Source organism: Barbatula barbatula (genome assembly GCF_947034865.1).
Source record: "Barbatula barbatula genome assembly, chromosome: 24".
Taxonomy (NCBI): domain Eukaryota; kingdom Metazoa; phylum Chordata; class Actinopteri; order Cypriniformes; family Nemacheilidae; genus Barbatula; species Barbatula barbatula.
This window is the reverse complement of record NC_136787.1, coordinates 18,978,598-19,201,023: the sequence shown is the minus strand read 5'-3', so window position 1 is coordinate 19,201,023 and position 222,426 is coordinate 18,978,598. Positions and strand designations below refer to the sequence as shown.

At 38.5% G+C, this 222,426-nt stretch overlaps 25 protein-coding genes and 1 long non-coding RNA gene across 44 annotated transcripts; 13 read left to right on the top strand and 13 right to left on the bottom strand.

Moving 5' to 3' along the window:
* Positions 1-818: 818 nt before the first annotated feature.
* sez6l (seizure related 6 homolog (mouse)-like) lies at positions 819-12,633 on the top strand (the record flags this gene model as incomplete). Its single annotated transcript, XM_079448314.1, has 16 exons — positions 819-1,165; positions 1,954-2,077; positions 3,850-4,045; positions 5,534-5,719; positions 5,886-6,057; positions 6,129-6,298; positions 6,383-6,577; positions 7,942-8,080; positions 8,194-8,390; positions 9,722-9,916; positions 10,023-10,214; positions 10,331-10,525; positions 10,967-11,002; positions 11,110-11,224; positions 11,582-11,687; positions 11,965-12,633. 16 exons carry the CDS (start codon positions 819-821, stop codon positions 11,992-11,994), a joined length of 2,595 nt encoding a protein of 864 aa, XP_079304440.1. The 3' UTR covers positions 11,995-12,633.
* A 1,123-nt stretch (positions 12,634-13,756) lies between these two features.
* Positions 13,757-17,947, top strand: tpst2 (tyrosylprotein sulfotransferase 2). 2 transcript variants are annotated; one of them, XM_079448668.1, is made up of 6 exons: positions 13,757-14,411; positions 14,767-15,294; positions 16,195-16,512; positions 16,596-16,794; positions 16,884-16,934; positions 17,368-17,947. In XM_079448668.1, exons 2-6 carry the CDS (start codon positions 14,798-14,800, stop codon positions 17,398-17,400), a joined length of 1,098 nt encoding a protein of 365 aa, XP_079304794.1. In that variant the 5' UTR covers positions 13,757-14,411; positions 14,767-14,797; the 3' UTR covers positions 17,401-17,947. The 2 variants fall into 2 exon arrangements, with proteins under 2 accessions (XP_079304794.1, XP_079304795.1); XM_079448669.1 differs by lacking the exon at positions 13,757-14,411 and having other exon boundaries at positions 14,679-15,294; positions 17,368-17,853.
* ubc (ubiquitin C) lies at positions 17,890-20,881 on the top strand. Its single transcript, XM_079448667.1, has 2 exons — positions 17,890-18,251; positions 18,938-20,881. Exon 2 carries the CDS (start codon positions 18,945-18,947, stop codon positions 20,772-20,774), a length of 1,830 nt encoding a protein of 609 aa, XP_079304793.1. The 5' UTR covers positions 17,890-18,251; positions 18,938-18,944; the 3' UTR covers positions 20,775-20,881.
* A 1,951-nt stretch (positions 20,882-22,832) lies between these two features.
* On the top strand, positions 22,833-32,038 carry scarb1 (scavenger receptor class B, member 1). 6 transcript variants are annotated; one of them, XM_079448398.1, is made up of 14 exons: positions 22,887-23,339; positions 23,968-24,128; positions 24,784-24,925; positions 25,000-25,203; positions 25,284-25,379; positions 25,545-25,660; positions 26,378-26,544; positions 26,647-26,765; positions 28,192-28,265; positions 28,416-28,467; positions 29,402-29,548; positions 29,719-29,757; positions 30,378-30,453; positions 31,238-32,038. In XM_079448398.1, exons 1-14 carry the CDS (start codon positions 23,220-23,222, stop codon positions 31,246-31,248), a joined length of 1,524 nt encoding a protein of 507 aa, XP_079304524.1. In that variant the 5' UTR covers positions 22,887-23,219; the 3' UTR covers positions 31,249-32,038. The 6 variants fall into 6 exon arrangements, 5 of the variants coding, with proteins under 5 accessions (XP_079304525.1, XP_079304524.1, XP_079304523.1 ...); XR_013786202.1 differs by having other exon boundaries at positions 29,402-29,757; XM_079448397.1 differs by lacking the exon at positions 30,378-30,453.
* Positions 32,039-37,513: 5,475 nt separating this feature from the next.
* On the bottom strand, positions 37,514-43,512 carry tacr1b (tachykinin receptor 1b). The gene is made up of 5 exons (XM_079449354.1): positions 42,904-43,512; positions 40,978-41,172; positions 39,312-39,462; positions 38,101-38,297; positions 37,514-38,012 (listed from the first exon to the last, which is right to left on the bottom strand). The coding sequence occupies exons 1-5, from the start codon at positions 43,296-43,298 to the stop codon at positions 37,724-37,726; spliced, it is 1,227 nt and encodes a 408-aa protein (XP_079305480.1). The 5' UTR covers positions 43,299-43,512; the 3' UTR covers positions 37,514-37,723.
* A 7,817-nt stretch (positions 43,513-51,329) lies between these two features.
* LOC306889654 (trace amine-associated receptor 13c-like) lies at positions 51,330-52,342 on the bottom strand (the record flags this gene model as incomplete). Its single annotated transcript, XM_079448822.1, has 1 exon — positions 51,330-52,342. Exon 1 carries the CDS (start codon positions 52,320-52,322, stop codon positions 51,330-51,332), a length of 993 nt encoding a protein of 330 aa, XP_079304948.1. The 5' UTR covers positions 52,323-52,342.
* Positions 52,343-55,829: 3,487 nt separating this feature from the next.
* LOC306889418 (trace amine-associated receptor 13c-like) lies at positions 55,830-56,872 on the bottom strand (the record flags this gene model as incomplete). Its single annotated transcript, XM_079448313.1, has 1 exon — positions 55,830-56,872. The coding sequence occupies exon 1, from the start codon at positions 56,850-56,852 to the stop codon at positions 55,830-55,832; it is 1,023 nt and encodes a 340-aa protein (XP_079304439.1). The 5' UTR covers positions 56,853-56,872.
* A 9,411-nt stretch (positions 56,873-66,283) lies between these two features.
* Positions 66,284-67,314, bottom strand: LOC306889653 (trace amine-associated receptor 13c-like; the record flags this gene model as incomplete). Its single annotated transcript, XM_079448821.1, has 1 exon — positions 66,284-67,314. The coding sequence occupies exon 1, from the start codon at positions 67,292-67,294 to the stop codon at positions 66,284-66,286; it is 1,011 nt and encodes a 336-aa protein (XP_079304947.1). The 5' UTR covers positions 67,295-67,314.
* A 1,808-nt stretch (positions 67,315-69,122) lies between these two features.
* LOC306889417 (trace amine-associated receptor 8a-like) lies at positions 69,123-70,106 on the top strand (the record flags this gene model as incomplete). The annotated part of the gene is made up of 1 exon (XM_079448312.1): positions 69,123-70,106. One exon carries the CDS (start codon positions 69,123-69,125, stop codon positions 70,104-70,106), a length of 984 nt encoding a protein of 327 aa, XP_079304438.1.
* Positions 70,107-71,562: 1,456 nt separating this feature from the next.
* Positions 71,563-72,558, top strand: LOC306889416 (trace amine-associated receptor 6-like; the record flags this gene model as incomplete). The annotated part of the gene is made up of 3 exons (XM_079448311.1): positions 71,563-72,000; positions 72,292-72,404; positions 72,465-72,558. 3 exons carry the CDS (start codon positions 71,563-71,565, stop codon positions 72,556-72,558), a joined length of 645 nt encoding a protein of 214 aa, XP_079304437.1.
* Positions 72,559-75,331: 2,773 nt separating this feature from the next.
* Positions 75,332-76,306, bottom strand: LOC306889415 (trace amine-associated receptor 13c; the record flags this gene model as incomplete). Its single annotated transcript, XM_079448310.1, has 1 exon — positions 75,332-76,306. One exon carries the CDS (start codon positions 76,304-76,306, stop codon positions 75,332-75,334), a length of 975 nt encoding a protein of 324 aa, XP_079304436.1.
* Positions 76,307-80,278: 3,972 nt separating this feature from the next.
* On the top strand, positions 80,279-81,283 carry LOC306889648 (trace amine-associated receptor 13c-like; the record flags this gene model as incomplete). Its single annotated transcript, XM_079448815.1, has 1 exon — positions 80,279-81,283. One exon carries the CDS (start codon positions 80,279-80,281, stop codon positions 81,281-81,283), a length of 1,005 nt encoding a protein of 334 aa, XP_079304941.1.
* A 2,667-nt stretch (positions 81,284-83,950) lies between these two features.
* On the bottom strand, positions 83,951-85,435 carry LOC306889414 (trace amine-associated receptor 13c-like; the record flags this gene model as incomplete). The annotated part of the gene is made up of 1 exon (XM_079448309.1): positions 83,951-85,435. One exon carries the CDS (start codon positions 85,433-85,435, stop codon positions 84,440-84,442), a length of 996 nt encoding a protein of 331 aa, XP_079304435.1. The 3' UTR covers positions 83,951-84,439.
* Positions 85,436-89,624: 4,189 nt separating this feature from the next.
* Positions 89,625-91,931, top strand: LOC306889645 (uncharacterized protein). Of its 2 annotated transcripts, XM_079448812.1 has the most exons (6): positions 89,625-89,718; positions 89,930-90,485; positions 90,580-90,641; positions 90,730-90,786; positions 91,015-91,128; positions 91,196-91,931. In XM_079448812.1, exons 1-6 carry the CDS (start codon positions 89,709-89,711, stop codon positions 91,840-91,842), a joined length of 1,446 nt encoding a protein of 481 aa, XP_079304938.1. In that variant the 5' UTR covers positions 89,625-89,708; the 3' UTR covers positions 91,843-91,931. The 2 variants fall into 2 exon arrangements, with proteins under 2 accessions (XP_079304938.1, XP_079304937.1); XM_079448811.1 differs by lacking the exon at positions 89,625-89,718 and having other exon boundaries at positions 89,732-90,485.
* A 2,172-nt stretch (positions 91,932-94,103) lies between these two features.
* On the bottom strand, positions 94,104-96,452 carry LOC306889650 (GTPase IMAP family member 7-like). The gene is made up of 3 exons (XM_079448817.1): positions 96,281-96,452; positions 96,155-96,181; positions 94,104-95,380 (listed from the first exon to the last, which is right to left on the bottom strand). Exons 1-3 carry the CDS (start codon positions 96,336-96,338, stop codon positions 94,638-94,640), a joined length of 828 nt encoding a protein of 275 aa, XP_079304943.1. The 5' UTR covers positions 96,339-96,452; the 3' UTR covers positions 94,104-94,637.
* Positions 96,453-98,856: 2,404 nt separating this feature from the next.
* Positions 98,857-100,952, bottom strand: LOC306889651 (GTPase IMAP family member 7). 3 transcript variants are annotated; one of them, XM_079448818.1, is made up of 2 exons: positions 100,807-100,952; positions 98,857-100,175 (listed from the first exon to the last, which is right to left on the bottom strand). In XM_079448818.1, the coding sequence occupies exons 1-2, from the start codon at positions 100,862-100,864 to the stop codon at positions 99,412-99,414; spliced, it is 822 nt and encodes a 273-aa protein (XP_079304944.1). In that variant the 5' UTR covers positions 100,865-100,952; the 3' UTR covers positions 98,857-99,411. The 3 variants fall into 3 exon arrangements, 2 of the variants coding, with proteins under 2 accessions (XP_079304944.1, XP_079304945.1); XM_079448819.1 differs by having other exon boundaries at positions 98,863-100,175; positions 100,687-100,882; XR_013786216.1 differs by lacking the exon at positions 98,857-100,175 and adding an exon at positions 100,572-100,698 and having other exon boundaries at positions 100,807-100,898.
* A 954-nt stretch (positions 100,953-101,906) lies between these two features.
* On the top strand, positions 101,907-108,349 carry LOC306889642 (GTPase IMAP family member 8). Of its 4 annotated transcripts, none has more exons than XM_079448803.1 (9): positions 101,907-102,197; positions 102,461-102,553; positions 103,167-103,710; positions 103,807-103,856; positions 104,422-104,974; positions 105,113-105,174; positions 105,966-106,503; positions 106,614-106,711; positions 106,807-108,349. In XM_079448803.1, the coding sequence occupies exons 2-9, from the start codon at positions 102,544-102,546 to the stop codon at positions 107,463-107,465; spliced, it is 2,514 nt and encodes an 837-aa protein (XP_079304929.1). In that variant the 5' UTR covers positions 101,907-102,197; positions 102,461-102,543; the 3' UTR covers positions 107,466-108,349. The 4 variants fall into 4 exon arrangements, with proteins under 4 accessions (XP_079304929.1, XP_079304931.1, XP_079304930.1 ...); XM_079448805.1 differs by having other exon boundaries at positions 101,950-102,197; positions 106,810-108,343; XM_079448804.1 differs by having other exon boundaries at positions 101,972-102,197; positions 102,399-102,553.
* Positions 108,350-110,698: 2,349 nt separating this feature from the next.
* pcna (proliferating cell nuclear antigen) lies at positions 110,699-112,916 on the bottom strand. The gene is made up of 6 exons (XM_079448820.1): positions 112,468-112,916; positions 111,933-112,030; positions 111,770-111,837; positions 111,490-111,684; positions 111,287-111,410; positions 110,699-111,209 (listed from the first exon to the last, which is right to left on the bottom strand). Exons 1-6 carry the CDS (start codon positions 112,686-112,688, stop codon positions 111,133-111,135), a joined length of 783 nt encoding a protein of 260 aa, XP_079304946.1. The 5' UTR covers positions 112,689-112,916; the 3' UTR covers positions 110,699-111,132.
* A 1,406-nt stretch (positions 112,917-114,322) lies between these two features.
* LOC306889655 lies at positions 114,323-118,537 on the bottom strand. Its single transcript, XR_013786217.1, has 3 exons — positions 118,298-118,537; positions 116,311-116,852; positions 114,323-116,105 (listed from the first exon to the last, which is right to left on the bottom strand). It is a non-coding gene; the product is annotated as an uncharacterized lncRNA (long non-coding RNA).
* trim69 (tripartite motif containing 69) lies at positions 116,088-121,218 on the top strand. Of its 2 annotated transcripts, none has more exons than XM_079448809.1 (6): positions 116,088-116,722; positions 116,802-116,897; positions 117,807-118,040; positions 118,359-118,381; positions 118,474-118,592; positions 119,942-121,218. In XM_079448809.1, exons 1-6 carry the CDS (start codon positions 116,219-116,221, stop codon positions 120,484-120,486), a joined length of 1,521 nt encoding a protein of 506 aa, XP_079304935.1. In that variant the 5' UTR covers positions 116,088-116,218; the 3' UTR covers positions 120,487-121,218. The 2 variants fall into 2 exon arrangements, with proteins under 2 accessions (XP_079304935.1, XP_079304936.1); XM_079448810.1 differs by having other exon boundaries at positions 118,477-118,592; positions 119,942-121,070.
* A 332-nt stretch (positions 121,219-121,550) lies between these two features.
* bmp1b (bone morphogenetic protein 1b) lies at positions 121,551-142,649 on the bottom strand. Of its 2 annotated transcripts, none has more exons than XM_079448802.1 (20): positions 141,975-142,649; positions 136,592-136,702; positions 136,308-136,451; positions 135,450-135,567; positions 133,818-133,996; positions 133,611-133,716; positions 130,840-130,964; positions 130,159-130,274; positions 129,320-129,422; positions 128,777-128,893; positions 128,529-128,674; positions 127,653-127,848; positions 127,438-127,563; positions 125,808-125,968; positions 125,290-125,470; positions 123,819-123,944; positions 123,173-123,300; positions 122,791-123,004; positions 122,442-122,692; positions 121,551-122,148 (listed from the first exon to the last, which is right to left on the bottom strand). In XM_079448802.1, the coding sequence occupies exons 1-20, from the start codon at positions 142,108-142,110 to the stop codon at positions 122,014-122,016; spliced, it is 2,919 nt and encodes a 972-aa protein (XP_079304928.1). In that variant the 5' UTR covers positions 142,111-142,649; the 3' UTR covers positions 121,551-122,013. The 2 variants fall into 2 exon arrangements, with proteins under 2 accessions (XP_079304928.1, XP_079304927.1); XM_079448801.1 differs by having other exon boundaries at positions 121,555-122,148; positions 125,808-125,971; positions 141,975-142,221.
* A 4,861-nt stretch (positions 142,650-147,510) lies between these two features.
* Positions 147,511-150,825, bottom strand: npffr1l1 (neuropeptide FF receptor 1 like 1; the record flags this gene model as incomplete). The annotated part of the gene is made up of 4 exons (XM_079448813.1): positions 150,708-150,825; positions 149,823-150,115; positions 149,248-149,347; positions 147,511-148,321 (listed from the first exon to the last, which is right to left on the bottom strand). The coding sequence occupies exons 2-4, from the start codon at positions 150,106-150,108 to the stop codon at positions 147,511-147,513; spliced, it is 1,197 nt and encodes a 398-aa protein (XP_079304939.1). The 5' UTR covers positions 150,109-150,115; positions 150,708-150,825.
* Positions 150,826-151,932: 1,107 nt separating this feature from the next.
* antxr1b (ANTXR cell adhesion molecule 1b) lies at positions 151,933-175,019 on the top strand. Of its 2 annotated transcripts, none has more exons than XM_079448808.1 (18): positions 151,933-152,519; positions 156,517-156,588; positions 156,885-156,956; positions 158,029-158,110; positions 158,193-158,226; positions 158,565-158,644; positions 159,185-159,253; positions 159,379-159,459; positions 160,631-160,691; positions 161,176-161,274; positions 162,927-162,996; positions 164,321-164,399; positions 165,879-165,974; positions 166,212-166,253; positions 167,858-167,953; positions 168,034-168,201; positions 170,314-170,394; positions 173,348-175,005. In XM_079448808.1, exons 1-18 carry the CDS (start codon positions 152,371-152,373, stop codon positions 173,759-173,761), a joined length of 1,845 nt encoding a protein of 614 aa, XP_079304934.1. In that variant the 5' UTR covers positions 151,933-152,370; the 3' UTR covers positions 173,762-175,005. The 2 variants fall into 2 exon arrangements, with proteins under 2 accessions (XP_079304934.1, XP_079304933.1); XM_079448807.1 differs by having other exon boundaries at positions 152,096-152,519; positions 164,321-164,534; positions 173,348-175,019.
* A 487-nt stretch (positions 175,020-175,506) lies between these two features.
* On the bottom strand, positions 175,507-194,744 carry aak1b (AP2 associated kinase 1b). 2 transcript variants are annotated; one of them, XM_079448799.1, is made up of 21 exons: positions 193,797-194,744; positions 191,266-191,384; positions 190,661-190,769; positions 189,211-189,353; positions 188,795-188,916; positions 188,596-188,677; positions 188,119-188,251; positions 187,287-187,390; positions 187,042-187,127; positions 186,790-186,956; positions 186,502-186,584; positions 185,920-186,222; positions 185,386-185,561; positions 185,034-185,257; positions 184,851-184,928; positions 184,241-184,300; positions 183,840-183,944; positions 183,469-183,570; positions 183,006-183,116; positions 182,794-182,898; positions 175,507-176,804 (listed from the first exon to the last, which is right to left on the bottom strand). In XM_079448799.1, exons 1-21 carry the CDS (start codon positions 193,960-193,962, stop codon positions 176,191-176,193), a joined length of 3,192 nt encoding a protein of 1,063 aa, XP_079304925.1. In that variant the 5' UTR covers positions 193,963-194,744; the 3' UTR covers positions 175,507-176,190. The 2 variants fall into 2 exon arrangements, with proteins under 2 accessions (XP_079304925.1, XP_079304926.1); XM_079448800.1 differs by lacking the exon at positions 175,507-176,804 and adding an exon at positions 178,850-182,152 and having other exon boundaries at positions 193,797-194,734.
* Positions 194,745-196,526: 1,782 nt separating this feature from the next.
* Positions 196,527-206,301, top strand: anxa4 (annexin A4). The gene is made up of 13 exons (XM_079448816.1): positions 196,527-196,695; positions 198,063-198,107; positions 198,712-198,799; positions 201,250-201,344; positions 202,114-202,227; positions 203,142-203,232; positions 203,653-203,732; positions 203,881-203,937; positions 205,047-205,140; positions 205,385-205,480; positions 205,555-205,613; positions 205,687-205,809; positions 206,019-206,301. The coding sequence occupies exons 2-13, from the start codon at positions 198,099-198,101 to the stop codon at positions 206,076-206,078; spliced, it is 966 nt and encodes a 321-aa protein (XP_079304942.1). The 5' UTR covers positions 196,527-196,695; positions 198,063-198,098; the 3' UTR covers positions 206,079-206,301.
* A 4,058-nt stretch (positions 206,302-210,359) lies between these two features.
* Positions 210,360-215,109, top strand: adrb3b (adrenoceptor beta 3b). Of its 3 annotated transcripts, none has more exons than XR_013786214.1 (3): positions 210,360-210,531; positions 211,211-212,678; positions 214,445-215,109. XR_013786214.1 is itself a non-coding variant. In XM_079448814.1 (2 exons), exon 2 carries the CDS (start codon positions 211,480-211,482, stop codon positions 212,569-212,571), a length of 1,092 nt encoding a protein of 363 aa, XP_079304940.1. In that variant the 5' UTR covers positions 210,360-210,531; positions 211,211-211,479; the 3' UTR covers positions 212,572-215,109. The 3 variants fall into 3 exon arrangements, 1 of the variants encoding a protein (XP_079304940.1); XR_013786215.1 differs by having other exon boundaries at positions 210,367-210,605; XM_079448814.1 differs by having other exon boundaries at positions 211,211-215,109.
* The last annotated feature ends 7,317 nt before the right edge of the window (positions 215,110-222,426 follow it).

Below are 222,426 nucleotides of genomic sequence, written 5' to 3'. Positions count from 1 at the left end.
GTGTATATACAGTATAATCCACACTCTCAAAGTGTGGATTATATATATACACTGTGAGTGTTAATTTGTCCTTTTTTAACACTGGTGATTTAAAGTCTGCATAACATATTACCTGTGTTTCTCTATCTATTTTATACATTTAATGTATTGCTTGTAGATAACATGTTTTCCGCTGTTTGCAACAACAATAACAACAAATAAAAAGCGCTTTATCAATAAAAGTGAAGTTGAGTTAATAACAGCTCTACTCATTACTTTACTTCCTCTGAGATTCTTTAGGGCTCGGTAAACTAAAAGTTAATTCCACATTATATTATTATATTATGTCTTTGCTTTTTTAAAGATGAATGTTCACATCTATTGCACATTCATATTCATGAATATGTGCATATACATTGATTCGGTTACATTTGATCTTTTCTTTGTTTTAGTATTCAAATGTTTGTCTGTTGTAATTATATTTGTTGTTTTCTTGAGTTTGTAGTTCATTTGTGACATTTTTATATTGATTGGTTGGATTCACATCATGCATTGTGCAGAAACTGTATTCGTTTTTCTAACTGTGCAAAAAATGCAATTGCTCCATGGCAACCCCATAGCAACCCTGCACCATGGACACCCTTGCAAGCTTCACTCACATTTTCTTCACTTGGGTTGAGATGTTTTATCTCAAATCAAATTAAACGTCTGACCACAATTTCAGACATTCTCTTACCAAGGTGAAAGAGAAGATGTAAATCTTTTCACAGAAGTTTTCTCCATTTGATCTCACTGTTGTTTTCATAACTGTTCTTCCGTCCGCAGATGAAACCGGTCTGATGCCGCCTCCAGCAAGCATTTTTCCAGCGATGCAGGTTCCAGCCCCAAAAGAAAGACCCAGAGGAGTGTCATCCATCTTAGAGTCAGTCCTGTCTCATAAAGATCATCTGCTGGCTCAGACGGGTGTCACTCTTCCCTCTGATCTTACGCCTGTGTTCGGAGCCGCAGAGCTGAGGAAGGTTTTCCCTTCACACAGTCACACTGTTCATCCATTCGTACCTCCAGCCGATGACCTCCCCACTGAACCCCCAGAGGTCATCGCAACACCCGTCTGGGACATCATTTCCCCGACCGTCCGTCCTGACGCTGATGCTGAACCGTCCCTCACCACTGCTGTCCGGCCACTGTGAATTCAGAGACGACGTCTGGCGATCTCAGTCCAGGTAATGTGCACTTTAAAAGTGTTTTTCCTTAGTGGAACACAAAAGAAGATATCTTGAGACATGTCCTCATACAATGGAAGTCAATGGAGTAATGCATGCTTGATTATCAAACAATTCATTTTCTGATGAAGTAAGAAACACGTGCAGGTTTGACATGACAGGGATGAATAAATAATGAAAGAATTCTACATTGCAAAAAATGACTTTGCTTTGTTTTCCACTACAAATGTCTGAAAATTCATGAATCGTGATGCATTCTCTTGATGAGCAAAATGACCTACAAAGGGGTAAGAAAAATCATCTTGAATTGAGTGACTAAGAAAAGGGTAAACCTTAATTCAAGATGATTTTTCTTACCCTACATTTGCTTGTTTTAAGCAAATATTCACCGAAATTGCATGAATCTCATGAACTGTATCGGCACTCCCATTGGTAGTCGCCCTATTACATCACAGCTCATTTGCATTTCCTCCCCAGATGCATTATAGTAATTGCTTATCTATTTTACACCGTTGGCTTTTCATCAGAGATGAAGTGTTTGTGTGATGCAGACTTTGATTTGATTCACTTCAGCTTCTCGCTGTCGTTTAGAAAGGCTCGCTGCTTTTTCCAATCTCATTTCTCCAATGTTTTTCCACACCCAGCATGTGTCTTCCTTTCATGTCGCTCTTCTGAAATCATCTTATTTTTGAGACGAGCAATCCTTAGACAAGACTGTCTGATATTTTCCTCCAGCGGTAACTCACTGCAGGCTGAATTACAGCGAGCCGGAGGGCTACATTGATTCTTCAGATGACCCGCCGCTTCCCGAGGCGGCGTTCCTGCAGTGCACGTACACGGTGACCGTATACACGGGGTACGGCGTTGAGCTGCAGGTACACGCTCTGTTACCATCTCTTTTACGTGACCGACTGACTGCATTAGATGTTCGGACTGATCTGGCACCTGTTAATGCATGACTTTCTTAAACTGATATGTTAACAGACTGTGAAATCCAACAAATAATCAGATGCAGCACAGCGACCGCGGCGTGCGGCCCGCAGGGAGTTTTCTGGAAATGCAATCTCCTGCCTAACAAGCTTTTATTCTGTAATGCAATCTCATTCCCTGCGCGCGTCCTCGCACGCTCTCAGATACAGGTGACTGCGTCTTAGTGCATCAGAGCGCTGCAGTGTGCCGTCTAGTGGCTGATGCTGTCGTTTCACGCATCTGAAGTGAAAACATAAAGTGTTTTCTGAGAGAAAACTGGACCTGTGCGGTGTAATCTCGAATCCACGTTCAGTGTTTCTCGCTGTGGATGAAATATAATCTCACATAACTGCTGTAATAGAGACAGAGAGAAACTGTGTGTGTTAAATATCCCCTCTGAACCAATTAAAACACAAGATGATATTTGATCGAGTGTGTATACACACAGTGTCCTTGTGACATATGAATCAGATCATCTGTACTTTCTGTCACATGATTCAAAGAAAACATTTCAAATACATTTATATGATCCTTACACCAAAAATTATGAATTATAGATTTTTGAATACAAGTACCCTGAAGGACGTCAATGTTGTACTCCGCGCATCCAGAATAAAAGTTTAAGTTTATAATAATATCTGTCTGTGTTAAACATAAAGCTTTCTGCTGATATATGGGTTATTGGGATATGACTATAAAGGCGAAGATACAACAGTTTAAAACTCTGGAATCTGAGAGGGCAAAAATAGAAATATTGAGAAAATTGCCCTTGAAGTTGTAAATCAGAGGCTCTGTAGCAGGACATCCACTCACAAAAATATAGTTTTTCTATATTTAACGAAGGAAATGTACTAAATATCTTCATGGAACAAGATCTAATATCCTAATGACTTTTGGCATAAAAGAAAAATCGATCATTTTTGACCCATACAATGTACATTTGGCTTTTACCTAAAATGTTCCCGTGCTACTCAAGACTGGTTTTGTGATCCAGGTCACATATTTGTGGTATATATCTAAATGTTTTGACAATAATGAATTTAAGAAATAATATACAAATAAATAAACATTTATTCTTTTTTTTCTTAAATGCATAAAGTATACAGTGCACAGACATATATTATAATGAACACAGACTTTTATTCCGGATGCGATTAATCATTGATGTTAATGTTAATATTAAACGATACTATACTAAATGCATTGATGTTATTAAGAATGTTAAGCTATCCTATACTACCATTGTAAGTGTTGCTATACGATACGATACTGTTATGAATGTTAATGTATACTTTATTATTTGATACTCCTCTGTGGTATATGTTTGGGATAATCCACTGCTGCGCGTCGGGTGGTTCTTTGCCTTCTCGCTGTGCATTAAATCCCTTTAACACACGGCTAGCTGTGGATTATCCCGCTTGTACCATGATCATATGCCAAATTAAAGCTGTTATTGATGTTTACACTGTAAATTTAGATCAAACTGGTGAAAATGACATATGATGTAATAATCTGACTGGAGCTACCCGTGCGTTAAAGGGTTTTAATGCACACCTTCCAGCCAATCAGAATCGAGTATTCAAACTGACCATGGTATAATACTATTATAAGTGTTATTATGGATGTTATAGTATGCTATATTGTATTATAATATACGTAACTGTATTGTGTATTGTAGGTCAAAAGTGTCAACCTGTCAGAGGGAGAGCAGCTGTCAATCAGAGGGATTGATGAAGGCGGAGCCCTGCTCGTACTTGCCAATCACACACTTCTAGTGGAAGGTCAGGTGATCCGCAGTCCAACCAATATCATCTCTGTGTTCTACCGCTCTTCTCCAGAGGGAACGGTCGGCATGTTCCAGCTGCATTACCAAAGTGAGCCGGTCCTTTTCTTCTTTAATCTACTTCTTTAATGCATACGGTACGTGCTGTCGCAGGTTATTTTGACCCAGTTAAGACTTCATCAGAGATGATTCAAGTTTACTGGTAACAGCATGGAAGAGTTAAAGAGTGCTCCTATTGTGCTTTTATAAAGATCATTTCACATAAGTCTACATCATCGGATGAAAGTCTAATGTTTGCTGTAATGATTCCTAGAAGCGTTTGTGTTCATGTTTAAATCCAGAAGTTGTTCACAAATGTTCTGCGTTCGTTGCACATGTTCAGACTTTGCCTGTTAACTTTTAATTGACTCATTTCCCATTTGGTTAATTCCCTCTGTACTTGATGGATTCCGTCGTGTCCATTAACTGACTAATGTTCTTCACCCGAGGGCTCATTTCCGAAGTTTTCTTCTGATGTCTTGTGCATGGTTTGTGTTCATCAGAGGAATTCACATATATTTGACCTATTTATGATGAATAGTTCAAAAACAACAACAACAAAAAACAAACAAATTAAACTAACCAAAAAAAACCTACACATTAACCTCAGTTTAGCTGTAGTACTTCAATCAATCTGCCAAAAATGGGTTACTACACTTTTAGTTAGCCTACTACACTTCCGGCACGGTACATTTCTGCTAATAACATGTTAAATCAAGTTTTTTTAACTGTAAGGATTCATCAGCTGATGTCTGAAATGTTCTCTTATTTAGTCAGTTTGAATAAAAGCATCTCCTTAATGAATGTAAATGTAAGATTGTGGAAACAGATGTTTTAGGTTTTTGCGTTAGAATTCTATAGATGAACATTAAGAGTTTTTATGTTTTTAAGCTTCAGGAACACTGGGAGCTTCTCAATTCTTATCTGTGCAAACTCTTTTCCTTTCCTCGCTTTCTTTAGCGTCACTTCAAAGCGTCGTCAATGAATAATGACTGTACACATTGAAAATATAAAAAATGAAGTTAAAAACATACTTTAGGCAGATGTATCCCCACTACAATAAAATCAGTTAAAAACATGCTCATAAGTGCTCAGAAATGTATATAAGGTATGTCAAATAATGTAATACATAAAAGTTATACATAAATATTAACTATATTAATCAATTATTCATATGAATATTAACTATACTATCTGAATGAGGTCTAGATTTACAATAATTGAATGGTTAATTATCACATTTAAAAGTAAAAAATGTAAATGTATTTTTTTTAAAGTATGCATGTTTGAATATGATCTAAAGATGTGACGATGTGCAGGGGGAGGAGAATAATACACGGGTCAGATTTAGTGGATAGAACACCTGTGTATCCTCGCTCATGACTCCTCAGAAAGCCTCCTCTCTCCTCGCCTCCTCCCGGTGAAATTAAAGAATTGAGATGTTCTTAAAGATGGCCGAGCTCGATCGGTTTCCGGGTCATAGGATGGAGGAGCGAGGAAACGAGGAGGCATATTGAGAAGCACACTGTGTCTTTTGCAGTTTTTCGTTTGAGTTGTGCTCTACCCAGACGGCCTCATTTTGGAGAAGTGTCAGTAAAAGATCTCCATCCCGGAGGCACGGCGCATTTCACGTGTCACATGGGATATCACCTGCAGGGGGACGCCACACTCACCTGTCTCAACGCCTCACTTCCTGTGTGGAGTCAACATGAGCCCAGCTGTAGAGGTAACAGAACGTTAAATATATATGTGATTTTTTCCTCAGACCAGAATATTACAGAAAGTTAATGATCTTGGGTGCCACAGGTTTTCATGTTCAATGTTAAATGGCACTGGATGGATTTTGTCTGTCAGTGTTTTGTTCGTGACGGGGGTTTGTATGTTTTTTGTAGCTCTATGTGGAGGTGTCGTTAAAAACGCCACAGTGGGGCGAGTTCTGTCCCCGTCACCTCATCCGGGCTCCAACAGCACTCTGGATCGCAGCTGCTCGTGGTCCCTGGAGGCTCCTTACGGCCAGCGGCTTCACCTCCATCTGGAGAGAATGGTGTTAGGTCCGACAGACAGGTAAACGCGTGTGATCAGAAATACTTTTTCACACGTCAATAAAACACTGACATCATCATCTCATCATGAAGGCTGGTGTTATGGAGCGGTCTAGACGCCGGTTCAGTGGTCCTGTTCGATTCCGGCCGCGGCGGTCCCATTCCGTTTGAGGGAGTGATCAGCGAGGGACCGGCCGTGCGGGTTCAGTTCATAACGGACCGACCCAACAACCACAACACTGGATTTAACATCCGTTACGAGGGTACGGATCAAACTGATGATAATGTCCCAATCAAACCTGCTGATGGTTCTCACGTTACAGTCTTGCTCTGTTCTTTACGTTTAGCCTTCGAGAAAGGCCACTGTTACGAGCCATACATCCAGAACGGGAATTTTAGCAGCACGGATCCGACGTACGCCGTCGGGACGGTCGTGCAGTTCACGTGTGACCCCGGACACTCGCTGGAGCAGGGACCACCGGTCATCGAATGCATCAACACACGAGACCCCTACTGGAACGACACCGAGCCGCTCTGTAAAGGTTACCGTCATCCCAAAATATCTAAACATAATCCAACACTTTACAAGACTTTCAATTATGAATGTCAAGGGAGGGCAGATTTACAGCTAATGAACTGTTCTTCTCAGATTATGCTGTGTTAATGTAATGATAATGTCCATCTGAATTCTCCTTTGATGTGCTTTTTCTTAAATTCCAGGCTGTGAGAAAAATCATACAAAGAGTGTTGACCGGTTGGCCTGAATTAGATCTTGTTGTATTCCTCAAGTGTCTGTGCTTAATTCAAATGTTTTTAATTCAATACATTATAAAGCATTCACCACTACATTCCATAAACACATGTTGCTTTATAACCTTTAATACTTGAGTACATTTTAAAAGCACTACTTTCTTACTTTTGGCCAAGTATTTTTGTACTTTTCAATTGAATTAAATTCACCTTTGTATGTAAAACGTTTTTCACAGTTTACACTGTTGCAAAGCAGCTTTACACACATAAAACATAAATAGAAAACAATAAAATGATATAAAAAATACATTACATTTGGAAAAAAAATGTATAGGCTGGAGCTGGTGTCAATTTAAAAGTCCTTGCAGTTTTACTATAGAAGTCCTCTTTATGTGATATGTGCTTCGTGATGTATTAAGGTAAAAGTAAAAAAATCTATGTAAAAATACGTATACTGTATAAAGTACAGAAACTTGAAAATGTGCTCGAGTAGAGAGAAATGATGGAAGTACTGTCCATCTCTGAGTTCAATATCTTTCATCCAAAATGACATTTTGTCCTCATTCACATCATTTCAAACCTGTAAGAGTTTCTTTCTTCTTCAGAAAGATATTTTGAAGAATGTTTATAATCAAACAACACTGAACACTCCAAATATCTTCTTTTGTGTTCCACTGAAAAAAAGAGTCACGTACAGATTTACAAACACATGAGAGAAAATAAACGACGGAAGTAACATTTTTGAGCGAACTGTCCTTTTTACAGCAAAAGTTCACAGAAGTTACACAATATAATAAAATGTGTTTGTGAAGGTGAAAAGTGCAGTCGCTTGAACAAGCTACATGCTCGAGTTTATTTCATTTATGTTGGTAGTAAAAGCATTGCCGAAAGAGTAAAATTTGCTTCCAAATCTTGCAAGTGATTGTATTTAAATCACAGCGACGCTACTGAAGAGATAAAATCTGAACGGCACAGCGGTTGACACGTCTGTCTTTATCGACATGTACGGAGGAGATTAATGTACATTAGCCTGAAAGATGCAAAGCAGCTAATGAAGTGAACTGCAATAATAACAGGATTCATATTTAGACGTTTCACACGATTCCATTAATTTTTTGAGAGCGAAATCGATGTGAAATGAGTCTCATCTCCGCAGCTCTCTGTGGCGGTGACCTGTCGGGTTCCAGCGGTGTCGTCCTGTCCCCCAACTGGCCCGAGTGGTACGGCGAGGGCGAGGACTGCAGCTGGAGGATTCATGTCGGTGAAGATAAACGCGTCCTGCTCGATGTGCAGCTGTAAGTTATTCTGTCAAACGGCTGCAGATATCAAGTGAAACTCACAGAACTGTCGGATGATGTGACCTGAATGACTCGCTTCATTTTCTCCCACACAACATCTCTCTCATTAGCTTGAACCTGAGCGACAGCGATATGTTAACCATTTTGGATGGTGATGAGGTCACAACGCGTATTCTCGGACAGTTTGTAGGAGGCACCAGCCCGTTTAAAATGTCGTCCTCGACCCCTGACCTCACCGTCACGTTCCACTCGGATCCAGCCGGGCTGGTGTTTGGGAAGGGCGAGGGCTTCATCATCAACTACATGGGTAAGATAATCTACAGTAAGAACACGGTTTAAAAGATGACAAATCTGTGGTGGTTGTCATAGATTTGTGTACATATATGCCTTATTAGGGGCTGTTCGCTATAGATAAGTCATCTTGGAGCAGACAACTGAAATGACTGTTCCAAGATGGCGGACGCGTTCTGAAGAGATAAAATCTGAACGGCACAGCGGTTGACACGTCTGTCTTTATCGACATGTACGGAGGAGATTAATGTACATTAGCCTGAAAGATGCAAAGCAGCTAATGAAGTGAAGTGCAATAATAACAGGATTCATATTTAGACGTTTGACACGATTCCATTTATTGAGTTGTGGCAAATTAAAAATGAACATCTGCCCTTTTATTTCGTCTCTAATGCTGCACAATTCTTTGTCAAATAAAAATCGTTGATTGTCAATTAACAAAACTAAATAGCAGTTTAAAAACAAATTCCAAATTAAATAAAAAATTAACAACACAAAAGCCTCTTTAACATAAACAAACTAAGACTTTATTTAAGCTTTTCCTAACTTTTACTTTTTAAAGAAATCAGCATGTTTACCAAGTTTTCAGAAATAACAGTGGCCACTGCTGTTCAAAACATGTACTGCGATTCTTTTAACGTCTCAACCGGCTCGAATCGTCCCATTTGTTTATTAATGGATTTTCAGCCGGCTCACGGTGAATCGTGACATCCCTAGTCTGAAGCACACAAATGTGGCACCTTTGTAAACACATCTATGGTGGTTGGTCCCAGTGTTTCTATAGTGAGGGAATATTCTACACGAGAGCATCTATATTCATCAATGGCCCAAAGGATCAGGAGGTGTGTCTCTACGAGTCTGTAGACACATATTACCTCCGATGTTTTCTTTCACAGACACACTTTATATTCAAACTTTCAGTCTGTTTTCAGCATTATGGACCCTCAGGAGGACTCTTTCTTTGTAAATGACTTCAGTGGATCCATTATGTTCTCAAGTGCTGGGAGTGCATTTCAATCAATCCTTTCTTTCACAGACGGGGAGTATTTTCAGCTCTTGAAATCTCCCGTCATTCGCTTCTCCTCCTCCTTTCTGTGCCGGCTGCCCTCATTCACTCACATTTAGTTTCTCTCCCCACAAACACGCAGAATTTTCAGTAATGGAAGCACACAGACACTCTTTTCGGTGAATATAATGGTAGAAGATGCAGTTCTCTGCTTTAAGGTCACAGACAATGAATAAAATCACACTGGCACTCGTGTGCAAACCGATCTCGAATCCAATGTGTGTGGAAAAACTTGGCAAGTGAGCAGGTGGTAATAGAGATTGTTTTTATTTTTTCTCAAGAGGTGTCACGCAATGACTCGTGTTCGGACCTGCCCGAGATCCAGAACGGCTGGAAGACCACGTCTCACACGGCTCCGGTTCGAGGAGCCCACATCACGTACCAGTGTGACCCCGGTTATGACCTGGTGGGCAGTGAGACGCTGACCTGTCAGGTGGACCTCAGCTGGAACACTCAACCTCCTTTCTGTGAGAAGAGTGAGTCGAGCGCCGCTGGTGACATCACTAATGACAGTTCCAGGGAAAGTTTATTTTCACTGAATTCTGGTCTGTCTTGTCTTCTTGTCTCCCGCGTCCTCACTAGTTATGTACTGCACAGACCCGGGGCACGTCCAACACTCCACACGCACGCTGTCTGATCCTAAACTGCTGGTTGGCACCACCATCCAATATAGCTGCATTCCCGGATACATCCTGCAGGGCGGCGCCACACTCACCTGCTACGGCCGTGAGCCTGGAACACCCGTGTGGACGTCACGATTGCCTCATTGTGTTTGTGAGTGTTGTGAATGTCTGACCAAAGGAAATCAGATGGCATCTCATTACACTCGTCCCTTGTGAAAAAGTGAAAGTTTGTTTAGGAGGTCTGCTTCATATATCTCTGTGCATTAGCGGAAGAATCTGTGTCCTGTGAGAATCCAGGACTCCCAGACAACGGTTACCAGATTCTGTCAAAGAGACTTTATCTGCCGGGAGAGTCTCTGACCTTCATGTGTTATCAAGGCTATGAGCTGATCGGTGAGATGGTCATCAAGTGCATTCTGGGAAACCCTTCTTTCTGGAGTGGACCGTTGCCGCTGTGTAGAGGTACGTGTACATTTAAAGAAAATAAGCATGTACATACTCTTCTGCTCTTTAAAGTGTAATGTGTATTATTTAATCGTAAACATATTTACATAATCTAAATACATTTTACAACTCATAATACATTTTTGAGATGTTTTAAAACAAAGAAAAAAAGATGTTTGCCAACAGAGTATGAAAAATTATCTCATTTAAAATGATAAACGTGTCTTTTATCATAATTTCTCAAGTAAATATAACTCGTCTCATATAGGTTTATTCTTTAATTGCTGTATTTTTTACGATCGCTGTGAAGCACCAGTTTTCTCTATTGTTTCCTTGCTCATATCTTATTCTGTGTTTATTCAACATATGTTCTCTATTTAGGTCTTTATTGTACGGCTGCAATTTGTAAAAAGGTTTATAAAAATAAATTTGTCTGACTTTGATATTCTGCATTTTCAGCCACTCATGAATGCTCAAGCAATCATGCATTAGAGGGTGAGTTTCATTTTTAACTCTTATACATCTCTTTTTAATAAGTGTTGTTATATTGTAAATATCTGAGGATAAGTTTATCATATGATGTTCCTGTACGCTGTGTCCAGTGGCCGAGGCCGCGTCAGACTCATCTTTTGATGGAGGGAGTATGGCACTGGTCATCTTTATACTGGTGCTGCTGGTGTCTGTTTTAGTGGGAGGGGCTTACATCTACGTCACGAGGTGAGTCATTTAGACATGGAAAAGTGCAGGTCTGACATTTAGCTGTTGTGTTCATGTAAGACTGGCCTGGTCAGATCACAAAAGTACCATCTATAAGCGTTTAAGCGCCATCTATTGGTCATCCCATGGTGTCACATTTACCCCCATATCCTATGGATCACTTAAACTTAAATAAATCATAACATATTTTGACATGACCTCTTTATGGATGCTTTGCCTATAAGAGTTCTGTGTAAACAAGTCATTTATTTTATAGTTATGTTTTTAAAGTCTAGACAGAAGAGTTTAGACTGTGTGATCAGGCCATGAACCAGATCAGAGGATATAATGCCATGTGTTTGACTTTTCTCTTTACAGGTGTCGTTATCATTCCAACCTGAGACTGCCTCTCATGTACCCTCATCCCTACAGCCAGATCACCGTGGAAACGGAGTTTGACAACCCACTCTATGAGACAGGGGGGGTGAGTACAGTTTGAAATCATATAAGATCAGAAGCTTTTACAGACAGACTGACACAAGATTTTCCCCAAGCGGATGATAAAGGTGTGAAGAAACCTACATTAAAGAACGTCCCAGAACATCCTGCGACGTTCACAGCGAACACCAACAACGCCATTAAATGTTGCATGCCGTGATCGCATCATTTTGTTTTGTAGAAATGACTTGTGCTCGCATTGCAAGATGCCCCTGTATTGCCATCTTGTGTAATGTTTTGTGTGTGTCGGCCGTGTTTTACAGGACACAAGAGAATACGAGGTGTCCATATGAAGAGGCCCATGAAAGCATTCTGTGTTTCTCCAGTGGTTTGAGGAAGTGATGTAAATAGCTCCTGACAATTTCAACTTTCCCCCCCTCCCCAACCTCCAGAGGAACGAACATCGGCCAAGAGAGAGAGAGGGTTGTGTCAGGAGGGGCTGTGAAACGGGAAGTTTCAGTTGTGAATCTGGTTGGCCTGCAGAAGGTACTGTGGTTAATTCGGCGCGTATGCACTCGCAACGGGAGGTTTTCATTGTAACATTCAAAACATGTGATGTGTACGTTAGCCCTTGTGTGTGATACAAGAGGAACAACATGATGACGTGAAGGAAACAAGAAGGAAGGTCTCACCTGGAGCGTGGATGGTGGCGGCGCTGTCTATGTGTTTCTGTGGCCCGTCCTTGCCTGCTGTCATTTTTAAGTCTTTGTACTTCGAGCCGTTTGTAGTGCAGGTTTTAAAGTAGTATTTTTTCCTGCAAGTGATGTCGTATGACAGCGGAGAGAAAAAGATGTATTTATTTTCAAGTATATGTGAAATGATCTCTGCTGATCAGTGAATACTTACTTTTGGAGATGAAGAACAAAATGTAACGGTTTCTGTAAAGAAATGTTCAAAAACTTAAGAAATACATTAAAATCTTTTACAACACGAATGTGTCTTGATTGAATAAAAGGTATTTTCATTTGAAAGATGTGTGAGATTAAATATATTCAAAAATTACACCCATAAGGCCATGAACACACTTGACATCTTTTTTGACAAGAAAAAGTTGACAAAAGCGCTTTTTAGTCAAAACAAAACGCTCGCTAATCTATCCACCTGCACATTCTCCATCTTCTCTAGTGGTCCTTTTTGGTATGGAAACGACTCATGACTTCAGACAGCGTCTGTGCACAAAAGCGTCTCACCCACAGAAACAAACTTTGTTATGGATTGGAAATGGAGAAATCTTATCTTATGAAGACTTTCTTTATCCTTTCAACTTTCCTGTTACCTTTAAAGAATTTCAGAAGGTTGTGAAAGACGTTCCAAATGGATTAATACAGCTAATGAAAAGTCACCTTACTTTTGCGAATAATAATTGACTTTTTCCTGAATTGTCCATAGATAGTATCAATATTTTTTCCTCTTCAGTTAATAATAAAAAAGTTTGATTATTTCTTCAATCCAAACGTAAAATCATTTGGAATGCTCAGATCCAAGATATTGATTGGTGGTTCCCATATACATTCTGTATAAATAAAAAAGTTAAAGAAGTGCATTTTAAAATTCTACACAAAATGTACCCTTGCAATTTATCTTTTTCTAAATTTATGGACATTGGTGATACGTTGTCTTTTGTAATATGCAGGAGGAAAACTTGGCTCATTTATTTTATAACTGTCCTGTATCCCTTAAATTCTGGTCTGATGTTAAGCTCCTTTTTATTTGCCCATAAAAATATTGTTAAATATATTATATGTTCATATACCAATGAATGTAAAATGTTTGATGATGTGGTGAATTTCTATATTTTACATGGGAAATATTACATTCATAAACAAAAGTTTGTAAAATCTGCACTTAACTGCAATTTATTTTTGTTAGAATTGGAGAAAATTTTAAAAATCTCTATTGCTTTTTTGATTACAATCCAAAAAATGTAAAGTTGTTCAAATGTATGCAGACATTTCTTTCAACTTAATATCTAAAACTAATTCTGCAATAAAAAGTTATTGAAAGTTCAACTTAGAAACGACACACTGCTTTGTCATTGGTTGGCTGTGAAAAGGAACTTGTCGTGGGCGTGTTTTTCAGAAAACTTTAACTTTTTTCAAGTTGTAAAAACGCCCAAAGCTGCAGAAAAGACGCCGGAGCTGGACGTGTTTACTCCACAGGATTATAATGTCAAACAGAAGTCAAGTGTGAACACGACCTTAAAGTGATTTTCATCTCACCGAACTTTTGTCTGAAAGAAGTTAACCGTTCACCCAAAAAGAATCACGTGGCTTTGTGTTTATACAACGGAAGTCCGCCGGGTTCAGTGTCTGATTATCAACATTCTTCTAAATATCTTCTTTTGTGTGAAACTCGTTCAGGTTTGACACGACATGAGGATAAATGCTTTAAAATAAAATAAGAATGATCATTTTTGCGTGGACTTTCACAAACACTTTTGTCAACAGCCGCCGTGAATCAAGCGTCCGCCCACTTCTCCGTCTCACTGCACCTTTTCTCCACCCGTTTCCTTTCATTGTTCAGTCTTTGATTCTGTCACATTACCATCAGAAATGTTTTCTTTAAAACCTTGATGCTGAGGAGTCGTGCACGTGTGTGTTGAAACCACATGTTTTCGCAGTTCTTAACTTTCATGAGCAGTCACTTCCTGTTTGTGCCCATTTGACTTTTAACACTGAACTTCATCCTGTACACTGCGGCTTTCGTGAAGGTACACAAATTGTTCATTGTTTCCTTAATGATTTCTTTAGAAACATTTATTTGCGTGTTTTATTTCTCTCATTGCTTGTCAAAGTTTTGGGTGACCCAACCCCGTTCTTCTTGTCAAACTTAAAACAACTGTGTGTTGTACAACACGATTAATATTCTTTATATCATTCTGTGAGATTTGTTTTTTAATCAAGTCCGTGTTTCTTATAACGTTCTAGTTTTCACAGCAACCAAGAGAGGAAGTTTAGTCACTTCTGAATTTGATTTCCTTTTACTGCCTTGCAAAAGTAAAACATGCCAACAAACATATTTTTCTTTTAAAAACAAGAACATAAATACACTCTGTGTCTTCACAGGCTTTATTTTGTCAGCCATGTCTTTCGAGTGATGCGACTGTCAGTCAGACGAGGAGCTGTACTCCTGTTCACCCTGTTTGGAGTATGCACACTAACCAGGAGCCTGTTTCGTGTACTGACGTGTCAAGAATCAGCTCACGGAACACACGTGGTGTCAGTAGTGGTTCGAAACTGGAATCAGACTCAGTACCGTTACAACCAGCACACCCCGGTCGTGTTTGTGGGTGGGTTTCCTCGCTCGGGGACCACCCTGATGCGTGTCATGCTAGATGCCCACCCTGACATCCGCTGCGGGGAGGAGACGCGAGTGATTCCCAGAATTCTCGCGCTGAGACAGACCTGGAGTCGTCAGAGTATAGAGGGTCACATGCTCGAGGATGAAGGCATCCGTCAGGAGACGCTGGACGCGGCCACCACAGCTTTCATACTGCAGGTCATCGCAGGTCACGGTGATCATGCACCACTGCTGTGCAATAAAGACCCGTTTACACTCAAGAGTGCCGTTTATCTCTCAAACCTTTTCACCAAGTAAGAGAGATTACGGTTTAATGCAGAAATAATGCAAAAATAAAGGTTTTAGATAAACACGTCACTTTTAAATAAGCCGTTTGGACTGGATAGTAAAATAAAACACTTCAAGAGTTTATGAGTTGACTTGTTTTGCTATTAGTTGACTTTGGAAGCCGGAAAAAGGCTGCGACCTAATCAAAAGTCTTAAAGGGACAGAATACCCGAAAAACACATCATCTGTCCTCATTTACTCACCCTCGGGTGCTCTTTGTTCTGTTGAACACAAAGAACGATATTTGGAAGAATGTGAGCAATTGTCAGTTCTGTGACGTCATCCTCTACCATAGTAGAAAAAAACATTGTATGTTTTTTGTTCTGTTAAACACAAAGTACGATATTTTGAAGAATTTAGGACATTTTGGGGCACATTTGACACCCATTTAATTTGTTCTACTATGGTAGTCAATGATGTTCCAGAACTGAAACTTGCTAACATTCTTCCAAATATCTATCTTTATACATGCAAGAAATGACATGACGGAGAGTCAATTATGACAGAATGTTTATTTGGGGGTGAACTATCCCTTTAAAGGGATAAAAATATTAAATGACTTGTAGTTTTGTAAATGGGTTTGATTATCAAAATATCTTTTGTGTTCTGTAGAAGAAAGTCATTCATGATATCAAGATGAGTGAATAGTAAAAGAATTGTCATTATTCATTAACACACTCTGCACTGTTACTGAATATTGACAGTATACAGTAAAGAAAAAGTGTTAGGTATGTTTCACACATCTTTGCATGTAGATAAAGTCCAATGTATTTTTTAATGTATTTTGCTCAATTTAATTATCTAACACGCGGTGGTGATTCCTCATGTCTTGCTCCTTCTCCACATTATTTCTGTCGTCCTTTCAGCTCCAAATTTCTGCTGATGCTGAGAGACGGCCGAGCGTCAGTGCACTCTATGATCTCCCGGCGAGTCACCATCGGTGGATTTGACCTGGCCAACTACAGAGGCTGTATGTCCAAATGGAACAGTGCGGTGAATGTGATGTTGTCTCAGTGTTTGGCTGTGGGCAGGAGGAGGTGTATGACGGTACGGTACGAGGATCTGGTGCTACAGCCACGTGCTACCATGAACAGCATACTGGGATTCCTGAACACACCGTGGCACGAAGGGGTTCTTCACCACGAGGACGCCATTGGCAAACCAGGAGGAGTGTCACTGTCTAAGTGAGGCTACATTACACACATGTACATGAAATGTGTTGATATACTGTCCATGTGCATCCTCACCGTTCTGCTTTGTTTTGAAGAACCGAGCGTTCCACGGATCAGGTGATTAAACCGGTTAACCTGGAGGCCCTCACGCGATGGGTGGGACACATCCCAGCAGACGTCCAGGAGGACATGGAGAACATCGCTCCGATGCTCCGCAGGCTGGGATACAACCCTAATGCCAACCCTCCAGACTACGGTCAACCGGAACCTGAAGTGGTCAACAATACACAAAGGGTATTTACGCATATTTGAACAACATGTCACGCAAGTTTTGTGTTTAAATGTTAGTCAATTATGGCATTTTCTTTACGTGTCTTTCACAGGTTTTGAAAGGAAACTTTAAAACTCCTGCAAGCTTGAAAAGATGGGACCAAGTGAGTGCTTTTGATAAGTATATGTTTGACACTTATCAAATCTAAGCCCACAGAACATGCCTACGCGAAAAGTATACTTTAGTATTTATTATAATAACCAGTAGTAAATTGTAGGACATTAAACGATGCTAAAGTATTCTGTTGTATGAATTACAGTAAATAGATTTTGAACTGTAAATACTGCAAAGAACTTTCATATTTACTATAGTAAGGTTCAAGAACTCTAATAGTAGGCCTATATTACACTTTTTCATGTGGGTAACGTAAATTATTCTGCTATAAATGCATATACAGCTGAGAAGCGGTCAAGTCGCAGACTTTACGCAAGCGTCACTTGAAAAATATACATAGTTAGTTTTATTTGACTGTATCTTTTAACCATTTTGAGAACAAATGAATGTAATACTTAAACTTCTTCTATTTTGTTTGATAGACACCCCAGAAGAGACAGAAACTCAATGGTTGATCATTTTGGCGTTTAATAACTTCGCCCCAAGTGTCAATACAGATCCGGACATCTCTGAAAATGAAATCTGTAAAGGACTGGGTCACAATTTACACAAACATCACCATAACCCAACAGAACACTTAAGATTCTTAATGCAGTGAACTGCAGTCAAAAGTGACTGTTACCACACCCTTAATAACATATCATAACCTTTTCTCAGGTATATTTCTGCTGTATTGTTAAGATGATATAGTTTTATTGTTGTGTAGAGAATGATCACTGCAGTTGTGTTGTTTTGAGGAAATGAGAAATGAAAGCTGTGACGACGCGCTTGTTGCTATGTGCGCTCGGGCATTTTCCTGACCTACTTAAACCGAATCATTTTAATTTCCAAGTGCAAACGCGGCTCTTTATAAGCGTCTCATTGACTCAAAGTGGATTTTATTTTAATAAAGAAATGATGAAAACAGCGCGGTGTGTTATTTTGTTTAAACCATATTTTGAGTCAGTGAAGGTTTGAAATAAGAGCATGAATCAACACTGCGTGCCGACACCGCATGATATCATTCCGCCACTGACTCAACCCTCACGAAAACGGGAATATTTTTCATTATCAAAGAAAACTTGTATAAACGGAGTGGTTTGCGTTTAATATAACACATTTTTTGTTAAAGTAAAGTGTACATAAACGGATATTTTTGAATGAGACCGCAGCAGCTGTGTGAATAGTACCCAGGGCGTAGCGGCGGAAGGATACATCACGTTCTATATAAATACTCGGGTCTTTTGTTTTGAGCTTCAGATTCTTTGCCTCGACTTGAGAATTGAAACGTTTGGCCTGTGCTTTTTCCAGAAAGGAACATTTGTTTGTAAGTATGAAGTAAAATCTGTATAAATGATACTAACATGAAGGAATTTGCGAAAGTGGAAGACCTTATATGTCAGGTGTTGTAAAATGTAGATTTTTTAAGCGTTAGCATATTAGCTTTGTCGGCTAACTGGCCTGCTGAGTAATTAATTATTTAATGTGTATGTTTTTCACGTTAAATTGTACGTTTACGGATAAAGCTTCGTTAGAATAAATGTCGGTAGTGATTTTCCTTGGTTTTGTATTTTAGTGGAAGGTTACAAAGTAAAACTAATAATCTGCGTAACGTTAACAAATTAAAAAGGCTGTCAACCTTCAAAATACGTTTAGTAATTCGATTCCGAACCCCCGTTCGAGAAATAAAACATTTTCACTGCATTAACCTCTTTTTAATCGCTATTATCCATGTTGTCTTTTTCTGTGGCGTATTGTCGCCATTTTGTTTTGTATCGCCCATTTTTGTTGCACCGTGACGCACAGTTGAGTCAGCAGTAATGTGTGTGTGTGTGTGTGTGTTAAAGACTATGTATAACAATTTCTTTGTTATGAGGAATTTTCATGCAAAGTCTTTTTGACAAAGAAATTCGGACTACATCGAATACAAGAACATAATAGCTTCATTGTATCTTCCCCACATTTGGATTGTTGTTTATTAAAATTAACATTTCACTTAACTGTGTGTTTTAGCGTAAAGATGCAGATCTTTGTAAAGACCCTCACTGGCAAGACCATCACCCTTGAGGTTGAGCCCAGTGACACCATTGAGAATGTCAAGGCTAAGATCCAGGATAAGGAGGGCATCCCACCTGACCAGCAGCGTCTGATCTTTGCTGGCAAGCAGCTGGAGGATGGACGCACCCTGTCTGACTACAACATCCAGAAAGAATCCACCCTCCATCTTGTCCTGCGTCTGAGAGGTGGTATGCAGATCTTCGTCAAGACCCTGACTGGCAAGACCATCACTTTGGAGGTGGAGCCCAGTGACACTATTGAGAATGTCAAGGCCAAGATCCAGGATAAGGAGGGCATCCCACCTGACCAGCAGCGTCTGATCTTTGCTGGCAAGCAGCTGGAGGATGGACGCACCCTGTCTGACTACAACATCCAGAAAGAATCCACCCTCCATCTTGTCCTGCGTCTGAGAGGTGGTATGCAGATCTTCGTCAAGACCCTGACTGGCAAGACCATCACTTTGGAGGTCGAGCCCAGTGACACTATTGAGAATGTCAAGGCCAAGATCCAGGATAAGGAGGGCATCCCACCTGACCAGCAGCGTCTGATCTTTGCTGGCAAGCAGCTGGAGGATGGACGCACCCTGTCCGACTATAACATCCAGAAAGAATCCACCCTCCATCTTGTCCTGCGTCTGAGAGGTGGTATGCAGATCTTCGTCAAGACCCTGACTGGCAAGACCATCACCCTTGAGGTTGAGCCCAGTGACACTATTGAGAATGTCAAGGCCAAGATCCAGGATAAGGAGGGCATCCCACCTGACCAGCAGCGTCTGATCTTTGCTGGCAAGCAGCTAGAGGATGGACGCACCCTGTCTGACTACAACATCCAGAAAGAATCCACCCTCCATCTTGTCCTGCGTCTGAGAGGTGGTATGCAGATCTTCGTCAAGACCCTGACTGGCAAGACCATCACTTTGGAGGTGGAGCCCAGTGACACTATTGAGAATGTCAAGGCCAAGATCCAGGATAAGGAGGGCATCCCACCTGACCAGCAGCGTCTGATCTTTGCTGGCAAGCAGCTGGAGGATGGACGCACCCTGTCTGACTACAACATCCAGAAAGAATCCACCCTCCATCTTGTCCTGCGTCTGAGAGGTGGTATGCAGATCTTCGTCAAGACCCTGACTGGCAAGACCATCACCCTTGAGGTTGAGCCCAGTGACACTATTGAGAATGTCAAGGCCAAGATCCAGGATAAGGAGGGCATCCCACCTGACCAGCAGCGTCTGATCTTTGCTGGCAAGCAGCTAGAGGATGGACGCACCCTGTCTGACTACAACATCCAGAAAGAATCCACCCTCCATCTTGTCCTGCGTCTGAGAGGTGGTATGCAGATCTTCGTCAAGACCCTGACTGGCAAGACCATCACTTTGGAGGTGGAGCCCAGTGACACTATTGAGAATGTCAAGGCCAAGATCCAGGATAAGGAGGGCATCCCACCTGACCAGCAGCGTCTGATCTTTGCTGGCAAGCAGCTGGAGGATGGACGCACCCTGTCCGACTATAACATCCAGAAAGAATCCACCCTCCATCTTGTCCTGCGTCTGAGAGGTGGTATGCAGATCTTCGTCAAGACCCTGACTGGCAAGACCATCACCCTTGAGGTTGAGCCCAGTGACACTATTGAGAATGTCAAGGCCAAGATCCAGGACAAAGAAGGCATCCCACCTGACCAGCAGCGTCTGATCTTTGCTGGCAAGCAGCTGGAGGATGGACGCACCCTGTCCGACTACAACATCCAGAAAGAATCCACCCTCCATCTTGTCCTGCGTCTTCGTGGTGGTAATTAATCTGATGTTAAAGTCTGAAATCGGTCAAGACCAAACCATTCACCCCTCTCCCCTCCCCTTCCCTTCTCTTGTTCCTATTAATCATTCAATAAAGTTCTAGCATTCCATTTTTGTTGTCTGACTCATCTTTTAAAACAATTAATTTGTGTAATATATGAAATTGTTTTAGGAATTTTATATTTTTCTCCACAACTAATTAATTTTATATGGCAGAGGAATTTAAACTGCGTTATTTCTAGGCTTCAAAAACATCTAAATGTTCTCATGTGCTGGTATTTGTAATCTTAGGTTAAATTAAAATACATTTTGCATGGGAAGATATTAGCAAAAACATTGAAACTGACATTAATATTAATGTCATTGCTTAGACATTTGAAATTTATTTTAATATTTTTGTTTTTGTAATCTTTCATGTGAGTGACTGTCTTCAGCCACTAGATGTATCCAGGGATTATGGTTCAAGTTAAATGCTTTACACTGCTTTAAATTAAACAGATTCTTGACTCATGATCCCATTATACTTTATATTCTGACCTGCTTGCACAATGATATGCATTTAAAAATGTAACTGCAGCTTTAGTTGCCCATTACCTTTCTCAGTAGGGATTTCATATAATTAGTCATCATTGTCTTGTTTGCAGTGCAATAAAGTTGTGCAACTAAACAGTTCTCATGACATGAAAATAAGACCGGTACAAAGTATGTTAGACTATCAAAGGCTAATATTGTTGTGCTGATACAGTGTGTCAATGGTAGATCAAATGAATTCATCCAATCAGTATTAGTTTTAGTGTCCGATAACACTGATCTGTTAACCTTGGAGTACATTTTCACTCAAATTGTATAATGCTGCATTTACTGTAAAGACCGTAAGTATTGATTAACTTAAAGTATACATAAATCAACCTTTGTCTTCACAATTTAGATAACAGAATGCCCACCACAACCCCATGCATTCCTCTCTATTAGCAGTCACATATAACAACCCATTCACACTTAATGAAAATGCCTACAGAAGCTTGGTATTGACATTGACAGCTGCAGAAAACTGTATATCAAGTAAATTAACTTAAACAATAAAGATGTTAATTGTGATTGTAAAGTGAGATATGACTACCCCGAGTGGAATTCAGGATTATTTGGAGTGAAACTGATATTAACGCAGTTGTGTTCATTAAGATGTACTTGTGTGGGTTTATATGACATTTCCGATTTGGCTTAAAGTTTAAATTGTTTTATTGTTTTCAAGTTCTAAGGATTGTGTTTATGCCTTGTAGGTTAGACACACAACAAAGTCACTCTTTCATTTGTTAACTGAATTGAACTTAAATTTAGACGGCTCATAAATGTGTGCTTGATGGTGTTTGTCATGCTCTTTGTGATACCAAATTATGAGATGATATTCTTGTTTTCTTTGCTAAGGTCACATTCTGAATTGGTCTCAGATTTGAACTGGCAATCACATGAACTGCCAATTTAAAATGGTTGATTTAGCCTAAATGTTATGTTACTCTGCATTGCCAACTTTGCTTTCGCCCATGACATCACATGTGACTTTAACGGCCTGATGACTGGAGGCTGTATTATCCCAGTGTGGAATGTCTCGTTTATGGCAATGATACAAATCTGTAAAAAGATTGAAATAACGCTTTTGTAATTGTTTATATCGCTTCAGGTGGGTTTAAACAGTCTGCTGGTAAAGAGGTGGTTCAAAACCTCAGGGCATGTTTGAACAGAACCGAGAGCCCTCACATGTGGAATTATAAAAACAGTATACAAAATTAAGTCGGATATATTTGGCGTCTTAACAAAGAGTGTCTTATTTTAATGTCTGATGTGTTTAACGCAACTTTTTTCCAATGTTACAAAGAAAACGAGTTTTCACATTCTCTTATGACAAAATAATAACTTTCTGATAATTAATAAATAAACACGATAATATTTTACTACAAATATAAATAGTAAAGCATTGAACTGGCTGTGAAATGTACACGTCATATTGCTTTCTATCCAGATACGCCGCAGCTCACGCGTTCACTTCTATGTGTTTATGGATGCCCTGTCCAATATGGCGGCGCCGTAGACACTTCGTAGCCACTGGTCAAAGCCCTCAATGCGGGATTAAAAGCTATTTTTAGAGCTATCCATGGGAGGACACATATGACTACATCAACCACAAGTCTCTGCTTTATAGGTGGATCAATGAGCACCATAAACATGGCAATCGAACAGCAAAACCCTCATAAAAGCACTGCAGCACGGACTTTAACATGACTACCAGCTGTACAGTCATTAAATCCGGAGAGCATTCATAATTTGACGAAGTGCATTTTATGGCTTTATTTATGCAAATGAAAGTTTCTCCCGTTAAGTAGCTTGAGTTTAGTGTTATTTATTTATTTATTGTGTAAAGCTTGTGCTTTTTTTCGTGAGTTTGAAAGAAGGATGCCTGTGTCTAAAGCTACAGTAGCGGTCGTGCTTTTGGTTCTTGGAGGTTCGGCGGTGCTGTTCGGAACCGTCTTGGTGTTTGTCGGACCCGTTATAATAGATGACCAGATAGTAAAGGTGAGTTCTATCTGACAATGTCATATCTTCGGGGAATTGAACTGTGTCTGTGTTCGTAGAGAATGAACCCGATCTGGTTTTCTATATGAGCGATTGTTTGTTAATACTCACATACCAGAAATTGCTACAAAGTGACATTGTTTGTTTAATGTGTTTGGTCGAACCATGTTCTGCATTGACACGGATTGTCATCTTTGAAGAAACAAGCCTTTGTTTGATTTGTGTTACTGACATCTCTTTCTTTTCACTTTTCCGTGTATGTAGGCGATTCTATTTATTTAATCATTCCTTTACGCACTAATGTATATACTGTTATATACGTTGCTATAGTAACACATTTTAAATTATTTAATATATTAAATACATTTCTCTATTCCATACTGTATATTCACTGAAAAAAACTTTATTCTCCCTTGTTTTTTACAAGTTTTTGTTTGTTTTGTTGTGTAAATGGTAGTTACAATTTGAATCATCTTCAGCTTCTTTTTGCAGTTCACTTAAATAGTTTGACCATTTTAGTATTGTTTTTTTTAAAATAATATTAAGTAGGCCGACTAATATGTGATCATAACATCTTATTCATTTACATACATGTTGTTTAGATTTCCCGTGTTTCACGTCTTTGCAGAATGTAGAGATCAATCCGAAGAACGAGCTCTCCTACACTATGTGGAAGGACATCCCGGTTCCGTTCTTCATGTCTGTGTATTTCTTTCATGTGCTTAACCCTGATGAGATCCTGAAGGGAGAGAAGCCCATGTTGCAACAGAGAGGGCCGTACGTCTACCGGTGAGGAACGTGGCTCTGTTTTCTTTAAAGCAATACTATGTTTTATAAACAACTTGACCTGGACTGGACGTTTAAAGGGTCTGTTCATGTTCAGACTTGTAGGCATTATATGTGAGTGCTTGACCTCGTGTGCTAATAATGTGTCCACTGTGATCAAAAAGAAAGATGTTTACCGTCCTCTCTCTTTCCTGATGGTCACATGTGACCTTTATGTGGTCTTATGAACATAATTGTAGTAAAACGGAGTAAAATATTTTTCCAAAGTCGTTTTGTTTTGCAGAACAAACCTTTCATAGTGCACTCAGTTTATTTGTTTTTTTTCTTCTTCATGATTTAATTCCTAAATCAATTCAATGATCTGATTCCAATTTAGTTTTTATTTGAGAATCCTTTTGTGATTAAATGTGCACTGGTTTGATCATCTCGCAGTCTGGTTATTTTGAGAAAATGCTCTCTAAAGCGATCATGTGCTTGTCTCTCTTATATTCGTGCCATTTCTGCTGACCCACTACCTCAAATTTCTTCCTCAAAAAGCAGAATTTCGCTGTGTTTGGACAATATAACCATATAAAGACTCTTGTTATGAAATGGCTGACTTGCCAAAATTTAAAATAAAGACATTTTCCTTGACATTTGTTTATCCGGTGTGTTTCAGTGAGAAGCGCTGGAAAGACAACATCACGTTCCACGACAACAACACCGTATCTTATCTTGAATATCGTCAGTATTTCTTCGAGGAGAGTATGTCTGTGGGAAATGAGTCTGATGTGGTCACCATCCCCAACATGCTTGTACTGGTGAGTTTCTTCAGTGATATTTTTCCCATCATCCCCGGAGACTTGATATGACGGCGTTTCATTTTGTGTTTCAGGGCGCTTCAGTAATGATGGAGAATATGCCGTATGCTTTTCGCTTTCTGCTCAGCACCACTTTCAAGAGCTTTAAAGAAGGAGCGTTCCTAACCAAACCGGTGGGAGAACTCATGTGGGGCTACGACAGCAAGTTGGTGGACTTTCTGAACAAATATCTGCCGGGCATGCTGCCTTCCAGCGGGAAGTTTGGACTGTTTTCTGAGGTATCATCTTCCACGTGAGAGTGATTTGTTCAGCAAAAGATGCATCCATCTTAAATTAAAGTCATTTCTTTCCAAAACAGTTCAACAACTCCAACTCAGGGCAGTTCACGGTCTTCACAGGCCTAAGTGACATCCGGAATGTTCATAAAGTCGATTCCTGGAATGGTTTGAAGAGCGTAAGTTTAGACAATGAAACTCTGTTCCCCAAGTCTAGATGACATTTGAAAATAATTTCACGCATTTGGAAATGTTCTCGATCTGTAGATGGCTCACAGAGAACAGAACATCGCTCTGTCATGCTGATCATCGTCAAACCGTGATGCAAAGCATGTTTGTTTCAGGTGAATTATTGGGGAACGGAGCAGTGTAACATGATCAATGGAACAGCTGGACAGATGTGGCCACCGTTCATGACCACAGAATCAACACTGCCCTTCTACAGCCCTGATGCGTGCAGGTACACCACTGACATCAGATAGACCCACACTCTTAAAGGGACAGTGCACTCCAAACACCTCAGATCTTTTCCAAGTATGTGTTCTACAGAGGAAAGCGATGATTTTAAAGGAGTAGTTCACTTTAAAACTAAAATGTCTTGTTAATTCCCTCACCCACATGTCATTCAAGCCGTCTGTGTTTATTTCTTCTCTGGAAAACTTATCGAGGCTTTTGAAGAAAGCTTTCCAGGGCTCTTCTCCTTATAAGGGACATAAATATATGGCAAGAATAAATAAACACACAGACGACGCATGTGGATAAGTGAATTATCATGACATTTTAATTATAAAGTGAACTACTCCTTTAAGAGTTTTCTGTCATGTATGACTTCTGTGTTTTCATTGTAATTTATGTATTTTAAAAGTGTACAGCATAAACCGATCCAAAAACAAACAAATAATCTGTTTGGATCATCATTCTGGATCAGTCTTTGACAAACAACTATTTTCTCAGCTTTTTCGTTTTAAATGTTGTTTGTTATGCAATTTAACCACAAATAAATGTGGCCAGATTTTTTTTGTTCTTTCTTTTGATATTAAATGTTTAATAATATCAACAAAATATCTCATGTAAGTTTTGTGACAATGCTCAAAACTGTTTGCTGGGAGAGTTAAGAACCTTCTGAGGTCCTGATGTTCACATGGAATTGAGTTTCGTGGTCATTTTCTGACCTCAGGTCAATGGAGCTGGTGTACCAGAGGCCGCTTGTGTCACGTGGGATCCCTGTGTTCCGTTACGTGGCCCCAAAGACCCTCTTCGCCAACGGTTCAGATTATGCTCCCAATGAGGGCTTCTGTCCGTGCAGACAGTCGGGTCTTCTGAACGTCAGTACCTGCAGACACAGTGAGAACATCTGGCATCAGTCTTTATGACTTTATCTGTTTACTTCCGACTACATTAAGAGTCAGGTGATTTATATCATGACCGTTTCTTTCTTGATCTTAGATTCGCCCGTGTTTATTTCACATCCACACTTTTATAATGCTGATCCTGACCTGTTGAACACCGTCTATGGACTGAACCCGAATGAAGACGATCACGGACTTTTCATCGATATTCACCCGGTTAGAAAACCAGACACGCAAAAACATTACGATGAATACAAATGTCACAGTGTTTCAAATTAAAATACGTTTGGAATGCTAATTTAATTCGGTGGGAATAAAATTCAAATGAATTCCAGACACATTTAGCACATATAAGTAAGAGACATTTATTAACCCTGAACATGAAGTTATCTTTCAAGGTTATTGATCATCGGTTACTTTGACTTGTGAAACACGTCTTTATCTGTCAAATTGGCCGTAAATGTAGTCCATGTCACTTATCTAAATTGGTTACATAAACATCTCATTTTATTATTCTGAATAATTTCAGTCCAGCAGTATTTGTGTTATGCATTACGAGTCGACCCTTTCTTTAATTGTGCCGTCAACACCGTTTTGATGTTCTTTTACTGAAAAGTGCTTTAGTTTGTCATTGTTAATGGTTTGATAATACGCGTGCGTTTATCTTTACGATATCTGATAAACTAATTGGAAATTGCAGTTGTTACGACCTTTATGATGCTCGAATGGCTGTCAGGAACCTAATGACCCACTATAAACATGTTGAAGTTTGTCATTTTTAAATTGGTATATGCAGGCAGTTCTGTAAAAGGTCCAATCTTTCAAATCTTACACGGATAGACAGTGGACATGTGTTTGGACCTGCGGTAATAAAGTGAATTTCTCTAACTCAGTTTGGGACGTGCCAGTTTTCTGTAGAGTTTGTCCTGTTGTGCAAAGGTCTTGGGTTTACATTTAAAGTCGCTTTGGATAAAAGTGTCTTTTAAATTCATAAATGTCAATTTGCATTATTTGTTGAAATCTACACTGAACGCAAAAACCTATTTTATGTCTTGTAATGTTTGTGATCTCAGGCCTTTGGCCGCACATACGATGTGATAAGACAAAACTTTATTGCTTGTGATGATTGGAGATATGAACATGTTTAAGAAGTCGATGACACGCTATCAGTCTGAATGCCATATGCCATATTTCTCAATGACGTTATCTAGATGGAATGTTCTCACATCTGTTGTTTTTTTGTTGGGACATCTATAGCATGACACATGATTCGCTCCAGAATCTGTCATAGTTGGAGTCTTGTGTCTGTGTCTGTGAAAAGCATTAATGCCGTCTCCACACTGTTGTATGCATTTCTTTAGAAAATGTTTTGAGGTTTGATTCAAAAGGAAGATCTCTTTCATGTTTCACTACGTTTAAATTCCATAAATCCACAGATTTCATTTCCAAAAGTAAACTGCAATTTCATATTTTTTGTCATAAAACAAGATACATTTTGAATTTAGACATTTGTACTGGAACACAAGACAAAAATACTTCGTGAGAAAGTATTAACATGGTTTCTACATTTCAAGTGACTGTATTTACTCATTCAGGATGTCACGGATCAGCTGTATTTTATTGACAGATGTTTGTATTGCAGGAGACCGGCGTGCCCATGAATGTGTCCATCCGTCTCCAGCTGAACCTGCTGATGAAGAGCGTGTCTGGAATCTCGTGAGTACACTACAGATGTCACAGTGATGTGTGTTTGCTCAAAACCCGGCCGAGGTCCAATAAGATGTTTAAAATGCCTGTTTGTTTTTTGATTGCAGAGCTGCTGTGAACTATGTCCTGTTTCTGTACTGTGTTTTTACTGTGTTTCAGAGAGACGGGGAAAATACAAGAGGTGGTGATGCCCATGATCTGGTTTGGAGAGGTGAGATTGAAGAAGACAATCCATTAAAGAAACTGTTTTTTGTTAATAAATATTTGTTGTTTTAATGGTTCAATTTAAAAAATGTTTCCTGGTTACCTTAAAATGGTGAGTTAATGTAACTCAAAATGTAGTTAACTCAATGAGTTTCCCGATGAGTAAACTAATATTTTTAATTTACATTTACACAAAATATTAAAGTCACCTTGAAACGGAAGTTGCTTTTGTGTGCGATATCGTATCGTTATGAACATCCGAGTGAAACACTTCTAAAATAAATAAAAAAAGCAGATTGATTGGATTGATAAATTGGCCTGATACACCAGCGGTACCCATTGGACAGTCGGTATAGTCCGACCTCTTTTTCAGGCATCATGTCATGAAGAGAAGAGATGTTGTTTAGAAGGGAAGTGGAGTTTGATGTTTGTGATTAAAGGTTACAACTGCTGATGAATTTGACAAAAACAATGATATGGAAAATGTACAATATACATAAACAACAATATACACACTTTACACAATAAATAAAAGACATTTGTACACAATATTCAATACACACATTGCCCCAATATACACATGGATGTATGTTTAGCTTTTATATATAACTTGCAGTGATGTATACTTTTATAACCAACTTACAACGATCCAATCAATGACACTCATTTATAAGAATCACTGCAACGCTGCGTAAGAAAGTGACTTGAAGGCAGCAGGGAACATGTTTTTAAGTTGAAACAGAAATATTATTATACAGTGTTCTGCCAAAAACCCAAATCACCTTTTTTTCCCTCCTCGTGTGCATGTAAACATGTATGTCTCGGTGGTTTCCTGTTCATACAATGAAAGTCAACGGTTTTTATTCATAATAATCATTTCTCTTTCAGTTTTAAATACCGATTTGGTTAACAGGTGGATTTTTGGATTCTGTCTTTTTTAGAGTGGGTATATTGACGGTCCCGTCCTCAACACGTTTCGCACCAATCTGGTGGTGTTACCCATGGTCATGGAGTACATGCAGTACACCTTCATCTCCCTCGGACTCGCTCTCATTCTTATAGCTGCCGTCTTATACCTCAACGATAAGGTATGTGATTTACAGGTCGAGGGGAACGTGTTAATGTGTATAAAGGGCAAGTTAACACCTACAAGCACTTTTAATATCCCTTCATCATCTTCATCATCACCCCACCTGAACCCTCAGCATGAACCCTCTGACTTCTATGGTGTGCAACATTTACATGGTGTGTTTTACAGATATCCAGAGACAAGAAGAAATCCAATCTAACACAAGCGGTCAGCATCAACATTCTACATAAATGTATCTACATAAAGCAATGAGAATTGATCACATTTTGATTTTCTTTTACTGAAAATCTTCAGAAGCTCAAGATTTCTTTGATGATTATTTTGGACATCCATGTTCAAGAAACATTCACCCAAACATGAATATTCAGTCATCTACAGAATGACTAAGAGCTGTCAAAACTATTCAATAGACAGTTCATTTATGATCCACATGAGGGTGAATAGACAATGGCAGAATTTTCATTTTTGGGTGAATTATTCCTGTAAATCTTGCCCCTTTGACAGGTAAACAGCCGGATTGGAATGATCTCTGTCGAGGGGTTTATAAATCCAGTTTTATTCTGAGAATATGCAAATGAGCACAATCCAGTTTCAAAGCATGTGATTAATATTTCACGACGTCTCGCATGATTCCCTCCCTGTTTCAATCACTTCAACACGTCATGCATGCGTCTCCACATCACACTAATCGCACAAGAGCGACGGGCCGCTCGGATTCCGTCTCTTCATCTTCTGACGTACGTCAAAATAATCACGCTGGAGAGCACTCGCTCCAAATCAATGTCACTGCCCACCTGATGTTCAATGAGGTCTGGTTATTCTTTTAGGAAAACGTAAAAGATACAAAACACGAGTCGAGCGTGAATGAGCAGCAGGCTGAAAAATGTGTCATGAGTGATACAGGTGGGTTTGTGGCTTTAACACATCACATCTCAAAGTCTTCTTCTGCAGGTGTGTGGAGAACACATGTTCTTCATTTCATCATTTCACACTTCAGAACTTGTGTGTTTGTGTTTCTCTAACGGAGCAGATGATCATTCAGACGCATGTGTCGAGCGTTGTGCTAAAGAGAAATACATACATATATATATATATATATAAGTTCTTTTAATAGCAGAATTAACAGAACTTATACAGTATGTAAAAATATCCTGATCAGGTCCTTAACCTTTCGTTAATGTCAAAATAGTAAAACCATAAACGTGGTAAACTGTGTTCGCAAAACAATAACCAAACTGTGGCATTTGAAGTATAACTAGGAACATGCAAATCTTGATCAATCTGCCAACTTTGACTATACATGACTTTTGTAAAACAATGGTTTATTTTGTTTATATTTTTTATATAGCTTTTAATGTACATATTTGGTGTACGCTGCAAAACATGTCTTTCTTATTGAGTATATTTGTCTTGTTTTCAAGTACAAATGTCTAAAGATTCTTGAATCAAGATGCATTTCTTGATGAGCAAAATAACAGAAAACATTTAATTTCAGTGAAACTGGTCTTAAAACAAGCAAAACAAATCTGCCAATGGGGTCAGAAAAAGTTTTTTTTTGCAGTTTATCATTAAATGCTTTCTTTCTTCCATTTAAAATTGCAGGTTGAGAATGATTGTTCATTTCTTTTAGCAGATGTTTTTCTTTCCTTCTGTGGTATTAACTGTTGCTTCTGGTCTTCATCGGCAGGTAAAAAGTAAGACGCGTGCCCAGCCGTGTACAGATGTGAATCCAGACGGTTCAGTCCATGAGAAGACTCCTCTACTACACAACCCAGAGACATAAGAGCATCGTCAATCCGTACAATCCCACAATCCTCTGGACACGACATGTTTGTTTTATTGGGTGTTGGGCTTGATAACCAGTAAAGACTGTCATAATAAACGGGGATTTCATGTGGAATTTGAACTCTTCTGAGTTTTTTGCACTGTGGTGAGAATCACCTGATGGATTTGTGTCTGAAATAAACGTGAGCGGATGAGTATTATTGTCAGGTTAGATTTAAAGCTCTTTCTAAATTTCTGTTGTTCTGTTTATTTGAATTTATCTTGGACGCTTCACTTCTTATGAAATAACTCAAAGCAGAGAACAATCATAACTTCAGTGAAATGATTCGTGAGGGCCGAGCGATATCTGAAGTAACCTTTATACTGTAAAAAAGAGAAAGTGTGGTGGATGTCACGTGCCATCAAATCCCTAGAAAGCAGAAAAATGCTGAAATTTCTCAATATGTCATACAGTATATCAGCCCAGTGTTTTAAATTCTGACTTTGAAGGCACTTGTGTTTAAGGCATGTGCAATATTATTTGTGTCATGTTTGACATGTTCTTTCATTAGTTTATATTGTTCAAGAAATAAAGTTTGCAATGTTTAATAATGTATTAATAGGCTATAGACCGGCCAAAAACAAGGATAGTGTCATTTGCATAAATCCATGTAACGTATCCTGTATTAATGTTTGTATTCTTTGATTTAAAAGCCTTATGTAATTTGTGTCTTTATTCTTGTCCATAGAATTTAGTAAAAAACAGGTGTATTTTTATTACATGCTGTGTGTATGAAAATGAAGCCTATTTTTAGCTCTGGTGACAGTACCCGAGTTACTTTTGGAGAATGTTTCGAATGCTTGTTCTTGTAATTTGGTTATAAATGTTGAATTAATCATTTTTGGCTTAATTGCTGAAAGTACACATCGATAATACAAATATTTTGATAATCATCATTTATTTTCATATAATATAAATATTCATTTTCAAGGTGGCATCTTTGTGTCGCCACTAGATGGCGGAAGTGCGTTGACGATGTTTGTTAGTTTGTTTAAGTTAGACATGTGGCAAATCATGTTTATCTTTCAAAAACCAAATCGTTTTTCATCAAGCAAATTACTTTCCTCCATTCCATATGTCATACTGCTTTCATCACAACATTGCTAGCGAAACTCAAATATTTTCCCCCTGAGGCCTGATGAGAGAAACCAACAGTTCTGATGTGAGTTTTTACATCTTTACATCTCATACATATAACATATGTGTTACATCTTGAGTCTTCTTACATTTATTAAATGTATGTCAGTTTGGTGGCCTAAATGTCAATGTAAAAACTAGACATGACAAAAGTCTGCATAGTGTACGATCTTATGGTAAAACTTTACATTAAGGTATCCTTTATAAAGCATTTATAAATGTGTTCATTAATGATTAATAAGTCATTTACAAATGTATTATAAAGCAGTTGAAACTGCATGAATTAAATGAGAAATTCTAATGAAATTCCTGCCAAATAGTGAGCCATGTTTAACTCACATGTTATAAATGCTTAATTAATGTATTTATTCATCATTTATTCGACTGGAAAGCAGATTGATTATTATCTTGATGTTGTTTGTAATATAGTCTGTCAGATGGACACTGAAGGGTGTTGTGTTGTTTTTCTTACACCTGCTCACTATTGACAGGTATTTCATAGAATCCCCTTTTTAGTCATACAGTTATAACTTTTGCAGTTATGCATTTGTAAATGACTTATTAGTCATTAATGAACACATTTATAAATGCTCCATAAAGCATACCTTAATGTAAAGCATTACCGATCTTATAACGTAGCAAAATAGCCCATCTGTGGATAGACATGTTTAAACTTTTAACTGTGTCTTGTGTATCTTACAGTAGAAATTAGTTTGACCATAAGTGACCTGAAATGACTTACGGTGTTAGTTTAATGCTTCTGGATGTTTTACCTGTTGTCCATTAGCTTAAGATTTATAATGTATTTATGTTATTGATTGATAATAATTGATTTTATTTTAAATAATCATACATTTGGCTTAATTGCAGACTTTTTTAGCCATTTTCACACATTTTGAAAGGTATGACTGTCGTCTAATTCAGTTATATTGACAGTATTTGACATCCCGTGAAAATCCAAGCAGGTGAAAATGCATTTACTCACGTTTTTATCTCATTAAATTAAAACTGACAACAAAAGTAAGAGAGGATGAAGTAGATATGTAAAAAGAATGGCCCCTGGGGTCTCATACCGCAAACATTGGAAAGTTTACGCATTATCAATGCAGCAGGTCATTTAAAACAACATGTGCAGTAAGAGAAAAGACGTCAGTTCAATCAATGCAGGTGACATATGCATCGACGTGACCTTCTCCTCACATGTCCTGAGGGTCTGTGTGTGTGTGTGTGTGACCCTCGCTGTCAAACGCTGTATGGTGTCAGGGCCACAGAGCTGTCATGTTTGTGAAATATTGCTCTTTAGAAGGAGCACGTAAGAAAACGAATGAGTAAACGAAGCACATAACTCTAGTGCAGTACACTGCCTCTTAGTGTGTGCTGAGAGATTTATCCTCTTTAATTGTAATCTCTATTCTCCCACCGTGGCCTTTATACTGAAGCTATTAAGAAACAAGAGGATAGCGCTATATCTCATCCGACGGCGGACAGCAGATTCTCAGGAGATGAATCCAAACATCTAATGTGCTCTGTTGGCCGGTCGGTCGACTCTTCTGTGTGTGGAAGACAATGTGTTCATCATCAGATGTGCTCATGTTCAGGGTTGAGTTTGGCTCCGGTTTGCCACCTGCTGCTGCGGTCTGAGGATGAAAGGAGACCGCGGGTCACGTCTTCCAGAATTATCAAACTGAGGTGTAATCTCTGATGTCTGAGACCCGTGCATGACAAACGTCTGGTGCACACAGTGGTAATGATGATGAAGAAAATAGACATAAACAAGCGTTACTGCCCATTCGCGCTGTTGTGACCCCCAACTTAACTTCCTCTACACAATCACAAACAATCGAGCGCCTGTAGATTATTTGTGTTACTTGGCTAAACTTGTCTCTCCGTTATTTTTCATTTAAACTGTGATACCAAAGTCAACCGCTAGATGTCAGCGTACCGTACGGTTTCTTCAAATGCGACCACACTACCGGACTACGAATTGTTTATTTCATATGAACATACAACAAAGTTTAACAAATCGTTTATTAAATACATTTATTATTCAGTAAAATATTTTTTCCATAATTTCAATAAAATCTAAATCATTATAATATTAGATTATTTTCAGGTAATGTGTAAACGTAGACATGTTTGACTGACAGGTTTCATTAGATTTGTCTATTATTGTAAATTATAAATGATGTGATCTACTTTTGTCAAGGTTGAAAATCATTCATTTAAAAAATCTGTAGAAATAAATGTTTTATGTGCATGGATTTATGCTTTTAATGAACCAAATGCTTAAAAAACAAACAGAGAGGGATACAAATACAAATGTTATCTGGTTATCACAGTGGCTGCGTGTAAATTTGTTTTCTTTGGCTTTTGGCAGCGTCATATAAAAATGGCTTGGTGTTCTGAGGATTGATTTGTGTTATTTCAGGAAGATTGCTGCCTTTCATTTTCTTCATATTGATTATTATTGGCAGCAGTGTTCCAGGTTGGGACATTACAAGCTGATAAGATGTCATTTTGCTCTCTGCAGGAATAAATAGATTCATGTTAACAAAACATCACAGTGAAGGGCACACAAGTCATGATATTGAGCAGTTGGTTCAGGAGTCAGGATTTCATGTTGGACAACACGGCGCAGTACCAAAATTGTGTATCAGATACAAGTAAGCAAACATGTCTCTATTTAAAGGAATGGTTCACCTAAAAATGAACATTCTGTCATCATTTACTCACCTTCCAGTTGTTATAAATCTGTATGAATGTGTTTGTTCTGATCAACACAAAGATATTTGGAAGAACACTTCTTCTCGGCCCCATCGACTCCCATAGTAGTAAAAATTTACTTTATCTTTTTTTTGTTCTGTTGACCCCAAATGAAGACATGTTGAAGAATGAAGGACACCAAACAGTTCTGGGCCACTTTTGACTCCCATTGTATTTTTTTCCTATAGTAGTAGAAAGCGACAGTAATGCAGATTTTGTTATTTTTAATGACAGTATGATGTACCGCAGGGTATTTATGTGCATGGTCAAATTTAATATTGACACGAGTTATTCACAAAGTTTTTTATTAAACAAGCACCAATAAATTACAGCCGAATGCATTAATAGTATCTGATACTTACCATCTCAGAATTAGGAACAGTTCAACCAAAAATGAAAATTCTGTCTTTGCTCCAAACCTGTATGAGCTTATTTTGTTCTGTTACACACAAAGAAAGAAATCTGGAAGAATATTTGTAACCAAACCGTTGTGGGGAACATTGACTTGCATATTGGGAAAAGACAACTTAACAGTCAATGGTGCCCCAGAACGGGTTGGTTTCCCACATTCTTCAAAATATCTTCTTTTGTGTTCAATACAACAAGGAAATTCATAAAGGATTGTAACAACATGAGGGCGGGTAAATGATGACAGAATGTTCATGTTTGACAACAAGCCGATTTCAAGTGTAAAACACAACAGTGTTGCAGTTATTTGAAGCTTTTACAGGCTTTATTTAACACACAGAACATTTATGTGATCAGATAAATATACAATATTTCTCTACACATCATTATGACTATGTACAGAGATAACCACATCAATGCAATGATGCTTTTCTGAACACATGCACTCTTGGTTATAGAGTTTTGTTGGTGTGGTTTTGTGGAACAACGGACCGTATAGAATGACAGTGTTATGGTGCAGCTGGTGTGTAAGTGCTGTATGTAGAGAAAGATGTAAGCAGGTCTGTGTTTAAACATGCGGCCGTCGGGAGGTCAGAGATGCCGCAGTAATGCATGCAGCTGTGAGCGGTTCAAAAGGTGCAGCACTGCCCAATCTTTGTTCCTCTGAACGCATCAAAGCAGCGCTCACACCTGCGCAACAAAGACTACGATCTGATGTCCTTACAGCTGAAAGAGACGTGTGAAGCGCATGCAGGCCACGCTATAAAAAACACACATTACACGTAAACATCACACTGCTGTTAACGTCACTGACGTTCTGGTTTCATTTGTAAAAAAGTGAGACTGATCTATGATCGACTCTGTTAAGGGACAGTTCATCCAAACATACAAATTGTGTCATTTATTTTAGTTTGTACATCTGTATGTGAGTCTTTCTTCAGTGGTGAAAATTCTGTCATCATTTATTCATCCTTGTGTCATTACAAACCTGCACAAGTTTCTTTCTTCTGAAGAACACAAAAGAAGATATTTTAGGAAATGTTTCAGTGGTTTTATGTTCATACAATGGAAGTCAATTGTGTTCAGGGTTGTTTCACGATCAACGTTCTTCAAAATATCTTCTGTTGTGTTCTGAAGAAGAAAGAAACTCGTGCAGGTTTGTAATGACACAAGGATGAATAAATGACGACGACAGATTTCTCACTCACAACTTGTCCCTTTAAGTGTTTTTATAACACGATACTCTCTAATCCATCATCACAAAAACAACACGTTTAAATGCAGAAAATAGTTTTTGTTAAAGAAGTATACAGACAAAAACAACACATTCTCTTTGTAAATGTATTTAACCCCTTTGTTTTTGCCAATGGCATCTATAATTGATACTTCTGAACATGCTATACATACACAAAACGTTTTGTATAATGACATAATAGTGGGCAGCTATATTCATATAATGTCTCTTTTTATCCTCTCTCTCTGTGTGCTATATATATACCATCTATATAAATCTTTTGTCGCCTCTGTAGTCCAGTAATATATGCCAACAGGTGCAAACTCTTCTCAGATCCCCAACAGCCCCCCGTAACCTTGATGGACGACTGACAAATTGTTGCTAAGGGCATCAGCTGGTCCAGTTTTCCTTAACAAATCGGGTCCTGGAATGCCGGAGCGAACGCCGGTCAGATGGGTTGATGGGAAAATTCCTGTGGGGCGACTGCTAGCCAGCTGCTCTGAACCATCTCTCAAAACTCACGTAAAAGTAATGAGAGAAAGTAACACATACAAAACATGATCTCATTGGACGGAATTGACAGGAAATCTGATGTTCTGTGTTTGTCTTACTGTTTATTCGCTAGTATGTAGTGTCACATATACAGTATGTACTATGCAGTATGAATGTATTCACAGTTCACAATTACGCTGTCAATAATACTTTGACTGAAATCCAAGTATTCTCCAGGAAAAGTGAGTTTTGGACCTCTTGATATTTCCAGAAACCCGAATCCTCTCGAGTTTGTGATATACTGAAAGAATGTTCTAAGTGAGGAAGTTGCTGGAATAGAAGCTGGAGGACTCGGACACAGTCTTAGAGGCGCTTCGTGAAGAACCGTTGGATGTGAGATCTGTTGAAAATCGACTGTGGTTCTCCTGCAGATCTCCGTCTCCGGCTGGCATCACTGTGGATATCGTGGTTTCCATCCGGCTGGCGTGGTAGATGCTGGCCTGAGTCTGTAGACAGCGGGTGGATTTGAGCTCAAGACCTTCATACGTGCCTTGAGGAACACATGGACACCAGGAGAACGCCTGCTGAAATCCAGCTCGAAATCTGCAAGATACAACAGTCACTGAATGGGTTAGTTTTGAATTATAAAGCGATTTTCATTTTCATTATTTGTGTCGACAATGTTTGTTACCTGTCATTGAGCAGACAGTAGATGATGGGATTGTACATGGTGGAGCTCATGGCAAGCCACATGATTCCCAAATACACCTGCTGGATGTAGCGCTCCTCAAACAGGTTGGGAAAGAACTGATGCAGCAGAAAATAGACGTGATACGGTAGCCAGCAGACGGCAAACGTGCACACGACAACAATCATCATCTTCACCACCTACAGAAGATAAAGAGTTCAGAAACTAGGGCCAGATTCATGAACATGAAAGAATGTTCTGGTAAAACTTTACATTAAGGTACCCTTTATAAAGCATTTATAAATGTGTTCATTCATGATTAATAAGTCATTTACAAATGCATTATGAAGCAGTTATAACAGCATGAATAAAAAGTCAAATAGTGAGCCGAGTTTAACTCACGTGTTATAAATGCTTAATTAATGTATTTATTCATCATTTATTTGACTGGAAAGCAGATTGATTATTATCTTGATGTTGTTTGTAATATAGTCTGTCAGACTGGACACTGAAGGGTGTTGTGTTGTTTTTCTTACACCTGCTCATCATTGACAGGTATTTCATTAGAATCCCCTTTTAACCCCTACAGTCATAACTGCTTTATAAAGCATTTGTAAATGACTAATAATCATTAATGAACACATTCATAAATGCTTTATAAAGGATACCTTAATGTAAAGTGTTACCGATGTTCTTAAGATCAGTTTTATAATGTTTTTGTGTTTGAAAAACCCTACATCAGAATTTAAAATACATTTTCTTCCAAAGAAAACAATCTGACCCTGCAGAAGACACATTCATAGTAAACCATACGGTAAAAGTTATGTTTTAAGTTTTATTTAATTATTTTAAGGTAACCCTTCTCATTGTCATTAAAAATAATATTTTATTCAATTATTACTCAACATAAACAAATGTTATGTGGCCCAAACGTAACGTCCGGTAAAACTCTAAGAATAAATAACTATGAGTGGTTTTAATTTAATTTAACTAACTATTATACAATAAAATTGAAATTATTATTCACATAAATAGAGTATAAAATAAATAGTTATATTACAACCAAACACAGCCAAGAAGTTAACTTCGGGATCTAAGAAACCGTCTACAGATAACATTAGAAAACCAGAACAGATGGGATGCTTAGTGTTGGTCGTGACGTGAATCTAGTTTTGAACCAATTGACATACATTATGTGCTTATATGTTTCACACCTTTCGTTTGGCAGTGAGCTGCTCTCGATAGCGATCTGAAGAGTCTCCAGGAATCTCACCGGCCCAGAGAGTGCATCCCACCACCAGATACGCACAGCCCATGACCAGCAACGGTAAGAAATAAATGAGCACAAGCACACAGACGTAATAGCTGATGAAAAAACAGAAGACGGAGGTTAGGAAGAAAAACAGCCAAAGAACAGAACAGGCGTCTGTTAGGGAAGAAAGCTTTGCATAATTCGGAGAATTTGGTGCATATTTTTACGCACTCCATCACCTCTCGGCCTCTCGTGTTTGCTCCTGCTCGCTGGCACTAATAAATAAACGCTGGGAAACATTTGATTCACGAACTGTGAATGCTTTGAAAATTCATAAGCGGCGGCGATGCCTTCTTGAGTCCTGTACAATTCAACAGGCTTATCTAAAAAAGACACTCACCTCGCAGGAGAAAATATGCACACAACAAACCTTCTGTATCTCACATCACCTGCACATTGTTCTTCTTTAACGTTTTCTTGTGGCTTGTATGGGTTGAACATGTGCCACACAGTTTGTTTTAAATGCCAAACTCTCACAGCAGGAGAGAGGTAAGTGCACATCGGCCGGCTGGTTTTTGCCATAAATAAGGAGATTATGGTGATACAGCGATGGGTGAAAAGACAGCAGTGCGCTGGCCGAAGCTCGCGGGATTAGAGCGACTGGAAGCAAAACACTGTGGAAAACAAATGAGCTTCTTGCTAGAATTTAATTTTGTGTGTGTGTGTGAAACTATCCATCATCAGACATATACGGACATCTTAAAGAGAGTTTAATCATCAATGCTTTTTTCTCCAACACCACGGCGTCTTTGCCTTCACAGAAGTTTTTAGAGTCCAAACCTGACCAAATGATTTCTGCACGTTCTGATGGGTAACGTCGTGTCATTTAAAGGAGGTAGACACATCGCGACGGAGTAATCCTGAGAGAAGATTGGCTGCACGGCTGGGTGAACCACTAAAGCCGTTATGGAAATGACTGTATGCCGTCTCCACCTGACACTTACAGAGCCTGTGCAGGAGAATGACGGAGAAGGGACGGATATCTATCCAAACTCATTCAGTAGATGATAAGTACACATGTAAGAAGCCAGTGTCAGTCTTGTACTTTCAGCCTTATTTTGCTTTCGGGGCACTTTGTTCGATTTGTGCGGTTGATGTTTGATGATGGTGACGTGTGCTGTTTTTCAGGAGAGACACAAACTGCAGTGCAGGCAAAAAGGTGAAATACTGAACACGGAAATGCTGAAGTTTTGTGCACGCTAGAATTTAAACAACTCTCCTTTTCAGATGACATCACAACCCAATCACATGGCACCGTTCTGGAGTATAAATTCCCAGAGGACAACATCCCATGCGAAAACCGATAATGATTTAACCAAAAACATACATAAGCATAACTCGTTATTTTAAGTATCAAAATCATTTGTGATATTCACATTTTCAATATTGTGATAATCTCGATATATCTCGCAACCCTACTTTTGTAGCTTGATTTCAGTAACAGTTAATGAACCTCGAGCTTTTTTACACCTGCTTTGTATTCATACCGTCGGATGTTTTTTATTTTCTATTTCAAGGACACAGTAGATGAGGGGATTAACATCACAGACTCGACAACATGAACTCACGTCTTTTGAAAATCCCACACGTTGAATTCTGGCCAGTTGATGTAACAGACGACCCGTCCCGGGAGCCGATCGGTGCTGGAGAAATAATACTGAGGGAAAGCCAGGAGCAGTGCCAGGGCCCAGATCACACCCACTACTAACTTAGTCTCAGTGGACGACAGACGCTGCTGGAGAGGATGTATTATAGCCATATACCTGCGACGAGAGGGTCAAAAATCACCAACATGCTGTTTATGCAGACCTGAGGATCATCATTCACCATTTGACCCTAAATGATTCACTCAATCCTGATCTGAAGATGTTTTTTCTGCAGTCTATGGTAGAGTTCTCCATTCAGGATAAAGAGGGGTTTATTTATTAAGAGATTTTTTATATTCTATAGTGTGCAAAGGTATTAAGGATTCAGACCTGTTTTGTTCTGCTAATGCTATTCGGCACCCATTAAACTAAGAGAAGCCCATTTATATGGTACTAAATAATTAAGCTATAATACTGCTAAAAATACCAAACAGACATGCTATGATAAGGACCTAAACGAATGTAAATGTATTCATTGTATTAAAGGAGTAGTTAATTTTCAAACGAAATTCATGATAATTTACCCCCATGTCATCCAAGATGTTTATGTATTTGTTTCTTTAGTCGAAAAGAAATGAAGCTTTTTGATGAAAACATTCCAGGATTATTCTCCATATAGTGGACTTCAATGGACTCCAAACGGTTGAAGGTCAGCTTTCAGTGCAGCTTCAAAGGGCTTTAAACGATTCCAGACGATGAATAATGGTCTTATCTAGCAAAACGATCGATCATTTTCTAAAATTTGAGTGAAGTGTTTATAAAGCATATACTTTTTTTTGTTTAATGACAGATTGTTTGGCTAGATAAGACCCTTATTCATCGTCTGGTATCGTTTATATTTTTGTAGTTACTTTTTGGTTTTGACTTCACTGTAAACTATAAATACCAACACAACAAATATACACTAATGTTCAAAAGTACAAAAACTTGAATTGTCCTTGTGTAATTTCATAATTGTATAAATGACTTTGTTCCGATGAACACAAAGAAATATATTTAGAAGAATGTTAATCATTTTCAGTTCTGGGACATCATTGACCACCATAGTCGGAAGAATTAAAGGGCTGTCAAAGGTGCCCGAGAACTCTTTGCTTTCCTAAATTCTATGGTAGTGGATGATGTCCCAGATCGTTCTACCAAATATATTTCTCTGTGTTCATTTGAACAAAGACATAGGTGAGTTAATAATGACAGATGTAAACATTTTTTGATAAACTATCCCTTTAAGATCACTTGCTCACTTTTAGAAAAAAATTTGTAAACTTGGAATAACACGAATCTAACTGTTGGATTTGTGTTGTGGCCCAGAAAATGTTAAATAAATGAAAACTATTTATCTCCTGTCCTTCTGAAAATCTCTACATTTGGTGATTTTCTTTTATGCCATAAATTATTATTATTCAGTCAGTCACCCTTGTTGTTTGTCACTGGGCCTTGCAAATATCTAAGCAATAAAAGTCTTGACGATACAATATTTAATGATTTAAAATGTACAGTGTTCCCATTTCCAGAAAAACTGTCAATTTGGACATCTGAGGTATTGGAAAAACAGCGACCAAAGTCTTTGTGTAAAATTTGCAGAAATCTTGTCTAGTTATCAATCGGCTTCTTGAAGTCTCACCATAGTGGAGGAGTTCACAAATTCTACACTTTGGCTGCCATACATTACAAAAGACAATTTTGTACAGTTTTAGTTTTATAATAAAAGAAGCCAATATGTTTTCTTAATTGTATTTTAATAACTGTGTCATTTACGCACTTTGACATCAAAAGGTTTATCAGATCAAGACAAACATTTCACAGAAGTGACCCTAAACATGTGAAACACATGAGTGCAGTGGATCTCACCTGTCCAGGGCTATAGCAGTCATTGAGTAAATACTGGCGAACACTGCTGCTATTGGAAAGAAGTTGTGAAAGCGACAATAAACCAAACCGAAGTACCATTCATTATGAACCGCGTACACAAAGTTTATAACGGTGTTAAACACAGACATGGACACTTCAGCAAACGCCAGATTCACCAGAAAGTAGTTGGTGACCGTCCGCATGCGCTTGTGCGCAAAAATGATCCAAATGACCGTGACGTTCCCGACCACCGACACCAGAACTATACAGCAGTAACCCACAGCCCACAGAACCACCCGCCACACCGGCTGAACGAACTGATTCGAGAAAACACCCGTTTCATTCACTGACGACCCGTTACTGGAGTTTTCCCAAGTCATATAAACATCATCCATGATCGGTAAAGGATCACCGCACAGTGATCATTTCAGCACTTCGACTGCAAACGGTGTGGATCCGAAACACTAATAAAATAAGCGAAGAAATATGATTTAATATTCCCGTCTCTTGGTCGCATGTACGCGCGCGTCTTCGGGATGAGCTGCGGGCGGAATCACAAGCGCGCACTCTCCAGACGCGATGCCGCTGCGGAGCGCGCGTCCGCGCACTCGCGTGCGCAAGAGTGAGGATGTTTCCAGTCACGCGCATCGGCTTTTTACTGTGGTTTTGACTTTCAGGCGTCTGATGAAACGGCATTGAAAACCCTTATTGTGAGATGCGCAACATGACGGGTTTGTATACCACATGCTAAATACAGTTTCTACATCATTAAGATGCTTTTTATTCAGTTACATGAGCTTGGTCTCTACTTCAATAATGTATTTTCTGTCATTTGCAACAAACTTGTGAAAAGCGCTATATAAATTGATTGAAGTAGATTGTTAAAGTCCCAGTAAAATTAAAAATAACAATTCCTATTTTTTCTTGAAAATGTCCAGAGTTTTATTGTAAATAGCTTATCAATGCTGGTTCTCTTTTTAAAATCCATGTGATCTCATTATATAGTCGGTTAAAAAGACGGCTTGGGCGGGGCATCAGCTAACTCCTCCCCATCAACTCTTTGTCGACTCCCAGTCTCATTTCTAAATGCAACGGCTGTTTTTATAAATCAATTCAATTTGTAGGAAAAAACAAGCCACGCGCACTTTTTTTCTCTTTAAAAATTTAGTGTTACTCGGAAATGCGTCAGAATACCGAATTAAACAAAATCGCAACTTCCATTTGTTTTGAAATTTGGCAATTTAACTATTTCTGGTGTTTTTGTCTCAAATTGTTTTGTAATATTATGCACTTAAAGTATGTACTGTTTTTTTTGTTTATACATTTTAGTGTGTAGCAAAACAATATGCACGCACTGGGACATACTAACAGGAAACAGAAGTGGCCATTGTCGCCTAGACCAGGGGCCCCCAATATTAGACTGCTGACGACCTGCTGTTCACCCGTTTTACAATTATATGAGGTGGGTCTCTACTCAATCACCGCCAGTTATATGTATCAAAAACGATATCAAAAACATTCTAGCTGAGGATATGGGTTGAAAGTGTTTAGTGAAATCGAAGAGAAAGAAAGTGGGCACTTTGGCATCAGTAATAGTCTTAATTCATCACCCGTCTGAACACAAAGAAATTCAATTAGTTTAATGGCCTATTAGCATGTGACCTATGTACACGTCTATAAATACACTTTCAGAAGGTCTATTCACATTCACAAGTCATTAAATTCTTCAACAGGGCGCATTGTCTTCTGGTTCACTCGTTTTTATTCTATTCATCAGCTTTAAACACAGGCTTTAGTTCACTGCCGGAGAAATGTGCCGTCAAGAGATTTGGGCTGTTAAATTTACACCGTCTTGTGTTATGTCTTTAGTTGCTCCAGCCCACGGGAAGGCGGCCCCACGTCGCTCCTTCGGGCTGAGCCCGGCTGGACCCCGTGGGGAAAGGCCCGGCCACCAGGCGCTCGCATACGAGCACCGACCCCAGGCCTGGCTCCAGGGTGGTGCCCTGGTTGCGCCATACCGGGCGACGTCACAGTCCTTGAAATCTTACTCATCATATGTGGGTTTTTGAACCACTCTTAGTCTGACTCGTCGCCTAGGACCTGTTTGCCTTGGGAGACCCTGCCAGGGGCATATAGCCCCAGACAACATAGCTCCTAGGGTCACTCGGGTACTCAAACCCCTCCACCACGTTAAGGTGGCGGTTCAAGGAGGGGAAACCTGAAAGACAAATAGAAACAGGAATACAATATCATGTAGGAAACGTTGTATTCATGTAAAGTCATTTATTATTACGAAAGTGACCAGTAAACCTAAAATCATGAAAGAAAAGTGAAACGCACTGACCCTTGTGTTACCTTACTGTAATATAACGTTTAGTTCCCATGACTGTTGTTGGTACCCACGATGCTTTGCAGTGAGGTTATCAGATCAAGATAAGAACATATGCCGTGCCGTCGGAACGCTTTGATCTGATGAAAGTGTGTTTTGATGGGGGTGAATGGTCTTGACCCGATCCGCAATGAGGTTTGTTTGTTGATTTGTTTTGTTTTGCTGTTGGTGCTCGTGCACCTGTCCGGTTAATCCCTGATGTCTAAATGTGACTTATCAGAATGGACAGCAGGGAAATGAGAATTCAATTTCACACGTCACCTGCTGCTCACTAGAATACAAGCCAGCAGAAAACAAGAGGCGGTAATGAGAAATGACTCAATCCCCCCACTTCACAGACGGATAATATTCATTATACTTCAATACTTACTAGTATCTTTTCAATAAAAGTGCAGTACACAAATACTGAAACATTATGGGCGGTAAACAGCTTGACCCTGGAGTCGTGTGGGGTAGAGTTTCAGAGACGCTCTTCTGACCGTTAAATTGTCTTGAAGACACGCAGAGAATGAAATGAAACTCTCCCTCGATGTGCGTGAAGCAATTGTGTTCACCAGCGACGGCCTTCGACAGAATCAATACTTGCTGTACTTTAGATCTTTGAATTGTATTGATTTGCATTTGAATTGATTGCGTTCTAAATTGATTGAAAAATATATTTCATATATAAAACCTTCTTACATCAAATGTTTATTTTACGTTTGCAGACCCTCCTCCGTATGTGATCAAGGTGTGTTAACATCATAACAACAGTACTGGACATAAAACATCAGACACATACAGTATATCTGTCACATAAAGTGTCGTGTCGGGTTTATTTGTTCATCATTTGTGATGTATGAGAGCAGGATGAGGATCAGGTGAACAGTTAACAGGCTGTCATGTACACATGAGCTTCATGAATAAAATGTCAATTCCAATATCACAGAGATGTCCGTGCTCTATATCAGAGTTCACGTGAAGAAAACTGGATTTGAAGAGTGATCTTATGAACCATCATTTCTGCGACTGAACAAACCAGGACAATGACACAAGAAAGAAAGAAACAATAAGAGATGTTTTCTGTTTTTGTACGGTTTCATTTGTTTTCAAAGGTAACGCCGTAATGTGTGTATCACTTTACCACCAAAATGTTTTAGTTTTTTCCAATGGTTTTTACTTTGGTTACAGCACAAATATCGACATTTGTTGGTTCAAACACCCATGTATGATCTCTCTTCAGGTTTCTTGAGCTGTGTTTGATTTCTAGTGCTTGATTTCTCACAGTCAGGTACAGTAAGAGACATTTTCAGGATTGTCACATCTATAACGCTTCATATTCATCATAAATGGACACATCAAATTTTAAATAAAGTCACTAATTTATGTTTTACAAATAGGCATCACTTCTCCATTCATTGCTTCAGGATTGTGCGTTTCATTTGGCAACATTGAGGCTCTTTCACCAGTGATCTGAGACTTCTGAACCTCTCTGTACTGTGTGTGTTGAACCTGTATTTCTTCGGCCTGTGAATAGGTGCAGATCTGTGGACGGGTCCTGATGAGATGATGCTGAATGGACAGATAAGAGATGCTCGGTTCAACTAGCAGTATTGTGGTTGTTTGCCAAATGCTGTGTTTTTGTGTGATATTTTAAAGCACCGGGCTCTCAGAGGAGCGTTTTATTGCTCACAGGTTCCACTTTTCATTTTGATGTCGTTCTCATTTCTGCCTAGTTCAGCTGTTGATCTGATGCTGCATCATCCTCAGATGCTGGACGCATTTACACCCAGAATGATATTAAACTCACGCTGTGTCTGTCTCTATGAAAGCTGATCGATATTCTAGATTTGACCGTAGAGTCACGAGCGTGCATGTGTTCACAGGACACAAAATCCCTCTGAAGTGTCTCTTGTGGGTTCACAGACGCCATAGAAATTCATTACTCAGTAAACACGATGTTGTGAATCTGCTTCTGGCTTAACTTCACCTCTAATCCCTGATGATTATATCTCAAATTTTAGAATCTGGTTTGAGAAGACGTTTCTATGAAGAGTCGTGTTATCCTCCGTCTCTTCTTATCCACAAGGGCTTACGAGCGTTTCATTTACTGAGATCCATCAAAGCAAAAGTTTGTGAGAACATGACTTCCGTTGCGTGTCTTTCAGTCTGTTATATTGTATGAAAGAAAAATCTGCTACGAGACATCTGTAGAGTGTGAAACACACCATTTTCTGTTTATGAAAGTTTCAATTCAGCATCTTAAAGCAGATAAAGCAGTTTCAAGTTAAAAGAATTGATATTTATCTCAGAACCAGAATCAAATCTGTCTCACGTCTGGGAAACCATTAGCGCCATAGCAACCTCAAGATCACCTTAGCAACCCACAGCATCTTTACTAAATGGGTACCACTTTAAATGAAGGTTTATTTTTTTCACATTAGTTAAAAAACCCCAGTTAACATGCCCACTGCTTGCACAACATAGTTGATTTGAGCATTAACAGTACTAATACACGTTTAAAATCAAAAATTGTACGTGTTTTTCATTGGTTGATCCTCTGTGAACTGACATGAATGAAGAATTGTATTTGTATGAACAAAAACCTTACAAATATGTTTCTCATTGTTCATGTTAATAGATTAAATATTGAGAAGTAATGAATCTCTTCATATCTGTGTCTAGTAAATATACTCGCCAGCATATATTCATGATCATATGGAACGGCTGATAATGATGTTATCAATCATTCTGATGTCATTATAATAATAACATGTTTTGCCAATGTTACTGCATTTTAAACATGCATAAGAAATGTTAGATGTGTTAATTCAGCTTTAATTAAAAGACATCAATTCTCACAGACGCAGATGAGTTTGAGATGTTTTCATCACTGAATCACATCAATTCATGAAATGCAGGAAAGAACGAAAGCATCGAGGCGTTACATGTTTCTTTATGTTTTAAAGGCGTTCTGATGGCTGAACTACAAACACCTGAAGATGAAACATGTGAGTCTGTACTGCCATCTGCTGGTAACATAAAGAAAAATCCTAGATGTGATGAGATCTAAATGCTCAATAAGATTACATGAAATGCATGGAAATTCAGATATCAGATATTTATCCTAAAAAAGAGTCAACAGTGTGTCAAACTGAGCTCAGATTCGTCTCGTCTGGAATCAAAAGTCAATATAAGTGATCAACTTATATATCAATTTCAATATCAACTCAAATATTTCTCTTCAAATTTACTCTAATCAGAAAACTGAGAACATTGTTAAACCAGAAACACAGAGATACAAAAAATGCAGAGATTCAACTTCTTTACTGTGAAACATTAAAACAATAGTTCTTTGGGATAACTGGAACAATCTGAAAAAACACTGATCATGAAGAATTAGCCATTCAAAATAGAGAATTATGAGAAAGTAATTTCCAAAGATTGTTTAATAAAGTACAGACAGTAAAATCAAACAATTAGAAAAACTAGAAAAGCAATCAAAGATCATCAAAACCCATTAGACTTCCCAATGACTGAGAAAGGTTTAGACAAAATCTTGAACCTTCAATTTTATGAGAAATAATTTACTTTCTCACTTTTATTAGTTTGCATCATTGATCTAGTACTGATCAGTTAAAAAATGACAATGTTTCATTTCATGACATATTTCAAAATGAGGGAAATGAGGCGCCTCTGGCCCTCAGCGCCTTAAATAGTTTTAGTTTTGCCCCTAAACATAGAATTGCACAGTAACACAACATTTAGAAGGACCCTAAAATGATAAATAGGACACAACCTGCCTATTACTATAGTTGTTAAAACCTTAGGTCTTGGAAGGCCTGTTTGTTCTTCTTCCCTTTCAAACTGTAGGCCCCCGAGGAGACCTCAGTTTCTGACTGCAGCACCAGGATTTAATTGTACAAAAGAATTCATGAATAAATAGATAAATGATTTTAAAAGCATTTCATTTAAAAAGTCAAATATGTCCTAATGTCATAACGACTTATTCATTGATCACATGTGTTGAGATCTCTCCCTATCAAGTTTTAACTGAGATTTAATGGCATGCTACAGATGATATAATTTAGCAGGTTTACATCTGAAGAAAACTGGGGATGAGAAGAAGAATAAGAGAGATAGAAGCAAGCATTTACAGTTAAACATTTGTTAGTTTGTTGCATCTTACGATAAATTTGATTCTTATACAGTATATTGTTTCTCAAAGCCATTGTACCAGAAATTAAGAAACCCCTTTACCCTTACAATGCATTCGTTTATATGTTCAAAAAATTCACAAATTTGGACACACAACGGCCCTACATGAGAAAATGTATGTGTGTTGTGAATAAATCACAAAAAACATTTAATTTCATGTGCTCTTGGGGGCCCCCTAGTGGCGGTGGGGACCTGAGCAGCCGCTTAGTTCACTTAGGCCTATAGGGAGGTCCGGCTATGCGGTCACTGGTGAACAAGAGTCAAATATCCAGATGTGGTAGATTTGAAAGATTTTTCTGAAGATCAGAGGACAGTTTATAGTCAGAACAGAAATTAATTTTAAGTTAGTGTTCAGATATTACAGTGACTTCTGTAAAGGCATAAATTCTAGTTCTACAGAAATCTAGACCAAACCACCATTACCCAAATCACCACGTACAATAATGTAGAACAGAAGTATATCTATGGCATTTAGTCGCCTTAGAATTATTAGATTCTATCTGACAGTTTTGTCAAAAAGTGAGTTATTCACTATTTTTACAACTTATGTATATTATGCCACGTTTGTTTACGTAAACGTGAAAACCAAGAAGCAGTGCAGAGCCCTATTGTATCTGTGTTGTTTATTATTATTCTTCTTCCGATGCCTCTTTGATCGATAATTTGAGGGCCTAAACATGCTCGAACACTCACAATAATTTGCACACGCATCAGACGCTGCAAAAATGCACGTCTGATAGGGGTTTTTAAATTAGGCATGGCATGAAATATGGCTCGTATAAATAAATAACAAATCCGACTATAATTCGCCTGCATTAATATTATCACCTATCATTTACTGTTTTTCTCCACATGGTATTATCCAGATACAGTTATAGCGCCACCTGAAGGAAACAGGAAATGGCATTTTTTTACTGTTTTTAACTTCTCAAGAGATTCAGATGTCTAAGACATGTGACCAGACTCCTCAGTGACAGTGGGAAATATAGGAAACACAATGTTTAAAAGAAACCTCAAGGAGAATTTTTGTTGTTTTAGGTTTTGTTGAGGAGTTTATTTGTATATTTATAGACACAACACTAGCCAGCAGCGCTAGCTTCCTAATTCCTCATAATGCGATTAATGCCTTTCATCTTACAATATTAAGCCCTAAAGACGACCAAATAGTCACCAATGTCAACGGTCTTGATGACAACAATAAACATGATCATGTTATTTCAGCCACACTCATCTCTAGTCATTTGACCTGTTCCACCTTCTGTGGATAAAACAAGTCTCACGGCCTTTTAAGCTTATCTTGAACCAGAAACAAAGCGTCCTAAAACATGTAAATGTAACCTTTTTACACATTATTAGACAATAATTTCATGTTTTAACAAAATTATGAGTAAATTGTTTGTTTTGCTTGAATTAATGTTTTGCAGATAGAACCTTACAATAAACATAAAGTGATTTTTCAGAATCAAAAGATTCTATCTGCTTTTGACCTTTCCCAAAAATCCCCATTTACACATGTTAGAAAATGTTGATATTGTACATTTAGAATATATTGAGGGTCTTGTTCATGTATGAAAGAGATTTGTTCCCCATATCATTTTTGCCATATGAAATGCAAAGATGTTAAAGCTCAATATCTCAAAACCCTAAACACAGATAGAACCTTTTCATGTAATTTAGTAATAAAACAATGCATTTGTTGACATCTATAGTTTATGTCAAAAAATATCCAAAGAAATTGGTAATTATGTAGATGAAACAAGAAACACAAAAACAAGCATTAATAGTTGACATTAATAGTGACATCAGTAGTAAGAATCAGGTCATGAATGATAATCCACAGTTATATTACCAGAGGGGATGCTTGCTGAAATATTTTAAGTGTTAATATGTGTTTAGCAGATTTTTTAAACCAGCTGTAAAAGAAAGCATAGACGAGAGGATTCAGACCTGAGCAACAGTACAGAACCCACATTAGAGCATTAACAGTGGTGGGTGGGACCGTGTTCCCTGCTACAGATATGATATAGAAGGGAATCCAACAAAACAGATAAACGCTCACAACGATTCCTAATGTCAGAGTAGCTTTGCTCTCAGATTTCCTCTTCGCTGAACCTTCAGTTACATGTTTTCCACTCTTCATCAGAGAGTTTATAACTCTCACATGCTGTTGTGCAATGTAGAAAATCCTCAAATATAAAGTTATGATCAAAGTGCAAGGAGCCAGGAAGCACAGAAACAGATCAGTGACTGACCAAGCGAAACTAACCAAAAATGGACAATGGCCATCACACAAGTCTTCTCTTCTTGAGGGATTGAAAAACCCGTTATGTGTAAAAAATAAGATGTTATAGACAGACGAACAAAGCCAGCTGAAACATACGATAATCAAAGTTCTATATGTGGTTATTTTATGTGGATATGCCAAAGGATGACACACAGCCACGTAACGATCAACAGCAACCAAAACTAAATTGAAGAGAGATTCCGTGAGGAGAAGCCCAACTAATATTGAATACAGTCCACAGAAAATGTGTCCAAAGTACCAGCAGGTTGCGGTCAGCTTCATGCCTTCGATAGGAATCACAATGAGACCCACGAGCATGTCGGCCACAGCCAGAGAGAGAATGAGCAGGTTGGTTGGAGTGTGAAGCTTCTTGAAGTGAGCGATGGAGATGATCACCAGCAGGTTCAGAAACACGGTCCATACAGACAGGAGTGAAAAAATCACATACATGATATTGTGTTCAAGCGTGGAGCGTTTTGTCTTGATGCATGATGAGTTAACAGCAGGAAAGCAGTGTTGAGTCTCATGATGTTCTGTCTCATTGGCCATGAGTGTAGTCCTCCTGTTAGGAGTTTGATCTGATCTCTTTACTGTCCTTATATTTATACAGAGTCTGAATCAGACTGACCAACCCATTCACCTCCCACTGTAATGATGCATAATGACATTGTGCTTGTACTTAGTTAATATTCAACTATATTTTAATGGACCAGTGTGTAATTTTATGGGGGATCTATAGACAGAAATGCAATATAATATTCATAAGTATGTCTTCAGAGATGTCCGATTCAAGTCCAAGTCCTTATTACATCCAAGTCTGAGTTGAGTCCTGAAGGTTTATATGATTAGAAATTGCATTTTTTACAGACTTTTTTACAGAATAAAGAAGGAAACTAAAACTGCGCCGGTAGAGAAGACCTTTTGGTATTAAATAACGCCTTCAAAGTAAGCAATTTGTAATAAAATCACACGATGAATACTGTTTTGTCGTGCTTTAATGAGTTTAAACAGCATATAAATTAACTGATCATCTCTTCTAGAGGTCAGATTTAGACATTAATAGCTGTTGAGTTATTCTGAGGGGACAGCAAACGTACACTGTTATACAAGCTGTACACTCACTACTTTACATTATAGAAGTGTTATTTCTTCAGTGTTGTCACATGAAAAGACATTAAAAATAAATAGGAATTAATTTAAATGTATTTTCTGAATGTAATTGTACTTTTTTTAAATAATATATTATTCGTAGAATTGTTTGTAATAATTAACAGAACCTCAACTCTCGCGCAATTTAACGTGGCTAGCCTATTATTGACTGACAGGAGCTGCCGCTGTCTGTTAAGTGAAGTATGTTAGTAGGAATTATCATGGCAGAATCAAAGAAGCATACAGCTAAGCGCAAATATGAAGATGAGCACAGAACATTTTTATCTGAATGGGAGGATTTATATTTTTTTGTTGAACGAAATGGAAAACCATTCTGCTTGATATGCCAGACGTCGTTGTCGCATTTTAAGGCTTCAAATCTTGAGCGCCATTTCACATCACTCCATTCTACGTTGGCCCGGGAATTTCACAAAGGCAGTGAACTTTGCAAGCACAAGGTAAACACTTTGAAACGTCAGTCAGAGAAGCAAAGTCAGCTTTTTTTCGGAAATTTACCAAGCATTCAGAGACAGTGACATTAGCGTCATACCAGCTGGCATGGAACATTGCTCGTGCAAAAAAAACATATTGTGAAGGAGAGTTTCTTAAAAAGTGCCTTAATGATGTTGTTTCTATTCTTTGTCCCAAAAATGAAAATGTTAAACGTTCAGTAAAAGACCTTCAGCTGTCACGGCACACAGTTGAAGAGAGAATATCGGACATTAATGACTCAGTTGAAACACATTTATATTCAGATCTTCAGAAGTGCCGGTATTTCAGCATTGCTTTGGATGAGTCTTGCGATGTTCAAGATAAGCCACAGTTGGCAATATTTGTACGATTTGTGTCAGAAGACTGCACAATTAAGGAAGAGCTGCTTGCCATTGTGCCACTAAAAGACAGAACCCGTGGCATCGACCTGAAAGAGACATTGATGTCTGTTGTTGAGAAAGCAGATCTGCAGCTATCAAAGCTAACAGCAATAGCCACTGATGGAGCACCAGCAATGTTGGGATCTGGGAAAGGCCTTGTAGGGCTGTGTAAAGCTGATGACCGTTTTCCTGGATTTTGGACATTTCACTGTATTATCCACCAAGAGCACTTGGTGTCTAAAAAGCTGAACTTGGATCACATCATGAAACCTGTGCTGGAAATTGTCAATTTTATACGCACACATGCTCTCAATCACAGGCAGTTCAAAAATCTCATTGCTGAGCTTGATGAAGATCTTCCATCTGATCTGCTTCTTCACTGTAGATGGCTTTCAAGAGGTAATGTGCTTTCTCGTTTTTTTGAGCTTTTGAATCCAGTGAAGCTGTTCCTCGCAGAGAAACATAAGGACTATCCTGAGCTACGTGATCCCCAGTGGATTTCGGACTTGGCTTTTTTGGTCGACATGCTGCATTATCTGAATGGCCTCAATGTGGATCTGCAAGGAAAGTCAAAGATGGTGTCTGACCTGGTGCAGAGTATTTTCACATTTGTCAACAAACTCAAGCTGTTCAAGACTCATCTATAAAAGAGGCAGTAAACACATTTTCCATCCTTGTTGAAGACAAGTGGACATGCAGCAGAAGTTGTAAATGTGAGAACTGCACGGTATGCAACACTGCTTGAAAATCTCGAACAGAGTTTTGAGGACAGATTCTCCGGCCTACGCCAAAGAAGACCACAAATTTCATTTCTTATCAACCCATTCACTGCTGAATCAGACTGTTTAAAAGCCCCTTTAGTGGAAGATGAAGCAGCATCTCAGATTGAAATGATTGAACTTTCTGAGGATGACAGACTGAAAAGTGTTCTGAGGGAAGGAACCGTGGAGTTTTGGAAGATTGTGCCGAATGAGAAATTTCCCAATGTCAAACAGGCTGCAGTCAAACTATTGTCAATGTTTGGGTCAACTTACGTGTGTGAATCATGTAACCATTTAGGTAGGCTGATAGCCTGATAGCCTGATAATAGGACAAACATTGACAAACATTAAAATCTATTAAAACCATTATGTGTTATGTAATTTGTAATTGAAATGTTATTGTGAGACACGTCTGTTGTGTGGCTCTTTGGAGTGATGAGGGATTTTTTTTGGCTCATCATGCTGAACAGGTTTGCCAACCCTGGTCTAAGGCCTGGCAACGCTCGTTTCTAAAACCTAAAAACTTGAAAAACCTGTTCTGTCTGATCAGGCCCTTGTTCTACCATTTGTCATCGAGTAAAAAATATCCTGTGCGTAGCACTTTGCATTTTATAACAAGAGATTTCAAACAAATTACAAAAACATCAAAGCGCCCAGATAGCTACAAAAAACATAATTTTCTCATAGAACGTTCTATGTAACCAAAAACCCTGATATAATGATGCGCATGGACTTCATATTCTGGGCTTCTCTGTTGACTGTAGATCATTTGCTTTATTTTTAAGGTGTGCAGTGAATTTACATGTTCTTATAACGCATTATGTTAAGTCTTGTTGGCCACTGCATGCATTCAATGGTCAAAGCTTTTCTTGTCTTGCAGAAGTGGTTTATGCGTTAAAACAATAATGCATGCATTTAAAAGCTTCATTATAATGATCTGGAAAACCCTTCGTATTTAGGATGGCAAATCTATAGAAAAGAATAGAATCAAAGAAGTATAATATAGGTATATTTAACTCTCTGTAAGTCGCTGTGGATAAAAGCATCTGCTAAATGACTAAATGTAAATGTATATAGAAAGTATATATAGACAATATAACATAATGTCTTATCAAACTGTTACATTATATAATTTAGAACACAGTAAAGACACATTTTTATGAAATAAGAATATTTGGCCACTATGAAGGATGCACAGTGATACGCACAGTATCGCTTTGCTTTGTCTAACAAAGTTTTCAACTTCAAAGCAGTTTATTAACCACACACAGACTTTATGAATGATAATCTGTAAAAATGTCCACCAAAGTGGATGCAGGGTGAAATATTTTAAGAGTCAAGATGTGTTTAAGAGCTTTTCTAAACCAGGAGTAAAAGAAAGCGTAGACGAGAGGATTTACTGCCGAGTTAACATACATAGTCCATGTCAGAAAATTGGCAGTGGTGGCAGAAAAGATTTTGCTTCCTGTAAGAGTAAAAATAAAGATTGGTACATAACAGAGAAGATGAATTGCCACAATGATTCCTAAAGTAAGAGCAGCCTTGCCATCGGATTTCCTCCTCTTTGTGCCCTGGGTCACATCTTTTTGTCTGTTCACCAGAGAGTTTATCACTTTCACTTGCCGTTGTGCAACGTAGAATATTTTCAGATACAAAATTATAATCATGGAACAAGGAAGCAGAAAAGTAACAAAGAAATCGGTGACTCTCCAACCGAAACTAAAAATAAAGGTACACTCTCCATAACACACACCAGATCTGCGTAAAGCATCGCTGTCAAAATATCCATTACCGACTACAATGACAGTGATGTAAGATGATGCGCAAAACCAGGTGAGAAAAATGGCCACCAAACTTTTAGTCATTGTCATTCTCTGGTTGTACAGTAAAGGGTAAATAACAGCCATAAAACGATCAACAGCGATAAAAATTAAATTACTAAGAGATGCAGAGAGAAACACTCCAAGTGAAAATATAAACAGTCCACAGAAAAGGTCTCCAAAGTACCAGCACGTCTCAATCAGTTTGATGGCCTCTACAGGAATCACAATGAGACCCACGAGCATGTCGGCCACAGCCAGAGAGAGAATGAGCAGGTTGGTTGGAGTGTGAAGCTTCTTGAAGTGAGCGATGGAGATGATCACCAGCAGGTTCAGAAACACGGTCCATACAGACAGCAGTGAAAAAATCACATACATGATATTGTGTTCAAGCGTGGAGCGTTTTGTCTTGATGCATGATGAGTTAACAGCAGGAAAGCAGTATTGAGTCTCATGATCTTCTGTCTCATTGGCCATGAGTGTAGTCCTCCTGTTAGGAGTTTGATCTGATCTCTTTACTGTCCTTATATTTATACAGAGTCTGAATCAGACTGACCAACCCATTCACCTCCCACTGTAATGATGCATAATGACATCATTATTTTCTTTGAATTGCTTGAACTAATACAATTATGCTTTATAGTTTAACCAACAATAAAAAATATGTGATATAACAACACAATCTTAGGCCTGGATCTATTTTAATTATAATTACTTACATTTATCAAGTACTTTTTGAAACATCTTTTTAACTCACACTGTGAAACCACAAATATGCCTATGGGCTTTTCTATTACGCTTAACTTTAGAAACATTTCATAGAGTGAAAGCTGAACCGGAAAAAAGATGTTGGTATGTTGGTTCGAACAAAAGACAGAACAATACCCCTTGAGAGAAATAGAGAGGTTTTTTTTTTTTTTTCTCAAGTATTTACAGAAATGTTCGTTTTTTAATGTTGTGAGAAATGCGGTTGACTGGACCGAGTTGGTTAGAATGTTCCTCCAGAAAGGAGTTGTGAAGGAGACAGTTGTGCCCTTTTGAGAAGGCAATACAAGATGCCGCTCGTTTGCTGAACGCAGGGTTCTTGATGGGTTATAGGAGGGGGTTGAAAGTATGCCGGCGCAGATCCAGTGATAGTGCTGTAGGCAAGAATCAGTGACTCTAATACAGGCTTCAAACGGTAGCCAGTGGATTGAGATAAAAAGGGGAGTGCTGCTGCATTCTGAACCAGCAGAGTGGTTTGATAGCCTTTGCAGGAAGACCAGCAAGGAGAGCATTGCCGTAGTCCAATCATGAGATTACCAGGGCCTGGACAAGGATTTGTGCCACATGCTCAGTGAGAAAGGGTCTAACCCCTCTTATGTTGAATAAGGCATATCGGCAGGATTGCATTGTCTTTGCAATGTGATCATTGAGGACAGCTGTTCCTCAAATATGACTCTGAGGGACCTGGCTGTTTTGGAAGGAGTGATTGTGGGATTGTCAAGTTGGATGCCCCATGAATAGTTCTGTCTCGGCAGGGTTTCTAACAGTAAAAGGAGAAGCCGTATGCCTGTATGATGGGTCCAAAAAATGTTGTGTAGATGGAGAAAATGAGCGGTCCCAGCACCGATCCCTGAGGGACCCCAGTGATTATGTGGTGAGCAGTGGACAGCAAGCCCCTCCATTACGCCCTGAAGTGATCTGCCAGAGAGGTAGGATATGAACCAGCGATAGGAGTGCCTGAGATTGCTAGAGATGACAGGGTTGCTAGAAGTATCTGGTGATTCACAGTGTGCAGATAAGTCTAGCAGAATCAGGAACAAGAATTTTGATTCCGCCTTGGCTAGCAGCAGTGCTTCAGAGACCAATAGCAGTGCAGTAGGTAGGAAGACACTTGGTTGACAACTGCCCTTGGTATTTGCAATAAATGGGAGGAGAGAGACAGGTCTGTAACTGTCGGTATTAGAGGGGTCCAATGTGGGTTTTTTAAATAGGGGCGTGACCGTGGCCTGTTTGAATGCGAATGAAAAAATGCTGGTGAACAGGGAGAGTGGTGTTGCAGATGTGCTGGATATGGCCTGGAGGAGATGCGGGCAAATTAGGTCAAGGGGGCAGGTGGTGGGGTATAAAGCAATGCTTGGGATAAATGTCTGTCAAATGCATGAAATAAATAAATGTCTTGTGAAAAAACACATGCATAACGCAGGCTGTGTCACTTTTTCCCTCTTTCTGGCACTTGGGAGTTTTCACTCCCATGGGGACTGCCGATACTATTTGAGAGGGATTTACAAACGTCAACATTTAAATAACAACCCTGAGTAAAAAAACAATGTCCAGTAAGGCCCGGACCTAACTTGCTACGCCACTGCGCACACACTGACATCTTCATCATCAGTTTGTTTACTCTTACTGATATCTGACAACTTAAATCGTGTTAGATCTCTGAGGACCAATTATAATTGTGTTTGCCATGTTTGTGCAGTTTTGCTGCAGAGGTGTTTGCCCGCTGATCTATATTCATGCCATTTATTACAGGTGTGAAATAAACACAGCTTCTCTCTTCGGTCAATGACATTACACTTTATTTTGATGATGTAATTCAATAAGTTACCTTACTATTAACCATTTTCAAAGGTCAGAAAAAGTAGCATAGGAAGACAAAGAAGAGGCTGCTACGCATTGGCACTTTTGTATGCTATAGTCCTGTTTAATGTCTTTGAGCATTAATGCCTAAAACACATCTGTTTGACATCTGATTAGTTTATTAATGCTCACACATAACACAAACAAATTGGCATAAACACATACAAATGTGTGCTTCGTTCAAATGATTTAAGACAGAACATCTGTGATCTACCAAAACATTCACACAAAGACGAGTGAAACAATAAAACCAAGGAAATCTTCAATAGTACAAGATTTGTGCTTAATTGACATTCAACTCTGCTTGAAAAAGCCATAGATAAACCGATTGCAATGTAAAAAATAATAGCCAGAACAAACTTATGGTGATTTTATTGTGAAAATTAAAAAGCAAATGGCAAGATTCAAGACTACTGAAGTCATATAACCTCTATTATTCAATTTTATTTATATAGCGCTTTTCACAATGTGCATTGTTCCAAAGCAACTATACTGGAGAAAGTATGTGAATTTTGCATTAAGTGAATGCTTGGCTGAAGAGATGTGTCTTTAATCTAGATTTAAATTGGGCGAGTCTGTCTGATCCTGGAATAATATCAGGAAGGCTATTCCAGAGTTTAGGTGCTACGTATGAGAAAGCTCGACCCCCTTTGGTGGATTTAGTTATTCTAGGTGTTAAGAAAAGTCCTAAATTTTGAGATCTTAGAGAGCGTGATGTAGGGCTGGGGGTAAACGATTATTTATTAAACGATCAATCAGCGATTATTTTAACGTTTAGTCGACTAGTCTAACGACAAATGTGTCCATTCATCTATCGATTATTTTTCTACTGCTCGATTAATAAAAACCATAATGCATCTCAAATAAATACCAAAAAATTCTTAATTATATACTTTATTAAACAACAGTTTTGCACAGCAAAAAATATTCTGCTTTACACAAAACAAAATAAATTAAATAATTTTACTGTTATACAAAATGAAAGGCCGGCCTGTTAAGCAGCTAATGTTCACGTCGGCTACTATAGATGCAGCCGTAAGCTAGCTTCCATTCAAGCCAACATTAGATGATAACTAACGTTAGCTAAACACAGCTGTCTAGGCGCCAGTAGCTACCTAGCACGAAAAACTGCACGGACAGCTAAGATAGTTAGCTAGCACCACCGAAGTGCGCAGAGCTCAAGCTACTATACACACTACACAAACATGTAAGTAATAACGTTGACTAAATTAATTTCTTGTTATTGTCTCCTTCGGAAGTGACAATGGGGTGCCTCCGTTTCAGATGCTCCAACACTGCCGTTGTGCTGGTGTGGTATGCCAACTCCATTTGGCAAAAAGCGCAAATAATGACACCTTTACGATTGGGACTAATTTCTGCAATGTTTTGGTCTCCCACGTGTGTGTGGCGAGCTGTGGTGAAGCGTCGACGCTAACATATGACGTCGACGTGCGTTGACATCATCGACGCAGCGCTACAGGCCTAGCGTGATGGCTTGTAGTGTGATAGAAGCTCTGTTAGGTCAGTAGGGGCTAAACCCTTTAAGGCTTTATAAGTGATTAAAAGAACTTTAAAGTTAATACGATACTTAATGGGTAGCCAGTGAAGGGTTGATAACATTGGGGTTATGTGATCGTATTTTCTGGTCCTGGTTTGAACTCTAACAGCTGCGTTCTGAACTAACTGTAGTTTGTTTATTGATGATGCAGGACAAACACTAAGTAGTGCATTACAGTAGTCAAGTCTTGAGGTCATAAATGCATGAATAAGCTTCTCCGCATCAGCAACACATAGAATATTTAGTTATTTGGAAACATGGAAGAAAGGTGGAAGAAAGCTGTTTTTGTGACATTTGAAATATGATTTTTGAAATGACAGGTTGCTGTCTAATATAACGCCTAGATCTTTTACTGTATTTGTTGGAGAACAGTGCAGCCTTCGATTTGCAGGTTATAGTCCAAAATATTCTGCTCACCTGTCTTTGGCCTGAAAAGTAACATTTCTGTTTTATTAGAATTTAAAAGAAGAAAATTACAAGTCATCCAATGTTTTATATCTTCGATGCACTTTGCCAATTTAAATAGCTGGGAGGAATCATCTGGTCTTGATGAGATATATAGCTGAGTATCATCTGCATTACAGTGGAAGCTAATTCCATGTTTTATAATAATGTTTCCAATGATCAGCATGTTTATAGATAATAGCAAGGGTCCGAAAACTGATCCCTGAGGTAATCCATAATTTACTTGCATTAGATTTGATGATTCCCCATTTAAATGGACAAATTGATGTCTATTATCTTTACATGCTGCTGCATTAATACATATATAATGCCTTTTTTAAGTTTACCATTTACCAATTACTGCATAAGGTATATGTATTTCATTAGGTATACAGTATATTCTTCTTATAAGTAAGTTTTAATAGCAACAACATAAAGAAACATTATTGCGCTTGCACACTTTTGTGGCCCAAATGAAAATGAAAACGCAAAAAGTGCAAATTCTGTCATCATTTACTGACGCTCTTGTCTTTTCAAACCTTTATGACTTTCTGTCTTCTGCAGAAGAAGATATTTTTTAAGAAAGTTGGTAACCGAACAGCACCGGAACCCATCCACATCTATTGTGTGAACACAAAACCAATGCATGTGAAATGGGTCCAGTTAACAACATTTTTCTAAATATCTTCTTTTGTGTTGTGCGAAAGAAAGAAAGTCATAAAGGTTAGAAAAGACCAGAGGGTGAGTTAATGATGACAGAATTTATATATCTGGGTGATCTATCACTTTAACTTAAAGTTAAACTTTTACACATCCCTAAAGAATAGAGTCCTTGTAGATTATTTCTGATAACAAGCTAAATAAATAACAAGTACATTACATCAGCTAACAAGTTAAAAAGCCAAATTTTATACAAATACAAACAGTATTATTTGGGGTTACCAGAAGAACAGTTACATGGCAAAACTTACATACCACAAAGATACACGACCCATTCAACAAATTGTTTTTACAAAAATATTTAAATAAATAAAAGAAAAGTAAATAAAATATAAATAGTTATAGTTATATTATTAGGCACTAGATAGACCGATAAACATACACAGACAGGAGGTTAAGAAACCACGGACACACTAGGCCAGTTTGTTAAAGGTGTTTTAAGTGATATTTGAAATTATGTTTGATTCCGTAAATAAATTTCAATAAGACCAATCATCATGTCTTTTGCAATGACTACAACAGCTGAACGATGGTTTAGTCTTTTAGGGGTTAAGTTATACTTTTAATTGGTTTCTAACTAATAAAAATACAGAGATGCAGATAAGACACTGTGAGAAAGAAAGATATAACAAGGACTCAATAACAAAGTAATTGCTATAAGTTACATCAGCATTCATAAGTTCACTTCTTTGAAATATTTTTTTCATCTGTGAACATAGAGCGGATGTGACTAGCCAAAAAGCTCCAGTTTTGACTTATCTGTCCAAAGGACATTCTCCCAGAACGATTGTCGCTTATCAATATGAATTTTAGCAAATTCCAGTGGCTTTTTTATGTTTTTCTTGCAAAAGTTCTCCTGGGTCTTCTTCCATGGAGCCCTCTTTTGCTCAAAAAGTGACGGATGGTGCGAAACTGACGTACCTTCGCCTTGAAGTTCAGCTTGTATCTGTTTGGCAGTTATCCACGGTTCTTTTTCTACCATTCACACCATCCTTATTTTCAATCGGGGGTGTATTTTCCTTTTGTGGCCGCTCCCAGGAAGGTTGACTACAATTCCATGGACCTTAAACTTCTTAATAGTATTTGCAGCTGTTGTCACAGGAACATCAAGCTGCTTTGAGATGGTCTTGTAGCCTTTACTATGCTTGTCTATTATTTTCTTTCTGAGCTCCTAAGACAACTCTATCCTTTGCTTTCTCTGGTCCATGTTTAGTGTGGGGCGCACAATGACACCAAACAGCAAAGTGACTTCTTTTCACTGTTCAAATAGACTAGATGACTGATTAGATTTGATACATGTGTGATTCTAATTAAAGAAACAAATAAGTTTGAAATATCACTATAATCCAATTATGTATTATCTTTTCAAAGGCGTACCAACAAATGTGTCTCTTTTCAAAGCTTCTTTGCTTTATTCTATGACATACCAAAGGCATGCAAGTTTACATGATACAATAGATTTTAATTTCATCACTCTTCAGGAGGAATGAAGCATTATTTCAATGAGCTGTAATGGTACCAACAAATTTGAGCATGTCTGTAGGTAACACCAAGTTACTGGTTTGAACAAAAGCCAGAACAATACCCCTTAAGAGAAAGACTTTCTCATTTATGAATTCTCAAGTATTCACAGAAGTAGTTTTTTTTAAAGTTGTGAGAGATGTGGTTGACCGGACCGAGTTGGGAAGAATGTTCCTCCAGGAAGGAGTTGTGATGGAGAATGAGCGTGAAAGCGATCTACTGCTCCTTTTGAGAAGGCAATACAAGATGCCGCTCGTTTGCTGAATGCAGGGTTCTTGATGGGGTGTAGGAGGGTGTGAAAGTATGCAGTTTCAGATCCAGTGATAGTCCTGTAGGCAAGCATTTGTGACTGATACAGGCTTCAACCAGTGGCCAGTGGAAAGAGATAAAAAGGGGCATCACATGAGCTGAGATAGGGTCTAATCTTTCTAATGTTAAATAAGGCATATTGGCATGATAGCGTTGTCTTTGCAATGTGATCATTGAGGACAGCAGGTTCCTGGCTGTTTTGGAAGGAGTGGTTGTGGCATTGTGGATGGTGCGATCATGTTGCACCTTGGGATGTGCACCACAAGTAGTTATGTCTGGGCAGGCTTCAGCAGGAGGGGATGGTCTTTCATCCAAGCTGAGATGTCTTCTAGGCCGACTGTTATGCGAGCTGCTACAGTGGAATCGTCTGGGTGAAATGAGATGTTATTCTGGGTGTCATCAGCATAACAGTGAAAGGAGAATAAGTTTGCTTTATCATGGGTCCCAAAGAAGTTGTGTAGATGGAGAAAAGGAGCGGCCCCAGCACCGATCCCTGAGGGACCTCAGTAATCATGTGGTGAGCAGTGGACAGCGAGCCCCTCCATGACACCCTGGAGGATCTCCTGGAGAGGTAGGATATGAACCAGCGATAGGAGTGCCTGAGATTCCTAGAGATGACAGGGTTGCTAGAAGTATCTGGTGATTCACAGTGTGCAGATAAGTCTAGCAGAATCAGGAACAAGAATTTCCTTGGCTAGCCGCAGTGCTCCTGTGACCAATAACAATACACTAGGTACACCTGGTTGACAACTGCCCTTTCAAGTGTTTTTGCAATAAATGGGAGGAGAGAGACAGGTGTGTAACTGTCGGTATTAGAGGGGTCCAATGTGGGATTTTTTAAATAGGGGCGTGACCGTGGCCTGTTTGAATGCGAATGAAAAAATGCTGGTGAACAGGGAGAGTGGTGGTGCAAATGTGCTGGATATGGCCTGGAGGAGATGCGGGCAAATTAGGTCAAGGGGGCAGGTGGTGGGGTATAAAGCAATGCTTGGGATAAATGTCTGTCAAATGCATGAAATAAATAAATGTCTTGTGAAAAAAAACATGCATAACGCAGGCTGTGTCACTTTTTCCCTCTTTCTGTCACGGTGTGTGGACAGAACCCAAACGCAGGCAGCAGAGTTAAATAACAAAAACTTTATTTAAACAAAAGACCCTCGATGGGGAGAACATGATCTAAAACAAGACAAAACTGTAAACTAAAACTTTCCACAAGGGAAACAAAACAAACAAAGTCCTTTGAATAATAAATCAACAAAATCCACAAACTTAGAACAGGAACAAACACGATAATCCATAGACAGGAATAATCCAACAAGGTGACGTGAGGAGGTACGATAATGACAAAATGACAATGAACCGACAAGGGACAGAGGGAAAACTGGGGCTTGATAAAGGGAAAACACTAACAAGGACTGATGACACAGGGAGAGTGGCCACAGGTGACAAGGATGAAACACTAAGGGAAAGCTAACAGGAGGATTGCACGAGGCAGGTGAGGGGACTGAAACACTAAGGGAAAGATGGATCAGGGCTGGAGACAAGACTAACACTAATGGACTGCAAACAGGGAAACAAGGGGGCGGGGCAAAAGGACGTGACACCGGAGAGAGAGCATGGCTTCTCAAACCAAAACAATGCTCTTTCTCCACACAAAACACATGGGACTGACATGATCCTGCCACAAGACTCGAAAACCAAGACAAGGAGAGGCAGGATCATGACACTTTCTGGCACTTGGGAGTTTTCGCTCCCATGGGGACTGCCGATACTATTTGATTTACAAACGTCAACATTTAAATAACAACCCTGAGTAAACAAACAATGTCCAGTAAGGCCCGGACCTAACTTGCTACGCCACTGCGCACACACTGACATCTTCATCATCAGTTTGTTTACTCTTACTGATGTCTGACAACTTAAATCGTGTTAGATCTCTGAGGACCAATTATAATTGTGTTTGCCATGTTTGTGCAGTTTTGCTGCAGAGGTGTTTGCCCGCTGATCTATATTCATGCCATTTATTACAGGTGTGAAATAAACACAGCTTCTCTCTTCGGTCAATGACATTACACTTTATTTTGATGATGTAATTCAATAAGTTACCTTACCATTAACCATTTTCAAAGGTCAGATAAAGTGGCATAGGAAGACAAAGATGAGGCAATAAAAAAGCGAGTTAAAAAGCCAAAGTATTATTTTGGGTTACCAGAGGAACTGTTACTTGGCAAAACTTACATACCATAAACATACACGATCCATTCAACAAATACTTTATTTAATACAATTATTTTAAAAGAAAATATATATATTAATAAAAGAAAAGTAAATGAAATATAAATAGTTATATTATTAGTCACTAGCCAGACCAACAAAGAAACACAGACAGGAGGTTAAGAAACCACGGACACACTAGGCCAGTTTGTTAAAGGTGTTTAAAGTGATATTTGAAATTATGTTTGATTCCGTAAATAAATTTCAATAAGACCAATCATCATGTCTTTTGCAATGACTACAACAGCTGAACGATGGTTTAGTCTTTTAGGGGTTAAGTTATACTTTTAATTGGTTTCTAACTAATACAAATACAGAGATGCAGATAAGACACTGTGAGAAAGAAAGATATAACAAGGACTCAATAACAAAGTAATTGATCAGGATTCAGATGTATTTGTTTGCTAACAATAGCTTTGGTTTAACAAATGACAACAAACTGAACTGAACTGACGTCTTATGAATGATGATCTGCAAGAATATTAACCAGAGAGGATGCTGGCCTGAATATTTTAAGAGTCAAGATGTGTTTTACTGCCTTTCTGAACCAGGGGTAAAATAAAGCATACACAAGAGGATTTAGACCCGAGTTAGAATAAACAGTCCATGCCATTGAGTTTATGGCAGAGGGAACCTCCGCACTCACTGCGAGATAAAACATATAGCCTGACCAGCAGAGAAGATGAAGAAGCACAATGATTCCTAATGTAAGAGCAGCTTTACTCTCTGATTTTCTTTTTATTGAACTTTGTGTAACATGTTTTCCACTCTGCATCAGAGAGTTTATAACTTTCACTTGCTTTTTCGCGACACAAAATATCCTCAGATAGAAAGAGATTAGCACAATACAAGGCAAAAAGAAAGCCACAATCTGGTCAACCACTCCCCATAAAAAACCCAATTCATAGGTACACTCTCCATAACACCCATCTGTTCTGTTTGAGGGGTCAATATATTTGTTGAAAGTGATAACTGTGGTGTGATAAGCTGTGGAGAAAAACCAGCAGAGACAGATGGACATTACAGTTTTAGATGTCGTTATTTTCCGTTCATAATATAAAGGGTAACACACAGCAACAAAACGGTCAATAGCAATAACTATAAGATTATTAAAAGATGTTAAGAGGAGCAGTCCCATGATGATTATAAAAAGTCCACAGAAAAGGTCTCCAAAGTACCAGCACGTCTCAATCAGTTTGATGGCCTCTACAGGAATCACAATGAGACCCACGAGCATGTCGGCCACAGCCAGAGAGAGAATGAGCAGGTTGGTTGGAGTGTGAAGCTTCTTGAAGTGAGCGATGGAGATGATCACCAGCAGGTTCAGAAACACGGTCCATACAGACAGCAGTGAAAAAATCACATACATGATATTGTGTTCAAGCGTGGAGCGTTTTGTCTTGATGCATGATGAGTTAACAGCAGGAAAGCAGTATTGAGTCTCATGATCTTCTGTCTTATTGGCCATGAGTGTAGTCCTCCTGTTAGGAGTTTGATCTGATCTCTTTACTGTCCTTACATTTATACAGAGTCTGAATCAGACTGACCAACCCATTCACCTCCCACTCTGATGCTGCATAATGACATACAGTATAACTGTAGTTTTGACAGCTTTAACATGAATCTATACTTAGAGGTTTAGACGAATTGGCAAGGCCTTCAACTTTCAACAATCCAGTCGACCCAGACTAATGGACAAACAAGGAACAATAAATTATGATAGCATCAAAGGAGTCTCTCAAATAATTTGGAAATGACTAAGTTTATGATCCAGTACAAAGGTTTTGTGTAAGAGTTACCCCTAAACTAAAGATGGCAAACAATATGACTCTTGCTCCATAGGCTTCTGCCCACATTCACTGCAACGTTCAAAGTAGGGCTGGATGGGTTCAAAAATATTGATCCTCTGATCCTAACCAATTCTCAGTTTAATGAACCTATATCCATTCGTGAATTCGAGTGCGGATGTGAAGATGTCACCATTTTTCACCTGCCTTAAACGAAGAGAGCACCATGGTGGAACATCCAGATCAAAGCTTTGCTGTATTAGTGGCTGTTTTTAAACATTTTGCATATTAAAAACTAACTAATGTTTCAGGTCTCTTTGGTTGACTTTTTTATCTAGAGAAGAGCAGTGTGCTGAATTTTTTATATCGTCATTTTTATGTGTTACACTCTTAAAAACAAAGGTGCTTCACGCTGTGAAGAACCTTTTAAGCACCTTTATTTTCAACTGTGTACTTACTCACTATCCTAAGTGAAGCTGCAGTAGGTAAGCAGCTTGGTGTGAAGAAATCAACTGAGGGAGCAATTATTAGAAAATGGACGACATACAAGACCATTGATAATCTCCCTCGATCTGGGGCTCCACGCAAGATCTCACCCCGTGGGGTCAAAATGATCACAAGAACGGTGAGCAAAGAAGGAGTGGCTTCTTAAGAAGCATTTCAAGGTCCTGGAGTGGCCTAGCCAGTCTCCAGATCTCAAGCCCATAGAAATAGATCTTTGGAGGGAGTTGAAAATCTGTGTTGCCCAGCGACAGCCCCGAGACATCACTGCTCTAAAGGAGATCTGCATGGAGGAATGGCCCAAACTACCAGTAACAGTATGTAAAAACCTTGTGGAGACTTACAGAAAACGTTTGACCTCTGTCATTGCCAACAAAGGGTATATAACAAAGTATTGAGATGAACTTTTGTTATTGACCAAATACTTATTTTCCACCATAATTTGAAAATACATTCTATAAAAATCAGCCAATGTGATTTTCTGGATATTTTTTTCTCATTCTGTCTCTCAAAGTGTACCTATGATGATGTTACAGGCCTCTCTCATCTTTTTAAGTGGGAGAACTTGCACAATTGGTGGCTGACTAAATACTTTTTGGCCCCACCGTAAGTACATGCTTGTTTTTTTCTTTCTAATTGTGGATGAAGCTTAAAACATCAATGACCGTAAGACTAGTTACACAGAAGTGTAAAAAGTGACCGAGTGAAAAACGTCATAGTTGCTATGAACGCTGTGTGCGCCGAATGTGACAAAGCTGTCTGACGTTGAATACGCAAAGAGAGTGTGCATATAGACAATTCACTGCCGAATACATGCGGAATTGCATGCTTATGAATATTTAACATTTGGGTGGGATTAATGTGGTTTATTTAGTATAAATAATGCGTATCAGCGCTAAACATCAGGAAACCAAACAAATTACCTTCAGCATCAACAAAGACACAATGTTCCTCTGACATTTTTGAGGGTGACATCTATAATCAATATTTGAAATGTTTAATGGAAACATGAGAGATGAAGGCAACGGAACCGTTCAATACTGCTTTTCAAACAACAATTTGTCGTGTATCAAAGAAGTCAAATCTGGAGCGGAGTACATCATTTTATATCTTTTTATTTTGATGGCATCAATCTTCACCGTGTTTCTGAACCTCCTGGTGATCATCTCCATCTCTCACTTCAAGAAGCTTCACACTCCAACCAACCTGCTCATTCTCTCTCTGGCTGCGGCAGATCTGATCGTGGGTCTGATCATTATTCCACTGATGGGCATCAGATATATTGAGACATGCTGGTACTTTGGAGAGACGTTTTGTTCACTATTTCCATTTATTCTTTACACGGTTGTTTCCGCATCTCTTGGTAATTTAGTGTTTATATCCATAGATCGTTATATTGCGATAAAAGATCCTTTGCAATATTCCACCAGGGTCACAACCAACAAAGCAGTTTTTTGTATCCTCCTAAACTGGTTGTGTTCAACCATTTATTCTGTAATTATGTTATATGACGCAATCTTTTATGCTGACAATCAAAACGCATGTTATGGAGACTGTATCGTCACTGTGAAATTTCAATATGTTGTCACAGACCTCGTTGTCTCTTTGGTGGCGCCTTGCTCTGTCATCATATCTTTGTATGCCAAGATCTTTTGTATAGCAAAACATCAAGCTCAGCTCATAAACTCGGTCACAAATGCCAGCAGGTCAGAAAAAAAGGCAGCAAAGACACTCGGGATTGTGATAACAGTTTATCTTCTGTGTTGGATACCTTATTACATAGCCTCTCTTGTCCCAGGATATGATTCAAATGAATCAACTGTGATAAACATAATGTCCTGGATAATGTACATGAATTCCTGCATGAATCCCATCATCTATGCACTCTTTTACCGATGGTTTAGAATATCAGCTAAACACATTTTGTCTTTGAAAATTCTAAAACAATCATCACATTTTTTGAGCGTATTTGCAGAGCCAATTGACCAGTGACCACCTGTGCACCCGACAAATGAAAAAGTGTAGTTCTGATCTATTACACATGAGCAAAGTTAAATGATAAAACATTATAGATTTGGTACTTACACAGTTAAAAATGAAATGAAAATATTATATTAAATAATGGAATATAAAAATTTCAATTGTCTAAATGTCCATTTTGTCCACTATATTGTTTGGTGCACATGTTGTTTTCAATCAAATATTAAACCAACATTTTATTTAGCATCCTCTGTAAAGTCACGGATTCTCATATTTAGAAAATAAAACTGTTTTATACTAAATAAAGCTTTGTACAAAAGAAAATTCTGTTTACATGTTTTACATCTGCTAAAAAAGTGACAATTCAAAATTGATTCAAACAACATATCTGTGAAACATATGAGATCCACAACCTCCTGAAAATAGTGTCATGTGAATGTACAAAAGCATCTTAACATGGCTAATCCAGTTACTATTGATGACAGGCACTGTTTTTCATCCAATATACTGGACTATATAAAGAAATTATATATATATATAGAAATTATATAAATCTGAATTGTTGATGGCAGGTTTTAAGACTTTAAAAAAGATCTTGATCCCCAAAACATTTAACTGTCACCCTTAGATTGTTCCAAACCTTTATAATGTACCATGCATGGTGCTGTATTGTCCTGTATGCTGATACGAGTCTCCATCTCAAGCCGTAATGTCACGAGACAATGTTTTGATACCGTAATCTTGCATGGGTAATAATACCCATCGAATCTGTTTCTAGTCAGACGAGGTTGGACAGAGTTAGAATGAGCATTGAAGCACAACTGAGATTATTCAATACACCATCTTTCATTTTGTTCAACATCACTTCGTCTCCTGCCTGCTGTTCTTCCCTTCATCTGTTGATCTGAAGTATTAACTAACAACAGAGTTGATATTTTGAGATTCAACAAGTTCCTGACGGGGAGAGATCTAGTAAAACTAGACTTTGGATGTATAAGAACCGTTAAGCCATACCTATAGTTTGATATTTCAGCCACCAATACAGCGCAGTAAAATCCAGTGAGAGAACAACAGTGAACAACATCTATACAGGTGTGACGTTAGCATCATTTTTGTCTTTCTTTCAAAATGATGAGTAGGTTCAGTCATGAAACCACTTGATGCATGAACATGGTGTGGTTTATAATTCACAAAGGCACAAAAGTGTTACGAGATCTTTAAGCAATAATGTATCCGTGCAAAATGTTTAACATGTTAATGTAAAAATGACACCGCTATAGGTAATAGGCCAGCTTACACAGGCCTGGTAATATTAAACTATAGTGGGAGGGTTTAATGCTGAATATATTTTTTGCTATGAATATAAAAGCCTTGTAAAAAGAGATCTTTTACACAGGAACAATAGCACATGCTCGGCTTCAGAGTGGTTCTCTAATCAAAACCTTGAGAGGATTATATTTGAACTGAAATGGTAAACAAGAGTGAAACGGACGTCCATCTTCAAACTATCCTGTACTGCTTTCCACACATCAATTCATCATGCGTCAAAGATTTCGAACCGGACGCTCACCACATTATTTTATACATTTTCATTTCGGGAATATCTTTGCTAACCGTGTTTCTGAACCTGCTGGTGATCATCTCCATCGCTCACTTCAAGAAGCTTCACACTCCAACCAACCTGCTCATTCTCTCTCTGGCAGCGGCCGACATGCTCGTGGGACTGATTCTCATGCCCGTCCAGGGCATCAAATTAATTGACTCGTGCTGGTACTTTGGGGACACATTTTGTAAAATATTTCCCTATATTCTGTATGTGGTTGTCTCAGCATCTCTTGGCAATTTGATGTTTATATCTGTTGATCGATACATTGCTGTGAATGACCCTTTGAGATATCCAACGCGGGTAACAAACAATATCACTGCTTTTTTCATTGTTATAATTTGGTTATCGGCATTCATATTTTGCATTATTGTTTTAAACCAAGCTACCCGTAACACAGACAAAAGTCAGATTTGTTATGGAGATTGTAGATTTGCTATCAAGTTTGAATATTTTATCACAGACTTTGTATTTACGTTCATTGGACCTTGCTCTGTCATCCTTTCTTTATACTTAAAAATCTTCTGTATAGCAAGAAAACAGGCGCAGAATATAAATTCAGCCACAGATAAAAAGGTCTGTTTAAATGACAAGGCTGCGAGAACCATAGGGATTGTGGTGATAGTCTACCTCTTGACGTATTTACCATACTATATAACTGATTTCATTCTGCCAAATGAATTAAATGAAAAACTGACAAATATAATGTACTGGATAGCATGCTTGAATTCCTGTATAAATCCTATAATCTATGCAATGTTTTACAGATGGTTTCGAATAACTGTTAAACACATTCTGACACTACGAATATGTGAGCCATTATCAGAATATTTTAACCTGTTGCCAGAGAATGAGGTTTAACTGCGTTTCAGACAAAACATCCTTATTCTATCTATGCGTTAACAGTTTGTTAAAAAATATAATGTAAAAAATCGAGGTTTTCTCACAGTTAAGACGACGTCTATGAGGGGAAGAGGCTATGATAACACTATTAAAAAGCAGATAAAGCTGATACACAGACTAATATATTAGGTTGTTTATTTGCTATATTGTTAATATTTGTTAATAATTTTCTTTATCGTAATTCTGTTTTACTTAACACTTGACAGCTTGAGCCTCACATCAAGAATTTTTATTTGGATGACAAATCAAATTAAACTATTTCAATTGAAATAACTAAAGTTGTGTCATCCATGAGTCTACATTTTCTTAAATATGCACCTTTTCTGCAAAGAAGTTTACTGTTGACACATATCTGAATATAAAGAGAAGAACTTAAGCATCTGTAACACGGTTCCTGGTCAGTGCACCTAACCTCATATGAACACATATTAGGTCAATAGTATGCTGAAATGACTTTATAGAAAATATATATAGAAAATATGAATTAAATGGGTACTTCACTCAAAAATGTCATTATTTACTCACCCTCAGATTGTTTCAACCCTATATACATTTATTTGTTTTGCTGAACACACAGGAAGAAGTTTGGAAGAATGTCATATCTCACCCACCATTTACTGCCATAGGGAAAATAAATACTATGGGAATCAATGGGGATGAGCAATGTGGCGCGTGATGTGAAAATGATAACTGCGTCAGGCTGAAACCACATTGCGGCGTGTGTATGAAAGGGCCCTAAGTAGGGTTCGGAACCAAATTGGAATCAGAATTGAAAGGCTAGGAATCGGATTGGAAACAAAAGGAATAGGAAACTTGAAATTTAAATTCCCCTGTGTGCATATTTTCAGAAAAGTACACGAGTTTGCGTGATCTGCTGTTATCGTTATGAAAATGTACAATATTTTGTTCATTTAACTGTTAAACTGTAGTATTTGCATTAAAAAGCACAGGAACCACAAATGAACTATAGTGTCATTATAGTTACTACAGTTTAACCATGATGTAGTTCAACTATAGTCAAACTAATTGTAATAAATCAGAAAAAACATGGTTCTATGTGTATGCATACACAAAACAGTGCTCAGAAAGATATATCAATAAGCAGGATAAACTACCACAGAGGTTGATATCTAAATGTGGAATCGATAAGAATGGAAATCGATAAAATTCAAACGATTCCCAAGGCTTGATCTTAAAGGGAGCTGACATGTCAAAGCTTATTGTGAAAGATGCGTATACAGATGCTGTAATAATGGCACATTCAGAACAGTAAGTTTACCTATTCAGGAAAATATATATGTACGTGCAGTATATATGCGTAGTTAGGGTGGCATATGCTGCTCTCCTGGCGCTACAGTGAGGTTGTTTGCAAATTTTCTGAGCACTGCGTGGATTGACCTTGGGGTGAATTTGCAAGGATGTCCTCTCCTGGAAAGATTGACAGCTGTCTCTTCTACTTGTAAATAATCTTCCTCACTTTAGCACGATGGACTTTAGATTATTTGGAAATGTCTGTGTCACCCTTTTTTATGTTTGATGCCAGCTGCAATTGACCCTTCTCAAAAGCCGCCCCCTTTTGCTATATCCTTCAATAGTCATTGCGCTCCCACTGCACTAAAGAATATTTATCGTGAAATAATCATTCGTACAGTATGACCACCAGCAACAATCGCGAACCACCTTTTTCACATCACTGTATATTAATCTTGATCGCGACTAATCGCACAATTATAGTGAAATTAAACATGATACACAATTTATTTTGTTTATGTCTATTTAAGTGCTGCCAATCGAATAAAATATGTACTAACCAATCACACGCAGCATTTGTGTTTTTAAATACTTTTACATTCTATTCATTTCACATTTTCTCTCCAAATGAATGTAGAAACAACCCTTTGGTGTCTTTACTGCTAAATACATGAAACACATTAGAATCCTCATTTAAGCTACAAAATCACAAGACTTGTTGAACTTGTTGAAGACTGTGCTTGCGAAAATACTAGACAAAATGTGCTTTCTGACGTAATCTTGTGTGTTTTTGTTCATTCAAGCAGGAAAGAGATGTTAATACTGGTGCGCTGTCTCACAGATTCTGACGCATCCTTTAGGCCGTATGTGCACCAGACGCAGAGGCTGTCAATCTATAATGTGCGAGTTCAAATGTTTAAATAGTAAATGTAAATAGTTTTAAGGACTTTGTGTGAATAAGAGCGTGATTATATAATGTAACCCAAGAGAAAACTGATTTTGCAATTATGGCATTAAATATTTTTTTAAGTTGACAGCCCTTCTGTATATAATGTATATTTTTCGGGGGAAAGGAACAACTAAGCGCCATACATTTCATCAATTATATATTTGCATTTTATTTCAACTAAAAGCTAATTTTAACAGAACTTATATACAATGCAGACAGGAGTAACCAAGAGACAAAATATATAAAAGCCACAATAAACACCCCAAATCATTGCTGTTTTATGTTAGGAGTCCCGAAACTCATTGGAAATGTATAATATTAATAACTGCTGCAATAATTTAAGTTCACATTTAAAACAATAAATACATTTAAGATACTGTCCATCTGTTCATAGATTCAATCCTGCCTTGACATGAAAATCCAAGTAAATAATAATATACCAATTTCTAATATATAATTACATTTGATAAACTGTATAATACAAAAAAAACTTCAACCATATCATCACTACATACAAAAACATTATTTGAATCATTCATAATCTGGGAATAGATTGAAGTATTGTGATGACGGTTGAAATATTTGTAGAGTCAGTATGTGTTTGGCTGATAATCTAAACCATCTATAAAACAGAGCGTAAATAAGGGGATTCATACAGGAATTCATGTAAACAATCCAACATGTCACATTAAATTCAATGGATTCTGTCGACTGGTCTCCTTCAATAAGTATCACCATGTAGTACGGGATCCAACACATGAAGTAAACCACGACCACAATCCCCAATGTTTTGGCTGCCTTTCTTTGTGACCTACTGATGCGTGTGTTAGTTATCACAACCTTGGCCTGATGTTTTGCAACACAGAAGATTTTCACATATAAAGACATGATAACAGAACTAGGGAAAATTAAAGTGACGATGAGGTCCGTGACAACATGTTTTAACTTAAAGGAAACAGTACAATCTCCAAAACAACCGCCTTTTTCCTTTGGGTAGAACAAGGAATCGTATAAGATAATGACTGAATATACGATTGAACATAGCCAGTTAATAATAATGAAGAAAATGGTTTTATTAGTCGTGACTCTTACGGTGTATCTCAATGGATCAGTCACAGCAATGTAACGATCGACAGAAATAAAAACTAAATTACCAAGAGATGCTGAGACAACAGTAAAAACAATAAATAAAAATAAATAACAAAACGTCTCTCCAAAGTACCAGCATGTCTCAATATATCTGATGCCCATCAGTGGAATAATGATCAGACCCACGATCAGATCTGCCGCAGCCAGAGAGAGAATGAGCAGGTTGGTTGGAGTGTGAAGCTTCTTGAAGTGAGAGATGGAGATGATCACCAGCAGGTTCAGAAACACGGTGAAGACCGAGGCTAAAAAAATGAAGGTGTACAACATGACAGACTCCGTTTCATGTCTGAATTCTCTGATACATGACAAATTGTTGTTTGGAAAGCAAAACCGGATTCCTAGACTGTGGTTCTCCATGATGCTTTTCATAATCTCTCATGTCCTCACAAGTGGACATGAAGTTGCTCTGTGCTAGTGCAGTACGACGTTCCCAACGTTTGACTCTAATTTTATATCCACGGAAAATGCAGCTCATCCTATTCATGGGACATTTGAGTATGCTTAAACCCACCCACTACTGAATATTCAGAGGATTGAGTGACATTACGATATGACTATGCGTAACGTGTGCTATGAACTACAAATTACGATAATTCATCAAATAGAAATAGTAAAGTGCACACAGTGCAAGTGAATCAGGCGGCCCAATATGTCTGCTGGCCACTCAAACACGAGAATAAAATCTAGATCTTATGAGCTGTGGTTTGTTATGGCCGTATGCCAGCTGAATCACTACCCATGCTGATACTGAGTGAAGTGTATAAACAACCAAATTAAACAAATGCGGTTGCTTTGGATAAAAGCGTCTGCTAAATGACTAAATGTAGATGTTTATGGACAAAACCACTTCTAATAAACAAGTTTCAATACTTTATTCATCTCTGTCAGGTCAGGATATAGTTTAGGCTATAACCAACTGTTAACTGTGACAATTCCTCAAATAATGAAATAAACAACACTTCAAGGAATAATCAGAAGCAATTACAAACCCAAACTATTTAAGTATAACACAAAAATACAACATAACATTTATAATATGCAGTTGCTAGATCGTCCATTATCTAAACAATTGTTTGTGAATAAAATACTGAATTCATGTTTAAAAAGTAACATTACAATGAAACTAGTAACTTTGTATTAACACCTAATGTACTATCGCTCTTTTATGACATATTGCTTATTGCTCCCTGAACTCATTAAAAAAAATCCTTCAGATTAATGACGCATTTCATCATATAAGAGTCTCCCTTTCACGAAATATCTTTACCACACGTATTGCATGTGGCAATGCTATCATCTTTTTTCACAAACTTTAACCAAACTTTGGAAAACGTTTGCTGCGTTCATAGTGCTGATGGTTAATTCCCCTCACTTTTGTACACGGCTGGTTTCCCCTTTCCTCATTAGTTTCATTCCCTTTATATACTTTGTGTTCTCCCTTGTCTGTTGTCAAACCTTTGTAGTTTTTGACCCTTCCTAGGGTGTCCTAGGGTGTCCTAGGGTGTCCTAGGGTGTCCTAGGGTGTCCTAGGGTGTCTCGTGTCTCGTGTCTCGTGTCTCGTGTCTCGTGTCTCGTGTCTCGTGTCTCGTGTCTCGTGTCTCGTGTCACTATCTTCCGGAGACGTTTTCTGCCCTAGACAAATCGTGGGTGCGTCCATTCCGGAGGAATCTTTGGTTCGGAGAATAGCAAGCCTGGCAGTTTCTCTTCCCGTTCGCCGGAGAAGTCCTGGAGGAGTTTTCCCAGATAACCTATGCCTCTGAGGATTACTATTCTATACGCTACTTCCTGGTTGGATTCTCCAATCAACGCATGGTTTTGTCCAAAGTACTTCCGCCTCGGATTTGTGCTGCAGTTGAGTTTTGCTACCCTGCCATGGGAATTATCATTGACTGTGTCCTTCTAGTCCCGGGACTATAGACGGTAGCTCCGTCTCAATGGACTGTTTTTGGATGGGTGGATATTATCGATGCCTTGTTTTGCTGTGATCTGTCTGAATAATCCTTTGACTTTCGTGCCCTGTGACTGTCTGATTTTTCCCGCAACGGCGAGTAAGCCTGCACTGTTCTCAATAAAGAGATACCCGTCATATTCTGCATCTGACTCCTGTGTGATCCATGACAACCTAACCCCACGTTTAAACCCCTTCACGTGCTCTCAGATCTTCATTTTCTCTTGTGGTACCTCGGATTCGACTTACTACCACGGTGCGAGGTCTTTTAGTTATGCTGCCCCCCGCTTATGGAAAAGATCTAAAAAACCCAGAACTATGCCTTTAAGCTGTTATCCCAAAAAGGACACAATACTGGAGCTATTTTTTTACTAAAACTTACCAACAAGAATGGGTGGTGGATAATATAAGATACATACATTTTTTTTATCTTGATTAGAAGTGGATTGGCCTATTATTAAACCCATCAATGCACCCAATGGCTGTATGGAAAGTGCCGGCCACACACTGCCATGTCACGTGGCATGTTACTATTTTTGAAAGCAGGCTTCTGTTTATTTAACTTTGAAATAAACAGTTTAATGATTTGAGTCAATTTATTTTCATTTGCATAGATAATAATCTCTTACATGAACGCGCAGGGCTATTGCATCAGTCTGTAATGTGTGTTTGTTTCACACCTTTAATGATGCTTTAGTGGAAGATCCTCTTTGCATGCTGCACAGGTGTTAACAGGACCCCCGGGCCCTGCACCTATTCTAAATAAAGCATAAACATAATTTGCTTTCAGGGTTTACTGTTATTCATGTCTCAGATGGTTCATTTCTGGAGTAAATAAACAAGAGGTCAAATGCACAAAGACCTTTACTGCATGTGTGATCAATCGTGGTGACCTTTCTTTCTTCAACGCTTGTACGGTTTGAAAAGCCCATTTTATATGCAATACTTTCACTGAAATCAAAGTTTTGCTTCGTTTCTATCTAACCTTTTAGCAATTCACTTTAGAGCATATAAACAAATGCATAAGTTAATACATCAAGAATTCACAGCATCATGTAGCAAAAGAAACGTTTGAATCCCAAAATGGTGGGCAAGGTCGAAGCAGATGCCAAAATAAACTTTAGAGTGCTCACAGTAAAACGAACAAATAAATAATATCTATATTAAGCGGGTACATTTTCATCGGTTCATCCTATACATCAGGGTTATATATTTGAAGTTCCAAGAGGTCCAACAGAGGTGTGGTGTGTGTATATTGCTGCTCAGTTGTTAAACCGCTTTATGTTTTGCTATCCGGATGGAATAAACCTGAGGTCCATATCTACATGCCCTAAATGCTTATTGTTATTGATCTGCCACAGTACTGTACTTTGTCTGCCTAAAGAAAATAGGTTGTTTGCACATGGCGTTGTGAAGTGCCGATGGAGAGCAGCAAGTGATTTTCCGGTGATGGTTTCTGAACAACTTTTTGTGCGTCATAAAAAAACATGATGGCAAACAACCTTTTTGGCTTTGACAACTTTCAAAAAACAGCTCCAAACCCACCTGTTCCACATTTATTTGACTAACCAATAACACGTCTTTGTCTTGTCAAAAATAAAACTTGCCCACTCCAGCTTTAATCTTCTAGTACAGTGGTCTCCGACCCTGCTCCTGGAGACCGACCGTCCTTAAGATTTCAGTCTGCAGGACGGTCAATCTCCAGGAGCAGGGTTGGTGACCACTGCTCTAGTAACCTGGACCCGGCCAAGACAGAACTACTCGTGGGACATAACCCAATGGTGCAACACAATCTCACCATCAAACATGGCAATGCCACAATCACTCCTTCCAAAACAGCCAGGAACCTCAGAGTCATATTTGATGAACAGCTGTCCTCAATGATCACATTGAAAAGACAACACGATCCTGCCGATATGCCTTATTCAACATAAGAAAGGTTAGACCCTTTCTCACTGAGCATGTGGCACAACTCCTGGTCCAGGCCCTGATGATCTCAAGGTTGGACTACTGCAATGCTCTCCTTGCTGGTCTTCCTGCAAAGGCTATCAAACAACTCCAGCTGGTTCAAATGTAAATGTAAGCATGGCCTTGTAAACTAACGGTATTGTTTAGCGTGTTGACAAAATGTTATATGCACTCCTACTTGTAAGTTGCTTTGGATAAATGCGTGTGCCAAATGAATAAATCGTAATGTACATGGCAAAAACTCTTGGGACACATCTGTGAGGAGTTTCATCCAGGTTAGAAAAAAGGCATATAAACATACATACAAAAAAACATTATGTGACGTCATCGGAGGGAGGTTGGCACATCGGACCCCAGACAAATAAATGAAATAGAAAGTGAGGAGACAGAAACAAACTGACAGAAGACGACGTATGGCCAATGAGACAGAAGATCATGAGACTCAATACTGCTTTCCTGCTGTTAACTCATCATGCATCAAGACAAAACGCTCCACGCTTGAATCCAATATCATGTATGTGATTTTTTCACTGCAGTCTGTGTGCACCGTGATTCTGAACCTGCTTGTGATCATCTCCATCGCTCACTTCAAGAAGCTTCACACTCCAACCAACCTGCTCATTCTCTCTCTGGCAGCGGCCGACATGCTCGTGGGTCTCATTGTGGTTCCTATCGAAGGCATGAAGCTGACCGCAACCTGCTGGTACTTTGGAGACAATATCTGTGGACTGTATTCAATATTAGTTGGGCTTCTCCTCTCTGCATCACTTAGTAACTTAATGTTAATTGCTGTTGATCGATATGTTGCTGTGTGTCACCCTTTACTGTATCCACATAAAATAACAACTGCTAAAACCTTATTCTGCATCTTTATATGCTGGTTTTGCGCTTTACCTTATAATTGTGCCCTTTGGATCAGCAGCAGACTTTCTGACTCCAACAAAACGGACGCATGTTATGGAGAATGCACTTTTACATTTAGCTATGCGTGGAAAGTTACTGACCTGTTTTTTTCCTTGTTGTTTCCTTGTAGCGTGATAATAAGTTTATATTTAAGGATATTTTATGTCGCACATCAGCAAGTGAAAGTCATAAACTCGATGTTAAATGGAAAATCTGTATTGAAAGGTTCACTGAGGAGGAAATCTGATAGAAAGGCTGCTCTGACATTAGGACTTATTGTCACGGTTTATTTGCTTTGCTGGATTCCTTACTTCATTTTGTCACTAACAGAAAACATAAAAATGATTTCTACAACAATGATTCTATTATGGATCATGTATGTGAACTCTGCTGTAAATCCTCTAATATATGCTTTTTTCTACCCCTGGTTTAAAATGTCAGTTAAACACATCTTAACTCTTAAAATATTTCAACCAGCATCATCTCTGCTCAACATATTTCCAGATCTGTCGTGATTGTTTGTGGGAGTTTATAACAGTTTGATGTTTATTTAATAAAACGATCTAAGATCAACTCCTGATAATGTGCCCTCCTACAGATCTTTTACCATTTGAGGTTTAGATTTGAACCGTACATTTCTCAAGATTTATTAACTATACGTGATGATTTATGGTATGGAAATCACAAATGTCTCCATAATTAACAATGTGTTCAGTGGAAGAGCATTGAGGGACGTGGGTTCGATTTCTATTGAACACACAAACTGATTAAAAACGTATAGCTTTACTTAATGCAGAACTGTAATGTTAATGTAATATATCACCAACGGATGTGTGTTGAACTTTACTGTATAGAGTTATGGTCAGCAGTTTACATACACCTTGTGGAATCTGGAAAATATTGATCATTTTTAAGAAAATGTAATTGGAGGTTTGTTTTTGATTTAGTCCTGAGGAAGATTTTTTCACATTTAACTAACATTAAAGCTATAGATACTATTCAATAGATATGTGTGAATTCATAACTTTACACACTCAATTATCATTACTATGTCATTAAAGGGACAGTTTCTCCAGTATGAAGAATATATATAAAGATATTTGGAAGAATGTAAGTCATTTTCAGTCCTGGGACATCATTGACCACCATAGTAATAAGAATTAAATGGTAGTCAAAGGTGCCAAAATATCTCATGATGTGTTCAACAGAACAAAAACAAGATTTTTTTCCTACTATGGCAGTGGATGATGTCGCAGAACTGAAAATTACAACATTCTTCCCAATATACTTCCAAGTGTTCATTGGAACAAAGACATTTATAAAGATTTGAAACAACCCGAGGGAGTCAATGACAGATTCTTTATTTTTGGGTGAACTATCACCTTAAGTAACATAATATATTTATTTATAAAACAAACCGATCTCATCCCCCATTAACTGCCATAGTGGGGAAAATAAATGCACGGGACTCAAATTTGGGATAAGATCTGGTTGTTTACTGACATTCTTACAAATATCTTCCTTTGTGTTTAGCAGAACAAAAACGTATACAGGTTTGAAACAACGTGAGGGTGAGGAAATGATGGATGAACTTTCCCTTCAATTAAAATACTATCTATGGTATATTAATCACAGACCATATTTATGGTAAATATGACAAAGAATAATTATTTCAAAATGAAAAACATGCACACTTTAGAAAGTAAAAAGCAGACCATCAGCTTGCTATTGTTATTCATAATATTGTGTTACGGAGAGTGCGCTTAAATGATGGGTTTCCCTGGAGAGCCCTTATCATAACTCTCTATATGAAAATACACTATGTTGAAACACATCAGGTAAATGTCGTTTATTCACAAATTGTAAGACAAGGACATTTTAAATAATAAATAAAGAAATAAAAATAAAGGTACACTTACCCTCTTCTCTCAACAGGTAGTGGTCTAGCTTTTGTTGAAACTAGTATCTTTGTATTAGCACCTATTGTACTATCGACATATCGCTTCTTGCTCCCTGAACTCTCTGTAAGTCGCGTTGGAGAAAAGCGTCTGCTAAATGACTAAATGTTAATGTAAATCTGAGAGCAACACTGTGATCAGTGCTGGATTCCATTGCACATACTGTAGTTTCTACATCACAAAACATAGTCACCGCCATCATATCAAAATGTCTAACACGGACCCAATACCATATAACTCAAGTCTTTCATGATTTATGCGTTTATGCTTTACTTTTGGTGGTAAATTCACACCAACTAAAGGAAACGTACGGAGCCGTGGAAGGGACATTGGCGGAAAAAAAACCCAGAAGACTTTCTCGCATTACAATTTCCGATGTAGGTAAGGCTGTTTTGCTACTGTTGCAGATGTGATGGTAATTGCGTGTGTTTTGGATCTTCGTTCATAGACATCGATAAATTCGTGCACATCCATGCTTTCTCTCCCCTTCGTTTACCCAAAAAAGATGCCAGGACATAAGATACACTTAGGCCGGAAATCGTAATGCGAGAAACATTCGCGTGCGCACGAGAAAGTCTTCTGTTTTTTATTTTTCGCTTTCTGTTTTTTTTTTCGCCAATGTTCCTTCAACGGCTCGGTAGAACCGAGTGTTATCATTTAATCATTAATAAAAATGTATTCTGTTCTGTGCGTCACTATTTGGAACATCACCATGCATTGTATATTATATAAATATTTAATTTGATGTATTAATACTTTGTATTTTCCTAGTATAGCCTGACAACAACATTCAAAGTTCACCCAAAATGAAAATCATTTACTCACCCTCAGGTTTTTGCAAAACATTATCATTTATAAGACAAACCGATCTCATCCCCCATTAACTGCCATAGTGGAGAAAATAAATAGTCTGGGAGTCAAATGGGAGAAAAGATCTGTTTGTTTACTGACATTCTTACAGATATCTTCCTTTGTGTTTAGCAAAACAAAATAATTACACAGATTTGAACCAACCTGATTAACTATCCCTTTAACCTGTTTTTATGGGTTGGTCTTTTGTCTGGAGACTTTTTGGCCTTATTGATATGAAACTCTTTTATGATTGTCAAGTATATCTGTGCTTGAAATGAAAATGACTCAAATGTGAGGGCCCCACTGTCCATCCTAATATATATCATTTTGATTCACAAACATTACACAAAAACAATCAGATTCTATGATTACAGGTAGTACATTTAATAATGCAAGCAATAAAGAACGAAATCCTGCTTAGTTATTCTTGTGGGAATCACTGTGCTGTTAATACCTTCAAACAAAACCTTTCTTTTTCATTGTTTTACTTCAGTTAAAAACCGTGACAGACCATGATGAAAAATGCTTTAGGATTTTGACAACAGATCCTTACAAATGATGGTAAGAAAATAAAATGCACAGAAATTCAGCAAGAACGAAAGATCAGACCACCTAAAGCATGCTTCATTTAAAAATTTGTATTTTTTACATTTCTCTTGTAATTTTAACATTGCAAGTGTAACATTTACGTGTTCTTTCCTTCACCAGCAAAGAAAACTTTATTATTAATGTCGTTCTGTCAATGGAGTCTATTTTACTAACAAATAGTAATAGTTAACAGGTTTATATACACAGGCTCCATCCTTCTTAATACGAGAATCCTACTCCATTTGGAGACAGATGGGCTTACATTGAGGATAATCATATCTCTTCTGGAAACAGATTGAAATATTCTGATGACGGTTCCAATATTTTCAGAGTCAAAATATATTTTGTTGATATTCTGAACCAGTGGTAAAACATAGCATAGAGAAGTGGGTTCATGCAGGAATTCATGCACAACACCCAATACATTATATTAATAACAAGAGAATCACCCGTGTCTTGGCCAAGAGTAAGGGCAGCAATATAGTACGGTATCCAACACAGAATATAAACCATAACGACAACCCCTAAAGATTTGGCAGCCTTTTTTTCAGATCTGGCCTTTTTTTCTAAGATCATGTTTGAATTCTCAGCCTGACGTTTTGCCACAAAGCAGATTTTCATGTATAAAGAAATGACTACAGAACAAGGTATCACTAACGTAACTAAGACATCTGTTATTATATATCCCAACTTAATATAAAGTATACATTCTCCAACACATGTGTGGTTTTTCTCTGGTGAGATGAAAGACTCGTTCAAGAGAATAAAACAATACACAGATGAAAATAACCAGTTCACAATAATAGAAATTACAGCTCTGTTAGTAGTGACCCTCGTTGGGTATCGCAAAGGGTCATTCACAGCAATGTAACGATCAATGGATATAAAAATCAAATTGCCAAGAGATGCTGTAACAACCACGTAGAAAATAAGAGGAAATATTGCGCAAAACACTTCTCCAAAGTACCAGCACGGCTCAATCAGTTTGATGCCCTGGACGGGCATGAGAATCAGTCCCACGATCAGATCCGCAATAGCCAGGGAGAGAATGATCAGGTTGGTTGGAGTGTGAAGTTGCCTGAAGTGAGAGATGGAGATGATCACCAGCAGGTTCAGAAACACGGTCGACACAGATGTCAACGAAATGAAAATGTAAACAAAAATGTACTCGGCGTCAGGTTTTACATTTTTGGTACATGACAAATTATTGTTTGGAAAGCAGTAATGGATTGCTTCTTGGTCCACACTTGCTGCTCCCAGGTCAGACATTTCCACGGTGGATCAGATTTGAAGAATACACTTCATCAACGTGTGCGTCATCGGCAAACCATTCTCTTTAAGGATGCTATAGCCTCCTGGTTCTTATCACCGAGATGACTCAGTTTTATACCGAGGGAAACCACAGCGACCACCCTCTTCAACGAACACATCATTATTCAGCTTTCAGCCCACCCACTTGTTCATTATTCATAGACCTGGCAAATCTGAAGTAACTGAATCCAACGAGGACCACCACACAATTTATTTGACATCTTGCACATTATAAAGTCTGACTGGAAGATTTGATTTTGCTTTTAAAAAGATATTTACCATTAAAAACAATCGCTCCACCTCACAGTCTTTTTTCCACTCAAGAGAAATTTACTTTAATGCCATCGAACACAAGCAGGAAGCTTTTTGTTATTTACATCCACTGGCACTAATTAAATATCAATGTAATGAATGACTCCCTGGAAATCACCTTCTATATTATATACTATTTTTAAGAGTCCGTAATTATTACCATTAATATTAGGGACGCATCGACACTGTAAATTTCGTCCCATATCGATCACTTTATATTGTGTTACCCGTTCATTCTTCAACGTTAGAAGTTGATAACCGATATATTGGCCGATATACACAGTATCTATAATAAAGCATGTTCTGAGCCTGGAACAAATGGATACTGTTTTACAACATTGACTGGAAAAAAACTTTTTTTTTCAATTTCCACATGATGTACCAAGCCTGCATTACAGTTTGTTCTTACAGTCAAAAGCCAACAGACTCATCGGTCTCAATACAGAAAGCATTCAGACAGCAATCTGCTTTACACAACCGATAATTTACACATTCGTGGATACGCATCTACACACTCCTTCATCAAGTGACTGATCACGACATGTATTGTTTTTTAACGGTGAGCAGCGTGCACCTGAACTGCTTCAATAAGAGGAATTGATTCACAATTTATCGACTTAAATATATCAACCTGATTTTATTATTGGGCCAATACCGATTATAAAATGTAAATTTATCATCTGATACCTATATGGCTAATAATATATAGTGCATTCCTACTAAATACACACTGGAAATTGAAATGACATACCACACGTGGTCAAAACACCTACCAGAAGAAAACCACAAACCATAAACTATCTCATGATGAGAGGGACCTGAGCCAGATCCATCAGTGTGAGCAGAAGTCCCCTTCACTTTCTTCCATGGTTTCCGACAAGATTTCTGATCAACATTCAACCTTGTGCAACCACAGCAGTATTGCAGAGATGCTCTAGACTAGAGAAATAAGGCCCCTCATAAACCATGACTTTAACACAATGTCAAACTTTAGCGTTATTCTCACCCATTCACCAGACACTGATGCCAAATACCAGATCACTGACATAACATAAAAACTGAAACTACGAAACCAGCCATTACCGGACCATTAGACAAAATAAAGACGGTCAAAAAAATGTAAGAGTGGTATGTTTTAACATGTAGACACTATGGGGCGGTTTCCAAGGGAGGGATTAGCTAGAAAAAAATGATTCTTGAGGGTTATTAAATACTACCCATGAAAATCGTTTACATTTTACTTAAATATATTATGCAGTAAAGTAAACTATATGCAAACTAAATGATCTCCTCAAAATTGAGTTAATAATTTGCACTCAATTAGATTTGATTCTATATGATTTATGGTGACAGAAAGAATCTTGTGTTAATTGTCAAAAAGGGATTTTGTAGACGTTTGTTATTTGGTCGAGCAATTGATGCGATCTGTTTCTGACCATTTTTAGGTCAATTCAAGCTTCTCTGAATAAGTCATATTTATTGTGTAATTGTTTCGTTTTCATTATAATAAGTAGATTAACTGTTGTCGGTTATAAAAACTAATATTTTATAAGTAATTAATATTGACTTGATCTAATTTCTTTTAGTGAGTCGTGACTCATAGCTGATAAAATTAGGTACTATTTATTTAAAATTATAGAATAAAATCTACTCAATCTAAGCCCTGTCCGAAAAACCACGCATGTTTACAGCCTGAATTTATTGAATGACTGTTTTAGTGTTTCACTTATCAAATGAATAGCTAAAAATACCAGTTACCTTCACATAAATGCCTACATGTATAACAAAATTATCTTTACCCATTTCGTTTCTTTCGTTAGACAAGTTCCAAGCATTCTGGGGTAAGAACACTCCCGGGGGGAATGAATGGATCCACAATCCCCTCAACAGCTTTGCATAAACCGAGTCTGTTTATTTCACACCTTTGATTGTTAGGCTTCAACAGCATGTTTCATTCAACAGTTGTGACAAGCGCTAATGGAGTCTCTGGTGACTTTTGTGCTATATTTCGTCAGATAAATAAAATGGTGTGATAGACGTGTTGATTGCTCACAAAACACTTGAGAACCGCTGAACTTTGACTCTACATTTTTCTTTAAACGCTTGGCATCCATGTTGGTGTAGTTTGACGTTTAAATCAAACAATATTTTACTTCAAGATTACGATCTGCTAACAATCTATGTTCGTCTTCTGTAGGAACTCAAACAAATGCTTTCTCCTATGTTAAGTTAACATGTGTAAAACTCTGCCCTACTAGGCCCTTTTCACAATTACGTCATTCAACTTTCGCCCTTTTCGCAAAGCAGTGTATCACAACTTCCGTTTGAAGAAATGTAACACAAAATACAAGTGGTCAAGACATCGGTAAGATTATTATTGTGTACAGTATCAGGCATGTTAATACTTCGTAACGTTTTTATCTGACAGTACACATATTTGAGTACTTATCCTTGCACTTTCGTTAACGCAAAAACAAAACACTTACCCTCATAAATAGACCTTCGTCAAAGAATTTCTATCTTTTATCCAGCTTTTGATCTTGTCGTAAGCGACTTGTCATCTAGCCGTATTTGTGGCTCCATAATGATCGCTCTAGCGGAAGTGACGGTACACTGCTTCACGGCAGAACGGAAGAAGCGTGACGTCATGTGATAATGGCCTGTGAAGCAGTTTCTGTGTGGTTTAATTCACAACCGCCGACATGAGTATAAGATCAAAGTATGCATTGTGTTGCAGCCTAAAAAGAAAAGAAGAAGAAGAAATCAGAAATAAAACAAAAGTTTCCTCAACAAAGGCATCAAGCCAATGCAAGAATTGAGATTTACATCCACAGGGCATGAAGGCAATTTAATATTTCCACATTATTGTTATACTCTACAGTATTTCGGACATTTCTATATTACCCTCTGCTTATTAAATCCCTAGAAAATCGTTTTTGAAACAAATAAAAGTACAGAGGGTAACATGTCTGATTAATAAATTATTTCAACATAACTGTACACAAAATGACCAAAGTAGGCCTACTCGATTACCAATAACACAACAAGCAAAATGACCTCAAACATGCCCGAATCAATTATACCCACTAAAACAAGATTCTGTTCAAATAGTTCAAAAGTACTTATATTAAAGTATGAGTGAAACGAGACAGTTGAGTCGTGTCATTTGGCCTAGAAAACAATCTTTTAATCTACACACTGTAAAGCGGCGTCGCCACCCGACGGGCGCATGTTGAATTACAAACTCTGACCCTGATCAGCACAAATACATCAAACATGCTTATAACTGAGCTTTAATATGAACTCAAATCCACAAAGAAGTGGATATTTGTACACAGATAGGAACATTACAGTTATGAAATAAAAACAGGTCAAGTAAATGATGTATTTGAGCATAACCATAAAAAAATTAAGAAAAGCAATACAAAAACATGGAATGACACAAGACTAACTATGAGGATTATATTGTGACTTAACATTTTAAATAGATCAAAACTATTCCATCATTACCAACCATAAGTATATTAGGTATACATTTCAAACATTTAGACTTCATCTCAGGTTAATTTTGACATTCTTTATGATTCTTTCATGTTTTCTCTGCTATCTGTACTAATGTATATACTTTATGTGTTGTATTACAGTAACTGTACATGCAAAATTGTGTAAAACACAAAAATACATGAATTGAATCAAACCTTCAAATCAAAAGGTTTTCAAGATCATTTCGGAAAAAAACATGTAAATCAAGTGGCCCTTAACCTTTGAACAGAAGTGTATGTTCCAAGACATACCGTGACTGCATGTATGTGTTCCACCCATTCACTATAAAATACACAAACATACTTTTACTTTCATCTACTGCAGACGATTCACTGCGCTCTTCTCTGAGCTCCTCTGAGCACACATTGATTTCAGTATGGCACAAGGTACGTTTTCTGAGTGTTTGTGGTGTTATAAATGTGCATAGATGAAGTAAAATAGTTAACAATAAAAGCTTAGTGTGTTTCAAGGCTCACTGACTATTTTGTCAAGTTGAGCTGAAAGTGACTGTAGCTTCGCTCACAACCGCAGTCTGAAGTATGTATATAACTATAGAGATAATATTTTCCTATGTTATTTTTGTGGGCTTCATTACAGGATATGAAAATAAAGCCGAGTTTTGTAAAAAAGACAATATCACAATTCTTCTGCTTGGGACTGACGACGCGTGTAAGTGTTTGGTGGGAAATAAATTAATTCAGTTGGACCACTTTCATCCAGGACGGTCCTTATATCAAGAAATATCACTGGAGTTGCAGAACAGCGTGGTTACTGTTATCAATATCCAGAAAAGGCATTCTCAGTCATTGCAAAAGATTGAGAAACACGCATATTCAACCTCTGAGCAGCTGTGTATAGTATTTGTCCTGCAGCGTGACTGCGTTACTTGGAGGGATGAGGAATTATTTAAAGAATTTCGGCATAATTTTGGAAAGAAAATGTCAGAAAACATGATAGTACTTCTGTTTAGAAATAAAAATGAGAGATCGACAAAGTCAGACGATGAAACAGACCATTCCCTGCGATACATTGTCCACCAATGCCGGGGAAAAACTTGTGATTTTAACACAAATATGGAGTCAAATGACTTAATGAAACGACTGATGAAATGCTGGAAAATTGCGCCTGAGATGCAAATAAACAAGAATGAAAGGTAAAATGAAACATTTGAATGTAATCAGATGCTGTTTCTTCTCAAAATGAAGCTCTTGACCTGAGATCTTGATTCATTTTCTCTTCGATTGCAGATCCCACAGGCCCACATATGCACAGAATAATCGGGAAACAACGATACAAGAGAACCTATCAGGTAATATCCATCATAATATTATAATCAATCGTTTTAATAACAAATTTACCCTGTCATAAAATCTCCAATACCTGCTTTTCCTCTGCAGCGGCTGCAGCTTATCCCTGCAGTTCCAGCTATAGGCAGGAAAGACCCAGGACAAGAGGTATGTTATTCTATTCTTCATTACATTAAGTCATACTGTATATTATATAATACTATATATTGTATTTTATTGTATTATATTACGTGTTGTGTTGTGTTGTTGTGTTATATGTCGTGTTATGTCGTGTTATATGCTATGCTATGCTATGCTATGCTATATGTTAAGTCAAGTCAAGTCAAGTCATGCCATGCCATGCAATGCTATTGTCCATTTTTTAAACTCCTGCAGGGCAGCGGCGGAGTAGATCATTCAATATTGGACACATCCGATCCACTGTCCGAGCCCACTTGTCGTCTGTAGGGGCTGCAGCGTATCCCAGCACCTCGGACCATAGGACAGATGGTATACTAATCTCTATTCTATTCTACTCTATTCTATAGCATTTTGTCATTTTTATTTTATAATTTAGAACGAGACCAAACCACTATCACCAAGACAGACACCATGACCATTGTGCTGCTGGGACAGACAGGAAGTGGGAAGAGCGCTACAGGAAACACTATCCTGAGAAAGAGACTTTTTGAATCCCGCGCCAGTTCTGTGCCAGTAACACAGGTGTGTCAGATGGCAGAGGAAACCGTTTGCGGAAAAATGATCAGGGTCATAGACACTCCAGATTTCTTTTATGAAGGCCTTAGAGACCAGCAGAAACACATAGAAATGTGTAAAGAGCTCGCTCAGCCTGGGCCGGATGCGTATGTACTGGTCATGGAGCTCGGCCGTTTCACAGATGGAGAGAGAATGATAGTTCCCAATATACAGAAAGTGTTTGGTAAGGATGCTGTGAGAGAAATCATCATTCTGTTTACTGGCAAAGAGAAACTAGAAGAAAATACAGTATCAGACTACATAAGAAACACTAATCCCCACCTGCAGGAGCTGACCCGGATCTGTGGGTCCAGATGTCTTGCATTTAACAACAATGACCACAAGGATCGACAATTTCAGACACTGCTAGCGATGGTTTCGGAAATGAAGAGACAAAATGGATGTCCTGACAATTGTGTGCCGTTTCCCCAAAAGGAATCCAAGAAAAAAGATTGCACAGTCATGTAAACGACCTTGACAAACTGAATTTGAAAAAGTCTAATCAAAACCTTAATGTTGTGTATCATGTCAATAAAGTTCAATTCAAATGAAAGATCTTTCTGGGAATCCTGTGTGTCATTCATTTAACAGTTAAACCTTTTCTTTACAGGAAACAAACAATGATCTTGACTTTTGAAGAATTAAACCTCAGAGAATGTGGTTCTACAGGTCTACGTGTTTAAGTGCTTCAAGGCATGCTTCATAGTTCCTGCTCATGAATATGAGACTATGAAAAGGAAAGTGTCACAGGTTATTTGGAGGTTGTTCCTTCTATGAAATATTTTTCTGAGTTTCTTCCTTATGAGAAGTATAAAGAGAATGTGCGTGATAAGAGATCATGCAACGAGGGTGTAATGATTGATGTTGAGTTTAGAGGGGATTTTGGCACATTCTTCTTCATAAAAACCAGCTCAGTGAGTCATACTGCATTGTATGGTAAACAGGACCAGTGGCGTTGCTAGTGTTGGAAGGGATAGTGGGCTTAGCCCCCACCTCGACACGGAAATGTACACATCAGACTTCTCAATAATGCCTACAAAGTAAAAACATCATTAGGCCTACACAGGTCCACTTTGAGCAAGATTCTCCACAGGCATTACAAGGCAAAAACAGCATTTATTTGCCAGTACTTAAATCAAATGAGCTTGACAATGAAATGATCTCAGATATTTAGTCTTGCTTTATGAATGAAAATGTAAGAATTAGGTGTGTTTCTGTTTCAAACGAGCAAAAACATGGGGTAACAAAAAAGCTTGATATTAGTTTTACGTTTACTGAAGAACCTAAAACAAGTTCTTCTTAACGCACTTACAGATTAGCTTTTTAAACCTGGAAAGGTCTGTACACTGTAAAGAGACTTATCATAACATGATCCGAACCGAGAAAAGTCTCTTGAGCATATAACATACAACAGTGTCCAAACATAAATATCATCAAATAAATGCCTTTTATATTTTACAGTTAGTTGTTCTGATAGACAAAATTAGAATGGGATTCCACATTCTCGGAAACAAATGTATAGTACAGTATGATGCTGTGTAAATGCCTTTGGATGAAATTAAATGTAATGTAAAAGGTAAAGTATCCCACTTTACTCCATGACAAAACTTTGTTTTGATCAAAGTTTGCACAAAAACTACAAAACTGCAAAGATATGTTGAGAACAGAAGCTTATAGTTGGAATGTAGAAAAAGGTTCAACTGTTAATTTCGCGAAGCACCTCTTTAAAGTCCCAGTGAAATAAAAAATGACAATTCAACGTTTATAGTAAATAGCTTAACAATGTGGGTAATTTTCTTTTAAAAATGAACGTTCAATCTTCAGACCATTCAAAATCTGATGAAGCGATTCCACCCTGAAACGACTATTCATCGTAAATTACACGGCTTGGACGCAGCATCCGTTATCTCCTCCCCTTCAACAGTCAGCCTGCTGCCGGTTTCATTTCAAAATCAATGCAACGGCTGTTTTTACACATCCAATCAATTCCCTTGTAAAAAAACGCAAGCCACGGCCACTACCTTTCTCCTTTTCACTCGGCAATGTGTCGATCGCAGCATCAAAAAGATGAGGGGCTTTTGGCCAAACATGAGAGTCTTAAGCCCCCAAAGCCCACCCCTCGCAACGCCACCTAACCGAAGCTCAATATAAAAAATTATGATTGTTTAGAAACAAACCAAACAAGAATCATAAGAATATGTTTGTAATGTTGTCTGATAAGAATCTAAATAATACAACAATTGATGTTAATATAGAAGATGGACAACATGGTCCATACTAATACACAGAGGCATTGCTTGGGGCGGTGTTTGCAGGGGCTATAGCCCGGTCAGAAAACTGCTTAGCCCCGGCAAAGGATTTCCTGAAAGCTATTACGGAGTGTCTATTTATACTGATTGCAGTGTTAGCAGAGGCAATATACACTTACTCTGCCCACCAGTTCTGAGGCTGTGCAACTAGCGTCTCCAGAGGCGTAGAGATTAAAACCTATTTTGACTACTTCATATCGTCGCATGCCTACTTTCCCCCATCACATCAGATCTTAAAGCCATTTACTCTTAATAAAATGAAAAAAAGTGGCTAACAAGCGTTTAATAATAAAGTTGTAGGGTAAGGAAGGGGTGAACAACTGGCAACGTAACTAAACAGACCTGACGGGCGTTATTGTCCCTTGATCCCCCAATGATGAATATTCACACACATTAACACACAGGGTTGCCAAGGCTGTTATGTTCAGAGAGAGGCTTTATAGGAGCAATTCTTTAATGATAAGACTGCATAAGTATACATGCACCAGTTGATTTGCTGGACTTTTAATCTGTGACAATGATCATTGTGCAATGAATGTGCTTTGCATGATAAGATTTTATTTTGCTACAATATCTCCAGTGCCAGTACAACATCATTACATATTTTAAGCAATAACATTTTAGAACCAGGAAGTGAACACTGAAAAGAATAAAGGGACCAACCTGAAGTACCCTGAGAAAACTATACTCATTGTTTTGTTTTGTTTTTTTAAGTTTTTAAGCACAGTACATTTTATGAAACGTGCACAAATAACACAAAAAAGAAAACCTTACTAGTTGTTTAAGTGTAGAGAACAATAATTGAAAGATAATGAATTTATTGCTACTGCAATGTCTAAACACATTTTCCTGAACAAAATTCTATAACACCGCAATGTGAAAATAAGACAATATTGGGCTGGATGCCAAACATTTCATAACACTGTCATTTATGACATTTATAAACCTCGATCGTCAAACAAGATTCTCCAAACTATTCCCAAGCAATATTTTTTGGAACACAGGGATTCTATCATCCAGAAAATCAAGAAAGCTCAATTCATACTCCAGAAGCTCGGCCATCTCTCTCTGCACTTTCTGTTGTTGAATGAGTTCTTCAGCTTCTTCATACATTTCCTGAGTAAAGCATTCTCCTCCATTGGCTGCCACCATCTCATCTATTTTCTCTAGTAATATTTTCACCTGAGATCGATTTCTCACGTCATTGTTGTCAAAAACAACATATCTGCTCCCACAGCTCTGGATGACGCTTCTGAGGTCATCGTGACCACTTCTCACATAGTCTTTTATCGACTGACCTCTGAGCGCATCTCCATGAGTGAAGACCACTATCATGTATTTAGAAGCTTCTTCTCCAAAGATCTCTTGAAGGGCTCTGACAGAATTTTTTTCCTCATCTGTGAAACGACCAATTCGTAGCACCAGCAGAAACGCGTGAGGACCTGGTGCGGACACCTGAATGCATCTCACGATTTCTCTTTTAATGTGATCTCTTGAACTGATATTGGTGTCCAGAACTCCAGGCGTGTCTATCACATAAATGTCTCTGTGGTCTAACGTCTTTTCTTTTTTGCATTCACTAGTAACAGAGTTTGCAGAAGGTTCTGATTTAAAAGCTTTTCTTCTGAGAATGGTGTTTCCAACTGCACTTTTACCAACTCCGGTTTTCCCGATCATAACAATGCGAAGCGGCGTATCTACAATAGCAAACACAGCGCAATGTGAAAACTAAACATCCACACTAACAAAACTAATGCTTAAACATAACATTTTATATACTTTTACAGATTCATACTGAATTGAGATTTTCCAGAACATTGAAAGCAATCATTCAACTTACTTTGCTCGACTCTTTTCACTGAAGAACGTTTGAATAAATCATGAAAATGTTTTAGACACATTGTTCCTTCACCAGCCGTTCACGTTTTAGTCTGACTGCATTACAGTACCAGCATTTGTGTGTGTGAATGATCCACACCCCTGCTTTGTTTTTCACAAATGTACAAGCTTTTACTATCCCTTGCATGCACACATGTAAAAGATCTGATTTTCTAGACTAACTGGAAATCCAACATCGTGGTCACACGTTTATTTATCCCTATGGTCTTTCCTGTAACAAGTTAACTAGAAAATGAATCGATATGATAAAAAAGTTGACAAAACTTTAAATAATAAGGCAACCGATCACAAGGTAATTTTCTTGTGTTTTCTCAACAAATGTGCTCTGAAGTCCACACAAATCAAAACATAAATATTCCAGTTTAACTAATGAACAACTGAACCGAATTTGTTTTTTTGGCCGAACAGTAGAGAATAGATTGATCGCGAAGCGGCGTTTCTACAATAGCAAACATTTTAAACACACAATTTAAACATTTGACATTTTTGAACACCTTATTTCACAGAATGAAAAAGTGAAATAAGCGATTCTATTTCAAATCAGAAAGCTTGAAAGCAATCATTTCACTTACTTCCTGTCTTTGATAAAGGAATGTCCGCTGCGTGAAACAAAACAACATTTGAATATGAACATTTTGACTGAATAACATGTATAACTGAACAAAGCCGAGCTTATTGTAAAGAGTCAGTGAACGCACCGTGTTCTTCTGCTGAAGAAAAACAGCAAGAGGAAGGACACCTGAGACACGAACACATTATTCCTTCAAATCGTTTCCCTGAACTGCTAAATCATTTGCAGTGTGACTGCATTATTATACACCTGTGTGCGTCATCCACACCCCTGCTTCATTTTCAGAAAATGTCCACAACAGTCTTTTGCTTTCACATTTGTAACATCATTCCTTATATATACAGAAGTCTTTCTTACCATTTTGAAGGAACAAACTGGAATTTCAGCATTCGGATCATAGTGTCTTATCTATCCCTTCGAATTGTGATCATTCTCTTTACACTATCAGAAAAAATACAAAAAGTGCATTTGCACCTAATGAGCACATATGAATGGATCAAAGGTGCATAATGGTACCTGTAATGGTACATAAAGGATGAGCCTTTTTAAAGGGTACCAACTGCTTTTTTACCATCTTTCTGCGAGAGTACATTTAAATGAAATCTCAATGAAAGCGGATTATAGTTTAATCACACACATTTACAACGAGATACATTACTGGGATTACAGAGGAGAACAAAACATCAAAGAAATGAATCTGTTTTCAAGTAATAGAATTCAAGTATTGTAATTTAATTTCAATTTGCTTAATGACGAAATCCCAAACCCCAAATATAAATCAGCTTTTTAAAGTAGTTTGTCTTTGTTTGCGATCCATATTTTCTGTATGTAACCATTTACTACCATACAATAATGTAATACAATTTAATAAAAAAATTAAAATAAATCAAATAAAATGTTTACCGATAAGATTCTTTCTTTGAGAAATCTGATTAAAAGAGTTTTCTTTAAGGGGCTTTCTAGATTTCTATCTGTATTAAAGGTCCAGTGTATGAAATTTAGCGGCATCTAGCAGTGAGGCTGCAAATTACAACCAACTGCTCACCCCACTCCTCTCCTTCCTTTCAAAGTACTTCGACATGACACAAGATGTCACGTTTCTCTTCTTTGCTGAAGGAGACGAAGTATTAACAAAATGTGCTTTCTGTATAGCAGTTTGTCTGTTTAGGGCTACAGTAGAAACATGTGGAATTCTAAGTTAAATAACAAGAAGAAATATCACATTCAAATGCAAAACCTTAAAACATGTTGTTTGTGACCAGGAGGACCAGCCTTACTTCTATCATGTTATGATGAGTTTTTCTGCTTATGTCATAAACATCACGAGAATTGTTTGGAAATGATAAGCTACATAATGTCAGCAATAAACAATGTCAAAGGAAAAGGTGTTTGAAAAGCATTGCATTGCAACACAAGTTATCGTCTGCGGGCATTGTCTATTGTTTCATTCACATTTGCTTTATATTAGGGATATACCGATCGGGCCGATACAAAGCTGGTCTACTTCTCTTAGTCGTAAAAATACAGCAATACCAACCGTCTCTTGTGGAACATGAAGTGAAGACAGATATTGTTTTATTAATTGTTCATAGACAATTTCTCAATTAAATTATTCTAAAAACCCCCGGAGAATAACATTTGCGAGTTTATCTCTTATGAATAATGAAACTATATCAAACATCACACTGTAATCGGGGAATGAAATTAACTTTTCCATTAAGGGACAAAATTTGCCCATTGAAAGTGATTTCCAGATGCATTTTTATCTCCATAAGTGAAATTTTTTTAATTTCCCGATTAAATGTACAAGCATTACTTATATTTAATCCATTGATACAGCAAAAAAGAATAATGATGTGGACAGTAATATGTTATTAACATCAACAAAAGCTATCGGTAAGACTTTAGATTACGGACCGCAATGTACCGTAGATAACCTGAATTTCCAGCATAACTAACAATAATGTACATACAGTACATATCTGTAGGTGAAAGGGAACGATATGCAAAGTTTGGGGAATGCAGATATTTATACTTCATACACTACATGTATGGAATCACAATGTACCCATAAATAAGCGACTGTAGATATTATTCAAGCAAAGGGTTCTTATTATAGCAAACATGAAATAAAGGGAAATTATGTGTTCAGTTTTTGCTTAAGCACAACAGCACGAATGAAGCTCACAGACTGTGTGTCAACTATACATTTGACAGAGTTTTGAATAATTTTATTTGATTTATTTTAGGATTGTTGGTCGCATTTACTCTTCATATATATTTTAAGGGGCTTTTTGCCTTTTTAATTCCATAGGACCCAGCAGAGAGCAGACAAGATGTGTTTTATATAGAGATGAAGGAGAGGGACCGGCTAGTTAGCACTGGCACTATATGTTGGCCCAGAGCTATCGGCATATATATATATATATATATATATATATATAAATAAATAAATCAACACAATCTGGTGGGAATTCGTAACTATTTTACAAGGTGGCTCATTTGTGTTCGTAAAATAGTATGTATTGTATTGCTCCACAGAGTTTGCACTAAGTGTAGTGTGTGTAGTGTTCACTGTCATTTTAAAAAATGAGACCAAAATTGAACTCAAGAGAAATTCAGAGAGAGAAACAGGAAGGCGACAAAGGTCATTCTCATTTACATGATGCTGATAGTAATGAGATCACGGATGCACAACTCTTTAAAGTCAAATGATTTTAATTGAAAGTGTCTCTCTATATACGTTACAATGAAAGTAAGATGTTTCACCTACATTTCTTTATTTAGCAGGTTACTTAGAAATGATGAAACATCACAAGAAATTGATGTTAACTTACATAATGCAGAGTTTAGAGTCAAATCATTTCATGTGTGACCAATACGTACTTTGTACACAACTGACAGAGATTCACTGGACTTCAACTATTGCTATTAATTACAGGCAATGATAATGGTTTTGATATCTTACCACATAGAATTTTGGTATTGAAATAATACATTTCATTCAAACAACGAAAAGTTAAATGAAATATTAAATGAACAAATATTTGATTCCCCATATTTCCATTTCAACGTTTTGGTTTATACTGGTCTGGGAATCGCTGCCATATGACATTTACACAAAACCCATCCTATCACATTTTCTTTATATCCAAAGAAATTTACCCCGAAACATTCAGAGTTTCTCGTGAATGTGAATCTGATCTCTAGTCCGAAAGATGTGCTTTTTCCACATGAGGAATTTTGAATGTAAAAAAATTATGATGACATCGGACCATCAAACGCGAACTTTTGGTACATTTCCCCAAGCAATATTTGGTGGAAAAGAGCGATCTTTTGATTAAGGTCCTCAAGGAAGCTAAATTCATACTCCTGAAGCTCGGCCATCTCTCTCTGCACCTTCTGTTGTTGAATGAGTTTTTCAGCTTCTTCATACATTTTCTGAGTAAAGCATTCTCCTCCATTGGCTGCCACCATCTCATCTATTTTCTCTAGTAATATTTTCACTTGAGATCGATTTCTCATGTCATTGTTGTCAAAAACAACATATCTGCTCCCACAGCTCTGGATGACGCTTCTGAGGTCATCGTGACCACTTCTCACATAGTCTTTTATCGACTGACCTGTGAGCGCATCTCCATGAGTGAAGACCACTATCATGTATTTAGAAGCTTCTTCTCCAAAGATCTCTTGAAGGGCTCTGACAGAATTTTTTTCCTCAGTTGTAAAACGTCCGACTTGTATGACCAGCAGAAACGCGTGAGGACCTGGTGCGGACACCTGAATGCATCTCACGATTTCTCTTTTAATGTGATCTCTTGAACTGATATTGGTGTCCAGAACTCCAGGCGTGTCTATCACATAAATGTCTCTGTGGTCTAACGTCTTTTCTTTTTTGCATTCACTAGTAACAGAGTTTGCAGAAGGTTCTGATTTAAAAGCTTTTCTTCCGAGAATGGTGTTTCCAACTGCACTTTTACCAACTCCGGTTTTCCCGATCATAACAATGCGAAGCGGCGTATCTACAATAGCAAACACAGCAGTATTTGACATTTTTCAATTCTAATTTTTTATTTTTACTTTAACGTTTTATTTACGATTCACTCAGATTTGAGTTGATCAGAAAGCACAAAAGCAATCATTCATCTTACTGCTTTTTTGATAAAGGAACATCCACTGTATGAAACAAAGCAAAATTTGAAAATGAACATTTAAAAGTGAATCGTAGCAAATTTATGTTTAAAAATGAATATTACACATAATATTACTGAATTACAGAATGTATTACTGAACAAAGCCAAGCTTTAACCAAAGTTATTGCAAGCGCGTCTACGGTATCAAAAACAGCAGAATTAAAAATGAAATCAAACTAAAATAACAGATATTTAAAAAATCAGTTTTAAACTTTTATTGTTGTCGTTGGAAAACAACCAGTAAACTCACTTTGTTTCTTTGCTGAAAAACTTTTGACCTTCCTCAACAGTCAAACAATTTTAGTGTTTTAGAAACTTCTAAGACAATAAATCAACTTACCATTTGACATTTCTAAAGACACAAAGACACAAACACAATTTATGGACTTCAACATTGTGTTTTCTGCAACAACTGTTATAAGATTTTAGTTGAAACCTTAAAAGCAGTCAGTCAACTCACCTTGTTCCATTGCTGAAGAAAAGCAGCAGGGAAACAGACACTTGAGATACTTCGACATGTTTTCTTCCTCAACACGTCACCGCAACTGTATTATTCCACCTAGATGACTGGATTATTGAACCAGCATGAATCCACACCCCTGCAATATTTACTGCATACCAAACTCTCTTTTACTTTCACTTGAGCACAAGGACAAAACCAATTAGCTATTAAACTGTTTACAAATAATCCCATGTACCAAAGTACACACAACTATAGATTTACAAACCGTTGAGAAAATCACACGCTGTGCTGTGTTGTGTTGTGCTGTGTTGACTTTATTGGTTGAGTTTATTTTATAATTGAGTTTAGTATAAATATGTAACGCGCAGAATAAACTTGAACGCGGAGCAATAATGTTTTACAGCAAGAGTTTGCTTCAACAAAGACTGAATCAAATGTTTATAAATACTGAGACTCCTTTTTTCGTATCCTTACCAACTTATAATCAACAAATATCTGCATAGGTTTTATGAGGGAGTTATGATGCTTTCATGAGATAGTTTCTTATCTGCTTGCTTGCAGCGCTTTTCTGGAACAATGTGAAAGGATGTTTTATGACTGCTTATTAATAAGACATTCATTTCACAGAAGCGATCTGCAGTGCATTTTATAACTTACGATTTATCTCTTTGTGTTCCCAGGCATTTATCAAATATTTTTATTCTTTATATGCTAATAAGTTACTTATTAAGACTGATACACCAAACAAAAAAATCTGCAAAAATTGCAGTATTCATTTCTACAGCTGTTTTACTGTACCTGTATTTTACATTTTGCACTGCATTAAATTGCATTTCAGGATTAACATGGAATGCACAATACAAAAACATGATTTTAGAAAAATTAAATAATGAAGTCTTCTCATTTTGGAACCAAACTCTTCGTATACAGGTCACAGTAATACTCTGCAACAGAACTAGTATTATTTAGTGCCACAGGTTTAAGACTAAATTGTGATAAATTGTACATGAACTGTGGCGAAGAATACACTTTGTACTTTGAGCGGTTGTTGCTGACAATTCCCGCAATAAGGAAATAAAGATTAAGCTTATCTTGTCATATGTAAGGAATACTTGAGTCACCAGAGAAGCAACAGCCCTCGAGCACAGGCCTGTTGTGTGTTTACTGGTGATTGACAGATGGAGAGAGAGGTTCTGCCACACTTGAAGAAAGAGTTCGGTGAGGACATGACTGCAAAAACGGTGATTCTGTTTACCAATAAAGAGAAACTGACAGGCAAGACTTTGAAAGAATACATCAATGAAACCGATGAAGAGCTTCAGAAACTGATTGGAACCTGTCACTCGAGGTGTTGCGCATTTAACAACAACAAGAAAAGCAGTCAGCAGGTAAAGGAACTCATGGATGTCATTCTGAATATGCAGACTCACAGAAACATGACTATAGTGAAATCTTCACATCATAAGAAACAAATCAATCCCTCACACAAGAGTCAAGATGGCAAAGATTGCACTGAACATCCAATAAGAACCTGTAACAAAGATAAACAGCTGTTAGCGCATCACAGCTGACTTTACTTGTTCTTCCAGAGTTGGTCAAGCCCACTTTCTCCTGCATTTAAGACAAAGTGATTTTCACTTTCATTTACTAGGGATCAGTCCGGTCTACAGTGCTGGTGAAGAGGGAAATCATTCCGTTATTATTCATTCATTATTTGAGGTCCTTGAATTAAACATGACACAAGGTAAGTTTCACGAGATTCTGTGAGTTTTTACATATGACATAAATGTTTGTATTTTGCAGATGAATTCTTTCAGAACCAGTTTTCTCTCTCTTTTTCTCTCGCACGCACACACAGTCAATGGAGATTCTTTGTTAGTTCATTTTTATTTTTTTGCAAACATTGTAGAATTAGAATTTTAAAGTTCTACTTAATTTCTATTGTGTATAACTTAAATGTGCGATTCTCAGTGATGTGTGAGTGTGTGTGTGTGTGTGTGTGTGTGTGTGTGAGTGCGTGTACGCGTGCATATTGTGTGTGTGTGTGTGTGTGTGTGTGTATGTGTGTGTGTGTGTGTGTGTGTGAGTGCGTGTACACGTGCATATTGTGTGTGTGTGTGTGTGTGTGTGTGTGTGTGTGTGTGTGTGTGTGTGTGTGAGTGCGTGTACGCGTGCATATTGTGTGTGTGTGTGTGTGTGTGTGTCTGTCTTCTGTGTTTTCACCTTTTTGTTTTTACTGTAAATGCTTTGCTTATAGTCAATATGTTTCATGTTAACAGCTCTATATAAATAAAGTTGACTTGACATTGTCAAATTGAGTTTCTATCTGTAAATGGCTCTTTTGTTTCTTCTTCCAGTGGAGGGTGCAAAGGTCCATCCGTCTCATAAACCCATCACTATGGTGCTGCTGGGAACCAACAGCAGTAACAAGTGTCTGATAGGTAACGCTATCCTCCGGCAACACTGCTTTGCTGCTGGACCAGCAATGATTCAGTTATTAGATAATACATCAGTCCGTATTATCAACACTCCAGATAATCTCTCAGAACAAGAAGCTACCAGTAAAGAAGAGCTGAGCCCGTCATATCCAGATCCACGTTTGTTTCTCCTGGTGCTAGAAGATAACAAACTCTCACAAGAAGAAATTAAGATATTCAACTACCTGAAAGAGAGATTTGGAAATGACATTGTGGAACACACAATCGTTGTGAAGGTTAGCGGCGAAGAGGAAAGTTCTGCAACGCCGGCCGATGAGAATCTCAGAAAGGTTCTGAATGAGTGTGAGGAGCAAATTTCTGTTCGTAAGAATGAAGACGTTAAAGAATCTGATCTGATGAAGCAACTGATGGAGAAATGGGACAAAATTCAGAAATGGCCTCCTGAAACAAGCATCTATGAAGAGTAAGATACACAACTCTAGACAGGACGACAAAAAATTCAAGTGACCTCAAATCTCGTTCTGTCTTTTGTAAAACTTATGTCATTTTATTCTTATAGCTGGTATGAGGATATTGATGCCTTTCAGACAATTGAGTCGACAGAAAAAGGTAAATCTTACAGATTATTTGCTTCCTCTGTCAACAGAATGCTCTTTACGTTAGCATACTGAAATTTACATGACCTCAACACTCAGGGTTACCTGTAAACAGAAGTCGAAGGAAATGAATATGTTGGTAAAATGACAGTTGTTGTAACTACGTCCTGCAAATGTCACATAGAATCTATTCCAATTACAAATACAATAGAAACTAAGGTTTCAGAGCAACAACATAAACATGAGCTATGGACTGCCCTTAACCTCTGGTACACATCCCAAAGGAATAGAGCGCCTGTAGATTATTTCTGATGACAAGCAAACGAAACCGAACCGTTACTTGGCTAAACTTGTCTCTCCAATATTTTTAATTTAGACTGCGATACCAAGCTCAACCGCTAGATGTCAGCGTACCGTACGGTTTCTTAAAATTTGACCAAACTACAGGACCCATTCAACAAATAGTTTCATTTTAATAAAATGGACATACAACAAAAATCAACAAATCGTTCATTTAATACAATTTTAATACTTAAACTTTTAGCATCACAAGTGATTTATCTACATTTTTGGTATAGGCGAGGACACACAAGTCCAGCAGCCTGATAAAGACATCAGTATGGTGCTGCTGGGATTGAAAAACAACAAGTATATGATAGGTAACGCAATTCTTCAAGAAGATTGGTTTGGTGCTGGAAAAGAAAGACACCCAAAGGTGAAACAGGTAGAAGATCGGAGGATCTGGGTTATCGACGCTCCAGATAATCTCCACTGGCCGATCCCACAACCAGAAGAGCTGAACCCATCATATCCAGATCCACGTTTGTTTCTCCTGGTACTTCAGGATAACAAGCTCTCACAAGAGGAAATTAAGATGTTCGACGACTTTAAAGGAAGATTTGGAGAGAAAATGGTTGAAAATACAATCGTTGTACTGGTCAGAGGTGAAGAGGAACGTTCTGGAGAGCCAAACGAGCGTGCGGATAACAGCCTGGAAAAGATTCTGGATGAGTGCGGAAAGAGAGTTTGTGTTCTTAAGAAGAATCAAGACATGAAAGAATCTGAGCTGATGAAACAGCTATTGGAGATACAGGACAAAATGGAGGCAAACTCCTCTGCATCCAAAGAGCAGTAAGACAGATGAAACGCACACATACACAAGTTTATATTAGCAGACGATTAACTGTGTTGTGAGATTGAGAAGCACAAGACTTTGACCTCTAGTGTTTTCTCTTTTGTAAAACTAAGCCTGTCATTTAATTCCTGCAGCGTGTACGAGGTGATTGATGACATTGGAGTAATGAAGATGAAGCCGACAGATGAAAGCAATGGTATATTTGATTCATTATGTCCTTCCTCTGTTATTTAACAAATGAGCAATTTAACCGTTGTTTTGTTTGACTTTTCACTACAGTAAATATGTTGGTTAAATAACAAGAATCGAATCCATGTCCTGCCATATATAAAATGAGTTTCTATCTTCAGCAGAACACAAAAGAAGATATTTTAATGAATGTAGTTTCATCAATCACTTGCATTAGTTTTGTGTCCATACAATAGAAGCGAATGGGTGCCAGCGCTTACCAACTTTCTTCAAAATATCTTCTTTCGTGTTCTGCGGAAGATAGAAAGTCATACAGGTCTGATACGACAAGAGTAAACGACGGCACAATCTTCATTTTAAATTAAATCCTTGAATTGTTTTAAGAAAACAAGACTTAAAGGGAAATTTCACACAAAAATTCTGTCCTCATTTACTCAAACCTTTATCAATGTCTTTGTTCTGTTAAACACGAAGAAAGATATTTGTAAGAATGTGTTCGACACAAAGTGAAATATTTGGAAGAAATTAGGAACACAAACAGTTCTGCTGCACATTTGACTGCCATTTCATTTTTTCTACTATGGCAGTCAATGATGTCACAGAATTCTTCCTAATATCTTTCTCTGTGTTCATCAGAACAGGTATGAAATGACAAGAGGCCGAGTGAAGGATGACAGAATTTTCATTTTTTGGCACTATCACTTTTAAGTCATTAAGATAAGAGCACTAGCATAGAACGGCCTTTACAACACAAATACATGAGGTTGTATGTTATCAACACTTTGTGCGTTATTTCAGTCATCTCAGGGGAAATAGCTCGGCCACCTGCAGACATCACAGTGGTTTTGCTGGGAAAGAACAACAACGAAAAGTGTCTGATAGGAAACATCATTCTCAGGGAAAAGCGATTCAAGTCAGAAGACTGCGAGACAAATACAGGAAAAGCAGAAGATCAGAGTGTCTTACTTATCAAAACTTCTGACTCTCTGAACCCAGAAGCCCACGCGATAGAAGAGATACAGCCATCATACACGGGTCCTCGTGTATTCCTCTTGATACTGCAGGGACATAAGGTGTCTCAAGAAGAGACAGAGATGTTTAATCGTTTGAAGAAGACGTTTGGAGAGCACATAGTGAAAAATACCATTTTGTTGGTTGACAGTGAAAAACCTTTACTTGAAAATTCGATCGACACTGAAAAGCTTCTGACTGAGTGTGAAAACAAAGTTTGTGGTTATAACAAAGACGTAACAGAAAACAAACTGGTTGAAGAACTGATGAAATACACAATGGGGATCATGGAGAGGGACCAGGCTTCAAAACCTGTTGGAGAAAGGTAAGAGATCTGCAGGTATGACCAGCACTGATGTTAATATGTATAGGTACATCTATCACGAAGCATCAATAAGGAATAATGTATTTGTATTTATTTTATTCTACTTCTAGATACAACAGTCTCAGATTCCCACCCGTTAACTTCAATGGGCCGTATGAAAATTGTTTTCCTTTAAAATCACGTGTGGAGCCGACACCAAAGATGTCAGGTAACAACTTTCTCAACTACTTTTTTAGAACATACAGCATTCAACATTTCTGGGGTCAACATAAATAATCATGACTTCTTATTGTAATCATGGAGAAGTGTTAGTTCATCAGGAGCATTCGCTGGACCGCTTGGGTGCCTCCTTCACGACCATTGTGCTGCTGGGACAGACAGGAAGTGGGAAGAGCGCTACAGGAAACACCATCCTTGGAAAGCAGTATTTTGAGTCCCATGCCAGTTCTGTGCCAGTAACGCAGGAGTGCCAGAAAGAGGAAGGAAAAGTCTGTGGAGTAAAGATCAGAGTCGTAGACACGCCTGATTTCTTTAATGAAGATCTCAAAAACAAAGAGGAAAAGCTGAGATTGTGCAAAGATCTCATTCAGCAAGGGACTGTTGTGTATTTACTGGTGATGGAGATCGGCCGTTTCACAGATGGAGAGAGAGAGGTTCTGCCACACTTGAAGAAAGAGTTCGGTGAGGACATGACTGCAAAAACGGTGATTCTGTTTACCAATAAAGAGAAACTGACAGGCAAGACTTTGAAAGATTACATCAATGAAACCGATGAAGAGCTTCAGAAACTGATTGGAACCTGTCACTCGAGGTGTTGCGCATTTAACAACAACAAGAAAAGCAGTCAGCAGGTAAAGGAACTCATGGACGTCATTCTGAATATGCAGACTCACAGAAACATGACTATGAAACCTCAGCGTAATGCTGTCGACAAGAAACACAGCAAATGCAGAATCATGTAGATAAAGTGTGAGGATTTCTATCCAAAAATATGTATGTATGCATGCATGCGATATATATCTATATAGGATCATAGAAATACTGTATAAAACTTTACCACTTACGAAAAAAAAATTATTGGTATTTACTGCAAATAACGAGTTATAGATCAATAATATTGACTCAAATGGAAAAAATAAATAATCTACCAAAAGAAAACACCAGTCTGCTCTTTTATTAAATGATGCCTTCCAAACAAAGCCAACTATTAGATTATGAACTTTAAATAAAAAAGTATTCATTATACCTATCAGAGCAGCAGTTTTCACAGTTAAAAAACGGAAAACGATACTTTCAGTTCCAGATGTGGTTCCAGACCGTTGCAGGGCCGCTTTAAATCCTCAGCTCCCTCAACTGTACGTGTTCCAATTGACATGCTCGCTCCTCAGTGTTCACTACTCAGTGTTCACTACTCTCTGCTCCCTACACACAGGAAATCAGCTGAACTTAACTTCCAAACACAAATTTGCGCTACACGACTGCCTGTAGCGTCTTCACACATGAATAAAACTTACTACAGAAGTTTGAAGGATTGTTTCACCGACATCATGACATTTGCATAGTCGTCACATTTAGTGCACTTTTTTTGATACATTTTTTTATTTCTTATGCTTTATTGAATCAATGCCATAAGAACACGAGGTATTATGGTCACATTAACATTCATTACCAAATAGAAACAAAAATAGAAAAGAAATAGAATTACATACATAAATGTTTTCAGAGCTTTTTGTTTTTTGCAAGAGATCTATATACAACTTGAAGTCATTAATAAAATGTGCCATTTACCTTGAGCCCACTTTTTCTTATGTATATGGCATTTTCCTGATATAATAAACAAATGTATAATATGTTGTTGTTTCAGGTCAAATTTGCTGTATAAAAAAGCACTTCAAATATAGAAATTTCTATCATACATTCAAGCTTTCGTGTAAATATTGAATTCAATTTCTTTCCAAAATGATCTTGAGAAAATGCAATGGAAAAAAAAGATGCAAAATAGTTTCTCATTCTTGACCACAAAATTTACAGGTATATACAATATTAAGCTTAAATCTTCCCAAAACATGCTAAGCAGGATCAATGCAGTATTTTGTAAGACACTTCGTTCATTTTGTTATTGATACAGACATAATTGGCAGTTTCCGGGCTTTAACCCAAGAGATATTACCACATAAAGAAGACCAAAAACATCTTGCTGCAGGTAAAGACCCAGAACAAAGAGCATTCCTTATAATCTTATTACTACATTTCTCTTTTAGAACATCAACATTTTCAATGAAAATTTTCTCACAAGGATTAACCGTGTTGATTCCTTCTGAAATAGTTTTTTAAAGTACTGCCACGCTCTTTGAATTTGCGTCAATAACAATAATAAATGATCTTGTTTTAACTGGTAATTGAAATTGTTGAAGAAATGTTCAGTATATGACAACCAGTACCCATGAGAATTAAATGACTGTCTCCCTAAAAGAATACCTTCAATGAACCAAGTATGATAGATTAAAGATTGTTTTCAAATAAGATACCTTTGTTATTCCATATGAAATATTTGTGGTGTGACAAATTGTGCTTATATATCAATTTCCATGCTAGCAGGGCTTGTCTGTGAAAACCAGCCAATGAATTTTCTCAACAGAAAAATGACATTTCAACTAAATCTATTCTAGAGATCTACGCCCAGAATATTAAATATACAATTAGGAAATACATTCCGAGGACTTTCTCTATTCTTCATAAACTCTGTTAACCATTTAATTTTAAAGGTGTCATGAAGAGTTTTATAATCTAAGCCCTCCAGTCCCCTTTGCTCTTTAGGATTACAAATGACTTCCTTTTTTAACGTTTAGTGAACTTTAATGCCCTTAATGTCCGCTTAGTGACGACAAGGATAGAACCGCAGTAGCTCAGCGGCTAGCAGTCAAACCATTGGCTGTCTTACCTTTCATGTGCCGTGAGAAAGGAAAAAACTACAAGCATTTACATCTTTTCCTTTTTGGGATGGTACCACTAGTCGTTGTTCCTTTGCAGACCGCAGTGATCTTGCAGGAACATAGATCTGCATTAGCGAGTGGAGATACGATGGTGCAGATCCGGTGTTGGTCTTGTAGGCCAGGAGCAAAGCTTTGAACTTTATGCGGGCGGCAACAGGGAGCCAGTGTAACCTGATGAAGAGCGGAGTTACATGCGCTCTCTTCGGTTCATTGAAGACCACTCTTGCCGCCGCATTCTGGATCATCTGGAGAGGTTTGATTGTGCAAGCAGGAAGTTCAGCCAGAAGCGCATTGCAATAATCCAGTTTGGACAGGACAAGAGCCTGGACTAGGTCTTGCGTAGAGTGCTCCGATAGGAAAGGTCTAATTTTCCTAATGTTGTAGAGGATGAATCTACAGGACCGGGTGGTGCTGGCAACATGATGAGTGTAATTCTCATTTGAAAATATACATTTCAACAAGCAGTGCGATCGTCATCTTTAACACTCTACTCATTTTTCTTGGTCATTTATTTAAAATGGAGTATTGTTGTCCAATCGCAGCGTATAAATGCAACTCTTTGCGCAACAATTAAAGCAATAACTTTGAAAACAGTGGGGAGCACTGATTGGTTGATTGACCAGGTTAAGTAAATGAGGGAGCAAGTTCCCCTGAGGACCTCGTGGCTACTACTGTCAGGACGCTTCTCAGATAGCAAAGCTTTAGAAACCTCGAGTTCAATTCATCAGATCAGACGGGACTGATGAACGAAGTCATTTATGATTATTTTTGGAACGCCATAACATCTTCAATAAAATACAACATCTGACATTCACACCGAAGGTCGTCTGCGTCATCGAGGTTTATTCATCAAAATATTTATGATATTCAACATATACATATTTTCAAATGAGAATTACACTGCATGTACTGCGTCTTTTGAGGAATAAATGTTAAATATATAATGCTAACTGAAGACAGCCTTGATGACGTGCAGGCATCACATTAGGACGCACCTCATAAACATCCTAAATCTTGATCATTTACTCTCCTACTTGTAATGTAAAATACATCTTTGAAAAATGTTATCCAAACATTAAAATATTCAACTTTCTACCTCTATTGATACCTCACTACACAGTTCTACGGCGCACCCTAGTGGCAAACTATGGAAAGTCTCCAAATGTTTCCAAACACCACTATAGATGATTCGATCATGAGCTCATGTTAAATGTATTTTAAATGTTTCAGTCATCAAAAACAAATGATCTCAGACACAATCATTACAAAAAAGATTTATTAATGGTAGCAGGTGAACAGCGTCCAATGAAGATATTTACAGACAAGTATCTACAGGCTGGAATTAGCAGATGAATGGAGTCAAGAGGGAGGCGGGGATATAAAGAAACGGGAGCGAACCACAGTAACATCTGTACATGCTTCTATGAGCAGATTCACCCCACAGTGATGGAAAAACCCATGAGCAAACTACCATAAGTGCACCAATGCTTTCTGCCAATCGTTCAACGTGGCTCAGATGTTCACAGAAATCCATTGATATGGAAAGCACGGCGGACACTGAGGAGTAAAATGCATTTTTCCAAAACATTATCCAAATCATTTCTGGTGTGCGCAAGGAAACCCTGACGAAGTCAGTTTATGACGACTCTTCGTCGATCTTGGGGGCCAGGTAGTATTTGACGTGCCCCATGTCTGCAATTTTGTATTCAACCACTGTTTGAAAAAAAGCTATTTTTAGTACCAGAATAAAGACCATTAGAACAGGAAAGAACAAGTGGATTTGTTCATACCGAGTGGGATGTCTGCGGACATGCTCAGCGTGACCGTCTTGGACAGGGGTGTGGCTTTGGTAAAGAAGTTCAGGTAGTTCAAGGCGAATATGAGCTGCACTGGTTCGTTCATCTCAATCGTCACCTGTAAGCAAACACAGAATGTTAGTCGACTCGTGCACATTTCGGATCTGGTCGTCTGCACCGAAGCGAATACGCCGTACCGCTTCATCCTCCTTGTCGACGTTGCTGGTCTGTGAAAGCTTAACGTTGCCCGTGCCCAGCTCTCCGCTGGCAGAGAACTTCACTCCGTCCTTGGCGCAGGAGATCATGACAGCGTCTCCGATCTGTGACAGATCTCTGCAGATCCTGGCAAACTCCCCAGAGGGCATCTTCACCACGCAGCTGTATTCCTGCTCCTATCAGAAGGGACAAAATAAAACATGTAAACATATAACATACTTAAACACACACACACACGGATATAACAAACTAAGATCTTACTGGAATCCCAAGCTGCTCCACATCCAAGTCCATCAACTTCATCTCATAGTCTGACACCTTCTCTTGATCTAAAAAGGGTTCACAGCGAGTTTTGCATAAATTAAGCAATGCAGGCACGTGCGAGTGTGACGTATGAAGAAAACACGCAACGTGTTAAACTCACTGAGAGTTTCAAAGACCAGTGCCAGAGAATCAGCGTTGTCTTCAGCTCTGAGCGTGATGATGTCTTCATTTCCAGCACACTTCAGAATCTTCGACATGCTAGAAAACAAGAACGACGTCATCAGAACACCACTGCGTTACGTTGCATATAATAAACGATCGGTTATGCAAAACATCAGCGCGTGTGCACGCTTTCGTGATTAATTCAACACTTGTTTTACTACAAACACAACATTAAAACGCGCGTGTTGTTTTTCAGCGAAGCTTTCTTTGTGTTACTGGTGTCGTTGCGCGCCCCGGCTCTTTCCCGCCATCTTTAACGCGCGTAAATGACGTCACTGGCAGCAGTGCGGGAACCACTTTGCGCGCCAAGTGCCGCAGACAGATCCGAACAACACTAAAAGCACGACATTGATCATTAAACGATTAACCTGCCGATAAAGAGAAACTTACTTGACTAACAACAAAACTTTATCCAGGGTGCGCGTGCACGCTTCCGTTCTCAACAAGTCTAAAACGAACCAACAACCGGTTACCTGCTCAGATTGACGCCCATGGCGAGGTTTCTGTCGCAGCGGTAAGAGTCGAACCCGTCGCTCCGGAGCGTGAGCTGCACCAGAGACACGTGAGACGAGTCCATGCTCTGCAGAGAGATGCCCGATGAGCTGACGTCCCAACAGGCCTCGGTGATGAGGTCCTTCAGAGCCTCGAGAACCTTCTTAAGGATGGATCCTTGGACGAGACGTGCCTCAAACATCGCGTTTCTTATAAGGATACAAAGTTAACTTGAATATTCCTCGCGCGCGCGGCCTTGTTTAACGCTTTGTTCGCTCGCACGGACGCGGTGATGTAAGTTTGGCGATGGACGCGCAGACGACCTGAAGGAAACACGGACGTGTGAAGCGCGCGGGTCGAGGCTCGAAATGCAAGTGCGCGCTCTTTGGCGGGTACTTCCATAAAGCGGACCGCTGTTCCTTACGTCACTTCCTTTCACGGGTTGACGCCGCCCATAAACGCGGAACTGTGGACGTCTGCGCTGAATGAATTATTTTGGAAAGATATTTTGAATTCTATTTAAAACTAGAACGTATGATAGAAATGTTTATATTTGAGGCGCTTTTTTATACAGAAAATGAACAATTGACATATTATACATTTGTTTATTCTTTTAGGAAAAGTCCATATACATGAGAAAAAGTGGGCTCACTGTAAAACCAAAGTTTTCGCATTTTATTAATGACTTATTATAGTCATGACGTATTATAGATCTCTTGATTTAAGCTTAAAAAAGCACTGAAATCATGTAATGCTCTGAAAACATTTAAATGTATGTAATTCTATTTCTTTCTTTTTTCTATTTTCGTTTCTATCTGGCAACGAATGTTAAAACCTCTTGTTCTTATGGCATTTATTTAATAAAGCATAAAAAATAAAAAAAGTCTGCGCAGAATGATCAGTGTACGATATCCAGATCCCGCGAGAGTTTCGCTCAAGAATGGCTCTCGCGGTACTTTGGTGTCGTTTGTTAGTCCACAGTATGATTTATAACAGCGTCTTCTTTAAACATTTACATTTATATTTACATTGAGTCATTTAACAGATGCTTTTATCCAAAGCGAGTTTAGGGAGCAATAAGCGATATGTCATAAAAGAGAGATAGTACGATAGGTGCTAATAGAAAGTTAAACGTTCCCAAAGCAGCAGCATGTTTTCTAAGACTATTTAAAGGTTTGATGCAAAATGTGGGACGACTGAACATCTCTCTTATGAATGTGTTTATGTTAAAACATTTAGGAAAAAATTAGTTATTATTGGAAAGACTCTGAGTATAATTAGATATGTCTAAAAGCACAAAAACTTGTCAAAATGTATTTTATTGTATAACTTTTGGATTTATTTATCTGACATTGCACTTTCTTGTAAATTAATTCTGGTATAAGATTATTACGATTGTAAGATTATAAAATTCCTAAATCCACTGAACTGTGAAGTTGCAGCTTGTGGCCGGAAGGGGGCGCCATTTCATTCTCAAAGTATGAGAAGCAGCAAATGAATAATATTAAAGTAAAACATTACAGTTATTCACTTAAAGAAGTCAAGTTTCTAATGCAGATTGTTTGGGATAGTTGACCAATAATATATAAAATTTTCGCAATTTAAATAGTCCAGTTGTTGGAAAAATGCGCGTGTTGGTTTTTATACACAAGTAGTTCAGTCTCGTGTCATTAAAATAGCGTGTGTATTAGCCTAATTATTCAAGAATTATTAATGTGTTTAGATAAGTTGTTGGAGATATTGCAGCCTGTGGCGTGTCAACAATTTCTACTTTCCAGATGGATGTGAAGTTTCTTGGAAGGCCGCTTTGATTAAAAGACTAGAAATACACATTCTGCTTATTAAAAGTAAACTTATTTAAAAGAAAAACGATATAAAGTCTGAAATTTTTAGACCATATACAGTATAAGCAGAAATGAATGGCAGGTTGAAACAGATATGAGGTCAAAATAATAGAGCATTGATCTGTTCTTATTATGCTTAGAACAAACAGAAAAACAATATACATATTACAACCAGGAGAGTCAAATAAAATAAAGAAATAAATACAAGACCTTTGAATTCTTCAAACATTAGGTACTAGTTTGAATGACTAAAAAATATTCTCATATTCTTTAAACAGAACCGAGAAGAAGAAAGGCTTACTGCCAGAAAACTTACACTTGTGAATCTAAAGTTTAACTAACAAAATAATCAAAATGATTAAATAAACTTCATTCGAAAAACTAATGACGACATTTTCATAATGTAATTCAAAATGATAGAATATCTTATTTTTAATAAACAATGACACATCTTTCGATGTTTGTTTCACCTAACCAATGCCAAAAAAATATGTGTCACTGTTTTAAAGTGCAAAGAGCAGCTAGTACCAATGTCCTTTAGCATTATGTCTTTCTTAAACTTTTAGCATAATGTCTTTCTTAAACTTAAGAAAACGTCTAACGGGGTAGAACTGAGGTTCTTTCACCTTATTTGTACAGTATAATGAAGCATAGATGTCTATAGAATGGAATTCAACTCTGAGTCATGAAGTCAAACCATGTGTTTGTGTGTTGGGAGGAGCGTTAGATTGATTGACAGCTCAGAATAAGCAGAAGTCCACTCGCTCACACAGTTGTGGAGGCGTCTTTCTCCACCACAGGACTTACATTCGGCCCCAAAACTCCAGATCCACCCATCAGACACAGGGAATTTCCCACCGCTAGTATACAAGTGAAAGTGCCTCAGATTTAAAAGCCCCCATCGTGATTGCCAAGTTCCCCGAGTTGAGTGAGAACTTGACCTGAATCCATTCCAGAGGTGTTTCCTCTCCAAGCTACGAGAGATGCTCCAACACGGCCTGTGTTTATTCAAACATGTGATCGGTCAAATTTGAGACGTTCTCCGTCTTTATTTCTGTGAACTTGGATGGGGGCAGGATATATGAAATTGGATTGGAACAATACGAGGGAACAGGAAGGAAGCGTAGGCCGAGCGATCCTGGAGATTCTTTATTTTCTGCCAGTAATCCCCTGAGATAAAAGCAGCCAAACTCTCAGCGCTGCCGCATAACGTGACTTTAAACATGTTAAACATCTGTCTCAGCAGTCGTCCATTAAAACACGAAGAAGTTTTATATTTAAAAAGAACTTGCTTATTGTTTTGTTTGCCCATAGAGGGAAAGGCGCACAGTTCACCTCATTGAGCACTTCGGTGTCCAAAAATATATTGTTATATAGTAATATTTATTTAGAAAAAACAAAATCACAATGTAGTTGTGTGGAATTGTAATGTTATACTATATTAAAACTGTAATGTGTATAAAACAACACACCAGGAGATGTGCTTTTCTATGAAGAATAGATGTAGTATGTGGAATACTTTTTTTACGCATGTTTTTAAGCTTGAAAAGAAAACAAGAATGAAAGTGTGGCACATGTGGTTCTGTTCACAAAGTTGTTTGCGCTAATGCACTCAGAGTCACATGAATGGCATTAAAAGTTTTCTTTTTCTAAACATAAACCGAGATCTCCAGATCCTCTGTTTTCTGGCTGTGGGTCTGACGTCAAGCTGAAGGAGAGCAGAGGCCGTGCAACTCCAGCCAACTCTCTGAGACAAGAGCCGCCCCCTCGGCTCCCTATTCATTCCCAGAGTCAACAGGAAAGAGCCGGAGAGAAAACGGAGGAAAGGGACGACGAGACGAACAGCACAGAAGATCAAAGAACAGAGTAAGTGCACGGAACAGAAGACATGTCCAACAGTCTTCCCAAACCGGACAAGATGGACAAGCAAAAACAGAGAGCTGAAATCCGCTCCACGCAGCGTCTAAGCAGGGACCTCACCTGTTCCATCTGTCTGGATCTCTTCAAACGCCCCGTTTCCCTGCCCTGTGACCATACCTTCTGCGAGGCCTGCATTACCAGTTACTGGAGCGGCCCTCGGAGCAAAGGGCAGAGCGGATCTGGTTCCTGTCCACAATGCCGGAAAGTCTTTCCCGGCCAGAGCTACCGTCCCAACCGCATTGTGGCCAATATCGTGGAGAGCTACTGCCAGGGGATAGAGGAGAGCGGAGGTCGGCTGGCCGGTGGAGCGGGCGAGTCGGTGCCCCCTAACCCGCTCTGCGGCCGACACAGAGAAGAGCTGAAACTGTACTGCGAGGAAGACCAGGAGCTGGTGTGTCTGGTGTGCGGGATCTCACAGGACCACAGATCTCACACGCTGCTGTGCGTAGAAGAGGCGCAACAGAGATATCGGGTAAGACTGCAACGGTATCGTTGACAATTGCAACAGATCGTTCTCCAGCTCTTTGAGTCACTGTTGTTGCGTTCAACAGGCTTCTCTTACTGCTTCTGCAAGTGCCCTTCACCTGGAGCTCAACACCGCTCTGGAGTGTGAAAGAGAGACGGAAGAAGTGGTGAAGAAATTAAAGGTATAAAAATGGAAACCAGCGTTTATTCATCCTCGTCCAAACCTGTATGTGACTCTTCTTCTGTGGAACAGAGAATTAGAAAGTTTTACTTAACTTAACTTATATTGCATATAGGAATTTGTAGTCTGGTTAATATTTGACCTGTGTTTCTCTCTCCTTTATCTTACATGTGTGATTCTCAGTGATAACCACTGTGGGTGTGTCTGTGTGCACGTCCTTGTGTGCGATTCTGTGTGTGCGCGTGCTTGTGTGTGTTTATGTGTGTCCATATCTGTGTGCATGAGTGTGTGTGTTCACATCCGTGTGCGCGTCCGTGTGCACAAGTGTGTGTGTTCGCGGCTATGTGTGTGCGTGTCTGTATATCTGATGTATATCTTCTGCAAAAGAATGAAAGTCATACAGGTTTGAAATGACACGAGGTTAAATAAATGATGAAAGAATTGACATTTTGGGGTGAACTATCCCTTTAACAACCACATATTGTGTACGTTTTCCATCAGCTAGTAAGTAAAGAGCAGGTTTAAACTTGAAAGTTTTTGCATAGCGGTCTGCCAACATGTTGCAAAACACCGCTTGAATTAAAAAGCCTTCAAGACACTCGGGGTTATGCTGAAGGGTGTTTGATAAGTTGAGAAATATGTTGCAACATAAGCAGAGATCTTTAAAGTCAACATGAAGTCAAACACGAGTCGGTAAGCATGAATGAAAATGTAGTAAACTATTCTCCCTTTGATTCTAGATCGATTATTAACTTGATGTCAACTATGTGCACAATCTATTGAATATTAACCAACAGCAAATGTTATTTATATTTTGTTTAACAGCCGTTTTATCAGTAGGAAGGCTTGCGAATCAAAGTCAATATTCTACTAAATGAATTACTGAATACATTCTGCTCTTTGAACGCAGGACCACACAGCAGATCTGAAGCAGAGAATCGAGGCGCAGTTTAGCGAGCTCCATCAGGTCCTGTACCAGGAGGAGAAACTCCTGCAGGTGAAGCTGAAGACGGAGGAACGCCGAGAGCTGATAAGACTAGATGAGCACAAGGCCCTGCTCAGCGTGGAGATCTCTCGCCTGCGCAGAGCTATAAATGACATCGAGGACAAACTCAGTGAACAGGACCCGTACACGCTCCTCAGGGTGAGAACACACAGCATACACCAGCATCATCCGTTCATGAGTTCTTCAAATGCTCCTACATTTACATTTAGCAGACGCTTTTAAAGAATTCAGGGAGTAAATACACATCTCTGCGAGCGATCACATGGGTCGACACAGGATGCAATAATGATGTCATTCGTGCATTAGGAAGATAATGCCATTAGCGCAGCACAGGGGGATTTTCCACGGGAGGGATGAAAGGGGGAGGGAGGTGTAGCTTAGTTTCAAACACTGACCTCATCCAGAAAACATCTCCAACTGCATCAATCTGCTCTTTGTTGTTTCTTTTCCTTGCAGAGTATAAAGGCCCTGCTGCAAAGGTGAGTGATACTCTGGGTCTGTTTCATCATTTTTTCATTCTTCATGAGCAAGCGCTTGAATGTTTTCGTGTCTGGGCTCTTGCTGTTTTAAGCAGACAGCCACCGAAGTTTGAGAAGCCGACGCTGACGCCGCCCAGCCTGTGCGAGGGCCGCTTCGCAGGACCACTGCAATACAGAGTTTGGAAGTCTCTGAAGGGAAGCATCTATCCAGGTGCCAGAACCGTCTCATTCTCACTATGACTAGTGGTCCTAAAAAACAAAGAATGACACGCATGAACAATACTGTGTAGTATATAATAGCAATTTCTACGCTATAGTTAGGCAATGAATGCTGTATTCTAGTATTAATGGTGCATTCCAGACAAAGCCGGAGGTGGAAACAAGTTCAAACGTCCGACCTCTATGCGTCCCAGTCTATCATGTGCCACGACTGATTTGTCATTGAAATGTTTTGATTAAATTTACACGAGAAACGTGTATTTAAGTATTTTTTTGTATTTAAGTATCATAAGTATATATAAGTATTATTATAAGTATTTTAAAGCATTTAAAGTAAACATTACTTTAAAGTCCCATTGAAATAAAAAAATGACAATGCTTATTTTTTCCTGAAATATTGAAGCGTTTATTGTAAATAGATTTTCAATGTGGGTCATTCTCTTTTTAAAGTTCATGTGCCCTCATAATCCTTAATTAAAATCTGAAAAAAAGCACTTCCGCTCTGTAATGACTATCCATCTTAAATGACGTATGTTAGACTGCTTGGGCGGAGCATCCTTTAACTCCTCCCCTTCAACTGTCAGTCTGCTTCCAGTTCCATTTCAAAATGCAACGCCTGTTTTTATACCAATTTTATATCCAATCAAATCGCAGAGAAAGATGAAAGCCACACCCACTACTTTTCTCATTCAAAATTCCATTTCACTCGAAAACGCGTCCAAATACGTAAGTACAAACAATAGTAACTTCTGGTTGATGAGGACTTTAAAGTTAGTTTTTTTACGTTTCATATAAGGTAGCTTCGCGCTAATCTTACTGTTAGTATCTCGGACGCGACGTAAAAATGACGCTGAGGCCGGGGCTGATCAATCTGTCCCAAGTTCAGCGGTCCCATGTCGGTTGTGGCAAGTAGGGATCTAAATCTCACGAAATCTCACCGCATAAACACTGTTTTCATTCTAATCCAACCTCAAACCAAATGAAACCTAAGATTTCACAAGATTTTGGTGCTAGCTGTATCCCTTCTAGCCTTGACCATCCTACGTCCGACTTCAAGTTTATTGAGGTGGGGGATATCCAAAATCCCATTTGCCTGGAACGCAGCATAAACTGTAAATACAGATTTAAAACACTATGTTATTTAGGATACAGCGTACTACGGTAAATGTCACAGTATTTTTATATAAGAAATGTTTGACCTAAAAAAGTAGTCAAGAGTGAAAGAAGCCTTTTGTCCAAAGCGACTTTCATTCATGGTGTACATGAGTCGAGGAAATGTAAACCCAACAATCAAACATCTCTATCATGTATTTATTAACGTAACCTTCTGTTTCCTACTAGTTCCCTCAGCCATAACGCTTAACTCCAAAACGGCCAATCCCTGGCTGAGCCTTACGTCATCGCTCACGTGCGTGCGCTATCAAACCTTCAACAACGCCGTGCAGGACAACCCACAGCGATTCAACGCCGCTCTGTCTCTGCTGGGCAGTCAGGGCTTCACCAAAGGTCGACATTACTGGGAAGTGGAAGTGTACAGCAGCACCGTGTGGACGGTGGGAGTCGCTCGTGAATCCGTCTCGAGAAAAGGCGTCATCAACACGATGCCCGCCAACGGCTTCTGGACGCTTTCACTGTCGTACGGAGTTCAGTACATGGCGGGAACATCTCCTCCGACTTTACTGTCCCTGGAGGAGCCGCTGGCGAGGATCGGTGTCTATCTGGATTACAAGAGAGGACTGGTGTCCTTCTATGATGCTGAGAGCATGACGCATCTCTACACCTTTAAAGACCTCTTCACCGAGACCCTCTACCCTTACTTTAACCTGGGCTTCCTCGACAAAGTGCACGAAAATGAGCCGCTTAAAGTGTTCCTACCTAAAGTCTGACTCGAGGGTTTCACATGCATAGTGTGTATTAATCGTATATTCTGGGCTGGACCTAGTTAGATACGATGTGTGAAGTTGAGCAGTTTTTCAATATCCTCATGTACTCAATAATGCTGATGGTTGGTTTGAGACACGTGGAAACCAAAGCTTGGAAATGGTTGGAATACCTGTGATTAAAATTGGCAGGGGCGTGGCCTATTTAACCAATTAAACCAGAAGAATCTTATCGACCGCCACGCGTCAGCCAATCAGAGAACACTCATGGCTTGGGATTTGAAAACCCGTTTGACAATTAAGGAAAGTTTTAAAAAAGGTTCATACACGGGAAATAAAGAGTAAAGCTGAATTGAGAGAAGGCCAGAAAAGTCTTATGTTAAAGTATGATATGCACACAGAATGGCCCTCCAGTATTCTATGGGCTTCACCGTTTTATTTAATTTAACATTGGTGGCGGTTGAAGAGATTCCCCCCTTCAATGTATAGAGCTTTTCTGGGCACTCAAAATGTAACGAATTATTATTATGATTATTATTAATAATGTAAAATGTCCAAAAAATCAATAAAAATGAACAAAATGAGTGAAGCTTCATTACAGTCTTGACAGAGATGACCACACACCGACTTCCGTCGCACAGACACATTTTTCTAAATATCCTCTTTTGTGTTTCATATAAAGAAATAGTCAGATGGTTGTTGAATGACATCGGTGAATAAATGATGAATTTTGAATCTTTTTTTCTTAGTGTAAGTTCCAGCATTGACCACAAGGTGGCACTCTCGGTGTACTTGACGTTTTCTATGAGCTGCAGAATATAAATATTCAGATCTTTAAATCTAATTGAATGGAGGATGTGTTGACACAATGAGTACAAGTCAAGTACAAATCCTGAGCACAACGAATGACTCAATCAGTTATTTACAATTAGTACTGAAGAAATCAAAAATCCTGCTCCTAGGCCCAATGCACACGGCACTGAAGAAAAGGTCGTTTCATGTCGCGATTTCTTTTTCCAAACTGACATTCGTTACATACAGACCACTGTAGGCCGAGAAATAAAAATAAACGATACATCTCAAACCATGTTTATTAGTTCATTAACATGTTTGTGCTCCAGTTTATCATCTGAGACGGGCAACATTTAGTCATAATTTAAATCAGTGCAGTCTGAATGATCATATACAATTCTTGTTTGTATTTGAAGTGCTTTTTATAAAATATATATAGTCATTATCCGTGAATGATATTATTTACACTGCCAAACTCAACAGCAACCTATATGTGTGGTAATAGAAACATAAACGTCTTAGATGGGAAGCAGACATCCATCAACAACACTTTCCTTAAGAAGCAAGGCACTCCATACTGAGGACAGTCTAATGTTCCAGTTTTAAAGTTTTCAGTGGATGTTTTGAGGTGATGTGTTCATACTCCCGCTCTCTGTTTGAAGTTCCTCTTGTCGAAGTTTGATCAAAAGTGGCGTCCTATTTCAGATGCATGTTCTCTGAACATCTTCTGTTGTGGAAAACTTATTTACTGGTATGCAGGGTGTCCTGAAACTTGGTGCTTGTGAACCGAACATGAAAACCTTTCTTGTTGATGGTGTCGTCCGAATGAAATTTGATGACGATGGCATCGCCGGCTGAATGGATCTCCTCCGGTGGCTAAAACAGGAATGCAAGACAAAATGATTGAAACGTATGAATTCAATAGCATGCATATACTGTAGTTATAAAACAAACAGGTCTTGTCGTGAATGCTCATTGGCCGATAGCTATTCACGAATTCCTTTTAGGTCAGTTATATGGCTAGTTCACTCAAAAATGACACATTTATTCACCCATAAGTCATTCCATGACATTTCCGGTGATTGTTATATCACTTTACTCAAACCTTCATGCGAAGAATCGCGTAGAGCATCATTCAGGTAATGAAGGCGTGAAGTGCTTAGCTTTACCCCAGAGCCGCAGTAGCGTCCCAGCCTGGGAGCTTTGACATCCGCCCCATCGAACAACTCAACGTAGTCATAACCGCAGTCGGCTTCTTCCTCTATTTCAAAGGTCTGGAAGATGAGCTCCACGCCGTAGCCCTTCTCCGCAGAAATCAACCACTGGCAGTCGGAAGCTCCGGGGTAGTTGTTGTCACCGAACGCAGCGTGGGAATAGAGATCCTTGGTCCTTATCGCTGCCTTTAAACTACCACCACACTCTGAGAACACATGCAGAGAAATGATTAACATAAACCAAAGTCAACATTGGAATATAACCAACCTGAGATCACGTCAGACGGTCCATCTGAAGAAATACCTGCTGAGTGAGACGCCTTAAAGCCTCTCTTCTGTACAGAGCTATCGGAGAAGAATCGCAGGAACATACTGTCGCCACTGGAAACCACTGGTGATGGCTTCTTACTGCCACAGAAGCTTCCCAAACTGGGCGCCTTGTTGTTTAGACCGTCATATATCTCCAAATAGTCGTAGGCACACTCCTCGTGTGCTTCCATGGCAAGCTCAACAAATGCCTAGGAACGAGAATACAATACTTTGACTAAACACACCTGAGGAATCTCTACGAAATGACATCGTGTTAATAGTTACTACAGAGTGATAGTTAAAGGATCGTCCCTAGGTTTGAATCAACAACCTTTTGTTACGATCCTATAACTTTTAAAGACTAATGTTGTCAGTACGAGTTTAATGCGGTGGCCCGGTGTGGTGGACAGGGTCCAGGTGCAGGTTTTCTTGCTGGGGTATTTATCAGGCCAGTTTGGACTCGTGATGATACCGGAGACGCTGGTAATGACCTGGTCACAGCCCACTGAAAGCACAAAAGCAGAACAAATGATCTGTAAGATGAAATATGTCATGTCCAGAAATCACTTTTCCTTTTCAAAAGGTTCACATGAAAGGTGATTGTGTGACTTTTCAATTCAAAACTCTTACAATGTGAGGTGTACACGGTATATAACTGTGAAGAACCCTTTCATTTAGACGTTCTGTTGGGCACCGCGTCTTATCAAATGGCACAGATGAAGCACACATGCTGTGAGCATTTTGTTTTTTCATTGTAAGTTTTCAGATTATCCGTTTGACACATCAGTAATTTCTCGCCTATGAATAAGAAGTTCACACGAAAAATGATTTTGGCATTTCTTCTCCCTCATGTCACTCCACACCTGTACGACTTTCTTTCTTTTGACTTACATCGTACGACATTTCTAAACATATCTTCTTGTGTGTTTCACAAGAAGAGGTTTTGAATGGCATGAGATTGAATACATGTTTATTTTTCGACCAGAAACATGACTTTCATTCATATAAGGTAGAATGATGGACCTTCTTTGCAGTCGTGGTTATTGTTGTGCAACACAAAGCCGCTGCGACATTGACAGCTGTAGCTCCCAAACGTGTTTACGCACTCGTGCTGGCAGCCTCCATTCTCTCTTGAACACTCGTCCACATCTGCCACAGAAAGAGAAATTGTTTGTGGGTTCATATCACAGAACAAAACTTGGCTACTGAAGAAATGATCAAAGATGCTGTTGCTATACTTCAACCTTGGGCATGGTTAAGAATTTAATAGAAATAGTTTTTACTCATTTGATGAAACAAACATTTTGTTTAGGGTGTATGTGTTAGGACTCTGTCCTTCCTGTCTCGAGCTTTCAAGCTCCCTGGGCAGAGTCTTGACATTGCCACGTCTTTCGGGTTTCTGTTGTGTTATGTGTGGAGACATGTGGCTTTATGTTGTTACGTGATGCCACGTGTCTTCCTGTTATGTCTCTCAGCCCCACCCTCCTATGTCCTGTAATTTCATTAGGGTTTCATTCACCTCGTTAGGGTTTCATTCCCATCAGCTGTCACCACTCTCCCCATGTAATCACTCCTCGTTAGTGTCTCCCTTTATATGGTCTCAGTTTTCTCTCTGTTGAGTGTTGGTGCATTGTCTTTATCTATTGTCTCTTGTCTCTTGTCTCTATGCCCAATGCTGATGTCCGTCATTGGATTACATGTTGTTCCAGTTTGTATACTTATTAGTTCATTTTTCCTAATACCCTTGTTTTCTCCTCCTCGTGGGAGGTGTTTGTTTGCCTTGTTTTTTGGTTCATGTTTTTCCCATTGTGGATGTTTCATTTAATAAAGGTTTGTTTACGTTAACCCTTCGTCTTCCTGCATCTGGGTTCTGTCCAAGCCATTTCGTGACAGTATGCACTTATGTATATTTACTAGGGCTGTCAATACATAACTAAATTAATCCCGTTTGGTGCAATTAACTGCGATTAATTGTGAAATTAAACATACATTATTTTGTTTAACATGTTTATTTTAGTGCAGTCAATCGATTTAAAAGTGACTGATCACACATAGTATTTATGATGTTAAATATTCTTTTACATTCTATTCATTTCACATTTTATCTCTAAATGAATGTAGAATCAACACATTTCTTTAACAGCATCCTTTTATGACTGATATTGTCGGCTTTGCAACTGATGTCTTTATTAAATATATTGTTTATCTTCTACTAATCAAACATACTGGACGTGTCAATACGACCATTTCAAAAGAGCAATATATTTCAGCTTTCAAACGTTCCCCATACACTTCCACAGTAAATGCATGAATACAAATGCAACATTGGATTGTTTTGACATACTGCATGGACTGAAAAGCATTCAACAGCTGCTGCGGCTTTCCTTCCAAAGAGGCCGTTGTAAACTTTAAATTGACCTTGTAATGCTTTCAGAACCAAACATACAATCTGTGAGTAATCTGATTACTAAATCTGGTGACGTTCAATGCTCACCGGAGAAGAAGTGAGCTTTGAAGCCTCTCTTGGACACAGTGTTGTCCGATTTGAATTCCACGCACATGCTGTTGGCCTGCGATGTGATGGCCTCTGGTTTCTCTGTACCACAGAATTTCCCATGAAGCTTTGAGTCAGTGGACAGACCGCTTCGCACCTCAACATAATCATACTTACAAACCTTAGGACAGAAAGGAAAACTATGAATAAACACCGTAAATAAAGCATTAGCGTATTGTCGTGATGTCTTTTAGGTGCTTCTTTTAAACTAGAGTTAAACCTTTCAAATGACACACGATGATCGAATTTAATTTGCCATTTGAAAAGCCACAGACCTTAAGGACAAGAAAACGCTGTAACTATATTAGAACTGTTTATTTCAAGGGATCACGTTGAATCTGCATCACGCAGAAACATTCCTAAAATCTATTTTCTTTCTTCAGCCTCTCACAACACATGGCAACCCTGGTTCACATCAGACAACAGAAAACCTTGTCTGACCCATTTCTCCGACTCACATCATTGCCTTCGATCTCAAAGGCTTCGAGAAGCAGCGTGATGCGGTACTGCGCGGGTGCGATGAGCTGCCACACGCAGTTCTTGTTGGGTGGGTATTCCTGCGGCCATCCTGGACTTGTGAAGGAGCCGTTGAGGTTGGTCATGAATCCACCGCAAGCAGCTGCTGGGGTCAGAGGAAAGAGCAATTGAAATGCAATAAAACACATTATGGACCGATGGAGATGACATCCGAAAAAGCAGGGGAGACAGTTTCCCTTGTGTTAAAAAAACGCTTTCATCACATACTGTGTGTCCACAACCAATGAGGTGTTCTTTCTTCTTGGTAAAGCAATCTCATAATAGCGCTTCTTTCTATATAAGAGGTCACATGGTCTCGTGTTCCTCATGAGAGATCAAATGCACGAGATCATTTGTTTTCTTATGACTGTGGCACGTGCACCAGAACAGTCAGGATCATGAACGAATCTTTCGCATTCAACAGAATGAAACGAAACAAGCACACATTCAAACAGAGTATAGATATGTTATTTACAAGACATCATTTAAAGCATTTAAATCATTTAAATATATCACATCATGTTGTGGACTACATTTCTCATCTGATACGCTTGGTGTTCGGTAGGTATTTCTTCCACGTTTCGTCGTTTAAACAAAACGTAAAAAACGTAAACGTTTTTAGCACGTGATCTGTAGTATAATGTTTATCAGACGGCCAGCTTCATGATATGTGCATATTCGCTTTTAAATACCTCAAAAATATGATTTACCACATCTTTAAATGGCACGCAATTGGCATCATGTCAAGATATTGAAAACCCTGCATGATTTTCAAATTACTGGTTTACGGTCACATCAACAGAATCGATAAAGTTGCTCAAATCCGTCGTCGATTATTAAAATCATCATCTATTCAGTAGTGGACAGTATTCTGATGTAGTTTATAAGTGCTGTTCATGTGTAAGTTTACATTCAGCTATAAAGGAATTAACTGAAACACACGTTTGTTAACATTGAACCGGAAGCTTCTCCCTTCTTTCGCTCAAAGCGTCATGGACGTAGGAATTTTGTGGATAGCTTGTGTGTTCATAATCATGTGTAAATTGCAGACTGCATTACTTATAGCGTGATAAGAATATTCGTGTGTCTCTTAATCTGACGTCAAACCTCAATTTCATTTACTTAATTCATGACATTAGTGTCCCTAATAGACATTTAGGTTTAGGTCAAGACGTACTCTAATCTCCCAGCACAATTACACCAACAATGACTGTAATCAAATGCTTACAAACGAGATCACGACGAGAACCGAGTCATCAATCAAAAAACCCTCAAACCCTGATTGAAGAGCAGTGAATGAAATAGCAGCGACTGCCTTTAAACTGGAATATAACTGGGAGCAGTTTTCCTCCGTGCCGTTGATTGGTGACGTGTGGTGTCAAGGGTTCCTTTGGCTTCGGGTCACTTTTTTTTCATCTGTCAGATGCTTTTATCTTAAACGACTTACAGGCATTCAAGTTTATCTGTGTGTTCACACTTAAACTGACCCAAAACAAACCACCAATAAATGTCCGCACGTGTTTTAGGGGTCATGGTGTCGTTCGTGTGTACATGTGCAAGTATTTCACTCACCTGTACAGCTGCGGCGATCGGGCGAGAGCTCAAAACCGGGTTCACAGGCACAGTAGAAGCTGCCCAGGGTGTTGACACAGCGTTGCTCGCAAAACCCGTTATCAGGCCGGGAGCATTCGTCGATCTCTGCAGCGGGATAGAAACGTGAAAACGTTGCTTTCACTCCATTGGAGTAAGTAAAAAATGTCAAATTCAAACAAGCTTGCAAGCATCACCTTTGAAGAAGTTGGCTGAGAATCCAGCTTTGTTTACAGAACCATCAGACACGAACTTCATCCACAGCTGGTTGGAGCTGCTCTTGATGTCGTTGGGCTTTTCGTAACCACAGAAGCGGCCCAGGAGAGGACTGCTCTCAGAATCCCCGTCTCTCACATCCAGGAAGTCGTAGGCACAGCTATCATGTTTCTCTATCTGAGAATTAAAGCACAGAGCTCAAAGAACTGATTCTGTCAGGGTCATTTTAGAGAAAAAGAGCTGAACGAATCAAGTAAGTAAAACAATTGATAGATTTATGCTACGCTTTAGAGCTCCAATCAATAACCTTTGTTTCTGTATGAAACATACAGTTGCAGGTTGCTTTACTGATCTTTAAATGGGCTGAAGGGGGTCAAAAGAGGTCAGTCAAACATTTTTCAAGAAATGTCACCCACAGGCTCAAATTATAAATCATCAAACATGTCAAGAAATTGATCCACTTGCTCAAGAAATGGCATTTCTTTCATTTTAAAATGTAAAAATGTTTTAAATAATTACCAAGAACAAAACTACTATTTTCTACTCTAAAATACTTTATTTACTTGCTTTAAATGGGTCTAACAAAACTTTAACTTCACCATATTCAACTATGAGTGCAACTCATATCAACCTCGAGTTTGTTTCCCAATGAACCAATTAAAACCTGTGCTCCCTGACTCAAACTGCCAATCCAGCCAATGGGATTTCAGCTCGCACCTTTGTTTTTGCAATTGTGTGCAATATGCATCAGATGGTCAGTGGGTGTTTGGTGGGCGTTCGCTCGGAGACTAGGGTTTGTTATAGAATAACACATTGCATTAACATGAAAACCAAGATTCATTAACAATGTACATCACCTCAAATGACTGGAAGCTGAGGCCCACGTGAAAGCCCTGGGGCACAATGATCTTCCATACACACACTTTACTGGGCCGATAGTCGTCAGGGTAATTGGGTGACTCGATCTGTCCACTGTCTCTTTCCACCTCTCCTCCACAAATAGCTGAAAGTGTCAAAAGAGCAAGGCAAACCAATGGCACGTCTGTTCAGTATCTCAAAGAGAGCAAACGCTTTAGCTAAGAACAGAGTCAGGATTGGTCAGGACCTTCATAGACGGCAGAGAAGCCCTTTCCCACCCAATTACTGCTGCTACGAAACTCAATCCACAGACGGCTGTCCGTGGACACGATGGCATCGGGTAGCTGGTCTCCACAAAAGCGACCTACAGCAAAAATACAATCACAATTCTGTCAGAACGCATCTAGAATTTACTGTGAATATTTTGACTTTTAGATGCTTTCTTCCGAAACTGCACATTACATGAAATAAACAAAGTAACACTATTGTACTTCTCATAATGGTTTGAAATACTTCATTTTATAGTCAGTTTTAGATCAATGCAGATGTATGAAACATTATTGAAACATTCAATTCAGTTTATACGGTAATATTGTTCAAAATGAGTTCACAAAGTTAAAAAACATTAACATATTGCATCATATAGCAAGCTATGACAGATTTTTCATCTATATTCTGCAGCCCAAGAAAAGAAAAGTGATTACCATACAAGAAAATGCCAATAAAACTGAATAAGCTTTGTGGGTAAAATCATGCAAAATGCAGAAATATCAAGATCAAATGTGAGAACCTATCAAAGGTGCATTTCTCCAATATCCGTCACGGATCTCGACATGGTCGTACCAGCACAAGTGACTTCTGTATAGATCCATTGACGTAAAATTAAGAATGATCTAACCAATAAAAAACAGAAACAAATGAAGAAATGAAACGATACAGTTAAATGCATAAATCATTTTAGGTAACTAAAGGAAAATAGTTTTCCTAGTTGAAAATAATTATAACATAACAGCCTCTTATGTGAAATGTAAAAGTTTTATAATAATCACTATTATTATTAATAAAATGAATTAATAACAGTAGCAGCAGTAGTGTTAAAGATATTATTATTAGCATCAGAAAATAGACAGATATTTGACAACAAATTGCAACAGATGAATGAATAATATCAAACAACAAACAAACTAAATGTTGAGAACTAGATGAGCAGAAAGGACATGCAGTTATTTACAAAATAAGGTCAATATTAAATGTAAATATTAATTATCATTGTTGTAATAGCTTTTATGCAGTAGAATTAGAAAAAAACTGAATTGTACTCAAATGTTGCTTTTATTGAAACTAACATATCGTAACCATCACAGCAGTTGTGCGCAAATAGGGCGAGTAATTAAACTACGCATAAACTTAAACCAAATCTGTCACTGAACACATTTCCCGATCAGTGTTTGATCAAGTGAATGCTGTTAATAAGAGATAATAATAACATAAAAATGATTCTTCAATGACAAAAGGCCTGAGAATATTACAGGACACAAATGTATAAGCTTCACTCTTAACTGTCCAGACACATATCGCCATCATAGTCAACAGGTGTGTTTAAACCTCCATACTGTGTGCGTTCTATACCTTCTCACCGGGCGTGACCGATATCCTCCACATGCAGTGAATATACGCGGCGTATCCGTTCGGGAACCCAGGGGAGGTGAAGTTTCCAGTGCTGTCCTGCAGACTCTCTCCACATCCTGTGAACAAACCAGAGCGAAGCCACATTAAGACAAACACACAGATGCCTGACCTGGAAACCGGATTCTCTGAATGGACATCTGTCATCACTACTATCCAGTTCCCTTGACGACAGCACCCACAATGGGCAGCAAAGAAGTCAGAGCGGATTTGAAAGGAATTCCTATCAATGGCGCACATGCATGCTTATTCACAATTAGCATAACCCTCGCATATCAATTACAGCTACGCAAATTACCAATCTAGGAATGCTGTGGAATCTCTGGACTCCATTCTCAGGTTTGGCACGTTTTATTGCATAAGAGACCAATAGCCTAACAATAAATGATGGAAAACAGTAGCAGTTCTGCAGATGTTAAGGTTACTGTAGCTTTGTTTTAGAAAGGGAAATCATTCTGCGCTGAGATTTAAGGAGATGATTGCAAAAACAACCGTTCGGTTTAACAGGAAAACCATTATCGCATTACGGATGTGTCATTTGATTTCCCCACCGTTCGAGGGAATCAAAAGAGCTGTTCCAGCTGCTACAGCGCAGATGTGCTCGGGATGTGAAGGGCCACTTACTGGGACACTTGTACAGTTTTCGTGCTTGAGCGATGTCCCCTTTGCTCAATCTCGTGCGCTGTCCGATTGGTGGACGGGCTCCCTCAACATCATACTTTGGCAGCATGGTATCCAGATAGACGCCCCTAGTTTTTCAGACACAAGTAACAGGTTTTCAAATCTTAAAAGCCTTTTAGAAGATCTGAGAGAAGGGAAAAGATTGTGAAACTGACATGACACAAAACATGTCCGTTGTTTGATTGACATCAGTCTCTTTCTCAAACTCTCTCATCGCTATTATCCAGTTCCCTTGACAACAGAGGCGATTTTACAGGGGTCCTTCTGTCATTACTGACTCATCCTCTTTGCTCTGTCATTCAACAAAACATTATTTGAAGGCGACTAAATTACAAAACTTTCATTTTTTGGTGAACTGTCCCTTTAAGCATTGCGCTCCGACTCCCTGGAGCCCACCCTTGCATGCCAGAGAACAACGGCTCTCCAGCACCGCGATTGTCCAGGACAAAAAGCCTGGAAGGCCTTTATTTGTTTTGGCCCAACTCCAGGATCCCCAGACTGTACAGTGCCGAAGCTAGAAAACCTACGATGGGAATATTTCTAAAATAACACTGATAATGACCTGGATTTGATACTTTCATGTAAATCTAACACAAATCCACCAAATACTTAAGCAAGATGAAAAAGATACCGGCTAGTTATTTAGCTTGAGAATATTCTGAAACATAAATATACAGAGGGCTCCCACAAACCTCTTAACCAATGAAATTCTGCATTCAATGATGTTATTTCATGCAAATTATTTGTATTTGATAATGAACCATTCAGATTTGCATACCGGTTTACAGATTTATAAAAATACCAATTCACACATCGAACGTCAAATGCTTTTTTGTTCATATTGTAACATACGGGTGTGTTTTTTTATTACGGTTCCCAGATAAACTAGTTTTTAATCTGGCAATATAACACAAAGAAACACATTTTCACTTGTGATTCGCTGTCATTTTACATTACATTTTGGTATTATTACTCGTACACGGAAATTGCGGAAAAGTTTAACATAACAGTTTTCAGAAGTCTACATTTGATGGTTTTTGTTTGTCGCTAATACTGTCCTCACAAACCAAGTTCTAGACGTAGATCGCTTCATCCCACCTTCCCTGCGCTACAGACATTTCAGATGATTTTCTGATAGTGACAATTGGAAAATAATTGTTTAAATATGTGACAATTTTACAGTTTTATTTTGCAATATACCGATGTAACGAAATTAATGATATAAGCCCAAAATTCACTTGAGCTGAATATACACTAAAACATTGATGCTACATGAAAATAAATATAACCGCCATTATTACCACCGTAGAATCGTATTATAAAAAGCCAGGCGACACAATCATTTGTGACACTGTGTAATGATCACAATATGACTCCATTAACATAATCAGCAAACCACATCAAGGTCAACTCCAAAGCTTTTAAGGGCAACTATGGGAGACCCAATGAAACAGACCAGAGCGCTTCCTACCTAAAAACACATCTAGCTGCTCTCAAACTTTGGCTCACAGTCTGGATTCCAGCAGTATGTGAATATAACAAGTCTTCAGATTCCTCTCCTCCCCATCATCTACATTTATCCTTTTAGAGTCAGACACTGTACATTACAGACATCGACACACACAGTGGGCCTCAATCATGAAACATTCATTAATATATATAATGAACTCCAATCATTTGTAAATAGGGCGCATGCATGCTTATTCACTATTAGCATAATCCTTTATAGCATAAATGCATGAGAGAGCAATGGGTCTAATGTGTCTTCACAAAGCCTTTTTACAAGTCCTCACCAATGCTGGCTGCTCTTCTGAAAAAGACCAGCTATGATTCACGGTATATTCACGACAGTATCTTAATTTGAAGAATGTTACTGAATATAAATATGCAGTAACCAGCAATAATAATTTCTCTATTGTTGTGTTGTACATGTGTAATGATTGGTCAATGTACAATCAGTGTTTGTCCCGCCTCTCCTCCATTGTGATTGGACAGCTTTGTAAAAAGGGACAGTGACGAGCTCTGCGTTTACCCAGGAGTAAAAGCGAAAAAATGACACGGCAAAGGCACTCGTTAAACATCATTACGATTCATGCTTTCTATGTTTTACATAGACGTTAACACGTGGTGGGGAGCAGGTGAACATTTCTTTCGTTCCAACTAACATTTAAAAAATCCCAACATTTTCATGAATCCGATAATGTTCGTGTCAGAACGACTTTACGAACGATTTACACAAAAATTCGTTCTCCTCGTGTTTCATGAATGACTAGTCTGTGATAAGCCTTCTAAATGAATGGCATCTGCATATTTCTTTAGACATTTAAGTAAATAACGACCTTTCCAACCAATCAACTCGCACCAGACAAGCGAAATTTTGGTTAGAGCAAATGTGTTTGAATTAAAGGCCCAAGATAAAAAGCATTGACCACACATTTCTTATTGAAAAAGCATGTTGCGGCAGGACAAATCAAAGGTTTTGCCATGAACCACATTTGGTACTTGCTAATGCTTATTGGACGGAAGCAGTTTGAGACGTGTTGACATGTTTAAACAAAAAACAATAACTATAAATATATTTATAATGCTAAATATATTAGTGTCTACTCCAATACATACAGATGGCCTCTAAACTAGCAGACATTTCAATTAATTTGGGAAATAATTTTAACAAATAAATAAGCTCATTTTAATAAAAGTTTATGACTGCAAACCTTGAAAAGGTGTTTCTGGCGTAATGCATGATGCTATCAAAGTCATAAACCTCGCCCAGGGAATCTACATCATCAGACTCCATCTTTATGAAGTTGTACTCCTGACCTGTAAAACACAGAAAACTAGTAACAGACCCTTTCACATTTCATTAGATTACACAGGAAGTCATTCCGAACTGCAGTTCATCCGAGAGAGAGTTACTGTACCCGGCTGGATGTTTTCTCGAAATATATCAACATGATTGTCCCGGTCAGGTCGCGTGTGCTCATGCCAGAAGCCGATGACGTGTCCAAGTTCATGCACCACGATGCCAAACTTGTCACAATTCTTCCCGATGGAGATGGCCTGTGGACCTCCTCCTCTCCTCCCTACAAATGAACAACACCTTCAAAAGAGCAAAGCTGGGATTACAAAACATTCTTGGATAAACCTTTAAACAAGAGGTTGATCTGATGTTTGTGGGTGTAGTTTGTGCCTTGTTGCAGACAGACATCAAGTTTTGTCTGCTAGTACTTTACATATTTTGTAAGTTTGACACCAAAACATAATCCGAGGGTTTGACAAACCAAACATGTGATACTGTAATGCTGAAATTGAGTTAATATAGAACATTAAATATTTAAACCAAATATTATGTAAAATAATATGTTTTGATAAACAGAAGGCTATTGCCGTAGGTTTTCTATTGTAAACTATTATACAGATTTTTATTCTTGAGCATTCAGAAGATAAACTGGTTGTTAAGAAACATTTTTACTTTAATAGCTAAACACTCAAAATGTGTCACTTTTGACCAAATCAAAGTAGGATCAGATTAACATTACACCACACACAAGAGTTATTATGCTTTTCATATTAGTTTGACTTTGTTTTATAAATATTTGTAATTTGCTTTTATTTTTCGATTTTCAGTTATGATGCTAATTTTACTTAGTATAAGCAAATTTGGTATACGCTTTTGTCATCGTATCATACATTTTTTCCTTTTTTTGTTGCTGAATATGATTAATTCATTTAATTTTTGTTTTATTTTATCATTATAATTTAAGTTCTTAAAACTAATTTTTTCCTTCATTTTTTAGGTCAAAATTGTATTTAATTTCAAAGAACAGAAACGTTTTCAAAGTTCCAATTTTAGTAAACTAAAACAACCACGAATGAAAACCATCTTTGATAAGCAACGTGAAGGTCATTACTTTCTTCGCCCATTCAAACAAATTCAACGCACGATTTATCAAAGTTCAACAACGCTGTGTTCAATTCACACAAAGAATGCAGTCAGCTCAATGGTCAATCAGACCCTAAGGTCAAGCTTTGCTTCCACACAGAAAATAGGGCTTTGTGAAGAGGGTGTCCAAAACGAAGATGTTTTTGTCAAATGGGCACATGGCCTTCTGTTTCAGGAACTGTGGTGTTGTGGCGATCGGTTCACTTGAGGACCTCAACGAAAGGCTTTGTCTGTTTTCGTCCATACGACCACACAGTAAATGTCAATTCAGAGAATTTTCAGTTTGTAGTGAACTGTTACTTTAACGCTAGGAATAATGTTAAAAGAAACATAAAAAGAGAACATCAGCACAACAGTCACAAACAACCGCCACGCAGCGACACTACCTGCTGGGAGCAGCTTTGTTCTCAAAGAAAACTAGCTGTGTTTGTGCAGTTGGTGCCTATAGAAAGACAGGAAAACAGAAAGTGCTGGAAAAAAGCTCTGGAGAGTTTTCAATTCAGGGAGCGATCTGCTGTGCCTTGTGAAACCGAGGGGAAAACTGAAATCATTCATGTGGAGGACGGATAACAGCGAGTTATTGTCTCTAGAGACCGGCAGGTGAACTTACCCACATGGCCGGATGGTAAAGACGATGTAGCTCTCCTCTGTGCTTCTCTCCACAAAGGTCACGCAGGTATATTTCTCCCAGTGACGCATGGCTTGCTTGAAAACCGCTCGCTGGCTGCCTACAGGGGTTTGGGTTTAAATCGTTAAAGACATGTCCTGAATCATCCAGGTCAAATGGAAATGTATTCTAAACTAGTCGGCTGCAAAATTTGCAAACTATTAAGGTTAGCGTGAAGCTTTGAGTTAGAATTATGTTTAGGTTAACAGTTAGCCTCGTATAGAGGCGAGCCCAACATACTAGTAAAGAAATATACAAAACAATGCAAACATGACGATAAGATAATAAGACAAAGGTTTGTTGAACAATGCTTCGAAATATGCACAAATAATAACAAAAATAAGATCATATGTAATATGAAGTTATTTTTAAAACAACATATTATACAGTATAATATATAATAATAGAAACTGATATTTCCCGCAAAATCATACCAAACATTTTAACTCATAAAGCAGAATTATTAGAGATGCAGATACAACATTTTTCACCGATACAGTGACACCGAAAGATTAAATGAATATTACTTAACTTTCTGAATGATATTCATTCATATAATGACAATTCATATCCAACTTTGAACTGGTGATGTTTATTAACATTTTCTATATACAGAGAGCACAAAATCAATGCATTCCTCTGTCCTCGATTTATCTTTTTAAAACGGTCGAGGCAAGAAGACAGTTTTGTTTTATGTAGGTCTACTTGCTCAATAACAGAGCCCAAGACGTTATGGATTGCGGGATTAAAAATAAAATAATAAAAATCACAACCTCATACAAATAAAAAATGGCATCTTACCGCTAAAGTTGCCACTAATAATATACGGGATAATGCCATCCGGCCAAACTCGTTCAGGTCTGGCGGTGGCTGCTCTTCTTCTGCGTAGGAGAATTCGACTGGCCGAGACGTTCTCTGCATTGCTACTAGCTGAGGATCTGTTAGCTATAGTAAAGATGATACTTTAGACAACACGCGCATTTAAAATAGTTTGTATACAATTTCATGTTATATAAAATTGCGATTGTAAATTAGACAGTTTGACGGCATTGGAACAGCAGCTTGTTTTTAATAACCATGCTGACCTGATTCAGATATAGAGAGGTTAGAAGAGGCATTCAGTGCAGCAATAATGTAGTTCAACTTAAGCGAGCGCAAGTCCTCCTCATCCAGAGCTATATCCCCCAGATAAGCAGCTAAAACAGAGATTCACAAACGACAGCATCACAAACTCTTAAACATAACAAGAGACCGTTCTAAAACACATTTTATTTCTTAAAAAGCTTTTGGCACATGTCCTCCACAACCCCAGGTATTTTTACACACTATACAGACAGAAAACGGTTTCAGAAATTTACATATTTCGAATCTCGATAGAATCAGGGGAAAAAACAACATTTGAAAGCAGAATCCTGATACTTTTCGCCCCTTTCCTGGGGACTGACGGGGAAAATATCTTGCTATAATGAGAAGCATTCAGCCCGACACAAAGTTCTTGGTAATTGAGTGCATGGGGACCAAGAACCAGAATCAGCGGTCATAGGCACAATGGCTCAAGGCCAACAGAGACACTTAAGTAACTCTCTGGGGTCACACCTGCAATCTTTATGTTTCCAGCTCAGACTTTTAATAGACTCTCAGGCCTGGCAGGAGATGCTGAAAAATATCCACAAACTAGAACCAACACCCAGACTCAGTTGACTTTGCCCCAGGGTCTGTCTAATTACAAATATGATGTGTGTCTAAGACATTAATAATAAAGCACAGGTGGCGTGGCTTTATTTAAAAGGCTTGTTAAACTTTAACCCAGGGCTAAATGCAGAGCACCATGAGGGATTAGTCTATATGCCACCTTTTCTTATAACTTGTTAATGTTAACTTTTCATATAACAAGGCTTACGGTGCAATCATTTCATGACGTAATCAGATGTATTTACCTTGCTCAAGAAGGCAAAGGGAGGGCTCACGAGTATTTTGTTCACTTCACTATGATTTAAATTTTTTACCGTCCAATTTAAAGTCATGATTACATTTGCACTTTACATTATACTGGATGATTTTATGTCGCAGACGGTAAATCAAAAAAATAATATTTTGGTTGTTAATAATAATAATACACATTAATGATTTTGCATCACAACGTGCTGGGAAACAAGTAGTCGAGGAAAGTTTTCATATGATTTGCTTACTAAGGGACTATTCCTTTGAAGTCTGCAAGTATTTAACTGGGGCTGGACAAGTTAAACGTGTTATTATCGCGTTAATGCATTGATTAATTAATGCAGACAATTCTTTTATCATGCAGTTTTTAAAGTAGGCTATTATTTTATTTCGGTTGCTCATTGGCTCTGAAACATATAGCCAAAGGATGGGTCACAGGAGGGGTAGGATGTTGGCATGGGCTTCATCATAGCTAAAAATAATAGCCTGCAGAATACTTTCCCCGGCTGCGGTACAAAACTGCAACAATAAGAAATTGTGTTGCGTGTATTGTATGCAGTATAAACCTAATGCAGAAAACGGGTTTAAACAGAAGTGCCCAGAGCGCAAAGTACTAAACCCAAGTTCACTTTCACGTCTTTTCACTCGGAAACGGACACAAAATTAGGTCAAAATTACCATACGAGCAAAGTTCCTTGTAAAAGTAGTCCGTTTCATGAACGTAAACAGCTCGGGAATAAAAAAGTACGAAATAAATGTCAGGCCCTGAAACATAAAGCAAGTTAACTCCAATCCAAATGAATGTCTGAATAACTCTTTTTGGCATAAAACTACACTTTCTGTGTTAACCTTTTCAAAAACATGTTTTTAAATGCTTTTATTTACAAGAACGTAAATCTTTATGAACTACAACTTAAAATTATTTAAGTCTATGTTGGTCATGCAACTGAGAACAGCCTGGAGATCTTTATTTAGGACACTTTGCATAACTGTATATAAGGTTAATCATTGTTTGCATAAATCACAATATGGATAATTTAAAAAAAGCCAAAGATCAATTTGTCAATAAACCATGTAGAGCATTCTCACACACTTTAATGAAGTACATTACTTACAAATAAGAAATGATCTCATGTGCAAGTCCTGGCGGGCAGGCAGCTATATAAAATGTTGATTTGAACGCATATTTAATTGGTTTGTTGACTCTTTTGACAGCGCAGAACTGTTATACCATGTTCTCCGCCTGGCAGGAGACTTTATTAAGCCTGAAACAGATGCCAAACAAAACAAAGCTCTGAATGTTCAGGCATGTTTTCCATAATTGTGGATTTCGTCAAACACTCACACCTTCCTGTCGATGACTTTTTTGCCCTTACTGTTAGACACAGAAACCAATCAATCACGCCAAACCTATTTCCACATTACAATCTGCAATCTAACAGACTTGACGGTGAAACCTCTGCATCTTTCAAGCTGTTTGGTTTAAAACTGACAGTGGAATAAAAAGCCACAACAAACATTGAAAGTTCAGTCGCATTGACGGCTTATAAATCATTGATGTGCCTCCACAGAATCTGTTCTTAGCCACTTTACAAACATACACTCAGTGTAAACAACACACATCGTCGCCTTAGAAATATAAAGATCTCTCTGACATTTTGGTCAAAATTGAGTTATTCACATATTCTTATTCTGTGTTAACTTATGTATATTATGCCACATTTGTTTTTGTAAACGTGAACATTTTGGGACGCTTTTAAAGAAAACAAAAAGGTGCTATCTACAAAATCTAATTATAATTTGGTTCTATAAGGTTCTGTCTGCAAGCCAATCAGCACTGTGGAAACACACATATGAGGACCAATCAGGATCAGATGTATATGTCATGTGACCAGACTCCTCAGTGACAGTGGGAAATATAGGAAACACAATGTTTAAAAGAAACCTCAAGGAGAATTTTTGTTGTTTTAGGTTTTGTTGAGGAGTTTATTTGTAGATTTATAGACACAACACTAGCCAGCAGCGCTAGCTTCCTAATTCCTCATAATGCGATTAATGCCTTTCATCTTACAATATTAAGCCCTAAAGACGACCAAATAGTCAACAATGTCAACGGTCTTAATGACAACAATAAACATGATCATGTTATTTCAGCCACACTCACCTTCTGTGGATAAAGTCAAAGTAATGGTGCCTGCAATAATGTGTTGATATACCCAATATATTCCTAACCAAAATGAACATCTGCACTATAGATAAAATAGATATAGATAAAAAAAGTCATGCTTCCTGAAATTTACATAAATCTCATAAAAGAACGTAAAAAAACTTTTTATACATTAACACATTTGAACACTAATGTAATGTTTTGACAAAAAGTTTAAGAAATTGTTTGTTTTGCTTCAATTCATGTTTTGCAGATATAACCTTACAATAAACATAAAGTGATTTTTCAGATTTTTACCTTTTCCAAAAATCCGTATTCACACATTTCGGAAAATGTTGATATTGTACATTTAGAATATATTTAGGGTCTCTGTTATGAAAGAGATTTGTTCCAGGGATGCACCGATAGGTCAATTTTGGCCGATAACGATAACCGATGTTTCTTTAACATTGGAAGCCGATAACCGATATATTGGCCAATATACAGTATCTAGATATTCATTTAAAATTCCCTAAGACTCAATAAGGCAAAAAGTGTAAAACTGCTTTTATATGAAAACATTGGTAACCGTTAGTTCTCTTTCTTCCTCTGTAAATCATGTACTACTACAGGTATATTTTTTATATGTTCTTCCAGAGCAACCCTGAAAACGTTTAACTCCGCAGCTGAAGAAGTTTAACCAGAGGAAATTATTTATTATTTATCGCTATAATATATCATCCTAAATTTGTATTATCTGCCGATACCGATAACATAAAAATGACCATTTATCGGCCAATACCGATATGACCGATAATTTATCGGCTCAAAATCTCAAAACTACTCAGAACGCAGATAGAACCTTATTATTCTAAGGCGGCGATAAGTATAAACATTTAATAAAAATATATGAATTTTAACAATGGTGCTAACTCTTCCGGTGTCAAACTACTGGGTCTGAATCTAAATAACATATATCTGGATGAAACTCCATCTGGTTTCGTTCAAATGCACACCAACAACATATTTTAAACCAACTCCAGTGTTTAACAACCCTGTTAGATCCATTATGGGCTTTAAAAGCTACAGTGAGAGAAGGGCAGCACGGTCTGGGAAACTCTTCACCCCGGGGGACCCGCCACATTTACTCTGAATGATTTTTGTTCCATAGTTCAACAACATATGAAAGTTCTGTCGCAATTTACTCATACCAGATAATGCCTTTCCTTTTCTGTTGAACATAAACCAAACATTTTATAAAAAAATGCATTCATGTTATCTTCTTAAATGGCCGTCGACATGGCAAAAGCACTTGCCTCCATCATTAAATCCATGGCAACATAGAGTAAATTATGAGAACATTTTCATATCCGGGTGAACTTTTCCTTTAAACCCCTCCGACTTGTTAACGTAACACAGGCATGTTTCGCTTCTGTTTTGCCCCAATTTTTTTATTTATAAAGAAATTTTATCCTCCATCCAAACCATTTCCTGCCTGGAGTTTCTGTTAAGGAAAAGTAATAAAATGGCTTGATATTTACAACCTGTTGTTGTATTTCTACCCCTGCATTTAATCACCGCAGGTATGCCATTCAAATTCCTCTGCTATTTCAGCACTGTGCATAACAACGATGAAATGAACTCTCTCGATGTGCTCGGCCCACATTACATTCTTGTTAAGCTTTTTAATGACATGACGTCCATGCATGCTGGGAGGATGATGAAAACTCGAGTGACAGTCCTTCTCGAAAAAAACATTTAATAACACATCATGAACAAAATTCAGCTTTAAACACCTTTTTTTTGTTGCATAAAAGTTCACAGTGTGGGTGGAAATTCAGATACACAAGGTCGCTGACATCTCAGCAGGCAAAGAACCTGTTTGAATGATTCAAATAAAAAGGCTTCGTTTCTCTTCACTACATAGAAAATAACACACAGCGGTTTGGTAACAGCAGGGTTGATATGTTTCATTAAAATGCGTTTTGTAGGGATTTGCAGAACACGGCATGACGGGGGCGACATTTAAACAATACATATTAAATTCGATTAGAAGAGGCAAGACAATTATTCGACTCCCTATTCAGTGGCCAGCTGTCTATCGCCATTACAAAGATTCGCCCCCTGAATAGGAGCTTTGTGCGTGCAGGACATCGGTTTAAACTTTAGTCTTCGTCCAAGTGTATCTCAAGCTTTGTAGGCTGCTGTAAGTTTTGCACTGCCTGAGGATGCTGACTTCTGGATCTCATGCCGAACACAGCCAAACAAAACCACACACTACAACACAATGCAAACAGCACAGCAAAACAAAACACAAACAAACAAACACAATGCAAAACAACAAAATCCCACATGACGCAAAGATATGGATGCGATATTACCAGCTTTGCAGGGGTCCTTGTAGTCGACCGCATCACTTTCATCCGGACCTGTGCGATACTGCGCGTTCACGTCCACTGCGATCCACAGCAACAGCCGAAGACTGAAGACAAGCGAACACGTCCACAGGGGCTTCATGACGGGAACGACTGCGGCCGCCGGAGAGGCTGTGATGGGAACAGTTGGGAAAATGGGAGCTGACGGGAAGGCGAGGCTTTGCTCTCTTCAGTGTCTTTATTCTAGTCCAGTGATTCGCTAACATACCCGGGCCCCGGGCCAGCGTCGAGCTTACAAACATCACAGATCGGAGGTCAGCGCCCTCAAAGCGCTCGGAGCCCCTCTGTGCGTGCGTGCGCGTGTCCGGGCTCTGACAGACGCGCATCATTGAGGGACTTTAAGTGTTTTTTTCACTCGGGTTTGTGGGATAGTATTTCTTCATAAATATTCATAGAGGACAAGCGCGCGCTATGTTCGAAACGACAGCGTCGAGCGCTCGTTGACGTACCTGACTGACATCATTGTCCTGTGAGTCGCGACGCCGTCCGGTGCGTGAACGGCTGCAGCATCGGCGCATTGATCCGCTTTATTGAGACAAATAAGAAACGATATTTGCGTTTGAATCATTTTGAAGGTTCGCGTGAAAAGTGTGCGCGACTTCTTGAGGCGCTGCGCAGGATAGACCGTAAAGTATCGCGAGAGCGTTTGAAAAGCGCACAGAAACGGCTACTCTCGCGATATAACTCGCTTCGTCGAGATTGGGGTCCATGTAGTTACATGTGTTAATCCCGTCGAATACAAACGAATTAAGTTTGGTGCGTTTAAGAAAGATTGGTCACATTACTTGGTTAACAAGCTTCTTGAAGTTGCTAAACACTGAACACACATTTTTTTCACTTTTCTAATGAATTTAAAATAGTTTCTGCTTCTCTTGATGCACTTTCAAATGTAAAAGCTAATAAAGTTTCCAGTTTCTTCAGTCAGTTCAGTTCTTAAGTGTCCAATAACTCCTCGCTCTTCTTGTAAGAATTTACCATCTATAAATGTTTTTACTATTTATTTTACCATTTATTTATTTTAATTTTTCCATATTTTCCATTATTGCTATTCATGATTATACACTTAATGTAAAAACTCATTCTTACATATTGTAATTGCTAATATGTCTGCCTTTGAGAACTGTAAATTGTTAATGTTGTTTATTCAATGCCTTTTTTGTATGTAAACCTGTTTATATGCTATTAACAACTTTTACATTGAAAATTGACAAGACATAATGTAGTATCTATCTATCTATCTATCTATCTATCTATCTATCTATCTATCTATCTATCTATCTATCTATCTATCTATCTATCTATCTATCTATCTATCTATCTATCTATCTATCTATCTATCTATCTATCTATCTATCTATCTATCTATCTACCTATCTACCTACCTACCTACCTACCTACCTTATCTACCTTATCTACCCTATCTATCTATCTATCTATCTATCTATCTATCTATCTATCTATCTATCTATCTATCTATCTATCTATCTATCTATCTATCTATCTATCTATCTATCTATCTACCTATCTATCTACCTATCTACCTTATCTATCTATCTATCTGTCTATCTATCTATCTATCTATCTATCTATCTATCTATCTATCTATATCTATCTATCTATCTATCTATCTATCTATCTATCTATCTATCTATCTATCTATCTATCTATCTATCTATCTATCTATCTATCTATCTATCTATCTATCTATCTATCTATCTATCTATCTATCTATCTATCTATCTATCTATCTATCTATCTATCTATCTACCTTATCTGTCTGTCTGTCTGTCCGTCCGTCCGTCCGTCCGTCCAATCATCCATCCATCCATCCAAAGTGCAGTTTACTCTGGGTACTCACCTTTGGAAATGTCAAAAGCTTTCTGTTGTGAATTAAGGAAGGAAAATCGTTATGAATTTTTTTTTATATGTACTTTCTCAAGAACACATTTTTGCAGATGTTTTTTTCAGTAGCAGTACTATTATAAACCATTGTTTTACATAGGCTAATATTTTGTGGTTTTGGCAAATAAAGAAATGGTATGGTGGACACAGAACAAATATATTACATATAGACTGGATTAAATAACAAAATAAAATTATTATTTACACATTCAATAAATAAATAAGTTGTATTTACTTTTCCATATGAAAACATTATTTGGCAAAACTCAGAACAAATATATTACATCCCGTTTGAAATAAATTACTAAAGAAATGAAAACATTTATATACATTCAGTAAGGACCACAATGGAAATAAGTAACTTTTTTGTGTTGTCCTTGACACGATGCTGATGTTTGATTACTTTATGTCTGATAAAATAAGACCAAGTAAATAAATATTTACTTCTCCATCTGAAAACATTACTTGGGAAAACATAACAGTAAACTAATTCAAAGACAATAACACTTAAGAAAAGCTTACAGCAGCACTTGGGATGTCGCACATAAAATTACAACAGATCACGAGCCACAACACGTCACAATATTTTCTGTGCCTCTTACATGTCACACAGAATCCCGGCTATAAGTATTCACATTCAGGTTTTTATCGTCTATTTCCGTTTCCTGGGGCTTTCTTACCCAAGCTGAATAAGGACACTGCCATTTTGAAACATTGAAAAAATCTTCCACAGCTGACGAAAAATAAGTAATATGAACAACTTGCTGTGAATCCCTCAGAATGTGAGTATATTACAGTTTTTCTCCATTGGTTTGGCTCATTTCTTGAAACAGAAATTACATTCTCAATACAACATGGACAAACCTCCAAACAACTTGGCAATTGTTTACAACAGAATTGAATTTCTCATTCATTTGATCAAATTGCAAATGTCTAAGTATGTCTCAATGTCTCACTACATATTTGCAAATGATTAAGTACAGGTAGCCTACATTTAGCACAATTTCCAATTGAATTGATCTTGTTGATCTAAACTGATTGTCGATTCTCAGTCTAATGGTTGTTCGTTCCAAAACGTTTCAGCGTCATTTCATTGTATAAGTCATCACATGCACAATAGTCTGTTCAATTGTCAAAATTAGTCAAGAACATAATACCATGAATACCATATATGAATCCCTTGGAACATTTTATAAATGTATTACAGCAATTGACAATCAGGTGAAACTAGAACTTGACTAACGAAGGAAGAGTTTCACACATCTCAGATGACCAATTAAACAGTATGTTTAGTTACCTGACAGGTGCTGTCCATGACTGTAAATGCTGCCAAACATGTATGTAAAGAGCTTGACCATGCAGGACCAGTACAATTTCTGAACATGGAGGCACCTGGCCAAGTAAATGAACGAGGGCAACTGCCTGCTCGAGGAAGAGGAGGAAGAGGAAGAAGAAGAGGAGGAAGAGGAGTAGTAAGGGTGCGTGGTGATGGAATAGGGGGAAGAGGCAGAGGAGCACGAAGAAACCATGCTGTCCTGGATGAAATTCGGGCCACAATTATAGACCATGTCATCAACCATGGCCTCACAATGGCGGAGGCAGGTCGCCGAGTTCAGCCTAATGTGCCTCGCTCTACAGTGTGTGTGTGTGTGTGTGTTTGTGTGTGATAGGCCTACAGTAATATCTTACCTCAATGGTATTTTATGATACTAAAAATAACAAGAAAAACATTGAAAAACACAGTTTTCCACGACAACCTTGCACAGGTGGCAGAGAAAAACTTCTCAATGAACAAGAGATCTGTAACATGGTGATGGCAAATAATGCCATCACAATGAGACACTGCAATCCTACAAGACAATGCCATATTCCAAAATGTCAACTTTATAAGCATCTCCACAATAGACCGTATATTGAAGAAGCATCAGATGACAATGAAGCAAATTTACAGGGTACCATTTGAGACGAACTCTGATAGAGTGAAAGAGCTGCTGTACCAGTATGTACATGTAAGTCAGTTACTGGTGATCCAAAGCAGTGGTTCCCAAACTTTTTTCGCTTCAGTATTACGTGATTTGTGTATCCAGGTATGAAACTATTTGATTTACATTTCAGTAAGCCTAGTCATTGATGGTTTCCCCCTCCCCTTTCTGTCAAATACCCCCTGTAGTACCTCTGCATAGGGGTACATGTACCCCAGGTTCGGAACCACAGGAGTAGTGGCCAGTAGTAAATTGAACTAGTGGAGAACATAGAACATTCCTATGTAATTGTCTGTAACTGTAGTGTATGACTGATTTGATGTTTTCTTTTTTTCCGCTATTGTAGAGAATAATTACATTTACTGACTTGGCTCACGCTTTTATCCAAAGCGACTTACAAGTAGTTTTTTTTTCTACAGTGGCACATTACTGCAGAGCAATCAGGGGTAAGGTGCTTTGCTCAAGGGCCCTTCAGTCATGACCTGCTGGCACTGAGATTCTAAGGTCAGACTGGTGGTCAGAGTGTTGGGCTTGTGATCAGAAGGTTGCCGGCTCGAATCTCAGTGCCAAGGGCCGAAGACATGGCCGTAATATTATTGGCCACCGGGCCACGGTGGATGTCCCAGGCCAGCGAGTGGGGCAATATTACTATGTGTGCTGCCATATCTGAGAATGGTGTGGCCAGTCCTGGCCCATACAATACACAGAAGCTCCGTCTTTTCTTGGACCGCCTTCATTTTGATTTGATCCCTGAAAATCAGAGAGGTCTTGTAGGGCCTCACCTACAATATGAGTACAGTAACCATTGTCAATGAAGGACGGGGCAAAGACTGAAAGGTGGACATGAGGGATGTTTCAATGGTCCTCTGCCATAGTGACAAAACATCTAAACATTCTGACTTGCAGTGCTTACACAATGCCAAAGGGACGAAGCATTTTGGGGGCACTGACTGTTTAAATGAGAAAGAAATTTAGTTTTGACACATGAGTGAACTGTTTTGGGAGAGATATGAGCTTTTGCAGGTAAACCATGGTGTTGTGCTGAACCATCCACACTATTTTGGCAATCGCATTAAGAGTGTTGAGAACGTCCGGTCTGTTTCAAGAAATGAGCCAAAGCAATTGAGAAGGATCTTTGTCATTTTCGAGGCACTGACTGTTTATATGGGAAAGGAATTTAGTTTTGAAGGATGAGTGAACAGTTTTGGGAGAGATGTTAGCTTTTGCAAGTGAGCTACAGTGTTGTGCTGAACTGTAAGACTGTTAGAATGTAATTTCTGTTTCAAGAAATGAGCCAAACCAATGGAGAAAAACTGTAAAAAAGGACAATGAAAGTTTCAGCATTTTGCAGTTAAAAATAAAGTCTGAATAATCAGTTTTGTGTGTGTAAAAAAACAACATTTGTGTTACAGATATGCACAGCATACAGCGCACTTGTTTTCTGATGGACCAGTATTGAAAAAAAAGTATATTGGATGCAATTTCATAGACACAGAATTGTTATAGTAGAACTTTTTTGTAACCAAATCTATTATAACCCACACCTCAAACTTAAGGGTTTATCATTGACATTAAGTAATTTATCATTCGAGGCTTGCTCATTCCATCCAAGCCCCTAGTACTTCGTGAGGAGTTGTGATTCCATTCATGTCCTCCAGGTGAATTCCTTGAATGAAATGAGCAGTCCCTCTGGGCATTGCTGTGAAACAGCGCTCCTTCTGCACGCTAGCCACACCTCTGTTCCCATCCAATACCTTGTTAGGAGGCGGGAGCGCAAAGCGCGTGTGGCGCATTTCAGAAACAACAGAATTGCATGAACCGCAGGCCACTGCTGCCTGGAAGCACCTACGGAAGTTCTCGTTAAAGAAGCCGTAGATGATGGGATTAACGCCGCTGTTGAAGAACGCCAGCCAGTGCGCCACAGGGAAAAGATAGCTACTTAAGAAGTCAATCTGTTGTCTGTCCAGATCCTGATAATCTGTCACAAGCATTAAAGTCCAGAGTGGGAGCCAGGACACCATGAAGAGAACGGCAACCATGATGAGCATCTTTACGACTTTCATCCTTCTCCTGGAACGCCCTCGGTTCTCACGCAGGTTGGTGGAGAGCTTGGCCGAGATGCATCCGTACATGATACTTATGAGACCGAGCGGTGCTAGGTACACGTGGATGAACATGACAGTGGTGTAGACCCGTCTCATATCGGCTCTGGGCCAGTCTTCGAAACACACAGTCAGCGGGTAGATCCGGTTATCCTGGACCATGTAAACGTCATCCAGATGTATGACGGTTAGGGTCGCGGCTGAAGGAAAGATGAGGGCAAAAGCAAGGAGCCAAATGAAGATGATGGCGAAGAATGCGGAGACTGGCCTCAGACGATGGCGAAAAGGGTAAACGATGCCCGTAAACCTGCGATGAGAGACATTTCGCTGTTATGCATAAGGCACAATGAGATGAAATAGAGAGCAAATCGTCTCAGATATGTTTCCTGAGCTCAACTACGTCACAAACTGAGCGCAGGTTTGCAAAGTATGCAGTCATTTGACATCTCCATTCTCTTCGTGTATTTTCATGATCGTCTCATATGTTTCTCATATGTTTTACGTATAATAGCATACGAGAATCAAAGAATCGGCAAGAGTGGTCTTCAATGAACCGAAGAGAGCGCATGTAACTCCGCTCTTCATCAGGTTACACTGGCTCTCTGTTGCCGCCCGCATAAAGTTCAAAGCTATCATCATATATCATAAAACCATCATTTCTTCACTCGCTAATGCAGACCAATGTTCCTGCCAGATCACTGCGGTCTGCAAATGAACAACGACTAGTGGTACCATCCCAAAAAAGAAATAGCCACTCTCCCATACCTTCTCTGGATCTGTTCCACATTGGTGGAATGATCTACCAGCTGCTACAAGATCAGCAGACTCTGTTGCCATCTTTAAAAAACGCATCTCTTCCATCAACATGTAGCTGATTGATTTTAACCTTATCAAAAAAATAAATTTGTACTAACCTCACTATTCTTAGCTTTGTATACTGTAATGGACTAGTTTGATGCACTTATGTATTTTGTTGCCTATGTTGTTATAATTGCTTCCAATGTTTCCTCATCTGTAAGTCGCTTTGGATAAAAGCTAAATGACTAAATGTAAATGTAAAATGGTCAAGATATGCTTTCTGAGATTGGTTTCTTTCCATCATTCGATGAACAAAAGGACCAGCACGTGTTTTTGGTCATGAAAGCAAATAAAATGATGGCACTCTACCATGATTTGAACCCTTAAAGGACTTTACATCGATACATCACATCATACACAGGGACTGATTGTTACCTATCTATTGCTATGGCAACCAGAGTGAAGACGGAGGCAGACACGGACATTCCCTGGACAAGGTTACTCATCGTGCAGGTCATCTGGCTAAAAGGCCAACCTGTAAATTTAAGCACGAGAAGTAAAATGATATAAAAATCTCAAATGTTTCTCCATATGGTTTGCATTTCATATTGATTTCACAGACAAGGGTCATCTTAAGCCAGGACTATGCCTTAGGTAAAAAGATATTTAAGTCGCTTTTATAAAAATGCATCTTGAGACAAAACCAAAACGATGGCACTTAAATATTTTTTTATATTTCAGGGCGAGCTCAAACATTCATATTAGTCTGGGACTAGGCTCAAGCCTCGTCTGTGAAACCAGGCAATAAAGATGTTAGATCAAAGAAAAGTTCATTCTGAAACCGAAATTGATGACAACTTTAGATCAGATGATATTGAGACTAATATGTGATGAAAACAGTGACGATATTAATAAATGTAATGATGACGATTATAAAAGATGATAGATGATAAAGGTGATGCAGAGGACAGGGAAGACAACAGCAATGGTTTTGACGATCATCCACTCACCCGAGATGAGGCTGTCAATCAGCGTGGTGGGCACACAGAACACGCCCACCAGCAGGTCACTGATGGCCAGGTTGAGGATGAAGAGGTTCGTTACAGATCGCATGTTGCGATTCCTGATGACCACCAGGCAGACAAGCCCATTTCCGACGATGCACAGGAGAAGCACCATCAAGTAGGAGAGAATGTAGCTCACAGTCATGCCTGCGGAGTGGATGTAATACGGCAGGAGAGTGCAGTTGTCCAAACTGAGGTTGGTGGTTGAGAGGTTTAATGTAATTGTGTCCATGTTAGAACTTGAAAAGAGGGAAGACGGTTATCCTGGGACAGGTATAAATATAAACATGCACGAGAAACACACTTTCTCTACCTTCACTATCTTTTTCTTTTTTTAAATATCCCTGCTTTTTATTTTGTGTTACTGTTATTTGTGTGCACCATGCGTCTGAGAATAAAGCAATTTGAGTCCTCTACATGTATGTACGCACATGTAAATAAAGCAGACTTTCATTTGTTGGTAATAATAATGAACATTAGTTCCACAGCATTTATTAATATATTTATTAGTTGAACATTTATTACATTTTAAAATGAGATCTGCTAACATTAGAAAAAGCACAATTAAATAACACGAACTAACAAATTTACAAAGGTCAATAAATGCGGTAAAACTGTGTTGCTCGTTACTTGAAGGTTAAGTAATAAGACCTTATTGTAAAGTTTTACAAGAGACTTTATTTTCATTTGAGAAAATCTGTATTCGATTCAAAACAGAACTACTTGAACACATGTTAGATGTATTCTTCATGTAAAATAGTGCCATTGTAAAATATCAAAAGGACGACACAAAAAATAAAATGAAACTATATTTCTATAAGAAAAACTCACCTGTTGCTGAAGGCATGAACGCAAGTGTTTTAAATAAATCCACACTTCTGATGTTCAGATGCTTCTGCTCTGCTGTGTACTGTAATGCGCAATAACAGCCAGTTGCACCTGTCACGTGCCCGGAGAGTCCGTCCTCCGCCTGCCATACAGCCATGGGTTTATGTGTATGTGATGTCACCGGGCTTTGCATCATGTGGTGTTGGTGTAGGCTACTCCAAGCACAAAAGGTACTTCACTTTCCTCCGCATGTTTTAATGTTGATGTTCCTGTAGCTCATATGACCACTTTGCTATAGATTACCTGGTAAATACATACTTTGAATGTCATGGGTGTTCTTCGTGCATCGTGAAAAATGCAAATGCATTTTATACATATTTTCCAGAAACCTTTGTAGACTCAGGAATCATCTTATATGCTACCACACTGTGGCAGTAGAGGGAAGAAATGTGTATGTAAAAGAGAAACAGAGAGAGAGAAACAGAGAGAGAGAAACAGAGAGAGAGAGAAACAGAGAGAGAGAAGCAGAGAGAGAGAAACAGAGAGAGAGAAACAGAGAGAGAGAGAGAAACAGAAGAGAGAAGCAGAGAAAGAGAGAGAAACAGAAGAGAGAAGCAGAGAGAGAGAAACAGAGAGAGAGAAACAGAGAGAGAGAGAAACAGAAGAGAGAAGCAGAGAAAGAGAAACAGAGAGAGAGAAACAGAGAGAGAGAGAGAAACAGAGAGAGAGAGAGAAACAGAAGAGAGAAACAGAGAGAGAGAGAGAGAGAGAGAGAAACAGAGAGAGAGAGAGAAACAGAGAGAGAGAAACAGAGAGAGAGAGAGAAACAGAAGAGAGAAGCAGAGAAAGAGAGAGAAACAGAAGAGAGAAGCAGAGAGAGAGAAGCAGAGAGAGAGAAACAGAGAGAGAGAAACAGAAGAGAGAAGCAGAGAAAGAGAGAGAAACAGAAGAGAGAAGCAGAGAGAGAGAAGCAGAGAGAGAGAAACAGAGAGAGAGAAACAGAGAGAGAGAGAGAAACAGAAGAGAGAAGCAGAGAAAGAGAGAGAAACAGAAGAGAGAAGCAGAGAGAGAGAAACAGAGAGAGAGAAACAGAGAGAGAGAGAAACAGAAGAGAGAAGCAGAGAAAGAGAAACAGAGAGAGAGAAACAGAGAGAGAGAGAGAAACAGAGAGAGAGAGAGAAACAGAAGAGAGAGAGAGAAACAGAGAGAGAGAGAGAAACAGAGAGAGAAACAGAGAGAGAAACAGAGAGAGAGAAACAAAACTATCCATGTCCCTCCCCCATCATATTCAATGTAAATCCCCATTTTGAAAAACACCACATGAAGGTGTTTTCTAAAGTTCCAGACTGACCCCGAACACCATCAACACACGCGTCAGAGGGCAAGCGGTTGCTGTATTAGTTAAATGAGCTTGTCTTCTGTGAGGGAGTGACTGAACTCCAGATGCAAGTTTAACTGGAGCTCCTGGAGTCCTGGGATCCGACTGCAGCTCTGGGAATCTGCCACAGACATGCCTTCTCCTCTGAGGCCAGACCTCGTGCAGCCTGGATGGATCAGAGAGTGAAGACGAAAATCATCTCCGCCGAAGTTGAATGTCTTTCTTCGTGACTGTCTGGAAGCGCTGTTGACTTGCAGAAGGTTACAACTGCATTTGTAAACCACAACGATGCGCATCGGTTGGCGTAGGGGTGCGAGGATGCTCACGTGGTTGTGTGGACTGCTGGTCCTGAGGGTCTGTGTTGGACAGAGCTATGAACGCTGGGAGGCCGGTTCCTCGTGCTATGGAGGGTTTGACCTGTACTTTGTGCTGGACAAGTGAGTTTTTCTATTTCAAAGCTTGGAGAGGGTATTAAAATGACACGGTGATGGTAGATCGAGGCCGATTTTGAAGGAACAAAAGTCCACAGGCAATCGTGGTCTCCAAAGAAATTCATCATCCAGCGATCTGGGCTGCACTGAGCATCACCTCATTGCCGGACGATGAGTTTCTGCAGTGACCTAATGAGTGTACTTGCCTGTGACCTTTAACCTTTTGTTTCAAGTCATGTGTAAAATATGAGGTTTTGATATATCTTGATATTTATTCTAGTGTAATCCCACTAATACCCGTCAATTTTTACCAAGTGTCATTTTACAGAGTCTGATTCTTGGTTGCTGTGGCTTTCCATCTGCACTTATGTCACCAGCAAATTTGTGAAAAGCGGGATAGACAAACCATATTCAATGCCTTTGCCAGTCATGAAATCAACAGCTTTACATTCACAAACACTTTAAACGGTATTGCCATCAAAACATTTGTACCACGGCATGCCATTATCAGACTAACATTGAAAGCAGCTTGGATAAAAGACCACCTTTAGAAAGAACGTGAGTTTGATGAAATCACAAATGAACACGGTCAGCCCGCACAAACAACTGAAGTAATATTAAAAGATGATTTAAAAAAAAATGCTATTTTCCGTTATTGAATCAATTACATACAAAACCTTTTCTTTAATAAAGGATTTTGATACAGGTTTTCTTACTCTCTTTATTTTTATTGGTGTGTCTGGTTTTGGTTCCTGATTATTTGTAATATATAAAGTGAACGAACCATTTAGGGCCGACGGTGAAACTGATGGTGAGCGTTTGGGTTCCACATGTGCTGAACCTTTTCACCAGCAGGGCCAGATGTACCAAAGCCTCAGAGCTCTCTGGAATCACAGCGCACCAGAGACTCATATTTGGACACGAATGATAGAAGAAAGAGAACAAAAAGGGGGAGGAAACGTACAGCAACACGCTATTGTTTGCTTTCTTTTCATCATGTGATTTGCATTTATAAGCAAAACTCTGTATTTATGCAGCACTATGGGCCTGAAAGTGTTTGAATGAAGGTTGGAGGTTGTTATCTGATGAGGTCATGGCGGAGAATCGGCGCACAATGCGAGTTTCATTTTCCTGTTGAAAACGTTACAGCAATGATGACAAAAAGCTGTCATGACTTTGTTATCCATAGCTGACCTTTTCGATCTTTTTATTGTTAGTCTTCTCCTTATATCACAAGATAGTGATGTTTTTGTTCTGATGTTCTAGTTTCCATAAATTAAGAGTTATTTGCATGTTAATGCCGTTTTGTTTACACATGATAGTCAGTTAGTCTTGTGCTCTCGAGACATTTCATCCACATTAACATCGCCTTGGTCTTGTGGAATCAGACTGCGGTCCTGTCTGAGACCATAAGCTGAGAACCAGATCCAGACTAAGACTTTAGGTTATAAGACATATGAAATGTGATCATTCACTTCAACCACAGGAAGGCAAGTAAATCTCAGAATTCAAATGGACAACATCATTTAAAGTGAAAGTCAACACGAAAGTGAGATCTCTGTCATCATTTACTCACCCACTTGTCATATCTTTCTTCCACAGAACACAAAAGAAGATATTTTGAAGAAAGATGGTAACCGACCATTCACTTCTATTGTATGGACACAAAACCAATGCAAGTGAATGGGATCCAGTTAAAGGTGCAGTTTGTAACAAGTTTGCAGTAAAATATCCAAAAACCACTTGGCCAGTGTTATATGATGTGTCAAATGTTTCCAACGCCATTCTAAACAGTGACACAGGGCTGTGCAGTCGCCTGTCTGCGTTACCCTTTGTTAACGCCTTTACTGACATAGAAACCGCATGACAACAGTGTTGCCTGTTGGAAGCCACTAGGTTGTTTCGAGCTGTCGTTTATGGACCACAATTATACGCAACGTTTATAAAACTTTATTACTTTACCTCGTCCGCTTACATGATTTCTTGTTCCCGTCGGATTGATTGCGCTCTTTCACAGCGTTTTTGTTGTTGTTTTGATATTGCGCCCTCTAGCTATGGTTTTCACAAACTGTACCTTTAACAACACTCTTCAAAAGATCTTCTGTTTTTGTTCTGCGGACAAACGAAAGTCATAAAAGTGTGAATAAATGATGACAGAATTATCAGTTTTGGTTGTGTTCTTGACTTTTGCTTCTTGCTCAAAATCCAGTCCTTTATACACCTTGAGCATTAACATAAAAAAGAAGTTGTCTTCATACAGTAAAATATCCTCTACTCTCTAAGAAAAGAGATGCATCAACATCTGCTGAATTGATCAAGACTGAATTAGCAGCACTGGTGTGTTTGTGGGGGTGGACGTCCACGGAGGAAAACTTATATTGCCTTTGGACAGCTTTGACGTCCCTTACGTAAGTCTAACATTCTTTGTTGATTTGTCTCCACCGCAACGGCCCAGCCAGATGAGCTATTACACAAACTCCACTCTTAAACAGAGTCGGCGGCTCACACCTCAGATATTAGCTTCTGCGTTTGTACAGGATTCATCTTGAGCGCTTGAAATAACAAGGATGTCAAGAGTGTGAAGATTCGTAGCAAAAACCATACGTGCCCTGCATTTAAAAGGTTTTTCATTTGTCCAAAACAGCATCTAGGATCTCTAAATCCTCCACATTTCCATGTTGGTAAAGGGACAGTTCACCCCAAAATGAACATTCGGTCATGAATTACTCACCCTTTGGTTGGTAGTCAGTAGTGCCTCAGAACTGTCCCTTGCTAACATTCTTTCAAATATATTTATTTGTGTTCAACCAAACAAACGTATTGATACTATTTCATAACAGAATTTTCATTTGTGGGTGAACTGTCCATTTAAATATGTTGTCAAAACCAACCTGCATTCAAACAAAGATATTTTTGATTGAGAAAATCTTTGCTTATTTATAAAGATGTTTGCATTGTGGTAATAATGATTAAGAACCATTGCAAAAATGACATTTGATTCCAGATGATTCTTTCCAGCTATCCAAATTGGCAGAGTGCATTGAAGATATAAAACATTGGATGACCTGTCATTTCCTTCTTTTAAATTCTAATAAAACAGAAGAATTACTTATCGGACCAAAGACACGTGAGCAGAATATTTCGGATTGAAACCTGCAAGCTGATTGATGTACTGTTACTCCAACAAATACAGTAAAAGATCTTGACGTTATATTAGACAGCAACCTGTCATTTCAAAATCACATCTCAAATGTCACAAAAACAGCCTTTTCCACTTTAGAAATATTGCCAAATGACGAACATAATCTATGTGTTGCTGACGCGGAGAAGCTTATTCATGCATTTATGACCTCAAGACTTGACTACTGTAATGCACTACTTAGTGTTTGTCCTTCATCATCAATAAACAAACTACAGTTAGTTCAGAAAATACAATCACATAACCCCAATGTTATCAACCCTTCACTGGCTACCCATTAAATATCGTATTGACTTTAAAGTTCTTTTAATCACTTATAAAGCCTTAAAGGGTTTAGCCCCTACCTACCTAACAGAGCTTCTATCACACTACAACCCATCACGCTCTCTAAGATCTCAAAACTCGTTTGATAACACCTAGAATAACTAAATCCACCAAAGGGGGTCGAGCTTTCTCATACGTAGCACCTAAACTCTGGAATAACCTTCCTGACACTATTCCAGGGTTAAAAACGCATCTTTTCAGCCAAACATTCACTTAATGCAAAATATGCAAAATAAACCAGCGGGAGACTGCTGACATTAGATATTATTTACTAGAGTCATTTAACTTGTTATATAAAACACTGTGTATTGTGTTTACCTTTATTGGTTGATATATTATAAATAAATATATGACGCAATGATCTACATTAAGATCTTTGATACATTTTCAATGTGGCCAAATGCTATTTAAACAAAAGACAAACTAATGATGTTTTGTGCTGAAAAACTAAAAGTGAAATCTTTTAATCTATATTCTCAGATCTGGAAGTGTCCAGCACCACTGGAATGAGATCTATTACTTTGTTGATCATCTTGCACACAAGTTCATCAGGTACTCAATTATATTCTATTATATTCCATTCCATTCCTCTACCCAATTCCATTCCATTCCTCTATTTTATCCATATCCAATTCCAAGTCCATTCTATTCCATTCCATTCCTAGTCTATTATATTCCATTTCACTCCACTCTATTCTGGTCATATTCTATTCCTATCCATTATAATCCAATCCTATCCTATCCTATTCTATTCCACTACACTTAAGTCACCCAGATGGAGAAGATTGCAGCATTTAAGCTGCTTATGAACACAAAAGAAAACCTCACCTGTAGCTCTTTCTCTTCAGCCCTCAGCTTCGCATGTCCTTCATAGTGTTTTCAACAGAGGGCAGGATCCTAATGAAACTGACAGAAGACAGGTAATTATTATTATTATTATTTATTTCAGACACGTAAATAATGGTCCATATTACAAAGAGAGACAGAAAAACTAAGGACACACATAAAAACCAATATATTTATCTCCTGGGTAGGCTCATAAACCAGTGAGTCCAAATACTAGAGGAGTATCGCACCGAGTTTAGTCCAGGATTGGTCAATGCAGTGATGATACTGTTCGCCAAACTAGCCTGCACATGCACCTGTACATAGGATTTCCACGTTTACAAACATTTGGCTTGGACTACTCCATCGTGGGACCATCAGAAGCATCCGCAAGGCATCTTTATACGCTACAGTTAACCTTTGCATACTACTCTTTTTATAGCGCCTCCACAGATGTGCAGTATACATGGTAGTGCAATACGCCTTGAAGAGCCTGATTTTAATTGAGGTATTGAGCACATTCCAAATCTGCGGATCAACATGTTAGCCTGACCATGCCACACTGTCTGTAAATATTCCTGTCATCAGACAGGTCTGCAGTCATATAGTGCCCCAAATATTTACATTCATTTGTGACCTTAAGTCTATTACCTGACAAAAAGAATTGTCAGTTTGGAGTCCTCTCTGCTCCGGGCTATCATGGTAATACTTTACTTTGAGTTGTGTCTTATGTCAAAGTCTGTTCCATACTGAGAGCACACATGCAACAGCTCTTGTAAGATTTGACAGTGATTTAATACCTCTGGCTTTAGTTTAGGAATTGCGAAATAGAAGTGCCTGTTGATATAATGAAATAATGAGATAAAAAAACAGAGTTGAAACGATTTGCTCCTACAGAAATATTTTTGAGACGTCTTCTAAAATGCATCACTAAAAAATGTCTTAGAAGCTTAATTTAATCTCATTGCTATCTTGGACAAACATTTCTCCCCTCTGGTATTTTTCTGGTGTAAGATTATCCAAAACCATTGTCATTATTCTAAAGGTGCATTAAAAGATCAAAACATCTGTGATCGCTCTGTACAAGCTCAGATTCTGCCAAACTTTAAAGAACTCTGCAGGTAGCTGTGTTTAAACTGTGTGATGGTCTGTAATGTGTCTGATCAGGGAAAGGATCGGCGCCGGGCTGGAGGAACTTCAGCAAGTGTTACCAGGTGGAGACACCTTCATGCACAAAGGTTTTCAGAGGGTGAGCCATCATTGTTGTCATTGCTTCTAGCAGAATCCGCACGCACTCTTCAATCGCAATAAACATTTTTGTGGCTTTCCAGGCAAGCGAGCAGATCTACTATGGAACAGGTGATGGTAAGTGGGTGAGATGTTACACGTATCCATTTACATTCAGGCATTTGGCAGACGCTTTTATCCAAAGCGACTTACATTGCATTATCCTATAAATAGGTATCTGCAATCCCCTGGGATTGAACCCACAACCTTGCGTTGCTAACGAAATGCTCTTACCACTGAGATACACTGAGTATCCAACACTTAGTGATTCTCAACATGATATTGAATGAAATTTCAAACTTTAGCAGATTGATTTGAAGTATCAAGAAAAAGCACATTGGTTCCCAGCTTTTCGTCGTTTTACATTGAAGCATTCGACTCCCTGGAGGTGTAACTATTGAATATTTCTCTGTCAGGGTACCGCACAGCGAGTGTCATCATTGCTCTAACAGATGGAGAATTGCGGGAGAATGAGTTTGATTTGGCGGCCAGGGAGGTGAGACCTTGGACCATTAATCCTTTCCAATTCTTCCTTACGGTGGGGGAAAACACTATTGGATTTACCCGCAGTGACAGATGCTGTTTGTACAGAAAATGAGTAAAGACATGTTTTGTTCTTGTAATTTTTTCATCAAAAGAGTATATCTGCATAGCCTGCTTACCATGAGAACAGCATGAAAGTGCTTTACGTAACTCACTGAAATGCACTTTAACCTTATTGATCATCATGAGCTTTTGCAATTGAAAAAAAACGCCTGAAGAAAAATATCTCAGACCATTACATCTATCAGATACACAAAGTTGAATTTAAAAGCCGTTCTCACCCACATGTCTAGCAGTTTGAACTCAAAAACAACACAAGCTACTCTGAGCCAGTTTGGCACCATGAACCTTTGTTTCTTTTAGACTTTGTCTGTCTGGTTATCTTGATTTCTATTTGCAAGAATATTTGTCCGAATCATACTGTTATAACCTAATATGCGACCCAACACTCCAACATGACCCCTGTCTATCATATGACGTGTTTTAATGGCAGGCCGGACGCTCGCGACAACTGGGAGCTTCAGTCTACTGTGTTGGAGTAAAGGACTTCAATGAAACCCAGGTAAAGTCACACCTGCCCAACGGTCAAAATGACCTCATTGTGAGGGTTGTTCCACAATTGGTTATGGAAAGAAGATATCTTGAAGTTCTAGTAAATGCTAAAGTGTGGATTTTCATTCTGTACAGCTGGCGACAATAGCTGATAGCAAAGATCATGTTTTTCCAGTGAATGATGGCTTTGAAGCGCTTCAGGGGGTCATCGATTCGGTGAGTGAATTAAAACAAAGTGACACTAAATTGACGTTATTTATATATTTAAAAAATGTATGTTGTGAAGCACTAATCTTCTGTTCTCTTAGATGATTTATTTTAGCCAATTTCTTATGCTGGGTTCACACCAATCGCGAACAATCTTGCTCCACGCTCTTTATTATTTTTTTTCGCGTGAGTGACGCGTAAAGACAAATATTTTAAACCTTTGCGGAAGACGATATTGACACGCGTTCGCTTCTGTATGCTCTTTGCATTGACTTTGTATTTCATTTATTCTTGCAAAAGGCTTAATTCAAATTTGGTGTGAACCCAGTGTAATGCTGGGTTCCCACCAAACGCGAACAATCTCGGGAAAAATTATTTATTTTCGTGCTGCCCTTTATTCACATCTGTACGTGTCTTTGCAATGACTTAAAGGGACAGTCCACCCCAAACATTTAATTCTGTCATCATTTAGATAGTTCCAGACATATTTCATTGTTCTACTGAACACAAGGAACGCTATTTTGAAGAATGTTAGTAACCAAACAGATTTCATCCCCCATTGACTCCCATAGTATTAATTTCCCCTACTATGGCAGTAAATGGTGGATGAGATCTGTTTGGTTACTGACATTCTTCCAAATATCTTCCTTTGTGTTGAGAAAAACAAAGAAATGTATTCAGCTTCAGAACAACTTGAGGGTGAGTGAAAGGTGACAATCATTTTCATTTTTGGATTATCTGCCCCTTGAATTCGCGTTTAGCGTGAACCCAGTGTAAGCCAGCATGTGCTGTATAAAAAGTGCACTGCGCTTATCTCGACAGCTTAGTTTGAAAGAAATTTACCCAGAGCTACAAAAACATCATTTATGAAAATATATTGCTTAGGAAAAATTGTCCAAAAAATAAAAGTACCCAATCTGTCATTAGGACGTAACCCTTTAAAAGTTCCTAATACTGTACATCTGGTATCAATATGTATCTATGAAGAACTAATATGAGCTCTTTAGGTGGAAAGGTGCACTATTTGAAAAGGTACTGGCCTGGTGACAGCTGGGGTCCATGACATATCAAATAAAATACCAAAGATGCGACATTTGCTTTGTCAACACAGGCTGTACCACTTAAAAAAAACTACATTGAACAGTACATTAAAAGATAAAGATGTGTTTTCTTGTCTCAGATTCTGAAGAGATCCTGCATAGAGATCCTCGCAGTGGAGCCTTCAAGCATTTGTGCAGGAGGTAAACTAATATCAATCCAGACCGACAGTCAATCGCTTTAATTAGTTTTGCGTGTAAATAAAACTTACAACCTAAAACATGAAATCCAATTCTTTCAAACATTTTCAGTCTAAGAGGGCAATATGGATTTTTCCCTTTTTTTTCTGAAGTGTTTTTGCTCTGTTGTGCTTTCAAGTTCGAAGTCTTGAAGTATTTTGATCCACTCAGCCTCCAGTTACCCGTCTGACTTTCTTTTTATCTGCAGAACACAAATTAAGATATTTAGAAAAATGTTGTTGACAACAAACAACACTGACCCCATTGACTCCCATCGTACGGACACGAAACCACTGAGACATTTCTCCAAATATCTTCTTCTGTGTTCCCCATAAGACAGAGTCCCACGCAGGAAGACATGATGACAGACATCCTAGATCTAGACTGAACTTTCCTTTTGCCGATCCACCAATTTTTCTACCTTTCTCTATAAACCTCAATAACACAGAATCCTTCGAGGTGGTGATCAGAGGGAACGGATTCCTTCACGCCCGGGACGTAAACAGAATTCTTTGCAGCTTCCGCGTCAACAACACCATCACCGTGAGTAAGTGAAAACAGCAGAGATTCATTCCTGGTCCTTTCATGGCCAGCTGCGAGCTGACAGTTTGATTCATACACAAACCTCTGTTACGAACACTCGTAACACAAATTACACATCACCATATTCCATAACAAACTAAAGGGATGGTTGTTCATGATCACTGCGACTAGTTTAAGGGTGATAAGATTGACACCTTAATGTGGAAATCCGAATCTGTCGTGGGCAATAAATACAGACGCTGAATCTGCTAAAGTGGTATTTATTTAAGATTCCTAAGCATCGTCTTTGAGCATGTGGCACTGCAGACAGCGCAGAGCTTTTGTGATGCTAAAGAAGCCAATTGAATCCAAATGTCTGTGCGGCTCTTGTGTTTTTCAGAATGGGATGTGATCTAGCACGCCACGCAGTTCTTGTAAATCACAAGACTTTCCTTCAACATAAACCACATGTGCACAAACACACATGCACACACCATTAGACAACAGCCTGTGGAAAATATTAACAGGAATGTTTGATTTTGTCTAGGTTTAGTGCGACGCAAATGAGTTGAATTAAGAGAATGTCATGAAAATGTAAAGGTCTGAGATCTGTTGTGGTTATATCACTAGATGATGTCCTTCACAATATGATTCCAGCCAAACGTTTAGATCAAGTAACTAATGGAGTGGTTCTACGCTGGCTGGATTTCCTTTGGAAGAAATTGACCTTGCGTGTTGTTGATAGACGTTTGAAGGCTGTTTATATCCGACAACATCACATGACAGAGGAGAACGCAGGGCTCATCTCACCAGCACCCGTGTGTGCGTGTCTAGTGTAAATCAACTTGGAAGTCAATAATATTTCCAGTCCTGCTTTTCAATAAAAATATGCAATCATATTTGGGTTAGTTGGATGTTTGTGTCACACACCCAAATATCTGTGCGTGCTACCAAACAACTGCAATGTGCTAATCCCTCTGATCATGTTTCTGTGTGGTTATTTCACTCTTTACACTTTCCTGAACCAGTGGGATTTCTTGTACAATACATTTACACGAAAACCATAGTGTCTGGCAAATACTGTCGTATATAGCAGAATGTTTTTCTAAAATAAAATATTTGTTATTTGGTAGCCTATAGGCAGCACTTTTGTAATGATAATGATATTGGTGATTTTATCATAGAAATTCATTCAAAGTAGCTTTATTGCTAATTTAAACAAAATTGACAAACAGCTTCTGCAGTTTACAATGTGTTTTTTTTATTTAAAGTGTAAATTAGACAACATCCAGAAATCCACGGTTACGTAAATGACAAAATTAATGTATAATATGAGAATAAATTAACTAACCTACTCTGCACATTTAAAACAGTTCTATAATCCTTGATTCTGATTGGTTGTGCCCTGTTGTAAGATTCCCAAAACATACAGCTGGCCGCATTACATTAGCATCACTGTAGCATCACTGTGTTGCTTGGCAACCGCTTCGTTCTCTCCGTTTCCGTTTAGGGGAGCAATCACATTTGTAATCATAACATTTTATTTAGTGTGGCGTGTATATGGAATAATGTTTAATTAAAGCAAACGTTTCTTCTGTTATCATTTTCTTGATCTCTGTGAAAGTGTAATTAAACTAATCCACATCCAAATCTGATTTCTTGCGTTTTGTTTTCTAGTGGAGAGACCTCTGGTCGTTGAGGACACGTACCTGCTCTGCCCAGCGCCTGTACTGCAGGAGAAGGGAACGTAAGTGTTGAAAAGGTGGAAAGTTTTCTTCTGCAGAAGTCAAAATGGAAAGAAAAGAGAAACCGCAAGACAAGAAGCAGAGTTCTGTAGAAATTACAGTATTACTGGCAGTAGTTTGCCAATGACCTACTGTAGATTTACATTTATTTAATATACTGGCATCAGTTTTTCCAAAGATAAATGATCATTAAACATGAATAAGTGTTTATCCTTACAGGATATAATAACATCCTCATGCAAAGCATTTCGGGAACCAAAATTATAAAAATTTGCATGGCTGTTTTTTGTCTGCAACGATAAAGACTTGTTCATGTTATTAGATTAGATTAGATTCAACTTTATTGTCATTACACATATACAAGCGCAGTGTAACGAAATGTAGTTTAGGTCTAACCAGAAATGACATTAGCAAGTGCAGGACATACAGTTAGAATAAATACAGAATACAATATTGAGAAAAAAATTATACAGCCACAATATGGAAGAATTTTGTTATGAAATATCCAAAAATCACTTGCACAGTGTGATATATTTAATGCGGTTGTGTACTTACATTATCCCAAGTGTTCCCAAGGATGTGCAAATCCAGAAAAATTCCTGTTTAAAATAACGTCCCGTCCCTCGTCTCTCTTGTGTTTGTCTCGTATCAGTGACTTAATATCCACTGCTCCGCACGACCCTCAGTTTCCAGTTGTAGAAACTACAGCAAAACACACAAATGCAGTGCTCATACAGCATCTGTTGTTCTGTTATTATAGATCACAATGACTCTTTGGTAAGTAAAGGAAACACAAACAAGCGTAAATGTAGTTGACTTTTTAAGCTACCAAATCAATTGACAAAGTCCAATATCGTTCGCGGGCAAACGTAGCATTACATTCCACGTTTCTTGCGAGCTAATTCATTACGATGACATAAAATTAAATTAATTTATTACCTCGTCCGTGAACATGATGGCCGATCTCCAAACGCCTCTGGATGGTGAAAAAAACATGTCCCATAATTCCACTCTCCTACATAATGTCATTAAGCTTCGACTTTTCTTGTTGTTTCGAAAGTGCGGCATCCAGCGCTCCAAATTTACATATTGTGCCTTTAATGTTAATTTCTCTTTGAACAAACTGTTGCCAATAAATGAGATAAATAAAAATGTATTGGCAACTAGCTGCATAACTACGGCAAAATGTTTACAATGTAGGACAGATAAAAAACGCCAAAGTTTGGTCTGTTTGCAGGCTCAGGAGGTCAGCACACACTAGATCGCTGGTTGACCAGCGGATATTCAGCGTGAACCGTCACTGTTCTCTCTCTCATGTGTTGACAGATCTGCCTCTCTCCATGTCAGTATGAACAACGGCCTGAGTTTTATCTCCAGTTCTGTGACCATCACAACCGTGAGCTGTGTGAGTACAGTATCCCTGCAGGCCAGCAGTGCCAAACCCACTTCTGCTGTAACTCTGGGCAGAGCCACTGCCAGTACAGCTACACTGGGCTTTACCTGTATTTCAACTCCATCTTCCATGTGTCCTCTGAACACAGTCAGTATGCACACTGTCTTAACACTGATGTTCCTCTGGTGGGGTGCCATGACAAGAGCAAATGACTAGAACGCAAAGGCTTGGAGATGCTTTTGCCTGGTTTACAGTACATTTAGACATTTAGAAGATGCTTTTATCCAAAGTGACTTACAAAGAGTTCAGGGAGCGATAAGCGATATGTCATAAAAGAGCAATAGTACTATAGGTGCTAATACAAGTTATAAACTTTTAGTAGATGAGAATGTTTCAAACATTAAAACGTTATATATTTACGACGTCACATAAATCAGCCCAAAAATCTAAGGAATATACAGCAAGCCAAGCTGGGTTGAATATGGACATATAGGTTTGTTTGACCATATTTACCCAACTATGGGTGAAATACACAAGTAATTATTTCTGTAACTCTTGTTCTCAAAGGCGATTCTCATAAGATTCTCATTCAACAATGCTATCATGTTATACTGTATTCCTTTTGAATTGAAATATTATATTAACGGAAGTAATGAGAATTCAATTGTTTTCTCTACAGTAGGGATTTGGCTAAAAGAAATACCATTAGATTACTATAATAAACAGAAATACCTTGTTGTAATAGAAATCAATCAATCAATAAACCTCTAAAATATTAGTATTATCTATATATATATCATATTTATTTATACAATAGACGGTTATAGATACGAGACGGTTTCATCAGACACGGTCTCATTAAATTGTATATTTTGTATACGAATTTTCTTTTATTAATATTGCAATTCAAATTTTGCTGTGGACTAGCGGAAGTTAAGTTTGGACCATATAAAAAAACAGTCATCATGTTCAAAAGTGTCCGTTTACCTTACCCAGATCGGCAACGGTAAACTAAATAAATGTATTTAAAAAATGTAGTGTGATAAATGTAAATGCATACATTTTAATAATTTTTATTATTAAATAATTATGCAGGAAATACATATTTGACGTCAATCTAAAGGGAAGTACAGTAACCTGCATTTATAGGTTTTCAACAGAGATATAATGTGATATGTAGCGATTAAGCCTATTTGCAAAAAAAGAGTTTTTACTTGAAATGTAATCCATGTGCTGTCCTGAGTGACTCAACGCTGAAAGCAAGAATCACTTTGAATGGTTCACGGTATCATCACTCAAAATCAAGATCAAGATAGTGTTTCAACACGCCATTAGTAGACATTTTTATTCTGCATCTTTCACTAAACCACAAATTCCTCAGTGGAGCCCCATCCAGCAGGGTTCGAGCGTGGCATTAGAAACATAACGCCGGCTTTATTTGCTTTGGAGCGTAAACCTCCTCTGGGTCTCTGTTTCTTCTCTCTTCCTCAGACTGACGGAACGTTCTTGGCCATAGCGCTGCTCATCCTTCTGCTGCTGATCGCCATGGCGATACTCTGGTGGTTTTGGCCCCTCTGCTGCACCCTGGTAGGCCCGTCTTCCTTGCATTCTTTTCAGACGTTTCTCCAACCAGAACTCGATATCCAGACCGAGTGCTGAGCTTTTCAAACTAGAGTCCAGTAATGTCTTTTCTGACATGCATAGAAGAAATTCAGAGCCATGGAAAATATCTTGAATTTAAAAATGCATTAGCATGTCATTTCCATTTCAAGATGATTGCTATGACACGAAGAGCCCTTCTCAAGTTCTTCTCATTCTCTTCAGATTGTCCATGAGCCACCGCCACCTGTGATGGAAGACAGTTCGGTAAGACGCTTTCAAACAATTGATCAAATAGTTGAAGATATCAGCTCATATAAACGTCGTGACAATTTCAAAGTTCACCAGAAAACTCTCATGATGTTGAAAACCTGTATATGAATATTTTGAGTAATGTCCATACATTGGAAGTCAATGGGAGGTCAGTGTTCTTTTGTGTTTTCAGTTTTGAAATGACATGAGGGTGAATAAATGAAGCAATATTTGTTGTATTTGTGGGTGAACTAGCCCTTATATGTCTATTGGCACGACTTTCTGTGCAGTAACTGAAAGTTTAGAATGCAAGCGAGAATACGATTCGAGAGCTTTTGAGGAAGGTAAGTTTAATAAGCGTGACTAATGACATCAAGTACTACGCCTCAGTGTCTCTGTATTTTGTTCTTGCCATGAAATCTTTTTCCTCAAATAAGATTTCTTCCAAACGCTTTACTTGTGATTACAAGAAGACACGGGGTGACATTTGCTCCAAAAAGTCACCTTTTTCAGACACGGCGGTTTACTCCAACCTAAACTTAATGACAAAAGACACTGTGTCAGAAGACATCTGTGATTTAAAGGTTTATATATGATCCAACATGACAATAATATATATTTTGAAACACAAAACAGCTCTACTCTTCTTCGAATCGATGAATTCTGAGAACTATTCAACTTACCGTCATATATTTGAACCCGGTCAATTTCTCCTTTCCAAGTCTCTGATTGTCTGATTCGTCAAAACAGGAAATTCCAAAAGCTTCAGGCAGGTTGTGTGGGGTTTAAGGTAACAATGTGAAATCCAAACCCATCCGGGATTGCTGCCCGCAAAACTCATGGACTCCAAAGTTGATGTCTAACTCATGAGTGATCGGTTCTTATCTAAGACAAATTGAGCACCATTAAAAACACCGTTCACTGAAGTGTCAAGGGACAGATATCTAAAAAGCTGTGTAAGCAGAATGTGCATGACAAGGACCATCATCATCATCTGACTGCAGTGAGATGCTCAGGAACACAAGACATGTGTCTCGGCTTTAATGAGCTGCATATGTGCAGTAATGCCGAGAGTATCGATGACTGCAGAATGACATCATTTCCTGTCTGCTCTCGAAAAGGATGATGGTGAGATATTGTATGTGGAATTCACTTTTCCAGCACCCTTGATGTTCCGTCGCCGTAAGCAGTTTGCGGGAGGGACAGATGGGACATGTCCCAAACCTCTTTTTGGAAGAAATTAAGAAATGCTTGCGGTTCCTGAAGGTGTGTATTGTTTGGGGGCCATTAACACCTAAACTTGTGGAAAATGTAGGACACGCTGCTTTCTCAGTGGGAATAAATGACCCCATTTCATTTCGAAGAAAAGCCTTCATTTAAAGGAACGGTATAACCCAAACCTATACATGAATGTTTCTTCAGTAAAACACAAAAGGAGATCTTTTGAGAAATGTATTGGTGGTTTTGTGTCCATGTAGTGGAAGTCAACAGTGTTCTTTTGTGTAAATTATGAAATCATTTTCATTTGTGGGTGAACTATTCCTTTAAGGGTACACGGCTGACACCTTTACTTCCCCAAAACAGGCTTTTACTTTACCTGGTTTACTTTCTCTATAAAGGATGAAGAGGAAGATGGCTATCCCAAGAAGAATTGGCCGACGGTGGACGCCTCATATTACGGTGGCAGAGGAGTTGGCGGCATTAAAAGAATGGAAGTAAGAGTGTGTTTTGTGAAATGGGTTTTGGAATAGAGTTTGGAGAACAGCTTGAAGTGATGTGTTTGTGTGTGGCACAGGTGCGCTGGGGAGATAGGGGGTCCACTGAGGAAGGAGCCAAACTTGAGAAAGCTAAGAATGCTCGAGTGCAAATGCCAGAGCAGGAGTTTGAGTTCGCACCCACACGCACCCTGAACAACGGCATGAGGAAACCCATCTCTCCTCAGAAGTGGTACTCGCCAATCAAGGTAGACCTGTTTACCTTTAGGGGCTTTGACATCACATCAAAGAGAGAGATAATTCCAGACATATGAGAGATTTAAGAGGCTTAACCCAAGTCTGGAATAGATGTTAGGACCAACCCTCCTTAAAAGATCGCCAACTTGTCAGGCTTGAAACCTGGACTTTATCTTTTATCATTTTAAATCCTTACCAAACTTCTATTTTTGTGAAAGGCTTTGTTTGAACCATAAGATTTTTCACACTTCCATTTCCTATAAGTGTGTTCTACAGTAGTGCTGTCAAATCGATTAATTGCGATTAAAAAATATTTCATAATTCTTAAATTTGTATACAATATATGCGCGTGTGTGTGGTGTTGTATTTTATGCATTTATAAATACATAAACACACACGTTTAGTTTCAAGAAATTAGTCATATATAGTTATACATAATGTCTATTATATTTAAATATAAATGTGACTATTTGTTATATAAAGCCACCGAAAAAATGAAGAGACTATTTCGAATTTTTATTTAAAATGAACATTTCTAGATTTTAGGCTTTAAGTCATCCAGCAGCAATGTGAAAGACTGACAGCATGACAGACCACAAGAAAACTGTGAGAAAAATCCAGGTTAGCATATAAAGAAAGACACTTTTCCGACTGTTGTGTTTCTTAAAAGTGAATCCAAACTTTTCTTTGCAGTATTTGAGGTCTGAAAAAATACAGAGCATCTTTGCTGTTATTTTATACACACACACACGTTATATAAACACAAAAGAGAAATTCAGACTCGATTAATCGCAATTAATCGCGATTAATCAATTTGACGCAACTAATCTAAAATGTCCAACTGTGTGTCATAGACATCTTAACCAGCAAGACTTTCTTGGACACATAAACCCAAAACCAGCTCTTACCAGACTAAACCAGAATGAGAATTCATGCTGGTCTAGGCTGATCGGGAACGTAAGCAAAAAAAAGAAACATCCATGTCCATGTGTGTCTGCGCAAAAACAAGTTACATAACAGATACGGATGACCCAATAAAGTGACTTGCTTACTATATGCTCATCATGGTGGACGTCAATTACAGAAAGGCTGTGCTGTCGTATTGTCCGGGAAAGGCTCGTGCACGTGCATGGTTTCGTAATGTCTTTGTCAGCTGGAAGGGAAGAGTTAATTTAAACCAGACGCTGAACTGATTTGACCCAGGAGAGAGAAGCTTTGCAGAGCTGGTCCTCTGCCCAACAAAACAAACTCCTTTTTCTCCCTCTCGCTCACCTTCTTTCATTATTTTAGGTGACAGTTTACTCAAATCTCAGAGATATACGGAGTGAAAGTAAAGGGACGATTGCACGTAGGCTACTGTCTGTTTTTGTTTGGACCAGCTTTTGGGCATAAAAATGCACATCTTTAAAGGGATAGTTCACCCAAAAATAACAATTCTGCCGTTATTTACACTTCGGTTGTTCAAAACATGTATGTGACTCTTTCATCTGTGAAACACAAGAGAAGATATTTTGAGAAATGTCTCCGTGGTTTTGTGTCCATGCAATGGAAGTCAATGGGGGCCAGTGTTGTTTGGTTACCAACGTTCATCAAAATATCTTCTTTTGTGTTCTGCAGAAGAACGTAAGTAATACAGGTTTGAACTGAGGTGAACTATCCCACTTATAATGTAGAATGTGTGTTGTTCAGCGTTGGTTTAGAGTCAATAATTGAATGACATGCAGATATGCTAATTTAACAATATAAACACAACAGTTACATTGCGTACACTTATTTAAGTTTGTACTGTTGTAAAAAACATCGAACAACGTTTCACGTGACAGATTCTTAATAAAATGACTATCAAATAAATGAATGTCAGTTTGCTGAAACACAAAGTTGCCTTTCAAGTGATGCTTTGTTTACGTTAGAAAATCAGAATTGGTTTGTACATTTTTAAAGAGTAATGACACTTAACTTTAATAACCGTGATCTGAAAACCGAGATAAAACGTCCACTTCACCTCAAAAAGAATCATTTTACGTACACTATTTACACTTACATTACATACACTTAGTGTCTTTTTCTCTATCTGTACCAGCGAGATTGAAGTGTTAATGTCATTGCCTGTTTTAATCTCGTAGGGTAAATTGGACGCCCTGTGGGTGTGGCTAAGGAGAGGATATGACCGTGTATCTGTCATGCGGCCTCAACCTGGAGAGAAGGTGATACACAATTTCACATTATTGTAATATTACAGTCATAAGAAAGCAATAAGGCTCTTGAGGCTGTACACTATGTGTCTGAACTAGTAAACGCTCTTCGTCCACAATGAAATGTCTGAAAACGCTTACATCCATGAACTGCGCATGCGTAAAACCTAAGACACGTCAGCATCAATTCATGTAAGGCGTTTATTTACTTTCTGTCTTATTATGTCGCAGCAATGTGGAGCACGTTACGTTTTCTAAAAGCTCCGTATCTCAATGTGGACGAACTGCCAAAACGAAGAGAAAAAGATGTGTTTTCAAACGGAAACTCATTGGTGTGGACAGGGCATAAACTGTGCCGTAAATGTCATTACAAAAGGAACTGTGTGGTACGTCACGATAACCCCATTAGGCCATTTAACCATTTGAATAAGTATATAACAGCCTCTCATAGTTATAGCTTTCCATCGTATTACCAAGAAGCTCACAACATTCAGTGTGTCTCTGGGTTCTTTCAGAATCCACTCTCATTAGAAACAGGGGAACACATGAAAAACATTTAGAGGTGGACGGATGAAAGCCGGCCAGCTGTTAATAATAACACCAGTCAGAAACAGTCAGAGGTAGTCAGGACCCTGGCTCGGGTTCAGACCAACGGGACCAGTCTGCTCACATTGCTCCTGCCTAAAGGAATGCGCACGTCTGCTGAAAGCATTAAGCATTAGGAAGAGACAATAACTACCCTCCCTTCCTTTAGACAAATGCAAAGACGGGAGTTCTGGGGTGGTAAACAGATCAGAAAGAAACTCAAAAAATATATACGTTTGAGTAGTGGGATTTGTTCGCAGGCAAACAAAAGCTACTGTGAACTATTCAAAGCGGTGGTAAAATGCAGCGAAGCTTCTCAAAGTTATAAACTTTCATCTCACGAACGATGTTTTTGCATTCCCAGCTCTCGGGTTTTCATTATGGCGCATCCTGTGGAAAAACAGACTTTAAAGACGCTCTTAAAGGAGCCACATCATGAGAGCAAATGTTCCTTGATCTTGTGAAGACAAAAGAGTTTAATGATTTCAGAAAATTTCCTAAAAGAACATTTGAAATACATTTGCAATAGTTTTGATGATGATATAAATTCTTGAATTGATTTAATTTGGGATTAGATTTCAGTTATCCTAAAAATGCTATTCATCGTCCGCCGTCTCTGTTTGAAACATAAAATTGAAGTTCACTTGATGTACTTTAAAGGGAAAGTTGACCCAAAAATTTAAATTCTGTTATTATTTCCGCATCCTCGTGTTGTTTCAAATCTCTTAACACTTCTTTGTTCTGATGAACAGAGAGAAAGATATTTGGAAGAACGCTTATAACCAAACAGATCTCGACATCCATTGACTCCCATACTAGGAAAAATGACAATGGTAGTGAAAAGTGCGCCAGAACGGTTTGCTTTACATTCGTAAAAAATATGTTTGACAGAACAAAGAAATTTATAAAGCAATGTTTCCTACATGGTAGTTAAATAATATAGTAATATATGAAAACAATTATAAATGTATAAAAATATCAAATCCATTTTTTAAGGATTTGAAGCTTTGGTTACTCAAAATAGATACATATTTGTAATATTTTTGCGCATAATGCAAAAGAAAATGTTGAAACTGCTATTTTTTACTTTTGCATCTCTGTCGCCATCTCTGTTTGAAAAATGAAATTTGGGTTGAAGTCAACCGATGTTAAATTTCCCACAAAATGGTACAGTTCCATAAATCAATCACCATTATAAGATTACCGTTGTAAACCAGGTGAAAGTAGGCAGAAGGTTTTCAACACTGATTTTTATGTACTTGCCCATTAACTAAATTGTGGTTTATTTCACCCAAATAAGTTATAGATTGCAGCTGTATATATACATTTATAAAAAAATGCATTAATAAAATATGAATGTAATGTCTGAATGAAGTAATGTCTTAATTCAGTCAATGTTTAATGGTGCCATGTTGCTGCGACTCCCCTGTTCACTAAAACAATAACTTGTAGAATTTACTTCCTATTAAAATCCTGGTAATAATTTGCACAAACATGTATTAAGTATAGTTTCCTGATATAATTCAAGTACAATTTACTAACCAGAATAAAGAAAGTTCTACTTATTAAATTATCAAAAATTATCATTCTTAAAATATCAAGTAAATGTTACTCGAAAGTAAACAAAAAAAAATGAAATGCGCAGAACAAAAACATGTGTCTAACTCAAACTTCATGGATCACTTACTTTCATATTGAAATATAAATATGTTTTACAACATTGATGGTCAAGTCAGAAGAGACGGTTACTGCTCAAGAAGTGAAATAACATACTACATGACTTACATCAGGCCTCCTTTATGGGTTTAACATAATCAAATTGAGTTAAATTTACTTAATAATTTGTTCAATTAAAGATTTTTATGTTATTTTAACTCAGTTTGTTTTGTTAAAAACAGGAACATAATAATGTTGAGTATATTTTAATAATTTATTTTCATACAATCTACTAAGGCACATCATCATTTTTTTCATTGTTGGCTGATTCTTGATTTTCAGGGCGGCCATTTTGTATTTAAATCATCGTAGTCCTTAATTTAAAACACTTAAGTCAGAAATGTAAGTCTTAAACTTTACCGAAAGTTGATTTTAGTTTCTTTTTTACAATATCCTACTCTTTATCATTTTTTGACACTTAATTCAAAATGTTATACATACGAGCAAAGAACAAAGACATTTATACAGATTTGGGTAAATGAAGACAGAATTTTCAGGTGAACTGTTCCTTTAAGTGAGTTGAAGTAGAATTACAAATGACATTTCCCACACAACAGCTCAATTTCTAACTCATTACAAATGTAACATTAAGAAAATAGCGAGGTAAGTTTTTAAAACAGATTGATTTTATGTACTAGCTAACATTTGTTTATATTTTCTTCAGGGTCGCTGTATGAAATTCACCCACATGAAATCCTACCCGGCCCCCCAGTACCCACACTACAACAACCCCTCCAGTCACATCTACAGTCTTCCCCACAGCAGATGCCCCCCGGTCCCACAGGGCACTCTACCTCCCACCCCACGCTGCTCCGCCCACACTCCAACCTCCACCCTGCCACCTCTGCCTTCAACCCCACCCCCATCCTCTATAACCCCTCCCCCTTACACTCCACCTCCAACCAGAGCCGTGCCTCCAACATGTCTGAGCATCAATGTGACTTTACCGACGCCGCCACAACCACCCTCATCATCCAACACCCTGCCTCCGCCCCCTCTGGCTGCTCCGCCCGGGCGAGCCCCGCCTCCTTCTCGTCCACCACCACGTCCAAGCCCTGATGTTCCTGACCTTCCCTAATGAGTAACAGGAGTTTTTGCACCAGGAATGATTAGACTGAAGACAGCAAAAATAAAGATTGCGTGTGAATTGTAATGACACTTGGCATGTGTTACGGTAACGTGACATGCTTGATGGATCTCATAGATATGAAAGACCTAGATGACGCGTTAGCAACTGTCACAAATTAAAGCCGTACATAAGGGCATCCACGAGCCGACACATGTAAGAGAACAGATACAGGTTACAATGTCACTTTCCGTAGTATTTTGTTTTATCTTCTTCAAAATATAGAAAAGTACGATTCTTACCTGTGAGACAGAAGTCCATAGGCTGACGAAGCGGATATGTTGCCCGAGTGCGTTAACACAGTGAAAAACAGAAAACTTTTACCTTTGCGTTTTTGAGAAGTTTCACGTACACACGACAGCGTTTACACGGATCTGGGAAAACAAATAAAAGCTCTTTATTATACATGCCAGGCCAGTGTACGGTGCTGTTGCGCTATAAAGAAACACTACATGCCTGCGCATATACACATCCCTTGTTTTAAGGTTTAAAACGCTTTTAATACACTTTGTCGGTGTGTATGTATGTTTAGTTTGTGTATATAAATACTATGTCTCCGCTGGTCGTAGTGGTGCAGTAAACTTTTTATTTTTGCTGGAGAAATGATAAGAAGCATGTCACACAGTACAAACCATTTTTGTTTGGGGAATACTGGCGCATGCCTACAGACTGAATGCGTAAGACACATGCGTATGACGTCATTTTGTGGGAAAATGCCGCATTCAGACTTCAAAAGGTGCACTTTGAGACACGTTTTCAAAAGTTTGCGTTTCTGTCCTCGAAAACGCCGTTGTCGTGTAAATAAACAGCCAAAACGCATAAAAAGTTTTCAGTTTTCAGTTGAAAACGGCTTCTTAAATGGTGATGGAGGAAATCACATGATTTGTTACGATATAGTCTTTATAATTTGTATATGTGGATGCTTTACAAGCATCAAGCTTGTATTAAAAATTCATGAAGTGCTTAATGATCTTTTATTTAAAATGCCTTCTGTTCCGCTCAATGTTTTGCAGCATTATTCTTACGGATATGGCAGTGCAATGCCATTTCTTTCAGGATATTTTGAATCTCGTTTGCCCGTTTGAATGTTTGTTGAGCACTCGACAACTTTGCTTGTTACAGATGTCCAGTTTGAATCTTGAGACCATTTTAACGAAGAGCTTGTATGTACATGCTTCAATTAAATGATGATTATTACTTCCGTGTCATGCATTTGTTGTGCCATCGCATCATTTACAGCACATATCCTACAGTATGCTCGTCAATCCATAATGAAGAGCATTTTCTATTCATTTCTGGACACAAAGTCAAAAGTCTTCCTTTGATCTGCAGTAAATAAACTTCATCCATATTTCAGAAGAACGCTTGCAATATTGCAGGCACACTTTACTTAGCACTATATAAAACTTTTTTTTAAGAAAACCCCAAAAAACCTTGAAAACACAACCACATAGCTTTCGTAATGAAAGGATGTGTCTTACGTCTCGATTTGCAGAAAATAATACTAAACATTTGTAAATTTTGTAAACATCTATTTTGCTTTGTTTTTCACACGAAGTATTCTTTTGCTTTCAAAAATTGCCCTGGAAATCTCTCAGATGTCACCTAAATATCTTCACTTGTGTTTCACATTTCTGCTTAAACATGTTGAACGCATGTGGGTGAGTAAAAAAACAACACAACTCTGAGTTTGAGGTGAACTTTTCCTTTAAGGCGGCACCGTATTTCAACAAACATTATGATTTATGAATATACAGTAGATAAGTAACAGATATATTTTCAGGGCTATGCAAAAGTGCTCCAAGTTTTTTAATCTGGTTACAGTATAATCGTGACCTGTGTAGATTTCCTTCCAGTCGTGTTGAGGAAGCTCTACAGTACCTCGGGTTCAGGAGACGCGAAGCGACAGCAAAATGTGATCATCCAGCTATTTTTCTCCATCATAAGGCCTCATATTAATCCAGTATTTCGCTCGGCGACAAAGATCGTGATATTCATCCTGGTTTCAAGTACTCACGTTTATTACCTTCAAACCTCCGACCATAAGTGTTCTCTCAAACTGAACGAGTGGAGGTAATACGTCTGTCAGTTTCCTTCATTTTCACATTTGTAAGCTTTGTCCAAGTCCATTCATACCGCACTCAATAATACTACATATGATATAAAAAGATACACAAAAAAAAAAGTCATGAATAGCAATTAAAAAATAATAAATGAATACATGTGGAATATAGATTTGTATATAAAACTGATCAAAATGTGGTGAAGCGGGGCTAAAGTGCTGTGGAGTCTTGAAGGTCGAGGTAGTCACTGACTACGCCAATTCTGCTTCCACCAGATCACGACCAGCACTTGATTTACTGTTTGGCTCCTTAAAGGATCTAAGGCTTTCCGAGAGGACCCCGGGCCTGGAACGGGGCAGCCTGAAAGGGGTCCATCACCGCTCGAACACCTACCGTCCAGGAGTGAAGTGGCCCGACGGGGACGGAGCTCACCGCCGCATGCTGACCCACGCTGGAGACCACGCGATGGGCGACGATAGGCCGCTGGGGCATAGGAACTTCAACGCAATGCGAAAAGCGAATTTGGCTGCGCACAGGCGGATGTGGCAGGATGGGCTCGTCGCCGTTTGAGAATATCCACGGCTGTGGATGCTGTGGTGGAGCGGACTGCTCCATCTTCCTGCAGAAGGGGGCTTCAAGAAAAACGTCAGGTTGTGGATGGGCTCGGTGGAGGTGAGGAAAAGGCGCGCTGGAGAAAATGTCCCTCCCGTCTCGGCCGCTTCCGGTGAAAGGGGCGCTTGAGAAGACATCCGGGGAACAGGACGAGTGATTGTAGGTCGCTGCGGGAGGGTCGATAAGTTTGGAGTCCAGCAGTAGAAGCTTTGAACCACTGCGTGCATCATGTTCTTCTCCAGGACATTTCCACGTCTCTGAGCTCTGGTTGCTAGAGGATTCTGGTTCCAAATCAAGGCCGTTCACGTCCGGCAGATCGTCTGAAAAAGAGAATTGAAACAAAAGGCGGGTAAATAAAGATTGTTGAATGATGATGCACGATGTAGTTATGCCGTCACATTCTAAATACAAATCTCCATGCCTACTCCAAACAAGCAAATACTTAAAACTATGACGCGGGACATTTGGAAATAGCCAAAGTATTGAGGTCAGAATCACATTACATACAGTGCATTAGCAACTCAGCAAGACATTTTTACTCATTTTACATGCAAAATTATTTCATTACTGCAAAGATGAAAGATAAAAACAGCCCATTTCAAGTATAAATGTCTTTAAGAAAGCAGGTGATCTGCCGCAGAAACACTCAATTCAGTTGTTTTGGTTTTAAAACTCGAGGTCTGTAATGAACTCGGCTCTTTTAAAGTGTGTGTGGTTTTATGCAATGAAACCTCAGAAAACTCTGAAGTACGTTACCTGAATTAAACCGTATACAAACGCCTTTGCAATTTCGGCAGCAATAGTTTATGAAAGATTAAAAGAGATGTATGAAAGGGAAAAATGTGGATGACTGGAAACCGGTTAAGCTGAAGGTGAGGCTTTAAAGGAAAAGTTCATCTCAAAATCGTGTTCTTTTTTACTCGCCCACATGACGTTCAACGTGTTTTATGTGGTTTTATTGACATGAAGCGACGAGAATTCTTTGTAAACCTATAGTTTAATCAATATATATTCTCTTCTGTCATGTCAGTCTATGATACGCGTTCAAGAAAGCGCTTTCATCGCATGCGCATTTGGTTAGTGCGCCGAACACCTCATGGTGCATGATAAAGGATAATATATGGATTAAACTTGTTATATAAAGTATTCTCTACACAAGTATAACCTTGATGTCTGGAAATCTCTCGGATGTCTGTAAAAAAATCTTTATTCGTGTTTTGAAGACTCAGAACATATTGAACTTCATGTGGGCGAGTAAAAAAAATAAAATAAATCACTCAATTTTGATTTTGAGATGAACTTATCCTTTAAACATCACTCGCACTGACAAAGTACTCATTGTGCTTTAACACATGTTACCTGATTTAAAAAATGCATCAGTAAATGTTGAATAAACCTCAGTTTTCGATGCAGTTTCTATATGTTTTTAATGATTTAAAGACAAAGTGTTTTGCGGTGAATAACGTGATGTAGATCTCCGGCCGTCGTCAAGGAAACAGGGACGACTTGTCACTTGTTATCCTCAAGCGCTGACAACTAATGAGCAAACTGCTCATTACGAAACTTGTTTTTAACAAAAGTGCAAATGAAAATGATTGCTGGGTACAAAAGTAAATCACGAGGAACAAAGACATAAAGGCCATCGATGAGAACATCTTACCTGGAGAAGAAACAGCTGGAACAGCCAGACGTCAAGCAAAAGGTTTAAATGTAATTACAAGAAAAACATCCAGAACATTCAAAGAACAACGCTGGTGTGGGAACCACTGTACTTCAGACTTAAAGCAGAAGAATAGTTTAGGCTGGAACCATTACTGCAAGACGTGTTTCACAAACACATTACACACTTTTTTTTATTTGTTTTGGCTCAAATGACAAACATCTCATTCCAATGGTTTTGAATATATTTTCAACTTCAAACAGAAATCAAATTACGAGCAATATTATTTGTATTATAATATATATTAGCAGCAACTTAATATTTAAGACATTACATATTAATATGTATAGACGGTTTCATCAAACATACACGCCAGGCCCAAAGTCAACTTCCGCTCTGTGTTTGGTTATAATACAACAATTTATTTAACATTTTTATATGATTTATATTAAAGTTTTATTGCGTATTAATTGTGTAAAATGACATTAAAACTGCTCAATTATAGATTCTTTGCGGAGGTTTACCAGAAGTTACGTTTGGGCCGTATAACGTCTGTTTATGTTGTTGCGACTGAAAAAGTTTGTATTTTTATTATTTATTAAAACGCCTCATTTGAACATGTAGGTTCTATTGCAAGCGATAAGGAAAAACGTTGTTTGTGTGTGTTTGGACAAATAAATAATCACCAAAAGCACAACATACATTCACATTTACATGGTTTATTTAACATCCCTTTCTTTGTTTATTGGTCGTCACAAAAATAGAAGGTGCACATGAACCCATCGCAGTTCTAACACTGGGCTGAGGGTGTTTGCTACAAAGACCAATGAGGTTCCACTTCTGGGGATAAACGTGGTCATAAATATTTTTTCACTCCCAACAAAAACAGCACATAAAATGAAATCTGGGATTTTGCACAACAACACAAGTCGGACGTTACCCGCAGGGCAAAGATCTCTACTGGGAACAACAAGATGAAGCGGTAGGATTGCATAGGTTAACATGAGAGTCTGCCGGCGGCTGTACAGAAGTGAGGCGAGGATATAGAACAATCTCATACTCGTCCCGGCCAACAACACCATCAGGAATGAAGCCCTGCAGCATCTAAACGCTCTTTTTGTGCGAGGGCCATTCTCATGCTTTTCTGTGGTTTTCCATCAACGTCTCTAATATAACGAAACACTTTGTAAAAACATCCCAAGCTTACATTGCATGACCTCGCAGTTCTGATTTGATCATTTGCTACATATTTTATTTTTTCTGCGGTTTAGAGGTGGGCAGTATGACCAGAATCTTACATCAGGCTATGAGTCATTGTGTCATGTTGTATACAGTCGTGAAAAAAGACCATTTCAAAACTATTTTGTAGTTCTTGTGAATTTACTATTTATAGGTATGCGTTTAGCTAAAACGACCAACATTTTTCACCCCAACTTTCTCCCAAATGTGAAATAAGAACGTAATTATTTGTGATAACTTGATTTTCATCTCATTTTTCATGTGTCTTGTCATGCCGTCAGTCTTTCACGGTGCTGTTGGATGCCTTTATGAGGTTTGATTGTTGAAATTCAACCGACACTGGACTGGACTGGCCCAAGTACATCTAGATTAAATGAACATTTGGAATGGTCTCCTTATTTCTAATCCACCTTTTATTTTTACTCCTGACGAAAGAACAATGGCTGACATCCAAATAAATGGCTTCATGCAACAGGAGTTCAATCAGCGTTTCATGTAAATAATAGTGTGTAAATCAGTTCGGTACGAGTACATTAACCTCCATTGTTATAGCAATAAAATCTAGGCACGTTCCTCCCATCATACTGCCCGACCCTAAAGCAGGCGTGACAAACCATCAGCTCATTCAACACAATGATTCAGCCAGAAACATGACCAATGCCACAACTTTCCATTCGTTATAAACTCAGTTGCAGTTGGGATTACAATAATCTCGTACGGTATTACCGAGAGCACATGCTCTCAATCAGGTAATGTGATAATTAAGGACTCTCAGGTAAAGAAAGAACCTGTGCTTGAACCAGGGTCCCGAAACTGATTCACCACGTCAAAGACAGAACCTCACAACTTTCAACAACTAAGACTAACTATTAATTTACCCTACGTTCACACATACACGCACACATACGTACAGTACGGATATGAAGATTGGCCACAGACACGTCTTAACTTTATATTCACAAACACTGCCATGCTTCGATATGCGTTTGATGCGCGAGACCTTGATGTGGAGATATTACAGCGTTCAAAGGTACAGTACGTTCTCAGGTGGAAAACAAGTTCATCTCAATCGATGTTTTTTTTTTATTAAGCCCCAAAGCTTGACTTGTTTTAAAACCTGGGCCCAGTTGCATAAACATATCTGCTAAATTAAGACTAGCTATTCTCACAAACTAGCAATTAGTTAGGACTAATCGCTCTCACTTTTCTGATTTCAATAAGACCAATTTGCCTCTGTATGTACCTGACTCGAAGAATGATGTGATCAGTCTATGTTTATGGATCCGGCCCCTGACACGTACCTTTGAGGATTTGAGATTGTAGAGCATTTAACCAGTTTGATTCATGACAAACATCTGCAGAGGAAGGCAAAAAAACACAAACCCAACCAACTCGCACGCAATTTGCAACAGGCACAAATGATGTCCGGAGTCGGGGCGATTTGCAGATTGTCCTTTTTTTTCTCCTTCGAATCTGTTCATCGACGATGATCTGGCCATTAAAAGATGAAACCGACGATTTACATTCGCAAACACAGCTCAACACACAGAACAAAGAGATAGAGATAGATTTCGTATGACTCATATTCACCTTTCTGCATTTATAGACGGATACTTTCATACATTCGTTCTCTAAAACTCTAATCGTATTCACATATAATCTTTACCGTATATGAAATAGTTCTTTTAAATTATTCTTGTGATGTATACTATGGGACGGGATGCAGACTTCTGAAGGAACTGCCAGACATTGGGACCGATGCTTTATACACAGGAGGAACAAATCACTTCTGTAGGGTTGGAGATACTGTAGATATACAACAATTTACATCGTCCAGTCAACGTACAACATCGATAGAGCTATTTACAAAGATGTAACCGGATGGAGCATGATGGAGAGAGTGAACAGGTGTCAGTGATGAAAAAGAGGAATGTATTTTTATTCTGCCCTTAGCTTTGCTAAGATTTTCTAGCGTGCTTTTGGAAGATAAAGCTTGGGATTTCAGGGAAATGTTCAATCGACCTACATGAAATACTACGATCTTTTCCTACCCTGCAGTCTGTCTGGATGAAGGCAAACTCTTCCCATCTGTGCTTCCCTACCGGCCGGTCAGTAAATATCCAGCTGAAAGATTCCTCTCTCTGTACACATTTGCTTCACTTTGTACTTGAATCTCTGTTTGGAGTCTTTTTACATAATAAAACATTGTGTGTTTAATCTGGAGATGAGTTTCCTCTGTGCCACAGAAGACACAGATCGTATGCGAAGCCGAGCTGGACTGAAGAGAAGATTTGACAAACATCTACTCTACGAAGCTCACATCGGCGACGTTTGCATTCTGCGAGGCAGGTGAAATAAATCAAATGAATGAACGTCCACATGAAGCACAGACACCAGAGGAAACAGGATGTGACTTGAACGGAAAACAAAACTCATCACGATGGTGCAAGAACGGGGATGGTGAATACATCAAAATCAAATGAGTGATGATGATGCTAAGAGATGGAAAAGAACGTAAAATGTATGATGTGACGAAGAGGTAGAAACTGAAGCAGGAGGATGATGAAATCAAAGAGGAGGCAGGAAGAGAGAACAACCAAGAGCCAGACAGATTTGCGGTTAACAGACTGCAGTGATGGAATCGTCTTCAGCGCAGTAGAAATATCGGTAAGGTCTAGAGGTCGATGAGCTGGTCCACCAGCAGCAGGGAGCGGGCCAGGTTGGGCAGGCTGGACTCAGAGCTGCCGCTGTTACTGCGAGAATGACCTCCTAAAAGAGGCCAGACGGACAGGGAGGTTAGAGGCGGGGGAGAGGGGAGGAAAGCCATAGTGAAACCAGGAGAGAAATAAACAAGGGTAAGCGAAACGGCAGCAGAGAGCCGAGAGAAAGCATCTAGATTGTAGCAAGAGGTCAGTGGAGGCATCAGGCAAAAAGTACTGCCGCTTTTGGAATGCTACGACAAAATCTTTCGCATTCTGTGTGTGAACGTAACATAATTATTAAGAGAATAAACTACATGTCATGCGCAACAAAATAAAATGAAGTGCATCTAGATATTGATTTCAAGAAAAGAATCATAACTACCAAATTTACTGTCACAACTAAATAAATGAATCGAGGAAATAATCAAAGACAATCTGTAACGCATTTCCTGCACACAAGGTCGCGTCAAATAATTTATTAGAAAACGCCATAAAAACCAAAACATTTAAGGAACCATAATCGATAAGTTGAATTAAATTCTTAAGTCATGAGTGTGCAGGATGGACTCATCTTCCCAGAGTTAAACATATCTGTGTGTTCGCAACGAACAAAACAACGCACTTCACAAGTAACGTGTTGCGGCAGGCGTCACTTTAAAACGAGTGAGAAGACAAGGACGTTCCCAGAAAGAGGTTCTCAAAGCTTACCTTGGGAACTTTTGGAGACCATTACGGGTATGGGGTCAAACTCATCTTCATTGACCGCCTCAGAGCTCAGAGGTTCAAAGCCTGAGATCAGACAGGAATCTGCAGCTGAAAGGCAACAGTAAGGGGTAAAAGATTTAAAAGGGGTGTATAAACAAAAAGCATATTCCTAAACGGTTCATACCAGCTTTGCTTGGGATAACGATTGATTGTACCTGCCGTGTTATGGGAGAGGCCTCCTGAGACCGGTGCAAACTCGTCCAGACAGGAGGCGGCCCCAAACGGGAGAGAACAACCCAGAAGAGAATCTTCTCCAATCAAAGGGTCTGTAGCACAGTGGGAGGAGTCAAAGAGAAACATCACACAGGCAATCAAACCAATATTGTGGACATATGCCAACATTTTAAAAAATGACTCAAATATGACATGCTACTATCAAACTGTCCAGATGCAATGTGTTTGCTAGCCTAGCGTAACATTTGAGACAAATACTATACACTTTGTGGTAAATATAAACCAATTCAGGCAACATCCACTGCAACATCATGTATTTTCTAATGAACATTTGTGATGGCAGCATGCAAAGTTTTTTATTTGTGCCATCAGCCTCAGTCACAGTGTCACGGCAAACATTAATGTGATAATGGCAGATTCTGCTGTCTGTGTCTGATATTCTACCTGCCAGCGCTGTACACGACGGCTCGGTCTCCACAAGGTGCAGCTGTGTCCGAGGAGGCTCCAAGCCAGGAATCAGAGAGTCCAAACACACTTCTGTTTTGGCTGGGAACGACACCGAATATGTGGGAAGAAATCATCGAAAAAGTTCTGTATTTACGAATATGTAAATTCGCCAATCACAATTCTTTGTGTGCCAAGTCTATCTGCAACAAATCATACCACGATAACAGACTGTAAATGATTATTTTCCCCCGGGGTTGCACATACTCCGAAACACATTTATAGAATAACGCATTGTAAGTCTCTTTGGATAAATGCATCTGCCTATTGTGTGGAAATATAGTCAAGCGTGCCGCCAGACACCCGTTTACCATCTCTGGTGTCATCGATGGAACTGCCGAAGGGGTCTGCCATGGAAAGCAGATCGGGCAGCATGAGGGAGGTGTCTGGAGACTTCAGGCCCTCGATCAGTTTCTCTGTTAGTTAGCCAGCAAAAACAGCACGAGTTAGCCAGAAAAAACACAAGAGAGGAAAATGAAGGAAAGGAAAGTGGAGGCTTAGAAAATGAGAGTAGGGTGACATGAGGAGAAAGCAAACAGCTATCAAAAATGATCCATCGTTCTTGTGCAATTAGCCAGAAATGTTAGGAACGCAAGCAAGACAAATACATTAAATACAAAAAGAAATCGAAGGTACAATTTATCTTGAGAGTGTTTATCAAGTTAAACATGATCTCAATGATTGTATTAATTGTGATGAACTGCTACGCTACCTGGCACAGCCAGCAAACAGGCCCCCGCTTCCAACCCCAGAATATCAGCAGGTCTTACAGCTGTTTGAGAGAAGAGAAACAACCGAGACTCAGAGCGTGAAGACGATTAAGTAGATAAGAACCACAGAGGTCAAAAGGAGTCGTTTATGTTGGGCTTTAGTGTAAATAGAGTCAGTAGGCAGACTCTGATGGAACGGTTGAAGGGATGTCGGTGACATGACTCAAATGACGCAATGCCTTGGAGGTGAGCGTATTAACAGGAGTCTCCTCTATAAGTACTGAGCGTGTACCTGTGGTCAGCGAGGGAGGACGGTAACCATAAAGATGGAAACTGAAACAGGTTCAAAAATCTAAACTCTGAGCAGAAAAGCCCTTGACATCAAGTGCCTTTCTTCCTATCGTTTTATTGAATGAAAGGAGAGGCGGGCCTTCTCATGTGGTGACAGAACTTTACAGCTGCTTGAAACATTAGGAGACTGTATATATATATACCAGACCAGTTTTGACCTCACTTGTGTGATTTTCAAACAACTTTTCTTTTCTTCTGTATAAAAAAATGAATGTGAATAAATCATACCACCCGTAAATGAATGTTTTATGATGCACCTACCAGCAGATGGTGGAGCAGGTTCTGCAGCATCCAGTCCAGGAATAAGACTCTCAGTGACAATAAGAGGCTCCGCAGGCTCTGCCAAAAACAACAACAAAAACCACTCATACCGCTTCACTTCAGAATGACAATACGCAGTTATCAAACTACGGGGGAGTGTAGACGCCATGCAGTGCAAGTTACCGTCGGCTAGCTTGGTAAAGTCTTTGTTGAGCAGGTCCTCCGCTGTAAGTTTGGAGAAATTGTCATCGCCAAAGGGATTCCAGGAGGGCGGGTCTGGGGGACTGGTCAAGCTAGAAGCTGAAGCAGGACCTTGGGGGACGGATAAGCTGCCGCCCTGCTGGGTGGGCTGATACACACTCTGTTGAGAAGACTGGGGCGAGTTTGATGGGGTGGCGCTAGCTGACCTATATTTGTGTAGCGACACAAAGCAGGGAGTTCATTTATCCATCTCTTGTAATGGACAATGTGTAATAATAATGTGCAAAGAGAAAAACGTCACATTTCACCGTAATAACGTTATAGAATTTCTCACTTAGACTTGTTAAGGCTGGCCTCTGCTGTGGCCGCCTGCAGCTGTTGAGTGGATTGGCTGACCGGCACTCCGAACATAGCGCTGTGCGTGACATCACTCTGGATGCGCCTGTGACCCGCCTTCTGAGCCAACCTTGGAGAAGAGGGAGGAGTCTGGGACAGTCCTGGGGCCACAATCTAAAGAATTAGAAGAGGAGAATAGAATAAACTCACGAAAAGACTGAGAAAGATACAAAGCAAGATACGCTAATGAACTACATTTGACAAATGATAATGAAAGATGATTTCTTTCACTAAAAGTCTCTAATGTGTCTCTGCAAGAATGCTTAAATCAGTTTCACAGTCACCAGATATTCACCAAACAGATTTAATTTCATCACCTGCAAACACAAATAAAATCATAGAAAAACAATAGGAAACACGGTCCACTTAAATCAAGCGTCATTCCCCCAAAATAAACCAGGGATGATGCAATGATGATGAGTCTTTGCGTGAGGTAAATGATCAGTGACATGCGCTAGATGGACGTGATTACCCTCTCTTTCTCTTGGCTGAGTTGAGCCTGAAGTGCAGGCGGCTGGGCAGTGGGCGGAACCGCTGCAGGCTCCGCCTGTGCTGGGGGCGGAGCACCGGTCGGCTGAGGTTCCCCAGGAACGGGCTGTTGCTTCTGAACCGCCAAAGCCTGCTTACGCCTGGCGCTCCTTGCTGGAGCAGTGGGCGGAGCGGGGCTGGATGGGGGAGGAGTTGCTGAGGCTTTAGGAGGGGCGGGGCTGCTGGCTGCAGCTGGAACGCATCCTCCTGCTGTCGGCGCAGCTGAGACCGAGATCGGCTGCACGGGCTGTCGCACAGACCAGACAACTATGCGATAAGCTCAAGGTCATCTGACAATTTTGCAATAGTAGTTGTAATTACGGTTACAATAATTTTTTTAGGAAATTAAAACATTGGGAGTAACATTCAGAGGTAATATTCTAATCTCACTTTGGCTTCATTCTTGTTATTTGTACCACTGACATTCTGAGAAACGAAATAAAAGATTTCCTGTCGAGCCAAATCGTGTGGGTTTGGCTGCAGATTTTCAATTGGAACGCGACAGTCAGACAAAAGAGAGACGTACCGCTTTCTGCTGAGGGGAGGGAGACGCTTGACCTTTCTGAGACTGCAGCGCTGCGGCCGGCTGTGCCAGGTTCATGCTGAAGGCTGAGAGAGACAGTGGAAAGACGGGCGGGGTCAACAGTTGGATACATAGTGTGAACATAGCTAAATATCTTGAAGCAAATTTGAATGCGTGAACTTAACTATTCCCCCCAAAATATAACCTTCATATAAGCTCACAGTACTGCCCTACATTATATTTGGGTAATGTGACGTCATATGTCAGAAATGTGAGGTGTTGGGTTGGTACCTATAGGCTGGGCGGCCCCAGCGGGCAGGTTGGCTCTTTTGCGTGGGGTAAGAGCAGCTGGCTGTATAGGTAAGATGCCCCCTAGTGCCTGAGGCTGGGATTGTGCTGCTTTGGGCCGCTGGCGGGGAGTGATGGAGGTTTCAGTGGTGGGAATGGGGTCTGTAAGTCTGCGGGGAAAAAAAGTCATCTTACAGCCTGCAGGTCAAACGCACTAACTCATTTGAAAGTGCACTGGAGCTACCGGACACGAACCTCGCCTTGATTTGCGTATGGCTCTTTTTTGCCGCCGCTTCGCTCGCTCGGATTGGCTCGGGAAGCTCAGCAGGAATGGGAGAATTCTGAGGAGCATATTTCAAAGCTCATTTTTATGATTATACGCATTCCTGTACTCTGATGAACAAAGACACCCAGTCCAACAACCCATCCCTTGATCCCAGAGGTAGAAGCACTGACCCAACAACGAGCTGAGAGCAACCATGATGAGCGAGGACACTAACCTTGACGTTTTGGACTGGGCCGTCCCGACGGGCCAGTTTGAAAGCAAAGTAGGACACCTGATAAATGTCGGGCCTCTTATCAGGGTCCGGTTCCAGCATGTAGCCTAACAAATCACCACCACAGAGAAAAAAAGAAGGAAAGTGGAAAAGAGATTGAGTGTGTCGCCGCGTGACAGTGAGAAAATGAGTGTTTGTTGACAGGTTAAGTATAAAGAACAGTTCACCCGAAAATGTATAATGTGTTATAGATCACTCGCTCCATCTAATAAGAGCAAATGGGGGCTTGTCTTGAGTCTGTGATGAACAGACCAAAATGTATTTTAATACAATAGACCATCAAGCATTAAATACAATAGACCATCCAGTTCATCTTCTGTGTCCCACGGAAGGTAGTCAGTCACAGATTTGGAACAATAGAGGGTATGCATGTGTCGTCACCAGACACATCACGTCATGTGAGTCGTGTCCACTGAGTGGCAGAAAGAAAGTCTTTACCGTAATCTGTACTGTGTTTAGAGTGAAATAACCTTTTTGTGCACAATATTTTACAAAAGGACACCTGGTTCCTATGCAAGTTGTAAAGATCACTGTCAAGTCCAACTGCTTCTGATTTCAGCAAATAATTGCATGTTTTGCCACTCAAGGGAGAGTGCTTTCATGGTGTTCACGTGGGAAAGTGACGTCAATGCATACCATACCAGGGTGAGAGAATTTTCCGGTGAATTGTTCCTTTAAAGCACAACCCACAGACCGACCTGAGCAGCAGTGAGGTGTGGCAGAGGACAGACAAACACCTCGTGCAAGAGCTCAGAAGAGAGAAACAGATACTCACGGATGAGACGGTGCATGTCCTGGGAATATCGAGAGATGTCTGGAATGGTAAAACTGCCATCACATATAGCCACTTGACTTTCGCCGAAGGGCAACGTGAAGAAACAGAGCTTGTACAGCAGACAGCCGAGAGCCTGAAGAAAGAAAGCTCCAAGAATAAAAACACTGGGCTGGGGCTCTTGCATGTCACAATAAGATCAAAGAAGCATTCCTACATGACGTCTTTTTAACTTTGACTGAGAGCATTTCACAAACAATGAATATGCTTTCAAATGCCTTTTTAGGCACACAAGTTTCAAGGTTTCTTGACTGTTTGTTTAAGCTCTGATGACGACCGCGCAATGTCTTTCACTTTGAATTTAAACTGGAATTTATACTAAAGCTGCTTTTAAATGACAAAGTTCTTGGACTTTTAAACTGACTAACTCCATGTATAAGCACACAATGTGAAAAGATCAAATGAAATATATATGCTTACCCAGATATCTGCTTTGGTGGTGATGAGTTTGCCATTGTACAGATTCACCATCTCCGGAGCACGATAGGACAAGGTTGTGTACCTAAAGGAAACACAAATTCACATTTTCACAACACACTTTGAAAAAAAAAAAAGATAAAAGTAGCACATTGTTACACAACACAAACTATATATTTCACAAAAAAAGGGAGAGAGCTACTTTTTGATTTCATCTTCCACCACAGTCACTCCTTCAGTCTGCGGATTTTGAAACTTCATGGTGGCGCTGCCGAAATCACACAGAACATAGTGTCCTCGATCGTGAAGGAGGATGTTTTCCACCTGCCATCGCAACAGACACAACACATCTCATCCTTAAGAAGAGCACTCTACACCATGTGACACAAATAACGCTACGGTAGACAAGAACTTGAAGTAATGAAATAAATCTGCACCCTGCTGTTCCAGCGTTTCCTCTGAACGGAAACACGTTCTTAGCATCACAGCAGTGATATGTGAAATGTGACTCATTCCATCAATGGCCCAAATTTTCTCGCACATCAAAGTTAAATTCTTGGAACAGTTGGAAAGACAGATTTAGAAAAGTGGGCCAGAAAGTGAAAGAGAAAAAGGAACCTTAAGATCCCGGTGGATTATGGGAGTTTTGTACTGGTGCAGACGTGCAACGGCCTCGCATGTGTCGCAGAAGATCTGGAGTGCTTCCTGTTCGCTGAAGCCCGTCTGTAAGCGCTGATTCATGAGGTTCACCACCTGACCGCCTGCTCACACACAAACCAACTTTACTTCATCCAGTTTGTCAACTATAAACTAAACTGTGAAAAATATTTTCAAAAAGATGGCCTTTCTTCTGAATATTCCATTTTAATGTAAAGTTAATTTGATGATTTACACATTTTTGCAGCTTTCAAAACTGAATCAAACTATTACATCTATACACTAGATACAAACGGTTACACCGCGTCTACACCAGACGCGTCCAGCATCCAACACTGCATCCAGCGAGGACAAAACTTATAATGGGTTCTAAACAATGCGTTTTATTGTCTTTTGTTGCATCACGCTGCGTCAGGAGGGTGTTAAGCTCTTTACATCCCCAAGCACAGACATGATGAGCGCAAAAGTAAATTACCCAGCGTTAAGGCAAATTTGACTTAATCCGCCTCCCTGCAGAGCTTAATTAATGTCAGTCTACACAGATGTTCAACTAAATTAATATCACTACAGGTTTCACTCCGTGAAAGGCACCAAGTCAATACAACTTCTCTACATTAAAGAACATGTAAGGGATAAACCACAGCCAGCCATGCATTAAAGGGTTTTAATGCACGCTGTGGAGGCCAAGAATTGCCTCCTTTAATGCACGGCAAGCTGTGGTTTAGCCCACTTAAATGGTTATTGGCCAAATTAAAGCGGTTTCTGATGTTTATAGTGTAATTTTTCACAAGACGGGTGAAAATGCCAGTTATTTCTATCAGTCCATTTCAAATGTATTCATAGGGACTGGACCTGCCCCGTGCATTAAACGGTTTTAATGCACACCTGCTTCAAAAATTCAATCTGTGAACAGCAAAGATGACAAAACACCAGATGGCAAGACTGAAATAGTGATATTGTAAACTGTTTAATACAAAACGTGTATAACTGTTGTGCAATGGTGATGTTACGACACAAAACACCTGCTCCTGGGATGTTCATAACCTCAATATAGTTTGGGTTATATCTGTTTAAAGAGCGCCCCCATGTGGACTATTCACCCAAATGCATCAACAACATCTAAAGACTAAACATCTTAAGCAGATAAAACACATTGTGTGGCCTGATGCAGACACCTTTGTTTTCTGAGATGTTTTACTTAATAGCAGACTAAAGGGAAGTGTTTTATAGTTATAGCGTTACAGTAGTATGATATGCATGTTATTTTGGTATTTTGTTATATACTTTCACCCCATTGTTAAGTGTACGAGTATGGTCCACACAATACAAACATGCAATTCTGTTTAAATATGCCTGAATACGTAAAAAACCAGAGCGGAGAGCATTATGAGGCTAAAAGGCGACGGCGTACCTCTGCAGAAGTCCATAAGGATAAACACCTCCCAAACATCTCCGCCCCCAACGGCCGTGATGCTGGAATCCAAGAACCCGACAATGTTCTTGTGACCGTTGAGATCCCGCTGTTATAGAATCCATACAGGACAGAGGAAAGTGTGTGAGTGACTAATTCAATGATGAAAATACATAAGCAGATGCGGCAAAAAGACATCACAGAACAGAAGACATCTAAGCCATGTGCTGGTCAGAGCCGTTAAAGGAGAGATTTGCGCTAACGGATGTTCAAAAAAGTCGCATGTAACACGACACATGGTACCTTCAGATATTCCAGGAAGTTCTGTTTTCTCTTTAAATGCTTTATTTCTTTCATTGTTTTATTCAGTAAATGACTTGCGTCTTTAAATTGGGTAAAAGTTTACATCAATTGCCGTGTTTAGCCTCAGCTCCATGGTTTTCTAGTAACTTCCAGAAACTATTGAGAGCCTCCATGAACCGCCATAGCTGTGATAAAACGGTTCCATTGGAGTCAACTGAGTTGACGCTACACTCTCTCTCTCGACCGATCTGAAGCTGGTATCTTACTGACTCTGCCCCCCGTGCCCTGTATCGTGTGCTCACCATGATCTGGATCTCGCGCTGGCAGACCTGCAGGTCGTGCTCGTTGTTGACGTACATCCTCTTCAGGGCACATCGCACCCCCTGATTGGTCCGCACCAGGAACACGATAGCGAAGCCGCCTGCGGAGGAAAACAAATGACATTTATACATCTTGAAAAGTCATATGCATCACAATGAAATTGTTTCACACCACGACATATCAGTGCCCCCTACATCTAAGGAGGTAACAAAGCCATATCTTGGGACAAGAATATATATATATTTATATCATAAAATGTCTTTTCACAAGCAATGTTCTTTACAACCAACTGCAACACCTTCATTAAACAAATGCATTACCCGGCACGGTAAACTATTTGGGTCATGTTCTCATGTTTTGTAGTCGATGCACTTCATACAAGCATATTAAGCATGTGTGTGTATGTTTGTGAACAGATACATCCATTATACAGCTTATGGTTGATGTAACTAACCATACAGGCAAAGCCTCAGATCCGAGGTGTCAGCATAATGGAGAGTGGGGTCTTATTCTGTAACGTGGGCACAGGGATAAAAGTAGCTGGTACACAGGTATTTCTTCAAGTACGTGACTTTAACTCCAAGCTCTATTTTAGTCAATTTAACTGATTCAAACGATCAGCAAGACAACATATCTGCAATGCAGACTATAATGTCTTTATTTATTGTGGCGCTGGGTTGTGAGCAAAAACCTAAAATAAATCAAGACACCATAAGCAGTTTTAACACATTGAATCAATGAATCAATCCACTATAACCCTTTCTATTAAGGACAAAAAACACAATTTTATTTGCTAACCTCGTATCATTAAGGTCTTCATAATAGTAAGTAAACACACGTTTCCAAATCAAATAAGTGAATGCTTTTAACAACAGAAAAATATAATTTTGCATAAGAACACAATATACGACAAAGTTTGTGAGCTTTAACCATGAAATTGGATGTTTAGAAAAGAAAAAAAACATGACAAAATAGGGCTGTGCAATATATCGAAATGATCAAAATATTGCACACAGGCATATCGCGATGGTTTGCGATAAATTAGAAATGTAATTCTTCCAAAAGTTACGTATGGTCAAAGTTTTAGGTGGATATGGATAGTATAGCATCTATCTGACACGCGGATGTTAGTAGGGATGTGCGTGCGTCTGCTCTGACACAAGTCAATCAACAATCTGCGCCACAAAGCGAAATTTTATTTATTTGTTTAGTTTGTTAACAAAATGTCAGATTTGTTTAAAGCAACAGTAAAACATGGCTGTTCACTTTCAGAAGTTGTAGTGATGCTTTCTTTTTCCTAATATAATTTAAATTGATTTTAGAAAAAGAAATATCGTATCGCATTTTAAATTATTCAGCATGCTATCGGATTTTTCCCTCAATATCACACAGCCCTATGACAGATGTGGTCACATTTACATTAAGCAGATGCTTTTATCCAAAGCGACTTACAAATGGAGGACAACAAAAAGCATAGGTGCAGTAAAGCTGGTCTCATATAGCCCTGCACAGTATACAAAGCTAATTTTGTATTATATAAGGATAGAAGGCGTAGAAAAGAAATTGAAGTCAGACCTAATCTGTCAGGTGCTGACGGAAGAGATGTGTTTTCAGCCGCTTCCTAAAGATGGCTACAGAATCTGCTGATCCTGTAGCAGCGGGCAGATCCTTCCACAAATGTGAAAAAGATTCAGGGAAGGTGATTTCTTTTTGGAATGGCATTACAAGGCGTCGTTCGTTTGCATACGTCTGTATTAGCGAGTGAAGATATGGGGGTGCCGAAACAGTGGTGGTCTTGTAGGCCGGAAGCGAAGCTCAGTCCACTCCCATTGTAAAGAAAATACCAAAACCACACTTCAAAAAATAGCCAAAGGCAGTAATGACACAAGGATGAGTAAAAATGAGAAAAATATATCATTTTGGATGAACTCGTCGTTTAACTGATCTAAAAAACCAAAAAGATGCAGCACTTCAATTCCCTTGAATGCCTGAACAACAGATTATGCAAAGAGAACAATACAAGTTTACAGAAACAAGTTATTTACAGATTGGAGAACTATAGAGATACCCTTTAAAGAAACAGTACATCCCAAGATCGTGATTGGCACCTGCAAGGCAGCAGATTCCAGCGCTAAAGGGATAAACTAGGGCTGTGCGATAAGTCGAGAATTAATCGTAATCATCAGTTTTGGCCTTAATCGATTACAAAAACAAAATAATCGAAGTAAACGATTATTGTGCTGCATTACAGTTTGCAAGGATCCTCTCTTTCCTTGTAGTATAAATCCACAGCGCACCCTTTCCTTTACAGTACTGTTTCATTACATTTATTTTTTAGCGTTTAAAAGCCAGGTTTCATCTATTCTCTATGCAGTTTTAAGGGTTAATGAATAATCGTGATCTCAATATTGGCCAAAATAATCGCAAACATAATCGAGCAGCCCTAGGGCAAACCACTGTGCCCTTGAAACACAACCAGCCCCCAACCAAATGAGAAAACACCTCGACACACCTTCTGCTAGAGTTTCTTCAACCGTCACCTGGTGTCTTCCTACGGTGAACGCCCGTCCGATGAAATTCCCACCAACACCACTGCTGGATCCAGAACCTCCAGCCGCTCCCCCAGAACCAGGTCCAGAGCCCACCAGTTCTCTCCGCGAGTCAAAAAACTTCTTCATCTTGTCTTGAAATTCTCCAACTTTGACTCTTGGATCAAATGAATCAATAAGTGACTGGAGTGGATTGTGTTGGTGCCAAAGGTCTTGATCAGCTGTGACTGTCAAACATGTGCTAGCAGCCCAATTCTGATGCTGCTCGCTGTTTAAATGAACCGTCTGTGCAGTATGTGCACTAGATTAAAGCCCCACTGTTAAATATGTTCACTTACAGCAGTGCCTCAGAGGACATGATATGATTGATGTCTAGTGTGTCAATAAAGGATGCAGGTCCATATGACAGTATAAATATATAAATTCAGATCGGATAAGTGTAAAACTGAGTCTTCAAACGGCAAGTAAACGGATATTATTGTTGTGAAGGATGAAAGTCAAAGCCTCCATCATCAACCAGCTGTGCAGCCGTTAAAAGAAACCGACTTTTCACATAAAGCTCAAGACATACATATAATAATCGCACTATTGTATCTCCATATACACTAAAAGCTCAACGTCATATATATTAGGCTCTTATATGGTGAAAAAATAGTAATAATTTAAATTCAGCACAGAGACAGCTAGGCGCTAGCGCTCGCCTTCCTGCTAAATCCTCTCAGACTCGGGAAACATTTCATCCGCGCGGTGCTGTCGGACCCCTGGCGGTTAACGGTAACCGTTTTCGGTTTTATGTTATCGGACAGAATCGAATTTAACACGGTATGAGCGTGTTCTTCATGGCGATTCCCGTCTGCGGCTTCGGATGCTGCAGATGCGCCAGCTAACCGGAAACAACACCGGAAATGTGAAGCCGTTCACCAGCGCAATGATAATGGAAATAAAAGTCGTTTAACGGGTGTTTTTACTGACGTGGAGTGCAGTCGAAACGGCATAAATTCGGATCGCCAAACACGATGACATAAAACCGCGGTTACGGTTTTGGAGCAACAGTAGCTAGGTTTCCATTATCCTTCAAAAGGCGCTCATTGAAGATATGCCCAATGTAAACACGTCCATTTCGCGTATGGATCGCACACAATTCTCACGCTCGCACGAGGTGTTTATTCAGCCATAATTCGCAAATATTACGTGCGTCGTATAACAAAATAACACGACCATTCGCGGTATGTTCTGGTGGAACATTTGGAAATATAGGATGTAAGGAATTTACATTAATGAGCCCAAATACAGGAAAACGAGTGAGAGTAGTATGGAGATTTATTAGGAGCAGTGAGATAATAATACAAAGTAACTTTGAATTAGCACCTATCGCTCTGTTATGACATATCGCTCCCTGAACTCTTTGTAAGTCGCTTTGGATAAAAGCGTCTGCTAAATGACTCAATGTAAGGAAATATAGACATTTCTCTTCACTCTTTCATCACAGTAGGTGGCACTGTGCGCTAAAGTTTGTTTGAGATCTGCCATAAAACGTACAAGAGGTACGCGAGAACTTGATACCGTAATCGCATAACATCATTTAATGGAAACACCGCGATATTGTTTTAATCGACATCGCTTCCATTTTGCGCAAATCTGTAGCGGAAACTTGGCTACTGGTGCAATATGTGACGTCATGCGGTCGTTGTCCAGCTGTAGCCTATAACATGTTGTATTCTTGTCTTTTTAAGTTGTCCTAAATGCTTATTATAAATGAGAATAATATGAGCGTTACTGGAAGCATGTGAGGTGTAGTCGGTACAGTACACGTGGCCAAGCGTGTGGGCAATTAATGGCTGTGGCAGAAACAACCGATATATAAAGACTTTGGTTTCAAAATGAAATAACTCAGTTCAATGTTCAAAAATCATGTTTTTTATTGTGCATTTTAATTAATAAATATCAATCAAACTGCAGTTGGTTTGTTTTGATTTACGACATAACAACTAAGAAAACGCTGCTAATAAAATAAAACACAATAAAAGCACGATAACATATTAAAAAACGTGATTTTTGAACATTTAAAAAAACGGAGTTCTCTCATTTTGGAACCAAACTATTCATACTGTACACTTTTTTTAGGGATCATTTATTTTGTAGCTCGACCTCTCGTCTACTTAAAGGGATACTCCACTGAAAAATTTAAATTCAAACCATTGTGTTCAACAGAACCAAAAAATTACAATCTTGTACCAACTATGGCAGTCAATGGTGCTTCAGAACAAAGGAGCACCCCTTTAACAGTTACATGTCGTGTTTTTTCGTATTTGGCCTATAAGTGTGTTCTGAAGACCACAACCACGAACTAAATGATGGGTTTTTCGAAACTTTTACAAAACAATGTCGCCTTGTTTTGGATTTGCACCATGAAAGTACCTCGGAGTATTGTACAAGAATGATAATCGTCAGTAATGAATGAAGATTTAGCCTCCATTGTCCTAACTCTCCATCTACATCATAGCAAAATAGATACTTTTACTTTGTTCGGTAAAATACGTGCAGTCACTTGAACCAGGTTTGGTGCAAAAGCTATTTTGAAATAGACTACAAACAGCTGTTTTGAGCACTGAACCACAGGCAAATGGATCCTATCTATGTCATTATCACCTTTTCACCACAGCAGTTTATAACTGTTCCATCTGTCATCTCAGCGAGCTGAGCAAATAATAAAAGAGGAGTGGCCGTGAAAGAGGAACTGTAACACGATTCAGTCCACACACAAGACAACACCCACCAAAGTTGGCAACAAAAGTCACAGACATTCCCGCTGACCTGTGCGCGTCCTCTCTCTCTCTCTCTCTCTGCGTGAATCCAGCACAGGTAACGTTATGACTTTAAACTTCATGCTGTGTTTCAACTGTTCTTGAATCATCATTGATCACGCGCGCTTTCATCCGCACTGTAATACAGCCGTATGGACGTTTTATTGTTAGTTAAATGTAGTTATTGACTGTTGAACATTAAACGTGAGCGTTAAACTTGTTTGGAGAGAGCGTTGGTCGTTTTTTGGCAAAGTTTTTAGGTGTGTTCGACTTCACGCGACTCTGCACAGTCCGCTTTGCCTGTGACATCAAAGTATCGCGAGAGCGACTTAAACAAGCCACCGCCGCACCGCGTTCATAATACTAAACATAGTTTAAATACATATGAAGAGTTTGCTTCCAATTTCTCTTTTTAACTGTTAAAAAATAAAAAAAAATGTATTGAGCAGGCCAATTAATATCACGTTGTTTTGATTTAAGACTTAATAACTAAAATAATACAACGAACACAATAACAACATGACATCATAAATACAGGATTTGTGAGTTATCTCATTTTGGAGAGCTCTTCATATGCAGAAATACTGTTGTGTGTTCAGAAACAAACACATTTCTCAACATGACCATTTTGCTTAAGAAATTTTAATAAAAACAAACAACGAGCCGCAAGGTGCTTTGCATGACAAAGTAAAGAGACCGCACTGTTTTGCAAATGGACTTAGCATTAAGAACGAAATCTTTCATATGAGATCTACTTTCGGACTGCAGTGAAAGTGTTTTAATATAAACATGAATATGTTTTGTAAACATTATTCTCTTATTTAAACTGGCTGTTTCAATTAAGGACATATGCTGTATGTGCATCATCAATTATTGATGGGTCTTTAAATGATGTACTGAGGGGCCCCGTCAATGCAGGAACACAATGAAATGAAAATGAAGAGATTGTCTGACGTCTCGGTTCTCTCTGCGAGTTTATTGTTGCAAATGGAAAGCTGACACTAAGCAGACGGCTGGTAATTACGTTTAGCCTCTTCTGTTTAATAAGATGCGGCGCAAAGTGATAACCATTTTGCTGTGCATTATTTATTTAACAGTGTCATGCCCCGTTATTAAGTCAAGCTCTCTCCTTCTTCTGTGTCAGTCGAATAAAGCCATTTGATTTGGTCTATCAAAAAGCTAACAGGAAAATGTCATGTGATGTAGCCCTGACCTTATATCAGGCCGCTGTGAGATTTTGAGCTCATCTCTTCTGACCCAGTTGCCCCAAAATGTATTTGGATATTTTTGGACACTTTAGTTAGACTTGGCTATATAAATGCCATTAGAAACATAATATTTAAACATTCATAGTTTTTAAAGACAGATATATGAGATGTTACATTGGGTGGTGGGCCTCATATATGGCATGTTCATTTGTTTCAGCGTTTCCACATCTTTATCACCAGATCCTTCATCGCAATGGCAGCGGTAAGATGCTTGTTTTGAATATAAATCCAGTGGCCAGTATTGTCAGTTTATGTCAGTCTACTATTTGTTGTTTTAAATGAGCACATCTGACACACTGATACAACATGCAATCTCTATCTTATTCAAAAGCATGTCAGTTGTATCAAAGGTTGACCTCTCTCTTTAGATATAAATGCTCATGTTTACAACCAGCTGAAAGTGAAAGTTCTTTCATGATAGCTTTCTTCTGTGCTTCAATTTCTGACATTGATTTTGTGGAATTTCTTTCATGAATTTATGTTAGTTGCAATGGATAGTATAACTGCCCAGCACACATGGCAACTCATTCAGTACTATTTGAAAGCATCCCATAATGCACCTTGTGTGACTGATCGACAGAATGACCACAATGTCTTAAACAATGGCTAGTTTGAGTTTTTTATTTCTGGCTAAATTCGATAGATCATATGTTATGGCATAGTTGATGACTTTTATTCGGAAATGAGGAAAATAGTCAAACATGATGAGTAAGTGTGTCCAAGCGCTTGTCTGTTAGAATAAACGTAATTTTATAGAAGCTAGTTTAAAACAGTCTGTGTTAAGACCTTTTGTTTTGTCTGTGTAGTTGGGAAACCGTGGAACTGTGACTGAGGCTTCAGGCTTCAGTGCAGATGAAGATGCTCAGAAACTCTATGGTGCTATGAAAGGAGCGGGTGAGTGAATTAACAAATCAAAACCTTTCCCAGATCATCATACTGATACACAGGGACTTTGTACATTTTGGTTTAAGATGGGATATTTCACCACAAAAAATAATTCTGTCATTTCTTCGACCTCATGTGGTTCAAAAATCAGTGGAACACATATTTTAAGAAATGTGGTTATGTGTTCATATAATGAAAGTTGTCTTAGCTTAGCTTACCAACATTCTTTAAAATATCTTGTGAAAGTCATACATGTTTAAATGATGACAAATATTTACATTTTGGGCTGAAATGTCCCTTTAACATTAAGAGGAACTGAAATTCCTGTCATTATTGACTTCCAAACCCCTTTTTACTTTTTTCTTCTGTGAAACACGTTTTTGTGAAATGTATGTTAGGGACAGAAAGTTTGAATAAACAGTGTCTGAATGTTCATTTTTGAGTGAAATACCCATTTCATACATTTTAGTTTTTAAAGAAAATATTTGATAACATTATTTAATCTAAAATAATAAACATTTATTGACAGACCTCATCAGCCCGGTTTCCATCCAAAGATGCAAATTTAGCTTATCCGCAAAACTGGAATATCGCATAAGCACCGTCTCCATCCAACTAGTCAACCCTCACTTCCTCATAAACTTGTTTGTTTCTTCCGTTCGTTCATCTAAAGGCATGGCATTAGTATCCAAACCTCACATCATTGCATAAGATTTCAGCCTCTTTGAATAAATGACAATCCTCACATATCCACTGCGGTTGCTTTATTTAAATGTTTTACCATTCAGACCAGACATCAAGATCTGCATGTCAGCTGGCACCTGTGGGTCATCTGGGCTTTTCCAATACAAGGCCTTCCACAGACAAGGTCTTTCCTCGTACTAGTAAATCTTACCACAGTGATGTGAACGTAGCCTGGTGAATGTGGTGAATGCTACGAATGCATTTGCGTAATGAACTTCAGCTGAGGTTTAAGACACCCATACAGTGACCCTATTAAACACATGCATGCTTGCTTATGGTTATTGAAGAAGTACGGTATGAATCATCACCATGTGATTTTGGTGGATGTGTAAGTGTGTGTGCCATTTAATGAATGAAATGCTGCTGTTGCATAATGAAGCATGTGATTTCCAGTGCTCTTAAAGGAACAGTGTACCCAAAAATGATCGTCGAATCACCTCAAGGAAGTGCACCAGTATGAACTGACATTGTGATTAGAACATTAATGTTGATTGTTGATGCCGATTTTGTTTGTAAATTATGTTAATTTCTGTTTAAAAAATAACGTGACTCGAAAACAAATGAATTTTATGTAAAAAATAAATGAACTGATTCATTTAAAGTCCCAGTGAAATAAAAAACGACAATTCCTATTTTTTCATGAAATATTGCAGCGTGTATTGTAAATAGCATGGCGCTAGCAGCTCCAAGGTCATGGGTTCGATCCCAGGGGATTGCACATATAAAAAAACATAAGTTGCTTTGGATAAAAGTGTCTACTGAATGCGTAAATGTAATATTAAAGATAGCTTGGGCGGAGCATCTGTTAACTCCTCCCCTTCAACTGTCAGTCTGTCTCCAGTTCCATTTCAAAATGCATCGGCTGCTTTTATACATCCAATCGAATCGCAGAGAAACATGAAAGCCACGCCCATTATTGTTTTTAATAGAAAAACGATTGCAACTTCCAGTTCACGTGAATATAACAGAATATACAAGCTCACTGAATCTCTGAAAATGGACTTTAATTCAGTTGGCTATTTTGTGCTAAAAAGCTTAAGCTATATTTGATTTTAAACAACTTTTCGGTTTGGTTGAATAAATGTAATATTTAAATTTTTTTTCACGTGATAATTGTCATTTGTATCAAATTTTAAGACCTTTTATATGTCGTTTAAGTGTTAAAGACGCTTAAAGGTACGGTAGGCCTACACGTGAGTGTGTGAGGAAAATCAGGATGGCACTACCTTCGCCTAATTTTGAGCCAGGAAAAACCCAACTGAAAGTATGTGATTTAAAGATTTAAGGCTCTTAAAAAATGATTTGACGCCTGTTTTGTTCCCTAGAGGAGCCAATGGCTCCTTAACTCCTTGTTTTGTCTGGTGCCCTCTTCTACTATCATTTACTCACCCTCATTTCATCTTTTAAACACAAAGGAAGATATTTCGAGGAATGTCAGTGAAAAAATCTGTTGGTCCTTATTCACTTCTATTGTAAGGACAAAAAAAGCCATTTAAGTCAAAAGGGACCAATGGTTTACTGTTACCAACATTCTTCAAAATATCGTTTTTGTGTCTGCAGACGAAAGCCATTCAGCTTTTAAATTACATGAGTGAGCAAATAATGCATCTTCATTTTGGTGTGAACTATCCCTTTAAGGAACAGACTGAATTGCAAATGTAATTTAATTTCAGTCTGTTGTTATATTATTTTAATCGGATATTACATTTCTTCAGGCACCAATGAGGCAACCATCATTGAGATTCTTCCTCGTCGCACTATTGCGCAGCGGCAGAAAATCAAGGAGGCTTTCAAACGGACCGTCGGAAAGGTATCATACTCAGAGACAGTTTAACTCCACGAATAACATCCATAACAACATCTTCTGTCGGACACTAGGGAAGCTTCTATGGTCTCATCTCTGCAGAAGTTCATAATGACAGGAATGGAAACCATCAGGTTTATTTGAGTAAACCATCTCTCCACTACGGTGATCAGATAACTTTGTTGACAAGTCTGTAAATGGACGAAGCAGAACATGTATGACCGATAGCACACGCTGTCACACAGCTTCAATCATTAACCCGTCATGTAAAAGTACACAATGAGGATAGATTTTCCGTCCGTCTTATCACAAGAGAAATTCCTGTTATTAGGAGTGTTAAGATAACAGAAGATGAGTCGAAAGCAGTTTTGCTTTGTCTCCTCACAGGCTTCATGGATTTGACTATTAATCTGTAATCCGTCTTTACATAGTAACACAGTAACCATAAGCCATGTTAATGAGTATCAGTAAAAGTCATGACCGGTGGGTCTTGCTTGCATACGTGGTGTTTATCCACTGTTGCCGTGTACAGGGAGAAAGAGTGAGTCATTGTGGGTAAAGTGTGGCCGGAAGACAAGGCGGTCAGTAGACTCGCCCAAGCTTACTCTGTAGAGGAACAGTTCCAACTAAACATCCTTTCTTAACATAAAATACAATTCTTTCTTTCACATTAAGAAGTATAGAAATGAACTCTTGAAACATAAGGTTTGTGTGGGATGATGTGCTGTTTTTAGCGCCTCGAGCCTTGACTTTTCCATGTGGGATGTTTATTCAGGATCTTATTGATGAATTGAAGTCTGAGCTCACCGGAAACTTTGAGAAGGTCGTGGTCGCCCTGCTGATGCCTGCACCGGTGTACGACGCGTATGAACTGAGAAATGCCATCAAGGTTAGTGAGGACGAGTGTTTCTGAAGCTCGGCCGGTAGTTCTCACTACATTAGTGACGCAAAGGTTGTGAGTTCGATCTTCAAAGAATGCATATCTTGAATAGACTGTTCAGTCCTGCATTCATTTTCAATGGGGTCCATGCACACGGAGCGATGACGTCCTTCCGCTAAAATCTCAGTCCATCTGTTTCAAGACACATCAACAAATATGAAAAAAAGCAACGGGAGGTTTGCACTTGATCACAGAGGCACTTAGCGATGCTCGCCCGTAGTGCCGTTGGTTCGCCGAAATTTGAACGTTTTCTTACTAAACGCATCGTTATCACTTGGTGAAAAATCTGCGATTTTAGCCGAAGTACGTCATCGTCCTATGTGCATATATCCCTATTCTTACAGAATAAAGGTATGTATTTACACAATACATGTCTGTGTACTGTGTATATTAATTTAGCATTTATAAACACACATATATATATATATATATATATCCTATATATATATATATATAATATAAATTAAAGAAATATTTGCGTGTATTTACTTCTATTTACATATAATTTAAATTACATATAAACTTTTTTGTTTTATGTTTGATAAATACAAAAAAATGTGTACACAGGTATATATTATATTCACATAATCACAATTAATCATTTAACAGCCCTAAATGTAACTTTGTCAAACTTTAAAACAACATTACTTGAACTGGATGTAACAAATATAAATAAATAATGTCTAATTAATGATGACAATTGCTACTACAATGATACGTTTTCCTCGTAAATAATTTGCCTGCGAGCATTTAGGGAGTCACTGTGTTTCCAGCAGTATTGTTTTTAAACATTAACCAAAAAGTTCGGATTGTTTATTATAAGCTTCAGGTGACTTATTTGACTATTCCTTCACATTCCTTAGGGCGCAGGTACTGAGGAAGCCTGTCTGATTGACATCTTGGCCTCCAGGAACAGCGCTGAGATAAGAGAAATCATCACTACTTACAAGAAAGGTACTTGATCCTGATTTTTGATTTCTAAAGACAGTTCAAGTTATAAATCATTATTATTAGTTTATAAGATAAGCTTCTATTAAGACAAGACAACAGTTTTAAACACACTGCCGGTGTACCATAAAACATTGTTTGAATATGAAGAGCTTGGTTCCAAAATGAGAGAAATCTGTTTTAAAACATTTTCAAAAGTCTTGTTTTTTATTGAGCATTTTATTTAATAAATATGAATCAAACTCCAGTTGGTTTGTTTTGATTTTAGCCATAATAGCTAAAAAACACACAGCTAACTAACACAACAAAGACATGATAAAAAACATGATTTTCGAAAGATTAAAAAAAATCTTATTTTGGAACCAAACTCTTCATATACTTCATATCTGTATTTTTATTTAATTTGCGCATAACATCATCAAACAGATTGTGGCAAAAGCCTTGAGGATGACGTCTGTGGAGACACATCTGGAATGTTCCAGAGGGTCTTGGTCTCTTTACTCGCGGTAAACAAACTATCTTCTGTCTTTTTATATGTAAAGATTAAGAGTTCATGGCGTCTGGCCGGTTCTGTTTGCCTTGCAAACCTTTCCCACCGGCCTCTGCAGGTGTGACCCCTGAGATCTGATCTCTTTTATTCTGCTTTGTTTATAGGCTGGCCGTGACGAAAGCTCCAAGGTAGACGATGCTCAAGTTGCTCAGGATGCAAAGGTGAGGTTTTCTGTTGTAAATTTGGTTAGCAGGCGGTTTTAAAAAGCACATGTTCATTTATGGTGGCGTAACGGGTTCTGAATGCCTGAATCTAAGAGATTAAGTGTACTTAACCGAGTACTGATATATAGATGCATATATCCGCCATAACATTTGCAACAATTAACTCCATGAAAACAGAGACCCTCAAAAGTATTTGGATGTTAAATGAATGCCGCTGTATAGAACAGAATAATAAATCGTATCTGCAAAAAAAATATTTTATTGGAAACAACTCCTTTAAAGATATTTTGGCAATGACTTTAAACCAGCCGAGATGTTTATATTGGATGCATCTAGTCAAGTCTCTTTAAGTTTACGGAATTGACAACCAGAAACTCTGAATACAGAATTGATCATTGCTTTATCATTTAACGCAAACAGTCATATATTGCAGCGTATACTATCATACATTTCAAGTGTGTCCTATATAGTGAGCCTATAGCAAAGGCTTAGTTTATGTTAAATGGTTCATGCACAAAATAAAACAGAAGATGCGGTTGTCAGATAAACCTTTGGTAGTTAAAGTTGTTCTGTTGATAATTTTTATTTGGCTATACACACAGCGTGGTCAAAAAGTGTGAGACTACGAGACTACGAGTATAGGCTACATACATTTGAAAAAAAAAGAAGATTTTCTCAGGACCTGCTAATATATATATATATATACCTGATGACTCGTATGTTTTTGGGGATGACTCATGTTCCCCCAGTGTGATTTCCCAAACATCACCACAGTGAACAGTGCTTCAGCGGATGTAAAAACTATACTTTAATGTATCATTCAGTTGATTTGCTTATATTTGATGATCGATTATTTGTTATTTAATAGTATTACATTTCTGTTTTTCCTTTTTTGAACTTTCCTCAAATTTCTCTCCACATCTAAAGAAATGCAAAGAAAAATTCCAGACTATGAATGCGGTCGCAGACTTTTGAACTCCAGTGTTTAACTAGATCACGAACACAGAGCGCTGTAGATAAGACACACGACAGTCATGTTATTATGTAGTAATCATTAACGGTTCATAGAGGGACATCTCTTAATCACATTCTTTATTAACAAACAGGACATTTTTGAGGCCGGCGAGGCTCGCTGGGGAACGGATGAGGTCAAGTTCCTCACCGTTCTGTGTGCGAGGAACAAAAACCACCTCATTCAAGGTATCTGTGACCCTTCCGTTACATCAAAACAGAAATCCATTATTCCAGCTGTATCGGTATTATTCAACTTCTAGAAAATAGACTTATAGTGACCATAACAATTACCACCACCTTGTGGCGACTGAATGTAAAATATTTTTTTCCAAAGGTAATATATCTCAAAATGCAAAACAATGTTTGATAAACAGTATGCAGTGTACGCACTATACATGTTCCGTTCTAAACAATCTGTCATCTTTTTCAGTGTTTAAAGACTATCAGAAGATTTCAGGACGGGACATTGAAGAGAGCATAAAGAGGGAGATGTCTGGCAGTCTGGAGGATGTTTTTCTAGCAATAGGTCAGTCGAAAGCTTCTTTTTCCTCATTCTCATCTTAATAAGATACTAATAATACGATATTAAATGCTTTGCAGTGAAATGTCTGAAGAATAAACCGGCGTTTTTTGCTGAAAGACTCTACAAGTCGATGAAGGTAAAATAAATCCGATTGTTATTATATTTTGCTGTGTCAATTAAATAATGATTTGTGTTTGGCCTTTCCGCAGGGCTTAGGCACCACAGATAGTGTGTTGATCAGGACCGTGGTGTCTCGTGCCGAGATCGACATGCTGGACATCAAGTCTGAGTTTCTCAGGATGTATGGAAAAACCCTGGGCTCCTTTATAAAGGTGACACGTGTTCACATCTAAATTAAATGTCCTCAGTTCGTTATGATTGTCAATACATTTCCGGATGTTTTTTAAATAATTATAAATTCTAGCGAAATAATTTCCAACTATTGAGAGAATATTTTATTGAAAAAAACCAGCACGATTTGTTGTGCAGTTGATCTGATGTCAAAGCCATCACTAACCCTTGTTCTGGTTTGGGTTTGCAGGGGGACACATCCGGGGATTACCGTAAAATCCTGCTGGAGCTGTGCGGCGGGGAAAAGTAGGCGACGCGTGAAGGCTGGCCACGTCCTGCTCGTTCATTTGCGTGATAAGGCTTTCTAAAGGCCTACAACATTTCAAACACATTCCCTGTTACTCATAGCAGAGTTTTATTTAGAAATTGTGATGTTAAAAAAAAAGAGTAAAGGTTTGTTTGTTTATTGCCTTTGAGCCTTTTCTAGATTAGAACGTGAAGTTGATCAAATAAATAAAAGGAGAAAAACAACCCATATTGACTCGTATTGATTTTTCGGTCTCTCTAGATATTCTTTCAACTCTGCACACTCGCTGAGCTCCATTTATTGAATTACAATTTGTTTAATGTAACGTCTGTGTTTGTGTGGTTCAATTATACTAATTGTTTGTAGTTGCTTGCACAGGCATGTCAGATCTACTGGAGTTCACTGTGTTTGGCACGATTCAAGATTGAAGAAGCACACTATTACATGAGGCTTCGATGAAAAGAATAATAAAAATGACACTGAACTCATTGAATCATGCGGCACTTTAACCACTAAGTGGCATCATGCTCATACTGTAAAGGAAAAACCCTGCTGGGGCTTTCTATGATGGGGTACAAGACAGAATCAAACTAGAAAATGAAAACAGCGTTGTCTCTCTTCCTTTAAAACACATAGAGAAATATATTACTATTATGCATGCATTAGACAAACGCTTATATCCCAACCAACTTACAGCTTTTTATAAAGCTACAGAAAAATATGTTCAAGAGAAACGAACCTCAGAAATGACAAAAATGTGAAAGACTGAGAATGCAAAAAAGAGACTTATTCCATCATATATTCATTTTAAGATTATTCTTAAATCCATGAAAAGCATATCGAGTTATTTAAACATGAATATATTTCTTTGCGGTATTCAAGATCTGAAACGTTGCGTCTTTTTGTTATTTTGACCTTTTGTCTCCATTTTTTTGGGGGGAATTTGAGAGATGTCACTAGTTGATCATTTTACTTAAACGTATCTATAAGTAGTAAATTTAGAAAAACAGAAAATAATTTTGGTCAACTTTATTTGCCTGCACGCGTTAAGTCAAGCTAATTCATATGTCTGTGTTTTGTTGGCAATCTGCGTGTAAGTGCATAATGTACAAAACACGAAGGGATTAATGTGATGATGTGTTGTGTGCTCGTGCCGTAGTTCCGTCCCATTCTTCCCAATAGTCCCACCTCCAGCAGCTCGTGTTTTTCCGGAAATAATCGTTCAGCTGTATCTCATTTTTATAAATGTGATCAATCTAAATACTCTTCCAGGATACCACGTATGAAATACTACTGTACTACTACTGTACTAAAATACTAGGCACTCAAGATTAATATGAGATTGGCAGAAACTGCCTGTGATACGATCTTTAAAGGTTCCCAGCATTACTAAAATTCATTGTTCAAAGTGTAAATGTCTGATATACAGGGGTGGAAGAATAAACTGTGACCTCCCCGGCCAATTTACTAGAATATTTAAAGTCACAGTGAAATTTTACATTACAATACCTATTTTCTTCATGAAATATTGCAGTGTTAATTGTAAATAGTTCGTCTTAAATTAATGTGGGTCATTCTCTTTTTAAAATTGATGTGCCCTCAAAATCGTTTGCTAAAATCTGAAAATCCATCCTTCAAGGACTATCTGTCTTAAATGACGGGGGGCAGAAAAAGATGAAAGCCACGTCCACTTTTTTTCTCATTGACGCATTTTCGTAGTGAAATATAATTATCAAAGTACGGAAGCAAAAACGATCGCAACTTCCGGTTAACGGGGACTTTAACACTCTATTCTTAAAATGCAGGTTTCCAAACCAGGATCAATGTTGTTTGTACCTACATGGAAACAAGCCAGCGGATAAACGCAGTGGAAAGGGTCATCTTTAAATGCCTGCTTGCTCAGACGGTGTTTTATAAAATGTATATATATACTATATATACAATATATATGTATAGAATCATGCAATGTAAGTCGTTTTTGGATAAAAGTGTCTGCCTAATGCATAAATGTAAATAAAAGTCAGGTATGTGTGTAACAGCAGATTGTTTGGACCTGTTTTGGTTTGCAGTTTCACAAATGGGTGGCAATTTCAGACTCTGGCTTATACAAACTACAGGCTTAACTATTGCTTGTTAACGGTTACACAACTGAAGACATGAATCATGTTGTTCATCCAGAATAAATTCTGCAACCTAGTGGTTTGTGTCTGTAAAAGTGTTTTTTCCTGCCATTAAAATCCGTATTTTGCAGCCCACAGCATTCTGGGTTAGTCATAGTGTTTCACGACGACTATGGCAGAAAATATTCTATATTTCACACTAACCATGGCCCACAGCATAAATAAGCATAAAGTTATGCAATTTCTTCCAATAATTTCATAGTTTTTCCTCATGCTTGTCAATTTGCAGGAAAGTTTCAGCATCTAAAAAAAAGTTTTGTTCCGAATCCAAAGTGAGCATGAGACACGTGACTGTAAATCGTCTCATTCTGTCCGTGTATTTACATACAAGTTTCTATGCGTGAACATTCCCAGAGCCTAAAGACCGTCAATGTCAAACTACCAGGTTGCAGAGTATAACATGACCTGTCTGTGAGACATCAAACTGCAGAAGCATGAGGTCAATATCAAAACCTTTCAACAAGCATCGTCCCCGCTGCTGTGCACGCTCCAGTCCTGTACATGTAGTGCAAACAAAACTGAGTCTAAAACGCATCAACACAGGAAACAAACAGGTTTCAGGAAGAGAACTCATTCTGTGGTTTATAATAAAGGTCAACTGACATGACGAATAATCCATTGAGCTGTGACACCGAAGATCTTTAGACAAAACAAAACAAAATGATTAAACGTTTAGCATCAAATATTTACACTGTTAACAGTGAATATATGTTCTGTATATCTTTCACATAAGTGTTCAGCGGGGGGGATCTTTTGGGCCTCAAGCCACAGATGTTTTTCAAAAGCCCCAAATCTGTCTCAGGTTTCTAAAATGAATTGATTCAGTATACGCTTTAAACTCGGTCCCCCACTCCAGTAACTCTTACCGAAGAAGACGTTCAGATTAAAACGAAGGTAAATGACATGTGTGCATATTAAAATGCGGAATCTTTTGACAGTAAACACGCTTTTCAAATCGGTCATTATTACAGAGGCATCGTTATTACTGTGAAACTGTATATTTATAGTTATGTGATGCGGTAATGGCAAATGTTAAAGGGGTCATGTGATGCGGCTGAAACGAATATTATTGTTTGCTTTAGATGTAATACAATGTGTAAACACGATTTAAGGTTTAAAAACGCTGTATTTTCCACATACCGAGCATGTTTTATCTCCTCTTTGCTCCGCCTCTCTGAAACACGCTGATATTTTACAAAGCTCATAACTCTGAAAAGCAAGGTGTGCTATGATTGGCCAGTTCACTAGTGCGTAGTGATTGGTCGAATACTGCATGGAAATTACAAAGAAAAACACGTATTTCCGGGGAATCACCCCTTTAACACTAGGCAAATAGTCTATGTTGCTCATTGTGTGCCGGCCCACTGGTGGGATATACAGAAATAATCTAAGTTTATGTGCCCTATAGTAACTATAATTTAAAAAAAGTTAAGCAATCAAATGAAAAAGACTCCAGCCAATCAAATTACAGAGGCCAAGCAGAATGTCAGCCAATCAGACTGAAGAATACCGAACTTCATCCAATCGGCGGGCGGGCGTGTTACAGAAACCGATAAATTAACTTGTGACTCATATAAAGTCCATAAGATCTGCCATGTTAACTTATATACTGCACCGTAACTTTAATAACTGCAACTTCAACAACTGCATTAACTCACCTATTGCACTGCAACTTTAATAGCCAATGTCAATAATTTATGCATACCTTAGTCACTTGCACTATTTTAGTCTAAATTATTATCTGTTCATATCCACCTGTACATTAATGTTCATAGTATATAGTCATCTGTATATATTGTTCATAGTATATACCTACTGTCATATTTTCATAGAACATTCCTCATGCAAAATATTTTTATAGTCCATGCCAACTGTATTATATTCTCACTATTGTATTCTGTATTTATTCTAACTGTATATCCTTCTGGTTAGACCTAAACTACATTTCGTTACACTGTACTTGTATATGTGTAATGACAATAAAGTTGAATCTAATCTAATCTAAAAAATGTTGTGTTTTTGTTAACTGAAACCACAGGAAGTTGATATGAGAAGGTGTTAGGTGCCCACCGCAGACCGCGTTATATCCTGCGCCTTTCGAAACACTTTGTTCACATAGATATGAAGAAGTGTGGGAAAGTACAATGAAACATTGCAAAAAGGATCAAAGGAGTGATAATGGAAGATAAGAGTTTAAAACGAACGGCATTCAACCTTCCGTCACAGCGGCGAGTATAAATTATTGAAGATAATGTGGAAGAGGAAGTAACGCATGGGTAAGATTGCTGAAATTGCTTTAGTACATCGTAAAAGTGTTCAACTGCACGTCAGCTTGTTGGACTTGCAGCAGGTAAAGAGTTTTGTTAAACCCAAATATGAAATTTCCTTTAGTCACACTCTTGTCATTTTAAAACTGGTTGACTTGCTTTCTTCTGCAGAACACGAAAAAGATATATTTTGAAGAACATTGTCAACAAAACATAATCGACAACCATGTACAGACAATGTGTACCGATGTTTTTTCTGACCAATATCCTTCAAAGTATCTTTTGTGTTCTGCAAAAGAAACCAAGTCATACAGGTTTGAAATGACAAGAGGGTGAGTAGAAGATGAAAGAAGTAATGATTATTATTATCACTTAAACTTCATTGTAGGAGATGATGTGACTCTCTGAAACTACTGATTCAAATATGCAAAATACTGCCCGTATAATGTACGCCCATATAAGAGTAAAGAATATTTGTAGATCATTGTTTTTAATCACAAAACCAAACAGTTACCAAAACAGCTTTAACACAATTGGTCTGTGAAGAATTGGGATGTTTTGATGAAGAGCCGCTTGAGTAAAGATCAGCTCTTTGATATTTGCACATTTTGTATTTGTACAAAATCAAAAAAGGACACGAAATGACCGCAACGACTTTCTCACAGCAATATTTATTTTTACCAAACAGATCTCCTGCCCACCGAAAGCTCCTCCTTGTATCTGAAATAATATCAAGCAAGTCTTGCTCAGCCATTCAGCTCTTCATGCAAAGTCATTTCACGTCAAACCCCCAGCAGAAATGAGCGGCTTGCTTAGATCATATTTACGATGGAGGTGGAATTTTCATGTGAATCCTCATTTGTTGGCGACGGCTCTGACTAGGATGTTCATCGGGCATGTAAAGGATTACTGAACTCTCTCGCATGTAACTTTTTCCGTTCAAGACCTTTCCAGAGAATGAGCACCAATTTACACCCCCTGCTCGTGTTTGCTCTAGTGCTGGTCATCTTCTTCACAGTGATGGGAAACCTGCTGGTCATCGTGGCCATAGCTCGCACCCCTCAGCTGCACAGCCCCACCAACGTCTTCATCATTTCCATGGCCGTCGCAGACCTCATTATGGGTTGTGTGGTGCAACCCTTGGGCGCCAGCATGGTGGTCACCGGAAAATGGCTTTTGGGTTCCACGGTTTGCGACCTGTGGACATCCGTGGACGTTCTCTGTGTGACAGCCAGCATCGAGACCCTGTGTGCCATCGCCGTGGAGCGTTACGTTGCAGTGACGAAGCCTCTCAAGCACCAGGTTCTCCTGGACAAACCCAGAGCGGGCTACATCGTATGCGTGGTGTGGATGGTGTCATCTCTCGTTTCTTTCGTGCCCATCATGAACCATCATTCTCGTGCGGCCGACAACGACAGCAGAAACTGTTACGATGACCCGTATTGCTGTGACTTCTATACCAACAAGACCTACGCCATCTCCTCCTCTGTCGTGTCCTTCTACGTGCCCCTGGTTATCATGGTCTTCGTGTACGGGAAGGTGTTAGCCATTGCAACCCGACAGCTGAAGCGAATCCATAAAGACAGACAGCGCTTTCTGAGCGTTTCCGTGAAAGACTCTGAAAAACAGTATAAAACCGATGAGTCTTGTGAAAGTCAGCTTCCTGTGGACCTAGACGATCGGAGACCCAGCTGGTGGCCGATGAAGCACGTTATTAGGGAACACAAGGCGCTCAAGACGCTGGGGATTATTATGGGTATTTTCATTCTTTGTTGGCTTCCCTTCTTCCTCTTTAACATCATAAAGGCCATCAACCGCCAGGTGCTGTCACAAAACGTCTTTCTGTTTTTTAACTGGATGGGCTACGTTAATTCAGGCCTGAACCCCCTCATCTACTGCCACAGTCCGGAGTACCGGACCGCCTTTCAGAAACTTCTACGATGCAAAATCAAACGGCTGAAAAAGCGACTGCATGCAGCAACACCTACAGACGCTGACCTCGTGCATTCACAGAACCAGCTCCGTGAGAATGGTTTGCTTAGGTCATAAAAACCCAACCGTGGCACAGAGCACAAACATGTGTGCCGTTCTCAAAGACCAAGAGGAAGAAGCTCATTTGGGACGTGAAGTTCAAGTTGACATGGACCAGACAAAAGGTACAGTAAGAGAAAATGTGCCCAATTGTTTAAATCCATTACCCAAATGTGACACTTTCGTGAATGAGAAATTAAGTTATGTGGGTGGTTGAGAAGAGGTGTGCTGGATGATGTTCACCTGAAGCAACAAAAGACTTTCAATAAAGAAGGTATCTATAGGACCAGAATATAATATTAAAGCGATAGTTCACCCTTAAATTCTGTCATTATTTACTCTCCCTCTTGTCATTTCAAACCTGTGTGACTTTCTTTCTTATAGAAAGTCACACATAAGGAGATATTTGGAAAAATGTTGGAAACCCAACATATATTGTATGGACACAAAACCTTAAATGTCGTCTTTTGTGTTCCACAGAAGAGAAAGAGTCATATAGAGGTTATAAATGACATGCGGGTGAATAAACAATTATTTTTTGGGTGAACTGTCCCGAGCAACTGCACTTTAGTGAATTAAGTCATGAATTTTTAAGATTTTGTTAATTTCCCCAAATCTTCCGTAGCACAGCTTTAAAAGGCATTCAAAATAAAAGTTCAAGTCTCAGATATCCCCACGCCAGTCTTCTTTCAAACGCTATTAAATGCTAACTTCCTATTCAATAAATGCCACAGGCAAAACTAAAATAAAGTAAATAAGGCCGCTAAAAAAACGACATGGTCACGTTCGACTCATTTTTAATTTAGATTCAGAAAATGATGTCGAGAAGGAAACCAAACAGAAAGTGTTTTTTATGGCAATGCTTCTCAGAATTAGCGTGTCTTTGTGAATTGTGCCGCTGTGTTACAGTATGACACATCATTTTTAAAGTGAGGGGGTCATAATTACACAAAGGAGGACATAAACTCACCTCGCTATTCCAGCACTTGAAATATTACAACAGACCTTCAGCTTCTCGTGATTTTCTCCACTTTGCATTTCATTTGGGTCTGAATTTGAATGAAAATCACTCGGGTGAAATTAAACCTTTCGTGCGGCACGTGAAACTACACCGTGCCGGGCCACAGATTCCAGCCATGACAGAAGATTTCATGTCTTAAGCCATCTTAAATTACTCAAGACCTCAAACACTGATGAACAGATTCAGTGTCTTGTTGTCGTATCACAAAAATAAAGAAGCTGTGAATTCTGATGGTGTGAAACATCAAGCCCGTGTGTTGTCTAGCTTGTGTATAGTGATTTTATCGAAATAAGTTATAAATTTAAATTATTAAAAAATATTTAAAATGTTTACATTCATTAATACTCATTTCTTACATTTTTATCAAATAAATATTTGTTTTATGTCAAGCCGAGTCACTCTTCACAATATGCCACGGGATGTGAGGATCCATAAATGTCTATATTACAGATAGTGTTTCAATGAGAAACAGCATAAAAAAAAGAAATATATCAGTAATAATATGTATACCAGAACACAATCTATATGTCATTTGAATAAATAGTGTATAAATAAAAGAGGAGAATCTTTGGCCTGGTCTGGATCAAAAGTAGAGTTTAATCAACAACATTCATCTTCTGCCGGAGGGGATCAGACATCATTCCTCGGTGCGCGCATCAAACAGAAAATGACGATTGAACAGGACAGTTTCAAATCCACAGATACAAACACATATGAGAAACGTTATTCCGCAAATCCCTCTGATGTCAGTTGAGATGTGCACTCGCAAAAAAGTACATTTTGTGTGCTAACAAAACACTAATACACACAAACGCACTGTGTTCAACAGTTCAAAGGTTTGATGACTTCATGATCAGTTTCCTCCCACAGGGCCGCTGATGATGGAAAACAGCTCCCATGTTTTTCAAGGGATCTTAACTGTACTCTACTGTCTTAACGTGGCACAGTTTGAACCTTGCGACCAACACAGTCAGACTACGTGCAGAACAGAGACAAAAGGAAGAAGTGATATCAAGACCGTAACACGGGAACCTCAACCAGAATCATTCAAGAGGAGAAGTCTCAACTAGACCTAATCTGCCATCTGACATTAAATATATTGGGTGGGCCGCAAAGGGTTTGTTATAGAATTCTAAGCACTACCTACGGATGAAACCGACACGTTAAGACGTGGATCGATATCTGTAAATGAAACAGACGTCTACAGCCACATTTCAACGAGCAAAGAGTTTCATCTTGTAAAATTGCAACCGAGGTCAAACAAGTCTGAATGAAGACACGGGTGTTTGGATAAAATGTTAATATATTTTGCTATCTGCTACGTTAGCGGTGGAGACAAACGTCTATTGATGTTCTGATCATAGCACTGCCGTCCCTTAAAGTCGGTCCTTGATCCTTCATCCTGGTGGAAAAAAACCTTCTCCAGAAACCTGATTTAACTGTATAAATGCACACATGACGCAGTTTATTAAGAAAAATTCACGTCGTGAAGTCCTTTTGAAGAGTTTGTTTCCAAAATGAAATAAATCCCTTTTAAAAAAATCTAAAATCACGTTTTTTTATTATGTCCACATGTTTTTATTGTGTTAGTTCGCTGTGTTGTTATTATGGCTTGAATCAAAACAAACCAACTGCAGATTGATTGATAATAATTGGAAGGCATTGTGCAATCTCTCATTTTGGCATGAAACTCTTCTTTTCATCCAGCACTTAGTTGAAAGGGAAAAAGGTGCATTTCAGTAAAAAGAATCCCACAAGGAGAAATGTCCTGTTTTTCGTTGCCTGTATTTTTAACATGAATCGGGTTGTGTTTTATAAGTTAATGACGTCACAAAGGAAATGAGTCATTTTAATTGGTCTGTTCTGGATGTGAACGTCATTGTCATGTCAAAGGAACAAAAACACGCAGAGACAGCCAAACTATAAAACGCATTAGTTTGATGAAACTCAACTCCACAGTTATTCAAACGATGTGAGATTTGTCACGTATGGCATTCTCTGAAAGGTCACAACATCGCGTGACGATTCTGGTCTTCTGAAAGCATCTTTGTATTTCTAATATCAAAGTTTATTTTAAAAATGCAATCATATTTACAGTTGACTGAAAATTTCCTTTTAATCATGTAAAAACCAAACCCTTGTCTCGCTTAAATAAGGTTCCTCTTTGTGTTTTGTTAGCTCAGTGGAGGTTGTTTTCCATAATATTTATTTCGCTGAATTAAATAATGTGATGAGGTCATGTGACATGCCATGCATGTTAATTCCAAACCAAGCCGTTCACATGTTATATATTACACTAAACATCAGTATTATTATACATGTGTATGTTTTCAATGAATATACACATAAATAGATAAATATGAAAAATGTTTACTGCTTCGATCACACTATCTTGAATTAACTGGTCATCAAATGCAAAGAATTGTGAGAAGATACAAGAAAGCAAAAATATAGTTTTAGCCTTCATGAAGAGTCGCATTGGCTTTTAACGTCACAGCAGCTTTCCAGACATCACTGCATCTAAAACAGGCCAAGGGTTTAATCACAAGTAAACACAAACAGCCTTATAGATGTGAAGCTTTTTAATTCTATCCAAGATACCACATCCAGCAATGAGCAGCCAAAGAAATTACACCTAGAAGAGTTGATTTATTTATGCATTTGGCAGACGCTTTTATCCAAAGCGACTAACATTTCAGTATACTATACACTTGTTTCTAATTATGTGCAATATCTGGGATTGAACCCATGACCTTGGCGTTGCTACACTAAAAAAAGGAAAAGCTGTTTTACTGAATTTATTAAAACAAAACACTTACAGTCTACTTAATAATTTTATGTTTGAAATGCAAACATAATTGTATTGTGTTAAGTCTAAATGAAATTCAACACTGTCATCAAAACATGATATGATAACTTTGCAAGAATATGTTCAAATTGATTAAGATTTCCAACAAATGGTGTTCATGTAAAATGATTTTTCTGTTGTGAGATTTACTTGATTAAAATTAGCTCATATCACACTATTACTTTGCATTTTCATATCAACTTAATTCAATTGCATACAATTAATGTAATTCAGTTTTTTTAAGTAGGCCTACATAAATATGATTTATTGCATCAGTGTTATACTGTTGAATTTTGACTGAAAACACATGTATGCAATGAAAAAATATATTTATACAGTAGCTATATTACACATTGTTAATAATATAATTACAAATAATTATTGCTTGTTTTCCGTTTTTTATTTAATAAATAACTTGACCACGTACCTTTGTAAAAACAAATTATGACACATAGCTTTATTTCAATATTATAATTATTATATTATAATACCAGAAGTAAGCCACTTTCGGTACGTTTGCTCGGGAGCAAGCTGCACGAGAGCATCAGCGCATGCGCTTTGAAAACTAGGACCGTTGGTCTGGGCGAGGACGCTTGAGGGGGCTGACTGATTTGTTTCCAGAGCTCGTTAAAAGGTAAGAATTTAAGTAAATGTCGTATGATATAAACTAAAAATGCAGTCATTGTCAGAGTAAATGCAACAAATAGTGTTTAAAGATAAATCATGTCGACGGTCTGTTTCATCGAATTCTTTTTTTGAGGTAAGTCAACGTAAATATTACTCGTAGTTTATCACACGTATACGACGTGATTAAATCTGATGAACAAATGAACAAATGTTAATTATTCGTCAGGCGAATAATATTAGGCTAACGTTACCTGTCCATACCTTGACTAAAAGTGTTTTGTGTTTAGGTTTGATAGGAAAGAATGCGTACAATACGTTCTTATATCAGGGCCTGGTATTGGTAATGTACAGCAAGTGAATTAGACAACCTAACGTTAACGTTTAGTATTAACAAAAAAGGGGAAACCTAAGCTTCCAAAATCACTGCTGTTTGTTTTTAGGACCGTCTTCCACAATATGTCGGCGCCGTTATCATATAACAGTAATGGGCCAAAGCGCCATCAATGTCTGTCTAAGGAACGTTGTGAAGTTGACTGATATACCGACTGTGACGTAACGCATCGTCACCGTAGTTTCTCGTGTTGTTGGCACCACTGACGCTTTGACATTACCACACCGATAAAGTTAAACATACAGTATGGTTTTAAGTTCAACTAAAGGAGTGCTTGCACTATAACGTCCACACAGATCTCTCACAGCCTGGCTTTATTTTATAACATTAAGATTTCACACTAATGAAATTCTGCAAGGCAGGTTACATCGTTTTTACTTTGAGATGGATAGCATAATTAATGTAAAGTACTGTCACAATAAAGGTTATTTTATGGTATGCTAGTGTTTTTAAAAGAAAATGCTAATAATAGGATGAACCTCTTTGTACATTTTGGGAACAACTGATTTTTATTTTCAAAATGTATGTCAAATGAACCAACATTTACTTTTATTTGAAAGAGTACTGTAATTAGTTACTCATAAATAACAACAATGAATGATTTTGTCTATTATGACTAATTACTACTCTTTATCTCTTTTCAGTGACATTTGCTCTACATGTGGAAGTGCAAAGCCTGTTCAGTTGTTGTACAAAGTAGGTTTAAACTTCTGCAGCATTATAGGTTCAATCACAGACATTTTGGACATACTAGTCGTTTTCCATGTGTTTATTCAAACTGCCCCTACACATTTAGAACGTGGAATGTGCTTAGAATTCATTTAAACAGATTTCATGTGATTGAAACTAGACAGAAACAGTTTAAAAATATCATATTCAGTTGCCGTTGTGGAGGATTTAACTTGGAGAAAGATCTCCAGGAGCAGGATTGGGCACTGCTGGTGTCAAATTGAACAGATACTTTTTTTCTAATTTGTTTACTGAAATATGTGATGTTAACACAGAGTTTTTGGGTTATAAAACCAACTCCATTTTTTTGTTTTTAAGTAAAAACTAAATAATTAGATAGCCCCTTCTTTGATTAATATTCGATTATGGCTTTTAATAGGACAGGGTAGTAGATTGAGGTCATCACAAGCACACATTTTGTAAAAATGAGTTGCCTACTAAGTTACAAAAAAGCTACCTTTCATATATTTCTTGTTCATGTGTTAACTACATATTCCTCTTGTTTTCTATCTGTAGGACACGGAAGAAGATCTTTTACAGAGTGCCATTGAAAAGACCACCATGAGCATCTTCGTGATAAAGGACACAGCTGACAATGAAGCCCATGATGTAGGAAATGTGCTAGAGGGTGTGGCAGTGCTTCATGATCTCGACAGTGTGGCTTTTGCAACGTCAATGTTGTTCGGTCTAATTTATGCTCTTAACCTGCAATACCCCAAAAAATTGCGTTTTACTTTAGAAATTCTTCAAAAACTCGTAATGGGGTTGGATGGTGGGGAGCTCTCTATCAAGGCACAACATTTCAAATGTAAGCTCCACCAGTGAGCTGGACCGCCTTTGATTTTTGTATTAATCTACGTGTAAATATGTTAAGAGAGCAGTCATTTTATGAAATAAAAGTTTAAGTTTTTGAAAACGATGTTCTTTGGACATGTTATTTAAATGATACATTGTTACATTGATTAAATAAAGGCTTTACAAAAGGTTTTTTGTTTTATTGAAATAAAACATTATACAACAACCCATTAAAATCTAATTTAAGTGAAATTATCAAAATGATGTTAGAATAACCTAATTCAATTGCACAAAACTAACATGATTGCAGCATATATATAAAATAAAATAATTATGTTAGGAGAACTTAAAAAGACTATTTACACGTTACCTTTTGAAAATACATCTGATTAACTCGATAGCATTATAATGAAATTACATAAATGCGTAGGACAGTTTGAACTCAAACTAAATGTGTGGACCAATGTCCATAATTCAATTGAGTAAATCCAACAAATCTTTTTTTTCAGTGTATAGTGCCACGCTCCAACCCCTGAACCACAGTAAAGTTTAGTAAACACGTAAAACTGACTAAACAGTTACATAACCAACTAAAGTTACAACCACATGTTTGCAATATTTAGTTTTTAATAATGCTATATTTCATTTTGGTAGTAACATTAGGGCGTCATTCTTATTTTTATGAGTAATTTCTTGATCACGCTCTTGTCATTTCAAACCTGCATGAGGGCCAGTAAATGATGAGTTTTCATTTGTGGGTGAACTGTCCCTTTAAGAATTTCCTGCTGGCGGTCCTAAATGACCTTTCTTAAAGTAATAGGTCATTATTTCCTCATCCTGTTGTCATTTTAAACCGGTGTTTTCGGTTTCTTTCTTCTGCGAAACACAAAAGAAGATATTTAGAATTAAAAACCATTGGTCCCTATTGACGTCTGTTGTATTTGAAAGTCAAGGAGACCCATGGATTTCTGGTACCAGCATTTTTCTAAATATCTTCTTTTGTTTTCTGCATTAGAAAGTAAGTCATACATGTTTGAAATGACAAGATGGCCTGAATATAATGACAGAACCTTCTTTTTTAATCTTCTTTATCACAAAATGTAGTTTGATACATGAATAAGTACAGTTGTCTTTATCCTAGCAAACCTACAACTCATAACATTGCTGCTTAAATCCAACAGAAAATCTCCACCTGTCTCTGGCTCCTTTTGATGATTTCTAGAGCAAATCGTCTGATGCTAAAAGACCTTTCTGGCTGTCTAATGTTTGCTTTCCAAAAGAAACCTCACTCTTTGTATAAGGGTATATTCTGTATGTAGTCTCGACCTAAAAGACTGTATGTTTCACGGGTCTGATTGCCTGTAAAGAACCAGCCCAGCCTTGCAGGTAAAATGTTCTCTCATCAGGGCTTAAAATAGCTCCTTATATTCACTGATTTCTGCTTCTCTGATGTATGTTCGTGCAGAGCCGTCGTGCACCTGCACATCATTGTATTTTTAAAGAAACAATTTTAATCTACGGTAAATGAACAAATAAACAAGATCTTAGTGGGGGGAATAATTAAAGTTTCACCGTGTAGTCTGTTTATTGTAAATGGTCTCTATGTGTCACAGTTGAATCATTGTATGGTATATTAATGCCCCCTTCAGGTTGTAGTTGACAGATCAGCACTTTCAGGTATAATTGATTCCTATTGGTCAATGACAACATTATGTGATTTATTGCAGTATTATCACAAAAGGTCTACAGTACATTTTTTCGGTTTTATCATTGTAAAATTGTAAAATACTTTCATTTGGTCAGTCGAATGTTAAAATTGACCACCAGGTGAAGATTTATAGCCTATTTCAGTGTAATTTGCATAAAACCGGATCAAGTAAAATATGTTCTGAATATTTGATCATGAACAGACTTTCGGAAAACAAGCATAACAAGAATGGCCATATGTTCATCAGGAACGCCATGTACACTTAATGTTGACGTCTGTCTCGTACACAGTGGTTTGTTTAAAGGACAGTTCACCCAAACATGAAAATTCTGCTCTCGTTTAATCACCCTCCAGTTATGAATGTCTTTGTTCCGATGAACACGGAGAAAGATATTTGGAAGAACGCTTGCAACCATACAGATCTTGGCCACCATTGGCGCGACCATAGTAGAAAAAAATGACAATGACAGTGAAAAGTGCCCCAGAACGGTTTGCTTTCCTACATTCTTCCCAATATCTTCTTTTGAAATTCACAAAGCATTTTTCCTACTATGGTCGTCAATGGTGGCCAAGAACTGTTTGGTTACAAGCGTTCTTCCAAATATCTTTCTCCGTGTTCATAAGAACCGAAGAAATGTATTTGTAACCTCAGGGTGAATAAATGAAGACAGAATTTGTATTGTTCCTTTAAGACCTGTTCGCGTTAAAGGACAATAAGTACAAAGACAAAGTTTTAAAAATCATTCTACATTCCCACAATCAACAATACCGGTACAGGGGACCAATATTGTTGGGATCACTTTTTGATACCGGTGGTAAAATAAAATAGATAAGTAGAACTTGTCACACATGTGCGTGTGTTGAATCTCATGCACAATATTAAAGATCGATAGCAAAAAGAGAAAACCCTCCAAAGACACGCTCTGTTTCATTGCTCATTCTCATCAGATCTGATTCATCACAGGGATGTTGAATAAAACCCAAAGGGCTTTCAGACCAGAAACAATCACTGTATCCATTCGACAATTATAAGCGTGGTATCTTACCAAAGTAACATGCAAATGGCGGATTAGTGGATATCATGCACGAGATGCTTTAAACACATGTTGATATAATCCATTCAATATGTCCTATAAACAAGACCTTTAATTGAATTCTCCACTGGGACACAGTGAGCTAAACAGTAAAGCCAGCAGAACCGAGGTGGAAGTAGAGTATATGAATAGAGAAGAGCAGTAATGAGATTGTAAAGAAATAAAGGACACTTGTAAACCTGCGTCCGTCTACGTGAACAATGCAATCAAAATGTGGATAACCAGGAGCTATGACCACTAAAGTGCAAAATGAATGAGGGTTAGTAATGATAGAGGATGAAAAGTGCACTTTAACAGGAAGACACAATTGTTTATAATAGATTTGATGAGTTTGCCAGGGTTCCGTGTATTCAAAATGAACATTGAAATAGAAGGAAATAATTCATGTTCCACAAGACAAAACACGAGCGCCGAGCGAAATGTTCACATCCGCTGTTAGCAGGCAGGCAATCGGTTTTATCAAATGAAAGCCAATGGAACTGATTGAAATAAATCTGAATTAAAGGCCGCAGTCAAATTAATTAAAAAGCAATGATAATTCCATGAAGTTATACTCCAAAATATTGAATTGGCAAAAAAGTCATAGAATATGTGTACAGAATCTCTACCAAGGACAATGAAATGCGACCGTTCATGCTGGTACTGTATGTGCATTTGAAA

What these genes read in the sequence shown, in the direction of transcription:
- tpst2 (XM_079448668.1), top strand. Translation starts at nt 14,798, where the DNA reads ATGCGACTGTCAGTCAGACGAGGAGCTGTACTCCTGTTCACCCTGTTT. An exon ending in GGAGGAGTGTCACTGTCTAA is followed by an intron (nt 16,513 to 16,595) that starts GTGAGGCTACAT and finishes TTTGTTTTGAAG; the next exon opens with AACCGAGCGTTCCACGGATC. An exon ending in GCTTGAAAAGATGGGACCAA is followed by an intron (nt 16,935 to 17,367) that starts GTGAGTGCTTTT and finishes TTTGTTTGATAG; the next exon opens with ACACCCCAGAAGAGACAGAA.
- ubc (XM_079448667.1), top strand. Translation starts at nt 18,945, where the DNA reads ATGCAGATCTTTGTAAAGACCCTCACTGGCAAGACCATCACCCTTGAG.
- scarb1 (XM_079448395.1), top strand. Translation starts at nt 23,220, where the DNA reads ATGCCTGTGTCTAAAGCTACAGTAGCGGTCGTGCTTTTGGTTCTTGGA. An exon ending in TTTTCATCGATATTCACCCG is followed by an intron (nt 26,766 to 28,191) that starts GTTAGAAAACCA and finishes TTTGTATTGCAG; the next exon opens with GAGACCGGCGTGCCCATGAA. An exon ending in TCTTATACCTCAACGATAAG is followed by an intron (nt 29,549 to 29,718) that starts GTATGTGATTTA and finishes TGTGTTTTACAG; the next exon opens with ATATCCAGAGACAAGAAGAA.
- tacr1b (XM_079449354.1), bottom strand. Translation starts at nt 43,298, where the DNA reads ATGGATGATGTTTATATGACTTGGGAAAACTCCAGTAACGGGTCGTCA. An exon ending in GTGTGGGATTTTCAAAAGAC is followed by an intron (nt 39,463 to 40,977) that starts GTGAGTTCATGT and finishes TTTTTTCATCAG; the next exon opens with CTATTACGTCTGTGTGCTTG. An exon ending in AGCTCACTGCCAAACGAAAG is followed by an intron (nt 38,298 to 39,311) that starts GTGTGAAACATA and finishes TATCTTCTGTAG; the next exon opens with GTGGTGAAGATGATGATTGT.
- LOC306889645 (XM_079448811.1), top strand. Translation starts at nt 89,872, where the DNA reads ATGTATATAACTATAGAGATAATATTTTCCTATGTTATTTTTGTGGGC. An exon ending in GATACAAGAGAACCTATCAG is followed by an intron (nt 90,642 to 90,729) that starts GTAATATCCATC and finishes TTTCCTCTGCAG; the next exon opens with CGGCTGCAGCTTATCCCTGC. An exon ending in CTCGGACCATAGGACAGATG is followed by an intron (nt 91,129 to 91,195) that starts GTATACTAATCT and finishes TTTATAATTTAG; the next exon opens with AACGAGACCAAACCACTATC.
- LOC306889650 (XM_079448817.1), bottom strand. Translation starts at nt 96,338, where the DNA reads ATGTGTTCGTGTCTCAGGTGTCCTTCCTCTTGCTGTTTTTCTTCAGCA. An exon ending in TTCTTCAGCAGAAGAACACG is followed by an intron (nt 96,182 to 96,280) that starts GTGCGTTCACTG and finishes TGTTTCACGCAG; the next exon opens with CGGACATTCCTTTATCAAAG. An exon ending in TCCTTTATCAAAGACAGGAA is followed by an intron (nt 95,381 to 96,154) that starts GTAAGTGAAATG and finishes TTGCTATTGTAG; the next exon opens with ATACGCCGCTTCGCATTGTT.
- LOC306889651 (XM_079448818.1), bottom strand. Translation starts at nt 100,864, where the DNA reads ATGTCGAAGTATCTCAAGTGTCTGTTTCCCTGCTGCTTTTCTTCAGCA. An exon ending in TTCTTCAGCAATGGAACAAG is followed by an intron (nt 100,176 to 100,806) that starts GTGAGTTGACTG and finishes TTGCTATTGTAG; the next exon opens with ATACGCCGCTTCGCATTGTT.
- LOC306889642 (XM_079448803.1), top strand. An exon ending in GCCGACAGATGAAAGCAATG is followed by an intron (nt 105,175 to 105,965) that starts GTATATTTGATT and finishes GCGTTATTTCAG; the next exon opens with TCATCTCAGGGGAAATAGCT. An exon ending in TCAAAACCTGTTGGAGAAAG is followed by an intron (nt 106,504 to 106,613) that starts GTAAGAGATCTG and finishes TTCTACTTCTAG; the next exon opens with ATACAACAGTCTCAGATTCC.
- pcna (XM_079448820.1), bottom strand. Translation starts at nt 112,688, where the DNA reads ATGTTTGAGGCACGTCTCGTCCAAGGATCCATCCTTAAGAAGGTTCTC. An exon ending in TGGAGCAGCTTGGGATTCCA is followed by an intron (nt 111,685 to 111,769) that starts GTAAGATCTTAG and finishes CCCTTCTGATAG; the next exon opens with GAGCAGGAATACAGCTGCGT. An exon ending in GTCCGCAGACATCCCACTCG is followed by an intron (nt 111,210 to 111,286) that starts GTATGAACAAAT and finishes TTTTTCAAACAG; the next exon opens with TGGTTGAATACAAAATTGCA.
- trim69 (XM_079448809.1), top strand. Translation starts at nt 116,219, where the DNA reads ATGTCCAACAGTCTTCCCAAACCGGACAAGATGGACAAGCAAAAACAG. An exon ending in AGGCGCAACAGAGATATCGG is followed by an intron (nt 116,723 to 116,801) that starts GTAAGACTGCAA and finishes TGCGTTCAACAG; the next exon opens with GCTTCTCTTACTGCTTCTGC. An exon ending in GAAGGGAAGCATCTATCCAG is followed by an intron (nt 118,593 to 119,941) that starts GTGCCAGAACCG and finishes GTTTCCTACTAG; the next exon opens with TTCCCTCAGCCATAACGCTT.
- bmp1b (XM_079448801.1), bottom strand. Translation starts at nt 142,110, where the DNA reads ATGAAGCCCCTGTGGACGTGTTCGCTTGTCTTCAGTCTTCGGCTGTTG. An exon ending in TAACCACGACTGCAAAGAAG is followed by an intron (nt 123,301 to 123,818) that starts GTCCATCATTCT and finishes TTGTGCTTTCAG; the next exon opens with TGGGCTGTGACCAGGTCATT. An exon ending in GACGCTACTGCGGCTCTGGG is followed by an intron (nt 122,149 to 122,441) that starts GTAAAGCTAAGC and finishes TTCCTGTTTTAG; the next exon opens with CCACCGGAGGAGATCCATTC.
- antxr1b (XM_079448807.1), top strand. Translation starts at nt 152,371, where the DNA reads ATGCGCATCGGTTGGCGTAGGGGTGCGAGGATGCTCACGTGGTTGTGT. An exon ending in CCATGTGTCCTCTGAACACA is followed by an intron (nt 164,535 to 165,878) that starts GTCAGTATGCAC and finishes TCTCTTCCTCAG; the next exon opens with ACTGACGGAACGTTCTTGGC. An exon ending in GGCCTCAACCTGGAGAGAAG is followed by an intron (nt 170,395 to 173,347) that starts GTGATACACAAT and finishes TATTTTCTTCAG; the next exon opens with GGTCGCTGTATGAAATTCAC.
- aak1b (XM_079448799.1), bottom strand. Translation starts at nt 193,962, where the DNA reads ATGAAGAAGTTTTTTGACTCGCGGAGAGAACTGGTGGGCTCTGGACCT. An exon ending in TGGGGCCGCCCAGCCTATAG is followed by an intron (nt 186,585 to 186,789) that starts GTACCAACCCAA and finishes TGTCTCTCTCAG; the next exon opens with CCTTCAGCATGAACCTGGCA. An exon ending in CTTTACCAAGCTAGCCGACG is followed by an intron (nt 184,929 to 185,033) that starts GTAACTTGCACT and finishes TGTTTTTGGCAG; the next exon opens with AGCCTGCGGAGCCTCTTATT.
- anxa4 (XM_079448816.1), top strand. An exon ending in AAGTTGCTCAGGATGCAAAG is followed by an intron (nt 203,938 to 205,046) that starts GTGAGGTTTTCT and finishes ATTAACAAACAG; the next exon opens with GACATTTTTGAGGCCGGCGA. An exon ending in CCCTGGGCTCCTTTATAAAG is followed by an intron (nt 205,810 to 206,018) that starts GTGACACGTGTT and finishes TTGGGTTTGCAG; the next exon opens with GGGGACACATCCGGGGATTA.
- adrb3b (XM_079448814.1), top strand. Translation starts at nt 211,480, where the DNA reads ATGAGCACCAATTTACACCCCCTGCTCGTGTTTGCTCTAGTGCTGGTC.